General features: G+C 39.2%; 3 protein-coding genes across 3 annotated transcripts; 2 read left to right on the forward strand and 1 right to left on the reverse strand.

Moving 5' to 3' along the window:
* Positions 1–37,874: 37,874 nt before the first annotated feature.
* Tom1l1 (target of myb1 like 1 membrane trafficking protein) lies at positions 37,875–75,944 on the forward strand. The gene is made up of 16 exons (XM_090351061.1): positions 37,875–38,051; positions 40,437–40,521; positions 43,050–43,128; positions 50,799–50,948; positions 51,745–51,867; positions 52,764–52,862; positions 53,924–54,040; positions 62,797–62,930; positions 64,916–64,970; positions 65,534–65,651; positions 67,138–67,234; positions 71,822–71,873; positions 72,564–72,669; positions 73,081–73,162; positions 74,769–74,833; positions 75,455–75,944. The coding sequence occupies exons 1-15, from the start codon at positions 37,994–37,996 to the stop codon at positions 74,830–74,832; spliced, it is 1,419 nt and encodes a 472-aa protein (XP_090207187.1). The 5' UTR covers positions 37,875–37,993; the 3' UTR covers position 74,833; positions 75,455–75,944.
* A 144-nt stretch (positions 75,945–76,088) lies between these two features.
* Cox11 (cytochrome c oxidase copper chaperone COX11) lies at positions 76,089–84,395 on the reverse strand. The gene is made up of 4 exons (XM_090351060.1): positions 83,983–84,395; positions 79,109–79,264; positions 77,657–77,782; positions 76,089–77,034 (listed from the first exon to the last, which is right to left on the reverse strand). Exons 1-4 carry the CDS (start codon positions 84,349–84,351, stop codon positions 76,852–76,854), a joined length of 834 nt encoding a protein of 277 aa, XP_090207186.1. The 5' UTR covers positions 84,352–84,395; the 3' UTR covers positions 76,089–76,851.
* Positions 84,396–92,503: 8,108 nt separating this feature from the next.
* Stxbp4 (syntaxin binding protein 4) lies at positions 92,504–181,412 on the forward strand. The gene is made up of 16 exons (XM_090351058.1): positions 92,504–92,626; positions 94,916–95,048; positions 103,815–103,921; positions 104,108–104,315; positions 105,127–105,205; positions 107,801–107,895; positions 113,012–113,108; positions 116,142–116,233; positions 124,426–124,515; positions 125,766–125,831; positions 143,639–143,815; positions 147,242–147,358; positions 148,311–148,360; positions 150,855–150,988; positions 172,830–172,887; positions 180,854–181,412. Exons 1-16 carry the CDS (start codon positions 92,580–92,582, stop codon positions 180,966–180,968), a joined length of 1,665 nt encoding a protein of 554 aa, XP_090207184.1. The 5' UTR covers positions 92,504–92,579; the 3' UTR covers positions 180,969–181,412.
* Positions 181,413–247,465: the final 66,053 nt, after the last annotated feature.

The following is a 247,465-nucleotide window of genomic DNA, read 5'->3' on the forward strand; positions in this document are numbered from 1 at the left end:
TGTCAAATTCTCACTGAGACAACTGATATTCAGAAAGATAGGAGAAGAGGCTTGCTAAATATTCATTTCCTTCAATCCTCTGAGCTCTGTCATCAAATGCCCAGAAAAGCTACATGTGGAGACTGTTAGAGTAGCTCCCTGTAGAAATGTCTTTATGGGCCAATTTAATATTGTCTTTTTATTGAGAAGACCAAAAATTTGTGAAAAAGATTACTATTGAAAAAATGATATAGTGTATACTACATACTATGTAAAATATATCAACCAAGGATGGTGTCACATACCTGTAATCCAAGCTATTCAGAGGTGGAGATTCTATGTCAAAAAATAAAATAAGTAATGAATAAATTAGTTAATAATTTAAAAACTTTAAGGACTAGAACTATGGCTCAAGAGGTAGAGTGCACGTGTGAGACTCTAAATTTAATACTAAGTAAATGCAAAATAGATTAGATTAGGTTAAATTTTATTAAATTAGATAGATGATAGATAAATAATACATAAGTGATAGATGATAAATAGACAGAATCAGTGCAAGAATGATATCTTAACTCTTACAGAACTGTCCTATTAGAAAAGTAAAGTTTTCTACCACAACATTCAGAAAAACCACAACTAACAATATATTTATTTTATATACATCTAACTCTTGTTTTATCAGAAGCTCTGATATTTGAGTAAATAGAAAGTATACAAATAAATAGACACTGGGAATAATTTGGTAGAACACTAGAAAAAGGATAATTACTACTTCATTATTTATTTTTATGAGTACATTTGACTCATGTTATATCCCTCTATTAATTTCTGATATTTAGGAAAGTGTTTTGTAACAGAAAAATGCCATTCACTTACCAATTTCTCATTTTCCTCTTCCTGGGTATCCAGATAGAAAACAATTTAGCCTAGAGCTAAATTGACACTATACCTGCAGTTCTGGCCAATGAAATTTGCATAGAAGAAAGGTATGTCACTTTATGCGTGACATTTAAGATAACACTCCATACTACCTTTTTCTATCTCATATACATGTTATGAACCCTAGAAGCCACAATGGGAGAGCAACACCTGCAGAATATAATCCCCATCAGCCTGGATTCTTGAGGAACCTTGTGAAATAGAGGGCCTTTACAAATCTATCTTGAACATGTAGCATGACGGTTAAACTTTTACTCTTTTATTATTATTATTATCATTATTATATTCTTTAGGTAGTTATACAAAGGAGTTGCCATTTAACAAGGCAGTTTATGAATATAATGCATCTTGATCTGTGTCACCCCTTTTAATATTGGCACCTACCCCTCCTGACCCATCCATTTCCTTACTTTTTAAATTTCTGTGTTCTACACATTGAATTCTTTTTTTGTTGCTGTGTTTTGGGGGTTTTTTTGGTCAGTCATGGGATTGAACTCTGGGGCTGGGCGCTGTCCCTGAGCTCTTCAGCTCAAGACTATACAGCCATACCCTTGAGCCACAGTCCTATTTCTAGTTTTCTAGTGATTAGCTTGAGATAAAAGTCTCAAGTTCTTTAGTTCTTTTGTGCCTGGGCTGGCTTTGAACAGAAATCTTCAGATCTCAGCCTCCTTAGTAGCTAGAATTACAGGTGGAGTCACTGCACCCAGCTGATTATGAGTTTTTAAAATTTTTATTTATGCCTGAGTTGAATATATATTATTTTAAAGCATACAATGAGCAACAAACTCCTTGACACTTTCCTCTGAATTTCTTTCAGAACTCTTCTTCTGCCCAAATATGAATACACAGAAAGGATTGTTTTATACTCTATCAAGTTTTTGTTAAAAAAAGTTTCACTAAATACAGACACTGCTCTAAATTTCCTTTAAAGAAAAAGAGTGAGATTTCTTAAACAGGCACAGTTTGAGCTTCGTAAATATATTACAATAAATTAATTTTCATGAGAGGCAGGATAAGATCAGCCCAATACATGAGGACCAATAGAAAAGAACAAACAAGTCAAGATCTACCCAAGTTGTGATCTTTTTGACCCTAGAAGAGAAGCTTAATCAAAACAAAGACATCCAAGCACTCCACAACTTGTTTTGTACAGGAGAGAACTATTTGGTGTGCAGTTCCAGCAAGTAGGTAAGCCCTTAAAAATCTAAGTCAGGGGATCTAACCCATGTAGATCAGGGTTGGGATAGCTTACCAGTTTCATGCTTTAAAGAAAATCTTGAGCTATTTCTACTGAAGTCAACATCAACACAGATATGAGTACATGACCTTTATTCTCGCTAGCACCACTGTGACAGAAACCAGTGCTCCATCTTTTTCCTCTTTAGCTTCCACCTTGGTTTCCTCTGCTGCATCCTTCAAACGGGAGGAAAGCAGTGTTCTATCCATCTAAGATGAGACAAGGCCGAGTAGTATCTGAGCATAGGACTGTCTGCTGTCAGTGAATAGTCCATGTGATGACAGGAGGCAAAAACCTCATTAGACAGGAAAAAAAATTAGCATAGCCCCTAGGCATTAGTGAGCCCCATAGTCACTAATAGGGAGACTAACTGGTCAACCACACCACTGTTGATTGGTGAGCTCCAGCCACTGGTGGTGAATGCTGCTTGCTCAAGTAAAAGGTGAAGTATCAGGACACAGCTGGATCTGGTTGCCTATGTTTGAAGTCCCCTAGGAAAGTCATCTTGAGATAGAGAACCAAATGCACTAGGTTTTTTTGGGGGGGGGGCAGGAGGGGAAGAGTTCAAAGGTTATCTCCAGGAAACATTGTGAGCAGGATACAAAGTAGTACAAGAAAGGGAAGGCGAGCTTCAGTATGCTGGGTGACCTTGAGGGCCTCTGACTTATCCTAGCTGAGTGCAAGGGATCGTAAGTATATAAACACATACTGGTCTACTCTGATGAGAGACAATTGATGAGAGTGGAGGTGACACTAATTCTCTGGGGCACTATTGACCTGTACAATATAAGCCATAAAAGATTCTAGTCCAAGAAAAGTCTTCCAGCAGTTAAAAGTTGGGCTGCTGGAATGTCCTGCACTGCAATGATAACCCATCAGTATTCGTTACACTGAGTCTTGCCATTACTATTCCTTGCTGTCTCAATGTAACAGTAGCTCACTATCTCCTCACATTTGGGCAACAATTCACTCATTATTCAGGCATGGCAGTTCATTCTCTACCCAATCTTATATGGAACAAATTTCCCCTCATTTACTTTGATGTCTTCTCAGTACAGGAAATCACTCAACCAACTTCATCTCAGGCAGGGTTGCCGGAAACCCATGAAAATGACTCACCCCTGTTTTCTCTTGTGCTCAAGCAAGATCACTCTGGCTAGTGGACACTCTTAATGTACCAAAAGGCAGCCTTTGCCCAGGCTTACCAATATTTCCTTTCTGGGGTACTTCAATCTCTCTGAAATCCATTCCTTGCCAGGAGCATCTCAAAAAAAACCTTCAGATACATCTGTCATTATTCACTTTCTTCTCTAATCCCAAATTAGCCTAAGGGAAATAGATTAAGTTGTAAACACTCCCTCTAGCCATCTTGTTCAAAGACCTGTATTGCAGAAGCCAGGATCACATTGCTGCTCCTAGATATTGCTCTACTTTACAACCTATACACTCTTACTAAGGGCATCCTGATCTGACTTGTATCCTCTGAGTATCTTGAAGCTATCCTTTTGAAAAACTTTTTTAAGTTTTTGCTCTTGATATTCTCTTTTCATTCCTCTTAGTTTCTGGCTTTCATGCCATATATCTAGAAAAGATTCAAGGGGGAATAGGAAATACAAAGAAAAAATAAAGGAGAAAGACACCTTTGGGTTACTATCCCAAAAAATTATCATGAAGCAGTGACAATCCAGTCACTGATTGCGCTTTACTGGATGAGAATATTATTTGTCCATTGTTGTAGGTCTTTTGCCAGACTCCTTTTATTTGCAGACATTAAAGTTCATTATCCAACTGATTGCAGGTGTTGTTAAAGTATTTATTTACATAATTTCACAGATCCTTTTTTTTTCTTATCCAGGAGGTGACCAAGATATCATGTCTGCCTCTGAAGACGTAGAGTTAACCTTGTTATACTTTCTGAATTTATCAATGGAGGCTTCAATGTCTATCTCTTATATTTCCAGATTTGCAAATGAGACAGAGCTGTGACTTATCTCACAACTCATGCAAATTAGATGTCAAGAAAGCTATTGCAAAAGGCAAGATTGTATCGTCTATCTTGCAAGGCACTACTCAGACTGACAGCCCCACATTTAGCTTCCTCTGTTACTTCATATGGAAAACATACATATATATATATATGCACACACACATATATATCTATATCTATAGATATAGATATATATGTGTGTGTGTGTGTGTGTGTGTCAGATGAGTCTTCCAAAGAAGTCATTTGCTTTATTGAAATGACATCCATTCACAATGGCGGGAGACACTTAGGCTCTGGAACTTGTTGCCTTTGTTTTTATAGGCTGGAAAGATCTATCTTTAAAGGTTGTGCTATACTGAAGACTTTGGATATGGGAAGAGGATGGATAAGGAAGGACAGCTCCTTGATATTCTGATGCCTTCACATTTCCGAGCTTCTTTCAGTGATTTTGTGCATTGGTACCACTAAACTTAGCACCAGTATTCTACCTAATACACTATGACAGCCCTGGTTTAAGATTAATTTGACCTCCAACATAAAAATATGAGTACCTATGTAATAAGCGGCAGCATTTATTTGGTGTGTATATATAAAGAAACTAAGCAATAGGGTCAAATTCTTCAATCAAGGGTCACACATATATCTGACAGAAATACAATATGGAAACATGCCTAAGAAAGTAATGATTCATTCAGCAAATAACTTGGTTTTTTTGTTCAAGTATGTTAGGAGCTTGGGTCTATATTTATGTTCCAAGTAGGCGAGGGACTATACTAGGAGCTTGGATAGAGTTGCAAAGTAAACTGGCAAGGTCCTCAGCCTCAACAGCTCTCATCTTACCAGGGATGCCAGAGAGAAAAGTATCAGGAGAATCAAATAGGATAAACTAGTTCATTTCAGCCTGAGGTAAGTAGCTTGAGGGTAAGGTCCCAGGATGAAGAGAAAGCAGCCAAAATTTTGAGGCAAAGTCTAAGAAAGGACTCCAAAGAAGAGATACCTGAGATGCAACATAAAATCGTAAGAAGGAGACAATGTAAAATAAAATGAGGCTCAAGGCAAAAGTGGATCTGAAAACATTGGGCAGCTGGCAATGGTGGATCCAAATGAGGAAGAGTAGGAACACTGACTTGAAGAGTGGGATCATGGACTTGGAGAAAAACGCAACTACAGTGTCAGCTCTAAACCCTAAAACTAATAAACCCTAATAGGGAAGTAGAGATATGAATCAGTGGCTGGTGAGTGGATACTATACTAAGGTATAGTTAGATGGAAGAAAGAATTTCTGGTCTTCTGTTGTCTAGTGCTGTGACTATAGATGATAATAGTGTGTGTGTGTGTGTGTGTGTGTGTGTGTGTGTGTGTGTGTGCACGAGCGTGTGTGTTTACCATAAAGAAATTATCATTTGAGAAAGTAGATATGCTCACTTCTAACTCAAACATTATATGCCTATCAAAGTATCCCACAGTACTCATTAATATATATATTTTCTATGTGTCATTATCCATGCATATACATATATATGTGTATATCCACACATGTTTATACATGGTATATATAATATATATATACATGCATATCAAAAGAAACAGATTGCAGTACTTTATTATTACTCAGAAAGTTTTGGAGAACATACGCTTTCAAGAGGAAAAAAAAAGGAAGGGAGACTAGAAGGCAGGTAACAATAAAAAGCAGTTGTAAGTCTTAGAAATCAACACCACTTCTTCAGTATTTCACAATTCTGCCCACTTTTTTCAAGAGGAGAGATCAAGGGTTACAAGGCAAGTGCTTACAGGCAAATTCAGTTAGATAAAAAGGATCCAACAGTAAAACTGACTATAAGAGATGAAAAGGGAAACCTCAAAAGACTACCACTAGGGAGAGAGAGAAAAACAGAGTTAAATTTAGTTTCGTTTGGAACCCAGCTGCAACTTGATTAATTGAATAATCACGGCTTCTGTTCAGTTTTAATATCTTCTCAGATCGAATTCTTTCCCAAGTCGCATATGATCTATCTAGACAACATTTCAGTGAATTTCCCACATTTCGTTTTCACTATGTGCAAGACTGAGTGTGCCCTTTTCAATCAAACTAACCAAAAATAAGCATGCATTTCCATTACAGGAGAGAGTCCTAGGTGTTGACAGTGCTGAAGAAAAGAAGCAGACAAAATGCAGATACGGCACACACATGTAAGTCGTGAGGCCACTGTTATTTTGTTAGTGAGTTAAGTAACAAGAGTTAGGATTAGGTTAAATTGGTAGAAACAAGGGTGAAGAAAAGCAAGGAAGAATCAATTCTATCTCTTCCACTTTGGCTTTGTGCAATAATGTAACTCTTGATGAAATTCAAAGGTCCCACAAGCCCTGGACACTTCTTATAGTTCTAAGGAATCTTAGTTCTTATTGCTGTCATGAAGATTCCAAGTTTCTTTTCTTTTTTCTTTAACCAGTCCCGGGGCTTGACAACTCAGGGCCTGAGCACTGTCCTTGGGCTTTCTCAAGGCTAGAGCTCTACCACTTGAGTCACAGGACCACTTCTGGCTTTTTCTATGTATGTGGTACCGAGAAATCAAACCTGGGTCTTGGTGCATGCAAGGCAAGCACTCTACCGCTAGGCCAGACTCCCAGCCAGATTTCAAGTTTCTTAAGCAGAAGCATCATGCATCTGCATATATTCGGAAACTATTGCAGTGAATGTAAGGATGTATAGATTTTTGTCGAGTTGGGTTCAGATAGAAAATTTTATTCATTTTTATGTTGCTCAAGACTAGTGATCAACAACTTGAGTCATGGCTCCACTTCTGGCTTTTTTTTTTTTTTTTTGGTGGGGAGTGGGGGAGGGTGAAGAATTGGAGATCAAGTCTCTTAGACTTTCCTACCTGGGCTAGCTTCAAATTGTGATCTTCAGCTCTGAGCCTCCTGTACAGTTATGATTACAGGGTTGAGCCACAAGCACCAGGCACACAAGATTTCATTAATGAGGAAATGTGGTGAATAGACTACCCAGCATGAATTTTAAAAAATGAATACCTGATAAGATATAATTATCATTACAACCACTAGCAATTGAGTGATTACCTTGTACTGATTTTAGGATTCTTTCTAGTTTCCTATTAATTACTGAAAGCCATGTAGGGTAGATCTTGTTATCCTCACTTTGTAGATAAGGAAAGTCAGACAAAAGGCATCCAACAACTGGCTTGTGTCACATGTGGTTTGTGGCAAAGCCCAAATTTAAACACAACTTGACCATTATCCTTCAACTCATAACCACAGTTTATTATAAACTAATGGTAAAAAATATGTTCCTGAAATTCTTGACATTCAAGATCTAAGGATTATGGCTCAAAGTTAGCACGGACAGGAAAGCCAGTGAAACTCTTATCTCCAGTCAACCACCAAGAAGCCAGAAATGGAGCTGTGGGCCAGAGTGGTAGAGCACCAGCCTTGAGTAAACAAACTTATGGAGAGCTCTAGAATTTCAAACCTCAAGAATGCCTCCTGCCTGCTGCCCACCCACCCCGTTTCCTGCTCCAAAAAAAGAACTGAATCAAAACTTCCTGTGAAAATTCACCTCTCCATGGACAAAAGCAAACTTTCAAGGAAGGGGAGTCCTTACCTCTGAAGTTCAAGACCTAGATAGCTGCTATATGAAGGTATGCCTAAACTGCTATACTGGCTACAAGATGTCAGGATTCCATGAGATGGTATGTCATGACACTTAGAACTCAATTTCTCCAGAGCTTTCTACTTATGGAATCAATTCTCCTTTGAACTAATAACCCTATGTCTGGGACATGTAATCCCAGAGGGCTTATAGAGGTTTTCCTTTCTCAAAAAATTTATCAAAAAAAGAAAATAAAACAATAGACACTATACAGTATATTTCTGTGTGTGTACAAGCACATCTCTACACATATATAAGTATATGTATTTATGTATACAGGTATCCTATTGGTATAACTAAAATCTCTTTATATATAAATGTATACAAATTACAGACATAAATATAGTGTGGCTCATTTGCTGAAGCACAAGGTGGAATGAGAGAGGAAGGGTATGGATTACCCAGTACCTTGATATCTTAAATGCTGTGTTAAAATGTGTTATCCATGCCAGATGCGGTGGCTCACACCTGTAACTTAGCTACTCGGGAGGCTGAGATCTGAAGATCTCAGTTCAAAGGCACCCCGGGCATGAAAGTCTGTAAGACTCTTATCTCCAATTAACCACCAGAAAACTGGAAGTGTGCTGTGGCTCAAGGGGTAGTGACTTAGTCTTGAGCTGAAGAGCTCAGGGACAGCATCCAGACCCAAAATTCAAGTCCCACAGCCAACAACAACAACAACAACAAAATGTGTTATCCATTCTTGGTGTAATGAAGATCCAGAAGATGATCTTGGAGGGTGAGGAAAGCCTTGGAAAGTTGAAGTTGTTAGGAGGAAGAGGGCTATAGAGCCTGGATGGTCCCTACAGCATTCTCACTTGGAGAACATTGCAGGTAATACTAGCTGGTGATGCCTGTGTTTCCTCCTCATCAAATTTCCTGAGACAAATCCTTATAATATTACATTGATGATACCATAGCATCAGTATGATTGTCACTTTTTGTTCTAGGTACACCCTTTTACTGTCCCCAAAGTATGAGAAACTGCTAATTAATATTTTGGGTCTTAAAAAAAAGATTAAGTAAAAGCCTTTGGAAACTTGTGAATGATAATGTTGCTATAAACAGATCTCATTTAGAACCCTCATGATCACTGAAGAAGAAATTAAATCAAGACCATCCTTGGAGATATTTCATGTTTATTGTTTTTTTAAAAATTATTCCTTAATATGAGCATATGTATAGAAGGTACTTTGGTTGAAACATGTTCTGTAATTTGGGAAAAGGATTATGATTCTAGCTTGTAACACCAGCAATTAATGAAATTGGTCTTTTGTGAGAACTCAATGTATAATTTTAAATAGTCTAAAAATTATCCACAATCTCTTAAGAATTCTTGTAGAACAAAGCTCAGAGTTAAGTTGCTCACTTGATATCATAAATACAATGTTGGCCTTGAGAAGGGAATCTCTGGTGGCAATCCTTTCCATCCATCTTCTTTCTGTTGTCCACTAAACTCTACCAATTATTAATCCATTTCACATACTTATACTTCCGTGCAGCATGTATAAGAAGCAACTCAATATACTGGATGCTTTCTTGTCAGACTAACATGATTTCATAGAAAATCCCAATCTCTGTACAACATAGTTAGAAATAATGAGAGCTATCCTATGCTTGATTCAGCAAGACTATAACCAATCTGTCACATTTTATAACAGCATGCTATAAACTGCCAATCAGTGAAAGGAGAGGAGAAGCCCATTCCGAGAACCACAGGAGATGAGGGAGGTGTTTACTCCAGGAAACTCTTGTAAATGAAATTACCAAGCCAAACAGGAAAACAATAAAATTAAACATGACTTGGTTATGCCCAGAGAATGCAAACAAACAAAAAAAAAAAAAAGACAAGCTCTCAGCTATTTCCAAGGGCTCTGGTTTCAGATCATAATGAGGGGCAATCCCCCAGGCAAGCAGAAGAGCCTGCTACACACCTGAAAGAGGTACCTACTGTCACCTTAGGCCCTAGGAGAGATAGAGTTGTGTAGGCCATAGAAACCCAGAGCTCCCCCTCTGTTAGTGAAAGCATTCATATCAACCCAAGGAAGTCAGATTCCTAGGTTTTGTGACCCATGCATTTGTACTAGAGTAGTTTTACAGAGGCTTTGCTCAGATCCCATGTGGTTCAAAGATGAAATATAGGGGCTTTGTTTCCTAACTGATGAGCTTTAGGGAAGTGATTGGATTCTGAGGACTTGGAAGGAGAATTCTGGAGAGATGGTGAGGAAGAAGAAGAAGAAAAAGCAGGCCTGGTTGGAGGAAGTTGGTCTCTGGCGGTGGGTTCATGGGAATCATAGCTTGTTCTGTTTCCTTCCTTATATAACACTATTTCTCTATTTCCTGGCCTCATGTTGAGAATGTGTTCTACCACACCTTCCTTATCATGGTAATATGACACCTATGGAACCATGAACCAAAGTACAGATCCTTTAAGGTGTTTTATCATCACCTATAAGGTGGTGATAAGTAACAATTCCATCTCAAGACACATTTTAGTTTTATACCTTCATCAAACCTTATTCTATATGGTATTCTGTACAATATAGGCATTACATAAGGCTAGATTTTATATATATAAACATATACTATATGTTCCTCAGTATCTTTAAGTTTCACAAAATTGGGCTTAGAAATAGTAAACATATGCTGTCTATGAGTTTAGGGCAAATCATTCAATACCTGTTCAACTTCATGAGTCAAGTATTATTGATAATAATCACTGGAACCTTGAGAGATACTTGGACAACCTAAACAGACAGCCCAGTAGAACTGGAGAAGGTCCCAGAGAACAAATGGCCTCTCCCTACAAGTGGAAAAGTCTCCTTGTAACTCCAGAATGATGCTGGTGGAACTGGAGCCAAGCACACAGGAGGATACACAACTTGTTCAAAGTTGTAGTGGGAAATTTGCCATGGGTGGAAAGGATACATGGGAACAGACAATCATGTTGAATTTCTTTATATCGGGTTATCAGAGCTTTTTCCTAGCTTCAGACAACGGGAGGGTTTTATTCTCTCCTACTAAAAGTTATAATCCTCCCTGGATTCCAGAGTGTGTGTTGTTGAGAATTATATTGCAGTAAGACTAAACTACCTGAATTTATGCTCCATCTCTGACCTCAAGACCAGATACATTCCTATGTGGAACAGGAACTGAAAACTGGGAATAGTCACAAAACCATAGGACACAAAGTCATTCTGAAATGTGTGGACATTTTTCTCTGTGTATAGCTGAAAGGTTGTGGGGAAATAGCCGTAGGTGGATGGAGGACAGAATGGGCATAGATCCATGGATGGGTTTTATAACATTAGGTTTTCTCAGATGAGGCAGTTACACGCTGTACAAATACCATGAGATTATATATATAAAGCCTTCTGTTTTACTGAGAATGGGGAGTTTGTATAGTAAACAGTAAGGAAAGAAAAAAAGGAGTACATAGGGTCATGGAAGTCAGAAAGGAAAAAAGGATTGGAAGAGAAACACCCATTGTGTATAATTCTATTGAAAGATCAAGTAACAGGAAATCCTTGGGTCTGTCGACAGGAAAATACTATTTTGCTTTACAAGTGCAATCACAGTAGAAGGTCACTGCCAGAGCCTTTCTGCAGTGAACTGGAGAGGAAGGTTGTAAGTGCAAAGACTTTATCCCAGAGGGTCTGTCTGTAAAGGGCCAGGCAGTAAATATTTCAGACTTTTCAACCGTGTCACAAGTACTCAGCTCTGCATTTGTAGAGTAAAAAGTAGCCAGGCTATCTGTAAACAAGAGACTTGGCTGCATTCCAATGAAACTTCCTGGACAAGGAATTTTTGAATCTCTTCTCATTCTTACACTATGAAATATTATTTATCTTTTAGTTTTCCCCTGAACCATTTAAAAATGCAAACACCAGTCTTAACTCCTGGGTTACACAAAATTAGCTGCTTGACTGGGTGCAGACTGTGGGCCAAAACATACCAATCTCTGCATTAAACTTTCTCCAAAAAGAATATCCAAATGGAATAGAAGAAAGTATGCAGGGGAGGGCATTTTCCTCTCATCCTTTCTAATTTAGTCTCTGCACATGGCTTAGTGCATAACAAATGTGAATACATATGTGCTAAGTAGATGCATGCATTTGAACAAAGGTCTGGCTGCTCACTTCTTAGTCAACTTTCCACTTTATTCCACTCCCACAGAGGGCCCCACACAGAGGTAAATCAGAGCCTATAAGAGTTCTTACCAGCAAATATAATCATAATCTTTCTGTATTATGCAGGCTGACCTCCTACAGGCCAGGCTCAGATACCTGTCTGCCAAACCCAACTGTTTGTTTACTTACTTGGTCTTAGAATCCTCAATACAGGCAGCTACCTGTGCACCCAGCTTTGAACCCTGCACCATCACCTGAGATGACATGTCCCATTCTTTTAAAAGAGGTCTGTGTTTGCATGAGAGGGAAGAAATTTCCCCATCTCAATCTTCACGTCCATTTTCTCTGAGTGAATACTTCCTCTCCTTAACAAAGATACCTAGTAAAATCACAAGATCCAACGAAGAAAATCATACACATACACATACATATACACATATTCATTCCATTTTATGTTTTGGTTTCTAGAGACTTTTGCTTTGCCCCCATCATTTCCCTCCTTCCCTTTAGAAACTGGCTATCTTGTCTTTCTCACAAACAGCCTTCAAGCTGCTTTGCCTGATAAAAGTCCATGAATGGGTAAAGCCCTTTCAGGCTCCTTCGGTGTCTCTGGCAGTTATGCTGGTGGAGGGAGGAGATTAACCCTGAGTCTCAGGGATGACAGACTATTTCTTGATCAACTTGTGGACTCTTTTTAAGTGCTCTGCTACACAGAGTTCCAGGGGCTGTGTCTTCAAAGATCACTCAGGGAGACACATAGCCAGGGCTGGGTTCTGTCAGCATAAAATTTCCTCTGGGGGGAGACAGAGTGGGGAAATGATGCCAAGAATGAATACATATATTGCTCTTCTCCTCTGAACTCACTTCACTGTGGTGTAAGTGACTTGGAACCAGGTCACATGGCACTGGATCACAAGCTTTGTGTGCATCTTCTTATCAGTCCCTCACAATCCTCTCCATTCTCCACAGCCTGCCTCTGAGTCATATTGAACTTGCTATCCATTTTTTTAAACCTGGTTTTGTCTCATTTCTTTGCTCCTCTTGCAGCTACAACCTACCTTCCCCCACTTCAGCCTAGCCTTCTTCTCTTCCTCTAAAACTCTACCCTGTCTTCAAAGCATTTTACTCTCCTTCTCTTCTTCAATGACATTTTTCCTCACATGCTGAGTAACCACTTAAGTGTCCAGGCCTTGCCACACTCTCAGCTATGTAGAGTGTCAAGTCTACAGTTAGACTTTGTCTAGATTCTCTCTCTCTCTCTCTCTCTCTCTCTCTCTCTCTCTCTCTCTCTCTCTCTCTCTCTCTCTCTCTCTCTCCATCTTATTAACAAAGAGATCTTAGTGAATGTGGTTGGCCTCTCTCAGCTCCTGTTTTCTCATCAATAAAACACCAGAATCATTCCAATCACCTTCACCAGCAAATGAAATCATAAATGACCCACAGCTACCACAACCTCTTCCAATCCACTACCTCCTACAAAAAGCAACTTTTCACAACTTTCTTATTTTCTCCTACCCAAGGATTTTTTTTTCATATGACAGCTCCTCTATTTTCTCAAAGAGAAAGAGACAAAACTAAAGTTTACTCAACCAATTGATCGCTTTCAGCAACAACAAAAATCCAGTACTAGAATAGAAGAAATCCTAAAAAGGCAGCTGGTATAATTACTAATCATCAAATAAACTAATGATTATAGTCTGACAATCATAGGTTGTCTGTATATGGATCTAAACAAATGGAATAATCAACCCAACTCATGGTGCTAAAATTGTAGGTCTGAATATCATTCTGATCATCAAAGATCTTCCTCTCGAGTTCATCTCCCTTCAATGGACAAGATACCAGTAATCAGGCCTACATTGCCTTAGTTTGAAAATATAAATGATAGGGTATGTGGGTAGGAAGTATGGTGTGTGTGTGTGTGTGTGTGTGTGTGTGTGTGTGTGTGTGTGTGTGCGCGCAGATCAAAAGATCAAAACCCAGGGGATTGCATATATATGTGGCAAGTGTCACAGCCTCAGATCCTCAATCTGGATTTCTTAAATTATTTATAAGGAAATTTAGCTTCTTTGGCTGTCCTCACAATTTGTCACATTACCAAATCTGCTGAGGACTTGGAATCTCATGCTTAATTCTCACATGGCTTTAAAGAGTTCCATTTAAAGTGATTATCTTAAAATAAAAACAGCTCTTATCGTGTATGTGTAATATATATTCCATATTATATATATTTATTTATTTATAACAATTCAGTGATAGGCTATTGTTCTCTTTTCAACAGCCAGTTAGACAGAGAAGTTCTTCTCTGGTCATGATGAAAGTTGAGGTTCAGCCTATGGTTATCATCATTTACTGAACACATCCGGCCTCCATCAGCCTCAGTGGAAATGACACTAGAAATGAAGTGCTTAGAATAGGATGCTTTCAATTTGCACTGAAAGAGAAAGAAGGCAGAAGTTGACAGCCCACAAGTATAAAAATGTTCTCAAAAAAGAGAAGATTTACCCAAGATGATCACATTGAAAAATCGAATCTCCTCAGGCAAACAAACCACATGCTAGTAAAGGTCAGCTATTCTTCTCAGATACCAGTTATTGCAACGAACTATTTGTTCTAAAGTGAGTTCTTTATTGTTTGTGTTTACAGATCCTGCCCTCTCTTGCTCACTTGTGCGCTCTCCCTCTCCCTCTCCCTCTCCCTCTCCCTCTCCCTCTCCCTCTCCCTCTCCCTCTCCCTCTCCCTCTCTCTCTCTCTCTCTCTCTCTCTCTCTCTCTCTCATATGTCGGGAAACTATCGCAGAAACAACAAAAAAAACAAGCAGAAACATCTTTTCCTATTCCATGTCTGGATATATTAAGTGGTACTTAGCTATTTAAATACACTATTTGTACTGAATTCAAAATGCATTACCATACATATCACTTGGTGTTGAAACACTTAACCAAATGCTTAATGCCTGGGAAGAAAAAAAATTATCCTGGACCTTAACAGCTGTAATTTGAAAAACAGAAAATGTCAGATATTTTTCCCCTGACTCTTGAGTTAACTCTTGGTCACCCAGCACAATGTGTAACATGCATCAAATAAACCATGAGTTACAGAGGAATCACAGAATCAGGGGATGAGGGGTGGATACAACCCAGGCTTTGGCCTAAAATCCTAATGCATAGGATTAACATTAGGCTAAGGCACACAGCAATTGAGACAATGGAGACAACTGAAGAACATTGGAAAGATGTGTAATCTTCAGCTTAGGGAGCATCAAGACACTGAGCATATAACACCCAGGAAAATGGGATAACCCAGTGGAATGGCTGGCTCCTACAGGACACAAAACCTACGTCAGGTTCTGTCAGGCAATTGAGAAAAAGCATGTGAACACCTGTAGCACAAGGTCTATCACAGGGGTTTACCTACCTCAAAACAGTGAATTCATGGAACACTTCTGCAACACTTTACCTGGGTGAATAAACTTGTGTTCTGAGAGCAACGTGGCTTGTTAAGTGGCAGATGTGGGCAAGGTAAGATCTCTGTAAAGTGTTGTGCTCAAGGACCAACCCTCACACAGCCCCAACCCACAGGAGGCCAGAGAAGAGGAAAATGGGAACGCAAGGAGAAGTCAGGAGTGAGGAAGTCAAGATAGGAATCCACCCATCTATCATAAGACACCTCAAGAGCCCATGCAATGGCAAAGAGATAAAGATAGAATTATCATATGCCTGATTGCTGATACATTTCCATTCATCTTCAGATTCCCTTTGCGTAGATCCACTTTTCCTGTCTTATAGTGTGTTTCTGCCTCCCACAAGTGATCCCCCAACTCTTCTAGATCCAGTCACATGGAATATCCATCTCCACTTGCAAAGGTCTCTTGGTCTGTTTATCAGGAAGTTTATACACGGCCTAGCCACCCTGAGAGCTGTAGCCTACGAACCAGCCTTCACTCTGGTTTCTTTTGTACCTATCTCTTCCCTCCAGCTCCATCTCGTCCCGCCCAGAACAGGATTAAGTTAAGGTTAAGTGTAAGGTCAGGTTGTCCTGAGTACCGGCAAAGCTTTGGGCTAAGCAGAGATGCCACTTGGTGATGGTGAAATGTCAACACTTCTCATCCCATTTTCCTTTGCTTCCAAGAGAGGTGCTGACTTAGCCTGGTCAAACACGCATACAGATTCTATCTGTTAAGTGACAAATAAAAGAGACAAGGGCCCTTTTCAGCTATTTAGGTTTGAATGGAAATGTATACTGCTGGCCTTTAGCCCATCACTGACAAAACATTTTCTATCAGCCAGAAAATATTGGCAATTCCACCTTGGCAGGTTCTGTTTATTGATTCAGTGAATGCACTGAATTCTTCCTTATTCTCAGGGCCAACCTGTCAGTCCCCTAGCTCCTTCTGGTCTTTCTAGAAGCCCACATTTTACCTTGGAAGCACTTTAATTGTTGCTTTAATACAAGTTTAATTCTCACTCCATTATTCCCTGAGCTGTGACAGTGTCATTCTATTTCTGCTTTTTAATATTTAATTCTATGATGACTGTTACTGATTAGGACTAAATTTTACCCCGGGATGCCCAGGGAATAAATGTTTTTATTAAGAGTAGAAGAAAGAGAAAGCCATGGCGAAAAAATAGAAAAAAGATTCCTGTGATTTCCCTCCAGAGACTCATTGAGCAGAGAGCAGGGCTGACTTGTGGTTATTATTTGATCAGCTCAAGCTAATCTGTGTTGATGCCTCTTGCCAAGTCCTGCCATTTGTGTGTGATTTCTCATCTACTAATACATAATGTATAGATCTGGATGTGGGCAAATCAATTATCCTGCTTCAAGGAAGCAAAAACAAGCAAATGGAAACATTAGCCTAAGACTTCAGGAAAACTGGAGAATGAAGCCCCAGTTGTGGCGGGTGGGCGGGGAGGGGGGGCACACGGGGAGATGATGTGAGCTTTCAACAAAAGGAAGAAGCATTGGAGAAATGCAGAAAATAAGAAAAGGAAAGGCAAGGTGTAAAATATTACTACCTGAGAGTATGATACCTGTCCATAATGATCAAGATTCACATATTATGACACCCAGAAGATTCCAGAAACCTTGCTAGTCTTGTGTTACATTATCTGATGCATCTAGATATGTATTTGGTTTTATTGAGGCAATCTAAGGATTGGCATGACAGAAATACTAAGTAACAGACTGCCCTAGATAATATGGTCTCTGCCATGTGTGAATTCTCTAATTCACAAGAAACCTGAAAATTTATGGCACAGACAGAGTCCCTCAGTGGCAGTGGGGGGGGGGTTAGTGGATGTGAAATTAGAAAGGTTGGGGGTATTCTTGGAAAGTAGCTGAAAGGTAGCTACATGCATGTGACAATAGTTTAAACCTATTTCCAAAGACTGATTTTTTAAACTTTTATAATGTGCATTATTGTCCTTTGGGGTTTGTTTTAACATAAAATGTTACTGGATATGTTATTGTATATCCGAAAATACAGATTGATGAGCTAAAACTAATTCATCATTTTATAATTTAAGGTAATTTTGCATACCACTCAGAATTCCTGGGTCTAAACACAGTGGTTATCATGAAGTAAGCACTTAAGAAAAGGTGAATGGGGCCAGAAGTGTGGCCTAGTGGTAGAGTGCCTGCTTAGCATGCAGGAAGCCAGGAGTTCCATTCCTCAGTACCACATACACAAAAAAGCCAGACGTGGTGTTGGGGTTCAAGTGGTAGAGCGCTAGCTTTGAAAAAGTTCAGGACAGTGCCCAGGCCCTGAGTTCAAGCCCTAAGACTAGCAAAAAAAAGAAAGAGAGACAGACAGACAGACAGACAGACAGACAGACAGATAGAGACAGAGAAGGAGGGAGGGAGGGAGGGAGGGAGGGAGGGAAGGAAGGAGGGAGGGAGGGGGGAAGGAAAGAAGAAAGGAAGGAAGGAAGGAAGGAAGGAAGGAAGGAAGGAAGGAAGGAAGGAAAAGAAAAAGGTAAATGAGAGCCTCCAATCCTTATTTTAAAATATAGGAAAAAGGAAAGAAAAAAGTATAGGAAGCAAAGAGCTGAGTGGCAGTAGCTCATTACTGTAATCCTAGCTACTGTGGAAGATGATATCTGAGGATCATAGTATAACAGCCAGATGGGGCAGAAAATTCCATGATACTCTTATTTCCAAATAACCACCAAAAAACCACAAGTGGAGCTGTGGCTGAAGTGGTAGAGCATCAGGCTTGAGGCAAAAAGAAAAGAAAAGCAAGTACATGAGTCCCTCAGTTCAAGCCCTGATACCAGCATACATTACATACGCAAAGATCCATAACACTTTTCCATGATAAAAGATTAGCAAAGCAAGCTGAATGTACATTTCTCCACTACATATTTTGTAGTCAGCTATCCTCAGCTAGCCTGTCATGTTCAGAAAACCTTCACGTGCTAAACTTCTCTTAGGCATTACAAAATACTTACATCTGAACCAAGTGGATTCTGCCAGACACAGTTGCACCTCCTTAGTGTGAAGAAACTATAGTCATTAGCAGAAGTACCTTCCTATCACTCTAATGCACATGACATGTCACCTCTGGTCTGCCGCATACTCTCTAATGAGCAGGATTGAAACAAGGAGCCATGCTTTCAAGGACGACCCTCAGAACTACTGCCGAAGGAACACACACACACACACACACACACACACACACACACACACACACACACGGCTGGTGTCGCCAGGCTGATGCCAAACCACTGTGTGCAATCTGAAGCTTAGCAATTACCTCTGAGTGAGAGAGAATAGAACTTGCACACGATTTGTTTCTGAGCCTTCTGAACCCGGGTGTGTGGCCTGGTACATGATAGATAGACTCCTCTCTCTGCTGATTTTCATTTCATTGTATGGAATATTTCCCGTAGCTGACTCACAGGGGGAAAGGCAGGGGAGTACTTCAGGCACTGGCCGAATGGCTCGATCCTTCAATTGTTTGCAGAGAACTCAAGGTGGGACTCATTTCAAAGCAAGAACTACAGCTGCCCTCAAGAGCCACTGATGTCTAGCCTGGCACTGAAGTGACACAGCCATACATCTTAATAAAGCACCGTGCATTCATCTATTAGCAGCCACTCAAGGAAATACTCTGGTGGCCAAAACAGAGAGAGTGTGTGGAGAAGACTAACAAGATGAACTGGAGAGAAGTATTACAAAGACACCCAGTGATAATGTGTTTTGTGTGATTCTTCCCCTTCCTCCACCCCCACACAAAGATTCCCGTCCTCAAAATACAGATGAACTTCGGGCTGGAAGGCAACTGCTATGGGAAGAGTAAGCTGGGAAGTGTAGCAAAGGAAGAAAAAGAAGTCGCTCAGGTTAGTCTTTAACAATACACAGCCAGTCATTTGGAACTTACAGTGCCAGTTCCTGATATATTGGCAACATACTCATCACACACACACAAACACACACACACACACACACACAAATATTGGAGATTCAAATACAAAAAAAAATGTTATTAACTTGTATATGTCTTTGGGTGGTACTGGAGATTGAATTTAGGGCCTTGTGGAGTTTCTAGATAGGTATTCTACCAGAATGCCTCCAGCCCCCTTTATTGCTCTGGTTGTTCTGAGACAATCTTGCTTTCTGTTTGCATTCGTGTCTGGCTGGGGATCCGCTGTCAACAGCTGTACTTACCAATGTATACTGTCACACCCAGCTTCTTCCACTGCAGTGGAGTCTTGTGGATTTTTCAATCCAGACTGGCCTGGAACTATGATCCTACTTTTCTCGGCCTCAAAATGTAAAACTACTATACAAACTTACACTGAGAGGAAACAAACAGAGCTGCTTGGGGAGCTTCTGCAGGTGTGCATGAAGTGGGATGTGGTCAAGTAGAAGTCTGAAAATGATGGCTCTGCAACTGGAAGACTGCATTTGGAATCAAGATTTTCATTTAAGGCCATACATGGTGGTTCTTGCCTATAATCCTTGCTTACTGAGTAGATGGCTATTGGGAAGTTGCTGGCTTGGGCAGCCTGGGCAAACCAATTAGCAGGATGCCATCACAATCAATATGTCAAGTGCAATGGAGCACATCTGTGATTTTCACTTTCCAGGAAGTGGGAGGATTGTAGTCTGAGTCTGGCTCCTGGATCAAAGGCAAGATACTAACCTGGAAAAAAAGAAAAAGAAAATTAACTAAAGCAAAAAAGGTTGGGGATGTGACTCAAATGATAAAACACAAGCACTAGCATCTCTGTACAACTACACACACACACACACACACACACACACACACACACACACACACAAATTTATTTTCCTCTGCCTTTTGGTAACTCTGTGACCTTAGGTAAGTTACTGAACTTCTCTGATATTAAATGAACTCACAGAAAGACACTAAGAAGAATTGAACTTGATCTGTTTATGTAGTCTAGAGACTTCAGTGGGTGCAGGTCAGTTTGATGTGATACAAGTTTATTTTTCTTTTAACGTTGTACTCAGTAAGGTATTGTCATGGAACTCATCCATCCAATTGTCAGTCTCTTTCCTGATCTGGAACATCCGATTGGGGTGATTCGTGGTGACTCCCCTAAATATTTCATAGACCCTCCCGCACCTGTACGCATCTGCCAGCAAATCACTCTACAAGCGTTCCTCTATCTGTTTGTGTTTGCATGTCCTGTCTACTCAATTAGGGTTATTGATTTATTGAACCAGAAAGCATTTCAAAGAACTAGACTAGACTCTTTATTGTGTGGGAGGAAAATATGGAGGGCCAGGGAGTGCTATGGCTCCTTTTAAGCCCCACACACAATTAGTGACTGAGTTAGCATGCAGACCAAATTCTCCTGGCTTCCTTCTCCTATTATCTTCACAAACTGTTCTCAAAAACAAGCATTGAAAAAGATGCTTATTTTTTTCTTTAGAATAGTTCAGTTTTACTGTTACTGCTATTTATTCCTAAACTTTTCCACTCATATTGAAGCTGTAAAGAAGGGAGAATATTTCGTTATAAATTGTTACTGGCCAAAACACCAGCAGTGTTTTCCATCATATCTCTAATGATGAAGGTTTCCAGGAAATCCCTTTCCTATAGACACAAGTATCATTATTCTTTTTTTCTTTTTGGTCAGTCCTAGGGTTTTAACTCAGGGATTGGGATCGTCCTTGAGCTTTCTCAAAGCTAGTGCTCTACCACTTGAGCCACAGCACCACTTCCAGCTGGGTATGCAGTATCCAGGAATCAAATCCAGGGCTTCATGCATTCTAGGCAAGCACTCTACCACTAGACCACACTCCCGACCCTGTGCTGATTTTATTTATTTATTTATTTATTTATTTATTTATTTATTGGTTCAGGACATGAGTACTGTCCTTGGGCTTTCTCTACCACTTGAGCTACAGCACCACTGCTGGCCTTTTCTATGTATGTGATACCAAAGAATCGAACCCTGGTCTTTGTGCATGCTAGGCAAGCACTCTACCACTAGGCCAAACTCCCAGCCCTTGGTTTTGAACAATTCTATTGAATTATGCTTGGCATGTAAATAGATGCATAGAACTAATAGATCCATCCAGATGTCACTGGACATGAATGTAGGCCTATGAAGCTACCATTGCCATTGAAGACAAAGGTACAGTGATTACTTTCCAAGACTTTTTCTGCTGCTTTATTACTATTGCCTGAAGGTATACGCAAAGTAAGAAAAGTCACACAAAACCTGCTCTTGCAGGAAAATTTTAAGACCATGATATTGTTAGCTATAAACACTATGTTGTATAGTGAATCCCAAGAACTTGATCTTGCTGATGGGGAAGAAATGATCATAGGGTACAAAATCCCAATAATTGCTTAAAATCATAGAGTAACTATTGCAATCAGTCTAGTATCAGAAAATGAAATCGCAAAGTAACCATAAAAAATCATTATTTGTATATTATATTAAAATTCAAACAATAAAACCAATTATTAAGCAATGCAAACAAAAAGCAATAAAATGCTTGCTTTGAAGATAATGAGTAAGGCAAGGAAGAGGAAGAGAAGGAGGAACAAAAGAGGGAGAAGGGGGAGGAGCTGGAGAAAAAAGAGGGAGATGGAACAAAAGGGCAGTCATCTTATAATAAATGTTGCATAGCAGGATTTGATTTAATAGTATGCTTGAAAAATGAGAGAATCCTATTGAAAAATGAGAGAACCCTATTAGAGTTAAAAGGACAGCTACTGGCTGGAAAGCACAGCCAGAAACTAGCAATGCCAAGAGAGAAAACAAATTCTGCCATACACATAGTACAGTATAAGTGCTTGTTGTTAATCTGTTGCAGCCATTTTGTGTGAGAGACATTGAGCTTTGTTTTACAGTAATAGATAAAGACAAATCATTGCTCCAATAATGAAGGGTGCCAGAGATGAAAATGAAAGAAGCTATTTTGCTTGAGAATTCTTGGTCTGCTCTCTGTGAATTATAATAACATAATTTATCTATAGCAGAGTTTCAGGACATCTCACTCATAGGTTATGCAAGGCCCAGGAAGTCATTTGGTACACGACAGGACAGACATTCGTTCTCAATATGCATATCCTCAGCTGCCTTCTGCCTGTACTGATAGTTCTATATGGCCTTGGAATTATGCTATAAATATCCATGCACTGTTGTTAAAATTTCTCAAGAAAAATAATCAATTTTTATGCCATGTAATTAAGTATTTAAATAATACTGTGAAAGAAAAAAGTAAGGGAAAAAATAGCTTCCCTAAGAAGTACAACTAAGCTGGTAAGCTGGGCACTGGTGGCTCACGCCTATAAATCCTAGCTACTCAGGAGGCTAAGATCTGAGGATGGTTTGAAGCCAGCCAAGGGTAGGAAAGTCATGAAACTCTTATCCCAATAAACTACTCAGAAAAGGAGGAAGTAGCACTGTGGCTCAAGTTATAGAGTTTTAGCCTTGAGCACAGAGAGGTTCAGGAACAGCACCCAGGTCCTGAGTTCAAGCCCCAGGACTGGCAGAGAGAAAGAGAGAGAGAGAGAGAGAGAGAGAGAGAGAGAGAGAGAGAGAGAGAGAGAGAGAGAGAGAGAGAGAGAGAGAGAGAGAGAGAGAGAGAGAGAGAGAGAGAAGAGCGGGAGGGCGGGAGGGAGGGAGGGAGGGAGGGAGGGAGGGAGGGAGGGAGAACACAGAGAGAGAGAGAAATGAAATGTACAGGCACAACACATTGCACCCTCTACCTATAAAAAGGTATCATAGTTAATATGCAAATATAAAAGTATAAATAGGAATTAAGTTGAAGGATATCTACTCCCTGTAGGTTTTTAAAGATCGGTAAGGATTATGTTGAAAAAGTAGGGCCTATTTGCAAAAAACACTGTAGTTTCTGTAGTTTACAACCTCACCACTTTAGTAATTAGCAAGTTTTTCTTGAATGCTCTAAAACCTTTTCTGTGTAATTCCAACACATTCCTAAGAGGATATTTTTCTTGACAGAAATCCTACCTTACACATACTGCTTGGATGGGTTGATTTCCCCACAGAGAGAGATATTGGCTGTGACAAACAACTCTGAGCTCTTTCCTTCTCTTCTCTCTTCCTTTTATTCCTCCAAGAAGGAGTTGGTGCCACCGGGGGAAGAGACTTCAGGCCTCAAGGGCCAGTGCACCAATCTAGATGACATATTTAAGACAGCAAACTGGATAGTAGTTTTGAGACATGTTCAAATACCATGGTCTTTCTCCATCTCTTTAGGGTACTGAGTGATGTAGCCCAAGCTACTCCCAAATGGGAAGAGGCCCAGGTCTGCTGACCATACTGGGAAAAGCCATGACATGGACGTCTTTATGATGGGCAAAAGGCCTTTCACACACCCCTCTCATAGAAAGGCTGGATGATACAGTTTCCAAACAAGAAGTGGACTTAGAAGGGGAGGAAAAATACTGTCCATGTTCTCAGTTCCAGTCTTGGGCTCTTGACTAAGATATTAATGAAAGGAACTCCTTGTAACTCAGCTCTTTCTAGAGTTTAAAGACAAAATATACTTAAAATATACTTGCCTTCCATGTATGTCTCTTATCCCAAGGAGCTTTCCTCACATCTTTCCAGGTGACCCAGTCCGGTCCCATCCTTGATCCTTGTCTTAAGAACTCCCAGGTCAACAATCCCCATCCCAATAGAAAACACCAAGTCCTAATAGGAATCTGTGCTTTGACTTTGATGTCTTTTCTCCTAAAGATGCTGTTCCAGGCTGTGTGTTGAAGGCTCACACCTGGAATCCTAGTTTCTCAAGAGGCTGTGATCTGAGATTAAGGTTTAAAGCCAATTTAGGTTAAAAAAAAGTATGTAAGACATATCTCAAATTAACTGGCTTAAAGCCAGAAGTAGAGAGATACATGGCTCCTGTGACAGAGAGCCACCCTTGAGAAAAAGCCCAAGCAAGAGCACAAGACCTTGAATTCAAGCTCCAGTACTGGTACAAAACTGAAACAATGCTATTCAGGGTAGCTAAAGATATTCTAGCTGTGCCACTCATTTCCAAGTAGGAATTTGTCTGTAAATCAATGACAGAAAAGATTTTCAGGACTTTCGACCTAGAATTTGCCTATTCATTTGCAATGACAGTCTACATCTGCCAGCTCTTCCCACGAATTAATAGGTCTGTAATTAAAAACCAACAGAGGGCCCCCAAATTAATTAGGACGGGAAACAGCCACGTAAGCAGCATGGAATACCACTTTCTATAAATTAGAGACAAGCTTCATGCAAAATAAAGGCCTACTGCAGGCCTCTGCCCATCTCCTCATCAGCTGGTCCTGGGATGTGTTCCTGATTTGTAATCTCACTGTGACACCATCCTAATCAAGGACGACAACACACAGTGTGTCACATTGACTATCTGACTTGTTACTTAAGATACAGTCCTCAGGGGGGCTTGCTTTTCCTGCTAACAGAAAAACAAAACCCAAAGCAAAGGAGGCAATTGAGAGAGACGAGGTATGTCACGGGCTGTCCTCTTCAGATGTTCTGTAAGTCCATACAGAGGACCCTTAAGATTCCTGGAGCCTGACCTTGTGAACGGAAGTCTACAGCAGCATGTTAGTACGGCGGTGCTCCTCGCTGGAAACAACTGGGAACCAATGGATGAGTGACTTACCGTGCAAGCTTTGGTAAGTTAGTAATACTCTGTGCTTCCTTATACTTACAAATGACAGTGTATGCTGTGAGACAGTTTGGCCCATAGTAGCATGACGAGAGCACAATGTCTATTTTTGCCTGCTTTCAAAAGAGAATACCTAAAGGATGTGCATCAATAACTGCAATGGATTCTGAGATCTGTAAGAAAGATAGTCCAAAAGCAGAACACCATCTGATGTGTGGCAGTCAGATAAACAGCTATCTATTTCTTAATAAAAGGAGTTGGAGAACTAAAATGTCTCTCGGCCTCACTGTGAAAGGAGATACAGTAATAAATCCAAGAATTCTTTTCTTCAATGATAAAATGTGTTTCCACCCTAAATAGCTACAAAATTGCACCCTCTTTTCCATACTGTGGTAGAAAGGGATATAAAAAAATGTCTCAATCCAAGTTATTTAAAGATTGGCAGCTGGAAAGAGGGACCATAAGACACTGTCAGAGATGACAAGGCTTGAATTAACTTCCAAGGACTGATAAAAGTGACGTGAAAGACTCATGTGTGGCCAGGGATAACTGGATGAAAAAGTATATTGATTAATAATGTGGCCTTCCTTTAAATCTATTCCCAGGTAGCCCCAAATCCTTCACAGCACTCAGGTTAGAAATACTAATAGGTTTTCACCTAGATTCTCAATAGAAGCAACAACTGGAATAAAGTAGAGTTGTCATCAATTTTCACCATGTGGAGTCCTACTGCCTCAGTGAGCAGCTCTGAGGGGCCTAGAGACGAGGCCATGCTTATTCCTTGTCACACACCCCCAGAGAAGAAGTCTGTGTGTTCCCAAAGGGGAAACTACTTAGCCCTACTAGAGCTATTCAGAGACTAGACAAAAGTATACCATGAATGATGAACAAGGAAATTGCTTAACACAGCCAATATTGGGTGATAAATATTTTAAAGTCTGGCTCCCAACCAACAGACAAGGAAGAATATTCTAAGTCCTCAGAACTAGATGTTTATTGACGTTATCTTTAATCATGAGAAATCAGAGAAACATGATAGAAATCCAGCTGAAAGACAGGAATGCCAGAGTGGAATGCCAGACAGGAAGCTGGCTTTAAAATAGTGTGATTCTCCTCCTGACCTCTAATCCCCAAGACCTTCTCTAGTATCAGAACTTCAGTATTATAACTTTGACAATTTCTACAATTATCTAGTCTTAATATTAGTTACCCATAACCCCATCCTGTATTTGGATATCATTTTTATGACTGTTGGGTTTTCTCTGCTAATAGTTTTGATTTGCTGTAGCTTAACAACCATTGTTCTATCCATCTGTCTGGCTATGCAGGGATACCTACTAAAGAGCCAGGTATGGCAACACACAACTGTAATCCTAGCTACCCTGAAAGTGGAGGTAGGAGAATCCTGAGTTTTGGGCCAGCCAGATAAAGGAAGTAAGACCATGTCTCATTTAGTTTAAAATGACTGGAAGCATAGATCAAATGATTCTACCACTTGCATATTTGCTAGTCCTCAGAACCACCAGAAAAAAAAATAATAAGTTACCTCAACTCATACAAAGACCTTATCACAAGTCTCTCCCAAGGCTTGGTGATCATCTTTAGAGCAGCTAATCCATTTACTGTCTTTATTTTGGTTGCCTTCTCCTAGTCCAAGAAGTTCACACAACGGAGTAAAAGGTCTTAGAATAGGGATTTGCAAAGTTGTCCTTGCAGGCCTCCTGTTCTTTGTGTAGTCATTCATTCCTTGTGTTATAGATAACAGCTTTCTCACTACAAGGGCTGGCAGAGTTGAATAGCTGCCAATAAAGCTTGAAACACTATCTGGCCTCTCATAGAATGTTTGTTGATCTCTGACTGACAACACAGCTGATGCTCAGGGAAAAGCCCTGAACTGTAAAAGGACCATGAGCAGGCTTTCTTAGGGTACAGGAGTCTGAGACTAGAGGCCATGGGTAAGCTGCTGAGTTGTCTTGATAGTCACTTAGTCCATATGCACACTAGAATGGATAAGTATGCCCACGTGCCCAAATTCAAGTACAGACAGAGGATTCTTATTGTAGAGAAAATCTAAATTAATTCACTTAAAAGTAATATTGATCCCATACTGTCTCTTTCATAATCTTATTTTTTCTCCATGAATGAATATACTTTTATTTATGTGGGGAACCCCTGATATCGTAATATCAAAGCAGTCTTTGCTCTAACCAGCACTCCTATTCAGCTCTGGAATGCAATCAAAATCATTATGCTCACATTTTTGTAAAGAACAAGCCAGGGGCTGGGAGTCTGGCCTAGTGGTGGAGTGCTTACCTAGCATGCATGAACACCTGGGTTCAATTTCTTGGTACCACATACATAGAAAAAGCCACATGTGGTGCTGTGGCTCAAGTGGTAGAACTCCAGCCTTGAGAAAACCCAAGGGCAGTGCTCAGGCCCTGAGTTCAAGCCCCAGGACTGACAAAAAAAAAAAGAAAGCCCAAAGATACATCGTAATATGGGGCTAAGACCAATATGAAACATCACTTTTTTTTTACTTCTTTAATCCTGGCGACTTTAAAGTTCACTGATCTTTTTATGATTAAAAGGCCAAATGAAGCAGCACCTTGTGACCACTGGATTGTTCACTGATCGCCAGATTCCAGGACTACAAGGCGAGTGAATCTCCAGTTCATCCTACTCAAGAAATGAACTCCCCACTAGGTTACAAGTTATACCTTAGTGGATTGGGAGCACGTGGAATGCACAAACGAATCTACCTTTGCCCTCAATGACACCAATTCCCACATCTGAGCGTTTCAGGTATTTGTAACACAAATGAGTGAATGTCACCATATGTGCTCACAACTCAGTTGACAAAGCTGACAAAGAAGGACCATGGACCCTAAAGAACATGTAAGCATATATCACTGACACAGAACTGGGAAAGCACTGAAAAATCCATGCTGTAAAAGAGTGTGTGGGACCCAGACTTACTGGAGCTCTCTTCCTCTCTTGGTCTGTGCATCATTTGTGCACTAACACACTAACAAATCTGGCATTTGGGAAGCAATTTTGTGCTTCTCAAACCTGATTCTAGAAATCATACCACCTTGTGAAGTTGATTCCTACCCTACTATATCTATTCACACTTAGAATGGATTGCAATTATCTATTAAACACTCTCCCTTGGTAGTTACGGAGTTTGTAGGGTGGCTCTGTAGGATAAAATGCACTATGGTGGAATAAAATGGCCAACTACAGATATACAATATAAGGTACTATCTTTTATCTCCTAGTTACCTACAAGAATTGCTCCTAACACCCTCCCTTATTATATCCACCTCCAACCTCAGCTCTCTCCTGATGGTTTTGCTTATCTGGGTAGGCACAGCTATAGGTATGTATTTGTCATCCACAGATTCAATTCCCAGACATAGCTTTAAAAAAGGATGGCCCCCTTCAGCCCCCACAATTGACAGTACAAGTTACCTTCCCAATCAGGGAGCTGCCCCAGTACTTCCTGCCTAGTAAGTCCCACTAGTTTGCATAATAATGTGAGATGGTCAGGTAGGGAAAGCAGTGAGAAGCTCTCCTGTAGCCTGGAAAACATAGCCAGCAGGCTTTCTGGAGGCCTCCTTCCCCTTCTGGTGAGTCCTTCTATCAGTGTGGCTTGCCCAGTTAGGTTTTTAGAAACATTTTAAAAGTTAAACAAGGCTGCCCTCTCATGGTTAAAAAGCAATCACCTGCACAAAACAAAATGCTGTTTATTCTTGTTATGTGGTCAAGAGGAGGGGATTCCACATCCCTCCAGGTGGGGATTTCACGTCCCACCAGAGTCCACCACACAGAGACAGTCTCATATAAAAAGGGGAATTTACTGGGGAAGTAGATGGTAGACTGACTGGCCGGGGACACAGTCCAGACGCGGGAACTGACACTGTGACCCCGAGTGGCCCTCATGCTGGGCTTTTAAGGGCAAAACCCATGCGGTGGAACCTGGCCACGTTATTGGGGAAGTAGATGGTGAACTGACGGGCCAGGGATACAGTGCCCACTCGGGAGCTGACACTGTGACCCCGAACAGCCCTCACGCTGGGCTTTTAAGGGCAAAACCCATGCGGTCGAACCTGGCCACACATAGGTGGCCAGTGGGATAGTTACATACACAGAGGGACCATTGCCAGCTCCGGCCACACATAGGTAGCCAATAGGGTTACAGCCCAGTGTTTGAATTTACCTATCATCTTAGTTGGAGTTGGGCCGCAAATTGGGCAGGTCTCCACACAAAGCAGTCCCACCCCCTCCCAAGGTTGCCCCTCCCTAGAAGGGCAAAAGTGGCTGGGCTGTACCATTGTCGACCTTCCACAATGGGGCGGGGAACTCTTAGGCATTCTGGATGGCACCAGTCCCTGCTCCCCTTAACACTCTCTGTGCAAGAGAAATGCAGAGCATCCTACTGAAAAATTTGAATGATAGCCATATCTGTTTAAAGACAGATGAGTTAAAAAATACATTGCAGGAGAGGGGGGGGGAGAGAGAGAGAGAGAGAGAGAGAGAGAGAGAGAGAGAGAGAGAGAGAGAGAGAGAGAGAGAGAGAGAGAGAGAGAGAGAGGAGACAAGCTGGGTTCTGGTGGCTCACATCTGTCATCCTAGCCACTCTGGAGTGTGAAATCTGAGGATCATGGTTTGAAACCAGCCCTGGAAGACAAATCTAAAAAGACTCCTACTTCTAGTTATCCAGCATAAAGCTGCAAGAGGAGGTGGAGATCAAGTGTTAAGAGTTCCAGCCATGAGTGAAAAAGCTAAGCAAGGGCACAAGGCCCCAATTTCGAGTCCTAATACCAGCACACACACAAAAATACAATGATGAAGTTCGGGGACATGGGGTAGGGAGTATAGATACTGTGTCCCACCATGCATGTGGCATGGAGAAGCCCCCAGAACAGCCCAAGAATCAATCCCAAAATAGCTCATGAATCAACCCAAGGATAGGATGAAGACCACAAGGCCTTACAGCAGAAACCAAGAGGAACAAAGAAACTTAAGGAGATAAAAGCCAAGGATTCTCTGGCCACAGGTAAAATGAGAAATCTGATAAGAAGCCAGCTATTCCTTGTCCTTTAGATAATCATGATTCTTGAGTCCATTCTTCAACATCTGGTCTCCAGATACTGACAATTTTACCACTCACAGTGTGTTGTGTCAAGAGTCTGTAAAACATTTGAAAATAAGCTTGTTTAAAAAAATAAAAAAAACAACTAAAACACAGGGAATAAGTAAAGCAATAACTGAAAATGACATTCAGAATGTACAAACTTTCTAAGGTCAAATGATAACTTTTATCAACTCTTCTCATTACTAGTTGCAGAATTTTAATACAGAAGAATTCCCTCTTCATACACAGGATTAATTGGATGGGTAATTTATTTTTCATCTTTGTTGGCTTATCCATTAGTAATTGATTCTATTCATATTTATTAAGCAAATATCTACAGAGCACTTACAAGAGAATCTCAAAAACTCTAAGATAGCTGTGCCCTCTTCCCCTCCATGTTTTTAATACTCTGATGTATCTATCTCACACCTAATAGTGTGTTGTAATCTCTCTCAGCCAGGTAGCTGAGGAGGAGTTGTCACTGCTGGAACGTGTGCTATCTGCTTGTCATTCCTAGGAAGCTACAGTGTAACTACAACCTCTTGATGCTTCATTTGGTAATCTATCTAAAGACTATTTGGGGGGAAAATGGTGAGTCTGGGTGGTAGCCTGAAAAATGTTTCAGGGACATTTTATGGTAAGATTAAAAAAAAAAAACCACCAGCATTGGAACTTTCCATGGATGTCAACAACTTCAAACAAAGTACAATACGGGATATAATAGTAAGAGAAATGATGACAAGGGCTTAGAAAATGACATGGACACATGATCAGGATTGAATCCAGAGTGCTGGCTTTTGTGTGGCTTCTTACAAAAGTAAGAAAATAAAGAGAGGAGAGAGGCTCTGAATCAGCATCACACAGAGAATGAGAAGCCAGGAGAGAAGGGGAGAAGTGCATTCAGGGAATGAGCAGACATCAATAGTGGCTATGGTGACTATAGAAGGGACAGGAAGATAAGGCAAGACATCTCTCATTATTGATTTGATGGGCCCTTCTTAAAAGGGCATTACATAACTAGCATAGTGACTCATGCCCATAATCCAGGCACTCAGGAGGCTGAGCCAGGAGGAAGGTCAGTCTGGGCTATATAATGAGAGCATGTCTCAAGCAAAGCTAGGCAAGGGAGCCTGATATAGCTGAAGTGTTTTATAGGGTGAATGAGAGATGAGGATGTGGAGAAATCAATCGGCACCTCTTTATAGGTCTGAAAGAAACAGCTAGAATGTAAAACACAGGGTGCTATTGAAAGGGGGAACCAGCGTGAGTGGGGATGATGAAAAGAGGGTGAGGGGTGGAGTTTAACTGAAAACACTATGTGCATGTATCATATCACATTGCTCTGTACAAGTAACATGTACAAAAGGTCCTTAATTTTTAAAAATACAGAAATAGGAGCTGGGAGTTTGGCTTAGTGGTAGAGTGCTTGTCTAGTATGCATAAAGACATGGGTTCAATTCCTTGGTTCCACATACATAGAAAAAAAAAGCCAAAAATGGTACTGTGGCTCAAGTGGTAGAGCTCTATCCCTGAGAAAGCCCACAAGGACAGGGCTGAGGCCCTGACTTTAAGCCCTGGTACTGGCAAAAAAAAAAAAAGTACAGAACTATCAGGAGGCTTGGACTTAGAAGACAATGCATGTTTTACTGTATATAAGAAGGCAATGTTAAGTCTTACAATGTAAATTAATTCCCCATATAAGATCATTTCAAACTATGACAATAGTATAAAAGGTATAAGGAGATGATATGAAGCAGTAAGTAAAAAATATGAATCTATTTTAGGAACTGGGCTTTAGTAAGTAACGAGCATCAGTTATATGGCAGGCATTTATTTACAATGTTCAAATGTTTATCTCATTTGAAAGCCACTTTTGTGAGATGTATGGAAATGAGTTCCACTGTTATAAAGAGCATAAGATTTTGAAAGAATATTATGCCTACCAAATATCAGCCAGTAAAGTAGCACTGGGATTTAAACCAAGTTTGACATCTAAGTTAAATGTCTGTTGCCATTGTCCATCACATATTTTAAGATTTTTTTCCTACTTAACAAACCTCCAGGCAGGATCCCAGTGGGTCCCTCCACAAGAATCTCAAGTTTTTTATATATTCCCTAACGTGGAGTTCAGGTCACCTGGTAGACTGGAAGGAAAAACAATGATAAGTAATTAATATTTGCTGAGCTCTATTACATTCCCAGAACCATTTTATGTGCTATGCAAACATTGTCTCCAATTCTATGAAGTTGGAGTGTGTATGTGTTATCACTTGGGAACTACAATTTCAACCTAGTTAATCTAACTTGGAAACCTGAGCTAGAATTCCAAAGGACTACACACAATTTAAATAACAAATCCTAAATGAATGAACTAGTAATATCGTAGAATCCACAGAAAGCTCTTTGGCTTAGATTATGAAAATATTGGTCTTTTTTTTCAGATAAAACTTTGGTTTTTAAGTTGAGTAGATATGCAGAGAAATGATATTTTTAACCTAGACCTTTCATTTAATCCCAGATCTCAGTAGACCTTCTTAATTGAAAGGATGGTGGTGGAAGCCAATGAACCATTTTTACAGTTTAAAGTTTAATGGTTAGAGTAGGACCAAGATTTTGAATCAATAAATGATCTTGTAGTTGATTCTGCTACTTGAAAAGTACTATACAGATATGCCCAAAATGAATAGCAGATTCTTAGCTCTGGAATGTGTGTGTGTGTGTGTGTGTGTGTGTGTGTGTGTGTGTGTGTGTGTGATCAATGGTAAATAACCCAAGCTTTGGAATGAAAGAAAACTAAATACACCTCTCCTTTCTGAGTGACCTCAGACATGTAGTACATTTTTGTAAGATATTATGAGTTTTACTGGAGATGACAAAATGTTTAGAGCTGTACTTGATGCAATAAAGGATCTCTGACATAATCTTGGATCTCTGACTCCAGCATAATTCCATAGAAATGGAACAAAACTGCCCCAAAAGTGTTTGTTAGTGTAGAGGGAGAAGAGTGATAGAGAGTTATTCCAAAAGTAGAAAGAGGATAAAGTCTATTTTTGGAATTTAATTTCCATCATCAGGAGTTTAGAAAAAAGTGTATATATATGCACATATTATATACAAATATATAATATATAAATATATAAAACAAACCTATGTTTATATAAATATATAAAATAGCTTTGTATATATGACTTTAAAAATACTAGGTAAGATTTCTTGCACAATAACTAGTCAATTTGAAGAAGAAATCATATATCCTCAGATTCATAAGGAACACATGGTTGTATTCAGGAAAACCCACCTTGTAGTTCAGTTTCATCCCTGATCAATATTAAGATATAGGATATATAAGAACTGCTGTATTGAGGGCTGAGAGTGTGGACTAATGGTAGAGTGCTTGCCTAGTATGCAGGAAGACCCTGGTTCAATTCCTCAGTACCACATACACAGACAAAGCCAGAAGTGGTACTGTGCCTCAAGTGGTAGAGCACTAGCCTTGAGGAATGCCCAAGGACAGGTATCAGGCCCTGAGGCCGAGCCCCAGGACAGGCAAAAAAATGAAAAGAATAGAAAAAGAATTGCTGTATTGAGTAGTACCTGCATGGGAGTGGCAGGGAGCAGAAAGGGGCAAAGCAGAACATAGAGAAATCCAGAACTGATTGAAATGAGAGTCAAGGGTAACTAACAATTGTATTACTTATTCATCTTAAATACTTTGATGCCCCTGATACAGCTAAGACTAAGTCCATCAGATTTTCTGATTAAAATCCCTATATTTCACGGCCATCCATATGATTTTAATGTACCGAAGATATGAATAAGTAGGATAGTTCAAAAGAAGTCTCAGTGACACTGACATAATGAAATAAGAAGATGAGTGTAATGCTCATATTGAGTTGTTCAAGTTTCCAAAAAGGCATTTAGGAGACAATTTAGAATTAGATCTTAGGAGGAAATGGAGCTCAAATTTTTCATTTATTTATTCACTATTCACTCAAGAAATAGCTCATAAGTCTGCTAAGCACCATTTGTACAATCCAACAAATAGGTATTATTTCTTCTAGGGGCTTGTATTTAGGAGTCAAAAAACAGATTTCTAAACCTTTAATATCGTGTTGTGGGCTCTAAGACAGAAATGTGTATCTGAGACTAGAAAGAGGGGCAAGTTCTCATGGGAGGAACCAGAAATGTCTTCATAAAGAAGAGACAGAAGATGGACAGAGGGAATGAAGGAAGAAGAAAAGAAGGCTATGTGAGCTGATGGAAGCCTTTATAGAGCAGAGAAGAAAATAGACCAGGTAGGCGATCATCGGTAATTAACAGAAGAAAAGGATATGGGATAAGCTCAGGCCCTGGCTACTCAGGAGGAGTAATCCTAGCTACTCAGGAGGCTGAAATCCAAGGATCTTTTGTTGTTTGAAGTCAGCCTAGACTGGAAAATCCATGATATTCTCATCTCCAATCAAAGTGGTAGAGAACTAGACTTGAGCACAGAGAAGCTCACGGACAGCACCCAGGCCCTGAGTTCAGGCCCTAGGATGAACATAAAAAATAAAAATCAACAAATTATTTTTTTTTAAAAAAAGGACATAGGATAAAGAATTTGCCAAGGATGAAAGGAAGGGCATTGTACAGTCCAGGCAAGTCAAACAGATTTAGTCTGTCAGTCACATTTGCTGATCATATAACTACAGAAGTTAGTTTCTTTACCAGGAGAGCCAGGGGAGAGACAGTGGATAGCAGTTAGAATTAGACCCGCCAGAAAAAGAAAGGGGAAAAGAAAGCTAGAGAAAATACTTTGGAGAGTGCATGGGAGCATATTTAAAGGTTTAAACAATTTCCCAGAGAAGGAATAGAGAAGTGCCTACTAGCCCTGGAAGAAGATGGCCCCAAGTTTTAGTCCAGAGCCAGGGGCTTCATTTACTTCTATGATGTCCTTTCTGCTCTCTAGAAAATCATGGGAATAGAGATTACATGATATTTGAAGTCACATCCAGTTCTAACAATGTAGACATTTTAGCAGTTAAACAACAAACCAAATGACAGGATGGATATTATTCTTAACAGATTAATTGTAGTGGGAGGTCATCTTCCTTTTAAATATATATGTACTAACTGCATTTTCTTACCTCACTCTCCAAGCACCTCTCTCTAAAACTCCTTTCAAGACAGGAACTATTAAAAGCACCACCTTGTATCTTGGCTCCACTACCCACTAGAGTTTAACCTCCAGGGTTAAAGTTCATATATTTTACAATCAGTCCTTTAGTTAGTATGTGACTGGGAAAAAACCCATAACTTTGGTTTTTCCTTATCTGTGAAATAATAATGAATCTGGTCTCATAAGTTTATGGATTCAATGAGATAATACATGTAAATATATTTAGGACACCTTCAGCTTGTCCTTTCAACAGAGAAAGCATTAATAGTCTTAAATAAATACAACATGGAGTAGGGAGGTAGACCCTTCTGCCCTGTCTATTTGTGAATTCATTTGTCTCCCTGTCATGCCACAGACCCTCTAGAAGTAAGCTATCATAGTCAATGAACAAATTCAACTGATGACAGTCATTCAGGCTTCTAGAATTAGACAACCACGATTCAAATTTCAGCCAAGCCATTTATTAACTTTACCTTTCTAAATCTCAGATAATGTATCTGTAAAAAAAAAATGGTAACATGACCTGCCTTCCAAGATTGTAAATTCTAAATTAAATAGATTTTTATGTTCCAGGCACCAAACCCATCTTAAAATCAGTGATATTTTCTTTGTTTAAACAGAGAAAATGGTTTAAACAAACCATTGTAATTTCCACATAAACAAAGACTTAATAAGAGTTCTTGAAACTGAAAGTGTGGTAGAATTTTGCCTTGACAGAGAGATGTGTTTACCTTTATTCTTGTCTAGGATTCTGTGCCTTCTCTCTGATCACCCTCAAGCACATTGGGAGAGAAGAAAGCATCTGCACAGGCATAGCTGACCTAGAGAAGAGGTAGCACTCATTCATCAAGCTTGGTTCTCTTTCACGCAGATGTCATGTCCTGAATGCACTTCTTGCTTCTATTGCTCTTATTCTCTGTGCCTCAATCATGGGAGGAAATCCAACAAAGGAAAGTGAGAAACTAAACAATCTCCATTACACAGACATAGCAGAAGCATGTATGAGGACACGTGCTCCATTTAGTTTTTACTCTGGTACTGATATCAACAGTAGGAGAGTAGAGAACAGACAAGACTAAGCATCTTGCTAGGGGCTAGAACATGAAATACAGATTAGGCTAATCATATCACAAAGAAGCTTCTCACCGGTGCCAGAAAGAGCTAGAATGATGACCACAGAAGATTATAAATGGCCTTATCTAAAACAGCAAGACACCCCACAAAAGCCACACTGGATACCATAAGTCATGGGAAAAACACACCTAATTATGAGGAATACAATCACAAGAAGATACTTCATTCTGAATCTTTACAGTTCCCTGTGTTAATTCACTTATAGGAAGAAGAAGAAGGAGGAGGAGGAGGAGGAGAAGGAGGAGGAGGAGGAGGAGGAGGAGGAGGAGGAGGAGGAGGAGGAGGAGGAAGAAAACAAAAGTAGACAGGTTCTGGAGGCTCCTAGCTGCTCAGGAAGCGGAGTTCTGAGGATCATGATTTAGAAGCCAGTTGGAGCAGAAAAATCTCTGAGACTCTGGGTCTGGGTTGACAGTCAAAAACTGCAAGATCTACAGATTGAATGAGGAGGAATCTATCATATGGCTAACTGTCTTTGCCAGCTTTGTCTTGTCTGGAGATACACACACACACACACACACACACACACACACTGTCTCCTCACAGGAGACTGAATGCATCAACATCGCTATTCCAGTGTTAACTCAATGCAAAGGAAAAGGAGATAAATTCTGGTTCCGAGGAGGCAGCTAGAAAGGGGTTGGGCTCCTCAAATCCCGACTGGCATTCCAAAGCAGCTCTAAAGCCAACACAGTTCCTGCCAAAGCACCAGGAAAGTCCCTCTTCACTTTCCACAAAGAGGCTGGAAAACCAGGCTCCTAGGAGATGCGGTTAGAAAAGGAGAGCTCCTGTGTGGCGGCGCCCCGTTGTCCCTCCAGGAAATGGCAGATCGACAAAAGGCTGCCGGGGTGGTGGTGAGGGGGGGCCTGCGAGAGGCTCCCACCCCTTACTTTTTCAAGCCAAGCGCTCCCTAGCTCCTCCTCCACCTAGAGTGACAGTTTAAAAGGCAAAGAGAGAGAAAGAGAGCACAGATCTTCACAAGTTGGGTGTCCTGGGGTGAGGGCTGGGAATGGGATAAACACTTCCAGTTTCACCCATTTACACCTTGGGTCCTTCTTCTGTAAGTGGGGGTCCTTCCTTTGAATTCCTCTGGAGATTTGTATCCTAATCACCTCCTCCTACCTGGTCTCCCAAGCACAGCCAAAGGGGACGGCGGAGGGTTATCTCCAATTCCCAAGCTGGGGCTGCTGGGGCCGCCCTATTCCTTTGTAAGGGGACGAGAACCCCACCTGGGCTTAGATGCTGGGGCGCAGCCGGGGCGGGTTCCCACCTGGAGCCAGGGCCACGCCCACGGGCGCGCAGCAGGTGCACCGGCCACGCCCCCAGCCTCGGCCACGCCCCTCCACCTCGGCCACGCCCTCCTGGTCTCCACCCGCCGGCGCCCGCCTGGCGCTCCAGCCAAGCAGAGGAGGAGCCCAGGGGGAGGACGGAGCGAACGGGGGTGGAGTCGGGAATCGGAGGGCGGAGGAGGCGGATTTCCTGGGCCGGCTCTGTCCGGGAGCTACCATGGCGTTTGGGAAGGGTCACCGGGATCCCTACGCGACCTCCGTGGGCCACTTGATAGGTAAAGGAGGGGCGGGACGGACAGGCGGACGGACCCCGGGGAGCGTGGGAGCCCCCCTTTGGCTGTCCGCGCTCGGTGCTCTCGGCCTGCCGTGGACCCGGTGGGGCGGGGGTGGGGGGTGGGATTAAGTGAAACGGGCAGCCGGACCCCTCCCCCCGCCCCGGGCACCTGCATTTCACACCCGGCCCCTCCTTGCATTTCTTTCTGGATCAGCTCCTCCTGAGATTCTCCTCCCCAGCACCCCCTCGACTGCCCCAGCCCAAATGCAGTGCCTCCCGGGGGTAGTGTGGAACCACACAGGTGACCCACAGCGCGCAGGCCCGGACGATCTGCGCGCTCACCACGGGAGACCAGACCCTCCGGGCCCTGAGAAGGGTCTTCTGGAAGTGCTGTTCTCTCTGTCACCAGGGGTGATGCCTCTTTCCCTCACTCGCGGCGGGAGGGAGAAAGGGACTTCGGGAGGGTTAATTGATGTGATCTCACTGGAGAAGCAGGTTTCTCCAAAACCCACTTTTTTTTCCTCAGGCTCCCAGTTAGCTCATGCAACTCCGGGGTTGTCTTTCTGGGAAACAAAGAGAGAACTTGGAAACTTTTTTGGGGGGGGGGTTGGGAATGGAGGAAAAAGGGAGTGGGTGAAACCCACGTGGAGACCACCCGTGCGAGACCTCCAGGGACGCCTCAGGCTCCTCCCTCCCATTGGCTGGGTTCTGAATCACTAAGGTGGAAGCAGAAACAGGTGATTGCGCTCTTAACCAGTCCTCAGCTTCCGTGGATGTCTCTTCTCCCCCCCCCACACACACACCCACACCCACCCACTTGTCCCTCGGGATGGGGTGTGGCATTATCTGTCGGGAATCTAGAGAGGTGATGCAATCCTGTGAATCCTGGTAGTTGTTGGTGAGGAGCTCCAATTTGGAGAGCCAGTTGATTGCTGTGTGATACTCAACACGTGTGAGTTGTAACTGAGTTGTAACCTAGGGGTGGGGGGGGGGTGAAATAGGGAGAGGAGCTAGCTTGGAAGGGAACTTCTGATAGACCGTGTGTATTAGAAATGAGCCCTGGACAAGTATAGATTCAGACTCAATCTTCATAGGCAACAGAAACTTTAAAAGTCTGGTTAATTCCTTAGTTAGGCAAACATTAACTGCCAGTTATTCATGCCTGGGCTAGGACCTGACCTCTGCAAGACCAGGTCTTAGACCTCAAGGAAGTCACTTATTGGGATGATTGGGCATATTTTGTCATAGCTACTGGAAGATACCTTGAAAATACAAGGGAAATGCCTACCACACACAACTTATTAAAAAACAACAACAAAAAAACTCTTGCCATGGCTTTTGAAGGGTGAGTAGAATTCAAATAGTCTCTATTCCATGATGGAAAGAAAGCTAAACTTGGGGGGGAGAGGGGATTCCCTCGATCATGCCACTGTTATTTCTTCTTCTTATGCGGTGTTTTCTAAATTGGTTTGCTTCCATGCTCTCCAAGTGTTTATGTGCTGTGTGGTCGTGCCCCTTATACTTGCTAGGGAAGGGGCTCTACCACCTGAGCCATCAAGTATCTGCCACACCCCATCAGACCTTTTTCCTTTCATTATTGGACAGATAGGGTTTCCTGCTTTAGAGTGAGGAGGGCTTCAAGCTATGATTCTTCTTGTCTCTGCCTCCTGAGTAACTGGGTGTGCAGCACTGTGTCCAGCTCAATATTTTGTGCTCTTGGAGATGTCTAGAGAGGAGAACATGTGTATCTGATTGTTTAATGAGGATGTTTTGTGTGCAGGAACTGCTTATTGTAGCCTTGGTTAGTATAGGTAGCCAGAAGTAATTTTACTTAGTAATTCTGAGTTCTCACCCTTTTCCTCGCTTCTTTCCTATAAACAAACAAACAACAACAAAAAAAAAAACAGTGGTGTCTAACCACCTCCTTTTGAATGCAAGTTCTTCCTCCTACTTTCTGTATATCTGGGCCTTAGTCTCACTGAATTTCTGTTATAGTTTCTCTAATTGTTTGTTAAATGGATGGCATAAAATAAAATACTTCTGCACCATGCTTTTCTTTTCACCTTAGAGGTGACTGACTGCTCAGTAAGCCACAGTACGGTTCTGGAGTTGGACTTGATTTTCTCTGAAAGAGTGGCAGATGGAGAATTTAGCAGTTCTGGTTGGGGCCCAGGTATTGGACTATAGTCTTTATTAATAAGTCACTCATTACTGTTGCCACAGCAACACTCTGAACTTGACTGGGATTGATTCCTGAAATGTTCAGGAAAGAAAGACAAGGAAGAAACAAAGTCACTGTGCCCTTTGGTAATCTAAACTAAATAACACTAGTATTATCACAAGGTTGATTATTTCAGGGAGAACTGACATTTTGTATTCTATGCAGAAAAAGCTACATTTGCTGGAGTACAGACTGAAGACTGGGGCCAGTTCATGCATATCTGCGACATAATTAATGCTACCCAGGAAGGGTAAGTTCAGGTAGAGGTCAAGCCATCTTGGGGAGAAGCATCAGTTCTGTGTTGGTCTCCATTTCTGGAGTTCTTGTCAAAAGAGTATTTTCCTCATTACCAGATACCCAGAACCTTGAGAAGAAATCAGAGACCTTTGTTCAATCCAGCACTTGGAGTATTTAAGAATCTACTATAAGCTGGGCGTGGTGGCTCACACCTGTAATCCTGGCTACTCAGAATGCTGAGATCTGAGGATCGTGGTTCCAAGCCAGCACTGGCACAAAAGGGCCTGAGACTCATATCTCCATTTAACCTCTAGAAAATGGAAAGTGGGTCTTGGCTCAAGGGTAGGGCTGTAGCCTTGAGCTGTAGAGCTCAGGGACAGTACCCAGGCTGAGTTCAAGCCCCTTGACCCACAAAAAAAAAAAATAATAATCTACTATAATTTGTTTCCTCTTTGCCTCTTCCTTCAAAGTTTTTAACTGTGAGGTTTAAATTCCTTGTTTTTGAAAAGTTTTTAAAAGAGAGATAATTGTTTCCCTTTTTAGGAACTTTGTCTGGTCTGATTGCCAGTGTTTTATGTAACTGGAAAATATGATCCAGGGGCTAGTTGAGTTCTGGTGTTAACCAGTCTGCTATTATCCAGTAAACAATCTAGAAGTCGTCTTTCCTCTTTCATTTTTTTTTCCTTTCTTTTAGTGCCAGCTCACTTATGCTTGTTCTATGCTCTTTAATGCTACCAGTGTGTTACTGTTTACATTACTGGGATTAAACTCAAACTCGTTAGCAAGCATTCCATTACTTGAGCCATTCTTTTTTCTTTTAGTTTATTTTTCAGATAAAGTCTTAGAGCAGCTTTGCAAAGTTGTTCCCTGGACTTCTTTCCTCTGCTGCCACCATCTCCTGAGTAGCTGAGAGTATAGTTGTGTACCACCATGTCTGGCCAGTCTTTTGTCTTTTAATACACTTTTAAAATGTAAAATATTTTTTTTCTGCCACTTCTAAGACTGGAACTCAGGGCCTGGGCACTTTGCTCAAGGTCTTTGCTCAAGACCATTTTAAATCACAGCAGCACTTCTGGTAATTTTGGTGATTAGGAAATAAGAGTGTCAGGGACTTCCCTGCCCTGGCTGGCTTCAAACCTTGATCCTCAGATCTCATCTCTCTGAGTAGCTAGGATTATAGGTGTGAGCCACAAGCACCCAGCTGAACCATGATCTGAGGATCTTGGATCAAAGCCAGCCTGGACATTAAAGACTGTGAGACTCTTATCTCCAATTAACCGCTAGAAAATCAGAAGTGGTGGTGTGGCTCAAGGGGTAAGGTGGTAGCCTTGAGCTGAAGAGCTCAGGGGCAGCGCCCAGACCCAGAGTTCAAGTCCTACAACCCACCAAAAAAAGAAAAGAAAAGAAAAGAAAATCACAAACAAGCTGAGAACATGCCTTGTGGTAGAGTGCTTGCCTAGCATATATGAAGCCCTGGGTTCAATTCCTTGGTACCACATACACACAAAAAAAGCTGGAAGTGGTGCTGTGGCTCAAGTGGTAGAGCATTAGCCTTGAGAAAAACTCAAGGACATGGCCGGGAGTTTGGCCTAGTGGTTAAAGTGCTTGCCTAGCATGCATGAAGACCCGGGTTCAATTCCTCGGTACCACATATAGAAAAAAGCCGGAAGTGGTGCTGAGGCTCAAGTGGTAGAGCTCTAGCCTTGAGAAAGTCCAAGGACAGTGCTCAGGCCCTGAGCTCAAGCCCAGGACTGGCAAAAAAAAAACAAAATTAAAAAATTAAAAAAAAAAGAAAAACTCAAAGACAGTGCCTAGGCCCTGAGTTCAAGCCCAGGACTGGCAAAAAAAAAAAAAAAAAGTTACAAATAGGAGCCTTCTAGTTTAAACTTAGGTAACTGTAGGTCATTATAAAAAATACAATTCTCTTAATTTTTCTCCACATTATAAAGTGATAACTAACAGGCATTACAACTTAATTATTGGTTTGTACGTTAGTGGAATGTGTTTATGGCTAATACTTCTAAATCTTTATAAGTTTTTCCTCTAATCTTGAGAGTATTCTTCACATATAATACAAAAAAGGAATCTTGTAAAGTGATTTTTGATCCTCTGCTTGCTATTCTTTGTAGCATAAAGCTGTAGTACATCAGAAATGACCAATTTGTTGTAATTCCTCTTATAGCCCACCTGTCTACTGTGTATTCAGGAAAGGATGAGTAATCTTGGTATAGCATGACCACCTTCATTGTTTTGGGAGTTGTCATTCATGTGAGCATGGTTGCAGTAACATGGGTCTACACATGTGTCCTCGATGAGTGGTGCTTTCTAGCAAATACTCTTATGTAGACATTCTGTTTGATTCTCAAAGGAGACAGGTGGTATTGTGGGCCCATAACCATTAGGAAAGGAAGAAGGGATCTACCTGACTTGACTCAGCAGAGCCAAGGTCTTGCTCACCCCTGTTCTTTGCATAGTACAGATTGCTTTTTAGAGATAACTGCTTGAGAGCCAAAGGTAATGTCGGCGTATTTCTTGCCACAGGCCAAAAGATGCAGTGAAAGCTTTGAAGAAAAGGATCTCCAAAAACTACAATCATAAAGAAATCCAACTCACGTTGTCAGTAAGTACCTTACTATTACACATAGACTATGATTTTTTTTTTCCAATAAGAGTCTTCATGAAGAATTAACAGAATGGAGTTCAGTCAAATATGATAGCCTCTAGATTTTTTTCTGGTCAGGTGAAAGGAACTGATAGTTAAAGCTTGTACGTGCTGAACTGATTAAGCAATTTGTGTATGTGTATTTTAATTGTTAATTGAAGGTGGAGGAGCTTCATTACTCCTTGGCTTTCTGCTGCCCTTGAACACACCGTGGGATCCCGAGGTGTTAACCACCCATTTTTTTCAACCTAGTTCTGTCTTGTGATGTAATTTTGAGAGTGTTCTTTGTTGACTTAAGTCTCATATGCACTGTATCGTCTATGATATGGATATGGAGTCTTACTTGACATATTCCCATTCCCCCCCACTCCCGCTTTGGGCCGTATGACCTCCTCAGTCACATTGGTAAGTTTGCCCTTTTTACTTTGGTATATGTTACAAGTCCTGCCTGCTGTCTGTGTGACTCTCATGTCTTCTGCATGTCTTCATTTACTTACACTCAGCTCCAGTCCTTGCACGGTTATGGCTCTAATAGAAAAGCATCACATGGTACTTAAGAAGTGGGAGAGTGGTTATTCAGAGGCCTGTGGGGCAGAGCTCCCAGGCTTAGGGTCACATAGAAGGAAGTATGTAACATCTAATGTATTTGAAAATGAGCTGGAAGAGAAGAAATGAACTAGTCTTAATGATTACAGTCACTAAAGAAAACCTTCTAGGTAGGATCTGAATATAGTTTTAGGGGCATTTTCCTGCTTCCCCTGGTTTTGAACTCTTGGCTTTAACTCATGGCAGCCACTTTAGATAATAATGAAGGAAATGGTGGAGAAAAGAGATATTTCTGTGGAATTATCAAAACAGGGGGCCTGCCAATAGTTTCTTTTGTTTTGCTTTTGCTGTGCTGGGGATTGAATCCCCACGTACATGATGGGTAGAAATGTCTGGTAAAACTTGAGGAGATGGATGGAGTTGGAACAGATGGAGGGGAGCGTGATGGAAGAGGTGACAATGTGGAGATCCCTTTGTATAACCACCTAAAGATAATAAAATAAAAAATAGAAACACCTGGACCTAACTGATGCTCAGCATATCAGCAGAGATGCCTGTATTTCCATTTCACAGATGATGAAACTGTTGTCTTTGTAACATTAAATGGCTATTATGGCCAGGCAGAGGTGGCTCATTTTAATAGTCATAGCAACACAAAAGACTAAGTATTATGGTTCAAAGCCAGCTAGGAAAGGAAAGTGTCTAAGGTTCTTATTATCAGTTAACCAACAAAAAGCCAGAAGCAGAGCTGTAGCTCAAGGGGTAAAGTACTAACCTTGAGCAAAAAAAGCTCAGGGTCAGCACCCAGGTCCTGAGTTCAAGTTCCAGGACACACACACACACACACACACACACACACACACACACACACACACACAAATACAAATAAGCAGGCTATTATGTAGTCAACTTGGGATTTGAAACCAATCCTTTGGATTCTAAGTTCCATGCTCTGACTGTACTACTTTGCTTCTCAAACTGAATCAGGATGCTTAGCCACTATAATTGTAGCTACTCAGAAAGCTAAGAACGAAGGATCAAGGTTCAAAGACAGCATGTGTAGGAAAGTCCAGGAGACTTATTTCTAATTAAGCTCTTCCTCCCTAAAAAAGCCAGAAGTGGAGCTGTGGTTCAAGTGGTAGAGCACTAGCCTTGAGCACAAAAGCTCAAGGACAGCAACCAGGACCCGAGTTCAAGCCTTGGGACCAGCACGCACACGCGCGCGCGCGCGCACACACACACACACACACACACACACAGCATTAGGATTCTTAAAAATATCAGGCTAATATTTGTGCCATTAATACCATCCTGTATGTGTGCTTCAAGGCTAGGTACCTTAGGGTAGTAGGTGTTGGCTGAATTATTGATTAAACATCTCCATCCACTGATCTCATGCCCTCCTTCCTAGTAGACTGGAGGACTAAAGTAAGATACTAGAAAGGTGGGGTATTAGAAAATGAATCCACTCTAATGAATGACTTTCTCTAGAATGGAGTGGATCTCAAGGATGCAGCAGATTAGATGATGACAGGAGAAGATGAATGTGTATGACCTTCTGTATTTCAGCATGGAGTACCATTTTTCCACCTGACTATCCATTTTAATGGTTTCCCTCTATGTTGCATCCAGTTTACTTGACATTTTGATGGTGCTACTGTGTGTCCATACTTCCTCCATCAGGGTTCCTCACCTCTGAGGGTGGAACAGTGTCTTCTCCGAGCAACTTAGGTGTTGCTGGAATGTTATTCTTGTGACTGTCCATTTCTTTTGGGGTTCCCATTCTTTCCTTCCATTCATCACCTCTTAAGTAACCTGCTTGCTGCTTCTCATCCATTAACCTTACCTCATAACCATAGACCTTCTTTCTGCCTTGAGATTTCCATGCTAGTATGTAAGAACAAGAGAGTCTAAAATGTGTGCATAGGTAAGGAGAGGAGTATCATGGGTTAAGGGTTGGAATGCAACAATGAATCCTGAGAGTTAGAGTTCATTTGTCTTGACTTCTCTTTAAATGGGCCTTGGACTCTTGATAGTTTTATGTGTACTGCATGTTTCTAAACATGCCTATAAAGCTCCATAGCGAGGCTGACTCTAATGTATCATCCAAACCAGTACAGTTTTGAGAGTGAAAGGGTATGTCATTACTAATAAAACTAGAATGACAGGAATATAAGAAAAGTCTCTTGAGTTTTCTTTAAACTATCCTTTGATTCTTGATAGCTTTATATAAGCGTCCTTAAGTTTTGACTGTGTTGCCCTGTGTGATCTTACTTCAGTCCACTGAATTGCCTAGCAGAGGTGTGTTCAAGTCCTCGCCACTCAGTTCAGTACTCACTTAAGCCAAGCTGAGTCATGAGGGGAACTAGTCACAGAAGGAATCAATGTCTTGTCAAATGCAATTAGAAGTTTATTAACAGACTGTTTAAAAAGCCATCCTCTTAGGTGACATTTTCATCTGTTTGCTGTGAAGTGATGAGAGCCTGTCAAAGCCAGTTTTAAACAGTATTTATATTGTTTGTCATTTGGGATCTCCATTGACTTGTTATCCTTGATTAAGGATTTGAGAAGATCTGACTGACTGTATTGTAATGCCCTACTATCAGTTGAAAAAGCAGTTTTATCAAGGAGCCATTCTTTTCTTTCACTGTGCTATGCTTTGAACCCTGGGCCTTCTATCTACAGACAAGTACTCTACCAATGAGCTATTCACTCAGCCCAAGAACTTAGTAGTGCATTGCTACTAGGCTATAAAGCCTACTGTGAGACAGAAACTAAACTTGCCTTGAATGAGGCCATTGTGATTAATCTCAGCAAGAGACCACTATCATTGTCCAAAAGAAAGTTGTTGAACAGGTTCCTGAGAATCAATGGATTTTAATAGACCTTTACAGAACATCCAGTTGATGGAGAGCTCTAGTGGTTCCAGAGGACACGTAAAATGTGACTGGCCCTGAGTTTGTCATGAGAGAAGGTGAAAAGACCCAGCTTTCTTCCAAGATGCTCTAGTAGGGTAAGGTCATTAGCATGGTAACCAGAGTGGCCCAGGTCTTAGACTTCAGCTCTGATGAACCTGAAACAATCACAGTACCTAGTTTAGAAACTTTCAGTGAGAAGTAAAACTGCCAAGTAGCTATTTTCTTTCAGCCCTCTCTTTAGTTATCAGTGCATTTTCTCTCCTGATCTACCTGGTAAGCAGATCAACACATACTGAGGTCCTGCTTTGTGATCTATATTACTTTATATTGAGTTGTTAAAACAGACCTCTTTTTTTAATTGTATTTTATTGTAGAGGTAATGTATTGAGGGGTTAGTCACATTTATCAGATAGTGGGTATTCAACATTTTGTTGAGTCTTTGAGACTAACCTCTCCCTAAAATAGCCTTCTGGAGGTAGACATGTTGTCTATTTTATAGACATGTTGCAGATATCCACACTCAGATAAAGAGGTTTTTATCGAGCCAAGTACACTGGAAAAGTAGTGAAATTTAGAAACACCCATTTTGGTCTTTCTTGGTTCCTTGGCCCTACCCCACTTATTATAATGGATTCCTGGTTGTCCACTTTGCAAAGATAGGTTTTCTGAACACATTTGCACCAAAGCCACAACTCAAAATATGTAAAAGCAGTCCATGGGAATTTTTTTTTAACCAGTCTCCTTTGCAGGTTTTATGACAAACTGGGCTGGGGGTTGAATAGACATAATGGAAGAAGTGATACAGAAATAATTAGGTCTGACGGACTGGATTCCAACTGGAAAATACAAAGGGCCTAGTTGCTGATATCCAGATGTTAATGTGCTCAGAATTTCTTGTTGACCATTTGACTTTTTTTGTGTGTGCAGTACTACTTGGGAGTGAATGTTTACTGCTGTCATAAAAATGCTGTTGATCCAAGGGTTAAAAATTTGTAAAATTTGTAAAATAACATTTTACAAAGAAGTGTGTTATTTACTTCATTATGATAGGAACTGAGATGTGTAGTCTGTGTATTGTGTATAAAACAACCAGGCAAAGATGTGTATAAACTGAGGAGCTAGGGCACTTGCCCTCAGTATTTCATGCCCTGAAAACTCACTCATTTTCAGACATTTTCAAGCTCAGGGCCATTTGCTATTTAACTTTACAACTTGGTCTAACCAGTTTGTATCAGTACAAACTAATCTTACTGTATTTGGGATTTTATTTCTGTTTTGCTTTGTTTTCAAGGTTTTTTTTCCTTGTGTTATACATAGCTTATGTGGGCACAGCTTAGGGTAGTCTTCTGGATCTTGTTTACATTGCTTTAAAATTATAATGTCTCCTGCTGCTTTTTTGTATTATCATTAAAGTCATATTCAAAGTATACAGTATTGGGCAAAGTTAGGTTCCAGAACTTCTTTTCTGCAGAGATTATGATAGCTTCTTCTGGTCAGGTTATGGTTTTTGCGACCTGGCAAACTAAAGATAGTGGCTTAGAGAGCTAATTTTGCTTTTAGATTGCTTTTAGAAGTCTAATTTCTGAAATCAGGTGTTTTGTGGCTCATGCCTGTAATCCTAGCTACTCAGGAGGCTGTGATCTGAGGATCACAAGTTGAAGCCGCTCTAGGCAGGAAAGTTCACGAGAACCTTATCTCCATTTAACTAACAAAATGCCAGGAGTCGAGCTGTGGCTCAAGTGGTAGAGCACCAGCCTCAAGCGAAAAAGCTAAGGGCCAGAATCCTAGCCCTGAGTTCAGCTTACACTGTTGGCCAACAGGGAAGGAAAGCAAGCAAGGAAGGAAGGAGCAACTAAAACAGGAACTAAGGAAGAAAAGAACTTCCTGTATGTAATTCTTTCATATGACCTCATTTCTTCTTAGCCTAAGTTTATTAAAAAATGCTTATATGCTATACAACAGTGGCTCATGCCTGTAATCCTAGCTACTTAGGAGACTAAGATCTGAGGACCACATTTTGAAGCCCTTCTGGCAGAAAAGTCTGTGAGATACTTATCTCCAATTACAGAAAAAGCTGAAAGTGGCACTATGTGGCACTATGGCTCAAAAAGAACCCCAGGACACCAGGCAGGCCCAGAGTTCAAGTCCCAGAGCCAGCAAACAAAAAATGCTTATTTGAAAATGTCTACTGGCCCAATAACCAGAACAGCCTGCTGTTTCTGTCCACTTTCTACTTGTTTTAATGTTCCTTCTTCCTGGAAACTTCTCTTTTGACCTCTCTTGTCAATGCTCTCTTGTCCTTGCTTTCTTTGACTTCCTTCCTTGCGTTTCACTGGCCTGAGAAGTATGTGGTCCTATGCCCTAGCCATTCTCTCCTTTCTGCTTATGGTCAGCATAATGATGAACGCTTCACTTTCCTGAGCTACAGCTGTGTCTGGACAGCTCCCTGCTAAACATCTGCTTGAATGTCCTTTTTTCTTTTCCAACTGAAAGTACCTAAATTTCAACCCATTATAGTTGTTCCTAAAATCCCCCATTACACCACACCATTGATGCCTAAGTTTCCATTCTGGTACCCTCAGCCACTTAACTTTCATTCACTCTTCTTCTGTCACACACTCTAATAACTTTACTCTGTTGTTTTTGTCAAATCCTACCCCGCCCTCTCTTGTACAGACATCCTACTTCAGGCTTTTTTCAGCATCTGGTCTATACCAGTGGGTGACTACTACACATGTCTGTCCTTTTGGTGTTGTTGTTGTTGTTTTTTAATATTGATGCTGTAATGTTGATGTTTGCCTTCCAGTTCTCTTCGTAGAATACTCCCTAAAAAAAAAAAAAAAACCTTTCTAGAAAGCTACTTTGTCTTGGACTTTGGGTAGGGATGTGATGGTAACAAACTAACAGTACCAACCCAGAGATAAAGTCCATCTTCTGCTCAGCCTTGTAAATTTCTGGGTGCTATGACATCCCCACTCCTAATCTCAATGTCCCTAGTTTCCCTTTATTAAAAACTCATAACTCACATCTTCCACATTGTAACAAATACCTAAGATAACTAACATATGATGAGAAGTTTTGAGAACTCAGGCCCAGAGTTCAAGCCTCACGATTGACAAAAAAAAAAAAAAAAAAATCTGAGAAACTTATTTCTAATTCTTCATTTCCATTCATTATCACTTGGCTCCATTGCTTTTAGGCTTGAACAATGACCCCCCCTTGTCATGGAAGTACCCACTCACTTCATGGCTGAGAAGCAGAAGAGAGAGAGTGAGATAGAGAAAGAGACAGAGCAGGAATGTAGGGAGAGAGAACGTCTCTGTGAAGGCAACTTTACTAGGAACTAGCTCCCTCATTCTAAGCTCCTCTCAGTAGCATCACACTGGGGACCAAATCACCATACTTCCTTATAAAGGTCTTTATCTAGGGGCCAGGACTTTGGCCTAGTGGTAGAGTGCCTGGCATGCACGAAGACCGGGGTTCGATTCCTTGATACTACATACATAGAAAAGCTGGAACTGGTGCTGTGGCTCAAGTGGTAGAGCACTAACCTTGAGGAAAGCCCAAGGACAGTGCTCAGGCCCTGAGTTCAGTCCTCAGGACTGGCAAAAAAATAAAAAATAAAAATAAAGGTCTTTATTTAGGCTGACTGCAATTTACCATGCACCAGGACATATTTTCGAGTACTTAGTAAAGCCAAGACAACAGAAAATCTAAACTCTGCCATTGAAAACCTAGGATAAACATTACCTATCTATAGCCCTTATGTTATATTTGCATTTCCCATGTATCTTTTGCACTTACTATTTCCTTGCATCATTAACAGTGCTCTTTGGGGTGTGAACTGAGGGCTTAGATGCTGTCCCTGAGCTTTCTTGCTTAAGGTTGGCCCTCTGCCACATGAGCCATAGCTTCATTTCTTCCCCATTGCTGGTTACTTGACGATAAATGTCTCATAGACTTTTCTATCTGGACTGGACTTGAACTACAGTCCTCTGATCTCAAGCCTTGTGAGGAATATAGGCACAGGCCTGATCTACTGTACATATGGGGAGAAAATAAAACACCTTTGTTTGTTGGAACACTGATAGAAATCTATAGCAATGTTTGCCTTAATTGAGGAAGTGAGGAGTACAGTGTTTGATTTTTTTCTTTCTAATTTAGCTGATTGATATGTGCATGCAGAACTGTGGGCCGAGTTTCCAGTCTTTGATTGTGAAGAAGGAATTTGTCAAAGATAGTCTAGTTAAGCTGCTGAATCCCAGATACAACTTGCCATTAGACATTCAGAATAGAATTTTGAAATTCATTAAGGTAAGTCTATGCTATTCTTCATGGGATGGTAAATTTCTCAGATTATAAGGATGATTTAATAGCAAACCTTCCAATTGTCAAAAAGGATTTAACCTAGGTGCTGGGAATGTGGCTTTGTGGTTGAGTGCTTGCCTAGCATGCATGGAACCCTGGGTTTGATTCTTCAGTACCATATATATAGAAAACACCAGAAGTGGCGATGTGGCTCAAGTGGTAGAATATTAGCCTTGAGCAAAAGTAGCTCAGGAACAGTGCCCAGACCTTGAGTTCCAGCCCTAGGGCTGGCTCCCTCCATAAAAGGATTGAACTAGAAAACATCTTTTTGGCTTATGTGGAATAATAATAGATTGGCACAGGTAGTACCTTTTTTTCCAAAGACTGTTGTTGTCATGCCCCTGCTTCCCTGTCAGTTCTTGTTCTATCCAGAGTAATATGTATGTCTGTTTGGTACATGTGGAAACTATATTCTAAAGTACTTTGTCAAAGGGCTACTATTATAATCTTCTGTTACTTTTGGATTTAGTGTACAAGAGATGGGGAGGAGGGAAGGAGGGAGGGAAGACTAGTACCTGCATCCAGAGATTTAGCAAGATACTGATGCATGGAAGTCTGATGATTTAAAGTATTTTAATATATTGTTTATGGCTTCTGAAAAGGACCATTTTGCCCATGCTATTCAAAGAGCCGCTTTCTCTTTATGAGTAAGGTTCATATAATTGCATTTTTCCATCATTAGCTTAAGAACTTTGGTTTTGCTATGGTTGTGACTCTGGAACTTTCTTTCTCTTGCATTCAGACTTGGTCACAGGGGTTCCCAGGAGGTGTGGAAGTAACTGAGGTGAAAGAAGTGTACCTGGACTTGCTGAAAAAAGGTGTCCAGTTTCCTCCCTCAGACGCAGAGGCTAAAACAAGACATGAGGTAAAAAGCTCTCATTGGATCCATGTAAAGTAATGTTATATACTCCTTGAGTGTTCTCTTGGGGTAAGGGATTGAGCAGCTTAGAAGAAAGCTGAATTTATTGGTGGGATGTCACTCTATTGCATAGAATAACCCAGGTTCATCATCATACTTTGCTGTTAAATTATGATATATTATGGAAGTATGAGTATAAATATAGTCATAGTCTTCCCTTTATTAGGTTTCCAAATATTTTTTGACATATTAATGCTAAGAAACATTGGTCTAAAATCCATGCTAAACCAGGTGCTACTTAGGGGGCTGAGATCTGAGGATTGTAGTTCAAAGCCAGTCCAGGCAGAAAAGTCCATGAAACTTTTATCTCTAGCTAATTACCAGAAAACCAGAAATGGCGCTGTGGCTCAATGTAGTAGAGGGCTATCCTTGAGCAAAAGAATAGCCCAGGCCCTGAGTTCAAGCCTCATAACCTACCAAAAAACAAACAGCCCCATTGGCTGTCCACCCAATATTGTTGAAAAGGTCTTGACACTGGAATCCATTCATAACTAGGACACGTGCCCTGATAGCTATGGTTTGAAAAGACTTTACATGAGTTGATTGAGAGAGCAGCAACAATCTCACTGGGCAGATCCATGTGAAAAACTAAGAGTACTTGCTTAAAATAAATCATATCTAATAGCCACATTTTACTGAGTACTTGCTCTGTTACAGGACATGTCATTTGCTTAGGACTCCTTCAATATGTTAGACATATTAGCACCTGATAGCTAACTGTGGGCTACTGTCCTTTATCCAGGGCTTTGGTTGATGGTGCCTGAGTTAGCTGAAGGAGGAAATTAGACTTGAGGTCACTATGCTAACTCAGAGTGTAACATTTCCATATTTCACCCTGATAGACTGCTCCGATCTCATCCCATGCACCAACATTGGTCCCATCTGCTCCTGTTCTTCCTTCTATAACTGCTACCAAGACTATTTCATTGGTCCCAGAACAGGTAACAACAGTGACAACTATACCTACTGATGACTTTTCCTAAGTTCTAAGCAATATATATGTGTATATGTATGTATATGTATATATACATGTGTGTATGCATATGTATGTATGTATATATATAGGTGTGTGTATATATATGTATGTACTACATTATAGGGTATAGGTATATCATTGTGCTCATTTTAGAGAAGACTGAACCTTAGTGATTTAATCATGGTTCATTTCTCAGGAAAATTTTCAGCGAGTTCTATCTGGTTCTAAAGTTCTGATTTTTAAGAGTTGTGCTTTGCTAGTAGGTTTGAGGACTGTGAGGAGCCTCTGACTGTGGGCTGGATCTTGGGTTGTCTACCAGTTGTTTTCTCATAGCACCAATAGGATTGTCCATATATTATTTCAGGAACCTGTTTAGGTGTTCACCATATTACATGTACTAATTATAGCAAATGAATTGTTTTTGCTTCTTTGTCTCTGTTTATCAGAGATAATTAATGGCTTGAAGCTCACTTATGTCCTATTATAAAACTACCATTAAAGATTAAACATTATTTAATCAGCCTATTAACTATCAGTTTATGTGTTTCTTACATAAAAGTTAATATGGTTAAATTAGAATTCAGTCTAGGAAACAAAAGTATTTCTTTTTTATATTTTTTTCCTGTAAATACCATGAGAACTTTAAAAATGCTCATGCTTTTTTTCCCCTTCTTCTTCATCTTTATCTTCTTTTTCCTAATGAGTTACAAAGAAATTCAGGCTAATATTCTCCATTTTGTTTAGGTTCTGGTACTTTCTACTAGGTACCTACTACACCACCTCTCTTCCCAATTTTGGTTCTTATCTGAATTTTTTATCTTCACTTTCAGCTTTCTTAAAGTATATTTTAGAGTTTATTATAATAAATCTCAAGTCCATTTAGGTGACAGTTTAATTTGTACAAGAATTATACATATATTTCTATAAACTTAAATGTACTTAAGAATAGTTCAGCAAATATCCTGAAGCCGGGGAACAAGTGTCTTCATGTGTCTGATTTACTGACTGGTGGGTTATTGTCTACAGATTGGAAAGTTGCACAGCGAATTAGATATGGTAAAAATGAATGTGCGAGTGATGGCTGCCATATTGCTGGAGAACACACCTGGATCTGAAAACCCGGATGACATAGCGCTTCTGCAGGTGCAGTATGATTTCAGGGACCCAGCCAACTTGGTTTGAACTTTGAGCTTTGGAGGTGAAAGATATGTTGATAATGTCTAGTCCATCCTCTTACATCTTGACTTCATCTGTTTTCTAAACTTAAGACCTAAGTTGAACTCTGACCAGAAGTGCAGCTGTAAATAGAATCCTCCTCTTGTAAAAGAATATTCATTTATAACCTTGGACAGTCTACTCTCTTACTGTTGCCAGCGTGTAAACATTGCCTCTGTGTCCTCTTGCTCAACAAATGTATTAAGTGACTATGATGTGGTAAGGGATATAGAAATCAAGACACTGTCCCAGTTTTCGAGAACTTCTAGCTAGTGAACAAGACTCGTTTATAAACAGCACAGCAAAATAGTACAAGTACTATAATATAAAATGTGTCCGAATGTCGTGGGATCCTATATGAGAATGAGGAGAAAAGTGGTGAAGACTTAGAAAAGGTGTAGGCAAGCAGTATACTGGCTCTAGGGAAGCAGCTGGACACAACATGACCATACAGTATTTGGTAAACCAGTAACAGCTGATGGCCTCTCAAACCTACTTCTGTAGTGCTTATTCATACATGTTGCTTTTCCCTCAACTGGGAGAAAATCCCTTCCTTCTCTTAATTACCAATTTTAAATTTTAGTACTTAATAATTATAGACATGGGGGCACATACCTGTACTTCTTCCCATGACAATTACTTGAAGCTTGGAGTTGGAGACCCCACCTACAAACAAAACAAAGGAATGGAAAATAGGATTCCATTTAATACCTACAAATGACAGAAGCAGTTAGGAAAGGGTATCAATTTCTAGGTCTTTCTACTCAAATGGATTTAAGGGCCTTATATTGTTACGTTTTTTTCCCCATTTCCTACTCTTCACTTTTCATGTTGAAATTAGTTTTCCTTGATTTCTTAGATTGTTAGGTTAGTTTATGACATTTTTCTTTTCTTTTTTTTTTTTTTTTTTTTTTTTGGCCAGTCCTGGGCTTGAGCTCAGGCCTGAGCACTGTCCTTGGACTTTCTCAAGGCTAGAGCTCTACCACTTAAGCCTCAGCACCACTTCTGGCTTTTTTTCTATGTATGTGGTACCGAGGAATCAAACCCGGATCTTCATGCATGCTAGGCAAGCACTTTAACCACTAGGCCAAACTCCCGGCCCTATGACATTTTTCTTAATCACTTTGAAAGAACATTGAGCAAACATTATAAGTCTTCAGGAGTGAAGCATCCTATACATTCCTTCTGTGTTCTGAGGCAGGACTCATTGTGAGCAATCTAGAAAGTGCTGGATTGTTTTTCTCCTAACTCAGGAGTTGGCAAACTGTGGCCTACAGGCCACATCCAAGTCTTTGTTTTTGTCTGTGGTCCCAGAAGGGTCATGTAAAGGAATGGTTTTAATTGTTGTTTTAAAACAAACAAACCCCTAGAGGTTTATACAAGCCTATCCCCAGAAGCTACCAGGGTCTCTGACATACCTTTCAAGCAATGACTTGACCCTTCACACCTCAATATCAGTAAATGTGTGGGATAAGAAAGGAATTCATCTGTAATTGCATCTGTAATCCTAGTTTCTCCAGAGGCTATGGATGGAGGTTCAAAGCCAGCTCAGGCAGGAAAGTCCATGAAATCTCTATCTCCATTTAATCACTAGAAAACCAGAAGTGGAGCTATAGCACAGGTAGTAGAGCACTAGCCTTAACCACAAAAGCTCAGGGACAGTTCCCAGACCAAGGTCATGCCCCAGGACTGGCACACGCATGCACGTGCATGCACACACACATACACACACACCACTGACAAATTTCAAATAGTGCCTTGGGTGTATAAACTTCCTAGAGATTATGAAACATGAGCTGTCTAGGGCATTGGAGACTTCAAGTCATGGCCAAAAGGGAAATAAATCAGCATGACAGAAAGGAGCCACTAAAACCATATAAGCCAGCATGGTGTTTGATAGTACAAGCAGGTATAGCATTGAGGAGGCTGAGGCAGAATATCATGAATTCAAGGCCATTCTGGGCTATTGAATGAAACCACGTGTCAACCAAGCCAAATTTAAACAAATGCGTTTCATTTAAGCTGAGGTGCTGCACACCAAATCAGATTTTTAGGCAGATCCTTCAAGTGGCATTGAGATGACAAATTAGAGTAAGGCAGAACTATATCCTTCATTCTCATTGGGCTTAGGATGTGATATATGAGTGAGAGTTTATGCCTGTGGTTGAATAAATTTGTCAAACCAATTGATTGATATGTTTCTGTCTTGGAGGTTTGTGAAGTTTATGACTGTAGTAAGGCTCTGAAATACCGTTTGGCCCAGTGCTTACAAATGTTTTGTTTTTGAATAAAGAATGCCTCTTTGCTAAATATCTGTTAATATTCTACAGAAGTTCAGAGCAATATACCTTAGGAGGCAAATCAACACTTGTGATCATTGGCTCTCAGTATATTCTGTTACTTTTAGAATATTTCACTTAGGAGCATTATCATGTATCAGTTTGCAGTTAGGTGTTTTGTTTTGAGGTTTTTGCTTTTGGGCAACTCATTTACCATCACTGTCTTATTTGTGTGTGTGTGTGTGTGTGTGTGTGTGTGTGTGTGTGTGTGTGTGTGTGTACATATATATGAGTTTAGATGGTATTTAGTAAACAATAGAAATACTAAGTACATCCTATTACTTTAGGAAATTAAAGGAAACCAAGCATTAAATAGAATTCATATGGTAGTAATTCTTTAAAAACATTCATAGTTGGAGACTTTTGTAGATAGAAGCTATCTTAGTTGGCATGCTAACAAAAATGTTAAAAATTATCAAAGCACCAGGGTACAAAGTAGATCCTTTTTTTTTTTTCAGAAATGACCACAGCATTATATCTTGTTTCACATGTTCTTCACAGTCCATTCTGAGCTTGAAAATGAAATGATTTATGACTTTTTCTCTCTTGTTCTCATCCATCTGTGGCAAACAGTCCTTCTGTAAAAATGTACATTCTATTTAAATATGTGAATCCCATTTTATGTTGTACTCCATCAAGCATGAAATCCTTTTTTGTCTCAGAGTCTTTGGGTGCAGATATTTGGCTGAATTTGGAAGTATGATGCTAATTTGTTGGGTTGTTTTAATGCCAGGGCTCAGGGCTATGTATTGCCTTGAATAGTAAAGAGACTTAGATTATAACTCAGCATTAGAATACTGCTCATGGCCAATTCAAGTTGAATGGTTTCTGGCATCGGATCAACGTGTTTACAGAGGCTATTAAACTGTGTAACTTCATTTTTCTCTCTTTGTGCTTTCTTTTGTTAGTAACACATAAAGATCTGGTGTGGGGAATGCTATTCTTAATTTTTTGACAAATATTTGCATATCTTTAAATAACTGTTGTTCTAAAAAAATGTCTCCCATGGAGAGAAGGATAAGTATTGCATCTACACTGAATGGTGTAAAAAGGAAACCATGAAAGCAGATGGGGAGGGGAAGCAAAACAAGCAATTCTTTAATTCTTTAATATGTATTTTCTCCAAGCCGACTCACCCTCATCTAATCTCCTGGGTTCAGTAACAGTGGGTTTCCTGGATAATGTCAGCTTCCTGCCTGGTTGCCCTTGTATGACAAGAGGGTCTGCCACAAATACATAGATGGTCGTCAGCAGGGATGGTCAGTCATGTGTTAGGACAAGTGCAGAAGAAGGAATGATGTGGAGAGACGTGATGATATTGGTAGAGCGAATAAATTTTCCTTCTTGTGTCCCATGTCCTACTGACATGCCCTGTTAGCTGAACCCCATTAGGAATCAGAGCAAAGGGCATCTTGGTGAGGTGGTTGGTGTTTTACAAGCTGAGTCAGACATAAAGTATAGGTGAGTCTGGAGGGCAAAAAGGAGGGTGATCCATTTTCTTAAGCCAGGGAACACAGTCTTATCGCACTATTTGTTAGCATTTAGAGCAGCTTGTGTACTTGAAACTGCCTTCTGGTTCTACATGCTGCCAGCTTATTTAAAGAACCTGTTCCCTGTGTATGCCCTCCTATATGAAATGTAATAAATTTTATTTAGTATCGCTTCTGTTCTTCTAGTTCATATTGAGCCACAGGATTAATAGAGGCCCTGGTGATTCTTGGACATCTTGTACTATAATATGAAGACTCTTGGAGAGTAAAATCGTCTTGTGCTATGGACATCTTTCCTTTTGGACTTTGAACTTCACTGGGTGGAGAATGAAATTCTGTTACCCAAGTGGAACCTGTGGGTTCTGATGCCTATTGTGGTCATAGAAAATGAAGAATTACCATGTTTGTTTCCAATATTTTGCTTTCTTGGCCTTGTATACTTCACCTTGGGCAACTTCCTTTTATCTTGCGTAACTTTCTCTAGTATCTCCCCACTTTGTTTTTTCCTGTGTTGGATCTCAACCTCAATAGGACACCAAAAGAAGGAATTATTTCAGAATGAAAGGAGCTCAAAATGTATGTTATTAACTTAAGTATTGACAACTACTTAAAGGTAATTTAGCTACTTACAACATGTCAATTTATATCAATACATCCTGATCAATCTCACCCCTTCCATCTTTCTTCTCTTCACCCATCCCCCTTCCACCCATCCCTTCAAATTACTTGATTCCATTTTCGTAGGTGTACGTGGACTGTCTCAGTTCATCCTGCCTCTCAGGCAGCTCACATTTTGAAAGGACAACTAGAGAAACCCTTACTTGAGCTTATTAGAAAAATGCTGAGAGAAAAACTTTGAGAATAAGAGAAAGACAAGGAAAGTTGTCTCCCCTCTCTTGCTCTTCTGTTTCTAACATTCAGGAACTTGTAAGATGTTAATAGTTGGGCCAGGAGTTTGGCCTAGTGGTAGAGTGCTTGCCTAGCATGCACGAAGACACGGGTTTGATTCCTCGGTACCACATACATAGAAAAAAAGCTGGAAGTGGTACTGAGGTTCAAGTGGTAGAGCTCTAGCCTTGAGAAAGTCCAAGGACAGGGCTCAGGCCCTGAGCTCAAGCCCAAGACTGGCAAAAAAAAAAACAAAAAAAACTATGTTAATAGAAGGGATGTTCAATGTCAAGGAGTTTTATCTTTCTTCCTTAACAGACTAAGCCGTATATTCAAGGGGAAGCGAGCTGGAATGAGACTCACTCTCTGAATCTTGAATTCTGTCCATGATATCCACTCGTTTCTTGCTGTGAACCCATAACTTGATATTCTACTGCAGATAGCTAACATACTGGCTTGTGTAGGCATGAATCATCTTGTTAGTTAAAAAAGCAACTTGAAGGCAGAAACTGTTCAGTGTTAGAAATATGGCTTTATGGGTAGAGTGCCTGCCTAGCAAGCACAAAGTCCTCAGTTGAAATCCTATTCTTTCTTTCTCTCCCTCTCCTTCTCCCATCCTTCTCTGTCTCTCTCTCTCTGTCTCTCTCTGTCTCTTTCTGTCTCTCTCTCTTCCTCTCTCTCTCTCTCTCTCTCTCTCTCTCTCTCTCTCTCTCTCTCTCACACACACACACACACACATGCACGCACGCACGCACACAGAGTTAGTGTGGCCTGGAGGAGTTTTTATTCTAATTTTCTGGTCTCTTGCAGGCTGGGTGGGGAGCATTAGGAAGAGAAGAAACATGGCTGCTAGCATGATATTAACCTAAGGATACCTTGTCTAGTGAAGCTCTCATACAGATATATTGTTTGCTACTTTCACTACTGCAAGCCAGGTGTTCAGTCATTTAAAAAAATTATTTTGGAGTAGTTGAACAGAGGGATTTCAAGTCAACACAACAGTGGTTGAGCACAATGGGCCTAGATCGATGTCTCACCCCTTTCACGGTTCTCTCCGATTTTTCTTTTTGCTTTCAGTGCACTGCTTCATGGTGGTGAACCCAGGATGACCTTTGTAGGTGCTGAACGTGCAGAGAAACTTCCTTTCTTCAAGTGTTCTTCCTGAGTGTTTTGTGGAAAGATTGGGGCCACATAGGATGTCAGAAGAGGGTGCTCGTAATGAGCTCCATTTTGTCCTGCTCCAACTTTGAATTGCTTGTTAATTTCACACTTCTGTAGAAGTCAGCCTTTGGCTTTACAATCAAAGGGACTATTCCCGGGGGCTCTATGATGGACACATATACACTAGCCACTGTCACTCTATTTTGATTCACTCCTCCAGGCTCCCCATCACCATCCCCCCACAAAGACCTGCTGTGGGGAACTCTGTGACCCATCTTTTTTTTTTTTTTTGGTCCCTGCTGCTTGATCTGTGCTGTTTCTAGGTGGCACGGCCCTCCCCTGAGACAGACATCAATAGCAAAGATCAGAATGGGCCAGCTTTTGAATAGGTTTTCTACATTCTGTTTGGCAAGCCTGCTGAGAGCTGTGGTATTCCTTTCATGTTCCCATTCCATCTGTTTTCCAAAGGGCAAAGGGAGGGTCTTCATGTGACCCTGCACCTATTGATGTTAGCTGCAAATTCATTTCAAATTAATTTCTACAAGCATCTAACACCCTTTGTATTTCCTTGATCTTAACCTTATTTTAGCAAGGCTGCCCTTGAGCAATAAGAGAGAAAATGTGTGTACACTTTATAGCAAGAACAAAGGGAAGTTCTTATTCATCAAAGGGATTCTATTAGCTGCTTTTTCCCCCATTTGTATGACCTTAGTCCTGGGTTATAGTACAGATATTACAGGATTATAAAAGGTATCTAGAGAAACTCCTAATAACTCCTCCTTAAGCAATCACAATGTGTTGATTAATTATCAAGTGTTCATATACCATCTTAGGGTTTCTGATAAATGATTTCCTATTAACAACTCTGTAAGGCAGATTTTGTTATTGTTGTATTATAAATAACATAGGGTATTGTTATTATAAATAGCATTCTTATTATAAATAACATGGGATTACATTTTATCCTCCATATATTAAGTATATTAGACACATCTTTGGTCTTCTGAGTCTAAGGTATTTTTCCCTTTGCAAGTAGCCCACTATCTCTCTTTATTACAACTTGGCCATAGCCATTTGGTTACTGATTTCCTAGGGTGGTTTTTCCACTATAATGCACAGTCTAGATGACCCATAGCACATAAAATGCATAGTTTATCATGTTGAACATAGATCCCTGTGCTATGTTACTGCTGATGGTGTCATTAGTAAATAGGACAGTTTTCTTGGTATCCTCTCGTAGGTATAAAAACTCATCCATCATCTGTCTGGTTCACTTACCTTTTCTTTTTCACTTTACTTTGTCTTGTAAATATCCTTTTGATTTTGTGGAGGGTAGTAGCTTTTACCCTAGAGTCCAAATGCTAGTTAGGTATTCCTAATGCTAGTTAGATTTATTTATTTAGAGTTCCTCACAGGAGTCTTAGAATAGATAGCTTGAGATTCTAAATGATTTCACAAAAGCATAAATTTTTCAGTGAGCCTTTCTTGAGGGGAGAATCTAATTGTGTGATGTATAAACAAGGTTTACTATGACTGAAAAAGGAGAGAGGGCCTTATGTTAGTGTGATAGATTGTGGCCAAATGGGATGCAGGAGACAGTAATACCTAGTCGTGTATACCCCAGGCTTTCTGGAGGTTTTCCTGAAGAAAATCAATTGTAGGACAGCAGTTTTCAAATGTCACTGTACATAGACACACTTTGGGGAGCTTGGTATTTTTTTTATTATTAGTTTTTGTTGTTGTTTTAGTTTGGTTTTTGCTGGTCCCAGGATCAGCAGCTCAGGGTCTGGGCACTGTCCCTGAGCTTTTCTGCTCAAGGATAGTGCTCTACCACTTGAGCCACAGCTCTATTTCCAGCTCTTTTTGTAGTTTATTGGATATAAGAGTCTCATGGACTGTCCAGCCCTGGCTTTGAACTGTAATCCTCAGATCTTATCCTCCTATGTGGCTAGGATAACAGGCATGAGCCACTGGTACCTGACTGTTGCTTTTTTGTTGTTGTTGTTGTTGTTTTGTTTTGCCGGTCCTAGAGCTTGAACTCAACTCAGGACCTGAGCACTGTCCTTGGGCTTTTTCAAGGCTTGACCTTTACTACTTGAGCCATAACATTCCTTATTATACACGTCACATTTGATTGTTATGTCAGCCTCTGAGCTACCATAGACAAGTCTCATTTATCAATGAGAATACTTAAAATTTAGAAAAAGAAGTGATTTTTTTTGCAAAATTCATATAATGAGTGATTGTTGTCCTTAATGTACTATGTTGTCTCTCATCTCTTTTGCTGTCCCTTGGTTATCTCATATTGTTACAGTATTTTACCTTGTTTATCTGATATATATATATATATGTGTGTGTGTGTGTGTGTATTTGGTTATTTGAAATCGAATAGGGAAGGGGGGAAAACAAGATGAGGGGAAGGGGGAGGGGGAAGGAAATGGGGACCAAGACATGAGAAAGGGTATCAATGTATGTGAAGTAATGCACTGTCTATCTGGTGAATATAATGTAACCCTTCTATTAATTACAATAAAAAATATATGAAAAAAGAAGTGATTTTTTTTCCAGTGTAGCATAGCTGATAAGCAAGGCATGTATTTAACATAAAGCATTTCTAATTCTAGGCCATCATTATTTTCCTGTAGACCCATTATTTTTCTGATTTTGACTTTCAGTGAAACAAAGTCAATTTTCTAGGAAGCACAAGCTGTTCACAATTTTATCCTTTGGTAGTTTGTTATAGGAAGCTTCTTGTCTTTATAGAGCGTTCTTAGTATAGAATAAACCTCTCTCCCTTCTTTGATAGAAACTGTACAAGACAGGCCGGGAGATGCAAGAAAGGATCATGGACCTGCTTGTGGTAATAGAGAATGAAGACTTAATGGTGGAGCTCATTCAAGTGAATGAGGATTTGAATAATGCCATCCTTGGATATGAGAGGTGAGCAGTTGGTTTGCTTTTTGACCCTTGTCAGGCCCTACTTTCACCAAAATTCACTTGACATCCCTATTGAAGTATTTATAAGAAAACACTCTTTTTAGATTCTTTTCCTGTGATGGGTGGCATTTTTGGTGGGACAGTTTTCTCTTGTGTGGCCATGATTCAGACACCATAGCATTCCTCCTGATTGAAAAGACTTGCTGGACATCTATGGAAGCACCTTTCCTACTGGAAATTACTAGGAGTATTTAGTACTATATCTAGATTGTTAGCAGTAGATGATGAGATCAGTCTGACATACAGGAGAGTGGTGGGCCTAGATTCAAATCTATCTGTTGATTTCAGATACATTTTTTAAAGAATGTCTTTGGAGGGGCTGATATTTTTTAAAGGATGGAACTAGCCAGTATGCATAAAAACAGCTAATAAAGTACTAGCATATTGACACTCATTAAATAATTTCTCTCTCTCTCTCTCTCTCTCTCTCTCTCTCTCTCTCTCTCTCTCTCTCTCTCTCTCTCTCTCTCTCTCTCTTTTTGCGGGCACTAATGAAGCTCAAAGCTGGCATTCTGTCACTTAAGACACCATAACTCCACTTCCAGTTGATTTGGGTGATTGATTGGAGAGAAGAGTTTCTTGGACTTTCCTCTCCAGGCTGGCTTTGAGTCAGTCCTTTACATCTTAGCTTCTTGAGTAGCTAGGATTATAGGCATGAGTAACTGGCATCCACCCAGCTAAATATTGATTTCTTAACCTTTCAGTTAGCATCCCAGGGTAAAAATGACTACTTCTCCCCCCCCCCACACACACAGGGAATGAATGAGCCAAGAAAACCAGGAAAATAAAGCCAGAACTATAAAATGATAGTTCCTTTCCTTCACTAACTCACATTCACTGCTTCTCAGGAACAGCAGCTGTTTGTAAGAAAAGATGACAGGACCTGACTGATTTTGTGAGCCCTGGAACTGTGTTTTTTTTTTCTCTTTTCACTGAACAGACTCACAATTCTTGCCATTCATTTTCTGTGATACAAATCTTTGTAAGGAGGAGAAATATCCAAGGCAGTTTAGCACTGCCTTCTGATTTTCATTTAGGATGGTTCTAAAGGCCTCCTTGAGGAAAAAATGTTTATGTGATCATCTAACTTTTGTGTGGTTCAGCTTGGAACCATGTGTGCCAGAGTGAGCAACAGCAAATGTGAGATAGAAACAACTTGAGTCCTGAGATTCAGAGAGAATTTCTCACCTCTAGAAATGATATTAGTTTTGGTATTTTCCTGTGGGTGATATATCAAATTTTGACAATCTTGGTAACTGAACATAATAACTCATTATAACAATAATTCACTATCATAGAATAATTCAGTCTAATAATAATAATTCATTATTGAAGAATATTAGCTTAAATTCTCTAGGTCAGGAATCCCAAATGGGTGTTACTAAACGAAGTGCAAGTGAGATAGGAGAAGGGCTGCACTTAGTTTTGGAAGCACTGGAGAAGACTCTACCCTTACATTTGCAACTTGTAGAGGCTGCCTACTTTCCTTGGCTAAGGGAGACTGAGGCAGAAAGAGTACAAGTTTGAAGCCAACCTGAGCCACAGTACAAAGCTTTCAATAAACAAAATTAATTCCCATGTAAACAAAGATCTGGAAGAAAAATACTGATACTAATTTCTGGTGGCTGGGATGATTCATTTTGTACAAATATGATCAGGACTGGTGGAGTGGCTCAAGTAGTAGAGATCCTGCCTCACAAATGCTGGGCACTGAGTTCAAAACCCTAATACTGCAAAACACAAGTTAAAATAACTTTTAGCAAGTTAAAGCACTTTGTTCTTTCTTCATAGTAGATTATTAGGCTTGCTCTCATCATTCTGAAATCTTTGTCTTTCTTGTGGATGCAAATATTTGTCCTTATAATAATGGCTAAGTTTTGTAGCGCTTCCCTATCCATTTAAGTATTTGCGTTTTGCTATTCAAACAGGTTTACTCGAAATCAAGAGAGGCTTTTGGAGCAAAGGGGAAAGGAAGCCGCCAATGTAAGTGATTAGAAATGTCATAAAGTAATCAATTGAATTTTTTTTTTTTTTTCTCCAGTCCTGAGCTTGGTCTCAGGGCCTGAGCACTGTCCTTGGACTTTCTCAAGGCTAGAGCTCTACCACTTGAGCCTCAGCACCACTTCCGGCTTTTTTTCTATATATGTGGTACTGAGGAATCAACCCCGGGTCTTCATGCATGCTAGGCAAGCACTTTAACCACTAAGCCAAACTCCCAGCCTCAATTGAATATTTTTATACTGTACAGTAAGAAGCAAGGCTTACCTACAACCAATCTTTAAAAAGAGATACATTTTAACAAAGTTCAAGTGATTCAGGTGATAGTATTGATTTGCCTTAAATTAGAAGTCCTAAGAAGCATCCCAAATTAAGCAGGAACCCATACTCTCCTTTGCCAAAGAATGGGAGTACCTTGGAATGCAACTCAAATCGGCTCCTACCTTCTCCAAAGTCAAGTTTATGTGGAGATATAGCCATAATGAGCTTACTGTTTTCTGAGTTCTGTTTTTTTGTTTGTTTGTTTTGTTTTTATGTTTCCTTTTCAGACTGCCAGTGAGCCTTCGGCTCCATCTTGTGATCTCCTGGACCTCAGTCCAAGCTCTCTGGTGCCTACACTGCCTCAAGGAGAACTCAGCAACATGAATGCTCAGTTTTCAAACTTAAGTAAATAAGCATTGGGGACCTTTTCACACCATTAGAAGAGCTTGATTTGAAATGGGGCTCTGGTTCTTAGTGTCATGATTAAATGCCTCCAGAGAAGGAGGAAGTCAATTTGAGTATCAGAGAGTTCTATCAGGAGATGTAATTACTTCCTGGCAAATGGCTGGTCAGACCCTTTACAGGAATGGGGAGGGGAGGTCTTTGAAACTCATCCTGCTGGCTTAAACTCTCCTGAAATTTACCCTAGCATACTCAATAGAGGTTGCCCAGCTCATAGCCAATACTTCAATCCCCCAGGAATCCACATATTATTAACCCATATATTATTGGTGGTAGGTTTCTCTGGTTTACCACAGCATTAATTAAGGGACTCAGTTGTATACAGAGGAATTCAGGAATTATGAATCATCATCCATGTGGTGGTGGAAAGGAAATATAGAGGGAGTCAGAGTCATAAAAGATGAAAAACCAGTTCTGCCACAATTAAGCTCCTAACCTGTGAAACTCTTTTATAATGATTTCCTCAAGGGGTTGCTGTGAAGGTAAAGGAAATTATGTTTAGACAACTGATTATAGGCTTGGGGCTATTGGTCTTATATAACTATTTGTTCTAACAAGTTCCAAAATAAGAACAGTGAGAAATGCTAAGATCTAGTTGTGGTTTTTCTCTTAGATTATTTAGTGTTTTCAGAGCAAAAATATTCAGTGGCACTGAATTTGAGGTTTTCTTAGAGCTTGCTTCACTTCTTTTAAAATATTGCCTGCTTGCTACATAAATTAGGAAGGTTTGTGGAGGGTTGTATTGGAGGGTTTTCTCTGTTTTTGTTTTTGTTTTTTGGATTTGTGTCTGATCTCTGTGTATATGTATGTTCTGGGGCTTGAACTCAGGTCCTGGGTGTTGTTCCGGAGCTTTTTTGCTCAAGGCTAGTACACTCCTACTGGAGCTACTGCACTAGTTTTGGCTTTTTGTAAGTAGTTTATTGGAGATACAAGTCGCCAGGACTTTCCTGCCTTGGCTAGCTTGAACCTTGATTCTCAGATCTCAGCCTTTTGAGTAGTTAGGTTTAGAGCCAGGAGCCACAAACATTTTCAAGAGGGAGAAGCATTATTCCCTTTGAGGTACCTCACTTGATACTATGGGAAGTTAAGACCTTAGAAGTTAGGGTAGAGCTCTGTATAAATTACAAGCTTTTATTGTTTGTACTGACTAAAACAAGAGATAAGATTTTTAAAAACCCAACAAAATAGTATATGGTTCTTTTAGAATACTCTCTTTTCATTGCAGAGAATAATTCTAGTCTTTCCATCCATTTCTCTTTCTCCTTTCCCCCATAAATGATGTGTTTTAATCTCCTTTAAGGAAAATCCTATTAGTTTTATGTCTAAATTAATCTATTTATATTTATTTGTTGGTTTGCTGTGGAAAACATAGCATGACAACTCATGGGTAAAAAATGTTTTAAAGCCCAAACTCCATTTTCTGTTCCAGGTTTCAGCTCTCCAAATCCTGTTGTAACAAACAACTTGAATACTGGTCTTTATCCACAAGTGGATTTGTTAGCTTCAGAAAATACAGAAATATCCCTGTAAGTATATCACTAACACTGTGGAACTAGAAACAAGATATCATATTCGCGCTTAAAAGCACATGATGGACCCAATTACAAATAGTGTAGACTTTAGAAGCAGACAGATCTTGGAATCATTCCTGCTTCCCATAAATTATGAGTCTTATAATTGGATTTTAGCCATTGGGAACCTTCCATTTCCCTTCTAAGAATACTTTCTAGGAATCATACAACAATGTATGAGAAACAATGTATTAAAAAATTCCTAATATAACCATTATCATGTTACACAAGGGATAGTAATAAACTGTCTCCGATATTTCTTAGTGGTAACAGGAGATGGAGGAAAACAAAAGACAGATAGAGACAAAAAAAAAAAAAAGAGATTTTCTTTGCCCTGATATTTGCTTTGTAGTCATATAATCACTCTAGTTATATTTTTATTAGTGTTTGAATAATACATCTTTCCTCATCTTAAATGTTTCAAATATTTGTCATTTCTTGTAGGTAGCATATTGGGTAATTCACTTTTTATGTGTTTTCATAATTTCTGGCTATATAATTCCTGGTTTTAAATTGATGTGTTTAGACTCCTTATATTTAATAAATTGTGCATTGGATTTAGGTCTACCATTGCATAATGTGCTTACTGTTTCTTCCTTTTTCTTCAGATCAGTTATGCCTTTTTCAGATTGTTAGAATGTTTTCAGAATTCCACTTTAGTTCATCTAATATGGCTTTGATTGTATCTTTGTACGGTACATGTATATTTATGTGTATACAGAGAGTGAGGGCCTAGCTGTAGTGAATGCAGTTTAATTTTGTTGTTGTTGTTGGTGGTGGTGGTGGTGGTGGGACTTGAAGTCTGGGCCTGGGCTCTTCAGCCGCAGCGCCACTTCCAGTTTCCTAGTGCTTAATTGGAGATTAGAATCTCACGGATTTTTGTGCCGGCCTGGCTTTGAACTGTGATCCTCAGATCTCAGCCTCCTGAGTAGTTAGGATTACAGGCGTGAGCTACCAGTACCCGGCTACAGTATACATTTTTCAGTCTAGGTAATTAGCATTTAACTACTTGAAATGAAATGTACAAATTATATAGTCTCTTTTTATGTTAATTATCTTATATCTCTTTATTAAAAAACTACCAGTAGACCATATTTTAATTTTCGTTTGCACCTTTCAAGTATAAGAACTCAAAAAGCGAATAAGTCTTATATCTATCCAATATTTTCTTTTCTCTTCTCAATTGAGTTATCCCCTCTCTGTCCCTCTGTCTCCTCTCTCTCTCTCTCTCTCTCTCTCTCTCTCTCTCTCTCTCTTTCTCTCTTCCTCTCCCTCTCTCCCTCTCCCTCTCTCCCTCTCCCTCTCTCTCTTTCTCAAATTCTCTTAGTTCTATCAGCAGGAAAGTCTTCTATTCCTTCTTCAAGTATTTTATCTTTGTTCCTGAAGGGCAGTTTCAGTAGAACATAGAATTCTGGGTTTGCACTTGCTTCTTTTTGCATATCTAAACAATTGTTCCACTCATAGTCTTCTAATATTTCTAATACTTTAATAGCTTATATAGTTTCTAATGGGACATCTACATTGATTTGAAGCATTGCTCTCTTGATAACTATTGTGTTGTATTTTCTGGTTTCTTATTTTCATCTCTATTTTTGAATAGTTGGTGATGTCTGGGCATAATGTCTTTCAGTTTATTGGAATATATTAGCTACCTGCATAGGAACTTACACAAATTTGGTGGTTTACCAACTAGAGGCAAGAAGTCTGAGAATCTATTCTTCATGTTCCAATATCTTCTGACTTATCACTCCTTGGCTTCTCCAGGTGGTCCTTTTCCTATGTGTCTCTAATCTGACTGTATGTGTAGCCCTACAATATAATACAATGTAATATCCTCATTTCAAGATCTTTAATTCTATCTTTGGATTTTTTGTTTTGTTTTGTTTTATTTTTTCTAAATAAGGCCACATAGTTTTCAAATTATGACTTGGATGACCTTGGAGAGGGGGGAGCTAGCATTTAATCTATAAATAGAACTAGAATATAGGGATTTATGGCTTTCACTAAATTATGAGATTTTCTTTATTTCTTTTCTTTTTGAAAATGAATGCTGGGGTTTGAACTTAGGGTCTCACTCTTGGTTGGTTTGCTTGATAGGCTGGTATTCTAACGCTTAAGCCATGCCTCCAGCCCTGTTTTACCATGGTTATTTTGGAAATCGAGTCTAATGGACTTCTCTGTCATCTGCCTTTGAACTGCAGGTTCAAAGGAGATTCTCAGGAGATTCCCCAGATCTCTGTCTCTTAACTAGCTAGAATTACTGATTAGAAACACTGGCACCCAGTAGACCTTTATTTCTTAAATTTTTTTCAGCATTATACACTGTCTGCTTTCTTCTGGGGCTCTAATGACACATTATTAGATCTGTTTTAGATCAGAGGTGAGTTAGATTTTGTTAATTTCTTCACTTTTTTCCCTCTTTATTGTTCACATTGAATAATTTCTGTGAGGTGTATTCAAGTTTGCTGGGTTTTTTTTTTTTCTGTTCATTTTGCTGGGAAGCTTAATCTGTAAGATTGAAACACTTCATTTTTTGTCAACATATATTAATTGCATAAAGGGGTTTCATTGTGATATTACTATGCATGTTTTTCACTTTTAAAATTTCTGCTTTTTAAAATAATATTGACCCATTCTTTGCTGAAATTTCCATTTTTTTTGTAGCGTCAAAAATTGCTCCTTAGAGCATCTGATCAATAGCTGCTTTATAAATTTCTGTGAGATAATTCCAACATCTATGTTCTCTAGACATCCATTTATGTTGATTGTCTTCTTAATGTACTGAAATATTTCTGGTTCTTTATATGCCAGTAATCTTGGATTCTCTCTTGGCATTTCTGTTGCTTACTATGAAATTCTTTTTTTTTCTCATATATTTTTATTGTAATTAATAGAAAGGTTACATTATATTCACCAGATAGAAGGTGCATTACTTCACAAACATTAATACCCTTTCTCATGTTTGGGTCCCCATTTCCCTCCCCTCACCTCTGCCCCTCATCTTGTTTTCCCCCTCCCTATCCTATTTCAAATAACCAAATAAGCTTTTATACAATATATCAGATAACAAGGTAAAATACTGTAACAATATGAGATAATCAAGGGACAGCAAAAGAGATGAGAGATAACATAGTACATTAAGGACAACAGTCACTCATTATATGGCTTTTGTTTCTCTATCCTGGAGATCCTTTCATTTAGTGTTATACTATATGGCCTTATGTATCTAGGTTTTGCTCTATTGTAAATCTCTGCTAGGAGAGCCCAAGGTTTCTTACTATGAGATTCTTAACCTTCATTTAATGTGTCCAAAATGTTGATAGTTTGATTTTAGTAATCAAACGACTTGGTTAATGTGACTTTCACTCTGCCTCTGTGGATTGTGGCTTTGAAATCCGTTAATTTTTTTTAGAGCCTGTGCAGTACTGTTTGAATCTACTTGCATCAACCAGTGGCTAATCTAAGGTCCAGATAGCAGGGTTGTGTTTAGTTCTCAATGACTTTGGCATCCTGATTGATATGAGCTGTGAATACAACAGATCAAGCCCAGGTTTTCATAAACAACTTTATGACTCCTTCCTTCCCTCCCCCAGTTCTTCTATTTTTGTGGTTTCTCTGACACTTGCTGATATCCTTTGCTCTGTAATCAGGAAGCTAGAGTAGTATTCACTAGCCAGTTATACCATATAGCCCTCTATTGTGATGTGCCTGTGGCCAAACAGCAGGGCAGAAATAACAGAAGTTCTCCCCATTCTCTCAGGATCAGGTAGCTCTAATAAGGGAAAGGAAAAGTTCCTGCTGTCTGTCACAGCAGCCACACACAGTTACCTGTGGTTTGAGATGTAAGGACAGGCATAGCTAGAACATTATGATTTTCCTTTCCAGCTCCTTGGGGGAAAATAATAGTGCTTCTCTTGGAGCTCTGCCCTAACTGGTGGTGGGGGCTTAAGAGAAAGAGACACAGAGAGAGAGAGACAGAGAGACAAAGAGAGGGGGGGGAGGAGGGAGGAGGGAGGAGGAGGAAAGAGGCGCGAAAGTACGGAGAAAAAAAAGAAGGGGAGAGGAGAGAGAGAAACAGTGAGAATTCACCTTTCTCAAAATAAGTGGTTGGTATTTTCATTGTTCTTAAATGGTTACTTCATACATTCTGTGGGGGAAAAGAGGATAACGTATTTTATTAATCCATCTTACCCAGCACTGGAGCCACCCCTGCCCCCTTGCTTTGTAACCTCTGCTCTCTTCTACAAAGTGATATGGCTATAGACACTCTAATAAAAAGACTAAGGTTCTTCTCCTATTATTGTGCTGTGCACACTTCAGGGTCTCAGGACCACCACTGGCCCAGGATAGTGCTTTATAACTTCATTCTCTCTGATCTGTGGGCTTCATAACTCAAGTATGGAAACCAGAAGATAATCATTAGAAGTATTTTATGCAGTTTGAAGGTGTGGAATCTTGATTTTAGGCTAGGAAAATCATCTTACTTTTTGCATTTGTGTTCTCACTGTAGGGTAATCATGCTGTGTTATCACACTATCCTAGGTTTGCCCAAAGGACCTGCCAAAATCTCACCTCAAGTCACACCTATGATAATGTAAGTAACACAATCCTTTTCTGGCCTTTAGCCAAATTATCATGGCCCAGAGCAATGGTTCTTTTTACTCATGTTTATGAATAAACTTTTGTTTATACTGTGTTGATGTAGCTCTTGTTAAGGGTTGTATTTCCTTGTACCTTCTTAATCTAAGATGGACGAGTGATACTTCTTTTAGAAAAGATAATTCGGTGGGCTAGAGATATAGCTATATGGTAGAGGTAGAGTAGTATTTACGTAGGATGCACAAAGCATGAAATCAGACAGAAATGTAGAAAATTTTCCAAGCAATTTTTACTTTAAAAATAAAATAATGCTGGATCAGTGGCTCATGCCTGTAATCCTAGCCACTAAGGAGACTGAGATCTGAGGATCACAGTTCAAAGCCAGCCCAGACAGAAAAAGTCCATGAGACTCATTTCCAATTAATGAAAGAAGAACCAGAAGTGGTGCTGTGGCTCAAGTTACAGAGTGCTAGCTTTGAGCAAAAGGAGCTTAGGGACAGCGCCCAGGCCCAGAGTTCAAGTCCCAGGACCGGCAAAACAAAAATTCAAAGTAATATTTAAAATGACTGTTCTTACCCAGTTGAAAGCCTCTGGCTTTTGGCACAGTGACACTTGGAAGCCAAAAGATCTAATAATAAAATTGCCTAATGTGGAATGTGTGCTTGAACAAGTGTGCTTTCTTCAGTTGCCAGAAGACTCAAATTCAGTATTACTGCAGCCAGTCAGCCTACAGACCATCACAGCAACACCATCAAACCAAAGGCCGCCACCCTTGCCCAGCAGTCACCCAGGTATGAGAGACCTCATTATTTGCATCCAGTAAGGAAACTGGTGGGCATATCTCTTCTGCTAGGAATCTATAAGGAAGGGAAAACAAATGGACAGACAAATGCATTTTCAAGCTATACTGAGTAAATTCAGGGCTGTGATATCATTGTATTATAAAAATGTGTTAAACGGAATGCTATATTTGAGACACTAAGGTAACAAAACTTTGACATTTAGAAATCTTTTATACATAGATTTGTTGAACTTCAGAGCACCTGAACACTCATCTGCTTGTTTGAGTTGTATTTCTTAGAATCTTAAGATTCCAAGAAGGCTTTAAATTAAAAATTAGATTTGTTGCACTACGTAAGATACTGCGTATACTCTGTGACAAGCTTACTATATATTAACTGGTCTATTTTTTTCACCTAAAGCGATGATAAACAATGATACCCAGCCACGTAATTACTACGAGGTAATGGAATTTGATCCTTTAGCTCCTGCCGTTACCACAGAGTAAGTGATTTATAAAACAATTGTTTTTTTGTCTGGTTCCCTTTGATAGCAGAAGCTACCCTAGCTTGGTTGTATGTACATTTAATTTTATTTGGGTCTTGACAAAGATTGATGACTTTATTAAACATGATTTATGAAGTGTTATGGTGGCTGTTGTTTTAATGGTCTTACCACTCACAGCCTGTGACTGAACAGTAAAAGTGTTGGGGTTGCACATTAAAAAATAACTGGAAACAGCATGTGCATTTGTGGATTCTCAGCAGATGTCTTCTCAGAAAGCCAATTTGTAGCTTGAGAAGGGCACTGTATACTATACTGATGAACTAAATTAGTATCACAATGACATAGTATTTTGACTGTTCCTTGTTAATTTAAGAAAATGTATGTATAAGAACTTTTTAGTGTTTACCATATATGAAGATGAATAAAAATATAAAATGAATAAAGGATTAAATAATTTTTAATCTTAAATCCTTAAGACACCATTGTTTTATGACTTCCTGTCAATCAAGTGTATACTAGATGAAAAGCACATCAGAGCACTGAGTGATAGAAAGGTACCCCCCCTACTAAATTGTTGAAAATGTTCAAGTATATGGAAACTGCTGTTCAATGACTGGCAACCGGCAAGCTGTATCTTGCCTGAGATTGCAATTTATAAGGTTTAAATACATGCATCATTGCCAACAACGAGCTGGACTATCTGAAAACAAAATCTCTGCAGTTGTTTCGGATACTGTGTAGCACCAGTGAGATGGGGTAAGAAGCTGTCTCCTGGTCCAGACATGCCCCCTCACAGCCCCCATGTCCCACGGGTGCCATGGCTAGACCTTTGAAGCTTTGAACAGAACCTCATTTACATCCTTAAATACTTCTCAATTCTGGAATCAGCTGCAGATTAACGTTAGTGGATTTAAGAATCCAATAAATGTTCTTTTCCAAATGCAAGATTTATGAAGATTTATGTAACCTAGGGAGGTTACATTGCTTGCTAAAGTAGATGTATCACTAAACATATCCATGGTTTAAAGGAACGGGCTTTAAAGTTGGTATACTTGTTAGAACTTACATGCTATGTTCCTGCATGGAAGAAGGTAGAATTTTTTTCTATTCCATTTAGACTAACTAGGTATGGCTGTGGTACTACCACAGGTACTGAGAGTTGAGAACACTAAAGACCTGGGGAACACTATCCCTGTGATTCTTTGTAAGGACTAAAGTGGCTCAGTTTCTTTGGAGGTCTGCTGCATTTCAGAAAGCTTTGAAAGAAAAGCACAAAGTCTTGCAGAAAAGTTCTGGACTTTTTATATCAGGTTGTTCATAAGCCCAGGATAAGAATTCTTGCTCATTTTTCCTTTTAAATCACAAAAATGTCTTAAAAGATACCTTTTAAAAAAAAAAGCATACTTAAGAATTGCCACATTGGAACTTAAGAAAACTAGAAACCTAAGCTTTAGGACAAAGACCTTTGTTTCTAGTCACTAATGTTCCCTGACTTTCCCCAAGTAGTCCCATATTTCTAAACAAGGTTCTAGCAATTTAAAAGCAGTATAGTACTTGGATATGAAATAACTTTTGTCATGTTGGCTTTTTTTTTTTGTTTCAGAGCTATTTATGAGGAAATTGATGTTCACTGCCACAAAGGAGCTAAAAGTCATAGAGACCGCTGAGGTACAAAAATTAAATTTATACAACTTATAGTTCACAAACCTTATCATCCTTACATCATTGTCACTTTTTTAATATCATTTACACATTCTACAGAACACCAGAGCCTAAAAAGTGAGTGAAACATGAGTTCTGCATGACTCAAGCAGTAATTAACTATTGTTCACTCGGGAAATACATAAATTTGTAATCTCAATTACACATGAACTGTCTTGTCTATTATAAATCTTGCCCATTATAAGAGCAGAAGTTGGTTTCTGACATAGAAATCTTAATGCCAATTGGCATTCACTAGCAGGCTTTTGAAACCAGGCAATTGACTTAAAGGTACAGTCAATACCTGTAAACTGGTTACCAGTAGAACCCATTCAATTTATTGTACTGTTCATCCCATTTATTTGTGAATGAATGCCCGGTCTCCAGTGACCTGTTAACTTTATTTTCTTCACATTCTCCACCACAGAAGAAGCATACACCTTCTTTTCCTCTACTTTCCATTGGCTCTCCAGCCTCCCACTAGAAAGAGTGATCAAGGAGATGGTCAAGATAGAGACTGTCCATTTCTTCTCCTCATTTTAGGTTAAAGTAAGATGATCTAAAGAATAGACTCTGTTCTACTTTCAGGCCTGGAAGATAAGAAAGAGCTACCACATTATGAAGATCAACGTGGGCTACTTCTCTTCTTCATCATGACATTTTGACAGAAGAGCAGCAGTTCTGGAGTAACGTTTGTGGCTCCTGTCAATGGCTTAAGATTGATTTCCATACAAGTTAGTTGTAAGAAATACTCAAACTTCCCAAGAAGGAAAATTGCTTAGTACTTAGGCCAACCTACACTCTTTTATGTTGCATAGGACTTCCTACATAGAAAACGCCAAGACATAACTTATGAGAAGAATAGATGAGGAATATTCTACTACAAAATGATTCTGAATACATGTAAGCAAGAAACGTGAGAACCTAAATGTATAATTCAGTAAGGATGAGTGCCTTCTTTCAACTAACACTGAATGTAAAAGTCAATTTGCACTAGTTTTTAAATATTGTTTAGAATTGTTGTAAAGACTTGATGATTGTATTTTAGTTACATTTCAAGTGCCCTGAACCAAGTCACTATTTGCATCAGGTGGCTTTTTCATATGATTCTTTGTAATGCTAAATGGTTTTTTCCTTATACCATAATTAACATCTCTATTTGGAACAAAGACGAATGGAAAACATTCAACTGTGCATCCTCTGCATAAACAACAACAACAAATTACTATTAAAATAATTTAATAATCTTTGTTTTACAGTTTTGTTTTCAAAAGAACTTTGACATCAGCATATCCCCACAATCCCATCATTATGTTTTAGTATTAAGACTTGGAACTATGCAGGTAAATGCTAACACAGCTTAATATATGTAATCCTTGCATTTTATTTCAATAATACCACCATAATTTCCAAATCATTATCTATTCAGTACTCTGAAAGTAAAACAGCCCTGGATCTTAAAGTTAAAAAAAAAAGAACAAAAAACAAAACTTAGTCCTCAATGACTTCTCTCTTCTCTTAAGAGTATTTAGTGGCAGTTCACACTGAAGGAAATGAGCCGCCAAATACTTTGGTGATAGCAAAAAAAAAGCAGCCAACAGTTCTGGCCTCGGGCCAAAACCACCTAGAGCATGCATTCTTCAAAAGTTTTTCAGATTCCCTGCTAAAAGTATGAAGGGTTACTAATCAAACTATAGAATTAAGCTGGACTACCAAATGCATGCATATATATGGTATAAATCGGTTCCTTTTAATACTATCAGTGTGTTAATAAACAGTCAAATATCCTTCATAGGCATGTTGGTTTCTTATGATACAAGCAGAGCCTATTAGTTTTAAGGGGGATAAATTAAGGAAAAAAGAAAAGCAGAACCATTTAAAAATACAAGCTTCAATTTACATGATTGTAGAATATTCTCTTCAGAGAAGGCAGGATACATGATTTTTCAAAAATCACAAATCTGAAGCAGGTCTTGGCTGATGCTTCAATTGTAACCTGGAAGTGGCAAGGGCTGCCCTTCCTTTGCTTCAAAGAAAGTGTAAGAAAGAGTGATGAGGTCAACATTCACCATTCTTGGATCTTCGGCAAATTCCGGATCAATGTAAAAAAACACTGGCATATCTACTTCCTCTTGGGGATTAAGCCTTTGTTCTTCAAAACAGAAGCACTGGAAGTTACAGAAAGATATTTGTTTAATACCACTTCTATGCTAGTACCTAAAACAAAGCAATGAACAAAGGAATAGTTCATCCTGTAAGTTCTGTGATGGGAGGAATAACACCATCTTTTCATTTCAACTGGGTTTAGATTTAAGGACTGAGAATCAAACTAATCTTTTTTTTTTTTTTTTTTGGTTAGTTGTATGCTTGAACTCTGGGCCTGGGCACTATTCCTGAGCTCTTCAGCTCAAGGCTACCGCCCTACCCCTTTGAGCCCCAGTGCTACTTCCAGCTTTCTAGTGGTTAACTGGAGATAAGAATCTCATGGCCTTTAGTGCCTGGGCTGGCTTTGAACCACAATCCTCACATTTCAGCCTCCTAAGAAGCTAGGATTACAGGCGTGAGCCACCATGCCTGGCTGAGAATCAAATTATTCTTAAAAACAAGATATTCACTTGGTTAGGCTTTTACTCCCTACATAGCCAAGTATAAATAATTGTAGAAACAGCTTCAAGCTGAAAAGAAATGACTGTAGATATTACTAGTAACTACTATGGCTGTGTAAGAAATTTCATATTAAACAGTTTCTTGGACCTTTATCACACTGTATAATACATGTTTTCAGTTTACCTGGATTTTATTGAAATATTGCCCAGCTTCAAATGGTACAACATTATATGTAGAAATTCCAATTATTGGTTTGTCAGTAGGATTCTTAGCTTTATAAAATGCTAGTGCAGTCTCTCCTGGGACCACCTGTTTAGAGTATACAGAAGCAACACTTTAAAATACACATGGTTCCTTTTTGTCTCTACTAATCATATTTTCCATTACTCATGTAATACTTATCTAAATTAAGATTCACTAAAATAAGTTGTGACTATTACCCACAAACATCAGAATTTTAAGTCAATGAAGAAAAAATGCTGTTCATGGATTACACTCTTCTATATCTGAGGCATTCAAGCCAATCATCTGCAAATTACGTTATTTAAAGCGCATGCAAGGATATGCTAAACCTATCACAGCCAGTGTCAAACTTTTTTTTTTCTTGCTGGTCCTGGTGCTTGAACTCTAGGCCTGGGCACTGTCCCTAAGCTCCTTTTGCTCAAGACTAGACTCTACCACTTGAACCACAATGCTACTTTTGGCTTTCTCTGCGATTAGCAGATGAGTCATGCAAACATATGGTCTTACTGTAGTACAATGTAACTTATTGTTTAATATGATCTAAATATTTGTTTTTAAAGTCTTAAAATTTTTTTCTTGCTAGGATGCTAGCTCAGTTATAGAGCACTTACCTAATTTGTATAAAACCATAGATTTAATGCCCAATGCAATCATACCCCCATTTTTTTTTTTACAAGAAACAGGAATATTTTTGATAAAAATCAATCAATTACTCTGGGTTTTTACTAAGACCAAAACTCTTCTTTCCCTTGTGTAGCTGGGATTACAAGCATGCACCACAACTAGCTCATTTCCTGGAATGAAACTGCACTATGTTTTTGCCTGTGCTGGTCTAAAACCATGGTCCTCCCCATCTTGTCTTTAGAATAGCTATGTTAAGAGGCAGGAGCCACTCCATCTGACCTCCAGTAAGGGACTTTTTATTATAGCCAAATGATTGTCCAGTATCTACGCCTAAGGAAAAGTCAGAAGCCACTTAGCATGTTAGGTACTGCTAAATCCCACACTGGTAACCAGAGAACTGCCAGGTCCACTCTTAACAGTAATAAAAATAGATGACATTTTTTTCCTCCATGGTTCCAAGATGACTTTTTCTACTGGACACTTACAAGTCAAAATATAATTTGGTGTATGAGTGCACACCTGTAATCTCAGCACACAGGAGGCTGAGGCTGGCCTGGGATACCAGTGATACTTGTCACAAAGCAAAGCAAAATAAAAGGTTAAAGCAGAGCAAGTAATTTTAAAATACTAAGAGTCCATAAATGGCTGAATGGAATCATTTGTGAAACCTTTTAGTATTTTGAAATATAATTTAGATGAAAGTTGTTATGGCAAAAAGAAATTTGCATTGTAGCAAGGTATAATCGAATGGCTGCATTAGTTACTCACATATATTTCTGTCTGCTGAGGTCTAAAGTTCCACTGGAGACTGGCATGCACATCCGCATTGAAGGTCACCTTAATGATCCGGTCCTTAACAGGCACCATGTTTTCAATCTGGTCTGATGCATGCCCCGCGACTGCTGATCCACCGAGGCCTGTAGTCTAAAGAACACTAAGTCAATACTTTTAGAAATTGGTCCACTTATTGAATAAAATGAAAGACTTTAAAGACAACTTAATATTCCAACTGAAGCCAAGTTTATTCGTTATCACTGACCATTTCCTATACCTAGCAATAGTTTGCCCTCTTGGGAGAGGGAAAGGACAGGGAGGGGGGAAAAAACCTGTTATTTCTTACTGGCTTTTCAGCAATCCCAAAGTTATTATCTGGTATTGTCAAAAATGAATCATTTGGGAAAATCAGATTATACAGATAAACTAGTGTCAGGAATGGCACAAAAATCACTAATGCTACAAGATTTTCCTGCTTAAATCTTTTTTATTTGCTTGTTATGCCGTTTCTGGGGCTAGAACTCTGAGCCTAGGCACTGTCCCTGAGATGCTTTTGTTCAAGGGAAGCACTCTATCACCTAAGCCACTTCTCTCTTTTTTTTAAGTAGTTTATTAGTTTTATTAGGTTTTTTTTTTTTTGTAGTTTATCAGATTCTCACTGATTTTCCTGCCTGAGCTGGCTTTAAATCACAAGCTTTAGATCTCAGCCTCCTGAGTTGAGAAGTTAGGATTACAGGTGTTAAGCTGCTAGCACCCCTCCTTTAATCTTTTATTAAACATACTTCCCTTTATTGGGAGTAATTAATTTTAACTACTATTTATGACCTTTCATTACAAGATCTCGTCATATTAATGAAAACAGTAATATCTCACGTTTCTTTGATCCTGTCTGATCCACTTCCATATCATATCTTTTATAGTCCAAACTAATTTGTAAGTTTTTCTTCTATAGTCTGCTTTTCTAAGGTCTATTTTTCCAGGCTAGTTAACGTTATCATTTTCTTACATCTCTATTTAGATCTACAGTTTTTCATTTTTTTTCTAGGTAATAATAGTTAATCAGAACTGGATTTCTTTGATCACTGAATGAACCTCTCATACAGCATAAAAGTAACATGTCTGAAATTTCTTCACTGCCATTATTTTATCATCAGGTGCTCTGTTATTTTCCTGATGCTTAAGACTGTCAGAATTCTAGTTTCCAGATAATTTACCTGTTACTATACTAGGAAAAAGCATACCAAATTTGCGGCTAGGTGAAGACTCCCAGCAAGACACTATGTGTTGCTTGTTATACATTGCCTAGCTGCACTCAACTGCCATGCAACATTATCAAATGACATTTTAATACAAAAAGGTGCATCAGCGAATAAGTCTCTATATTTAAGATATATACATCATCTTCCAGTTTAAAGTGCTTTAATGTTTAAGTTTTAACATAGCTCCATTCCTTAAAGAATTTAAGTAGTTTTTTTTTTAAAAAGTGCTTTTCCTCAAAGGATTCCCTAATTTATTCTATGAGTATAGATTGTTCAAGTTTCTAAGTTAAAATTTTTTATGAAATTAAAATGAGGTTGAAAAGGTGTCACAAACTCTAGTTCTGGGACTACCTAAATAAATCTTTTTTTTGTTGTCTGTTGGGGCTCAAACTCCAGGCCTGGGCACTGTCCCTGACCCTTTATGCTTTATGCTAGTGCTCTCTCACTTTGAGCCACAATGCCCTTCTGGTTTTCTGATGTTTAATTGGAGATTGGAGATAAGAGTGTCATGGACTTTCCTGCCCATGCTGGCTTTGAATCATAACTCTCAGATAGCCTCCTAAGTAGCCAGGATTACAGACAGGAGCCACCAGCACCAGGCCTGAATAAATCTTTCTTTGGTGACATATATATATATATATTTTTTTTTCTTTTTCTTTTTTTTTGGCCAGACCTGAGCCTTGAACTTAGTGCCTGAGCACTCTCCTTGGGCTTTCTCAAGGATACAGCTCTACCACTTGAGCCACGGCACCACTTTTGGCTTTTTTCTATGTATGTGATACCGAGGACTTGAACCTGGTCTTTGTGCATGCTAGGCAAGCACTCTACCACCAGGCCAAACCCCCGGTCCCTCTTTGGTTATATTTTATATGGTCATAAAAGGAGGTCACTGTATTGAAATGATTTATATAATTCCTTATTTTTTGCTCTAAAACATTGTAAATGTTCCCGAAGTAGAGGTGTCCTTTCGAGAATACCACTATACAGTTTTAACCTTCTTGTCCAATTTGCAATGAAGGGAGTTTCAGCACTGTCAGTTGCTTCAGTTGGGGGCAGGGTTTCTCCATCTGGGCACTGATGATATTTTGGGTGTGACAATTTTTTCATAGACAGGTGGGATTATCCTTGACAGTGCAAAATATTTAGCAGCATCCCTGACCTTGACCTGTTAGATGCCAGAAGCATCTTGTCCCATAATTCTCCACACTTTAAGTTGTAACAACTAAAAAATACCTTCAAGCATCGCTAAATGTTCTCAAAGGAGCAAAAATATTCCCCCTTTAGCCCCTTGTGGAGAATCTTCAACTTTTCTAATTTGGATTTGGTTCTTATAACCTAAACAACTGGAAGTTTAGGGGCTCACACTTTGTCCTCTCTAGCCTCTGGTAATCACATTATATACACATTCAAATAGCCAAGCTTTGGCATATTCCCACATAAGTGCTGGTTTTAGTGGTATGGGCATTTCATCTTTTAAAAGGTAGGCTGGTCTCAGTAAAGCTAGGGGAGGTCAGCCCCACATTAACAATGGTGAGGAAAGAGCAGTAAACCTTGCCACGAATACTAATCATAGGATTAAGTTAGTGACTCTCCAAAACTGCTGAGAAGTATGTGAAAATTACAGATGCATGGATATAAGGTTGTTGACAGAAGCATCAGGGTTTTTAAAAGCTTTCCATATGATTCCACTATACAGCAACATTTGAGAAACCCCATCTTAAAACACTCACTGAACTCAATATACCTCTCATTCATAGCATGACTTTGAACTCAAGGTCCTATTCCCTATTCCCAGACCTAACAAGGATCTCAAATGGGCAAGACTTGTTTACCTGTATTGAAGAGCCAAAGCATGCAAAACCATGGAAAAAGTCTAGTGCTGATAATCCTAGCTACTCAGGAGGCTGAGATATGAGGACAGGCGTCCAACGCCAGCTCCAGCAGGAAAAGTCCATGAGACTCTCATCTCCAATTAATCACCAGAAAACTGAAGTGCCTCTGTGACTTCAAGTAGTAGGGCACTAGCCTTGAGCAAAAGACTCAGGGACTCGCTCAGGCCCTACATTCAAGCCCAGGACCTTTAAAAAAGTCATAGAAAAATTCAGAAAACAAGCAAAATTGGATCTGCCAGTTGTTCGTAGACATTAGTTTATCTTTAATTCAGCCACAGTACTTACTAAAATAGAGGTTGCCGCTTTCTTGCCTCTGGGATTACTAATTCAATCTGGGGTTGGGAAGAGGGATTTGAACTCTTCTCAAGATTCCTGAGTTTGGGAACCACATTCAGATGCACAGCAGTATTCCTGATCTAAAGTGCTATACTTGAGGGGAAAAAAAAACAAAAACAAAAAACAACCACAGAGGCCTTTCACCCCTAACTTTCTTCGGATCAGTTAATGCTTAGCGCGTAAACCACATGCGGTTCACAGCATGCGCAGGTTAGATAGAAAGCAAGCAAACAAGCATAGGCAGGCAGCCCGCTGGGCAAGGCAGTGGAAGCTTTTTGGTGAGGTGGAGGCTCAGCAATCTGGACAGGTCATAGAGAGGTTGGAAGAAGATTCATTTGTAGCTTTTTCCTCCACTCACACAGCCTGATGACCTTGGGCTAGTCACTGTGTAAGGAAGCCTAGCTTCCTGTCCTATAGATAACCCTAGGATAGCGTGATTGACAGGGGAGGGGGGAGGAGGATCGGTCTGCACCCCGCCCCCCGCCTCCACCGCAGGACCCAGTGATTGATGGGAGGAGGGGGGAGTCTCTGCAGCGATTGATGGGGGGGAGGAGGTCTGGGGGAGTTTCTGTAGTGATTGATGGCGGGGGGGATGGAGGGGGGTGTTTCTGCAGTGATTGATGGCGGGGGGGGGGGGGAGGTCTGGGGGAGTTTCTGCAGTGATTGATGGCGGGGGGGGGGGGAGGTCTGGGGTAGTTTCTGCAGTGATTGATGGGGGGGGGATGGAGGGGGGAGTTTCTGCAGTGATTGATGGGGGGGTGGGGCGGAGTTTCTGCAGTGATTGATGGGGGGAGGTCTGGGGGAGTTTCTGCAGTGATTGATGGGGGGGGGGGAGGTCTGGGGGAGTTTCTGCAGTGATTGATGGGGGAGGTCTGGGGGAGTTTCTGCAGTGATTGATGGCGGGGGGGGGGATGGAGGGGTGAGTTTCTGCAGTGATTGATGGGGGGAGGTCTGGGGGAGTTTCTGCAGTGATTGATGGCGGTGGGGGGAGGTCTGGGGGAGTTTCTGCAGTGATTGATGGGGGAGTTCTGGGGGAGTTTCTGCAGTGATTGATGGGGGGGGATGTCTGGGGGAGTTTCTGCAGTGATTGATGGGGGGGATGTCTGGGGAAGTTTCTGCAGTGATTGATGGGGGGAGGTCTGGGGAGTTTCTGCAGTGATTGATGGCGGGGGGGGATGGAGGGGGGAGTTTCTGCAGTGATTGATGGGGGGATGTCTGGGGGAGTTTCTGCAGTGATTGATGGCGGGGGGGGGGAGGTCTGGGGGAGTTTCTGCAGTGATTGATGGCGGGGGGGGGAGGTCTGGGGGAGTTTCTGCAGTGATTGATGGGGGGGAGGTCGGGGGGAATGGAGAGCCCCCCCCCAGGCCCGGCGGACCCCTACCTGGCAGTAGAGCCGATAGAGGGGCACGGCGGCGTAGGAAGCCCCCAGCATGCCCACGGCGGCCGCGGCCACGTAGGTGAGCAGCGTCTTGTTCCGCCGCCGCCATTCTTCCTCCTGAGCCCGGGCGAAGCGGTTCGTGCTCTTCGGCCGCCGCGGCACCTCCGCCGTAGAACCCCAGCCCGACCCCGGGCCCGGGCGCCTCCACGTCCCGAGTCGCCTCACAGCCTTCTCCGCATCCCCGGCCTCCGTCCACCTTAGCTTAAGAAAAGGTCCTACCGCCTCCGCCGTCTTCGTCCGGGCTCCAAGGTGGCCCTGGCGCCAGCCGCACCACACCACACGGCCCCATGGCCCCGGCCAGAGCCCTCCCATAACCCCCGAAAGAGCTCCCGCCCCGTCGGAGGGAGGGGTGGGACCGGAGTCAAGTCTCGCGAGGCTTGCTGGTCTCGCGATATCTGGCTTGAGCCCGCGGCTGGCTGCCTAGGCTACGGGACTCCTCAGACAGCGGGCGCTACGGAGGCCGGGCGGCCGGGGCGCGGTAAGTTCGCGTTTTTTTTTTTTCTTTTCCTCTCGTGTTTTTCTGTAACTTATCTGAGGAAAAGTGCGTTTCGGGTCTCGGCGTGCGAGTTGGTCGTCGCTCGGGATGGTGTTTTCTGATCTCCCGACGCTTCGGTCCTGGCAGCCCCGGGTGGGGTGGGGGGTGGGGTCCCCTGGGCCCTCGGCTGCCCCTCTCTCGGGAAGCCTTCCCGGGTTACCCCCGGCCCTCTCCGACACTCGGCGCCGGCAGTACCTCCGGCTCCCGCTGCTCCCGGCGCTTCTCCGCTACTTGCCCGGGAAAATCGCCACATCTGGAGGGAGCAGTGAGGAAAAGTTGGGGTCAGACCTGACCAGGGCAGGCATCTTGGTGAAAGGGGGCGCGGGCTGTAAAAAAAAGAAAAGAAATCCCCCCGAAACGAACGAACAGGAAGGATGGCACAGGGGTCAATGCTACCCCACGCTGAAGCAGGAAGCCGGCGTCCTAGGCGGGGCGTTCCTGAGCCCTCACCTGGCGTCTCACGCTGGCCCCGGCTCTACACGAGTTATGTGACTCTGGTGACTTAATTATCCCCCCCCCACCATGGATTCAACTAGTTAACTTTGCTTAAAAGTAATGTGACGACCGTGGTAGTTACAAAGTTATCTCACTCCATCCTGTGACTTGAAACACTCGTATCTTAGTAGACATGAGAATCCCTTCGAGAGTTTATTCTCCCACTCCGATCTTTCATGCGGTGTGTTCTAATTCCTCTTCTAAAGTATTACCCATGCACAGAATGTGCCCGGCTAAAAGAGACAAACCAGAAGGCCTTTTTGGATGATTTATTAATGCATGTGATTTTGATCCAGCGGTGAGCAGGAACTGCTTACATGACATTATCAGTTCATGCTTATAATAATAGGTATTCTTCACTCTGTGATAAGGCATGTCTTCACATGTAAATATTCCTTTTGCTGTTCACTACAGATAGAACACATTTTCTTACTAGCTGGGTCTATGAGCTCTCACCCTGTGTGCAGTTTTTTTAAAATATGTTTTTACGTCGAAAGGAAGGCTTTTGGTCTTATTGGTGAAGTGGAAATCATAATAGTCAATGAGGATAAGCATATGAGGTGGTATTCCACTATGCCTGATAGAATTTAATTCAAATTGAGATTTACTTGTGATGACTAAAGCAAAGTCTGATGATCCTGCCTTTATGAAAGAGCTGAAGGCCCAAGAAACTTTTAAAGTCATTCAACATGTATATATTGCACTTCATTGGAGAGCTAGTCACTTTTCTATCTGCTGGGACTGTAACCCAAACCAAGTCAGACAAGATCTCTCTGTTTCAATTATACTTTCTCCTGTAGGACTCAGGAGCTGGTCAGTAACAGATGGATAAAATAAGGGAATGTGAGATGCAGTGAAGACAATAGAAGGTCTTAAAGAAACTGAGAGGAGATGAAGAGGAAGAGTGGTAGTAAACATATTTTTATGGATAGGTAAAAGATCTTTTTAGAGGTGGTATTTGAACCTACCCCTGAACTGTAAGGAGCTTCTTATACAATACAATGTCAGTTCCAGGTCATAAAAAGGCTCAGAGAAAAGTGCTAGATAGGACTGAAGTCCAAAAGGAGGCCAGTGTGTTCTAGCATAATGAGCAGAGCAGGCAGTAGAAAAATTGGGTCAGTGCAGGTATACAGAGGCATAGTTTTACAAAGCCTTTTAAGCCCTAGCCAAGGGAAGCCCTTTTGAAGCATGTCAACTTTTGGAAAGATGCTCCATGTATAAGACCTTGAATAAGTTTGTGTGATTGACAGATAAGGTAAAATGAAAACCATTCATTCATTAATAAAAGGCATTTTTCCAGTGCCTCAGTTCAAGTAGCATGTATAAAGATTAAAGTCAGCTTCATGGATATGTAACTTGTGTGGGCATAGAAAATCCTGCTCTTAAAAGGAACCTTAACTTAAGTGGATGCTGCCACTGTTTTGAGTCCTTGATAATTATTTACTGTGAGAACCTGTATTTTTATATTTGAACTTCAATTTATGTCAGCAGTCCCAGTCAAGACACACACACACACACACACTACATATATTCCCAAATGAACTGTATGAGCTGACATGATTTAGGCTGAAGCACAGTTTACCTATTGGAATAAACAGAGTTAAAGGCAAAGGCAGAAGCAGAGACTTCGGCCTTATGTTAAAAGCAAGAAGAAGTCCCAACTCCTTACCTTGACAGTGTAAATAGATAATCTAGATCCTGTCTGCTTCTTTTAGCTAATCTCCTACCACTCTGTCCATTTACCTAGCCACACCACACTTATTTTCATTCTGTAAATACTTGTTTGTTTTTTGGTCTGGAATGCTTTGTTCCCAAGTCCTGGCTCACCCATTATTTCGATGTTAGTGGAATAACAGTACTCAGTCTTTGTCCCATGCTCAGTTAGGTTTGCTAGCATCTTTTAGTACCTAAAAGCCAATTCTCGTAAGGTGTAGTGGCTCATGCCTGTAATTCTAGCTACTCAAGGCTACTGCAGGCTGCCTGTGTCCCTGGCAACAAGTTAGATGTTGACTTTTGATTATCAGTTTTTTTTTAAATGTTATTATAAAGGTGATGTATCAATTGGTTACATTCCATAAGGGGGTAATGAATACATTTGCTTTTGGACACTGTCACCCCTTCTTTTGCTGTAGCCCATCTCTCCCCACCAGTTGCTATCCTGTAGAACTCACTTTCAATATACTGTCTACTGGTTATCACTGTTGCATTTGTTCACACTTTGTGCCTCCATTTCTGTGCCCTTTCCCTACCCCTGAATAGACAGATAAGGAAAAAACTGAGCTAAATAAAAAAAATCATCTCCATTTAAAAGAAAAAAAAAAGAAAATGGGAAGTGGGTCTTGGCTCAAGGGTAGGGTGGTAGCTTTGAGCTAAAGAGCTCAGGGACAGTGCCCAGGCCTTGTTCAAGCCCCATGACCCATTAAAAAAATAAAATAAAGCCAGTTCTCAACATGTTCTTTTTCCCCTCCCACCACTGGGATAAGTAAACCACAAGAGCATGGACTTAAACTTGTTCACCCAGAACAAAAACTTAGTTTTGTACCTGTTGTGGCTATACTGAGGGAAAGTTTGCTAGATAACTGTGTGAATAAAAACAAGTAGTCTTGTCTTCTAGGGAAACTTCAGAGAGCCATGAGCTATTATGCTGAAGACATCTCAAAAAAAAACAACAAAGATTCCTGCTTAGACGCATTTGGTTGGAGTTAGTTGGGCTTTGTGCTATGGGCAGATTCTTACCTGTGCATCCCCAGAGACTAAGAGCTACATTCCTGAGCTGCTTGGATTCCTGAAACAAACAAACAAACAAAACACTAGTAAAGGGAAATTGCCTTTGCCTTTGGGTACAGAGTAAAAGAGACTAAAACCAATCTTTCACTGACCTTTTTTGGATCTTCATTTCCTGAAACTTTAACATCATTTAGAAAGTATCAGTGAAATAAAGTTGAGCCCAGAATAGATAGATAGACATTTTTCACTTTTCTCTTCATCAATATATGAAAGCAACCCTGTTATTATAAACATAGCTAATGTTGGGCCAGTAGTTTGGCCTGGCTGTAGATAGAGTGCTTGCTTACTGTGCACAAAGCCCTGGGCTTTATTCCTTGGTTACCACATGAACAGAAAAAGCTGGAAGTGGTACTAGGGTCAGGACAGGACAAATACATCGTGTATTTGAAGTGTATTGTACAATCATAGTGGATGCCTGGTTCAGCAGTAGAGTTCCTGCCTATTAAGCACAAGGTTCTGAGGTCAAATCCCTACACCTCTGTTTAAACCTGAGTACTGTTCTCCTCCAAACTAATAATACAGCCCATTTGATAGCATTTTGACAATTTCTGTGTTTCAGTATTGCAATTTCATTAATATGTACTATAATTTCTGGCAGAAGATATATTGATCCCCTTCCATTTAATTTTTCTCTATTTTTTAAGAATAGACAAAAAAACTAGTTTTAGAAAATATTTTTCAGTAAGTTCTGCTTGGGGGAGGAGAGTGCCAACAGGAAGGGAAGGATAAGAGTGATGGTAAATGAGGATACAGCCAGAGTAGTTTATTTACATGTATGAAACAATGAAACATTGAAATGAAACATTGAAATTTATAGTGACTGACTAGGATACATTGTATACATGTGCAGAAATATGATGAAATACTGCTTGTCCAACTAATATATTCTAGTAAAAATAATTAAAATTTCCAGCTACTATGTGCATAATAATTTTTTTCTATTTGGTGAAATTTCTGATGTTTGTGGTTTAATGAAATTGTAAGGAAAAAGATCAAAGTATCTGTCAAAGTAAAGCTAAGTTTTCTGGAATGCATTCGTCTTACAAAACATTTTTTTTTCCTTTAGTGTTCTACTTTCTGTTTTTGCTGACCTATCCTTTCCTTCCTTAGGACTAACCAGACAAGATAAACAGTATTTTCCTAGTATGTGCATACTTTTAGTGAAAGAACAAAATGTTTTCTTCTGTGTCGTTGTTAATGATATGAAGTTGTGGGTGAGTGTACAAATTTGTGTGTTTATGTATGTGTGTGTGTGTGTGTGTATAATTGTGTGACATTACTAGAACCCTGTTAATTGAGGGTCTTAGAAGAACATTTACATAATAAAAGGAGTGCAGATAAGATAGCAGAAGAGAGGCAAGGGGTGCAGAGACAAAGGTACTTTCTTCATTAAAAAAAAAAGTTACTAGGTGTCAGTGGCTCATGTGTACAACTCTACTTACTTAGGAGGACAAGATCTGAGGATTGAGCCAGGGAAGAAAAGTCAATGAGACTCTTCGCTCCAATTAATCAGCAAAAAGCCAGAGGCAGAGGTGTAATTCAAGTGTTGAAGCACCAGCCTTAAGCAGGTAAGTTAAGGGAGAGCAAGAAGCCCTGAGTTCAAAACCTGTTGTTGGTATAGATAAGTTTAGACCCATCTTTTTGTAAGAAAGTTTAATCCATAGACTCTCATGAACTTTCCTACCCATTTTGGATTTAACCCTGATCCTCAGTGTATGATGCATAGTACCAATAAGTGGTAGCTAGTATTGAGCTGTCTCAAAAGTTCTCTTGAGGCTTGAGAATATGTCCCATGCATATGATACTAAAGCAATCTATAATGAACTTATATAAATACATGTTTAGAACAGAACCCTCTGCTACAGCTGTGTTAGTCTAGGAGACAACTGCTGAGGACAGCTGCCTCTGAATCACCTTAGTCAGAGCCCTGGGATATTAAGGTCTTCCCCCAGGCCACCACTTCCTTCCTCAGAGGGCAGGACTATGTGACTTTGGTTTCTGACAGTGAGGCTGCTGCTGACACTGTTGCTTGGTGGCTTCATTTCTCTAACAGCTGGTTATCTGCATGTTTGCACTGTTCCTATCAGATATTACTGCAGAGACTGAAATGTGTGCTTCAGGCTGTTAAGTACAGCTCAGGCTCCAGTCCAGAAAGGTAGTTGACCCTTTTCAGGGTCCATTGTGTTCATTTACAGAAGAATTTGTATTGCCTTCTGTGTACAGTAGTTGGTAAAGAGATAGAATGAATCCCATGATTTCAGTTCTCTGCCTCTGTAACTGATTGGCAGCAAACAGCAGACATTTGAAGTGAGACTGAATGGTAAATTCCAGCACAATTTCACTAGTATCTGATGGTTAAAACAACAATGATGCTATCTGTAGATATTTCTTGTATCTAGGAAAACTGAGCTTGGGAGAAGCGCAAAAGCTCACAGTGGAATCAAAGGATATTGGATATTAAGAACCATAATGTCAGAGCAAGCATGGTGGTTGCATACCTCTAATTCTAGCACTTGGGAGACTGAGGCAGGAGGATTTTGAGTTCAGGGGCAGCCTGGATGGTGAAACAAGATGCTTTCTCAAAATAATATTACCAGGAACTGGTAGCTCAAGTCTATAATGCCAGCTGCTCAGTAGCAATCTGAGACCTGAAAGGTAGAGCTTTCAAGTCAAAGGGCACAAACAGTAGATGAGGGCCTATCTGCAGTTAACCATGCAGAATTAGAGATGTGGCTGTAGAGGTATGGTTCGCTGTGAACAAAGAAGTCAGTTGAGGACTGGAGACCCTGAGTTCAGGCCCTAGTACCAGTGCAAAAATAAAAATAAAAGAAGCAAAACACAAAACACACACACACACACACACACACACACACACACACACACACACACACGATCTATGTCAGTTGCTCTACATTTGTTTAGGAAAGCATATAATCTCCCTGACTCTAGTTACTTCAATGACAATGTTGTGCTAAAAGACATATATATATATATATATATATGTATATATATATAGTTTTTTTTAAAGGGTCATGGGGCTTGAACTCAGCCTGGGCACTGTCTCTGAGCTCTTCAGCTCAAAGCTACCACCCTACCCTTGAGCCATTTTCTAGGGGTTAATTGGAGATAAGAGTCTCAGGTCCTTTTGTATCCAGATGGCTTTGAACCTTGATCTTCAGATCTTGGCCTCTTGAGTGGCTAGTTAATTTATTTTATTTTACTTTTTATTGTCGGAGTAATGTATAGAGGGGTTACAGTTACATTCACCAGTTAGTAGATGCACTGCTTCTCGCACATTGATACCCCTTTCTCATGTTTATGTCCCCATTTTCCCTCCCTCAACCCCATCCCAATCATCCTGTTTTCCCCCTTCCCTTTCCTATTTCAAATAAACAAATAAGCATATATACAGTATACCAGGTAACAAAGTCAATTACAGTAACAATATGAAATTAACCAAAGGGCAACAAAGGAGAAGAGAAATAACATAGTACCTTAAGATAAAGCTCTTATTTCCATATCCTAGAGATCCTTTCATATTGTCTCATCCTATATGACCTTATGTACCTAGGTTTTACGCTATTGTAATCCTCTGCTAGGAGAGTCCTAGATGTGTACTAATTGTTACAAATGATGGAAGTCATTGGGCTTCTGTTCCTTTGGGTCTGGCTTACTTCATAAAGTTATTTTTTAAAAGAAACCTGATCTTCAGTTAAAATTAACATTCCACCTAACATCTCAGTTGTCTACTAATAAAAGGGTTAAAGGTTTATATCTCTTATACAGAAGTACTGAGCCTCTGTAGAGAATGTTTTAATTAAACAAACCTACACTATTCTCTGTAATTTCTCAGTGGAGCTATGGAAGACATTAAAATCATATTTTAAAATCTTTTCATAAGAAATTGTTGAAGCTCATAGAGTACAATGAATCAGAGTAATACTGACTCTGCAGGAAGTCCCTCAAGAGAGTTGATGAGCTAAGAATTTTAGTTCTCTTCTAGTATATTGTACAATTATTTTTCTGACCATACTCTTTATAGCCTAATCCTCACAAGAGACATAATCCTCAAACTTTGGTTAGTAAGTAATTTTTAAGCTTTGCATTGCTGCAAGTTGTAATAATTACCTAAAACTTAGTTGTGTATTTCCCTTTCACCAAAGAACCCTGATTTTGTATACTGTAAAATAATGAAGCTATAGGCCTGTTGGTCTGTCTGAAAAGCTGCCATTGTGCTTCAGTAGCTAAAAATGCTACAGCCCCAAATACATAAGCATCTATATGCAGGCACATATGTGTCATGCTTATCTGATTTTTTTGTTTCTTTTTTTTTTTTTTTTGCCAGTCCTGGGGCTTGAACTCAGGGTTAGGACACTGCCTCTGAGCTTTTGCACTCAAGGCTAGAGCTCTACCACCTGAGTGACAGCTTTTTGGGTGCTTACTTATAAATAAGAATCTCACAGCTGCACAGGTTGGCTTTAAACTCTTTATCCTCAAATCTCAGCCTTCTGAGTAGCTAAGATTACAGACATGAGCCTAGATTTTTTTTTAATATGTTTGTGTCATGTGTATATGATGTTTTTATGCAACATTGGCATCACATTAAACTCTTTTAAGACCTAACTACTTGTTTCCTGTTCTAGTCATTGAAAGAGGATTTCTAAACTCTCTATCAAGATCTTCATTTACACAGCTGTTAAGTCCCCAGGACTGGGGTGAAAACATGAACAAAATTTCATCTATTACAGAACCATCCAGCCTCCTTGAAAAGTAAATTCTAAATTAACTGTTTTGTCACAGTTGAAGATATATTTTCTATTCGCAAACGTGTTTACAAATAGTAAACATTACTATCCATTTGCTAAACATATCGGTCTTTGTGTACAAAATACATGCACTATTCATTAGCATTAACTTAGGAATTTTTCATAAAGGGCATTAAGTACTAGATCTTGCTGGGCTTTGATGCCTCACTTCCGTAATCTTAGCTATTCATGAAGTTGAGATCTGAGGATCAAAGTTCAAAGCCAGCTCATGCAGACAAATCTGACTCTGGTCTCTAATTAACCAGCGAAAAGCAGGAAATGGAGGTGTGGCTGGAGTGTCAGTCTGGAACAAAAAAAGCTAAGTGAGAGTATGAGGCCGCAAGTAAAAGCCCTAGTAACAGTACATACACAAAAAAGTACAGGATCCTACTTGATGGCAGCCAGAAGCTAGCCTAGGTAAAAGTTCAAGACTGTAAAATACACTAAAGGCAAAAAGATGCCATAACATAAGTAGTACAGAGTTGCTTAGCAGGCAGGAAGACTTAGTTCAGACATCCTCTAACCCCTGAAACAAAGACTTAAACATGTATAATATGTATGCCACTATTGTGATTTTGGAGATTGCATATATCTATTTTGTGTAAAAAGCAAGTTGTAAAACTGTTGATATAAAGCTAAGCACTGGTAACTATGCCTGTAATCTTAGCTACTCAGGAGGCTAAGATCTGAGAATCCTGGTTTGAAGTCAGCCAAGTCAGAAAGTCTATGAGACTTTATCTCTAGTAACCTTCTCAAAAGAAGCCAGAAGTGGCTCTGTAGATCAAGTGGTAGAGTACTAGCCTTGAGCCAAAGAACCTTAGGGACAGTGCTGAGGCCCCGAGTTCAATCCATGATGATACATAGTTTATTGTCAATGCAGATAAAAAAATACAGACAGATTCATAGCAAAACAGATAAGAATTGAATACATATGAGTTCAATAACCCATACTCTGGTTTAGGAAAGAGTCTTGCATTGAAAAAAATAAATACTAAAGGTATGAATAATTATTGAAAGAAATTCACTTGAAGTAGAATGTAAAGGTCACTGCAGAGATTGGCTGCCAAACTGAGAGATTGATAGCTTAGTTCCTTTTTTCTCTTTAGTCTGTCCTTTGAGGTTTCATTCTGCTTTTATAACCTCATGTCCCTTGAAGAATTGAAGAATTGGTTGGAGTGATGAAATCCACATAAATAGAACATTCTGGACCAGGTCCTTGTTGGCTTTTATCTCGTTAAATGCCTGTTGTCCTAGTAACCACATAGGCTTATAGAGCTGAATCAGTACAGCAAATCTGAGATGTGATTGATTTATAGAAGAAGAAAATATCCAGTAACTAATGTTGTATTTTAATTTTTTTACTCTTTTTTTATCCTTTGAAAACAACAGTTTTCTTAAAATTTTGTGTAGAATTTTTGTAGCAAATGAACAGAATTCTTTTTCTGAAAGATACAATGACGTGGTGTGGCAGGAAGTCACTTTTCTCTATGGTAGTATAAGGGTTTGGTATGTTGGGAGCTAGCTGGAGGTCCTCTGTATTCTCCAGTGACTTACTGTGCCACCAAGGCAGCTTGAGACCACCTTCTGCCTCTGAAAGAAGACAAACGGGGTACACACTATACCCTAGGCCCATAAAAACTCTAATGCTTTGGGATCTTTGAGAAAAGCAAAGTGAGGTTAACCATCTTAAGGGTTCTATAGCTGTTACTTTGAATGGCATTTTATATGTGTATATATATACATATTATTCAGTCGAGTTCCTATGACATGGTGCATAAACAGGCTGACATAAGTCTTATTTCAAACCTGGCATAACAAAATTCAGATTCAGATTTTGTTTGACCAGAAAATTCACTGCTCTGACCAGAGTGTTCGAAAACAAGTTGGTGAGATGCTGTTTGTAGAATTATTTTACACCATTGTAGCAAGGATATCTGGATCAAGTATTATTTTTGAAATTCTTTTTAAATTTAAAAGATCGAAATGGAGGTGACATTTATTTTGTGTGTTTAAAATATTTTTATTTTACTCCATAGACGTAAGCATTATTATTGTAAATTCTTTTTATGTTTTGCTTGTTTTTGTGAAAGAATTAAAAATATCGGTAAGCGATTCTGTTTGGTTGTTTGTTGATGATTATACTTTTTAAAATGTAGTTGCTAATGGTATTAATCATTTTGGTTGTCTGATTCAACAATGTAAAGAAGAGATATAGGTACAGACCTCTAGCCTAATCTTCTTTACTTTTGCCTAGGAATCCTGCCTTTCAGATAATAACAGTTACCAAGGACACAGGCCTGGGTCTGAAAATCCTGGGAGGAATTAACAGGAATGAAGGTCCATTGGTATATATCCAAGAAGTCATTCCTGGAGGAGATTGTCACAAGGTAAAAATAAAAGTAAAAACATTCCCTCCCATTACTGTTGTAAGGTTTGTTTTCCTCCTTTTATCAGTAAGTTTTAGTGGGACCTGGAGGTCCTCAATGAAGGATACAAAGGGACTGAAAAATTGACTTTCACCCTCAAGGATCTCTAGCCTAACAAATAAGTAGATTTTACATATAGAAAAGAATAACATATCACACTCTTAACTAGAAGTCCCACAAGAAATTAAAAAGTGCTGGGAGTGTGGCCTAGTGGTGGAGTGCTTACGGGTGTACACCAAGCCCTGTGTTTGACTCCTCAGCACCACAAACACAGAAAAAGCCAGAAGTGGTGCTGTGGCCCAAGTGGTAGAGGGCTGGCCTTGAGAAAGCCCAAGGACAGTGCCCAGACCCTGAGGTCAAGCCCCAGGACTGGCAAAAAAATAAAAATAAAATAAAACATTAGGGGCTAGAGGGGAGAAGGAGGGAGCACACTTGAAACACTTGATATAGTAACAAATCAAGATGATGATAATTTGCTTTTAAGGTAAACATAGAGGAACCAGAGTGGTGGTTCATGCCTCTAACCTCATGTGTAGGGGAGGTGTAAATAGATGGAAAGCAAAGAGGGCTCGGGGTGGGGTGGGGGGGTCGCGGAGGGTGTGATGACTCAAGTGGTAGATTGCCTGCATAAGAAGCTAGAGGCTCTGAGTTTGAACCACAGTAGCATCCCACTCCACCATCATTTTAAAAAAAAAGCACAAGCATTTGTGCTTTTTATTTCCCTAGAAACCATTTGTAATTGGATAGATATAGTGCTGAATGACAGTTTCTGCTGTCATTGTAAGCAACTAAGAAGTTATACCATACTTATTGCTTTAGCTTAAAATTTTATTACAAAAGAGTATTAAAAAGTGAAACTTTCTAGCAGGGCATGGTAGCTCATGCCAGTAATCCTAGCTACTCAGGAGGCTGAGATCTGAGGATCACAGTTCAAAGCCAGCCCCGGCACTGAAGACCATGAGACCCTTAACTCCACTTAATCACTAGAAAAGGGTAAGTGGGGCTGTGGCTCAAGGGGTAGGATGGTAGCCTTGAGCTGAAGTGCTCAGGGACAGCACCCAGTCCCACAGTTCAAGTCCCATAACCCACCAAAAAATAAAAATAAAAGTGAAACTTCTAATGGACTTATATTGTCTCATTTCCACTAGAGAGCAGCATAGAGTTATTAATGGTCTAGTGAAGGCAAAAAAAGAATACAGTCAAAGCACTGAAAGGTGTAGGAGAGCTCACTTATTTTCTACTGCTTATATTTGATTTTCAGTATTTCCTCAAGGTGGAGCACAATAGGTAGCTTTTTTTTCTTCAAATACAAAAATCGATACAATTATATTTAAATATATTTAGTAGTATCCATATTCAGTTCTAAATACTCTTCTTACATGGTATTAAGTTCCTAATCTGCAGAAATTTCTATATATTGGTGACACTCATAAGACAAGTGACAAGGTCATAAGCTTATCCTTGTTAAGATGGTGAATTCATCAACTTAATAATTTCTAAAGTGCCTGTGAATGCTTTAATGTGCTGTACTTTTATTTTAATATGTTTTTAGAATTAATAATATAGGTAATCTAAGTATATAGCTGGCTTTGTTTCATTATTGTTCCCAAACTAAAAGGGATTTATTGGAACTCTAAAAGAATTTTCTTCAAATAATCATATTTACCCATCTGGCAAATGTAAGAATTCTTGAGCAGTTAAACCATATATTGTATTTCTTTGAAAATCCCCAGAGTTCAAAATTTGGCATGTAATGAGTACCATTTTCCACTTTAGGAAGGAAATAAGATTTCTCTGTCTAGAGGCAGCCCACAGATTGAGAAAAAATATAGCCCAGTATTGAGTTAAGGAATGAGGAAAACTCCAAGGCCATTTTCCCCCATCAGCTAGTCCTCTGTCCATATGATATATTCAGCAATTGGTTTTAGGCCTCTCCTAGCCTAATGCTCCTATGAATTTCATACCCACTTATCCTATCTCCTGATAAAAATTTCCATGTGAATTTAGAGGCATCTGAAAACTCAACATTTCTGAACTACATCCCGTGATAGCCACTTCCATGCCCTCATCTCATTTCTTCCCATTCAGAGGCTTCTTTAAATGATGAGGGCAGCATTGAGGTTACACAGAGTCAGAAAATGTAACAATCTCGTAACTCCATCCTCTCCCAGGATAACCTATCTAGCTCATGTACTGAGGACTTTTTTTTCTCTCTACATAACCCTTGATTCTACTCTCACTAAACTTAATTAAGCTATAATCCATTTGATTTTAGGAGTCCTATCATTCGATTTACTTGCTCTGAGGTACCATGCCTACTTTCCTCCCAACCTGCCTCCATAATGCTTGCCTGCCTGCCTGCCTGCCTGCCTGCCTGCCTGCTGCCTCCCTGCAGGGTTCTACATAGTGCAGCTTCTGCTCTTGACTTTTCTATTTCTCCATTCTGATGCTTTCAAGAGACTGGCCTTCTCTCCATCACTGGGTTGGTGTCTTTCTCATCTTATAAACTGTTACATTAGACTGGGAACTAGACCTGTTTCCCTTTCTATTACCAGATACCAATTCAGAGGCCACTTCCTAAGTGAAGTGTCCCCTATTCTCTTCCATTGTGACTGAAAATAAGTTCAGGTTAATTTGTTCTGATTGATCTTGTTCTTTTCCTTCATATCACCAATCTTGATATCTGATTATTTTAGCAACCCTAATGAATCACTCATTGATATTTATGTTTCTAAAGGGTAAACCAGTTTTATTAATACTATACTTGCTAAATTAATACTAATTATTAGGGAATGAAAGGTCCCTTGACCATTATGTGATTCGTGTGTTACCATTCCATGCTGCCATTTGGGTACCATACCAACATATCTACTTTTCCTCTCTTTCCCTGAGTTGTCACATTTAGATATCACCAAGTTTTTAAGTGTTTTAGTTTATTTCTTTTATTGCTAATAACATTAGGAAAGCAAGCAAAAATCAAATGCTCTTCAAAGCATATTGCTTAGTTTGTTCTAAGATGCATGCTAACACATGCATATAACTATGTATATCCATATGTAGTGCATACATATAAATTGAGTAGTGTATGTTTGTGTGGGTGTGTCTTTTTTCTCCAAAATTGAGATGGGTCTCACAATCCATGTCATACTTTAATTGCTAGCATTTTTTTTTTTTTTTGCCAGTCCCAGGTCCCAGGGCTTGAACTCAGGACCTGAGCTTTCTCAAGGCTACAGCTCTACCACTTGAGTCACAACACCTCTTCTGGCTTTTTATATGTATGTGGTACTGAGGAATCAAACTTGGGTCTTTGTGCGTGCTGGGCAAGTACTCTACCACTAGGCCACACTCCCAGCTGCCAGCATTTTTTCCTCTCAGTACTATTTATAGTCATATTGACTCTTAATAATTAGTGACAGCTTAGATTTGATCCTGTCAGGACAAAGACACAGGTACTTGTGATTAGTCCATGTCCGCAAAGGCTGCAGAAGAGAATATTTAACTTTCAGAAGAATTGTTTTCAGATCTTATTGTAAAACCTTACCCTGGAACCTAGATGAATCTTCTGACCAATTTCCTGGTGGTAGCTAAGGAAGTGACAGTCAAAACTGCTCACTTTTCAGTGTTACTCTTGTTTGCCATTACTATTTTATCATAACCATCTTAATTTTCTCAGACAAACGTCTGGATCTCAGTAATTTATTATTATTGTATTCCTAATACTGCACTAGAGAGATACTCATGAGAAGGGTATGGTCTCACCAACTGGAAAAATGAGAGCTCCTAGCTTGGGAGTTGCTTTTGGAAGCTGCTAAATTCATAGTCTGTAATTCATGACTAGGGGCTAAGAGTCACCAAAGATAACATGCAGCAATACAATTAAGTAAATCAGGGGAATTGTAGGAAACTTGTAGAGAACATAGAGTTGAATCTGGCAATGAAGCTGAGTGAGAGGTAGAGGTGTAGGAGGGTAGATGTGGTGGAATGCCAAATAGAAATTGATACATGGAGAAGTGTTGTAGTTTGAAAGCCGACAGCTGCTTGGATGAACCTTCTCTGAGAGTAGGAACGAGTTTTTATACCAGGGTGGGAGGTGTATATGAGGCTAGAAAAAAAGCTAGTTTATTGTGCCCAGTTTTGGAACTGGAGGAGTTTTTTCTTCCAGTGGGCAGTCATCAAAAGCTGTCAGTTGAAGAGTTACTTAATTTATCAATCATGTGAAAATGATCCACAACTGATAGAAGAGTGTGAGTCACCCTACTTTATTTAAAACTAGTATAATGTACTTTACATGCTAATTAACTCTTAGAATATTATGTTGTTTGAAGCCTAGAAAATAGAGGGAATTTCATAGTGATGAAACAGCTTTCATCAGTTTATATTAGCAACTAGAATTAAAAGAAGGGTATAGGACTAGTAGTAGTACATACCTGGAATCCTGTGTATGTAAGAAGCAGGGATGAGAAAATCACAGTTCAAGGCCAGTCTGGACACAAAACTTAGGGAGATTCCCATTTGAACAACTAAGTCAGGCCTGGTAGAATATGTGTTACCAGAGCTTCTCTAGAATCATGGGTGGCAGGACTGAAGACTGAGTCATGTGTCCAAAGCAAAATGCCTAAGTCCTCTGAAAAACTAATGAAAGCAAAAACTCCTAGGGACAAGTAAGCAAGGCTCTGAGTTCAAATTAAATACTGTCCTGTTCCCTAAAAATGTTTAATCTATAGCTTATGGAAGTATGGGTTGAGGAGATCTAAATATTTACAAAAGGAGCATTCCTTTGGGGACATAATGACTTAGTTAAATTAGAATTGGGCTGTATACATGGATTCTGATGATATATTAACATAAAACTTTGTAATAAAGTCATTACTGGACATGAAGAATGCTGATAGTTTGTAACAGCAGTATGGATATGCTTAGGGACACACAATTATTTCAGTGTCAGCATGCCTGTCCCTGAGAGGAAACTCTGTCTGAAGGTCAGCATGTGGAAGTGCCTGGTAGGTGGCTTGTCAAGTCATGTAATTGCTCAGTCACTGCTGAGTGGGAATACAGACTGGGAAAGAGGGCTCAGCATACCCCTAAAGTCACAGTTTCACATGTACATTAACCCAGCTGGAGCAGAATTCACTCGTTTAGAATGCCAGAGTTTTACAGAAATAGCTTTGTTTTCATTTCAGGTTCTGACTTTCAAACAGGCTTAGAAATTCACATGATTGGCTAGGATTTTATTCTAGGAGTTGAGTGAAAGATTAAAAAGAAACATAAACCTTGTAAATGCTTTTTAGAAAGTAAAAAGTACGCAATAAGTAGCGATGCATGCCTCACAGCACTCGGGAGGGTGAGGTAGGAAGATCATCAGTTCAAGGCCAGTTCAAGGCCAACCTGGCCTAATAGGAAAGGAAACATATAAACATCAGTTTATATGGACTGTTATCTCAGTCCAAAGACATGTTTCCTGTTCTTTCAGTGGTCTCAGTGGAGAATGCACCTTTGCTACATTAGAATACTTCAGTACAAGACAAGTCAAGTGATAGTCATGAAAAGTTTTCCTTCATCCTGCCAACATTATACAGCCAGACAGGAAAGAGTGGGAAATTGTAGATCAATTTAAATGTTGTTTCTCAATTGTGTATTGAAATGCCTTTTCACAGCATTCCTGACAATGATGATTTGTATATGATCCATGGATACTCGTTAACACCAAATAGTGTGCAGTTTAGTTCTGAGTTTATAGCACACAAGGTGACATAAAGAGGATTGTGTATGATCTCTATCTACTCTCTCTTTCACTGTTTATGAAAGTCTCGCTGGTAGTTTACAGAGCTCAAATCCAAATTCAGGTGTATCTGATTGCTAAACACTACACTGTTTGCACTTCAGTTTATTGCTTCCTAAAGGCCTTTACCCAAATGACACATAGTTACCATCTGATTTATAGTCATCAACACAGAATGCTGCCTCTTCAATGGAATTAAGTAAGAAGAAAGAACTGTAAATTCTAAGAACATTCACATTGAAACACAATAATCTAATTTTCTTAATGCCTGCCACCACAACTTTTAAAACCTTTCTTACCTTCCCTGTCTGTGTCTTCTGCACACTTTGACCAAGTGACACAAGGTTTTATTTTCTCCTTGTTTTTCTTTCAGTTGATGATAGGCTTAGGGATATTAGCTAATATTGCTATTGACTTTAAATCTCAATTAACGTTTACTTTATGAAGCCATTTCTAATAAATTATTTACAGATCCCAAATTGTATAAAGCTGGATTCAACAATGACAGTTACTATTAAAAACTTCTCTACTTGACCCTTATTTCTAATACCAGTTCTAGATATGGTTTTTATGTGTGTATATATGTATGTGCATCTGGAACTGAATGTGTGTGTCTTTGTGTCTGTTTGTGTGCATATAAATGGTTGGGATATTTTGTTGACATTTAACCTTAACCTTTAGTAAATGAATATGCTTAACTAAAATTTCGCATATTAAGTTACAAGCTAATAGACACAAGTGTCAGTATAATTTTGAGACAGTTCATTTAAATGCATGCATAGGGCTGGGAATGTGTCTTAGTGGTAGAGTGCTTGTCTAGCATGCATGAAGTCCAGTGTTCCATTTTTCAGTACCACATACACAGAAAAAGCCAGAAGTGGCTCTGTGGCTCAAGTAGTAGAGCACTAGTCTTGAGCACAGAGAGGTTCAGGGACAGAGCCCAGGCCCTGAGTTCTAGCCCCAGGATCAGCAAAAAAAATCAAATTAATTAAATAAATTCATACATAGTGAAACTATTCTAATAGGAACACAGGCAAAATATAACTGTGTTTAGAAAATCAGCCCTTATGTGTTACTGAATATGTAAGAAGGATCCATATGGTGGATACTTTCTCCATATACTTAGTCTTTTCTAGGATCATTTTCCTGTATTTCTATACATTTATCAAATACAAGGAAAATATGACTGAAGCCTACAGCTATTGTGTGCTGTAATGTCTGATCTTGCTATTTAAATTCATCATGTACTTATAGAAAATTCAAATTAGTTTGTAAATTTTTTAAAAATTCTAAAATCAAATTGCCTGTTATAGTTCACTGTTCAATGTTTATATTACAGAAGGGCCATAAGGTTTTGTGTTTATAACTCATGTGTTTTACACAGTATTTGAGATATGGACCTATAAAATCTTTTCATAAATATTTTATATTTTTTTTATTTTTTTAATATTTTTTATTGTAATTAGTAAAAGGGTTACATGATATTTGCCAGATAGAAGGTGCATTAATTCACATACATTGATACCCTTTCACATGTTAGTTTTCTTTGCACTCATTCGTCAGTAGAAGTAAAATAGCCACCAATTACCATTTCTCTTAAATATTTCAATTCATGCTGAAGATTATTCAGCTAAGAATACATTTTAGTAGAAATACGTTTAAGTCAGATGTCTCATTGGATTTGTAGAAGTTATTTAAACACTATCAGGATGAAAAGTGACCTTTTAAATTGTATGTGCTCGATTTCTGTTACTGTAACCAATGCCTGATATGGAAAGGGGGTTCTTATAGCAAGAAACTGTTTATTGGGTTCACAGTCTAAAAGGTTTCAGTTTGTGATTAGTTGGACTGCCAATAGATAGGTGGCAGAGCAAAACGGCTGATTTCATGTCCAGGAAGCAGAAGCAGAAGAGGAAGAGGAAGGAGAAGAGGAAGAAGAAGAAGAAGAAGAGGAAGAGGAGGAGGAGGAGGAGGAGGAGGAGGAGGAGGAGGAGGAGGAGGAAGAAAAAGAAGAAACCAGAGTCCCGTAGTCCCCTTTAAAGGAAACCCCTTCAAGGATCCCAAGACTAGCAGTCTCTACCTCTTAAAAGTTTCTACCCCTCTCCGAAGGGCCAAGTTGGGACCATGGGACTTTGGGAGATGCTCAAAATCCATGTAGCACCATGGAAGTTTTTTCAGTAATTATGTAAACAATACTTTTTACTTTGTACCAACTAAAAAGTAAATGTATCTTAGGAACTGTAAAAGAAAAGAGCTTATATTTCTGAATCTAGGGAGGAAGTAGAAGTGACTGAGTTACTTGCCTAACAACTACATTACATCCTATGATTAAGATTGGAATGCTCTTATTCACTTAGTTATGTACGAGTAGATTCAGGACTTCACAAAAACAATACCAAAGAGCCAGTCATCATTTGCAGGACTTGGCTAAAGCTATATTCATAGTCAACTAAGCTGATATGGATATGGATATGCAGTATGGATAGGGTCAAATATCCTTGACAACATTTTAAAAGCCTAGTTTACATGTATTCTCACATCCATAGTTTGGTGGAAGAAGATACAGGAATCCTCAAAAACTGCACTGAATGAGCATCTTGTATTCTGAAATATCCCTTGAATGTTTTGCTTACTTTATCGTTGTTAGAGCTTTATCAATCTCAGGATGCTATGCTGTTAAGGCAGCATATAGGCTCATTTCCTACTATCACCGGAATTTCTTACTGTGCAAATTTTTTTCATGGAATACATGAACTCTCTCTACAACTACATTACCAAACCAGGCTTTAATCAAAACATTTGCTATTGACAGTATCTAAGAAGCTCTTTCTCTAAGTCCTTCTTTATCATTTTAATTGCTTTAATTAAGACTTATCACCTTTAAAAATGTTCTGTTATTTTCTTTGCAAATGTTTCCTCTTTTAAATTTTATTATTTTATTTTTTTAGGATGGACGTTTGAAACCAGGAGATCAACTGGTCTCAGTAAACAAGGAATCCATGATTGGTGTATCATTTGAAGAAGCAAAAAACATACTTACCAGAGCCAAGTTGAGGTAGTGATTCTGTTCATAAGATAGACTGAAAGTATTTAGCATGTCTTTTTTGGCATAGTAATTTAAGTTGTCTTAAGCACATTAGACCCTTAAAGAGCTATTTTAATGACATTTAGAAAATTAATTTAGAACTCACTTCTGTTATATTTGTTGCATATCCCTAAAGTGACTTTTCTTATATGCTAGGTCAGAGTCTGCTTGGGAAATAGCATTCATAAGACAGAAGTCTGATGGTAGTCACCCAGAAGACCTCTTGTGTTCATCCCTGTCACAAGGACAATGTGGACCTCCGGCCTCTACATTTCATCTTTTTTCTCCTCCTTGTGAAATACTGGTTCCAAAGATCTCACCCACTCCCAAGACTGAAGATGTTTCTTCTTTTAAAAGGAATCAGGTAGTCTTAAACTTCTTTGCATATGTAATAAATCTATAAACCTTCTGTGTCTTTATGTTGGCTGAATAGATATAGACATAACTATACATATTAGTGCTGTTTGTTAACCATTGCTATTTCTTTGAAATATTTTGTTTCACATTTTTGTAATACTTTATCAAAAAAGATATATCTTCAAGTCAAAGTTTCCTTTGTCTGTAGAAAATAGAAGCATGACAAAATGATACTACAAATATATACCTCAAATCTACTCCTAACTCTGAGGAATGTTACATTTGGTTTCAGGCAGTCTCTAGTATGGTTTAGTTCATTATCATCTTCATTTTCTACTTGATAAAACTCAGGCAATCATTATTTTTCCTTAGTTTTGTTGTTGTTGTTTGTTGTTTCCCAACACAGTGAAGCTAATCCCAATCATCCAATCAGTATGTGTGATAGAAGATTGACCACCACTTTTATGCCCCTTTACCATCATACAAAATGGGAAACTCTTACTATCACAATTAATGCCAATATTTCACTGTATTATCTTACTCTATTTGGTAGGCTTTTAGCCAGTGATGAACTTCTTAAGGAGACAGAATGTAAGAGTTTTGTCAGCCACCTATATTTTATCTTTAAAGACTAGGTACATGGTCCTAAGTTTTATTACTATTGGACGTGGTAGAACTAAAAGCATTTGTTATCTTCAAGTCTGAATGGACTTGTTTGTAGATGACTGTTTTGTTTTTTAATGTTAACATGACCATCTAGACGGGTCTTTGACCTACTTTAGAAAATGGCATTACTTGTTTCTGATTTTCTTTCACAGATGAAACCTGGGTACAAGGAAACAGAATATACTCCAATTACTTTATTGGAAAACAGCCCAGGGGATAGGTCTAATTCAGGTAGTACACATTTAATTCCTCTTTCCTGTTAGTTTTTTCAATTACTCCCTCTCTCAATGAAGAGTACATAATAGGACTTAATAGACTTTAAATAAGGTTTCATTATGCCTAAAAGCAGGTTATCCCTATGGTGAAAATGACTTGAGGGTTATTGAAGCATAGGGGGCTTATGTCTTGCTCTAGGACCATCCACAGGCAGAGTCCTTTTAAGCTCCAGTCTTTTAATTGAGAATAACAATACCTGTGTCATTGGAGTTGTTGTGTATTAATAAACATATGTATGTGATGTAATTAATTCATTGACAGACTAGAAACAAAAAGAAAGAGATTGAATCTTTAATCATTTTTCTATTAGACCTAGTGAATTTTTATGTTCTAATGTAAGGGAACTTAGAGGAAAGTACATCTCAGCATATGTGAGATTGTGTCCTGGTCTTTCTCTTTCTCCCTTCCTCTCTGTGTCTCATTTCCTTAGCCACTCATCTATACATTTACTCATGAGTTGAGTAAGCACAGTTTCCTGGGGTTCATCCAGCCATAATTATAGGTCAGGCCCCAAGCTGGAAGATAGGTCTCATAAAAGTAGAAATTAAAATTATTGAAAAAATACAGTTAACTTACCTGCTTCCTGCTCTTCCATACTGGTTCAATCCATAGTGATCTTCTACATTTTTATGCACATTTTAGACACTGAATTTGTATATAGAACTTTTCCTAAGGAGAAAAAAATACATTTTTGATTTTTTTTTTTTTTTTTTTTTTTTTTGCCAGTCCTGGGCTTCAGGCTCAAGACCTAAGTGCTGTCCTTGGGCTTTTTTTCTCAAGGCTAGAGTTCTACTATGTGAGCCACAACACCGCTTCTAGCTTTTTTCTATATATGTGTGGTACTGAGGAATCAAACCCTGATCTTTGTGCATGCTAAGCAAGCACTCTACCACTAGGCCAAACTCCTGGCCCTATTTGATATTTTTAAAATGTCATTCATGGTCAACAATTCTTGATAACAAAGAAGACTTTCCTGTTTTTATCAGAATTGATAAAATTCTGTTTCACTAAAGTCACTCTTTCTCAAGGTTTAATTCCATTTGGTGTGAAAAGTCAGTAACCATTTTTTTTTGTAATCTTGACACCTATAAGCTATATTAAAGATTTTGCATAGAATGTTGAGGATGTGTTAAAGGTTTAGAGGAAGACTATTTATTTTCATGTGCACTTCTTATGTTCTTAAGAAAGAGAATGCAAATCATTTTGTACTTAGAGACAGATGCTCTGAGAAATTAAAAAAAATTAAACACTGCATAAAGATGTGACATTTTAAAAGTTTTTTTTCTCTTCCTCTTGTTCCTATGTAGAACTAGTAAAATACCACTTAAAAGTGTATTTAGAAAAGTGACAATTTAGATAGTATGGATTGACATAAATTATAGAAACTTGTTTTAAAAATTTTGGCATATTAAAACACATGGTCTTTCAAGGTCTTGCTTTTTTTGGCACTGGATTTCTTATTCCTCCAGTCAGGACAAAGGCATATCTATATCATAGAGGCTTCTTAAAAAGCTCTAGAGGCATGGGTGAGTGATGTGTTATGTTCAACACTTGTACTATAACCCTTCTGTGAAATAAGACATAGAGTTTTCAGCTCAAAAAGTTCTGTCTATATCGTATTTCTATACAGCCTTGTAATGATTTGCATTTATGAACTTTTCTAGAGTACTTTCAGAGTTCACATAAGGAAGCCATTTCCATTCAAAGGAATATCATTACCTTTTTGAATCTCAGATATGATTTATTTTTTGCCAGTCCCAGGGCTCGAACTCAGGGTCTAATCACTGTCCTTGGGCTTTCTCAAGGCTAGAGTTCTACCACTTGAGCCACAGCACCATTTCCAGCTTTTTTTTTCTATGTATGTGTGGTACTGAGGAACTGAACCCAAGTCTTCGTGAATGCTAGGCAAGCACTCTACCACTAGGCCAAACTCCCAGCCCCTGATTTTATTTTTTTCTAAAAACAACAAGAAAAAAAAAAAAAAAAACAACTTTATCTTACAGTTAGTAAAGCATTGAACTGGTTGCATGTCTGTTTGTCTTTTAAGTTGCCGTTCCCGTGAAACTTCAATTTGAAAAATAACAGCAAATAACTGGCTATTCCCCTCTCCTTCCCCTCACTATTGTCAGCACCAGGGTGCCTCTTACTCCTTCTGCTTGCTCAGTCTACTTGCTGGGTTGGTGCTCTACCTTTGGGTCAGACCTCCATCCTTGCCTTTTATTAGATATTTAGAAATGAAGTCTTACAGACTCTTCTGCTCTCCAAACTGTGATCCTTCCCATCTCACCCTCTTGAGTACCTAAGATTATAGGCATGATCCACTAGTGCCCAACTAGTCTTTTTATGTCTTTTAGGGCTCAAACAAAGTTAATTGATATGATGCATTTTAGACTTAAATTTTTTTTAAAAAAAATCAGGAAAACAGAAGTGAAACCTGCCAACTGATTAAAGGAATTATTTTTGAACAGCAGGAACCAAGAACACATCCTGTCAAATGAAAAGTTCTGTCCAATTAGGTTTCCAATTAATATGCACCCTGTTATTTCTTAGATATTGTTCCTGCCTGTGTGGAAAATGATGGACCACAAGGAAAGAAGATTTCTCTAAATCCCTCTCTTCGCTTTAAGACAGAGAAACTAGAAATGGTAAATCACTTAAATTTTCGTTTTTTTGAATAGGGCACCAACAGAGAAGAAGCATTTTCATTCTTGAAAAGATTCAACTGCTAGAGCCACGGATTTCTTAAAGTTCATTATTTGCAATTAAATAACCAAATGAATGACAACTTGGCTTTAAATTACTTAATGATTAAATTTGGGAGGTCATGGTAGTTCACTAGTATAAAACAGAAATAACGCCTCTGGTGATTATACTGATATACAAGTTAATCAGTTTCTTTCTCTTTGGCATGGAGAAAAACATGTTTTGCAACTAAGAATCGATGAAGACATGAGTAAGTGATATCAAAGTGTAGTAGGAGTGGCGCTGTGGCTCAAGGGGTAGAATGGTAGCCTTGAGCTGAAGAGCTTAGGGACACCGTCGAAGCCCAGCATTCAAGTCCCACAGCCAAAAAAAAAAAAAAAAAGAATAGTGTAGTAGGATTTATCTATAACAGTTCTATGATCGAGGGATGCCCATGATTTGGTATTTTAAGAAGTAAAGAGCTAATCAAAGAATCAATAAATTATAGTCTACTCATAAAATGAAATGTCATTTACAGTCAACATAAGTGAACTACTTTGCCAATCATATTGAGTAATTTTGAAATAATCATTTTTTATTAATCCTAAAGAGCAAAATCATCTGATACTAACTTTTAAAAGATTATAGTACAGTAGGAAGACACTGAAAATGAGTTCTAGGGAGAATAAAGCTTCAACTATCTCTACCTGTAGAAGAAATTTAAGATGATTAAAAAAGAAATATAAAAGTAGAAAAGCACTTTGAAACTACCTATTTATCAGCTTTTCATTGAGCTAAAAAGGAAAGTCTGTTGTGCCACTTTATATGGTTTTTTTTATATGAATGTAGTGCTGACAGTTGAGAACTTCTTCTACCTTCCTGTGTTTTTTGTGGATGCTATATTTTAGGAAGAATATGAAATTTCATGCCTTGAATGATACCTACTATGCTTTTTTCATGTCATTAGCTTTTCATGGTCTGGTAATAGTAACTCTCTCACTGTCAAGATAAACCTATTCTCCAAATGCTGACTCAAGTCTATCCACCTCATTCAGATTTGGCTTACTAAAATTAGGAAAATATTGCCTCAATAATTGTGTAATACTAATTGTAACTTTAACACTAACAATCACTTTGTACTGCTTCATAATCATTGAGAAAGACCAAGGACAGTGCCCAGGCCCTGAGGTCAAGCTCTGGAGTAACTTAGAAAGACCTTTTGGTTCATATTCTTCTCTATGTCCCTGTATCCTCATACATAAAGTATGTATATAATATAAGTGACTGTAATGTGCTTTAAAAATAAGTTCACTCAAGATAGTGCACTATTGTAAGAATTGTAAGCATAAATCTAAAATGTACAGAATAGAAAGTTATGATTTTGTTTACTCATAATTTTTAAACAGTATATTATATGTAATGAAACTTCATTTGTGCAAAAAATACATAATTTATGTAAATTTATATATAGGCACCATATTCAGAGTAAAACTCTGGAAAGTGACGCATCAAGTTGTCACTTGTGTTTGTCCCTGGAGCTGTGGTTCTCAAGGGCAGAATTGCAGCTTTTCTCCTCAGGGGACATTTGGCAATGTCTAGAGACAGACTTGTCTGTCAATATTGGAAGGCTGCCTCCAAATTAGTAATCAGGAATAAAAGTTGCAGCTGAACATTCTTTGTATGAAAATTTAAAACATTTCTAAATAATTTATAAGCTGAAAGTATAGATAATGAACATGTAAGAGATATTTAAGCTTACTTGTAATTAGGGGAATTTAAATTAACAATATATATCATGTCCAATATATTGAAAAAAAGATAATATGAACACAGCAATTGCTGTTAAGAAAGTAAGAAAAGTGATATTGCTATTTATTGTTACAGCCAGTTTAAGAATAAGAACTAATGTTGCATGCTGTTGTATCAATGCTTGTAATCGTGGCCACTTAGGGAGGTTGAGTTCTGAAGATCAAAGTTATCCTGCAGAAAAATCCCCATTTAGTCAGAAAAAGCAAGAAGTGGAAGCTATCTCAGTGCTAGAACACCAGCCTTAAGTGAGAAGGCCAAGCAAGAGGCTCTGAGTTTGAACCCACTAACACAAAACACACAGTATCTAATAAAATCAATAATGTGCATCCCCTGTAACTCAACACTCTGGTAGAGAGAAAGACTGAGACACTTCACACACATTTAAAAGAAGACAGTTATTCTGCTTTGTAATAAGTCAAAGTTCATTTTCAGCATTTGTCTAGTGAGAATCACTGGTGTGTTTGTTCACCTTTTGTCCTACCATTTCTGTGCCCCCTCTTACCCTCCCCCAAACAGATGAGCTTACATACAAGACAAAAGGTAGAGAAAGCAAAAACAGGGACAAGGGAAAAAAAAAACAAGAAGCAAAATAACATAGAACTTCTTTCGATTTCTTAGAGTTCATTTCAATACACATCATTTTACAAAAATGCTATTGAAACTTTGTGATCTTCTCCAGAATATCCTCCTTCGGTCTCATGAATGTCTAAAGTCCTGTATAATTTATTCTGTGCAAGTGTATTTTTTTTTTGTCTTACCATCTTATGTGTTTACTTGTAGATTTATAGGCACTTTCTAGTTACAACAAATGAGGAAAACTGTGCAACCTATGTTTCTTCAGGCCTGGCTTATTTGCTTAATGTAATTTTTCCAAGTCTTTCCATTTCCTTACAGATGGTACCATTTCATAGAATTCCATTGTGTATGTGTACCACATATTCTTGACCTACATCTGCTGAGGGGCATCTGGGTTGATTTCATATCTTGGCTGTGGTGAACAATGCTGGGCACTGGTGGCTCATGTCTGTAAACATTCTGGAGACTGAAATCTGATGATTGTAGTTCAAAGCCAGCCTGGACAGGAAAGTCTGTGAGACTCTTATCTCTGCTTAACCACCAGAAAAACCAAAGTGGAGCTGTGGCTCAAAGTGGTAGAGCACTAACTTTAAGCAAAAAGAGCTCAGAAGTAGCACCAAGACTCTGACTTCAAGCTTTGCAACTGACAAAGATAAATAATAATAAAATAAAATGTATGAAGAATACATATTGTTTAGGAAATACCTGATTACATAGTAAATAGTATTAAACTATGGACAGGAAAGATAACCAACCTTAGGAAAGCAGTTACTGCTGCAAAATAATGAAGCTTTCAACTAAATCTGACAATATAGATAAATGTTTAGGTATTATATGTGTTTATATATGTAAATATATAAATTTTAAGCAAGTATCAAGGAGAATTTGATAATAGGTCGTAGTTATGTAATGTTATTCCCCATTTATTGTAATATTTGTAACATTTTATAGCTGAAGGGAGAAAAACAACACTCAACACCTAAAAATCTTCATTCCAAGTTAAACTAGCAGTCAGATGCTGCAAGTCTATTATATAAGACACTGTTGAAAGAACGTTTCCTGCTAGTCTTTCTGTCTCTGTTTTAAACTGTGTAAACTGCATGCCTGTTAGTTGTGTTGAGTTACATGTTCTACTCATTGTAATCATGTACATGTTGTCCTCACCCTATAGACTCATCAGCCTTTTGAAGGTCTAAACTCTATCGTTTGTCTTTATCCTGTACCTGATGCCTATAGATAATAAGCACCAAATAAGTATTTGTTGAGTGAAATAATGTATGTTTGAAAATATTTCAAAGGGGGAAGAATTTTATAAGGGATAATTACGAAGAGTAAACTTTGACTACTTTTTAGTTTGAATGTGATTGATAGTCCTGTCAACATCTGCTAAGTCATCTAGTCAGTCCCTGTGCGTTAGTTAAGATTAGTTTTGCTATATGTAACTGGAGAACCTTAAATAACGGTGGAAACTTACTTCTACAAATAAGGAAGCCTGAAAGAAATTAAATAGTCCAGGGCTGGCATTGGAGGCTGTACAGTGTTAGGGACCCACGTTTTAGTCTGGAAGGCAAAGGTGATATCTGTTTCACCATATTTATTGGAATGCCTGCTGGACCAAGGTGACTAATTGCATTCCAGCAATGTTTTCTTTCTTCTTTTGCTGTGCTACCCCTTTATGAAGAGAGAAGAAAAAAGAGACAGAAAGTGTGTACCTCTTAAGTCTGAAAGGAGACTTCCTGGAAAGCCCTCTCAGCCCTTCAGTTATTTTAATACTAGTCCTGGGGCTTGAACTCAGGTCTTGGATGCTGTCTGAAATTATTTGATCAAAGCTCATGCCCTATTACTTGAGCCCAGGTTCCACTTCCTGCTTGTTTGGTTGTTAATTGAAGACAAGAATCTCACAGACTTTTCTGCCTGGGCTGGCATTGAACTGTGATCCTCCTATCTCAGCCTCCTGAGTACCTGGGATTATAGCTATGCACCACATGGCACTCAGCTCCAGCCCTTCTTATATTTCATTGGCTAGGGCACATTCCCATGACCTCATGGAGCTGCAAAAGTCTTAAATATTTTAAGTATTAAGTATTTTAGCTGGCAATGTTTCTACCTAAAAATTTATGGTTGGTTCATTTGCTAAAGAACAAAGATGCAAAGAAGAATGGAGAACAAATATTCATGAATGAGGGACTAAATGGAGAAAGTACCCATGAGAGAAGAGCATGACAGAAGTGAATGTCAAATTCTGCTTATTTTTATTACTGCTTATGTGAGCCCATACCATACACAAGCCAAAAATTACAATATTTTTGTACTTAACCCAGTTCCTGTCAATTTTAGTTTTGTTCTCAAAAATAAGATGGCAGCCAAATAATACTCAAGTTTTTGAGTGTTACTTTTAAACTTGACATAATAGGATTCTTTCACTATTTTTTTCTTCTGCCAAATCATATGGGCTATATTTATAAATGTACAGTTAGCTAAAGTACCAACTTTGAGGGGGAAATGAAGTGGTAGCAGAATGAGGAAAGTTATCTTTTATAGGCTATTAATCTTTACACAGATGACTTTCTCTGGGCATCTAATTATTTCGGTTCATTGTTTCCCTGATGTTGACTATGTTTTTCTACTGTATTGTAAAATCATGTTATTATCTGGAGATTTGGAAATTGCCCTAATAAGTTCTTTTTCTACCAGGCTTTAAAGTATCTTGGAATTCAACCCACAGAGGAACAACAGCAAGCCTTAAGACAGCGAATACCTGGAGACTCAAATGGGACAGTGTCTTTTGGAGGTAATAGTAAGTTACCATGTTGTATTCATACAAAAAGATGGTGGAAAGTTACTGAGACACATTTTCATTAAGTGTGTATCTCCTAAACTGTATATGTGGTTCACACCTATAATCCTACTGGTAGTTCACACTCATAACCTATTTAGGAGGCTGAGATCCTAGGATCACAGTTCAAAACTAGCCCAGTCAAGAAAGTCCATGAGACTCATCTCCAACTAATTACCAGAAAATCCAGAAGTGGAACTGTGGCTGAAATGGTAGAGTATTAGTCTTAAGTTCAAATGCTCAAGATCAGCGGTCAGGCCTTGAGTTCAAGCCTGTAATAAAGATTACATAGAGTGTATATCCTTGCCTGGTACTGGTGACTCATACCTGTAAATTCTAGCTTCCTAGGAGACTTGAGATTTGAGGATCACGGTTCAAAGCCAGACCAGGCAGGGAAGTCTGGGAGATTCTTAAGAGCAGTTAACCACCAGAAAATCAGAAGTGGAGCTGTGGCTGAAGTAGTAGAGCACTAGCCTTGAGAAAAAGAGTTCAGGAACAAAGCCCAGGTCCTGAATTCAAGCCCCATTACCCAGCATGAACAAACAAGAAGATGGAGGGAAAGAGAGAGAGGGGAAAGGAATATAGTACATCAGTACATATCCTAAACTGTGCATTATTGACCCATGCCTGTAATCTAGCCACTCCAAAGGCTGAGAAAGTCCCTGAGACTCTTATTTCCAATTAAAAGCTGGTAGTAGAACTGTGATCCATGTGGTAGAGGTCTGTCATTGAGCACCAAACCCCTGAGTTTAAGTCCCAATACTGGCATGGCGAATGTAACTGTAACCCCTCTATACATTACCCCAATAATAAAAAATAAAATGAAAAAAAAAAAAGATGTCTTAAAACTTACGTGAAACTAGGTGCCGGCTCATGCTTGTAATCCTAGTTACTCAGAAGGTTGAGATCGGAAGATTGCAGTGTGAAATCAATCCTGGCAGAAAAGTCCATGAGACTCTTATCACCAATAAATTACTCAGAAAAAGCTGAAAAAAAAATACGTCCTTTTGTAGAGAGATTGAAACCTAAAACCACATGTACTGCATGTTTCTTCAGTGCTCTGAAACCTCAGCTAGCCTTACTAGCCTGCCTAGGTCAGCAGAAAGGAGAACCTTTGAGCGCTAAAATATCAGTATTAGTAATCTGTGCTTTTATTTATTGTAGATAAACAGTAGTATCCTATTCTCTGTTCAGCTTTTTCTCATATGGTATTAGTTTTAGGGAGATACTATTTAATTATTCTTATTAGAGGTAGCATAATGTACTTATTGACAGACTGTAATATCTAAACCTTTAATGACAAACAATTTTGATTATTTTTCAGTAAGTGAGAGATCCATATGTATCATTTAAAATTTTTATATATACCAATGAGTTTTTTCCTAGATGTTTATGTATCTATTTTTTTTGGCTGCCAAAAGTGCTTGGATGCAACCATTTTTTTCTATTCCTTGTAGCATTAAGCATTTTTAACATAGTAGATGCTTTGTTCTATCATAGTAAAAACATCTGTAGAAAAAAATTCTACTTTCAAAGCTATATGAGGGGAAAAAAAGGTATTTTTGTCCCATCTCCATTTTAAAAAATCCTAAATTAATAAGAACAAGTAACAGAACTATGTGTCTAGCCAAAGCTATAGCATTTAAGGACAGATGGTAGATGGTAATGGGGAAGGTATAGGACATAAAGGAGTAAGCAAAGACAGGTAAAGCCCAAATGTCTGGAGGTGAAAGAAGTCACTTGAAAGCATTAGGAAACTAAACACTGGATTTAGGCAGGACATTTAAAGATTGTTAGAGAAACCTGAGGTGAATCATACATGCTGTTCTCTGTCCCTTTTCTGTCTCACGCCTATCACACTCTTACTCCTCCAGGGGAAAAGAGTAGATTTCCTTGAAAAATTTCCTTGAGAAATTAAACCTACAATTGCCAGTAACAGAGAATTTGGGGGAGTAAATGGCGAGTCATGACTCATAACACACACCAGGTTTTCTCAGTGAAAGTTGTAGCCATGGATTCTTGCTGAAGAAGCGAAACAAAAATGACTGCTGACTACCTAGTAGCCCCAGAGTGAAATCTGCCAGTTGGCAGGACAAGTGACATACATGGAATTACCAAGAAACTTTTTAGTGCCTGATTGTTAAGAATGAAGTCATAGAAAAAAGTTACCACACATTTAGAGAAAAAGGTCCAAAGTATCTGTAGAAAAGGAAGCCATCCCAGTAAGGGGAGATGAGCCATTGAACTATAATTGACATCTTTACAAAGACAAAGGAAGCTAATGCATCCGTGAAATGAAGGTAAAATTGTTGTAAAATACTAACAATTAGCAAACAGAGGGATTCTTGAAAATTGAACATAGCATAGCTAAAATAAAATTAATGTGGTCAGTAGATTACTCTCATATCTGAAGAAGGTTATAGACTGCTACTTAATTACCAAGAGGTCTTGGGCAGTAAAGGCGGTGTGTCCTGATGCTAACTGATACATCTGTAAATCAGAGAAGGTAAGAGGGCTTCCAGAAGGAGGTTACTGAGATGAAATTGCTATGTACCATGCCTGGCCTACAAAAGTTGTTTAATAACCGCTGGCTTCTACTGTTGCTAAATTTCAGGTTTTGCCAGCTGGAAAAGTTATAAGCCATAAAAATCCTATGTTTCAAAAAAAGTTTTATTCATAATACCTTTGTCATACTTCAAGTCTTGTTGATAAATCAAATGTCTGTGATATATTTGCTTTGTTGTCAACTCAGTCACTAAGTGTGGCAAGGTTAAACAAAACAAGATAAAATTTGCTTATCTCCTACTTCTTCTTTTTACTTCAAATTAACCTGCCACTTCAGTCAATATTCTATTAAAATATAGTAATGGACAATGTAAATTAAATTTGAAACAGTAGTCATAATACATTGTTTTGATTTCATGTGGAAAAGGTAACATTTGCTTAGATGTGATCACATGCTATCTTACTGATGTGTATTTGTTTTAGATTTTGTCCAGGTTGCCAGAGATTTGTTTTGCTTGCAGTTGGATGAAGTAAATGTTGGTACACATGAAATTTCTAACCTCGTAGACTCACAGGTAGAGTTTGTGTTGTTTTCTCTAATGTAGTAGTGTCCTGATGGAATATAAGCCATGAGTCTTCAATAGAAGTCTTATGTGGCTTTCTCTTCATTTTTCCCTGGCTGATTTTGGGGAAATTATACTATATGTATATAGTATAATTATATTATATAAAATATAAATCATTATATAAAATACATATGCTTATATAATTATATAAAATATATTTTACTACATATACATATTGCTTGAAAAATAAATTAAATGTAGACTCATTTAAAATAACAGTAGATGTTACCCGCCTCTCTCCTTAGCCTTTCTGGCTTCTCCCATTTTCCAGATCACAGATTTTGATATATAGTATAACCAGATAGCTAAACAGGTAAATATTTTGTGTAAGCCCATTTTAATCTATGCTGATTCACTGTTATAGATGCAAACTGAAGATTCCATATATAACATGTCTACCCCATGACCTATCCCCTTTACTATCCTCATGAAACATAGCATTCGATACATGACAAGGATCATAGGTGCTCTCACACACCTACATTCCTTTGTAAATAATGAGCAACAACCTTCTGCTTCTAGAAATCAAGGTAGCTTCTCTTCAGCCTTCTAAAATCATAGATCAATTTTATCTCTTTTATACTGTGTTGAAATGGAATTGTGAAGCTTTTTAACTCCATAAGTCGTTCTAGTCAGTATGACAGTTGATACAAATGTTACCAAATTCTTATTTCTTCTCATTAGTAAATTTGAAATTGTTAAATTTTAAGGGAAAGCTTCCCCAGATATGTTATATATAATTTATACATTTAATTAATTTAGGATTTGGTTTAGTTTATGCATATATGACCACTTGTTTTCCTACTATCATTCACTTAGCAACCTCTCCTTGTGTACTTTTGTCATTGACGTCAAATGCAAATCTTAATAAATATCTCATTAGATACAAATTTATTCCTAGACCTAACATTCTCTTCCATTGATTCATTTCTCTCTAACAGTAAATTATTACTATAGCTTTATTTTATACTAGGTTTATTATTTGATAAATTAGGCCATTTTTAAACTTTGTTTTATGCTTTTAATTTTTTTCTTTGTGATTTTTATCTTCAACATGGTCTCTAAAATAATATTTCTGTGGTAATAATTCATAGATCTTGTTTGTTAGAATTGCAGGAAATTTAGAGGTTGATTTGGGAGGAACTGAACACTGATTTTTTTTTCTCCATCCATTTAGCTCATCATCCATGTTTTAGAAGAAGAAAATGATAGCTTATTTGCATCATATACATCTTAATTAATTGCTATGTATGTTATAGTTGTGATACTACTAGAAAATTGGATTTATATTTATAGTTTTACTGTGTTTTGTTTTATGCCTCAGTCTTGCTCCGTTTGTTTGTTTGGCAGTTCTACTACTTGAGCCACCCCTCCAGCCTGGCTTTTGCTGGTTTATTAAGGATATATGTCTACTAAATTTATTAGTCTGGACTGGTTTCAAACTATGACTCAGATCTCAGCCTCCTGAGTAGCTAGGTATAGGAATGAGCAATCAGCTCCTAACATATTTGTTATTATTTAGCTTTAGAAATAGTGTATAAGTAAATACGTGATTAATTTTTTGGACAAAATTAATCTATTTCTCTCAGTTATGTGTGTGTATGTGTGTGAGAGAGAGAGAGGGAGAAAGAAAGAGAAAGAGGGAGATGGAATGAGGGAGGGAGAGAGTGAGAAGAAGAGGGAGGGAGGGAGAACGGGAGAGAGAAAATATTGGGACTTGCATCCAGGGCCTGGGTGCTGTCCCTGTCAAGGTTAGCAGTCTTCCACTTCTGGTTTTTTGGTGGCTAATCGGAGATAAGAATCTCACTGAAGTTTCCCCTCTGGTCTGGCTTTTGAATTATGATGCTCTGTAAAGCTGGGATTAGGCATGTGCCTTTAGCACCATCTTGCATGTCACTTTAAAATATTCCTTCCCCTTTTTCATTTAGTAAGCAGTTTCTTTTACTGGTAAACATAATGTCCATAGCAATCACCCAACAAGTTAGTTGTGCAGTACTAACTCTAGATGGCAGAGTGATTTTTTTTTCTTTCTTTTTTTTTTTTTAACTGCCAGTCTTCAAAGCTGCCATGTCCTGTTTTAATAAGGAAAGACAGAGGTGGTTTACAACATGGCAGTGAAGTTAGAAACTGCATGAGTATGCAATTTTTTTAGAGGTTGCAAAAAGATAGAGATACTTATGCTCTGAATTAGTAATTAATTTCGTTCTTACCAACATGATTTTAGGGCAGATAAACAAGTGTTTAATTGGTGATCACTTGATAACAAAAGCTCAGGGCTGATGGTAATTGTGTAAGGTGCTGCATGCCAGTCATTTCCTGCCGTAATCTCAAAAGGATGTATAATACTAATCATTAATTTATCAAATTTCATTTGGCATGTTCTACTTATTACCACACAGAATATAACCTTGCAAGTATTATTATTTATCTGTGAATCCAAAAGAAGAATACATTTTTTCCACCACAGTCACACCAAGACCGAAAGTCTCTCAAAGCATCATTTACCCCTTTTTTTTTTGTTCTCTTTTCCCAGTCCTGAGGCTTTAACTCAGGGTCTGGGACTGTTCTTCGGCTTTCTCTAGGTTCGTGTTCTACCACTTGAGACACAGCACCACTTCCAGCTTTGTCTGTGTATATGATGCCAAGGAATCAAATCCAGGGCTTTGTGAATGCTAGGCAAGCACTCTACCTCTAGACCGCACTCCCAGCCCCACTCACTGAGTTCTTCTTTAATAATATTTAACCATTTTTTTTTGAATTTATGCTTCAAATTCATTAATGGAGACTGTAACACATTTTGAAAATGGTATCGAACTCACTGCTTCCCAAGTATCTCTACAAAACTGATTATTTTGTAGGGTGATTCCCAACTTTCCTCAGTGGAAAAGCAAAATAATGACTTATTCACTGTATCAGCTGATCTGTGGTTCAGGATGCTGAGAGTCTTTGAGGGTGGGGAAATTCCACCAGGGCTGCCTTTTTAACCACCTTAGTTTCACAAAAACGGGGACAAGTTCATAGTCATTTTGCTAACAGTGCCTTTCTTTCTCATATATTATTTTTGTTTTGACTGATACAACGTGTGTGTGTGTGTTCACACATGTGTGCCATGTATGAGTGTGCAAGCGTGTCAGGCTGGATTTGAATCATAATTCCAGATCTCAGCCACATGAATAGTTAAGATTACAATCTTGAGCCACCAGCAACTAGCCTAGTTTGTTCTTTCCTTGATTAATTTTTTAAAATATTGTTAGTGAAATACAGTATACATGCTCCATGATTTTAGGTGTACATGTTGATGGCTTTCTATTGTGTACTTCAGGTAGAATCATCATTCAAAGTCTTTCGAATTAGCTTTCCCACCAGCTGCCCTTTCCGCCTCCCTACTGGAACCACAATTTAGACTTAGAACAGAATAAATTACTTTTACCTGTTCTTGAACTTCATAATAAATAGAATCCTAAGAGGAGAGACTCTGTTGTATTAGCTTCTTTTCTTATCATTTTGTCTGACTCATGAGAGTTTTCAAGATGTTATCTTTTAAGTAAGAATTGCTGAGTCAGTATAAGGCAGTCCTACTTTTATTTGACAAAGAACTTTTGGGTTTGGAAGAATATGGCATTTAGAACCAAAAATATAGTTATCTTGCTGTGATTCTAATCATCATTGCTATATTAAAAAACTCACACAGTGCTACACCTGCTGTTGGCACAAGGTTAAATACAGAGGACATGAGGCTGGAGCCCATATCCGGCACTACTCCAAACTGAGCCACCATGAGCTGTACTCTAGCACAATGCGATAGTTTTATCCAAGTAATCAATGTTCAAGAATGGATGATCTTGAGAATACAACAAGAGGACTAAATTTCCTAAAGTAGACTTCATAATCTCTATTCACCACTAATTTAATAAGTAAATGAAACAGAAAAGAATAAGATATCAAAGTAAACAACGTGTGATAAAAATTATCTTGAGTCATGATATACATGGTATTTCTCACACTCTATACCACAAGAAACAATAGCATGTCCATTGGGAATCACTATAAGACATGAGGTATGTCGTGAACGACATGTTCAAGGTGTAGAGTTAGATGCCATGGTATGTTATATTAAGGAAAGTAAAACTTGCCCAATATAGCATTCTGAAAATTCATGTACGCAAATGATTATCTTTAAAAAAAAAGGTATACTGTATGTTAAAGCAATAATAGTAACAAATTTAGAAAAATCAGGAACAGTTCATAACAGCATTTGGATTCATTTTAAATGGCAGGTCATACAGGGCACAGTGGCTCACTTCTATAATCCTAGCTACTCAGGAGGCTTAGCTCTGAGGATCAAGGTTCAAAGCCAGCCCAGGCACTAAAATCCATGAGACTCTTATCCCAGTTAACCACTAGAAAACCGGAAGTGGTGTCAAAGCTCCAGGGGTAGGACAGTGCCTTGAACTGAAGAGCTCAGGGACAAAGCCCAGGCTCAGAGGTAGGGCAGTACCTTGAACTGAAGAGCTCAGGGACAGTGGCCAGGCCTAGAGTTCAAGCCCTAGGACCAATAAAAAAAATAAAGACAAGTCATATTTTCAAGATACCAGCCAGGACTAATAAGAGAATAGAATGAACAAATAAAGAATAGTTGTGATTAAGTTTTTTCTTAATCTGGGTAACTGTTTAGACTTTCAAGAGTAAATACTACATGTAAAATTTTGTAATTTGCTCATTAGTTGGAATCCATTCAAGAGAATTATGCCATCATCAAAGTACTGTTAAAGAAAGGATCATCATATGTGTTAGTTATCTAGAAAGGAAATAAAACTGGTGTCTGACTGGGGACTATGGAAAAAATGTAAATGTAAGATAATAAGAATTAACTTAAGTAGTGGTGAGAAGAATGGGAAAGAGTGATAGAGCTAATACTCTACAGTCACCTTGAAGGGGATGTCATCAACAGGACTTTCTGACAAAGAAAGAATGGGTTAAAAGATAGCCCCTAAGGTTTAATTAGAATGAGGATGAATCTGATGCTACACTATGAGAAATAAGAATAAAACCTTATCCAAGGTAAAGAATCTGATAGGTAGTATCTTAGAGAAGAACTTGAAGTGCTGATAAAAATAAATAACCAAAGGTCATTGGAAAACAGGGAATGAAATGCCAGAAATGGGATTGGGAATATTTTGGAGAGTGATAATTGAAGCATGACAGTGACTGTGATCACTCAGTTTGTAGGGAAAAGGGGGAAAGGGACAAACTTTGGGGAACCACCCACTCTCTGTCCCATTTAAGCAGCAGAAATAAAAATAAGTCATTGGAAGCAGCCTACATATTCAGAAGGGTAGATGAGATAGAAGGATATCACAACCTAGAAAAGAAAGTGTCAAGTGAAAAAAAGCTTGAGTGATGTTATACATAAAAGAGATGTTAAAGTCGTTGGGGCATTTACTTTGTCAAAAAGCAGTTTTAATTGTGCAATTGCATATACTATCTTAGAAATGTAGGTATAAGAGGAAAGAAGTATGAAATTCCATAAGAAGTAAATGGAATGAACAGCAGAAAGGAAGCAGAAAGGGGGAGGGGTGCACAGAAATTCTTAGGTGAAAATAATCAACACAGTCATACAGAATTTTATAAGGAAAGGCAGTCATTAAATGTTTTGGTAATGAAAGCCTTATCAATAAAATTAGACTCACCACAGCCAGATGTTGTCTTGATCATCATTTAAGACTTTAAAAATTGAGGCTGATGGATGTGTGATGGATGAACTATCCAGAATTGAGACAAATAAAAAAATAACTGAAGCAACAGAGCAACGTGAAAGGGAGAGAATAGTATAACATAAATCCAATGACTTGTAGTATCTTTTGCTGTCTCTAAAGGAAATTGTAGAAAGCAAAGGGAAATGCTTTTCTGTGTTGTAATGGTTCACCCCCCCCCCCCCCAGGATCCCAAAGGATACAGTGACAACCACACTAGAAAGAAAGCTGGAAACTTAGTTGGAAAGGAAGGCCAATAGTTGGAAGTCTCATTTGAAAATAACCATTTGCCTAGAATCAATGGTGTTGAGTAGCAACTGTATTTTTAATTTGCTGTGTGCCTACTTGAAATATAGTTAAATAAAATTTTGTAAAGTCTGTGCATAGAAGAGCTTGCAAGAAATTAACACTCACTATCCACTTCTCTAGTTATAATGTTTTGCTGAGTCGTCAATAATTTATCAGTGGAATTACAGACTTTTTTTTTTAAAGTCATTGCTTGTCCTTTGGCTGTTCAATCTAGTATTTCCATTTTAAATGGATTCCTTACATGTGGTTTACCTCCTCAATACTGAACTCAGAAGTTTATGATCACATCCTTAAGATCTGACGGTAGCTTAATGATAGTTCTGTCATCTAAAATTTGGTTTTACATTTTTTGTGGGTTACTTTTGTTGTTGATTTGTGTAGTTGACTATGGTTTTAACTCAATTCCTTCACTCTATGTTGAGCCATACTCCTAGCACTTTTTTTTTTTTTTTAAGGTCTTCACTTTTGTGCAGGCTATCCTTGAACAGTGATCTTTTTACCTCTACTTTCTGAGTAGTAGGACTACAAAAGTGCACCACTATAACCATCTTGGTTAAACTTTTAAATCTTTTTATGTCCATGAGATAAAAAAGTTAGAATAGTGACTGGAGGTGTGGCTCAAGTGATAGAGCATCAGCAGTGGGTAAGAGTGCCAAACCTGTCTCATTCAAGAGGGGGAAAGGCTTGCGTGAAAGACCTAGTACAAGAAAAAAGAAAGTTAGAATGGGTTTCTATGAATGTTGAGTAGCAATGTTCTTAAATTGTACTGTGTAGATATTAGTACATGAGCTAATACAAGGGGGAAAAAAGAGAGGGGCATGGGAAGAAGGGAGGGAAGGAGAATAGAGGCAGTCCCTGCTGCCAGATTATTCACATAGTCAAAGCACTGAGGAAACAGGGAATGTTAAACTTCAGTTACACAATTATGCTTTCTTTTTGAAGATGTATATACTCATTAGCATATCAAAACTATGAGAGGTTATTTCTTTCTAAATCCTCTACCAGTACCATCCCCTTTTTGCTTTTGCACAAATTGAATCGATACCTTTTGGAACACACTTTGGAAATATTATTCCATTTGAAAAGATGTTCAAACTAATTTAAAAATTATATAAGAATCAAGTCTTATGAGTATATGAATTGAGTACTTCTTTAGTGTGTGTGTGTGTATATATATATATACTGAAACTGAACTCATACTTTCTATATTATTAACTCTATAAATCTCTCATTAGATGGATATAATTAGTGTTGGATTTTATCTCATTTGACTTTCATTGATTTTCTTTTTACCTTGTAATTAGCTGACAAAGCAAATTGTCATATGCTCTAACTTCGTTGCTATTGTTCAGTCATGAATGAATTATTACTAGCTTCAGTCCAGTTTCTGGGTAGGAATGTGACACAGCGGTTTTGTTATTTTCCACTGGAATGCAGATACAAAAGTCATAAGTATACTTTACTGGATTTATGCCATTGCTAATCTGCAGCATTTTATTAGTTCTTATATGTAATGTGTTTAAGACACTCAACATAAAGCGTATATGTTAATAACTCCTAAAGTCTATTTGGCATTCTGAACATAATTGTGGACATTTGGTGGATTCTTAAAGAAAAGTATATTGTTAAAGTACGAATTACAAATGTAGGAATAGAGCATCTGAGTTCTGTTATAACAATGATAGATTAAAGTCAAAAGAATGCTATTGCCCCATATTTCAGTATTTCCTTAATCAGACTATAGTTAGATGAAAACGCAAAAATACTGGTTTATTATTAGAAGTCAGAAGCATCAAAAACCTTTTTATGGGCCAGGAGCATGGCCTAGTGGTAGAGCATTTGCCTAGAATGTACGAAGCCTTTGGTTTTGAGTCCTTGGTACCACATACACAAACGGAAAAGGCTGGAATTGATGCTGTGGCTCAAGTGGTAGAGCACTAGCCTGGAGAATGCCAAGGACAGTGCCCAGGCCTTGAGTTCAAGGCCCAGGACTAGCAAAATAAATAAACAAACAAACTGTAATTTTGTGGTCTTGTAATTAGCATCTAATGCATAACTTCTGTATTTTAATGTTGACAGCTTCTTCCCTGTGATTCTTTAGAAGCAGATGAAATGGAAAGGCTTAAGCAGGAAAGAAACGATGCCTTGGAAGAAGTGAATGTGCTTAAGGTAACTTCAGCATAGCCTTCTTTTATTTCCTTTAGGAAAAACAAAACAAAAACAAAAAGCAAGAGAGGGCGGAAGGAGGAGCTGAGACAAAGAGGGAGGGAAGGAGAGAAGGGAAGACCTTGTCTTGGGTCTTAGTTTTATTTTTACTGAAAAAGTGTTCATATCAAATAGAAAAAATTTTTCTGACTGCCTTTAGAGGGTTAAATTTTTAGTTCATACTCTTATTTCAACTCTTCGTGTCCTAAAAAACAACTTAGTATGAACCTTTGCTCCTGCCTGGTAGTATGCCCACTTGTTCCTCCATTTTTTTTTCCTTTTTGTACTGGTGGCAGTAGCAGGACGAGTCAAGGAGCCAAGGAAGCAAGTTATGCCAATGTTGAATTCTCTGATGTTCACTAAGAAATGTGTTGTTTCCCATATGCGTGGCCATGCTTTATGGGCCACATGTTTTCTTAGTGCAATTTGAAATTAAGGCAAAGAACACACCCCCTCTCATCCCATGTGCACTGTAGCATTTTTCTTCTCTGTATACTGTCATTCTTGTTTTAGCTCAAGGTCAGCACTCTACCAAGAGGTAGAGGTTTTATTTGAAATTATGGTTGTATTTTCACCTTTTTCCCCTGTACCATAAACAGAAGCAAAAGCAAAAGTTGTAGGAGATTCATAGAATTTGGAAGCAATCTGTCATCATGTTATTCTTAGTATTTCTTTTTAGAAATATTTAGCAAAATTGGAGAGTTTGCGATATATACTTAACTGAATTTTAATGTCAAATATATTACTTGTATGCATAGAATTCGTCTGCTTTGATAATTAGCATATTTTGCTTCTGCTAATCATATTCTTTATGGATAATCTTCCAAGAATTAGCTGACATTAAATTAGATAGCTAATAGTCAATAGTCATCCCTATGTCTATATGCTCTCCCATGTATAAGTACTTATTGTTCATAATCCTTTCACAGTGACAGCTCTTCCGTGAAGTACAGTTAATATTTACCATTCAATCCTGACTTTCGTTGGACATAAGATTTTTGCCATTTAACAAAACAAAAGCATGTTTCCATCACAGTTATGCTATGGATAACTACTTGTAAGTGATAAATGTGAAACCAGACATGTGCCTGGGAACTACATTTTCAGACTGTAGCAATTCTATGCTTGAGGAATAAGTAGGTTTTTGAGTATGACTAAAAGTTATGCTTGATACCTTTATAACAAATTAATAATTCAGTGATTTTTAAATATAGGAAAAATTATTTGAATCTGAGAAGCATAGGAAACAACTGGCACAAGAGCTCCAGAATGTGAAACAGGTAAATACACATTGTGTGTGTGTGTGTTTGTGTGTGTGTGCATTCAAGGTATCATTACTTACATGATGCTTTGTGATATCCTGGAGTTTAATGATGTCAACAGTAATATAGTGTAAACCAGTGGCAATCTTAAAAGCAATCACTTCTGGAGACTGCTATTTATTACTCAAAGAACTGTTAAAATTTGTCTTTGTAATTACTTTTCCATGGATCAAAGGAATCCATTTCATTGATCTTCTACATTTTTCTTTTTCTTTCTCTTTGTTGTTTTTTTTCTCTTCTATTGTTATTTATACCTTATTTTATAAAAGAAAAGCAAAAAGAACACACTCAGAAAAAAGTATGAATTCTGAAACAACATTTTACATATTTGTTTTTCAGTAACAAAAATATAAAACTTAAAAGAATTTGAGGTAGAACAGAGCAAAACACATACAATGGTAATATGAAATGACACAGATAAAAAATACATATGTAAATAATAGTAGAGAGTTAAGAGAAAGCTTAGAGATTGGTGGCCTCGCACAAAACTGACAAGGGAAGCAAATAGAATGAAAGAGGACCCATGTGACAGAGATTACCACAACCTTCAAAGTATATAAAAATACAGTGAAAAGTTTCTAACAACTCTGTAGCATGCCTTCTGCTGAATCCTAAGGCACAGAGAACAGACTCTCAAAATGTATAATTAGGAAGAGAAGTTAGATGGACTGTTAATGTAAGCAGTTTTAGGAATGCATGCCAAAATAAGTACTGAACATCAGTTAGGACCTGGTGGTTCTCAATACTGTCTACGTGGCTTTGAATGTGAACGCAACCAGAAATAGAACTTTAGAGAACCACTGCTTCTGGGAAGAATTCTAGTAAACAGAGGAGTGGAATACCTTGAGGACTGGCCAGAGAGCGGAGAAGGAGATAGAAAATGGATCTTATAAAAGTAAAGCAAACTATCGATCAGCTCCACCCTACCCTGTGACAAGATCCATAAAAGAAAATACACAGAATAAGATGTATTTTACTTCAAAATTTTCTGTGGTATAAAAATGGAGTAGAAGGGGCAAGTGGCTCATGCCTATAAGCTTAGCTACACAGGAGGCAGCAATCCAGAAGATCAAGATCAGGGCTAACTGGGGCAAAAATTTAGCAAGACTCCATTACTGGAGTGGGAAAGTAGGTATATTGACTAAACTGAAATCCCGAGGGTAGATTGGATGACATTTTAAACTTTGAGTCGAACTATAGTTACATAAGAGAATATCCTTATTAGAAAGTACCAAAGTCTTTCAGGATAAAGGGCATAGCTTATCCTCAAATGGTTAAATATGTGCGCATACACATGTATGTGGAAGTATGTGCATATATGAATATAGCATGAGTGAGACTGAAAGTAGGCAAAAATCTCAGCAAAACAACCTCTGAATACCATATTTGTCTTTGATAAACTTGGTACTAGGCTGAATCTGGTGAATTAGGAAACTAGGGAAGAATTGGAGGATGTTCTTCATAGTAGTCTTATTTGTAGCTACTCTATGTTTTTGTTTAGTCATTATTTATTTATTCATTTATTCATTTATTTATTTATTTATTGCCAGTCCTGGGACTTGAACTCAGGGCCTAAGCGCTGTCCTTGGGTTTTCTCAGGGCTTGCGCTCTACCATTTGAGTCACAACACCACTTCTGGCTTTTTCTGTGTATGTGGTACTGAGGAGTCAAACCCAGGGATTCATGCATATTAGGCAAGCATTCTACCACTAGGCCTAGTCCTAGTCCTCTGTTTTTAAGCCAAGTTTTCAGGCCTTACTTTCATTAAGTAAACATTGTAATGTTTTTATGCCTTAGTTGATACCCCTTTCAAGTCCTTGCCTTTAATATTTGTATCAGTTTGTATGACCAGTAAATGAACATTTATAAATATCCCTTGTTAATTTGTATCTGTAAATAAAGGGATGGTGTTGTTCTCATATTTATTGAATTAATTTTTTTTCTTTTTATTAAGTTCTAAGAGTACATAAGCTATGGACTTACAACCATGCTTGATAAAATGATTAATTTAGGCAGATGTAAGACACAAACCTAAAGAAAAGTAGCAATCTTTTCCTAGTAATACCTGCTTTTTCCACTTGAGGCCCTCCTGTCTTTATTTCTGTAACGATTAATTTCTAATATTAAAAAGATCAAGTGTGTATCAAAAGTACTTTGTATCCAAATTAAGTAGGATTCAACAGGAAAATGTAGACTCAAAACGAAAAAGAAAGTCAACAGAGAAAATCTTACCTGATGAACAGTGGGTTGGCATAAGAATTAATTAGAGGATAACAGGCTTTAGAGTTAGACCAGGTAGGTATGTACCCTAACGCTTCCTTTTATCACCTTTCTGAGCCTTAGTTTCTTCATCTATAAAATGAGTTTGATGATGGAATCTTTCCCAGGAATGCAAAAAGTGTTACAAGAGACATCACACATGATATATGATGTGTATCTCAAAAGTAAGTAGTTATGTGTTAACTACCAAACTAGAGAGTGCGCATGGCTCACTCCTCTGTCCCAGCTACTTTGAAGACTGAGATCTGAGAACTACAGCAAAGGTACCAAGAAAAAAAGTCTCTGAGACTTATCTCCAATTAGACCTTGAGTCACCAAGAAAACCTGAAAGTGGACCTGTGACTCAAGTGGTAGAGCAATAGAAGAAAAAAAAAAAGTTCAGGAATAGCACCCAGGCTTTGAGTTCAAGCCCCAGGACATAGGACCAGCCCACACTCCTCCCCCCTCACAAAACTGCAAAAAGCAAGGCTAGAGGATTATGGCCACGTGGTAGAGCACCAGTTGAGCAAGCAAGCCAAGCAGGCAGAAGCCTTGAGATAGAGCCTCCAGTACCAGTGAAAAAGGAAAGAAAAAAGGCATTATGTAAGATGCCACAGTTGAATTGAAGTGTCTGTGCTCAGTTATTTGAAGCTGATTCTGTGTGTCATAGACACCCTTACTAACACAGCTCAGGATATGTGTATAAATTCTATGAGTCATCATAAAGCTTCAAAATTGAAACAATAAATTTAATAATCCTGTGTTCTTTGCCAAAGGTAGCTGCTGGCTGTAAAAGGCTTTTTTTTAAAAAAAATAAGATTTACTGTACTTGAAGCTTCAATTTGAGACTTGCTTAATAGTGACATGTGGCCTAATATTCACTAATCAAAAAAAATATCAGTTTGATTTATGTTTTTCTCATCAAGGCATCACATTACACGTGAATAAGCTAAATTTTAAAAACACAAAAGAGGAGGAAATGTACTTGTAAAGCTGACCACAGAAATTTATACCAGCACTGAAACTTTTCATATTATCAGTGATTTTTTTTTTACATATTTGGGCTGTACATTTATATTTAAATTCTAAGTGTTGGACTTAGACCCCTTTTTACATACATTGAACACAGAAACTCAAACAATTCTGAAGTATTTCTGCTGATGCACCATATTAAGAGTCACTTCTATGTATGTAACATCCCATGCAGAGTGAATAGGAAAGGATTTGTAAATATATTCAAATGCAATTCAGAAATATTTTGCTTAAGGAAAAATTACTGTAAAACACTGAAATGGTCTTATCAATGAGAATGTAAATGTTGAGAGATTGAAGATATTTAACTATTAGAAACTTTAAAGTAAGTTTGGAATAATTTAGGTGTGTGTATGTGTGCATGCGCGCGCGTGCGCGCGCGCGTGTGTGTGTGTGTGTGTGTGTGTGTATTGGAGATGGAATCTCCAACTTACTTGCCTAGTGGTGGCTATTTGAACTGCAGTCCCCTGGCTCTGTCTCCTTAGTAGGTAGAATTACATGCATATGATGTACAGGCACCCAGTGCAGTGCAGTTTCTAAAAGTGAAATATAATCCTACTAAAACAATAACGTTTTGTATAACGGTACATATTTTATACCTTTCTGGGGTTTTTTTTTGAAATTTCAATTCTATTACATTAGAAGACTAGCCATCAGATTGATTTGTTTCCCAGTGATTATTAGTTGCTTCCAAAGAAAAAAGACCACAATTCGATAATCTTTGGTCATTCATAAAAAGGTCTAACACTGTTATTTGGAGCACTGCAAGACAGTGTCCTGGTTTTAAAAAACCAGCTTTTTTAAATTGTTGTAATTCTTTTTTAACTTTATTTATTGCAGTGACGTAAAGGACCCCTGAAGAACTAAAAGAAAGAAAAGGGAGAGATGGGCAATAGGAAAAGAGTAGACAGAAATAAGTACCAAAAACAGACAAAAGGGATCATTTCTCACTGATCAGGTTCCTTGTTTTGTCTTGGTTTTTGTTTGTTGTTTTTGTTTTTCAATTAGAAATAGCTACCAACACATACTCACTATTCCATATGAATAGTTGACTTTTGTTCCCTAAAAGCTCAATATTTATATGTGTGTGTGTGTGTGTGTGTGTGTGTGTGTGTGTGTGTGCCTTACAGAACCATCCAGCCATTATCATTTTCAGATCAGGAGCACAATTTCTCATGAGATTATACTACTTGTTATTTTTTTTTTGTTCAAGTCCTAACAACTTTTAACAGGTATGGGCCATTCTTACAGCAATTTACTTTGATCAACATCTCTCTAAAACCGATTCTCACACTTAAGTTGTTTTTAAAGTTTTGGTTTTCTTCAGTGTAGTGTTATGACTTCGGGCAGTAACGAATTGGTGAACAGTCTAAAGCCAAAATACTTTGCTTGTCTGAACCAGTCTTGGCCCTGTTCACCTGGCAACTTCTCTAGCTGCCAAGAAGCCAGTCTGTTGGTGCCTCAACTGTGCATCGTGAAGTCAAATGCTTGAGGAGAGAATGAAGTGTGTAAGATCCTACCAGAACAGGAGTTTCTGAGGACAGTCAGAGTTGAGCAAGAACTTGACTGACAGATGTGCTATGGTATCTAATGGGTGAAGCAACCAAAAAAAAAAAAAGATAAAAAGCTACAACACATTAAATTTATCCTAAAAAGAACAAAATCAATAAGTGATTATTTTAAAATTAGCTATTTTGTGTTTCAGCAGTTATATCCTTATTATGAAGAACAATGAACCTCTGAGCTTTAGAATTAATAAGACCACTCATTCCCTTAGTAATCTTCCTTACTAATTTAAATGCTAAATAAGTTTACAGAACAGTACTGCTAGATGTCTAAGATGCCATGTCACTTAGAGAGAAAAAAAAAAAAAGCCTGTATTTCGATTAGTCACTCCTTTCTGTTCTTAAAGCTTACTATAGTGAAATGCTCCTGACCAGGCTTTTCATTTGCCTCGCAAAATCTTCACAAAGATCCTTCACACCACTGCATGGCCATTGCTGTCTCCTTTCTCCCGTTCTTAATTCCTGACAACTGCTAGTCAGTTAACCAGTTCTGTCACTCAAAAATGGTCATGTCTCTAATCCCAGCTACTTAGGATCTCAGGATTGAGTTTCAAAGCCAGCCCAGGCAGGCAAGTCCATGAAACCATAAATAGAGCCTTTGTTCAAAATGGTAAAGTGCTAACCTTGAGCACAAAAGCTCAGAGCTCAGGGACAGTGCCCAAACCCTGAGTTAAACCAACTATGACTGATTAAAACAAAGCGTACCAATATAATCATACAGTATATCACTTTGGCGGGATTGGCTGTTTTCACTTAGGATCAGTCCCTTGGGATCCATCCAAATAGTTGTATATACCCATAGGTGGATCTTTTTTTACTGGTGAGTGCATATAAACTGGTTAAATCTAGGTAAAGTTGGTGGATCATATTAATGTCAGCTTTCTGTTTATGATAATCTACTATAGTAAGGCAAGATACAAACACTTGGGAAATTGGATGGGGAGAACTTAGGAATTCTGTGGGGTTTTCTTTTTTACAACTGATTGTAAATCTACAGTTATCTGAAAAGACTTTTTAATCTGTCTGAGGCAATTATAAATTATAAAACTAGAAATGATTGTAGTCAAAAAACGTACTACTCAAATTTAGATGTATTTTTCAATATTAATTCTAAATCACAAGACTGAAAAATGACTCTCCTATTCTCTGCCATTAGATTCTGCCCAAGAGACTGCCTTGGGTAAAGAACACTTACTTGGAAAAGGAACATGAAGATGTAACTATGAGACCGCCCAGTTGCCATTCCCTTTTGTACAGAGGCCAGCCATGCCTTATGATTCACTGGACAAGAATGTAGCATTCTAAGCAAATATTGGCAAACAAAGGTGTTGCTATGGTTTGGATATAATTTGAATATTTCCTACAGGTTCCTAGGTTGAAAGCTTGGTCCTCAGTAAAGAGGTGGTAGAACCATTAAGACATGGAAAGAGCCTTAGGTCACTGGAGACAGACCCTTGGAAAACCATGGGACTTGTGTCTCCAGGTGATCACTTTCTTTCATACTTGGAAATACCCTCCCCACTTCACACACTTTTTTTTTTATCCTGTCTGTTGTGGGACTTGAACTCTGGGCCTGGATATTGTTCCTGAGCTCTTCAGCTCAAAACTGTGACCTTACCCATTGAGCCATGGTGCCACTTTTAGTTTTCTGGTGATAATTAGAGATAAGAATCTCACTGAACTTTTTAGTGCCTGGGCTGGCATTGAACCAAGATCCTTAGATCTCAGCCTCCTGAGTAGTTAGGATTACAGGCGTGAACCACCACACCTGGCTTTCACACACTTTTATCCTGATGCCATCTGCTATGGTGGAATGAATCCAGTTGGCCCCTTATCAAAACTTGCATTGCACTGCTCAGACTATCAGCATCCCAAGTAATACAAGTATCCATATCCATTTCATAACACTCATTTCTTAATGAAGAAAAGAGCTTGCCTATGTTAAGGATTCTGAGAGAAATGTTATTACCTTATTTGTATTTAAAAGTCATTTTAATTGTGTATTTACTTGAGTCACAGAATTTTCAGTGTAGAATTACTTGGGAGAGAGGTCATCTTACTTTTCATAAAAGCCATGCTCTTGCTTATAGCATTGACTAGAGCAAGTTGTCCTACCTAAATAGGTCTTGTTTTTTGTTTCATATTCTAAGGACATCATACATACTTCCTGAACAGCTTCTTTTACACATGCCTGTCATAACTTAAAAGAGACTAATATATAAAATATTTATATCAAGTATTTATAGTGGCACCATCCTGACAGACACAGAACCTATAAATAAGGTTTTCAATCTAGTAAGGACAAAGAAAAATAGAGCAAACTGATCAGTTTCTAGAAAACATAAGAGGTTTCATGGTGCTTGTAAGTTAAAAGTATATGCAGATACAGAAGTGACATTACCCCCAGTAATTTCTCATGTTTATTAAAACCCAGCAAACATCCATCTCTAAAGCTCCCTTATCAGTTGCTGAGAAAGCACTTCTCAGGATGCATTTCAAACATCTACATAAATTTCAAGCATTTGCACTTTTTTTATGTTGAAGCAATATATTTAATTTGAGTGACAAACCAGTAAATTTTTACTCAAGCAGGAAGTGGTGATAAGGCAGTTTGGTGTTTGAGAAACACTTTCAATATTCTTAGGATAAGGCTCCTGACAGTGTGGTAAATGATTTATTCTCAAAATAGTATGAGTTTAAAACATAATTTCTCTAGTTATGCCCCATGGGAATAAACCATAAAGTATTTGAAAGTATTTTACTTAGATTTCTTATCATACATGTTAGATATCCAAAGAACATCTAACTGTAAATTGTTATTTTCTTTACTATTTATCAATAATGAAAGCAGCTGGCTTTCTTATATTATTACTACTTATACAACTCTGTCCCTCTTGCCATATTTGTTTTGTCTTTTCTGCCTTTCCTTCCTACTCATGCTTTCTCCTCTTCTCTCCTTTCATATTCTTACTGTTAGTCACTGTTTTTCTTTTTCCTCAGACCAGTACATGAGATCTCTTTATGTCTTAAGGTCATTTACCAAATTCCTTCCATTTCAGAATCAAAGTTTGTAATACAAGTGGTTCTAATTTTTCTGATGTTTTAAAATACCACTCTTTTTTGTGTAGCATAATGTAATTTTTTAGAATTTTTCTTTCCTTCATTAAATCTCTGAAAAAAATTCTTACCATGTTTCAGATGTATATTTACCAAAATCCCCCTCATATTTTTAATTCATGTTTTTGTTGCTATATGAGTCTATACTTTTTATTTTTTCTAAATTGCTGTTTTGTAGCAACTACATATTACACTATTATGTATTCCAACATTATAGATTAAGTTATATAATCTTGGGTCCATTTGGGGTAAGTTGGTCTTTGCAGTTGTTTTCTTTATAAATAGCACATTTGAGGATACTCTTAACCTCAGGTAACAAATATGATAGTTTTATGCCTTATTATTATGGCATGCTCTTCTCCCCTTTATTTCCTCTCCTTGCCTCCTCCTTTCTTTCCTTCCTTTCTTTCCTACCTCTTTCATTCTCTCACTCTCTTCTTCTCAATCCTTTTCTGCCTTTCCATTTCCCTCCTCCTTCGTTTTTCTGTTGTTTTGCTGGCCAGTTCTCTTCTTTGTTGTTGTTTTGCTGGTGTTGGTGCTTGAACTCAAGGCCTAAATTTTGCCCCTGAGCTTTTTTACTAAAGACTAATTCTGTATCATTTGAGGCCACAGCTCCATTTCAGCTTTCTAGTGGTTAATGGAGGTAAGAGTCTTAAGGACTTTCCTGTGGGGGTTGGTTTTAACTGTGATCCTCAGATCTTAGCCTCCTAAGTAGCTAGAATTATATGTATTAGTCTCAGCCAGTTCTATTCTTATAAATCAATTACAAGAGGTTTTATTTGTTTTGTTGTTGTTGTTGTTGTTTTTGTTTTTGCCAGCCCTGGGCTTGGGCTCAGGGCATGGACACTGTCCTTGGATTTTCTCAAGGCTAGAGCTCTACCACTTGAGCCACAGCACCATTTCCGGCTTTTTCTATGTATGTGGTACCAAGGAATCAAACCCAGGTCTTCATGCCTGCTAGGCAAGCATGCTACCATTAGACTAAACTCCCAGCCCAAGAGTCTTTTCATTTGATCTTTTTTACTTATCTAAATCTTTAAAAAGGAATACATTTCTATTTTACAGCTATTTCCTTCTTAAATCCCAGACTTCAGCTGAATTCTTTTTCTTTCTTTCTTTCTTTTTTTTTTTTTTTTTTTTTTGCCAGTCATGGGCTTGAGCTCAGGGACTGAGCACTGTCCTTGGATTTTCTCAAGGTTAGAGCTCTACCACTTGAGCCTCAGCACCATTTCTGGCTTTTTTCTATGTATGTGGTACCGAGGAATGGAACCCGGGTCTTCCTGCATGCTAGGCAAGCACTCTACCACTAGGCCAAACTCCTGGCCCCAGCTGAATTCTTTTTAAAAGTAGTCATTGAGCCCCCTCTGGTGCCTCACACTGATAATCCTAGCTACTTAGAAGGCTGAATCTGAGGGTCACAGTTCAAAGCTAGCCTGGGCAATAAAGTCTATATATTCTTATCTCCAATAAAGCACTCAGAAAAAAAGTCAGAAATGGTGCTGTGGCTCAAGTGGTAGAACACTAGCCTTGAATAAAAAGAAGTTCAGGTACAAAACACCCAGACCTGGCCCTAGGACTGGGGGGTGGGGTGTGAAGGGACAGGAGTAACACTGAGTTGTAGCATGTTCCGTGAAGAAATTATTTATTTATTTATTTATTTATTCATTCATTTTTGGTCAGACCTGGGGCATGAGCTCTAGGTCTTGGGCACTGTCTGTGAGTCTCTTTTTGCTCATGGTTAGCACTCTGCCACTTGAGCCACAGCACCAGTTTGGTATTTTCTGCCTGTACTGGCTTGTAACTGTTATCCTCAGGTCTCAGTCTTCTAAATAGCTAGGGTTACAGGCATGAGCCACCAGTACCCAGAAAAGAAGGTTTTAAACTTTGTGAAGGAAACCTTCCAGCACTATAAATGTTCATTTGGTATGTTGGTAACCAGAATTGGAAAATAGTTTAGCTGGGTGTCAACCTTCACTAAATAAGAAAGTACATGTTCAGTGTTCAATATAATGCCAAAACAGCTTAAATAGTTGATATTTATATTTTGAAACTTATCAGATATTTATATGTGGAACCTTATAACTTACTTAGGTATCATTTCTTAATTAGTGATCTATTCATAAAGGAAATTGAAATGGTTTATTTGATTTTCATTGATATTCAAGTATAAAGCAGATGAAGTAGTTGGCAACTCTGGGGAAGGTTAATACAATCTAATTATAATTTTAATGACCTGATTTTCCTTCAGAAAGCTTATAAAATCTTCTTGTGCAAAAGGAGGCATTTGTTTCTTATTTACAGATTAAAGAAATCTTTGCTTCTTAAGCTAGCAAATTTTAGGCTATCAATATTACCCAGTTTACAAGGAAATATTTCTATATAAATTATGGAATCAAGAATTGGGTGGGGTAAAAGAAATGTTCGTGATTATAATGTAGTTTTTGAAAACATAGACTGCATGTAGTCATATTGGAAAAAAATGTCATTTTTTTAAGAAAATATAATCAGCGTGTATAATTTTTAAATTTTATGTATAGTAAGAAAAAGGTAAAACTCCCAAACAATTAAGTATAACTACCCCTTTTAAACCTTGATGTTTGCTTTATTTTGCTAGGTTTTTATATACTCATTTGCTTGATAGATACAGTAAGAGGGGTTTTTCTTACAATTTATATGCAGTGAGAACATAATAAAATTGTTTTTCATTGTATGTTTTTTTCATAGCATATAGTTATTTAATAATGTTATATCTAGTATTAGCCTAAAATCAAAAATTTTATGAAGAAATATTCCTACTAAAGGCTCTTGCCTAACAAGGGTCTCTATAATGATTATTACATATGAAAAATGAAATTGTTATTTTCCCACGGGACCAGTTATTCGGGGGAACTGAGGGGGACACAGCCTAAAAATAAGAAGGGTGAGAAAGAAGAGCGAGACCAAGCAATATGTTGTCAAGGTCTGTTTATTAAAATTTTTTAGCAGGCTTTTAAGCAGTAGCTAAGAGGAAATAGGAAGGGGGAAGCAGGGCGGTGGCATTCCGCTTGCTGACGTTTACGGTGAGTCTCTACCTATGTAAAATATCTGGTGATCAGGTCATTGTGACAATTCTCAGAATAATATGACTCATGAATGTTGCCAGGTGAACGGCCTCCAGTCTTTAAGGTTAAGCAAGGCCTTGAGGGAAATGGCTTCCTACCCAGGCTAGGGTCTCCAACAATTTTGTATTCAGTTAGCCTCATGATTAGTTATGTCTCACTTTCTGTTAAGTAGAACACCTATTCACAGTACATAGGCTCTATAGTTTCAACTTGTATTCTAATTTGGGCAGCTAAGACCCTTTGATATTAAAAAGTTAGATAAAAATATCTTAGTGCCACTTCAAGATAGAGGATATGAGGGCTGGGAGTTTGGCCTAGTGGTAAAGTGCTTGCCTAGCATGCACGAAGACCCGGGTTCAATTCCTTGGTACCACATACCTAAAAAAAAGAAAAGCCAGAAATGGTGCTGAGGCTCAAGTGGTAGAGCTCTAGCCTTGAGAAAGTCCAAGGACAGTGCTCAGGTCCCGAGCTTAAGCCCAGGAATGGCAAAAAAAAAAAAAAAAAAAAAAAAGTGGGATATGATAAGTACTATGTGATTAATGTAGACAACAGATTTTATAAAACACATTGTTTTATAAAAAATGATGAGCAGGGCACAGGTGACTTATGCCTGGAATCCTAGCTACTTGGGGGCTGAGAGCTGAGGATGGCAGTTCAAAGCAACCCCTGGCATGAAAGTCTGTGAGACCCTTATCTCTAATTAACCACCAGAAAATCAGAATCAAGGGGTAGAGAAGTATCATTGAGCTGAAGAGGTCAGGGACTGCGCCCAGGCCCAGAGTTCAAGTCCCATGACCCACAACAACAACAACAAAATTATTATCCTTTATTTGAATTAGAAAAATTAGGTTGAAAGCTGAGGCAGAGTTTGAAGAACAGGTAGAAAGTGAATGGGGGGAAGCATATACATCTAATAGAATGGTGTTAGTCTAGGATTTTAATATAATAGGATTGGTAATAGAGTTTAATTCACTAGGGTAAAAGGTTGATCTGGAATAAACAGTGATGAACTTTGAAGTATGGAAAGTATAGATATATTTTATCAGGAATGATGTACTTACATTTGAGCAATAGTTTAGGAAAATTGATCCTTCAGAAGTATGTAGACTTTGTTACACTGAGATACCCTAGACAGATACTCACGTAATTTTCATTAGTATCCCAAGCTGAAGTTGGCAAACACTTGAATCAATAATGTGGTGGTACAAATGGAATCCAGAAATGGCTGCCAGTTACATCCCAGATGAAGATCCTAGTGCTTAATGGCTGGTTAAGTAAGGTGATGAGTAAACTGGGCTGGATGTACACAGAGGGAAAACAGGAAGAGAAAGGAGAAAACTCCTATCAGAGGTATTTTAAGTTCTGTGAACTCAGATTCTCTCCCATCTGTACTCATGACTGTATGGTGATTTATAAATTCATCTAGAAATGTATCTGTAAAGTACTTGGAGATTATCCTTTGAGCTCAAAGACAGACACTGACAAAGTCTGCAAATCAGTGGATTTATTGTTTTGTTGACTGAATAGATTTATGGCAGTGCAATAGAAAATGTCAATAAAGTAAAAATAAAGTTAAAAAAGTAAATCATATACACAAGTGAAGTATAGTAGATATAACCTGCTTTTTGTTTGTTTGCTTTTGGGGAAATTGTATAAAAGATTTTCAATTCCAGAAGTCAGTTTATGAGTACGATACATCTTTTTTTAATATATATTTTTATTGTAATAAATAGAAGGGTTACATTATATTTACCAGATAGAAGGTGCATTACTTAGATACTCTTTCTCATGTTTTGGGCCCCATTTCTCTCCCGCAAGTACAATACATCTTGATGTCACCCTTTCCTCTTCCTCTATTCCATCACTACCTTAGTTATGTATATAACTTACTTTTAATTTTATACACTTTTACTGAACAGCCTTCTTCCAGCCGTAACCCTTCAGCTTTTTCATAAACTCTCATAGGGCCATGACCAGAAAAGGTTTTCAAGAGCATGAATGTGGGAAGCTGATAAGACATGTATTCTTTAGGACTCTGTAGCCCAAGTTATGTTGTACTGAAGCATATATCTTTCTGCACTCTCCTGTTTTCTCCTTTCATACTTTGACATTTGGAAGATTTACTGATTAGCTTAAAATTTACAGACCTTCCAGGGTTAGCGACAAGGATTTGCTAGCCTAATTACCAATGTGTAACTGTAGTTAATGGCTCCTTCCTGCTACTTTAGAGAGCCGTTACAACTCATAACTGGAGAGGAAATGGTTTTACATAATTTTTGCCAGCATTAAAAAAAAAGACACGTGAAAATGATGTCTCCAAACAACTTCTCTAAAGTTCAAGAGCTGCTTTTACTAATTGACTGCCTCAGGGAAAGCCTTTATAAATTATCTAGACACCGATAACAGATTATTATACATATTTTTCTAGAATAGGAAAAGGGAAAACCATTACTAAGGACCGGAGTGATAGGTTCATTAACTCCTACTGCAAGAGTTGTTATTATCTTAAAAGATAGGTGCTTTATCCTACTAGGTAAATAAAGAGGCTCTATCAGAGAATTATACAGCCAGAAAATGAAAGAAAGCAAAATCACAAATCTAAGCTACTAACTTAGACAAGTTTCATTCAAGGCCCATGCTTTTTATTCTAGGCAAACGTGGTACCAGATTGGGTGTGGGGCAGCGGGGGAAGGGGGCTGTGGTGGATTGTTTTGTTTTGTGGATGAGTATGTTGTTTTGTGTATTGTCATAACTTATTATCCTTTCTCTGAGCTTAGACTGCCCTTGATGTTAGCATAATCACATAACTAAGATACTTGTCTCAGTAGACTACAAAGATTTTTTTCATCAGCTTGAATTGTGTTTTTAAAGGAGAATTGGTCCCATCTTCTCTTAAGACTCCCTGTGAAATTGTTGGGAGAAAACCCTTATTTTAAAGGAGCAGTGGGAGTTGGAGACAATTCCTAAGAGTTGCCTTTCCTTGAAAAAAACCAAGACATTATATTTCATATTTTTATGCTAAAATTTGCTCATATTACCATAGCATTAAAAGAAACAATGCAATTGTTGATTCTTCTGATTTGTTTTCATACCTTAGCTTTTCTTTTGTGACCTAACCTTCTATTCTGCATTAAGCTTCCATACAAAGTAAATCAGTAAATTGGTGACAGCATTTTTTCCCAACCAAAATTTCAGGCTCATGGTGAGGTACTGGGAAAATTCAGGCTCAGATATTACTGACATAGAAGGCTTTGCAGTTATTTATTAGAAGACAGCCTGGGAAGAAAAGAGAAAAATGAATTGATATGATACTCTATTGCTAAATCCGGCATACTGCTGTTAGCTTTTCTTTCCTGTTTCCTCTAAAAGTCATCATTTCCATGCACTGATCTTTTAAACAGCTTTTTAATGGGAACTAGGCTAGAACTTTGCAAAGGGGTCACATTCACCTGCCTGACAGTTATACATTTGCAGAAGAAATAGCATGAATTTATTCAGCATCAAAACCTCTGCATCTTTTACCACCCAGCTGCATTTCACACTGTACTGCTGTCAGTGTACTAGAATGGCTGAATAAACTCCATCTAGAGTCTTCATTTAATTAACTATCATTCTTTGAACAAAAATAAAAGTGCTGTTTTTATAGAGGAGTAAAAGCCACATGAAGTTAGTGTGAAGAAGACAAATCATCAGATTAGTTATTCTTTACTGCAACTATGGTGACTTTTCTGACCTTCCTCTCTTTTACTTTTGAGACAAGCTAATTTTTTTTTGTTTTGTTTTGTTTCATTTAGCCTGGTTGAATAGTAAACAGGGATCATTATAGTGGCTTTAACACGTGCTTGAGTCTAAGGGCCACGTTCTAGACAAATGTAGGGCTAGAACTGATATTGTGAGCTATGAGTGACTTTATTTGTTTGAGCATTTTCTGGATTTGATGGATTAGTAAGGAACAGTAACCAAGAACATAAAGTTTCAAACTGAGTAGCATGGATTCGAATCATAAAACTCAGCTTTCCCTTTGCTATGTGTGTGATTGTGAGAAAGTTCCTGAACTTTCTGTGCTTTATTGACCTACTTAAAATGAGGGTGTTAACAGACACACCTTACATCCCAGTGAGTATATTAGTGGAGACGACATATAAGAGGTTTAGAACTGAACTGGCTCTATAAACCATTACCTCCTGTGTGAGCACCCACAGTCTGGTATAAATTTGACCCAGGTACATCACTTTTTTTTTTTTATTATGGGTCTTGAACTCTCCCTGGGCACTGTCCCAGAGCTCTTCAGCTCAAGACTACCGCCCTACCCTTAAATCACAGCCCCACTTACCAGTTTTCTAGTGATTAAGTGGAGAGAAGACTCTCTCTGCTTTGTATTGCCCGGCCTGGGTTTGAACCTTGATCCACAGATCTCAACCTCCTGAGTAGCTAGGATTACAGATGTGAGCCACCAGCGCCTGGCTACACTTTCTTGGATTGCCTGATCTGGGCAGCCAAAAGCGATGGTCAAAGGCAGACATCCTTTCCTAAGTGCCCCTCTACTGTAAGATAGTTACTTTCCATACAAATAGATAAAAGTTCTTTGAAATCCAGGGTGTGGAAGGCCACACCCTATTGTATGCTAGCTGTATACCTCTCTTTTCTATACTGTGCTACCAGACTGCTTCTTCTAAACATGGTTTCTCCCGTAGTACTGGGAATTGAACCCAGGGCCTCACTCTTGCTAAATAAGCATTTTACCACTTGAATCATGCCATCCTTTTCCTCTCGGTTTGTTTTTCAGATAGAGTCTTATGTTCACTGCTTAGTCTGCCCTCAAATCACTAACCTATCCCTGCCTCCCAAGTAGCTGCTGTTACAGTCATGAGTCTCAGCACCTGTCCCCTTCTTTGTAAACATTTCTCCATCTCATTTTTCACTTAGAAGACCTCAAGACTTCCCCAGATGCAAGCTCCTCAGTCTGTCTATTTCTGGTAGAACTTGACCTTCCTTTTCTTCTCCTGTATTATTATTATCATCCTTTCAATTGTTATTTCCCCCATAGGAAGCTACTAATCTAATCAAAGGCCATCATATATTTCTCAAATGTGCCCCATTTCTTCTTGCCTCTTCTTTCTAATCACTTTCCTTAACCCTCCTCCAGTAAAGTAAAAGCTCTTAGAACAGCCTATTCACCACATGGTGTCTGCCCCTGTACTCTAACCCACCCCCACACTCACTCTGCCCTCATATCTCACTGTGACTTCTCTTCTTTTCTGCTCACTACCCATGTGGCACTGGCCTCCTTACTGTTTTTTCAGAATGCACAGAGCACAACCCCTCTTCAGAGACTCTACACAAATGGTCTCTCTTGCTCAAAAAACTCCTCTTTGGGAAATAACATACTCTAATCCCATGTCTTCTCCATGAAATCTTCACTCCCTCTTTCTCCAAATTCAACTGCAGATTTTGAAAGACAAGAGGGAAAATTTTCTGTCTTTACTATCCACTTCCTGTTCCAGAACTTGCCATATAAGTGCTAAATATTAATTATTGAATGTACAAGTGCAAGACTGACCCTTAAGAGTATGTTCACATTCCTAACTTTCTCAGCACATCAAATGTTTTTAGGCTCAAGCAAAAGCAAATGCCCCATAACAGCTCAAAGAAAATTAAAATTGCCATAATTTAATATTAGACATGACAATTGGAGCAGAAAGTTCCATTGTAAAGAAAGGCATGTAAAGAAAAATAGGGGGAAAAAAAACCAAACAAACATGGTTTACACTGTAGTGACTGCAGTGCTAAATTTTATTGGGGTCCTTAGGGAATGCTATTGCCCCAGCTCCAAGGGGTGTTATGAGAGAACAAAGGATACTGGCCACCTAACCCCTTCCTAAGGTGGAGGATTTGGGTGGTATTTAGCAGATTTTCTAGTTTACTTTGCCATTTAAAATCAGAGTAAAATGGTGAAGAGAAAGCATTAATATTGGAGTCAAGCCTGGGAATGAGTTCATTAATTGAATAGGTGATATGACGTCTCTGAATCCTGTGTGGTCATTAATATATGAGAAGTTTTTTTAATAATGCTTTTCTCCCAATGCTTTTCTAAAAATTAAATGAGAAAATTACAATGGAGCACTTATTTCATAAGTGCACAAGTTTTTCATAAATATCTTATGGACATTGAATCCTACAGGTACAGCTACATATTATACTATTAAATCCTACCCTGTATCATAAACCAGAAGTGAGGCATAGGGACTGATGTCCAAGAAAGAGCTGTTACCCCTGGGGCTAGTCTAGGCTTCATCTCTCAGCAACATATGATGAAGTTCCAGAAACCTTGTTAGAATATGAGCCTTGTCAGTTTTGTCTCAGCTCTTTTGTCTAAGACTAAGTTCTTTTTTTGTTTTCCATTTCTAATTCTCTTCAACTTTTTTTTCTAGCATTATGCCTAGTATGCATAGTTAGCGAATCCATACTGAAATAATCCCAAGAAACCAACAAAGGAAAAAACAAGACCAGGAAGCTAGTCCATGTAATACACATATTTCATTTTGCATATGCAGAAGTGATGAACATATGCATGTTAAGTCTTGGAATTCTAGACCAGCAGAGGAAGAACATTTTGTGTAGAATGTAGAACTATTCCATGTTTTGTTTTGTTTTGTTTTATATCCAATAACACGAACTTTGAACTCTTCAGGAAGCCAAAGCTGTAGTTGAAGAAACAAGAGCTTTGCGAAGTCGAATTCATCTTGCTGAAGCCGCACAGAGACAAGCATGTGGGATGGAAATGGACTATGAAGAAGTGATCCGTCTGCTGGAGGCTGAGATTACAGAGCTGAAGGCTCAGCTTGCTGATTATTCTGACCAAAATAAAGTAAGCAAAACAATCCTCCCTTCTAGTTACCATGGTTTCCTTGCTGCTGTCATGTATCCTGTTTTCATTTTCTTTTCATCTGCACTTCTAAACTAGGTCAGTGTTTGTCTTCTATTATTCAATGATAGGGTGATATGTTGTGAAGAAAGTGGCATGGAAGTCATGAGCCTGCCTTTATCCACGTAACTATTGAGATGGAAAAGCATGTGCCTCAAATGTATTTGGGTCATTGGCCAAGCGTTGTTCCATTTAGGCATTCAGTTCTGAAACTGTTTAGCGTTTAATTGATTACATTGGCTTTTCTCTTTCTGTTTCTGAACTTCTTGATTTGTCCTATGGAAATAGGAGAAGAGATTTGAAAGATAGGTTTTTGATCTTTGGTTAGAAAACTGAAGGAAGTGCGAAAGCTAAATAATTTTTTTAAAAGGCCCAAGATAATTCATATGAAGAAACCAGATTTGGAGTTAGGTTTTGCGTTTTGTTTTCATTTTAATATAAAATAAACTAAATTAGGCTCCATTACAATGCCTCTCAATTTTAATAGGAAAATTTGAATGCTTTATAAGAGGCAATATGAATTTTTCTTCATTTGAATTTTTTTAATTATATTAATTTTTGTAAGGCCAGGAATGTGGCCTAGTGATAGTATGCTCATCTAATATGCATGAAGCCCTGGGTTCAAGTCCCAAGAACCGCATACACAGAAAAAGCCAGAAGTAGTGCTGTGGCTCAAAAAAAAGTTTTTGTAATGTACATACTATGTTCATTGAATATCATCCAAAAGCTGTAACAGATATATATGATAGGTCTGTGAAGTAAGATAGAAAGTTGAGTAAGTTGAAAAAGACATAGAGTTGTGCAATTATAAAAAATAAATATATCACTAACTTGGGGAATATCAAGTAAGTTCAAATAATTAATGAATATGTAGGCAGATATTGTAAATTCTTTAAATATTCCAAGTGCGAATGAAAATAAAATTTCGTTTTAGGAAATGAAATATTAGGATACCTCAAATTTTCTTTGTTAGTTAAGAATTACTGGTATATTTCATCTGCCTATATAATTCCACAAGAAGGCTGAAGTTCCCTTGTCCCTTTGAAAATACCACAGGGCCAACGGGAAACATAGAACCTGAGAAAAGAACAATATTTTGCAATGATACATATATTTATTATTTTTCTCCTAGAGTTTGTATTTCATGTAACTTTAATCAGATTATGAAACTATCTGAGGGATTACAAGTGTATCAAAGGTACTTTTGGTAATAATTATAGTTACAATTAGAGTGAAAATTAAGATTTTTTTTTGTTTTTTTGTTTTTTTGGTTTTTTTTTTGCCAATCCTGGGCTTGAGCTCAGGGCCAAACTCCTGGCCCAGTACTTAAGATTTTTATTTTTCCAATGCTGGCAATTGAGTCAGGACCTCACACATGCTAGGCCAGCACTCTGTCACAGAGAGCTGCATCCTTAGCCTCTTCTTACTCTTCTTTTCTTACTTCCTTTCTTTTCTCTTTTCTTTCCTTATGTACATTCTTACTCAGTCATTCATTCCTTCATATTTCATTTGCATGATGAACTGTACCATGTATGATACAAACATAAGGAACCTGTTGTGATTGATACAGACATCTTTTTTTCCCTCTCCCTTCTCTTTATCCCTTTACTTTATAATAATCTAACTTTCAATAGATTCACATGAAATTATTTAGATTTTTCTTTTTATTCTTTTGCTAGTCCTAGGGCAAGAACTCAGAGCCTGGGCATTGTCCTTGGGTTTTCTCAAGGCTAGCCATAGCTAACCACTTGAGCCACAGCACCACTTCCAGCTTTTTTTCTGTGTATGTGGTACTAAGGAATCAAACCCAGGGCTTCATGCAAGCTCGGTGAGCACTCTACTACAAAACCACTCTCCTGGCCCAAGTTTCTCTGTCTCTGTCTCTGTCTCTCTCTGTCTCTCTGTCTCTATCTCTTTCTCTCTCTATATATACATACATATATACGTGTATATATATATATACATATATATATGTGTGTGTGTGTGTGTGTGTGAAACTACAGAAAATAGACAAACAGGGTGATTGATTAGTATATCATTTATTTATTTATTTATTTATTTGCCAATCCTAGGGCTTGAACTCAGGGCCTGAGCACTGTCTTTGGGCTTTCTCAAAGCTAGTGCTCTACCACTTAGCCCCAGCAGCCTTCCGTCTTTTTCTATGTATGTGGTACCAAGGAATCAAACCCAGGGCTTCATGCATGCTAGGAAAGCACTCTACCATAAGGCCACTCTCCCAGCTGATTAATGTATTTTTTTATGTATGTGTCCTGGGGCTTAAACTCAGGGCCTGGGTGCTGTCCCTGAGCTATGGTGCTCAAGAATAGTGCTCTACCACTTTGAATTACTGTCCCACTTCCAGTTTTCAGGTAGTTAATTGGAGATAAGAGCCTCGAAGACTTTCCTACCCAGGCTGGCTTCAAACCATAGTCCTCATCTCAACCTCCTGAGAAGCTACAATAACAGACATGAGCCACCAGTGCCCAGCAATTAATATACTCTTAAACGATCATTGGTTTTTATAAAAGAAAGGAAGGCAATCAGAAAATTCATAGAAGCAAATAAAAAAGAAAATACCACTTAATACAACATAACAAAGACAGTAGTAAGAGCATTACATATTCGGGTCAGAGAGATCTCAAACAAATAACCATCTCACACTGAGAAAAAAAAATCAAAGCAAGTGGCCAATCAGTCAGTGAAAGGAAATTTTAAAAATCAATGAAATGAAGAATAAAAGAACAATACACAGAATCAATGAAATAAGCACTTGGTTCTTGGATTGATAAGCCTTTAGCCAAATAGTGAAATTATATCATTTGTAGGTAAGTGGATGGACTTGGAGGACATCATATGAGTAAAATACATAACAAGTTCAGAATGTTGTGTTTTCACTCATATATGGAAACTAGACATAAAAAGCTTGGATATTCATAAACATTAATATATATATGTCCAAATACATAGTTATTTATATGGATAAACAGCATGAATCAACATGAACCAACATAAAGGACTTAGGAGGAGAAAGGAAAGAGAAAAGAATGATAAAAAGTGAATAATTGCAACTATTTATAAAAACAGCATAAAGAACCTCAATGAAAACTGTTGACCTATAGGGAAGTACAGCACAGAGAACAAGATCTAGGTTGGTACTAATCAGGAGAAGGCAAGAGAGATGGAGTAGAACTAAGAAGGTTGAAGGAGGTTGTATGATTGAACTAGACATTCATTAAATTATGTCAGAAGAAGTGTTCTTAGAGCAAAGATAAATGAAGAAGTGCTATAAGGTAATATCATGAAAACAGGGAACAGTTATGTAAAATTAAAGAATTGTGTAAGATGTTTCTTTTGATATCTCTTGTCTAGGAAAGTGTTCAAGATTTAAGAAAGCGAATCACTGTACTTGACTGCCAGTTGCGAAAATCAGAAATGGCTCGTAAAGCTTTTGAGGCATCCACTGAAAAGCTTCTTCATTTTGTAGAGGTAAATATTTACATTACATTTGTCCTGCCTTCTTGTTGGGTTTCACATCTACAGACTCAAAGGGGAAAAAAAATGAAAGAATGTTCCCACAATCAAAAATTTAAATTTTCCATGCCTCAGTATAGCACAGAATCCACATCAATGCAGGCGTCCCTGCTCCAGCTTCCCACCAGGAAAGTCATGTCTTTACACATTGTTCACCTTGTGTCCTGCTCATATAGCATAATTAGGTCCACAGTGATTGCATCTAGAGTGAACTTGTATAAACTTTCTTCTGTCTTTATTGTGGAATAGAGTACAAAGCATCTTCACGATATTGTGTTGGTATTGGTATTAGATAGATGTAGTCTACAAATGATTTAAAGTATCTAGGAGCATGTGTGTTGATCATATACATAAATATGCCAACATTTTTATACAAGGGGCTTGAGCACCTTTGGATTTTGGTGTCCCTGTGGATCCTAAAAGAGTCCTCTACAGGATCAACTGAATATTAAAGCCATTTTTTTAGAAATTTTATAGACATTTGACATACATAGATGTCACAGTGCTGAGTACCTTGTGAAGCATCCTTTAGGCTCAAAACAGTAGTGCAAAAATACTGGAGATTCAACATTGCCTGGATAATAACCAGTAGCTAGATTTATGTAAACTGCTAGGGGAAATAATTGAGAGAATGACATGTTCCCAAATCCATCTTATTTTAAAGACTACTTCTTTGAAAATCTTTATACCATGTACCTAATTTTATAAACATTTCCTCTATAAAGAAATATTTTCATCACTGTTTTTATTGTTGCTGCAATATTGTGTAGATATAATTGAATCCCCTGCCATAACAGAAACACCTGTCCAATCAATACAGGAGGGAGGTTACAAATATTTAAAAACAAGAAAAAATTTTAAGTTTTTCAAGTTTACATATCGCCTTCATCGTCTTGTTTATTGCCAGACCATTCAAGAAGTATTATCTGATAATTCTGCTCCTTTATCAAGTATAAGGTAAGAAAACTTAACTGAGTTCATCAAGTGTGTCCTCTGATTAAATGTTCCATCTACCAACTATGGCGTATATAACAAAAATCCTTTAGTTGATCTTAATTCTTGGCATCATTCCTACAGATGTTTTGGGGGAAAATGCTAGGAAATAATTGTTTGGGATTCTATCTCAATGAAATTAATTGTTACTTCGTACATTTGAGTAAAATTGCATATCTCATCCTTGTCAAGAAATCTGTAAAAATGAGATTAAGTGGAATGCATTGAGCATCCTATGTGTGTATGAAAGTTAGCGGTCACTGATATACTGCTAAGGGACAGCCTTGACCCAGCAGAATCTTTATTATGTCAAACAGAGCTTTGCAAACTACTCATGCAATCGGTGTCTTCCATCTACATCATTCAATGTATATATAAATTTTAAAAATACATTCAGAAAACACTCCTTACTATTCACAATGTGCTTCAGACTTCAACTTTCTTATGAGGAACTAGAAATACACACATGAAATTTATTTATTTTAAAACACAAGGTTATAGTCATCAAATGGTGAAAAGACATGTACAAAAGAAAAATTTTGGATTGTGTTGTATATGCCTGTGTGTGTGTGTGTGTGTGTGTGTGTGTGTGTGTGTGTGTGTATTTGCACGTGCGTGCTTGCGCACCAGTCTTGAGGCTTGACCTCAGGGCTCTGGCCCTGAGCTTTTGTGCTCAAGACTGGCACTTTACCACTTGAGCCACAACCTACCTTGATTGTGCATTTTTAAAGTAATTTCTTTTCTTAGAATTACTTCTTGATATGTCTTTTACTTTTAGCAGTGCCATTTGGAGAAACAGGAAAACTCGTTACTTCTCAGCTTTTAGCTAAAATCAGTGTAGGACTCGGGGAAACACTACCCTTTGTTGTAAAAACAACAGGTATTTTAGGCATCAACATAATGCTTTTTGGTAGATGATCTGCAACTTTTCACTTGCAAGCATATTTTTCTGTGTTTTATTTCTTACAATGAAAGAAACTAACATTTCTGTTTGTATATACATACTCAACTTATCATATAAAATAATTATGTGAATTAAATGAGTATTCTTTTTAGTAAGACCTTACTCCCTTCTAAGACCCCTCTAAAGTATCGTGTTGCACTCAGCTAATTAAAAAATTTCCATTAAAAAATCAAGGGTCAAAATAATAATTTAAAAGCCAGAGCCTACCCTTACCTTGTATTTCTTCTGTCAAAGAGAACATTTTTAAAAGCTTTAGTAAACAATATTTTACCTTCTCTTGAAAAGTTAGATACTTGTGAAATCTTACCCTTGTTCATTCAGAATAAAGATAAGTTTGAACTTGAAAATTGATTCTTTGCTTTTTTGTTATAAATTAATATTACTATATTTTAGAAGATGGATTGTATGTCAGGTGGTTTTAAAATCAGTAGAAGCTGTCTTTTCATGTGAAAGTTTTAGTGCATTGATTTCTTTTGTTGTAGGAAAACTTGCAAATTATATCAGGATGCCCATAATCCTGGCTATTTGGGATGCTAAGATATGAGGGTAATGGTAGGGGAGTCTTTTGAGATTCTATTTCCCATTAAGCACCAAAACCAGCTGACAGTGGAACTGTGGCTTAAGTGGTAGAGTATTTGCCTTGAGTGAAAAAGCTCAGAGTCAGCACCTAGGCCTTGAGTTCAAGCCCCAGGACTGGCACCAAAAAAATAAAAAGATAATTTTATGGAATCAAGCGTTAAACCACTTTGCTAATGCAAAGTGTAGGGTTCAGTTCCCAGTACCACAAGAAATAGATGAACACAAACAAAAGTGATCATTCAGAAGTGAAACTATGTGTATTAGATTTATATTTAGTATTACTATTGATCATTCAGAAGTGAAACTATGTGTATTGGATTTATATTTAGTATTACTATAAAAATTATGCCAGGGCCAGGAATTTGGCCTAGTGGTAGAGTGCTTGCATAGCATGCACCAAGGCCTGGGTTCAATTCCTCGGTTCCACATATATAGAAAAAAAAGGCTGGAACTGGTGCTGAGGCTCAAGTGGTAGAGCTCTAGCCTTGAGAAAGTCCAAGGACAATGCTGAGGCCCTGAGCTCAAGCCCAAAACTGGCAAAAAAAAAAAAAAACACGCCGATTTAATTTGTTATGTACTTAATTTGAATTATGCAAACTAAGTAAAAGGCTCCATCATGTTTGCGAAGCATAAACATTCACAAAATAAGCATAACAAATGATTTATAAGGGAGGTTTTTCTTCATCTGCTTTCTGTTTATATATGAAATAAAGCTAATTTCTTTCAAGATATGTCTCTTGTATAACAAAGACTTGAAAACAGAAATACTGTTTGTGGATTACATAGCATATGACTGTAAGAATATAAATGTTCCAGAATAGAAATATTCTTATACAGATTTATAATAAATACAAATTCAGATTTAGCAATAAACAAAAACAGTTACCGTTTCCTATGATTTCATTACTACCATAGTGATAGAAGAACCATGTTCGCTTCTCAGTCTTCCCTCTCACCTCTGGGAAGAAATGGACGCCATATCCCAGCAACTCTAGCCCTGGAATCTAAGGAGCTTGTGAAATCTGTGCGTGCCGTCCTTGATGTGGATTGTAAGTCTAATTCATTTTTCACTATTTTTGATAAGTCCTTTAACCAAATGGAAGCAAATTTCCATTTTAGTATATTTCATTTCATCTATCACTCTACCTACAGTAAAATTGATAGTGTAAGTCTTAATGTTCCACCTTGGGAGCTGAACATATTTGCCTCAAAGTGCTCTTAATAGATTTTAGTTGATGACAGCTGGTTAATATTTGTCTTTATCAGTATGTTCTTTGAAATAGAAGAATGAATATAAAAATGAGTCTATGTTGGCATTGTAAACCTGGAATTGTAGAATCAATACTGAGGAAATTTTCCATAAAATGTAACTGATCAAAAAATATTGAAGGTACAGCCCAACTTAAAATCCTTCTAATACAAAAGCAAAAACAAAAAAAAAAACAGTGAAAGCAGGGAGTTAAATAGAACCATGGGAAAGAAAAAAGGGACACAGAGAGGGAAGACCTAGAACAGACCCTGCCTGGGGCAGTCAGCAGTTTAATTAAAGGGTTGTGGAATAGCTGAACCAGTTTCCTGTTCATCAAAGCTGCTGGCTCACATATTTACTTCTAAGCCAGGGCTGAGAGACTACCTTGCTATTAGAACTGTATGTCTGTGAACCCAGTTGCCTTAGAGTCAGCATTGGATTAGAAAGTAGCAAAACAATGTTCTGTGTAAAATCCAATCTCCCAATAGACTAGATCTGTGGAAAACTTAAATGACCGGGCATTCCCATAACTTTAACATATCCTTTATTTATCTGTAGTGGAAATTATAGATGACTTTCCTAACTATGTCCTTGTTTATAAAGATCAGTAACATAACCTGAGCACCAGTGGCTCACAACTGTAATCCTAGCTATTCAGGAGGCTGAGATTTAAGGATCTCAGTTCGAAGCCAGCCTGGGCAGAAAAGTCTCATGAGACTCGACTCCACTCAAAAACTGGAAGTGGTACTGTGGCTCAAGTGGAAGGTTAGCTTTGAGCACAAAGAGGCTCAAAAACAGCACCCAGGCCTTCCGTTCAAGCCCTGCAACCAATTAAAAAAAAATCAATAGGATGTCCTAGAGGAAAATCATTTGTAATAGAACAATATACATTTAAGCACATGGACACTTGATTCTCAGTTACTGGCACCCATATTTAAAATCTCTACAAATTTGTTAACCATACATTTATGCAAGTAAATTCAATTATTTATTCAAAGAATAAACATATTATTATCAGTAAATGTACTTGTTTTTTAAACAGCTTGTTTTTAAACGAGATAGTGCTGATGGCTTACACCTGTAATACTATCTACTGGGGAAGCTGAGATAGGGGGGATTGCAGTTCTAGATCAGACAAGGCAGAAAAGTACACAACACAATCTCCATGGAAACATCTGAGCATAGTGGCACATATCTGCTATCCCAGATATATTGGGAAATGTAAAATAGGTGAACCATGCTCAGTGTCCAGGCCTAGGCAAAAGTTGAGACCTAATCTCAAAATAACAAGTACAAGAAAAAGGACTGGAGTTATAGCACAGTGGTAAAGAACTTGCCTAGTAAGCATGAAGTCCTGAGTTTAAATCCCAATGCTATATAGAAGAAAAAAAGTGAATCTTGATAAAGTTCTCAACAAAAGAAAATAAAATATTCTTTTTTTCCATATATTTTTATTGTAATTAATAGAAGGGTTGCATTATATTCACCAGATCAAAGGTGCATTACTTCACAAACATTGTTACCCTTTCTCATGTCTTGGTCCCCATTTCCCTCCCCCCCACCCCCGCCCCTCATTTTGTTTTTCCCCCTTCCCTATCCTATTTCAAATAACCAAATAAGCATGTGTCCAATATATCAGATACCAAGGTGAAATACTGTAATCATATGAGATAACCAAGGGACAGCCAAAGAGATGAGAGATAACATAGTACATTAAGGACAACAATCACTCATTATATGACTTTTGTTTCTATATCCTGGAGGTCCTTCCATTTACCTTCATACTATATGGCCTTATGTATCCAGGCTTTGTTCTATTGTAAATCTGTGTTAGGAGAGTCCAAGGTTTCTACTGATTATGACAAATGAGGGAAACCATTAAGCCTATGTTCCTTTGAGTCTGGCTTACTTCACTTAATATGATTTTTTCTAAGTCTTCCCATTTCCTTACAAATGTGGCAATGTCATTCTTTCTGACAGTAGCATAGAATTCCATTGTATATAAATACCACATCTTGTTGATCCACTCATCAACTAAGGAGCATTTGGGTTGGTTCCATATCTTTGCTATGGTAAATAGTGCTACAATGAACATCATTGTGCTAGTGGATTTAGTATGTCCTTGTTTCTGGACAATTGGGTAAATGCCAAGTAGTGGAATTGCTGGATCAATAGGGGGCTCTATGTTTAGTCTTTTAAGGAACTGACATACTGCTTTCCATAGTGGTTGCACTCCCACCACCAGTGTAGTAGTGATCCCTCCTGGCCACATCCCCTCCAGCATCTGTTTTTATTAGATTTCTTGATCATGGCCATTCTAACTGGAGTGAGGTGGAATCTTAGAGTTGTTTTGATTTGCATTTATTTTATGGCCAGAGATATCCAGCATTTCTTCATGTGTCTGTAGGCCATTCTTATTTCTTCTTCAGAGAAGACTCTCTTTAAGTCTTTGGCCCATCTTTTAAGAAAATAAAATATTCTATTAATGTTTGCCTGGAAAAAAAATAATGTGTATTAAGCCTATATAAAAATGGAGTAGGACTGGCAATTTTTTTTTTTTTTTAACGGAGTGCTTGCCTAGCATGCATGAAGCTCTGGGTTCAATTCCTCAGTACCACATGCACAGAAAAGGCTGGAAGTGGAGCTATGGTTCAAGCCCCACGACAGGCCACCAGAAAAAAAAAAAAAATGAAATAAGATAGGCACTAGTTCCTCACAACTGTAATCCTAACTACTCAGGAGAGTAAAATCTGATGACCATAGTTCTAAGCCCTCTAGAAAAGTCCACAAGACTTTCATCTACAATTATTCAATAAAGAGCTGGGAGTGGAGGTGTAGCCCAAGTGGTATAGTGCCAGCCCTGAAGGGAAAGGCTGAGTCAGTGATGGGCCCTGAGTTCAAGTTCTGAGTAACTCCCCACCAGCCAGTATTTAGGTAGGTTTGGGGCCTGAATTTATATTACCTGGGTATTGGTGACCTGAAAATCCATAAGATGAAAAATTTTAAGTTAATTATAATTTAGCATTAGTAAGACATTGTATCTATGAAAAAAGAAGTAGCTGCATGAAAGAAAAAGAAGAAAGCACTCCTAATGCCTTGGGTTTAAACTCAAAATTTTATATATTAAACATTTTTGTGTAATGGTAGAGGGAAACACCTGGGTAGATAATGCCCAGTGGGGACTCCACATTAATTTTAATTACCTTACTAACATTAACCTTGATATCTGTCAAACATGATTATTCAAAGGAAATATTTAAAATTCAGCAGAACTTCTTTGAAAGAAAAGAGAAAAATGACATCTGCACTGTTTATCCATCACAAGATGATACAAATCTTCAAATGAGCAAATAGTTTCTTTAGTGTCCTTTTATTTAAAAATATAATTGCTGATGTTGGCATATTTTGCTAGTATTTTTACAACTTTCTGGGACATGGCTTTCCAGGTTTAATATTTGAGAGAAACTAAGCTCATTTTGCTTCCTCTCTAAGCATTGAGTTTTCCACATATGTTACTGAGAAACAAAGCTTCATGTGAAACCCAGCCATACTCCATGCATGATCAAAGCCTTCTGACGTGCTATATAGAAAGAACTCACTTAAGCCATGGACACACCCATGAATGAAACTAAAGAGATAAGATGTATTGTTTTAATCTGCTACATGTATAATAGTTGATGGTTCCACAATGGAAAATTAATGGCATTAATTGCCATTTACTTCTCTCTTCCCAATGGGAAGATGACCTTTTTAGTAACAAACATAGAATTTTCTAGAACAGAAAATACCTTTCTGGTACCAGGAACCAGTGACCCATGCCTGTAATCCTAGCTATTCTAGCTGAAATCTAGTTTGAAGTCAGTCAAAATAGAGAAATCTGCCAGACTCCATCCCAATATAATCAGCACAAAGCCAGATTGGAGACATTGATATGGTAGAGCAGCACCAGACAAGCCAAACAGGTCTGTTTTTCTAAGTTCAAACCATAGGACCACCAAAAAAACAATAAGCAAATGCTGTTCTAGTAGGAGATATAAAATACAGTCTTACAGCTTTGACTCAGGTTCAAAACCTTTCATGAATTATAAATATCCCCGTAGCCCCTTTGACTAGAACGAAAAGGAAGTTTGAAAGGCTTAGAAGAATGATTCTTTCAGGTTTTAAGAGGTTTTAACTGCCAAAATCAGACAGCCAACAGTTATATTAGAAATACTCACATGAATCTCTCCCAGATAATCATCCCTACTCTCCATGTGAAGCTTTCTCATTCAGTTCAGCTTTCCCAGTGCCTAACATGGCACCACACACATACTGGTTTCTCAGTGGTAGATGACTACAGGAACTGACTAAGCTATCTCATCTGTAAATCTAATAAGAGGAGTATAGTTGCCTTATCCTATGATGCATATCTTTTTTGGAACTTTAAAACAAAAATTAAGTATATTTATATTTGTACAAGGAAGAAGATGAATGACCCATGAGAAGGCAGAAATGAGTAAATGCCGTCTGGCAAGTGGGAAGGAACCCTTTAAGCAGAATACAAATTATGATTATTTCAGTTTCCTTTATTTCTTCTCAGGCTACAGAATTGTACTTAGCTTTTTCTGAGACACTATTTCAGAGCTGGTAAATACTGGAAGCTTAATTGATTCCAAATGATACTGGCATAATGCATTCATTTGTTCTGTCTCTAGACTGTGTCTTCCCAACACATAGAAGTGCAACCCCTTTATAACCTAACAATAATTGAAATGTCTTCATCTTTTATTCATTTTCATGTTCCGCTTCTTTCTTTATAGACCTGTAGTAGAAAAAAAATTAAAGCGTTATCCATGTCTGTCTTCCTTACTACTAATTTGTGAATTCTTTATAAGTACTTCCTTTAATTCCCAACTGCCTTGTTGGACATTGCTGATGACAAAAAAATGCCCCCTTCAGCTTAATTTGAATAACATATAAGTAGAAATTTGGCAAAATTATGTATTTATTGCTTTTCCTATCCATTTCAAAATCATATTACTTTAACCAACACCAAAAAAACAATATTTCAACTCTTAAAGTCATTATTTATGAATAAGTAAATGATGTTTGTTGATATGAAATATTCCTTTTGAAAAAGTGAGCTGGCAAATGCTCATTGACAGTTCATATTTATTGTCTGAGAAGATTATTGACTTTTTTATTTCATAGCTTTTAAGATAACTCTTTTAAAGATACATTCTTCACTTTCTCTAAGTATAGTTGAGCAGTGAAGTATTTGGGTTTTTGCATATTCTGATTATTAGACCTTAGTGTATATAGGACTTTATACATTATACATTTTCAAACATGCCATACTTGTTTTATTAATGTATTTTGATAACTTGCTATGTACAAAGCACCATTATGAGAGAGACAAAGATGAATCAAGTATGCACCCTGCCCTTAAGGAACTGGGTGATTGCAGAAAAAGGAAAAAAGAAATTATGAGTATGGGCTAGAGACATGACTAAGTGGTAGAGCACTTCTCAGCAAACAAGAGGCTCTGAGTTCAAACCCCAGTACTACAAAACAAACAAAAAATATTTAAGCCCTCAAGTACATTTCATACACACGGCTTAATTAACCGCCAATACTGTACTAAATAAAGCCAACATTCAATTTAGGCTTTGATTGGCACTTTCTGAAAAATATGCAATCAATATGGTATATTTATATGATTGGTCACTTTTTTACTTAATGTGAAGTATTAAGATACCTTTTTGTTAGTTTGTTTGTAGCACCTAACAGCACTCTTGAGATAGTGACTTTTATAAGGACTCGTGCTTTATGACCATTCACTGTCACCCCTATACTTGAGTCTTTGCTCTTTTGTCATCTGAATCGGTTCCACTACTGATGAGAACCTCTAATGGTACTCATAACACATGGGCATAGTTTTTCCTACAGCTTGAACATTTTTTTAAAAAACATGATTTAAAATCCTGGGTGCATTTGCCTTTTCAAATTGCCATCTTTTGAAAGATACTAGTGTGTATTTTGGAATGATTTCTCTCTTTTAGGAAAGTGGCAGTCAGTAGCTTCAGTCCTAATGATATAGGCAGAACAAATAAACCATGTTTGTAAAACTTACATCTTAAATGTATGTGATTTACCCTATGCGTGGTTACCCCCGCAGTCTAATTGAATCCTAACCTAATTTATGTTCAGAGTGATGATTCCTTGCCTTGTATTCAGTTTATCTCCAGGCTGATAGGTGGTGTGGTGGTGGTTCAGCTTAAGTATTATGCTAGCAGGTTGAGACCTCGCTCTGTGTGTCTGTGAAGGAAGTATACCTTACTATTCCATTCTGCTTCTGTTTCATGGGGAACTCATACTAACTACAAGCTAAGGCTACTGAGTTAGTGGTATTTTCACTGCAGAAATTAAATTTCACTTTTAGCCTTTTGCTAAGGGATTTTTCCAGTTAGTTACTCAGCTACTTAAAATTATTTGCCAATATTCATCAATCAGGGAATTGAAGTTTTTGCTACTTTTATGATCTGCTCAAATAGAACATTGAAAAGTCCACATTCAAAAAATACATAGGGTTATGGGACATGAGGCCCTTTGGTGTTTCCTTTAAAATGAATTTTGAAAATTCCTGACTTAAAAACTAGTATATGGACATATTACTTAAGAACTATGTGGTAGCTGGGATTTAAAGGAAGGGAAGTAAGTTGATTTCCCATTGCTGTTACTATAAATTATCACAAACCTAGTTTTCTCCAACTGCATATATTTATTACCTTGTAGTTCTGAAAGTCATAATTTCAAAATGGGTCTCACTAAAATCAAAGTGTCAACAAAGCTGTATACTCTTTAGGAAACACTAAGAAAGACTACTTCTTGCTTATTCTAGATTCTGTAGGCTATCCACATTCCTTGGCTCATAGCCTTTCCATCTTGAAAGCCAGTCAAGTCTTTCTAACTTCACTTCACATGATACATCCTTGGTGAATTCATGGGTAATCTATTTTCAGGTCAGGTGACTAGTAGCCTGAACTCCCTTGCCACGTAATATAATGTAGTTCCAGGTTTTGGAGGCATTATTTGGTGTACAACAGAGAGATGGGAGGAAGGCCATGAGGCAGGGAGAGGGGGAGAGGCAGTGGATGGATGGGATGCACACTTGTGAAGATGGGAGAAGGAATACAGGGAACTACATTCTGAGATGAGCTATATGTAAGACATGAAGAAATTTGGTTTTCCTGGAACTGTTTGCCAATTTTTTTTTCCCTGAAAATTACCAGATAAGTAAACTTTGTAGGATTTATGGCTATAGTGTCTCTTTGCAGCCATTCTACTCTGCCATTATAGCATGAAAGCATTTCAGTGTAGAAATAGGTATTGCTGTGTTTCAATTAAACTGTATTTGTAACAAAAACAGATGACAAATCAGGAGTTGGTGGCCCATACTGTAATCCTAGCTACTCAGTGTAAGGCTTGTCGAAAGGAAACTCCACGCAGTTTAAGAGGCGAAGGTTTATTGTGAGAGAGAGAAAGAGAGAAAACAGACCTACAGTCGCACAAGATTGAGTCAGGTAGAAGAAAAAGAGCCTTATGGCCGGAAGTGAGACATTATATAGGGGGGGGGACAGCGGAAGCGGATGTGACCTCAGAGGATGAGGAAATACTTCAGACTGGGGGACCTCCCACTGGGAGACATGACAGTTGCCAGGGTTACAGTCTGGGCGGGGATTTCCAGGATGCACAGAACGCCAAGGGAAGGAATCATTTCTCCCAGGCAGACCTAACACTCAGGAGGCTAAGATCTGAGGATTTCCATTCAAATCCTGCCCAGGAAGGGAAATCTATTAACCACCACAAAACCAGAAGTAGAGCTGTGGCTCAAAGTGGTAGAGCACTAGCCTTGGGCAAAAGAGCTCAGGGACAGCACCCAGGCCTTTGATTTTACACCCTACAACTGACCCAAAGAAAACAGGTGACAAGCCAGACTCAGCTCATAGGCAATGGTTTGTCAAGCTTTTGTCTACAGTATAAATAACATGAAAAGGAGAAACAGATAAAGGTAGGAGTTGTAAGTGAGCTTTCCTGGTAAAGGGTTCTGGAAAGTTGTAGATGTAGTAGACAGTAAGGAGCCATTGATGGGACTCCAACAAGTATCAGCAAGATCACTGCTGTGGTTCAGGAGTTTTGTCTAGTCGGCACTAAGGTGCAAAGTGAAGAAGAGGAGGCAGCAGTGTGGAGAGGGAGTGGATGCAGGTAATGGGGACTTAGAGCAGTGTGTAGAAGGAAAATGGCTTCACAGTCCTCTCAGTGGTCTTCCTGCTTCTGTACTTCTCCCCTGTACTCTATTAGCCTGTAAGTTAAACCATACTTCTCACACAGTCAAAACACTCCAAGCATTCCTGTTACCCTTCCTGGAAGATGCAGCTCCCTAGAATGGATTCAGAGGTTTTGTTTTGTTTTGTTTTTGTTTTTTAACTCCAACTAGCTGCCTGATGTTTTTGTATCTAGCACTGTTTCTTTTCTTACTCTACATTTGTAGTTTTTCAGACATGCCAAACTTTTTCCCAACCCATGATCATTGCATTAGCTGTTCTGCCTACCTGGGTGATATCTCTTCTTACCTTCACAATCTCCATCCATGTCTCTGTCATCTTCTGAAAGAGACTTTTCCTAATCAATCCCACGACCACTTCTCGACCACTCCTCGTCACTTGTTCTCGTTTGCCTTGCGAAGACTTCCTTGCCACCTGATGGTGTGAGCTGAAGTGTAACCTACAGACAAGCAGGCCCTAATTTGTGTTATTTACACTACTGCACACAATAGGATGCACTGAGTCAGTCATCCAGTAAGGATTTATTGGATAATTAAATCAACAGCATCACAGAAGTGGCTCTTGTAGGACTGAGTAACAGATAACAAGAGAAACAAGGAAGCAGAGAAAAGACAATAACAGATTTTTGAGCCTGGATTGTTGGAGATTGGCAGAGCCTTTAAGAATCAAGGAACTCAAGAAAGCTGTGGGAGAAAGAAAGAGGGATAGAACATGAGAATATTGAGATGCTGTGAGGTGATTAGAGGGAGTAGGAGAGGGGTCAGTATGTAGAGTTGATGTTTGGGGATTCACAAAATATTTATGTTGTTCTGGTAGTTGAAGTCCTAACAGCTAGAACAGGAGTCTTTGTGACAGCTTAAAAGAGAGGGCTGGGCAGGATAAAGTAGCCAGGCTGATAGGAGTAGATAAAGAGTAGTAGGCTGTTGGGAATATGGGGGTCCCAAGAAGAGAATTAAAATAGGATGATCAGCACTGCAGAATGTCGTTAACAAGATGGCATGTGAGAAAGGGGTAGGTTGTGACTGTAAGCATTTGTGACCTGTAAGAAGTTTCAGTAGGCTGGTAAGGGCAAAAATATACTTCATTTCAACACTGTTTTGAATGTCAATGCAATCCTCCATGTATGAGTCATAAGACATTTCTTAGAGCCTCTTTTAACTATAAGAGCCTCTGTATAACACTAGTTTAAACGGCATAGGGGGTAAAAAAGATGTAGAGCATTATGTATTGAAAATGTTCTGGGATAAGAGTGAATTTTAAGTGCTCTTACTGCTTCCACTGTCACACACATACATGATGTAACTATGGTGATAGTTACATTAATTTCACTATATATTTTGTATACCCACACCACATATGTTGCATCTAGAAACACATAATCAAAAATGAATTAAAAGAAAAGTCTGCATATGATATATGTTAAAAGTTGCTAATTTGAACAAATCCATGCCTATGTCCAGATTTTGGTGACTCTCTTATGAGATGTGATCTTCAAGCTGTCAACAAGTTGTCATTTAATCATGTACACAGTTTTCTAAATTGAGAAGTGCTAAGATAAGAGGGAAAGTGTTCGTTAGGCCAACAGTATTTTTATTTCATTTTTTTGCTGACATAAAAATGAAATTAAACTTTATTTTTTGAATTTGGGATTCAATTTTAATGTGGTTATTTCCTAAAGATTTGCAAAGTAATAAGCACGAAAAAGAAATTTGATCATTGTATACATTTTAGCCTGATTACTTTCCATCTATTTTTCTGGCTTTTTTTTTTTATACTTTTGCATGACTTGTCATTGTCGCTGTTTGCATAATAGGAAGATAGTGGCCAACAGAATAGACCACTGTGTTCATTGACCCTTGACATGTGTTCAAATCCTGCTTTTGTCTCCTGTCTCCCTCACCGTTTGGTGAGTCTTTTAATTTGCCTCTCAGTGTTCCTACCTGCAAAATTGAAGCGAATAACTGATACTTCTATGAGTTTATTTGTTCTAATATCCAGTGAACAAAGAAAAGATGACCATATCCTTTTTCTACATACCTTAGTGACCTTATTCTCTTTTCCTTCCTTTTGAATGTTTCTCCTGTGTTCCTTTTGTTGTGATTTTGATCATGTCTTATGTTTTTGTCATTTTTCTTGATTTAAAAAAACCTTTAAGTAGCTAAGGGAGATACCATTTAACAAAGTAGTATATGAATGTAATGCATCTTAATCAGTGTTATCCCTTTCAACAGTCTCATCCCTCTTCAATCCACCCTTTCCCTTATATTTCTTATTTATAATATATACAATGAATTCCTGACTACATTCTCCTGCCTTCTCTTGCCCCACCCTTTCATGTACCCATTTCAAGCTATTTGAGTTTTCTATAGCATCTGTTATAATGTTAATTCATTTGGAACTGCTTGTATACCACCCAATGTATTTACTTATAGATTTATAGGCACATTCTATCTACCACTAATGAGAGAGACCATATAAGCATTATTTCTCTAGGTCTGGTTTACTTCACTTAGTATAATTCTTTCCAAAGTTTCCCATTTCCTTACAAATGGTACAATATCATTCCAATGAATGAGTAAAATTTCATTGTGTGTGTATATACCATATATTCTTAATCCATTCGTCCACTGAGGGGCATCTGGGCTAATTTCATATTTTGGCTATGGTGAAGAGTGCTGCAATGAGTGTGATTGTGCTGTTGTTTTTACTGTGGCCTTATCTGTGGTCTATTGGATAGATGCCCAGGATTAGAATTGCTGAATCACAGAGTCATCCTATATTTAGTTTTTTGAGGAACCTCCATATTGCTTTCCAGGGTAAGTGAACACGCTTACATTGATTATAAATTAAGTTTAAATGTAAAGTATTGTGAGCAAATCTAATTTCCAAATATAGTGGTGGTTAGGAGCCATTGATTAGCTGAATCAGAATTATTGTCCTGAGAAACCATTAACCATGCAATGATAACCAAATGACTGGATAGGTTGTTAACAGTAATATGTTCCTTGGGGCACTGTGCTGTATAACAGAGATCCCAAGGGAGAACTGTTCCTTCATTGTTTACATTAGGAAAGCCTTTACATTTAAGCAAAGAGAAGATTAAGAAAACTGATCTTGCTCATCTTTTGGTTCAAATGTAACTTATAACTGAAAATTTGGGCACCTCTTGTCTCAGCTTCCTGATAGAAAACAAAAATAACCACTGAAGGTCAGATATGGTGTCTTTTGCCAGTAATCCCAGCTACTTGAGAAGATCTCAGTTTGAGGACAGCCCAAGCAAAATATTAGCACAACCTCATTGTGGCCACAAGCCAGGCATGGTAGCTCACGTTTATGTTCCTAGGTATGTGGGAAGTAGAGGTAGGAAGATCGGGATCCTGACTAGTGCAGGCAAAAAGCACAAAATGGTACCTAAAAAATAACTAAAGCAAAAAAAAAAAAAGAGGGGAGTGGGGGAGCTGGGGTAATTCAAGTGGTGGTAGTGCTATGAGTTTAAAATAATGTGAAAGGTTTAAAAATAAGTAAGCCCTGAGTTCTCCCTGTTGAACCCAATGGACCCTTTGAGTATTATAATGCTATTTCCTGTATTTCCCAGAGCCAACCTTGAAGTTTCTTAGGCACTTTCTCTATTCCTGTCTTGATAAATTGGAAACATGTATGATTATACAGCTACTGAGGAGTAGAGATTAGAAGGGTCTCTGTTCAATCACAATACAAAGGAAAAAAGCCCATGAGGTCACATCTCAACCAATGGAAAGCTGGACATGGTAGCTGAACCTGACATCTCAGCTATTTGGGAAGCATAAAGAGGAGAGTCACAATCTGGACCAGCCTTTGCATAAATTTGATGATTGTTCAAAAAGCAGTGAAGGGGCTGGGTCATTGCTCAAGTGTCTGCTTGGCAAGCTCAAGGTCCTAAGTTCAAAACTTAGGACTACCCTCCAAAAAATTGAAATACCCATAAAGATTTGTTAACCTTAGCCTTTGCTAGAAATATCTCTCTCTTCGAACTATAAAGGAAGTGGTTATCTGAAGTTTGACCTGTTTGTATTGATAAGATTCTGGCAAAGATCAGTGGAATGTGCTCATTTATAAACTATATGTTGGAAAGTTATTGAAAAACTGGTATTATCCTTTTACTGCTTGGATAGTAATAAATTGACATTAACTTAAGGAAACAGACTACTATGGGTTCTTCTAAGTATCTTGCAATAAATCAACCTTAGAGTTCCTTAGGAAACACATTGGCCCCCTTAAAAAGAAACATAAATGCAATAAACTGAACATAATTCTTAAACCATCTAGCTCTCTTTTATAGTCTGATAAATTATATCAGTGGCTTGCTATTGATTTGAAGAACCAAGAGCTGATGTGATTTGAATCCTGCCAGTTTTATAATTCTTTCCATGTTCTCTTTGTTCATCATCAACTAGGAGGAAAGTTATATTTGTGCAGCATTCTCACCTCAGTTCATATCCTATAGTTTTCTTTTATGTGTTCCTTCCCAAATAGAAGTGTGTATTTTCTTCATGAATATTCTGAATTTTTAATTATACTTTCATCTTTATCCGTTGGAGCGAAAACCATTGGTTTTCTCTTTTACAAAATATGCTAACAATGATGCAAAATTAAGCTGTTGACTCATATGCTTGAACCTTTAGTCAACTCCTAGTTGAAAATAATAATTGCTTAGCAGATCTTTGCTATCAATGAAACTGGAGTATAGACATGAAGGTTTTAAGGTGCAAAAGAAAGCAAAGCTGAAGTATAGAGACAGCCCTGGGAACAGAGATGTCACCTTTCAGCACTTAAAACAAATTTCTTCTATTTACAAATCAAATTCAACTTTAGAGGAAATTTGACTACTCCAACATGGTTTATGTACTAGATATTTTTCTGAATTATTGATGGAAACTTAGGTGTCCTATCTTAATTTTAGGAATGTAATATAGCTATAAAGACAAACTCAAGGGTTTCTAATCTTCTGACTTTATATTTCAACTAAAGTGCTTAACCTACTTGCTACATCTCAGGACCAAAGAGTTTAATGTGAAAGCATACACACTTATAAGCATACTTTTAAATATCCAAATGAGCCAGGAGCAGTGGTTCATACCTGTAATCCTAGCTACTCAGGAAGCTGAGATCTGAGGATCAAGGTTCAAAGCCAGCCTGGTTAATAAAGTCCATGGGACTCTTACCTCCAATTAGCCTCTAGAAAATGGGAAATGGGGCTTGTTTCAAGGGTAAGACAATGGCCTTCAGCTAAAGAGCTCAGGGACAAGAGCCAGGCCCAGGAGTAGGGCGGTAGACTAGAGCTGAAGAGCTTAGGGACAGCACCCAGGCCAAGTTAATGCATGAATCTGAGAATGCTGCTTAGATACTTGCTTTTATTTTTTACTTTTTTTAAATTGTCTGGGCTACATTTAGATTCGTCAGATAGTGGGCACATTGATACCCCTTCTCATGTTTTTGTCCCCTTTTCCCTCCCCTCACTCCTTCCCAGTCATCTTGTTTTCCCCCCTTTCTTTCCCTATTTCAAATAAACAAATAAAGGTATATACAGTACACCAGATAACAAAGTCAGATACAGTAACCTCATGAGATTAACCATAAAGGGGAAAAAAAGAAAAAAGAAATAACTGCACATAGTACTCTCAATGCTTAGGTACTTTCTTTTGAAAATATTTTGTTGGTATCTGTCTTCCTTCTGATGACTATTAGTGTCTCACAGCACACAGATAAGCATTTACTATAAAAATTCAGAAAACCACAAAAGTTAGCAAGTCTCGGAATGTGCTGAGTTCATATGACAACACTCCAATGCTATAGAAACTTACCTGGTATTTAATAAAGCTTCACGGTTCCCAGTAAAGGATTTCATAGAAGCACAACTTTTATTAAGTAGCTTTTTGTTTACCAGTTTTCCCTTGATATGAGTATACAAAAGGACTATAAACTTCCCTGTGTACAATGGTAACATGTTCAGACTCCGAAGAGCTTATCAACGGTAATTGTGGCTATCACTAATTTTGAGATAACAAACTAATTACAAAGGAAGTAATTGTTAACTGTTGTATAAATGATTTTTTTTATTTGAATGATAGGCAAAAAAAAAAGAGGAAAAAATAACTGGTCCCTTATTCTCTGCTCATAACAGTGCTGCTGCATGACCTAGATTTCAAATCTCTATAGTATTTCCTGTAGAAAACACATCTATTCCCTCTCCACCCACCTACCACTAACAGTAAAAATCTGAGTCAGCTACATGGAGGTATATCTATGTAAGGGTTTTAATCAACACTTTTATTAATGAAAAAGCACACAGTGTTGTGATGCTGCCGATGAATATTTCTAATGGGAATTATCTCAGCAGAAAAAGATTCACTCAAGTTTTTTCCTTACTGATAATATTCTTTTACCTGTACATAGATAATGTGTTACTTTTACCTGAGATGATCTCAGAATTCTTGGTAGGCAAAAACCGTGACTCCTAAGAATTGTATGAAAAAATGCATCCTTAGTCTATGTCTCTTCAAACTCTCTCCTGCTAGTATCATCTGCATAGTCTCATTTTAGTGGGCATTCATGCTCTAGAAAATGAACAACAATTCAGTTGTATCATATGTCAAATGCACAGTCTGGTAGTCATATTTTCCTCATGGCTCTGTCCTTAGTATGAAAAAGGGGACTAGTTATAATTTTTTTTTCCTTCGGCCTTTCCAGATTTTATGAAGACCAAAGATCTAGGACAATCACTGTGCTGTAATGTTAATATTAAAACACTGGATCACATCCAGATTATTTCACCCAACACACAGCATGTGGCTAAGGTTTTCTAGCACTTACTTTAATGAATAGTACAAGTTTCATTTAAGGGTTCTGTGTTATTTCATTGTTGACTTTTGTTTTCCTTTTGGAGAAGGTGAGAGAGGGAATAGGGTGGCGGACACAGAGTCTCACTGTATACCCCAAACTGGCTTCAGATGCTGCTGCCTCAGCCCCCTGAATGCTGACATTACATTTCCATGCCTAGCAAAACTTCAGTATCCTAGAGCAATAGAGATCTAAGTAAAATGATAGTTTCAGCAACATCAAGCATCTGTTCTACAAGCAAAATATTGACTCAACTAGCTGTTTCTAAAGGTTTAGAGGTTTACATTGTATGAGCAAAACAATCAAATAATTGGCTGAATGTTTTTAGTTTGAATTTAATGGTTTTTGTTTGTTTTTTTAACTTTTCTCTTTTAGACTCAGTCTCAGGATTACTGCAAAGACTTTTCCTTTAGGATATATTCATTTGTGCAAACATAGTCTTTCTAGAACATACACGTACTAGGTGGTAATTTTAACCTTTTAAAAAGTTTAGTTACATAGGTGAAAAACTATAGTAAGTCTTAAAAATAAGAATCAAATGCCATTTTGCTCATCAAACATTTTAGGACCTAGTAGATGTCAGACACTTTCCTAGGTTCATAATAAGATGAGTCAAACAGATATAATCCTTACTTTATAGAGCTTGTGGTTAATTGGGGGAGAGATTTACATGTGCTTGCTATGTTAGAATTGGTGGGAGGTAAAGAAGCCAGACCTTTCTGCATGGTAAGACTGAAGTAGAGACTTGAGAGATGAAGGGAGCTACCCGCCTGGTAACCAAAGAGCACTGAAGGCCGAGGCAAAGAGCCGCCTACTCAGTGTTACCCCTGTGATCACCAAATCACTTTTTCCTAAAGGTAAGTTACAACTGTGCAATTATCCCTTTTCATTTTTTCTTACCAAAGGTCCACTCAACTAATTCATGTCCATCAGCCCTTAATATCTTTTTTTTTTTTAGTAGTAGTAATACTGGGGTTTGAACTCAGGGCCTTGAGTTTGTGTGACTTGCTCAGTTGGTACTCTGCCATTCTGCCATACCTCCCTCTCAGCTTTTTATAGGTTATTTTAGAGATAGAGCCTATCCTGCCCAGACTGAATTCACACCATGATCCACGAGATCCCAGTCTCTTAAGTTGCTACAATTAAAAGTAGGAACCCACTTGTCTGCTAGCATTTAGCTACCCATTAGTAGTGCCAGTACTTTAAAAAAAAAAAAAAAAAAAACATTTTATTCACATTTGTATAAAGAATAAAACATTTTACCTTTAAGCATCATCTTCATCTCTGTAACCAAAACAGATTAAGAATAATAACAATTCATGGAAAATAATTCAGATGTTTAACTCTGTCTTTTTACAATACTCCTTTAAATTCTTTTCTCAATTTAACACCCCTTCTACCTCTTTTTTTTCTCTCTGTTCACTGATTAAATGCTAGGTATTTGTGTTACCATAGATACTTGGTATAGTAAACATTGACTCCTGAATTTAACAAATAGCAATTAAGAATCTACTATGTTCATAACAGGCCTGGCACTTGAGCACTGAACAGAAAGTACATCCTCTAGTGTGAGAAAAGGCAAAGAAAGAAGAAAGCAGGTATGGCAGGAGGATGATATATGCCAGAGATTACAGAGGAGGAAGGAAGCGTGCTATTTTATATGGAGTGACCAGCAAGGTTCCACTGACCAGATGACATCTGAGCAGACCCTGGCAAGAAATACACACATGAGCCATGGCAATGGAGACGTTGAGGAACAGCACTCTCCACTGTTAGCCTTCACCGCCTTTGACACTGATGAAATCCTTGAAGGCTGTCACAACAGAATAGAATTTGACAACATAGTTTTGTTATTCGCTATCTCTTTAGGCTGATTAAAGCTTGACACCTTAGAGAGGAAAGCCATAAGCTCTGTGCTGACCTCCAAATGTACACAGAATGAAGAACAAAGTATGTTACTGATTTCAAGCAAAACAAACCCAAATACCCAACTCATTCCCCCAGTAGTCTATCTGTATGCAGGAACACGGATCATGAGAAGAGAGTTAAGGGTGTAAGACAGCATTTAAGGTGGCATCTCAAATGTCCCTTCATCAAAATTCAAGGAGAGCCTACAGTCTTAAATGGTAGTGAGCTACAACTATATAAATCGTGAGTGTTGCATCTTGGAGATGAGCAGTGTAGACATGAATGATCCTCGACCCCATAAACCCCACTTGGGGACTATTGCAGAACATGTTTTTTTGCCAAAAGGTACTGACAAAGTCCATAAACTGACAACCTCAGAGAATGTTTTTACTGTCTAGTTCCTTATACTATAGTGTAGCCTTTAGCTTCAGAGTTCTAACTGGAAATAATTTATATGTTAATAGTTTAACTTTTGAATTTGAACTTGTACATTATATGTGAGGGAGTGTATGTCATTTGTTTTTCCTCCTTTCAGACAGAGATGCTATATTAATAACCAGGTGTTAAAAAAAGCCAAGTCACGGATCCAAAAATCCTGTCTGTTACAACAGCCTTTATGTAAGCCTAGCATTAGGAGTATTTAAGGCACAATGTAGAAACTTTATGTAGTTCTTGTTAGAAGTGATTTCCTTAGGAATTATTTTTATATTTGAAATACTGTATTATATGGTTATTCATAGGTCACAATCATCTCTCAGTATAACAGATTCCTTTTTTTCATGGGAAAATTAACTGGTAATTCCTTTAAAATTGGCACTACAGTCAGACCTACAAATTAACACGTACAATTGTAAACCTCACATAAAATATCTAAAATAGACTACTTTGTGTTTGAGCCTAGAAATTATTTCAGCTTAAAAAAAAAAAGAGAGAGGTGCTGGGAGTTTTGGCCTAATGGTAAGAGTGTTTGTCTAGCATGCACGAAGACCCAGGTTCCATTCCTCAGTACCACATACATAGAAAAAAAGCCAAAAGTGGTGCTGTGGCTCAAGTGGTAAAGCACTAACCTTGAGAAAAAAAACCCAAGGATAGTGCTCAGGTCCTGAGTCTTAAAAAAAAATTTTTTTTTTTAAAAAGAGAGAACACTGCTCTAAATGATATTGCACAAATTGAAGTGCTGGGAATTGTGTTTTCTTTTTATGTTCTACTAAAAATTGGGCAACTTTTATTTGAACATTTTAATATTTATTGTTGGCCATAGAGAGAGGGGTCAAAGAGAGGCTAAAGTGTAAATTCCAGCATCAGATTGGCTGCTATTGAAATTGTGATGGCATCATTGATTGACAGCTTGACCAAGAGTGAAGAAGCACTTACAGCCTTTCGACTGTGTATTCAGTAATGTCTCATCAGGTCATAGCACTAGTGTTTTCCACTCCATAAATAACAAATGCTAAAGATCAGTTTTCCCTGCCTCCCTTTAGTCCCTACTAACATTCGTTGAATGTTCTAGGTGAAATTACACATATATATAATTCCCTACATGGAGGAGAGAATTGTAAAAAGAAAAAGAAAGTACTTCACCTGAATGGAAGTTCTCGTATAAGTAGCTGTATTTTTTTCCTAAGCATCTAAATTATATATACTATTAGTGGAAATGTAAATTAGCTCAATTACTATGAAAATAGTGATTGTTTCCTCCAAAATTAAAAGTGGAATTTCCCTGTGATCTTGCAAATACCATTCCTGCATATATACCTGAAGGAATTAAACTCAGGAATAGAAATATTTTACACACTTGTGTTTATTCAAAATCTCCAAAAAGCTCCAGCTTCTGGAGCTAATAGTGTTGTATGAAATAAGTCAGACTCGGGAAAACAAATATTACATGTTTTTTCATCATACTCGCCGTCTAGATTTTTTTCAAAAAGATGAGATTAGAAGGGGGGCTATTTGAGAAAAGACTAAGCAAAACACATGGAAAATTGATGACATAAAGAAACATACATGACTTAATCTTGAAAATAAGCTTAACTTCACTGTTCGTAAGAGTAGAAATTAAACTATTGTGAAACACCATGTTCATCTCTCAGATTAGTAAAGATTGAAAAGTACTTGAGTAAGACATGATGTAGGGATTATAAAAAGATTATCTGCTCCAGCAGAAGAAAGAAGGAGTGAGAATCGTAGGGGTGTAAGTGTTAGCAGAAAATACAATAAATTTGACATTCGGGCTAGGGAAACCTGATAGCCAAGATCAAAACAACAACAACAAAAAAAAACAGAAGAAGCCACATTCTGCCCTATTGATATTAATGAAATAACTTAGGACATGAACTTGAGTCTTATTGACCTGCACTCTCCCCAGCCCTCAGAAAGTCAAAATCCCATTCTGATAAATTTCCCTCCCTAATATGTGAGTGAATTAATGACAAAAACACAGATTGGAGTTTTTTACATCTTACGGAGTTCAGATTTTTGTGTCATGAAGTATTCTTGCATCATATCCCCATACTTTTATTTATGGGTTTTTTTTAAGCTTTACTTGATCAAGACATTATGCATATCTGTTTGTTCATCATCGTAAGTCAAGCACCAAAGCAAAATGCCAGCCTCGTTGTACACAAGATCAGCTGAATGAATGCACACATGGGCTAGATATAATAAAGGAAATCTGTATATAAATAGAATGGGAAATGAAATCCTTATATATGGGAATGTGATGAGTTAGAGTTGTATTTGTTGAGTTCTAGGTGACAAGCCAATATTCTAAGTTCAGTGTGCTTAAGACTTTTCCTTTGGCAAGGTACTCTTGAAGATTTTAGAATCTCTATGAACTGCTTGATCAGAAACAGATTATTTCTGGTGGAAGAAATGTTATATGAGTGTGTTCATATACAGGCTTCCAACCAGAAACAATTTCAGGTAGGTACAGTTGTCAAAGCATGTTTCTCTTTTTCATTATGAAAGGGGAGAAAATGAGATGAATGAAGAAGAGAAGTGAGAAGGAATGTAGTAAAGAATTCAAATTTTGTGCTACCAAATTAAGAAAAGTAGAGGAAGGGAGGAATGGGTGAGAATGTTGAAAGGGAAGGCATTGATCAAGATGCATTATGTTCATAAACTGCTTTGTTAAATGGCACCTTCTTTTGTACAACTACTTAAAGATATTTTTTAATGAAAGAAGAGATAGAAGCATTATATATTTGCAAGTATGTAAAGATTTTGTGAGTGTAGAAATACTTCTGTATCTGTTACAATACTGATTATTACAAAGCAGTTATATAATATTATAATGACTTCCAAATCACTTGTGAAGAAATGAAAGCCTTTCCTAATGGAAAGCTGAGTCAATCATATAAATGCAGAGACATAAAAATGCTCTCTTTGTATAAAGTAGACAGTTGGGTTTTCAGTCTACAATTGGAAAATGTTTTTTTATTACTGATTTATCACTGAGAGATTAATTGTAATCAGTCTTTAAGTCTGGTCACAGACTATGTCAACTGTTTGAAAAATAAAGTATTCAGTCTTCTTGAGTTTACAGGAATATCTTTATGGGAATAATCATTGAATAACTATTCTAATGCAATATGGAGCTATGGCTCAAGTGATAGAAAGCAACCTCTGAATACAAAAGCTTGGGGACAGCTCCTAGGCCTTGAGTTCAAGACCTATAACTAGCACCAGAAAAAGAAGGGGGGAGGGAGAAGGGGAGAGAGAGGAGGAAAGAGAGAGAACCATGATGTCAGTGCCATGATCCTTATCTAAAAGCTCAGTTAAAATCCTTAGCAGTATACAAAGAGGGAGCGAATGGGTGGGACAGTCCCAGAGTAAAGAGGGCTCATTGATACACTCCGGCCGCCTATGTTACTTTCACACTTCTTTCCATATCCCTTTTCCACTATTTTAAATCCCGTTACAGAAATGGAAGCTAAGCTTAGCAAATCATTGGGCCATTTATGTTTAGTGCACAAAATTCTTAATTAACAAAGTAAAATGCCACAGTTCATTGTAAATCATTTCACTAAACTTTTAAACTTAATAAGGAATTTTATCTTGTCTAAAAGTTACTTTCGTACCCCTGCTGATCTGGCACTCATGTATGATTCCCTGTGGAGCTGAGCGAAAGCATGTAAAGGGAGCCAATTAAAGAAACTTTGAGCCAGAACAGACAAGCAGGGGCCATTGTGTCCATCCTTCTGCCTGCAGGCACAGACTATGCTGCCACACAGTTTTAGGGGAGTTTTTGCTTAGAATCTCGCTGACAAAATTGCTTGCTACATGTAAATGACTAGTCATTATCCAGTTATTGCAACTGAAGCAGATTGTTAACTATTCAAGGTTTGTTTATTGTGTCGGAAAGATAACTGCACCTCAAAGCTCCTCTATCATACTTCTGCCTTTCTAGAAAATCCTTTTGTATAAGAAGTACACTCTAAATAATTGTCAGGATGGAAGAAATTTGTGTCTATAAAATAAAAAGGCTATCTTCATTGCCTTATTAAATGTATTTTTGGTTTCCTTTCACTCTAGATTTACCTTATGGGTGGGAGGAAGCTTACACAGCAGATGGAATCAAGTACTTCATCAAGTAAGTGCAAACATCTCAACCAAGTAAGCAGTTTTCCTCACATCTGGAAAGAACCTGAAAGTTGCAGAATAATCAGCAAAACCAAGAAACCCTCTTGGAGGTTATAAAAATTAGAAACAAGAAATGAAGCCTCAACATTTTTATTGTGTGTGATTTAAATGGTAATATCAGATGTCACGGTGTGGGGGTGGGCAGGGAGCACCTCTGGTACACCATTCAAGAGAATGATTGCTTGATATGCAAAGGAGACATCAGAAACCTTGGAATGGGATCTTTATTTGAACTTAATATTGGCTACCTGAATTCATAAATAGTACTGTTTATGGCAAGTAATATCTAGTGAAAATCCATTTTATGTATCTTAAGTTATTTCCATAATGTTAGGAAGATCCATGTAAGTCATTTTAAGCCACAGAAGTTCTAGTAGTTCATCTATGCAGCAGAAAACAATCAGAGAGGAAGGTGAGAGAGGAATGGGCACGGTATACCTCGAATGCACCTGGCTTCAATCTAGGGTATGCATACATACGTATTACCTATCAACAACCTGGATGTTGCACAGGTTAGGGAACTGAGGTTTAGAGCTTAAGTAACTTTCCCAGAGACACAGAGGTAACCCAGTCAATGTTTAGGCCAACTAGAATTTTAAATGCAGTCTGCATAGTCTTTCTGAAAACAGTGACCCTGGTCTGTATCTCAGCATAAGCTCTTTAACCATGCCACCTTGGATGACCTTTAAACCTCCCAAGTCTCAACTTCTTCAACTGCAGAAGATGTCAAGAGCGATGATATTTATGAGGCTAAACAAATCAGGAAATGAGTATCAAAAACTGTGAAGTACAATGTGCTTTATCTGATAGAAGTCTTACCCAGCTGCCACATACCTGACCATCTATATCTAAGTGCTGAATTCCAATATAATGGAGCCTGCAGCCATCTTGGATCTTAACTGCACTTTGTTACTCTGTCAGCATGACCCAGACACTTTCTGAAAGTTTCCACCTTTCAGCAGGGCATAAAGTGCCTAGAAACATGGATTTCTCTGACTTTTTATCATCTCAAGAGGCTGAAAATCCTAGTGTGATTTAAAAAAAAAAATCACCTCATTAAGAACCAGGGAATGAAGTGTTCAAGAAGTAATGTACCCACTACCTAACAAATATAACCATAACCCCTCCAAACATCACCCTGACAAAATACAATTAAAAAGAAAAAGAATCAGGGAATGTGGGGGGGAATCAGGGAATGTGCAGGATGAGCTCTCTTTGCTATCAGATGTGTCTTGGGTAATATTTTATTCTGTAGTAATTAAAATGAAAATTGTTTAGGTAGCAGTCTTTATCTGTCATAAATATAACACAAAGCCTAGGATCCAAGTAAATTTACATAGAATGGCACCTATCAAAAAAAAAAACTAAATACAACCAAAATTGTTTGCATTATCACACTGCTTCAGCTATCACCAGCCACTAAATGTATGACTATATCTTTGCACATTACTTAGATATGAGAACATTAATGAAGAGGACACACCACTCGTCTCTCACTCTAGTTTTGTTAGAAATAACTCCTTTCACCCCCCCAATAATGTTCAGTTTCTGTGAACATCTTTCTAAGCCAGTTAAGACAAATCCACTATATACATGAGGATTACTTAATCTACTCCTCAGTTGTAAGTAAGCTAGTCTTCCACATCTGAGAATTATAAGTCACTGGTATAACTGCATTAGTCTCTCTGTGTACTCTATTATGTGTCTATACACCACATTCATTGGCTTCACTTTCTGAGAGTAAACACAGAATGTAAGGATGAGGACTCGTCCCTGCCCTGCAGAAGACAACCTGTACAAAATATGACTCCCAGCAAAACACAAAACCTGTGGCTCTGTCTTCATACAAGGACTCTATTCATAGTTTGCTCAGATAACACATTTTCATGGCAAGTCATTTTAAAAAAAGGTATTATAGCTTTAGACATATAATCTGTAATCATTGAGTTAATCCTTTAATTTCGTCTTGCAAAGCTAAAGAGACCCTCTCAAATGGTCACTTAATCCATCCTAGAGCCTCTTCATGTATCACTATGGAAACCAGCCCATATAAAAAGAGTTTAACAGCTGAATTCTGAGAAGGTGAATTTGGATCTGGATCCTGGCTCTGACATGTACCAGTTTTATGACCTGGAGTGAGGTTACTTTACCTTCTCAATATTATTTTCCTCCAGACACGCTGGTACATCCAGGAATTCACAAATCCAATTCAAAGGAGAACTGGAAAGGCTGATGGCAATTTGCAATCCCATATTTTTTTACTATACAGGCTCATGGCATTCACACTCAACTGCTTTAGTGTTTATACTGCACAGCTTTATAAATGATCTTCTAAAGAACCTCAGAGGCAGGGAGGAAGGGGAAAATGGGAGAAAATGAGAGATAGGGTAACACTTTTTTTTTTTTTTTTTTTTTTGCCAGTCCTGGGCGTGAGCTCAGGGCCTGAGCACTGTCCTTGGACTTTCTCAAGGCTAGAGCTCTACCACTTGAGCCTCAGCACCACTTCCAGCTTTTTTCTATATGTGGTACCAAGGATTCAAACCTGGGTCTTCATGCATGCTAGGCAAGCACTTTAACCACTAGGCCAAACTCCCGGCCCGGGTAACAATTTTTTTTTTTTCTAGTCCTGGGCTTGGGCTCAGGACTTGAGCACTGTCCCTGGGTTTTCTCAAGGTTAGGGCTCCACCACTTGAGCCACAGCACCACTTCTGGCTTTTTGCTACGTATGTGATACCAAGGAATCGAACCTGGGTCTTCGTGCATGCTAGGCAAGCACTCTACCACTAGGCCAAACTCCTGGCCCCCCGGGTAACAATTTTTAAAAGCAAATTACCTTCCACCTTTGGAAGCTTACAGGTTATTCTCTAATGTAACATACAACAATGTCTATATTTTTAATGCAGTTAAATGTTAGTAGAAAAATTGTATTAGAATCATTAAATTTATTGAAATTATGTGTCTTTATTTTAGTTTATTTTAAGGTTTTAGATTTGGTAATTAAATTACAGCATTCTTTTCTCTTTGGAAGACTACCAGCTTGGGACTAGGGATTTTTGGGGGGAGGGTTAGCTCTGTTTAACAATCAGTAACAATACATATCTGGGTATATTGTCTGGAAAAATATGTAAATATTAACTATATTTTTATCTGGAATTTTCTTTCTAGGGCTCATATTTGTATTTATTTTTTTGTGCCAGTCCTGGGACTTGAACTGGGTGCTATCCTTGAGCTTTTGTGCTCAAGGTTAGCATACAGCTAATGCTCTATGTCATCTGTGATATTTGCAGAATGAGTTCATTAGTCATAATTTTTTTTATATTTAAGGCTATAATTTCAAAATCTGCAAGAGGCAAATCCTATGTCAACAGGAGCCAAATGACTCTTTAATTTCCTTTGGCAAATTGTGTAGTGGATATTTCAGATTAGCAGCCTATAGTTAATTCTCACAACCCATATCTGGAGCTAAATCACCTGATTCTTTGTCATGGTTTGGTAACTTTTATACTTTGATTGACATGGCTTATCTTGTGCTGTCACCTTCTAAGTTACTGACTTTTAAATGAGGGTTATGTCCAAATTTAAATCTTTTCATTACTACATGGAGTTTATACCTATAAAATTTTATACCTAGGGCCGGGAGTTTGGCTGAGTGGTAGAGTGCTTGCCTAGCATGCATGAAGACCCAGGTTCAATTCCTTGGTACCACATACATAGAAAAAAGCCGGAAATGGTGCTAAGGCTCAAGTGGTAGAGCTCTAGCCTTGAGAAAGTCCAAGGACAGTGCTCAGGCCCTGAGCTCAAGCCCAGTACTGGCAAAAAAAAAAAAAAAAAATTATACCTATAAAATTTTCCAGCAGCTAAAAGGTACTAGTGTCTGAGAAAAATTATATTAATGCATTTAATAGTTTTTTGTTATATTTGAATATTATACACATAAAATTATCCCTCCCCCCAAAAAAACTACACTGGAAATCATTTTTGCTTCATTATCTCAGACATGACAAAGTAATACATTCAAATCTTATTAGACTTTCAACGATATAAAAATAGTGCCATCAACAATGAACAAGCCATGAAAGCATCTCATCATCACAGTTACAAGAATGAATTTCTACAAAAGTAGGTACACTCCTTTTCATTAAGCCACTGTGCTCAACAAACTGCCCTGAAATTTTATTTTAAAGGGAATCATTGTGCTTTCTTTTGTGAAAAGATTTTGCTCCGCTGGCTAGGAGGTAAGAAACATAAGGAAGAATGAATATAATAGGATTTAAATAATTCACTTACATTTCTTTGCAGTAAAACATGTTCTCTCAGTTTTTTATAGCTATGAGATATGTCTTTCAATTGGATTATATTATTTTAGGAAAACACACAATATTCTCCCACCCCCCAAACTGAATATTATTATTTTCCAACAACGTATCTGGCAACCATTTCAAATATATCTGAACTGCTATTCATTATTCTCCAAATCAGGTCAGATGCATTGTTTCTGCAAGAACATTTGCCAGAGGTACTGTCTGTCCAAATGAGAGGTTTTCATGCTTCAGAGGCAACTTCATTTCTTGCCAGCCCTCTACATTTTTTCATTCTAAATAGCTGCATCTCCCTTCATGAACCATGGCTTCTCCATTAATTAAACAGAGTCAACAGGACTGATTTGTTCTCTCTTCTCAGGTGAATTACCAAGCACACAAATCAGAGAGGAAATATTTGTAATACTAGAATGTTCTCCAAGCCAGTAAATCTGGGATTATTTCATCAGACCGATTATGTATGTCAAAGCTCTTTAGTCACAGTGTTCACTAAGACATAAAATTGAATGGAATACCCAATACTGGCCCTATTCCAGCAACTTAGGCACAATTCCAAGTTTTTCTTATACTAATCAGAGAACTCTTATTTTTCAATAAACCTAGCTGTGATCATTTAGTGGGGAGCCTCTTGCCAGACACTTTACATATATCACGTGGGTCTCAGAAGGTCTATCATGTTGGTTCTGGGATGCTGTTAGCAAAGATTCAAGGATAAAATGTGTCCTTGAAGCACAGAAAATATCCCTCTGCTGCCCCTGTTTTATTGTTTGTAGTGAGTAGTTGCTGGAATTGTATAAATTGTATGTTCAATAGTAGCTTTGGTGTATGCATGTGTGTGCATGTGTTTGAGTATGTGCATAATAGTATACTGTGAAGATAAGATTAATCCAATTTTATGGTTATTACCTGTCTATTTGTATAAGGTCAGATGTTGAATTGTTGGTGAAAAGTGCTTAATGAATATTATTGGCAAGAATGACTTCCTGGTAGAACTTTCTAATATTTATTATACAGAGTCTATCCCTACATTTTTCTTACGCATTTTCTTTTTGATTATTTTAAATTACCAATGTAATGGATTATCGGTATTTGAGATTGTTGTTTCAGGCATGAGAATATTATTTGTCTAAAGCCTACTAGCAAACCTGAACCTGAACTTATCCCTCAGTGATAGTTCTTGATTTTGTTTTTCTTCCTAGCCTCCTCAATTAGGGAAGGAGGATTTCAAATAATTTAAGCTATAGTTTTTTGTTCAGATCAACATGTTTTAAATGTACTGTTAAACCCAAAATTTAAAAACTTGGATATCAAGATTTTGAAAATAAGTAAGAGTGTCATCCAAAGTCTCCCTTTTCAACATGTACTCTGCATGGGATGCAGTGTCCTCATTTCACCTTGCATGGCTTCCCTTAGATGTTGCACTTGTGTTTCTTTTTTTGCCAGTCCCAGGGCTTGAACTCAGGGAGTGAAGCCTGTCTTTGGGCTTTCTCAAAGCTAGAGCTCTACCACATAAGCCACAGCACCATTTCCGGCTTTCTGTGTATTTGGTACCAAGGAATCAAAGCAGGGTCTTCGTGCATGCTAGGCAAGCACTCTACCATTAGGCCAAACTCCCAGCCCACACTTTTGTTTCTTTAAAAATAAAAAAACTTTCAGTTTAGGCATCTTTCCAGCTTTGTAATGACCTTGATATGAAATCAACCTGCGCTGAATCAAATGATTTAATAAGGTAAGCATTTATAACAAGAAATGTCTTTACACCATTTTAAAGGGAAAACTGTAGTATGAGTTGTCAAAGTAATGATTCTTTGAACCCTTAACCACATTCAGGTTTTGAAGCTATGAAGCTATCTTCATCTTATCACTTTCATCTTGATTTATGGAGCAGGGGGGTGGCCGGGGGGGGGAATGATGGTATCAGAGCCAGGATGCGTCCCTCAGATTTTTCACTCAAGGCTGGCACTGTTCCTCTTGAACCGTACTCTATTTTTGGCTTTTTGTTGTTGTTGTTGGCTAATTGGAGATAAAGAATATCAAACTTTTCTGGCTGGCTCCAAACTGCATTCCTTAGATCTCAGCCTCCTGTGTAAAGAGGATACAGGTGAGCCACCGGTCCTAGCCAACTTGATTCTTAAACAACTTGAACTTCTTCATTCTATTGTGAAACTACCACTAATCTATAGCGCATGACATATTTATAAAATCTCATTTCAGTAGAGGAGCTAAATATTTTGTTTAAAATGATACGAATACAGGATTAAGAATGCAACCAATCTATAGACATTCAAACTGCCATTTGTAGTGTTTAACATTTTTGGTTGCTGTAATTAATACCCACAAAGTGAGTTTTTGTGATAAGTTCCTGTATTGTGTTCTATGCCACATTATCCCCATGCCTGTAACAGTGACATATTTAACATTATATACTGTTGAAAGTTTATAGAGCACATATATTGAAGTCCCACTTGGAAGAAAACCTATTTATATGTGAATCTGTAATATGTGACCATAGAATTCTGTTCTTCGCATTGTATTTTATTAAACCTATGGAACACATTTTGTTAGAGATACCTTTCAATTCAGTTTTACTTAATCTTCATAAGCTCAGGCCCTTAGATGTTCTAAGACATAATGCTGCTTCTGAGATTCAGTTTAGTAAGACAAAGACTGGGAAAATTGATCTAGGATGGTGGACAGTAGGGTAAGCCAGGGCTAGAAAGTTTCCAAGGAGAAACTGTCCATCAAGTTGGCCATCCAGTTGAAGACTAGCTATAAGATATGAGGTCTGAGAAACACCATTTACCAGGTAGAAGCATTATTGCTGATGTTGTTCAAACACTCCCAATATCATTGCTACATCCTTCCTCCGCTGTACTTGCATTCTTCCCTTGGATACAATGTTCTGAGAACATGTCAGACACCATCAACTCAAAGATAAGAAATATAGTTCCTGTCTCCAGGAGTTTCATATGTAATGAAAATAATCCACGAGTTAACAGGCATTTATAATACAGAATAAGTGATCAGACCATGGGCACCCATTGGAAGATTTGATTCTTCTGTATAGTGTGAGTTAACTCCTTCAGGAGTAGAAGAGGAGCAGAGAAGGTGTTGTTGAGGCGGGTAAGAGATTCGGTGCTTCACACTAGAGTATGTATTTGATCTAGAAGGTATTGGTTGTAACTGAATGTCTACCAAGTGACAGTCGACAGTACATGATTTGTTATTGTATGAATCAAGTAAACTAGAATAAAATCATAGAGCAGCTATCCAGTAAACTAAGTTATTACATGGGGAGGGGGTAAAAGTGAACAGATTTCAGAAATTCTAAAAATCAAGACTTCCTGATTGACAATATCAGGTAAGTTGGGGGGGATAATAGGGTCAAAGATGATGCATTTAACTGTACTTTTTAATACCTATTAAAGAAGAAAGAATTGTCACTGAACCTTAAAACATATCTAAGACATACTAATACTTTTGGATACAGTTCTGACTGCGCTCTCAGACCTCCTAATAAGATAGTATCCATACTTGCATGACTGAATAGAAAACACAGTCTTTCAGATTTAATTTTCATTCTTTGCTCTTCTCCAGTCATGTCACACAGACCACCTCCTGGATCCATCCGGTGATGAGTGTCCTGAATCTGTCTTGCTCAGAGGAGAATGAAGAGGATTTCCCTAGAGAACTTACTGACCAGAAGAGCTGATGGTTTTCTATAGGAAGTGGAGCTGCATGGTCTTCTTTGTCTGCATGCACAACTTGAGTAGAGAGATGGAACGTCCAACTCTGAAACCGGATGTGAGAAACAGGAATAAAGCATGCTCTGCTTGTTAGAGTGTCCAATAGCAACTAACTCTGGATCTACGGAGTTTCATGAAGCTTTGTGATATTACTACATTATCACTACAGTAGTTCTTTCTGAACTGTATTCTTTTATGAAAGCACATATAATTAATTTTTGTACTACATATGCCTTTTTTCAAGTATAATTATGTGCACCTTGATAATTTTTATGTAGTTCATTATTTTATATGTGATGCATTTTATATGTCATTTATCACAATTTGGTACCAGATACAATCATTTTTCTAATTCATACTTATACTGAAAAAGTAAGTGAACATAGTAAAACACATCATTTGATAACTTACTAAGTTTCTTTTTCTATTCCTCCGTTAGAAAAATGATCTCAACTTGCTTTCAGAGGTTTCAGAATCTTAACTGGCTACTTAATCCAACTTAACATCTTTACGGGGCTCTCTATAAGCCTGAATTCAAACCTTATTTAAAGCAAATGAAGTGCTTAGTGGGCCTATTGTAGTGAATATTTTCTTGTTTTCCAGTTAGGAAAATAGTGGTTCGGAAGGATGGAGCATCCTGTCCAGAACTGAGACGCATACCTCAGTATTTGCATTCCATGTCCAAGTTTCTTTTCCTCACACCCTGCTGAGCCCAGGGGGTGGTTACAGCCCACCATGCAGGGCACTGTGGCTCTGTTGATACAGCTGGCTCCACAGCTGTGCGTTCCACAGGGCACCTCTCAGCCAAACATGCTCCCCTGTAACTCCACCATCCTCCCTCTGAGTACTCTCTCTCCTCTCCCTCCCCCAAACAATAACCAGGTGTAGAACCGCTATATCACAGTATTGATACAACAGACTTCTTCCTGCAGCTCATAATTTTCTGAAGTAATCAACAGACTATCTTATTAAGTATTGTTGCTCTGCTTGCACAAAGATGGAGACCCCAGCACCCAAAGTTTAAAAAAAAAAAGTCCCTAGCACTGCCGTGCAAACCTAGAGCTTCAGAGAGCAGTGTAAGAAGCATCCCTTGGAAGTCCTCTATAGATGGAACCACCAACGTGCTGGAAGTTAACATTGAGCAACAGCTGGGCAAGATAAGCTCGCCCTAGATCCTAAATCTCCAAGTCTACTAGAGTTCATGTGGAGTATAAAGAAGATGGTGACCCTCTGACAATGGCGTAAGCAGAGAAAACTGGTGTAAGCTGGTCCGTTTATTTCAAAAAAGTACAAGCTGAAGGAGTCCTATGGATCATCCATACCATTTAGGATTTTTGCTTTCTGTCTTAAAGAATGGTATACACCCAGACCCACAGGCACGTGTGAGCATGAGGAAACGTGGCCGAATGGCTAGCGAATACTTGTGCTTCTTTTCACAGTGGTTTATCTATTAGGACGATCAAGGAGACCAGTTTTGAGAGGAACTCCTGAGGGAGCTGTTTCCTTGTTTCCCTACAAGGTAAGTGGTTTGATGCTCAACACCTACAGCCACATTAATAAGTAAGTGTATTGTTTTCCTCCCCATTTCTATCAAATACTGAATGGAAACGGTCTGTAAAAATGTAATGACATTTAGTGAGCACATACAGGCATACTTTGTGGTGAACATTTTATGTATGTTGTTATTCTTTTTTCTTTCTTTTTGGCTGTGAGGGGACAGGAGGTGAGATAGGGTTCTGCTATGTAACCCAAGATGGCCTTGAAGTGAGGATGGAAGACTGGAGGAATGATGCAAGTGGCAGAGGACTTGCCCAATAAGTGCAAGGCCCTGAGCTTAAACACCAGTACCGCCCAAAAAGAAAAATAAAACTTTTGTGTATAAGGCAAAAAGCATAATTCCCAAATTGAAATGAAGCAGAGATTTAGGAGAGAAGTAGGGATCTTTACCAAACAGTCATACAGAGCCCCCATGTAGCAGCTGGGGACCAAGGCTTACCACAGACTTTTTGCAAAGGATACGCTGACTTGGTCAGTCTGTCAAAGCATCAGATTCCAGTGGAGTCCTTGAGAAATGTTGTCCTTGTTGCAATTCCTCATAAAAGAGCTACCAAGGAGCAAATGGAAGCACTGTCCCAGCAGGCTTCAGTGCATCTGAGCTTCTTATGATGGGAGGGTTCATATCTGAATTAGCTGGACCAGTTAAGAACTCTCCAAGAGTCCCTCTACTTTCCCCTTCTCTAATCCTTCAGAGAGGGATGCTCAAAGAATCTGATAGTGAAGGATCACTAAGGATTCTTTTCCAATGCAAATTAAACCGGTCTTTCTTTGACACAAATCCACCCCATCAATGTGGTCTTACTCTTCATTGGCGGGCTGACTCAGAGGTGGAGCTAGAAGATCTGGATATCATGGTGTCCTTCTGTCTCTTTTCCTTGAGGCAACGATGTTGCCACCTTACTCATATATTTCATCATGGAGCACTAGCACTGTACTCTGTAGGAACCATGGCAACATAATGTACTAGCTCACTTCCTGAGTTTTTGTTTGTTTGTTTTGCCAGTCCTGGGTCTTGAACTCAGTATCAGAGCTGTCCTCAAAGCTAGTGCACTACCACTTGAGCCATAGCACCATTTTCAGAGTGTTTCTATGTTTGTGGTACCAAGGAATCAAACCCAGATCTTCATGCATGCTAGGCAAGCACTCTACCACTAGGCCAAATTTCCGGCCCTGAGTTGTTGTTTTTTTTCTTAAGCTACAAAGTCTTATGAAGCTAGAATTTTAAAATTCCTTTTTAGTTTATAAAATTGTAAAATTGAGTACTGTGGAAATAAGTAAAACAGCCCATCATACTTCCCAGAATTCACCATCACCAAAACTTGCATGAATATTTCTTAGCAGCAAATATATGTTCATATATTTTAGTGTATTCTAACAGACCTCATACATAAGTAGCATTTTATTTGTTGTTTTATTTTTTGCACTGTAGTGAATTTAATTGCCAGACCCATATTCATTAAAGAAAAGAACTAAACTAATAACTAATTGGTGAATGTAGAGAATTATGATGTCTTAAGTAGTCACAATTTTTTTTTTTTTTGGTGATAGGTGTTGTGTGAGGTTTTGTTTGCCAGTCCTGGGGCTTGTACTCAGGGCCTGAGCACTGTCTTTGAGCTTTTTCAAAGCTAGAGCTCTACCACTTGAAGCATAACACTACTTCCAGCTTTTTTCTGTGTATGTGGTACAAGGAATCGAACCCGGGTCTTCGTGCATGCTAGGCAAGCACTCTACCACTAGGCCAAACTCCTAGCCCAAGTAGTCACAATTTTATACTACCCTGCCAAGAATATAATATTGGCAAAATTCAAAGATAGATTTAGAGTCTTGCACACTTAAAGTAATAATAAGAGCTGATAAATATATATCTAAGGAAAAATGCTTATAATCTTCCTAACAAAAGAGCCAGTTCTGTAAAGAAATTAACTCTGGTTGAACACAATAGATAAAATTATATTAGTTATTCATTTAACAAGTTTTCAAGGAGATGTCGTACAACAGACGCCATCCTTGACACTGAAGATGTACAGGGAAGGAAAAATTAGCCTAGAGGATGGAGGCTTGTCAAAAGAAGGTTGAATAACAGAAATGACCAAAAGGCAGACTTAAACTTAGCAACTTGGAGAGCTTCATGAAGCAGAGTTGGATGGTTGAAAGAGCCCAAAGTCGTCTCTGGGGTGTTAGGAGGGCAGAGAGCCGGGGTTCTGTGTGTGTGCCATGCTGTGCCCTGAGAATGTGTCAGATCATGACTGGCAAAGGCCCACAAACCATTACTAAGTTACTTATCTTCCGATTGACCAGAGCAATCTAACACAAAAAGCTTACCAGCAGAAGATGATGGTGATTAACCTTGAATTTGCAAAAACAGAATTCTGAGGAGAAAGCTAGATGGATGCACAATTAAAATAGGGAATGATCAAAACTCAGGTAGAAGTCCAGGAAATGTGATCTGTCTTCAGTAGTTTCATGAAGCTTAGAATGGGTAAAGTTACATATTCTACGGGCCATCTCATGTCAATGGAATTGTTTTATGTCTTCCTGATTCCATGTCTACATTCCAGTTAAGTTTTTTAAAATATAATTTTATTATTATGTTTAAGATGTTGTAGTGAGGGGTTACTATTTCATATGCCAGGAAGATGAGTGTATTTCTGTTTTGGACAGTGGTGTTCTTTCCTTCGCTTTTTCCTTTCCCCTCCCTGCCTACAAGTTCCATAGTTCATATTCCACATAGAATCTACTGATCAAGGTAAGATATGACCATCTCCAGTGCCCTGTCGATCTAAATATCCGTTAAAGGGGTCAGATCATGATCCCTTCATCCATGATGGGCTCACGGGTGGCTGTTGAGGACCCCTGTCACACTGCCAAGTCGGCATGCCTGGGGCTCTCCAAGCTTGGGAGAAGAGCTTCCACCATGGACGGTCCATCAGTGACATCACCTCCACCTGCTGTCAATGTCCTCTAATCCCTCCCCTTTTATACTCATCCAGGCACCCGCAGAGACTGCTCTGATTTGTTCAGAAACAGTTTCTTACAAGGATTTAGTTATTTTCTTCTTTTTTTCATATATTTTTATTGTAATTAATAGAAGGGTTACATTATATTCACCAGATAGAAGGTGCATTGCTTCACATACATTGATACCCTTTCTCATGTCTTGGTCCCCATTTCCCTCCCCCCCACCCCTCATCTTGTTTTCCCCCCTTCCTTATCCAATTTCAAATAACCAAATACGCATTTATCCAATATATCAGATAACAAAGTGAAATACTGTAACAATATGAGATAACCAAGGGACAGCAAAAGAGATGAGAGATAACTACATTAAGGACAACAATCACTCATTATATGGCTTTTGTTTTTATATCCTAGAGGTCCTTTCATTTAGCGTCATACTGTATGGCCTTATGTATCTAGGTTTTGCTCTGTTGTAAATCTCTGCTAGGTTTCTACTGATTATGACAAATGAGGGAGACCATTGAGCCTATGTTCCTTTGAGTCTGGCTTACTTCACTTAATATGATTTTTTCTAAGTCTTTCCATTTCCTTATAAATGGGGAGATGTCGTTCTTTCTAACAGCAACATAGAATTCCATTGTGTATAAATACCACATCTTGTTGATCCACTCATCAACTGAGGGACATCTGGGTTGGTTCCATATCTTTGCTATGGTAAATAGTGCTGCAATGAACATCATTGTGCTAGTGGATTTAGTATGCCCTTGTTTCTGGGCGGTTGGATAAATGCCAAGTAGTGGAATTGCTGGGTCATAGGGGAGCTCTATGTTTAGTGTTTTGAGGAACTGCCATACTTGCATGAATATTTTTATGCACAGAAAAACATACCATAAAGGCTCAGCTTTATAAATCACTGCACAGATAACCCATAATTTGTCCAGCAATTTGATGGTAACACATTATATTGAGTTCGCATCTATAGCTAAAACTGTTAAAGTGAACACACATGCATTTATTTGATTTTCCTGATGTATCCCTACACCCTGTATTCTTGCAAGACTACGTTTGTAGAAGTAAATTCAACCTTAAAGTATAGCCAAACCCAGGTCAAATATATTCATTCTACTTTTAATAGATAACCATATATAACTCCTCCATAAAAGTTTGACTAGTTTACACTAGCACCAATAGCATATAAAATCTTCCTCTATATGATGGAACTTTTTTGGTCCCAAGATTGCTTATGGCTTTTCTGATTTTTTTATCTGTCCTTAAAAAATAACCTGTCCATGAACCTGAATGTGTTTATTGTTAAACATTAGATTCCCTTCATCCTTTAACAACAGATTTGTTGTTTAAAGGACAGCCAAGCAGTAACTAATTCACGGTGTTTCAAGCACATCACAGACATGACACATCACATGTGACAGGCATGCCATGTTATACGTGTGTGTCAATCATGCCACACACATCATGTGACAACTGCAAGACACATGTCACACATACTACACATGGCATTGATGGTACAATTGACTCACATACCCAATGTGTCCAATATGGTACACATGTCAGAACTGACACATGTCAGACATGACGCACATGCCAGAAGCAACACAGGTGCCAAAATTGACAGCCACGTTCACCTGATGAAAATAACTTACAATGTTTCCACTATGGGGTGATTGCTGTGAATAGTTGTGTGTTGGGTTTTGGTAAACATAAGTGTTCATTTCTCGAAGTATGTGGAGGTAGGATTGCTTGATCATATGTGTGTTAGGTCATTTTTCTATTGCTGCTTTAACAAATCAGTACAAAGTTACTTAGTACAGAGGTTTGTTTTTTTTTTTTTTTGCTTATGTAGGTCATGGATCCAACACTAGGATAAATCTAAGGTATAATCAACAGGGCTGCATTCCTTTGTGGGAGGTTTTAGAAAGAATCTCTTCAGGTTATTGGCAAAGTTAATGTACTTGCAGGTGAAATTCTGTAGAATTTGGCTTGTGGACCCTTTCCTCCACTTTCAAATCTAGCAATGGCTAGTCAACTTCCTTTCATGTCTTATCTTTCCCTATCTCCAACCTTTATTTCTACAAATTCTCTGACATCTCTCCCTTTATCACATCACCCTTTTACGTAGACATTACCAACTTGCAATGCGCTTAGATTCCATCTACTCTGATAATCCATGATAATTTCATCATTTCTAAGTCTTTATCCTTGATTACATCTGCAGTCTCTGTTGCCTTTGAAGATAACATTTTCAAAGGGTCTTAGAATTGGGCATGAGGATCTTGAGGGAAATGTACAGTATACTTCTCACCCATCTTAATAAGAAACTTCAAAGCTGATTTTAGAATAGTTATAACATTTCCCATCAACAATAGTTTAGTTGCCCCCCCATCTTCATTAGCACTTGATAATTATCAGTGTCTCTTTGCCATAGCCATTCTCATTGGCACAAAGTGGTAAGTTAAATTTTCATTCTTTTTACTTATAGCTAAAGATACTGAACAACTTTTCACCTACCAATTTTCCACCTGCATTTTCATTTTTGGATTAGTTGTCTATTCAAGTCCTTTGATACTGAGTTTTAATAGTTCTTTAACCTGGGCACAAATCCTTAGATATGTGAATTCCTAATACTTTCCTACCTAAATCTAGTTTTTTTCTACACTTCCCCTAAATGCCAGTTGCATACATGTTTTTTCTCTTACTCAGACTTTGTTTAGGTTGGGCCAGACCACAGAGTAATTCAATTTTTGTTTCTAAGCCAGTGTTTCAAATCCAACAATGGTTCTGTCTTCTAGTTATGATTGATTTCAGATGTTTCATAAATCACAATTCAGTCCATACCTGTATCCCTCTCAGAGAATATAACTTTCACTGTATTAAATATTTTGACGAGTTATAAAATGATGACGTTCTTAAAGGAAAACACCACCTAAACACATGACATCTACAGTTTCTTTGACAGCCATGTCCCCTCTCCTAACAGACATTGTACGCATATGAATGTGGCCTTCAACAGGCAACTATTAGAGTGCTGAGGTGACAAGAAGTCAACTGTATGGAGAACAGTTTAGAGACCATTGCAGTATAGTTTTGAAGCCTGTACAGACATTCTCTCACAACTGAATTATATAGGTACCTAGATATCATCTTCTTGGAACAGTGTTATTTCTGAGATCTAAGGCCACCTGCTGATGCTTCTAGCAGAAATGCTGAAAATTAAGCAGAACATGGACTGTTTTATTGCAAGCCTTCTGGAAGTTCTTGGCGGTGTCTGTATAATAAGGCAGTAACCGAGAGCTATCTTAAGAATTACCTCTAAACATCTAATGCTGACAGAAGCCATTCCAGTGGACTTGAAAATCATCATCTTACCTGTACCAAGTAGAGCAATTATCAGTTGGAAACCTGGCAGAAAATAGAATTTACCACAGATGGTCTAAATGAAGGTACAAACCATGGATATGGGATGACAGTTCCAGAACAAGCCAGTGTTGGTGAGGTATCCAAAAGCTGGCAGGAATTAGAATCCATTTCTGCTCCTAGGTCTTGGGGACAAGATAAAGATGTCACTAGAGGCCACTGATCACTGGAAAGTAGAAGAAAGCATCCTGCCCGAGCTGTTGTGGAAGAGGGAAGGAAGCAGCCACTCTCAGAATATAGTATGGATGCCAGAAGGGACAAGAGGAGGAGGAGACTATTCTAAGCTTACTCCTTCCCTTCTCCTGCCCCCATGTCCTCCTTCTCTTGAGTGCTTCAAACAAAATTGCAGTACAGAGAGCCCTGAGAGTGCTGTTTCAAAGGTACAGAGGAGATTGCTGGGGGGATGGAAGGGCAGACAGAGGATAATGGGCACAAGGCGTAATCTACTGATCTTCCTCATTCTTGGGTCAGAGGAAATCTGTTAGCTGAAAAGAAGAGTATGTAAACATTCCTTGGTGAGTAATCACTACCTGCCATTTTCTTTTTTTCCTCTGGCCCTGAGCAGTCCCTGAACTCCTTTTGCTCAAGGGTAACACTCTGCCACTTGAGCTACAATCCCACTTCTGGGATTAATTGGAGATAAGAGTCTCGGGGACTTGCTTGAACTGGCTTCGACCTATGATCCTCAGATCTCAGCCCCCTGTGTAGCTAGGATCATAGGTGTGAACTACCAGCCACTGCCTACCTTCTAAGGATACAGATGTTGCCCATGAGCTTGCAGCCCTGTTCAAGAGGCAGACTTGTGGGTATGCAAAGTCAAGGGGAGAAAAATATGAAGAATGCATGGCATATACGCATCTGACCAAAAAGTAAGAGGCCAGGCTTCCTTGAAGGAGCTAATACATAATCAGAGATAAGGAAACCTCCTAAAGAAGGAGCAGAGCAATGAAGAAAAAGAGGGCAAGGGGGATAGATCTCAGATGATCTTGTGAGCTATGTTAAGAAATCTGTCAGGCATGCTGATGCACATCTGTAATCCTAATTACTCAATAGATAGAGGTAGGAAGATCATGGTCCAAGGCTAGTGAAAGTGTAGAGCCCCATCTTAAAAATAAGCCAGGTAGGGCTGGAATGTAACTCAGCGGCAAATCACTTGCCTAGCAAGTGCAACGTCCTGGGTTTGATCTCCAGTTCCAAAAAAGAAAAAACAAAATAGTAATAAGCCAGGTACTAGCAGTTCACAGCCACACATTTCTTAGGGGAACTCTTGCTGGTTTACAGGTAATGGAATAATAAGTTGATTTTTTTTAAACAATACTGGAGCTTGAACTCAAGGTCTGATAAGCAAGCACTCTCCCACTTGAACTATACCTCCAGACCGATGGTATGGTTTTTTTTTCATAATTCTATATTGTTGGCCATTTCTTTTTAAAAATGTTACCATAAAGGTGATTTACATAGGGGTTATAGTTACATCAGTCAGGTAATGAGTACATTTCCTTTTGAACAATGTCACCCCCACCCTTATTCTCTCCCAGCTCTTTTCATTCTCCCCACAAAGTGCATGGTTCATTTCCAAGATAGTGTCTAGTGGCTCTCACTGCTGGAATGGTTCGTGCTTTGTCCCACCATTTCTGTACTTTCCTTTCCCCTTCCCAAATCAGATAAATTTATATACAAATCAAATGGCACAGAAATCAAAAACAGCAACAGAAGGGACTATGCCAAAGGGAAAAAAAAAAGCCAAAAAAAAGTGCAGTAAAAAACCTCTTGCTTCCATTTCTTGAGTTCATTTCCATAAGCATCATTTTATATGATCATATGTGCATAGCTATTGAGCCCTTGCAATGTCAGTCATCCTCTCTTAAGGATATCCTCCTTTGTTTTTTAACTAATAATGTACAAGGAAAAGTGGAGAGAGAGTTTTCATAGACAGAACTCTACCCTGGCTTAAGCACCCTGGCCAAGTGTCTCAACTTTCCTGAGCTTTAAGGAGAAGAAGTAACAGCTACCTTTTCTGACTCAGTAGATGGTTGCAGGCAGTAGAAGGATATGAACATGCTCAGAAAAACTATAAAGCACAGTCATAATTCCAAAATAATGTGATGGAAAGACAATGTGGCTGATAGGATTTCTAAGGAAATCTGTATAGTCTTTTGACTCATTTTCCTATGTTGGAGAGAAAGTGAAGAATGAAGGACATGGAAACCAGTGCCTTGAAAAGAGTGTGTCCATCTTCTTGCTTTGGAAATGGAGATCGGATATTCTCTGAATTGTGTGGCCTGGGACTACTATCCAATAAGTACAAATTGACAAGTGGCCCAGTGGCCAAGTGGGTATTTGTTTTGTTTTGTTTCCATCTTGTTTTCAAATTCTCTTATGACCGCAGAGGGGAAAGCTAAATTAATGCCATATGCCTGTAAAAATCCCTCTGACAGATTTTATTGTAATGGAAGATGACAGTGGTTATCAGAGCAGAAGAAACATGCTTGAGCTGAAGTAAACACCAAACACCTTTTGGGAAATGAGGCACCTCCTGTAACCTTTGCAGCTGGTCAGGTCCACCATTGTTGTCTAATAGTTTAATCGGGATTCCCTCTTGCTTTGAAGAGTGTCCCTCTTTTCGTTCCTGCGGTTGTGCTGAATTTTAAATGTCACAGTAAACACATTTTCCCCTAGGATAATCAAAAATATCATTGGAGCTTAATGGAGATGAACAAATAATCAGATTCAGTCATTGGTGCACTGTTATGTTAGAAGAATTAGTTCTACTCCACAAACTGCAAAGCCTCTGAGTTTTGTTAACACAAAGAAGTAAAATAGAAAAATTGACTTCTAAATCCATACCATGCATACAACCCAGTCCCAGATACTTTATACCTAGCATCTCCTCTAATCCTGGTAGTCCTTCAAATGGGCATTATTGTTCCCATTTATTGCAGTCATTCAGATAGCGTCATGGACCTGCACAAAGCCACATGAACTCTGAATGTGTGAGCATCCCCCACTCAAGCTAGATGGCCTTGGTGAAGTTACTTATCAGAAGAATTCAAAAAGAAACACACACATACACACAATACTGTTGTTGCTGTAGCCGTTGTGTTTTTACCGCACAACTTGACATTCTGTGCCTGTCTAGCCTCCTTTACATTGCCTCCAAGTGAAAAACGAAGCATTAGTATAACAGTGACATCAAAGACACAATTATTCTCTCCTCTAGGAAATTTTCCACATCTTTCACCTTTAATTTGTGACAGGAGTCACGAATTATTTCTGAAACATTTTTTTCCTAAAAACTTGGGAAGCAGTAGGTATACATATCTGTAATTCAGAGAAAAGGGAAAACCATATATGGATTCCTAGATAGCTAATATATACATCACATATAGACACATGTATGCAACACATACATACATACATACATACATACATACATACATACATACATCATACATACAGGTTTTACAGCTTACTAGCCTTCTAGTAAGACTAAGCTCAAACAAAGAAAAAGCCTTAGACCATGAGTTAGAATAATTATATGTATATATATACATATATATATACATATGTATATATACATATACACACTCAGGCTGTAGTCTGCATATTGTTAGACTCTTCTATTCCAAATCAAGTAACAAGAAAAATTGAGTTTAAAATGATGCAAAAAGATAAAGTCACCCATGTGCATATGTATATGTCATAAAATATGACATTCCTTTGCTGACATTTCTCATTAACTAGGGGGCCTATGGTCTACTCATCATACCTGATGGTAAAGTCAGAAAATATAGGGTTCAAAACCCAGCCCTGACACATAGTAGCCACTTTATTTGCCCCAAATACAATCTCTAAGCTGAGATGTCTTCCCATAGCACAGAAAACCAATTCAACAGGGCTGCTATGAAGGCTAAGGGAGGCACCCATTTCTGTTTCTACCACTTCACAGCTTCATCCATGTGTTTCCTTCCCAATCTTTATTGCTAACTTGGTAAGAGTAAAAGCTATCTTCTTTAAATAACGAGTATTTTGTGGCACCTGAAATCTGGCAGAATTAAAAGGACTGCAGGAATTATTGAGTACCCTGGCAGTCTAAATGTAGTCTACAGAACCTTCTTAGAAGAAGAAGAGTGGGGAAGTTTGGTAAGATTCCCACCTTTGCCATTCTTCCATATGTTCTCTGTTAAACAGATATCACACTGCCATCATGTGATGATTTATCTACATATCTCTCCACATGATGGCTGACACTTCAGAGATGGATTTATAACCAAAAACATACATATGTAGTTTGTGGGAACTAGCAAATGCTACAAATGAGAATTTCCAGGATTAAAGGATTGTGAGGAAGAAGTGTCACTATATGTGAAACTACCAAACACAGAAAAAAAGAAGTTTTAAGAATAAGGTACTGGGGCCTGGAGTTTGGCCTAGTGGTTAAAGTGCTTGCCTAGCATGCACGAAGACCCGGGTTCGATTCCTTGATACCACATATATAGAAAAAGCCGGAAGTGGTGCTGAGGCTCAAGTGGTAGAGTTCTAGCCTTGAGAAAGTCCAAGGACAGTGCTCAGGCCCTGAGCTCAAGCCCAGGACTGGCAAAAAAAAAAAAAAAAAAAAAAGAATAAGGTACTTCATAATGCACCTTCTATCTGGTGAATATAATGTAACCCTTCTATTAATTACAATAAAAATATATGAAAAAGAATTAAGTACTTCATTATATATTAATACTGCAATGAATCAAATTAGAAAAAATTTGGATGGCTTCACTTAGTAAAACAAAAAATCATTGTGAAATAATGGTTTCTGATGGTAAAGGTCTCCAAAAGTAGAAATATTCTGTGCATGATATTTAGATTAAAGGAAGTCGGAAGGGTTAGAAGGAGGCTGATTTATGATTTAGAAAAAAATACTAGGTTGGGAAGTAAAATAGTATGAATGCATTAAAACTTCCATCTTAATGAAAAGCTTATTAAAACCTTTTTTATGACCAGTTGTCATAAAGGTTAGAAGAGGAGTGGTTAAACTATTGAGTTTATATGTGTTTTTGTTTTTTTTGTCATCCTGGGGCTTGGCCTCAGGAGCCTGGGCACCATCTTTGGACAGTTTTTGCTCAAGGCTAGGGCTCTGCCACTTGAGTCACAATGCCACTTCAGCTTTTTCTATGTATATGATACTGAGGATTTGAACCCAGGGCTTCATGCTTGCTGGACAAGCACTCTACTACTAGGCCAAATTCCCAGCTGTATGTGATTTCTTTAAGCTAAAAAATTTTAAACACAAACTTTTTTGTGATTTCAGATTGGGTATATCTCTATGTTCTAAATACCTGTGTTAAAGTATTACATTGGTTTTGTGTGTTTTTTTTTAAGGCAACAGCAAAATAAAAATTAGAATTATTTTTAAAATTCCAAACATTTTCTGTCTTCTACAGTTAGAAGTAGTTTGAAGTGATCGAGTATTGGGTAATGAGAGAGTGGGGTCTCTCTGTGCAGGATTGATTTCCTGAGGAAGACGTGAGATGATTTAGGTAGAAACCACTTGACTGTGGGCAGTTGATTGGTACTTAGTTTGTGTAGAGGAATGGTGTGATGGTGAAGATCTTTCAAGGTTGAAGAATACCACATATTGCTTTCCACATAAGGTGTGTTTCTTCTGTCCATCTCAGCTGTGGATAAACTTTTGTGGCAGCTTTTCAATTGGTGTTTATTTTAGCTGTTTGGAGAGCTTGACTTGAAGGTCAGGGAGTTTAGCTGATTTAAATGACATGTCTTATTCAGCAGGAAGCTTATCGAATTGCTGAGAGTCCTTACTGGTTAATCATTGTAATAAGGAATAAGAGAGAGAAAAAAAATGTCTTGGCCCAGTAAAAGTAAAGGATAGCATCATTTTAAAATCTGTATTGGCCTTTGGAAACAAACAAGCATGCACAGAAATACACAACGTCCTTGTCGTCTTTTGTCAGTGTCTAAAGGACCAGTTGTCATAAAGTTAGAAAGATAAGTGGATATACGATTGTGTAAGCCATCAACAAACATTACTGCCCTTTCCTTTCCTTTTTGTCCATTCATTCCCCTTCCCTTCACTTCACAGCAACATCCTCATTTTCAATTTGTGTGGGGGGGGGGGGCCAGTCCTAGGGCTTGAACTTAAGGGCCCTGGCCCCGAGCTTTTTTTTAATACCACTTGGGCCAGTGTCACTTCTTGCTTTTCAGTGGTTAACTAAAGGTAAGAGTTCCACAGAAACTCCTGTCCAGGCTGGCTTTCAACCACAATCCTCAGCCTCCTGAGTAGGTAGGATGACAGGTGTGAGCCACAGTGCCCAGCTCATCCACATTTTCAAAGATGATGAGAAAGAATATGTCAAAATAAAGAGACTGATACGAAAAACAAAAAGAAAAACTTCTTTCTTAATTCGGAACAAGACAGAACTACCATAAAGAGAGCTATTGGAGAAGTCTTAGATCTTATGAAGTTGTGCTATGTGGGCAGTGCTTTGAAAACTTGTTCCTCTGATGACGTTCCTTATTGCTGTTATTAATGAAACCTAAATGTTGAGCCTTCTATCCCACTAGTTATACACAGAAGCAGTCAGTATACTTACTCATAGGCAGGATGACAGGCTTAAGGACACCAGAGAAGCAGGGCATCTGTGCCCAGAAAATTTGCCCAGAAGATGACTTGTTACATTAGAGGTGATCAAACTTCAGGAGGAACCAGGAAAACTCTGTTCTGTGGTTAGAACTATACCCAGCCATTCTGAGCTGAGCTGTGTTTCTTCCAGGGTTCTTGTCAAAAGGTTTGATGGGCTGGGATGATTATAATGACTTTTTTTCCCCTTAAGCCCCAGGACTCTGTGGAACCCATTCTTAGAATGCCAGGGATCATGGCAAGTCACAGCTTTTGTGAACCAGCTCAAATCTGGCTTGTCTCAGAGAGAGATGATAAACTATTCTGGCTCTGTCATCTTTTCCTTGCTGAAAGACTTAGGGAAATGCAGGTCATGCCATTGACAAAGATCCTTCCCCAAGTTGGGAGACAATAATGACACCCAACCGAGTGCCCCCCTTTGGAGATGGCTGCCAAGAATCCAGAAGAGGGAGAAGGAATATCTAAAAGAATGTGGATCAAGGGCCATAAACAAACCGTAGGCTTCCGGAGCTACCAGTCAGTGATTTAGAGCGACTTAGAATGAAAGTACTCCAAGAAAATCAACTATTCACCTTTTAGACACACATTTTTGCTATGACGAAACAGTCCAGAAGAATTAAATCATAGCAACCTCGATATTAAGTGTGACAGATGCTGTACTAAGCCCCAAACTCCTAGCCTCATTTAATCTTCCTAATTTCTCATTATCAGTTCTCCTGTCTCCATTTGACAGATAAGGAAACTGAGGCTTTGAGATTATGCAGCTACAAGATCTAAAAATGTAGTGAGTGCTCAGCTGTTTCCCCCAACAATGAAGATAATCTACTGCCTAACAAGATGTTCTGCCCACCATCACATCCAGTAAATAATTATTATTGGAATGAGGACTAAAAGACATTCATCTTTCTCCCTAGAGCTCTTTGGCTGAGGATGACACTACCCTAAACAGGAAAAACCTACAATCACAGCTGCCATTTTATTTTTACTTCCCAGATGCTCCCATTTGTCTTTGTCAAAACATTGGAACCAATCTTGACTTTAAAGGACCCCACAGAAGATTTCTGTCTTTACTGAGCCTGATGGCTTTCTTTCTTCCTTTCTTTTTTTTCCCTGGCAATCGGATTGTAGAGATCTTTTCCACCAAAATGACCACATAATGACAGGAAAAAGCTGTTAGAATGTGCTCAGAGCAAAACCACATTCTTGAAATGTTCTCAGGCATTTTCTTTAAACTTTCCTTTAAAAAGAATTCTTTTGGCCGGGAGTTTGGCCTATCTTTGCTGTTTGGCAAAAACCATTCCTGTTCCTGGTTCCTGAGGCAACAGAGGGGAGAAGGGGTATCATTGTGTGAGAAGTAATGCACCCACTACCTGAAGAATGTAACTGCATCCCCTCTGTACATTACTCTGACAATAGAATAAAATAATTTTTTAAAAATGGGGCAATGAGGGCCGGGAGTTTGGCCTAGTGGTTAAAGTGCTTGCCTAGCATGCGCGAAGACCGGGGTTCGATTCCTTGGTACCACATACACAGAAAAAAGCTGGAAGTGGTGCTGAGGCTCAAGTGGTAGAGCTCTAGCCTTGACAAAGTCCAAGGACAGTGCTCAGGCCCTGAGCACACGCACAGGACAAGTTTCAGGTTTGTGTATTCCAGCCTGACTTGTTCACAGAGCACTGGTCTAAGCACCAATGAAAATATCAAGAAACACTGAAGAAGGTTTCCTGCCTTCTCTACTCTATAGGGACCTGCTTGAAGCCAGTTCCCTACCTAGAACGTATCCATGAGCAGAGTGCTTGAGACTAAAAAGGGTAGAATATTTCCCAACCACTGCAAAGCTCCTGCCTGGCCCCATCTATTTCAAGGCTAGGTTTTTATACTTTTTTCTTTTCAATGCACTTAAAAAAAAAAAATAAGGGCCAGGAGTTTGGCCTAGTGGTAGAGTGCTTGCCTAGCATGCACAAAGACCCAGGTTCGATTCCTTGGTACCACATACACAGAAAAAAGCTGGAAGTGGTGCTGAGGCTCAAGTGGTAGAGCTCTAGCCTTGAGAAAGTCCAAGGACAGTGCTCAGGCCCTGAGCTCAAGCCCAGGACTGGCAAAAAAAAAAAAAAGAATTCTTTCTTCCCTCTTAAAGGTATTCAGTAACAATACTTGGGCAGAATGAACTGGACTGTAGAATCATTGCTTTTGTGTCCATTTTACCCAATCATGACCTTTCCAACCTTTCGTGCTTTTCTCTGTCACTGTCTACTCCCAGAACCATTCATTCTTCTCATTTGTCCAAATTCTGTCAAAGCATTTTTTTCCTTCCAGAATACTTCCTTAGGTTCCTTCAGCAGATGTGAATATTGGTGTAGAGATGGATTATATCTAAAATCAAACTCATGTTTTCTCTCCTCTGCATTTTCAGTGCCTAGCTGAGTGACTGATCCAACACAGCCATCAAACGTGTATTTGGAAAGCAGATATTGACAGGATAGTCCAAAGTAGCCAGGAAAATAATAATGAATAGCCTAAATGAAAATAAAAGTACTATGATGATGATGTGTTTTTTTTAATAAAGGCTATCAGGGAATCTATAGCCAGACAGTAATTATAGAAATGATCATGTATTCCTTTTTAGAGTTCCTTGAGAAGGAAGGTGTTGGATTAGCGACATTCATCACTTTCTTGTGTTTTCATTAATTTAAAAAAATATCATCAGTAATCCATGACATTTTCTCCCAACTAGATGGTATTTCAGGGCCATAAAGAAAGTATTAACAACTATAAAACATTGTAATAATGTTGTTGTATCTTATCAGACACAACAGAGTACAGGCAAACTCTTTGTATGTAATAACCCAAGACAGAATACAGTGGAATACAAATTAGTATTCAATGGCAAGAGATACTTATGTGGAGACTGAATTATGTATTTTTGAATGATCATGGGTCATTAAATCAGGGAGGAAAATTTTACATTCCTAGAATTAACATGAAAATGAGAAATTTGGCAGAACCTTTGAAACATAGCAAGGACAAAGAAGGAAGTTCATATTTTTTAAAAAAGAGATTTCATGGGGGCCGGGAGTTTGTCCTGGTGGTAGAGTGCTTGCCTAGCATGCATGAAGACCCAGGTTCAATTCCTTGGTACTCACATACATAGAAAAAAGCCAGAAGTGGTGCCTGTAGCTCAAGTGGAAGAGCTCTAGCCTTGAGAAAGTCCAAGGACAGTGCTCAGGCCCTGAGCTCAAGCCCAGGACTAGCAAAAAAAAAAAAAAAGAGAGAGAGAGAGAGAGAGAGAGATTTCACATGAATAGGGGTAAAAGGAACATACTTCAACATAATAAACATTACATATGAAAAGCTCATATACTAGCTACAAAAAAGTAAAATAATTTTCTCTAAAATCAGTAATGAGACAAGGGTGCCCCTTTTCATTATTATTCAATGTGGAAAGAAAGAAATAAAAAGGATACAAATAGAAAGTAAAGCCAAATCATAAACACTCACTCTGTCAAGTAAGAGGATACAAAATCAACATGCAGAAAACTTTCCTGTGTTCCAATAATAAACATGCTGAAAAATAAATAAGAAAAGCTATCCCATTCACAATATCCTTAAAACATTAAAACCCTAGGAATAAACTTAACCAAGAAGTTAAAAGACCTCAACACTGAGAACTATAAAACATTAAAAAGGACTTGAAGAATATCTTGAAAGGGGGCCAGGAGTTTGGCCTAGTGGTTAAAGTGCTTGCCTAGCATGCATGAAGACCCGGGTTCGATTCCTTGGTACCACATACATAGAAAAAAGCCGGAAGTGGTGCTGAGGCTCAAGTGGTAGAGCTCTAGCCTTGAGAAAGTCCAAGGACATTGCTCAGCTCAAGCCCAGGACTGGCAAAAAAAAAAAGAATATCTTGAAAGGGACTGAAAGATCTTCCATGTTTATGGATTAGCTACATTAATATTGAGAAAATAGCTACATTACTAAAAGCAATCTATAGATTTTACGCAATCCATGTCAAAATTCCAATGACATTCTTCAAAAAAGCAGAGGAAACAAGCCTAAAATTGTAATGGCAACACAAAAGACTCTGGATAGCCCATACAATCCTGGGCAAAAAAAGCAATGTTGAAAGTAGTTCAACACTAAAATTCAAACTGTACTGCAAAGTCATAGTAGCATGAAATTAACACAAAACCATATGTGTAGACCAATGGAATATAATAGATAACCCAGAAATAAGCCTGTACTGAAAAGACCACCCACATGTAGAAAACTGTATAGGGTCAAGACTATCTTTCTTGACCCTTTACTAAAGTCAATTCAAAATGAACCAGAGCCTTAATAGAAGAATGAAACTACTATAGGAAAATCTTACCTTCTTGAGAGGCAAAGATTAGGAGATCATAATTCAGGACTGGCCGTAGCACAAAGTTCATAAGACTCCTCTCCACAAATGTCTAGGCACCTGTCCTTTCATAGTTCATTTATGTGGGAAGGCACAAATAGGAAGATTGTATTCAGACCACCGTAGGCATAAACTGTATCCTATCTCAAAATGTAATCAACACAAAAAGAGTTGATGGAGTGATTCAATTGGTAGAGTGCCTGTCTAGCAAGAACAAGGCCCTGAGTTCAAACCCAAATACTTACAAAAAATATCATTTACAGGAAAACAGATGGAACTGCAGATTATTGCATTATGCAGAATAAGTTAGACTCACAAAGCCAAATACTGAATGATGCTCATATGTGTATTCCAGATTTTTTTTTAAATTAAAAGACATGGAAGTAAAAGAGGAACTATTTGGGAGAAAGGAGCACCAACAGAAAAGGGAAGAGAACAAGAGAAGGATGAGTATGATCCAGGAACATTGTATGCATATATGAAAACGTCATAATGCAGCTTATCATTTTGTACACTTAATACACGCTAATAACAAATGCTAAATATATGGGCCTTGAGCAAACTCTTTGTATGTAATAACCCAAGACAGTTTATCTGGGAGATAGAAGAAGGATTTCCTGAAAATCCTGATGAGTTTGCATCAGAGCTTACTTTGAGCTTATAAATGGGTAAAAGGCTCAACCATCAATAAGCATCTCAAGAGTCAGGTTGACCATCACTGTCCTAGATCTGAGGAATGATGCAAGTACCAGATCAAGTTACATGCCCCAGAAGGAAAGAGACGGTTTAGTGTGGAATTGTCAGGATTGAATAATGAAGTGGTTCTTGTTAAAATAAGTGCATCTATAGAGGGAGTTAAACTGTTCTTTGGCCAGTCTGGGGTCCTTAAGAATATCTATTCTTTCTTGAAGAATAGATACCAGATAGAATATACAAGGTTCCTCCACATGTCCATATACAACTAAGGAGGGGTTCTACCAGAAAGCATGACTGTAAACTCAAGTTGAGCAGGATCAGAATTTTGCCCTTCCCCAGAAGGAGGTCTTTGACCTTACTCATGAATCATTTTCCTTTCTAGAAGAGAAATACTTACCATGTTTGGTTTTTTTAAGTAGGAATTCAATCACTGTTGCTATATTGCCACTAGGTCTTGGATCTTAAATGTCTCCAAAAGTTCACATGCTAAACCTTGGTTAGTAGTCTGTGGAACTTTTGGGAGGCATCAGACCCCTTGGTATATGTGGCCTTGTGGGAGGAAATGAGGTCACTGGGGGCATACTCTTGGAGGGAACTTTGGGATTCTCCATTTCTCTCCCTATTGTTTTCTAGGTAACATATAATGAATAATCTCCTCCAATGCTGCAATACCAAAAGCAATAAAACCAAATGGCCATGAACTGAATCTGTGGGACTGTGAAGCAAAACAAACATTTCTTCTTTTAAGCTGATTATGTCAAGTACTGTCTTTGTAGTATTGGGATTAAACTCATGGCCTTTTATTAGGTAGGCAGGCAGTTTTCCTGTATGATGATGATTTTTGAGTTAGGGTCTTGCTATATGCTTGAGCCTGCCTGAACTTTGATCTTCCAAAATGTTGCTGAGATAACAGAAACATCATCATGCCCAATTAGTTGATATGGAGTTTGTGAACACTTTTTTTTTCCCCTTGTCTGGCCTCAAACCAAGATCTCCACCAATCTCTGTCTCCCAAGTAGCTATGATTATAGGTTGAGCCATCACTCCAAGCTCGCGGGTACTTTTTAATAAAAATGGACAATATTCCTAAATTAGGATCGAAGTTAGTGATAGTCCTCAAATAGGGGGAAGGCTAGATTTCCAACTGGGAAAGTTTTACTGCAGATACAAAAAAGGAACCACAAATGTAGAATTCCTCAAAAGCTTGAAATTCCCACAGTGCCACTCACTTTCATACTATGAATGGTTATGATGAATGTGGAAATCCCTGTTCTGAGCCCTGAGAATATGGAGAGGAACCGGACAGATAATGCCAAGCCTCGGAGAGCTCTCAGAAAAGGCATTGTTAAAGATGCACATTGATTGTGAAAGAGTGGCCCAAAAGCCTTGTTCTAGACTGTCAAGAATAACCCTCTCTGAGAAACATCTGCTGATACTGAGAATGAGTGAGTGAATCAATGAATAAGGATAAAATGGTAGCGTTTTTGTATTTCCTTCCAACATTCAATTCCACAGCTGTTTCTTGCCTTCCTACTAAGGGCCACCCTCTGAAGGGGCCGAGATAGAAAACTGTGGTATGATGTACCTGCCTTCCAAAGGCCTGGACTCATAGAGAGATGAACCAAATTCATTGTATATATCCTCAAGAAAGGGCTTCGAAAACAGGGAAACGATGAAGCTGCTCCCAAAGAAAGATAGCAAGCATGTCAAGGAGGAGCTCCAGCATTGTGGTTTGGTTGGCTGTTCTAACCCTATCCTCTGATCTTTTTACACTGTGAATCTCAGCAATGCCTGCCTGTGCCAGCTGGTATTGTTAACAGCTCGAGGCATTAATGTGATACAGTGATGCCCTCAGAAAATAAATAGAGCTGATAGGGAAATTAACGTGTTCAAAAATAAATGCATCATCTGCTGACTTGCTCACATCTCCTTCACACACAGTGAGGGTTACTCAGAATTAGAGTGAAATTTAAGCCGTGCATTTAAACTCCTAAGTGTTAGCCAGGGAAAGGCCAATGTTCCTTCCCCAATGTCATAAACTTGATAGTGGAATTATTCCATTTTCAGGGCTCTTTTCCAGATTGTTTTTTTTTTGGGGGGGGGGTTCTTGTGTGTTTGCTTTGTTTTGTACCAGGCTTGAACTCAGGGTCTTGTGCTTTCTAGGTGTTGTACTCTACTACTTGAGCCTCACCTTCAACTCTACCTTGACAGTTTCCAAATTACATTCAAATTGTTTTAGTTTTCCCCTAAAAAATCAAAAAGAGTGCTGATATTTTAGTCCCACTCTAGGAATGAGAAGGCCAGGGACTCAGGGTCAGTAGGTGACATGGCAGAGTGGTGAAGGGAACATTAGAACCTATGTTCTGATTGTCACACTAATGATCTAATATTCTAGGAAATACCTCCCATATATCATCACAAGAATATACACTCTTCTATCATATTTCTCCACAACAATCCACTCTTCATGGAACCTACTGTAAAATATACTCAGATTAATCTTCTTTGGTCCCCATTTCTCATGAAGGTCTTTACATCACATGATACTTATTAATATTGATGAATATTAACAATATAAATTAATAGTGTTTGGGATAGATGTCTATACAGAAAGATCACTCCATGATTTATTGCTGCTTGCTACACAGTCTCCTACCACACACCGCAAACTCTAGGCACCTACCCCCAGTTATATTCAGATTATGGTACATAGAGAATCAATGAGAATTCCATAGCTTTACAAAACATCCTCCTCCCTTTTATTAGAATTTTCTCTCCAACCCTCAGTACTATATGCTGGCTGAACTTCCATTCACCTATTTCAATGCTTCTATTTTATTTTTATGTATTCCCTTAATACCTATAAAGAATTGATTTGGGTTTCCTTTGTTGTGGATGGGTGACTTTCTTTTGTATTCACTGATCCTGATATTATAGTGTGATTATCTGTTTCTCCATCTCTTCTTCCTGATTGAGAGTGTGAGCTCTTTTTAAACTTCTTTAAGTCATTGTACAAAGAGGTTTCAGTTCAACACGAGCGTGCATGAGTACAGTGCACCTTGATTGGTAACATTCTCCTCTGTCTCTCCCAACTCCTCAAGTTACCTGGTTCCATTTTCACTTGAATTTCCATTTTCATTTGAATATTATTTTCCTACCCTTCCAGTCCCCATTTGTCTGTCCCCTTGCCCCTTGACTTCGCCTCCTTCTAAAAAACACGTGTCAACTTTGTGGTATTCATTTGATTAAACTACAAATTCGTTGTCCAAAAGAATTTCACCACTGGATCTTCCCTGCGTATATCATCTTTTACTCATTTTGTTTGTGGATCTATGCATACAACCCTGTATATGCTTTTATATATGTTTACAACATAAATATAGTTTCTACATATGACAGAAAACATGTACCCTTTATCTCCCTGGGCCTGACTTACTTCACTTAACAATTTTTCCAGGTCCGTCTATTTCCCTACAAATGATATAATATTGTTCTTTCAACAAACAATGAGTAAAATTTTATCAGATATATACTGATCTACTGTGGGCTATCTGAGATGTTGCTATAACTTGGCTACAGTGAATAGTGAAGCATTGATCACAGATGTGCAAGTGGTTTCTCTGTATCCTGATGTGCCCAAGTAGGGCTGCTGGATCATAGGTTACTTCTATGTTTAGAGTTTTTTTGAGAAGTTTCAAAACTGCCATCTATGGTGGCAGACTCTTTTTCCCCACATCCCCACCAGCATTGGTTGTTGTCCATGTTTTTGATGATGGCTATTCTTATTTGGATGAGATGGAGTCTCAATGTTGCTTTAGTTTTGCATTTTCTTTATTGCCAGAGACGTTGAGCATTTCTTCATGTGGTTTTTTGTCCATTTTTACTTCTGCTTCTGAGTAATCTCTATTTACCTCCTTTGCTCATTTATTGACTAGGTTTTTGATTCTTTGGAGGGTTAGTTTCTTAAGCTCCTTGCATATTTTAGATATTAGGCTTTTTGTCAGATACATTGGTCTTTAAATGGTTGCATCTGCAAACATTTGTGGTACAAAGGAATAACTCAGTAAATATTTGATGGGTGAATGAATAAAGAGTAGATGGTTTGAGATTATCAGAATAGCTCCACATGGTACTAGAGGAGATTGGTTGACAATTTTCTAAGGTCTGAAATCTAAGCCCACAGATGTTGCACTAACTAGTTGTATCTGCAGAATAATATAAACAGCCAAGTCATAATAATGTGATGATAAAGAACATACATACATTCCAGCACATTTCTAATAAAACCAGCCAACACTTGAATGAAAATCAAATTCTCTTTATTGAATTCTTAATAATTCTGAGCCTTAGACTTGTGGAAAGCAAAAGAAGAGTATGCTTCAGTGTTTCTTAAACACTGATTGCATATGAACATCAACTGGGATACTATTAAATTATGAAAGCACCTCAGGTCCAACCAAGTAAGCAGGAATTTCTTGCTTGGGGGCAGTGGGAATGGAGTGAGGTAGGATTTAATTTTTAGAAACCTCCATGTGATTTCATTATGCAGACAAGTCTGGTAACTGTTCTGTGGACCCATCTTCAAGACCTGCGTAGAGGAAAATATTCCAGAGGTTTAAATAGGCACAGAAAATGAGGTTCTCCTCAGAATGACAGTGACAAATGGAAAGTTTCCTGCTTTGAAAATACTGAGAGGAAGAATGAGACAGCTCACATGAAAGGAACCAAGCTGTGGCTTCTGACCGAGATTGTACAATGCAGGAGTCATCCTGACTGCTTTCAGAAATTCAGGCTGGGACAATGGAGGAGCATTGTGGGAAGCACAGAACAGCTGGATTTGAAGAGATCCCAAACCATTTCATTTCCTCCTGACTCTTCCTTCAGAATGAGAACTAGATGGTGCCAGGGTATACTGTGGCTGCTCACACACCACCTTGAACTATGTGGGAGACTGGAAACTTAACAGAGGTCTTGCTTTAGCAATTCAGCCTCAACCAGAGGTTACACAGCAAAATCAGCAAGGAAGAGCCTGAAATTAGACAGACAGACAGATACAGATAGATATAGCTATAGATATTGATATAGATATAGATATATTATCTGGTGATAGAACCCAAGGTCCTTTCTTGTTTCATAACTTCTGCAAGTGGTTTTCAGGGCTGGATCCTGGCTAATGCTAGCTAATTGAAATGAACCAGTGTATGATATAAAGTTGATCTGCCTGTTCACCAAACAAGAAAAATCAGCACCATCTCCTCTAGAGCATTCATTTGTGCTTAGAAATAGTTCGCCTCCAAAGGCATCTATTCCTGGACACTCAAAAGAGCCGTTACATGGAGACCAGTGTGACATAAGGCTCCATGTTGGCAATGAATGGCAAGCAGGCAATGTTCTATTCACCATGTCAGCATCTGTTCTGTGTTTTCAATTCAGGAACAAACCTTCCTGGTCTATCTCCACCAGTTTACTCTTTGGACTACTGTGAAGGTTGTGACAGATTCTTCCCATACCCAGGGATTGGGTTGGCCCTTTACAATTCTTAGGATTAAATTAAAGAAACATTTTGTAAAAATGAAAAACAAAGACTTTCAAGGAAAATACAAACAGACTTGGAGATGCTTGGGGATGGTTCACAGTGCAGTAGCTAACATCCATCCAGGCCAGGGTCTGCTTGCCAACCAGTTTTAGGTCTACATGTGCTGCTGCTTAGCAAAAATTCCATTCACAGCTGTCCAGATGAATCAAATGTCCAATTACCATTGTTTTTCCTCAGTGACAGGACAGAAAGTATAATGGAAAATAGTTTTTTTTCATATTCTTGCTGAAAACAGTACTCTGTTGATTCTTCAGTGTTTTAAAAAAAAATCATAGGAAGCCATGAAAATCTTCCAATAATGTGGTCCACACCCCTGGATGCAGTTAAGTCCAAAGAATTTCAAATCATCAAATGCTTGCCTTTCTGGTGGAAAGTCTCCATCTGTTCTTTCTTTTTTCCCAAATCTGTAAGGCCAGCAACATCTGAATTTGACTTCCACTATGATAGAAACTGAAATGACCCTCTGAGAATAAAGCCGTCTCCTATTTGTAACAACTTTATAAGGTGGTAGCAAAGTAAACACAACCCAATCTACACATTTCTCTTAGTGGTGGTAACCAGATTTTTATCCTTACATGTTCAAGTGTGTTAAGATACTCCACCAAATAACTAGAATTCTAACTAAAAACAAAAACAAATGGCAGCATAGATAGAAGCATTATCTTGTTTCTCCTCCTCCTCCAACCACAACTTCCTCCTCCTCCTCCTCCTCCTCCTCCTCCTCCTCCTCCTCCTCCTCCTCTTCTTCTTCTTCTTCTTCTTCTCCTTCTTCTCCTCCTCCTCCTCCTCCTCCTCCTTTTCTCCCTCTCCCTCTCCCTCCTCCTCCTCTCCCTCCTCCTTCTCCTCCTCCTCCTCTCCTTCTCCTCCTCTTCCTCCTCTTCCTCCTCATTGGAAGTACTGGTAGTTGAACGAACATAGGGACTTAGTGCTTGCTAGATAGTTGCTCTACCACTTGAGCCACATTCCCAGACCATAGAATAAAATTGCTAAAGCCCACATTACCTAACCCCTAGACACGTCCCCCATCTTCACCTGAACTTCTGTTCTCTCGGCACACCTGGCCAGATGCACTGGCACAAATGTGTTCCAACATAGCTCCCTATTCTGTCTTTGAGAAGCTTTCTTCTCAGGGACACTTACCTATCCTCACCTTCCTTTTGCAGTCTTTCTAATCCTGTTTCCCCTTTCCTTTGTAGCACTCATGGCAAAAGTTTTTCTTCTTGTGTGGGTGTCTGTTTATCTCTGCCTCTCAGTAAGAGGAAGGCTCCAAAAAGTGTGTGTTGCAGCATCTTGCCCTGCCTAGTACAATGCCTTTTACATAGTAGCATCTTGATGAATACCAAAGATCTACGCAAAGGAAGAAAGGCAGGGTCTATTCATTATTTCACAGTAACTACCCCAAACCCTCTGGCAGAGCAGGCAGCAGTCTTTCCTCTCAAGTCTTCCCTAGATGAGATTCCTTCCCTGCCTGGTTTTCCTCATTTGGAATAACTAGAACATTCCCAGCACATTTATTCTTAGCAGAGAATCACAGTGGCTCACTAGCTATGTGTATATAACCATATAAAACAATTCTTATCCAAATGAACTCCAAGAAATGGAAACAAGAGGACTTTATTAGTAGATTGCTTGCAGTTATCTCTTTGTTCTTTCTCCCCCGCCCCCTTGGAGTTATTCCCTGTAGACACTGTTTTTGGTTCCTGTTCCCATTGTCTTATATGTAAGTTTATTTGGGGGGAAGGTAAGGGGAATCACAGAAATGATAAGACAAAGGATGAACTAAAACAACAGTGATACTACATACTATATTGGAAATGAAATTTATAACTTAGGGGAAGGAAGGATGGGGGCAGGGAAAGTGGGAGAAAATGAGGGAGGGGCAACACTGTTCAAAAAGACATGTACTCATTACAGTACAGTAACCCCTCTGCATATCCCCTTTACAAGAAAACTTTAAAAAGATTCCGTCCCTGGGAAAAGGGAGAGAAAAGTTTGACAGCACTTATATCAACAATAACCACCTGCACATAGGACCTCATAACCCTCAAAGCCCTCCCTTGAGCTTTTACTCCACTACCTGAAGCATCTCAGTTGCTCTAGATCACCAGTGAATGAGGGGCAGAGAGGCTCACAGATGCATAGATATTTAATTTGCTGGTCTTTCCTCCTCCTTCTCCTCCTTGTCTCATTATTCTCCCTGTCTTACAGTCAAACTATTCCTGCCAGTCTGGAGATGATTTTTTTTTTCCTCCAGAGGGATCTACCCTGAAGGAGAAACAATCCAGCTTGGTTTCAAATTTGGACGAACCTACCGCCAAATTGGTTTGTTAGTGGAAGTCTGTTTTCAGAGGGCAATTTCAACAATTAACACAGTGCATATGTTAAAATACAAGAAAATAATAATTAAAACACCAAGCGAACAGATGGGGCAGTTGAAAAAAGTGAAGTCATTGGAATCTCTCTCTCTCTCTCTCTCTCTCTCTCTCTCTCTCTCTCTCTCTCTCTCTCTCTCTCTCTCTCTCCTTCCTCCCTCCCTCCCTCCCTCCCTCCCTCCCTCCCTCTGTGTGTGTGTGTGTGTGTGTGTCCACATTAGGAGAGTTCTTGGCTCTTCATGTTATTAAGGGTAAACCTTGTCCAGATTTATTCCGTTCTCTCTAGAGACAGTTTTACATATGATTTTCTTAATGGAAGTTCCCTCGTGGTCAAAATCAAAATTAGGTTCCGTTCACTGCCATTTCCCATACCAAAGCTGATCTTTTTGACAAGCTTCACTGTTAACATTTCAGTCCAGATGTTGCTATGGAAGCAAAATCAAGCTGTGGCTGCAGCCTTCCCAGCACAGCCACCCCAGTGTTGAAAGTAATCATTGCAAGAGCCATTTTTAAAGTCAGCTAAACTTTCTTACTTTTTATCTAAACAACGCATGTCTATTTTTTAATTATTGTTTTATTACTACTTTTACTTCAGTATAAAGATTACCATTGAGAAAGGGAGGAAGAAGTGAGAAGAGGGAGAAGGAGAGGACAGAAGAAAATAAAATGAGAAGAGAGGAGGGAAGTACACGATGCCAGTGGCTTGTGTTATTAATAAAATATGAATTTACATATTCAATTTCTTTTTCAGTATTAAAAATGACTTAGTCATGACAGTATTTCTCCTTCCCGCTTCCAATTCTTTTCTCAGCACGCCAAGAAGATGTGAACATATACTGGGGAGGAGGGGAATCCAATCAAGTTCTAATCACCAAGGTCACTGAGAAAGAACTGCTCACAGCAGAGATGGAGAGGACCGAGAGGAATGTCACCAGGAAATTTGCTCTGTCTGCATTCGTCTCTTCACTAGGCTTTCTCCACAGTTGAATGTTCTAGCAGAGACCAACAAGCTCCGAGACCAACAAGCTCACCATACTTTAATGCAGAGCAAGCTTGTCAACCAATGCAAATGCAGCAGGCATCTCCTGGAGCCCAGTTAATGAAGTTCAGTGTTCTGAGTGCATCAGGGTTATTAGCATAAATAGGAGGCAATTGGCATAAAGGGTGGAATTATATTTCCATCCTGAAAGCCTGCTCAATTGGCCTTCGTTCTTTATAAAATGTGTCTTAGTATCAGCTTACCTTTAACTTGTTCATTATGGGATGCATGTATGTGCATACTCATGTGCACATGTCTATGTGTGTGCATGCACACACACACACACACACACACACACACACACACACACACACATGTCAACTGAAAGCTAAGTGCCCTGGCCTCAGTCCTGTTCTCCATCATAACTCTGCACTGCCTTTCTCACCTTTCTAACCCTGTCTGAGAAGGGCTCTTTCTAGACAGTTAATGTGTCCCCTGGCATTATTACATCCGTATCATTCAGAGTGATTCCATTTAGCATGATCTGATTTAATTTAGAACGGTATCATTTAGCATCATGCAAAATGAATCGTCATTCACAAAGAGACAACTTAGCTCCAAAATTTCTCCCAATCCAAAATTCCTTGACATTCTCAGTTGAGAAAGAAAAACACGTAAGCAGATATGTCTTAGCACAATACATGAAACAGAATGAATGTCTATACATATACCTAGATAAAACTATTTCACAAGCTGATTAGAAGGTCATATTCCTCCATCTTCTGGCTTTCCTTGTTTCTACGAAGTCAGCCATTGGTCCTTGCAGTGCCTTTGAGGTCTCCTTTTTGTCTTCCATTGACTAATTTTAAGACCAGTTTGGTATCTGGTTTTCATTAACTTTACTGGGTTCTATATAGACGTGGTTTTCATTGTTACTATTGCTGGAGTTTAGAGCACCTCTGAAAAATGCAATTCCATTTTTCTAAAAGCCACTTTTTGAAAATCTCAGTCCTTATCCTTTCAAACATGTTCTTTGCACATTTTCTCTTTATTTCAGGGCTCCAGTTACATGTATTCTAGATATTTCTACAATTTCCTTCTAACCCTTGTGTCTCCAATGCTATTCTCATCTTACCTTCTTCTGATCTATCTTCTGGTTCACTAACTTGTTCTTTGCAGATAATTAAGTGTTAAACTATTTTTAGCGCTTCAGTTCCTACCTTGATTAGTTGTATAGATTTTGTTTTATAATTCCTACTTCTTTACTAAAAATCTCCACTTTTGCCACCCAATTAATTTTCTTTTTTCTGGTATTTTGTTTTATTGTAAGGGTGATGTGCAGAGGGTTTACAGTTATGTAAGATAATGAGTACATTTCTTTTTGAACAGTATAACTCCCTCCTTCCTTTTCTCCCATTTGCCCCCTCTGGTTCCCTCCCCCGCAAATGTAAAGTTCATTTTCAGCATAGTGTCTAATGAATATCACTGCTGCAATGATTCACCCTTTTCCCCATCATTTCTGGGTTTCCGCTTCCCTTCCCCAAATCAGATAAACTCACCTACAGGACACAGTATACGGAAGTCAAAAACAGTGACAACGGAAACAAACCAAAAGAGGGAAGGGAGGAAGGAGAGAAAGAGAGAGAGGAAAAAAAGAGATAACTGCAAACAGTACACTAAAGAAAAGCTTTGTTTCCATTTTTTTGGAGTTCATTTGAGTAAGCATCATTTTATACGGTCATATGCACATAGCTATTGAGCTGTTGTTTTCTTAACATTTTTTTATTTATTTATTTTTAGCTTCAATGGATGTACAAGAGCTTTACAATTTAACATATCCAATTATGTGTACAGAGAATCTTGATCAGAGTCATCCCTCCCATCATGCATCCAACTTATCGAATGTATTCATCATAAAGTTTGTGCCTCATAGACTCCAACAAGTTTTTCACTTGGGAGTCAACCCCTACAGTCTGCTTTTGTATGTGCCATTTGGGTAAAATCTTATCCTTTTGCCTGCCTAAACTGAATTTGGAACATTGTGTTCAAAAAATTAGAGCTATAATTGATGGTATCGCCTCAGAAAGGATTTGAATTTGCTTGTGACAGTAGTCTCAATAGAGGAATATTTCCCAAACCCTGATAGCTGGACTTCAGTCTTTGTGAGAGCTCAGATTCATCTACTTATAGGGACCTCTTTCTCTAATGTATAATCCCTTCAAAGATCTCAGGAGAAGTCTGCCTTATTTATTTACAAAGGTAAGTCTTCCTTGTTGAGCCATGAACTCTTTTTTTTTTACAATGTCTGTTCCATGTAAAATAAAAAGATAGTTCTTGTTATTTTCTCAACAAACAGTGCCTTAAGATCTCTATCCCCTTGTCCCTTTCCATCTTCTTCCCCCCCCATTCTTTTCCCTCTCTCCTTTATCCCCATTTCTTCCTGTCATACACACTTTCTTTGTACAAAAACATGCCTAACTACACGCATATTTCTTGCTATCTTGGTAGTTCTCCAGTACTTTCAAACTGATTTTCAATATGTCATCTGGTATGTTAATAACTTTTTTATCACTATGAAAAAATACCCAAGATCAACAAAAGAAGAGGAAGCAACGTTCAGTTTGGTTCATGGTTTCCAAGGTTTTAGTCCATGCTAGGCTGATTCCTTTGGCTCTGGATTTGTGGTAAAGCAGAATGTCATAGTAGAAAGGACACAGCTGTCCATCTCATGGTGGCTAGGAAAGAGACATAAAAGGTAAGAAACAGATGGAAGAAGGGGTGGGAGAGAGCAAGCGTAGGTGTGTCTTGGTCTGGAGACATGGCTTGCTCTTCAGAGTCATGCCCCATTGACCTACTTTCTCCAACTTTCCCCATCTCTGAGTACCCATGAACTCATTATGAAGTGATCAATGGATTAATCCACTAATGAGGCTGGAGCCTCATGATCCTATTACCTCTCAATGTCCCCATCTCTGCACACAGTTGCTCTGGGGACCAAGCTTTCAAAGCCATGAGCCTTTAGGTAGCATTTTGTATTCAAACCTCAATCTCCACCCTTCCTTATATCTACTCTTCCTTAGCAAGAGTGCTTACCTCAAACAAGTTGGTCTGTCACTAATAGTAAAATCCTACCATAACATTCATGTGGGAGAGTTGAGTTTGGCTGTGTAAATTGGAATCTTTTCTGGAAAAATAAATGCAAGAGAAAAGCCAATGAACAGTTTCTGTATAATTAAAATTGTCTTTATATTGTAAAGTTTTAGCAATGGAACTGTATGACACTGAGGCAAGAATAAAATAAATCCATATGATAGAATAAAGGAAACATGAAATGACATATCTATATAAATTTGTTTATATTATCAATTATTTATGCAATAAGTGCTAAGTCTTATAAGTAATCTCCTTATAAATAAGAAATTTATTTTATATCAGATGAAATGAATGTCAGAAGAACTAAAGATCTAAAGATTTAATCAATCGTAATGTTGAAGTAGAGAAAGTCTTCCTTGCTTTGTCCATGCAGTAAAAAACAAATGATAAAGGACGGGGATGTGGTTTCAGGGTAGGAAGCTTGCCTAGCATTCTTGGCAGCCTGTGTCCCAACAATGGAAAAACAAATAAACAATGAACAAATTTGTCTGCATTAAACAAAATTTTGAGGCCTGCAATCTCAAGCCATGGGACTTGGACTCAGAGACTGGGTGCTGACCCTGAGCTTTGTGCTCAAGGCTAGCACTATTTGAGGTACAACTCCACTTCCAGAATCAGTTTTCAGTCATTAACAAAAAAATGTATAGAAAGTTATTGACTAGTGTATGAAGAAATGAGAACTCATACTTCTTGATGAGTAGATAAATTGATACAAATTTTTTAAGACACCATTTAGAAATATCTATTAAAAATCGAAATAATTGTACCATTTCAAGTATGGTCATTTTTCCTACAAAAAGTGGGACTTGGATCAAAAGAAATATATGAAAACAATACTTCCTATAATGTAAAACTGTAAATTACCAAAATGTTTCTATATAAAGGAAAGGTTGCTTGTGAATTCATTATTAGCATACTACATATCAATTAAAATTACAAGATATCATGGCCATAATGATAGCCTTATACTATTTTGAGTCATGCAAAAAAAAGTTATAAAATTTTTATAGTATGCTACTTTTGAAAAGCCCCCATTGTTATAAATAATACACATTCATATATAATGCATGCGTGTTATCCAAGCACATGAGTGTAAGTGGTTTATTGAGTAAGCTAAGTTGGTGACTAAGAAAAAAATGACTGTGTATGTGTTTTCAAGTTTTCCCTTCCAAGTAATACTGAGGGCAGATAGGGAAACTTCTTTTTTGATAACCTGCAAATATTAAGAAATCAAGCTATCTAAATCAAAACACCAATTTCACATTTAATTGAAAACATCTCCCCTTTTTCCCAGAATAATTATAATCAGAGTCTGGAGATAGCAGTGTCTAGGGAAGAAATGTTGGATTTATTATGATTATTATTATTCCTTCCTTTCTTCCACCCTCACAGGATCCATAGAACAAAAAAAGGAAATTTCAAAGGAAATGAGCCTAATGTCCTTATTTGACCAGGACTGCACTAACCTGTTGTACTACGTCTTGGGTCTTAGCAGATATCTAAAGGTTGACTCTTTTGTGAAAGTGTATTTGTAGGTTCCTTCCTTGGAGATCATTATCAGAACGTTATCAACGGCATATGAGGGAGTCACTTTACACATGTCCTCAAGTTTCCCACCGCAATGTGCTTTACTCCCTTATATCTCTGGGGTCCATGCACACTAACAAGGCTACCCTTTGGAACTGAGAGCTCCAGTGTCATCATCTTCCATGTGTGACACTCACACACTGTTCCCCCTTCTGTTCACAAAACTGTGGCGTCCCCAGCAGCCTGTGAAGTCTGTGAGCAGACTTGTGCTCACAGATCTCTCCTGGAGGAATAGAGTCACCAGATTACCACATATACACACATATCCCAAGCTCCTCACAGACACCCAAGGGTTGACTTGGAGCTTTTCAGCCTTGTTCCACATCACTGCTCTGATCTAGAGGAACCAACAGTTTTCCAAACCTGAAGACCTTCCATCAAGGCACTGAACACCATTTCTTCTCACTGACATGAGATGCTCATGTACAAAACCCGCCTCACCGGCTTGAAATGGGGTTTAAAGAGAACAGCCAATAACCTCTCTTCTCCTACGAAGTCCCTTCAAAGAACCCTATCTCAAATTCACGGACCATCTGCTTTTACAGAGATAGTTGGCCAGCCATATTTCGACAATGTGGTTTAGCAAATCCTATGGTATGTGCTTCATGGCCTCTCCCCACCATCTCCCCCTGTCGAATGTGGAAGTCCTGGTCACCCTTCACCCACAGTTTTGGTGGCTTAGCTGCAAATTTTAAAAATAGGAGCAATCCCGTCAATATCTGTCCCCGTCATGTCTGCAGAATACATACACTCTGTTGAATGGAACAAGAAATAGGATATTCATGACAAGCTGGCTTTGAACCAAAGTCCTCAGATCTCAGCCTCCTGAGTAGCTAGGATTACAGACATGAGCCATTGCTCCAAGCAATAACTACCATTTTTAAGTCTCAAAATAACCAGGCTCTATGCCACAGGATTTCTTAGCATGTTTGTAACTCTCCATAGCTATAACATTGTATTTTTGTGATCAATGAGGAAGTTGAAATTCTTTGTCTCATCTGTGCTGAGCTTACATACCAGCACAATCTGGCCCTCAAACATTTATGACAGTCCCTTAGTGTGTTTGAATCCTTTGTAGCACTCAACCCTGGCAAACAGGTAACAGAACTCTGAGCTGTTGGGCTGACCACAGCCTGTGAGCTGCCTTGTTGCTTCGGTCACTACTCAGACTCCTACAAGTATAACATGTAAGCATTATGAGTTTTATGGACAAAGGTAACTTTACGGTCAATCAGCTGTAGAAATGAAAGAAGGAAAGGAACTAAGAGAGGGAGCGGCGAAAGTAGAATCTACTCACATTGTTTCTTAATCCTGCAAATGTTTGCAGAGTGAAGAAAGTTGTTGCTTCACAATTAAGAACAACAAAAAAAAAACAATTTCAAGATAGAATGGATCCTTATCTGTGTAAATGAGTTTCGGTTACTTACCAAAAGAAGGGGTGGAGAGTAGTCCCTAGAGAAAGAACTCTTAAGAAATAATGGTGATGAGGAGACCAGGAACACATGGAGAAAGCAGTGCCCTCAGAACAAAGTTTAACCATTTTTCGGGATAGGAAAGTTGGAAGAAGCCACTACTCAAAGGGGCAGAGAGCTTTCTTTCTTGCCCTGGCCTTTCCTAGGTTTATCCAGTCCATTCTGCTCCCCACCACTACCCTCTCCCCCCCATTACTGAGAGAAAGGCAGAACATGAATGAAGGGAACAAGCTAGGAAGTCACAGACTTGAGCCATCTATTGGGGCAAATAGCTCCTCACTTTTTCCTCTCCTATCCCATCTGGGATACAAGGTATCTCCCTCGAAAGGATAAGGTAAAATTTTAGGGCAACAAAATACAGCAGGTTGACCCTATTGTCCTGATTACAGATGGAGCTCTGATCTTGTGCTAGACCAGTCAGTGCTATTCCACATCAGATGTCGATGCCATAGACAGCCTGTTACTCTCTTGTGGGTCACTCTCATGGGCTGAAATACAGCTTCTGCCTCCATTCACTCCCAGTCTGAGAAACTTGTTCTCTTTGGGCTCAGAGATGGGTTCTTGGGGAGTCTTGGAGGTTGAATGCACAAGGGTAAGGCAAGACTGGTCAGGGTAAGTATGCATGTCATATCTGTGTGCGTGTGTGTGTGTGTGTGTGTATTCACGCATGTGTGAGGAAGTGTGCAGGCATGTCTATGTCTCTCTGCACATGTGTCTTTAGTAGAAGGAAAGAGCTAAGATGGAAAAAATGTGAATCGCTAATGATGAGAATGTTCCCTCTTCTCCCCATTCAGGGAGAAGAGACTGAATCCAGGAAACAGTGTATAAATCTAAACTTCTAAATGACATTTTATGTCATTAAATCTTAATGTGTGAAGCCTGAGCAGCAAAGGAGTTTAGCTCATTAAGCTCATTTTTTGCTCTATTTTTCTTTCTCTAAAGAGATCCCAGAGATTTAAAGCCTACACAACAAAGGGGTGCTCATTCCTCTTTATAGAGTAAGATGTTTGTTTTGTTTGCCTTAAATTGGGCTTAAATTAGGCCTCCAAAGGAGGGAATTCATTAAAATCCTGATCTGTGATGCTGGCAGGCTGCCGTCTAAAAGGGCAATAGCATGTCTCTTGATTGGGCTCAAAAGGGAAATAACAAATGCCGAAAATAAGATGATGGTTCTACTCAATGAGCCAATTTGTAATGTTTTCATCAGATGACAAAAATCATGAAATTAGAATGGTAAAGAAGAGGCTGTTTTGTTTGGTTGTTTTTTTTTTTCCAGTCCTGGGCTTGAGCTCAGGGCCTGAACACTGTCCTTGGACTTTCTCAAGGCTAGAGCTCTACCACTTGAGCCTCAGCACCACTTCCGGCTTTTTTCTATGTATGTGGTACCAAGGAATTGCTAAGCAAGCACTCTACCACTAGGCCAAACTTCTGGCCCAAGGATGGTTTTTGATAGCTGTCTGACCCCCAACTAGAAATTCACACCAACATTTGGTGTATATTGAGTGCTTTCTTCTAATATTTCTATGGAGATACACATTATAAATGCACAGGTATGCTGTAAAATTGATGGTTCACATCTATGTGTGAGTTTCCTGTTCACATGCAATCTTACATTACTACATTAGAAAGGTTTTCAGGTCCTAGCGATGGAACTTTTACATTCAGAAAGGTACTCGTTTTCATAAGCATTAAATAAGCATTTAGGGTTCCTATTGTGAAATGCTTCTCACCTCCAGTGCATTTGTCACTGTAAACAATCATCAGAGTTAAAACTGAAGAAGAGAAGGCGAGCTTGGGACTTGTTTGAGGAGAACGTTCCTCGGGCTGGCTGCGTTCCACTGCATACCTTCATCCCTCCTCCATGTACTGGGGCTCATAGGGAAATGATGCTTCCATCTCTTCTCTGGGGGAAGTGATTTAACTGGAACCATCCAGAGAGCCGGTTGTGTGTGCCATGAAGCAGCTAAGGATGAAAGGATGACCTGGCAATGATTGGGAAGAAACTGCTTTACCATCACCAACAGATCTAAGAAACCTATGACCTCTGGGGAAAGGCGAACATGGAGCCATGTATGTAAGCAAAACAAGACCTGACTAGAGAGATGCAGAAGCGGAAGCTGCCTAACGCTGAGACCCATGCAGGGGAAGAGGTGTAATGACCTTTTTGAGGCTACATCTCTTTCTTGGAATTAGGGACCTCAAAGGTTGCCTTCCTTGTAGCTTGAATTACATATTTTTTATTATTATTTTAAGTAGTTGTGACAAAGAAAGTCACCTCAAAACATCCTCGAGCCAATGCCAACCAAATGGGACACTTCTTGCTCCCTGGTTTCTTCTACCTGCCCCTGTCTCCTGCACATTCGGACTCTCGGAAGATGTGCAAAGGCAGCAGGCAGCAAGGCAGTAGTAACTGATGCTCAATAAGACATGATGGCATAGATCTGCAATCTCAGATAGTTGTGAGTTGCAGGTAGAAGAATCAGTGTCTGAGGCCAGCCTGGGCAGAAGCTCAAAACACTATCTGAGAAATCAAGCTGGAACCCTTTACAAAGCTGGAAGCTTAACTCAAATGGTAGAGAACTTGACTGGAAAATGCAAGGTCTTGAGTGAGTTCAAACTCTAGTACTAACCAAAAAAAAAAAAGGAAAAAGAAAAAGAAAGAAATGAGAGAAGAGAAGAGAGGAGGAGGAAGAGGAGGTGTAAAGGAGAAGGAGGAGGAGGAGGGGAGGGAGGGAAGAATGAAGGAAAGATTAAATAAATAAGGAAAGAAAGAAAGTACAAAGAACATTCATGCCCGAAGCTGACATTTTCAATTCAGCTGAAGCTTAGGTCTTGGCCTGGGAATATTTAGAGGACTAATGTGATCTGAAGAATTTTTAATTATCTCAAGGAGGCCTGAAACATCGTGGAGCCCAGCCTAGAATCCATCCAAAATGTTAAGGAAGAATGAGAATGTGGGAGCAGTGAGAAGCACAGAATAAGTTTTTTCCTGTTATTCCCTCGAGTTCTGATGTTCAACATGACAGTTAACATTAAATTGTAGGATTTGTAAACAAGGAAAGAAACTACCAGGGGATGTAAGCAACATAGAAAAGTGGAATTCCACTAATTAATCATAGGGATTTTATACAGCAGTAAATTATTTTTTAAGTGCCAAACAATAAGCTACAAAACTTAGGGATGAAATCTTAATGCTGTGTGCTCCTGTGTCCTGTGTACAAACCAAGTTACAATTAAACCATCTGTGACAAATGAAGACTTGCATGTTTAAAAAAGAAGTTTAAATTAAACGAAGCCTGTTTTTTTCTAAGCCAGCTGTTTTTGTAAAACCACAGGACAACCCTACACTAAAATACAGGACAACAGTTATCAAGCCATAAAACTTGGGGACACAAACCTAATTTTGCAAAAATTTTAGCACAAGAGTTTTCATTCTGCGTGATATTAAGAACAAAATGTGCAATCTAAGTAAACGCAGTCAATTAATTGATTTTTTTGAAGCACTCCAGTCTGATAGTACTCTATCTACCCACCCCCAGAGTAACATCTAATTTGGGGTGAGTTTCAGTGGTAACTGATGTATATGGTCTGAAGTGTTTCTCTTACATTGAATCCAATCTGCAAAGATGAGCTTCCAGCATGCAAATACCCATCATTAATTACGTTGAGCCCTTCTTTATCTGCCAACACACCGCCAACAGGACCTGCATGGCTGGCCACTGGCAATCAAGGAGCCATTCCCATAGTCCTGTTCCTTGTAGGTTTTTACATTGTGTCCTTCTGAGGAGCACCAAGAATGCTGGGGAGTCACCTCCTGTGTTGACACCCACGACTTGGGATACCAGAGGTGAAGAAATGAGAACAGATGAAAGTGACGCAAATGAGGAGCAAAGGTTCAAGGCTTACCGGCTCTTGGCCCCCCGAGCTCCTGTAGGCAAGCCTATTGTTTTAGTTCCGTACAAGGAAGGTTACAAGGTGCATGCAGAAAACAAGGTATCAGTCTATCTTGTGGTTGCAGTCATTAACATGAGACATCATTTGTGTATGTAGTAATAACAAACTCACTTATTGCTAAAGAGCAGAGGAAAATGATGAGCATTTCTGAAATCCATAATCATAAACATTCTTATTCTCATCATCTCAAGCTTCATAGGGTTTAAACAATTCTATCTTAAACATCATAGGGCCCTGTCAACTGTACCTTAGACATCAGAGGGCCCAGCTAATAGCTACGTGCACATTTATTTTGCCTAGCCTGTTTTGATCTTTCCAGGGTCCCATTCTCTACCTTCTGAATACTGACAAGACAGCCTTCCAACCTCTTAACCCTTTCCTGGCTTTGCAGCTCAGCTTCACAGTTCCCTACATCTTGTCATTTTGTTATGGTGGGAGCCCATGGCTTAGGGATATCATCTCAAGTTCCACCTCCCATACATCCCCAAAGCAGGAGCAAGGACTTCTCTAAGTCTGCCACTTCCTCAGGATTCATCTGCTAAGCAAACTGCAAAGCTATTCTCTTCTTAGACTTCCTGTCTACCTGTTCAGCTATCATCAGTCATCTACCATTCTGGTCTTTACTCCTGGAAGGAAGGGCCAGGCCCCTCTCTAGAACCAGCCAACAATAAACTCCCTTATCCTGCTCAAGAGTTCCTCTCCACTCAGGGCTGTAATACTTTAGGACAGAGTGGATAAAAACCTGCAGAGAAAACTTTGTCTCTGGCCTTTCTGAAACAAACAAGTGAGCAAACAAACCTTTTGTTTTGCCTTTCCTGGAGAAAAAAAAAACTAAAGGCCTTGGATTTTAAATTGAAAGTCTGCTTTGAAGTAAAGAAGACCCCACACACAATTGGAAAAGAAGGTGGAGGGGGAGAAAAGAAAAATGGAAGAGAGAAGAAGGAGAAAGAGGAGAGAACAACGAAAGAGAGGAAAAAGAGGAAGGGAGAAGGCAAAAGAAGGAAGAGGAGGGACAGGAAGGCAGAGGAAGAGGAGGAGGAGGAGGAAGAGGACGAGGAGGAGGACGATGAGGAGGAGGAGAGAGGCAGAATTTGCCTTTATTAGTTCAAAGTTCTTTAGGTACCCTTTCAATGTTCTCTGAGGCAATCAGCGCAGCTAGCCTGAGGGACGATAGAGCATGCTGTGAAAGAAGATACCAAACTCTAATAGTTCTGAACATGAATCTGTAATCCTTGTGTTTCATATCTCCTTATCTCACAAAAGTCACCACATGCACACCCACTTCCTCTTTACTCAGAACCAGCAAGAACCAGGCTGGTTTCAAGAGCCCAGGGTAGGGAACTTGACTATCTATATCAACACACACACACATGCTCATTAATTGCCCAAAAGTGCACACGTCAGAAGTCACTGAAACGATGGGCCAGCCAGGAGACTTCTTCCAGCTCCCTGCTCTCCTGCCTCAGAAGTGTACCTGGGATGGATGCAGAGCTCACAACTGCCATTAACCCTATTCTGTTGGCAGAAATCAGGAGGATTACATTTCTTGGCCAAATCTAAGCAAATAGGGAGGCTGCACCACAACTAGACACTGGATGTGATGTCATGCCAGAATGTGGGAGTGGCTAGTAAGGCCCAGATGTGAGGCCCATCCTGGATAAAAACACAAAACTCTATCCCCTCTCCCCAATCAAATAACTAAAGCAAAAAAGGTCTGGGAGCATGTCACGAGTGGTAGAGCACCTGCTGCTAAGTACAAGGACCTAGGTTCAAACTCTAGCATTGCTGCCTCACCCCCTCCCCTCCCACCCCCCGGTTAACATATTCCCAAGAGACAATGACCAGGAATAAGGGAAATCTTACCCAAAGGAAATCATCAATGGAATCAGAAGTAGCTTTGAATACATGTAGCTTTAATTTCATTAACTTGATGATGAAAATGGATGATGAAGAATTATTTTGTCCCTAGGGGCCCTCCATATTGGATAACGATCCCATTTTTAAACTTGATACAGATGAATATGCTTCCAATCCTAACATGACTTTAGTATTGTCAGAAAAGTGAACTGAAAGAGGCAAAGTGGCCAGCTCCTTTCATCAGTGTGGTGTGCCTTAATTAAATTCTCCCCTGAGCCTCGAGCAGGTGAGGAGTGACAGTGGGGAGTAAGGCAGGTATGTAAGCAGAGGGAAATAATCTCTCAGGGATCATTCAGATAAAAGTAGAATGGGTCATTTTCCCCACGATGAGCCTCTCTTATTTGAAGGACTAATGGACAGAAGGGAAATTAGGTTTGCTTGGGATTCTTCCTCTCGAAGGAAGAATCAGGCTGACATTTTCAGGGAGGAAGTTTATTTGTGTGTACTTGCACATCTCCCGGATCACATTAATGTGGAAAGAGAAGAGAGGGAAGTATGGGAGGAGAAGAAAAGTTCTGTCACTGTGGAAGGACAGGCAACCATCTCAGTGACATGGCATCCCATTCTCAGTGGAATTATTGGTTCCTTTCAGGAAGTTCCCGGGAGAGCACAGACTCCCAACCTGCCTTCTGTTTGTAAGCTTGCTGTTCTGTCTCTCTGCCACCTCAAGTTGCCACATGATGGTCCCCATCAAAATGGCTTCTTCCTGTTTCTTTGCTGCATTCCCAACATGGTAGCTATCAGTGTTCTGGCTTGTTTTCATTTTCTAATTGCCAGTACGAAAGGGGAAGATGTTCTCCATGACAATATTATCAGTTCTTGACAAGCAACTGGAAGGGGTCACCTGGGCTCTTGTCCTTTTCACTCATTCATACAAAAGTATTCAACCACTACCTAGCAGCTGCCATGCGCCAGGTCCTGGACTTGCAGCTGGGGCAAATGGAAAGCAAGACAATGCCGGAGATCCAGCACCCTATCTAGTGGTATATTACTCCCTGCCCCCTTCTCTGCAGTTCAGATAAGCTGTATGGGTACAGAGAAACATATGGGTGGCACAACCTGAGCTGGCATTCAGACTCATTCATTTTTTTTTTTTGCCAGTCCTGGGCTTGAGCTCAGGGCCTGAGCACTGTCCTTGGACTTTCTCAAGGCTAGAGCTCTACCACTTGAGCCTCAGCACCACTTCTGACTTTTTTCTATGTATGTGGTACCGAGGAATCGAACCTGGGTCTTCATGCATGCTAGGCAAGCACTTTAACCACTAGGCCAAACTCCCGACCCCAGACTCACCCAGCCTCTCAGGTCCTTCTCATCTCTCCATCTTGCAATGAACTTCCTGTTTCCTTCTTAGATCCCAGTTTCACTTTCCTCTACCCCACCCGCCATAGCTGCAGAACATATTCTGATGCAGAAACTCAAACATCACCATAAGGGGGCAGAAATCCACATTACAAATGATGACAATGACAGGATGAATTGTCCAGCCAGCCTCTGTGACTTTATTCCTGAGATCCATGGTTTAACACTGCATTACTTTTCATGGCACTTACGATTCTCTGAAAATTTATATTTGCTTTCTTTGTATTGCATCACTTTTCTCCTAAATGTGAAGGCTAACTTGATCTTCTGTGTGGTTGAATCCCAGTAGCTTGAACCATGCTAGTAAATGCTTCGTTTCATTAATTAATTTATTGAATGAACGGGTGTTTGTGATGGGTTGGTTTTCCTCAACTTGTTTGATTCTCTGAGACTCATCAAAGAATTTCTAGGCCAATAAAGCAAAATGATGGACTCTGGAGCAAGTCTGCTGTCAAGGTCAGGTTACTTTGTGCGTACCTGTTTAGTATTCAGAGATCTAGACTCTTCAGGCAATGTGACTACACAGCCATTTAAATGAATGGGATTGACTAGATATGTGCATACCAAATTCTATATTTCCCATGGAAATGAATCTAGCTTATTACCAATCTATTATATTGCAATTCATTATTTCTTTTTCTGGCTTTAGGGGGAGAAAACAACAATAAATTAGAGCCCCTGAGATCAATTAGCCTCAAAGGGAATAAAATGATGAAATAAAATACTGAAATAGAATTTAATCCCAACTAAAACAAGTGTCAAATTCACCTCCTATCAACTTGGGTTAGACTCATTAAACTGAGGAGCTGTACTTTTGGGGTATCCCAGGTGATGGTCACAAAGAAAGGAAAACATGGGAGGATTGGCATCAGATTGGAGAGCTGTTCCTGGAAAATGCAAAAGGGTTCTTTGGTCATGAATTTGAGTAGAATACATTCTGACCAAATCTGGACCCCAGAGCTAGACAGAAGAACTCACACATGGATGACAGAATCCTAGGCCCTAAATGTCTTGGAGAGTTGTAACAACAGATTTAGTAGAGATAAATACTGAGGAGCATGCTTGGTTTCAACAGATGAATTCTACATATGACCTGACCCAGCTTTTAAGTCAATCAAACCATTACCAAGTTATATAACCCAATTGCCTAGAAGTCAGTCCCCAAGAAACACCTTACACTTCTACAGCCTAGGAGTGAGCAGCTAGCTTAGATTTTGCCCAATATAACACTTCAGTTCCTGCTCTTCAACTCTGCCTTTGAACACTTGTCCTTTGGCCTGGACCAGGCACTCTCCCCTGCTGCTGACCCGGCTTTGACCATGCTTGGTCATCTCTCTTTGAACTTAGTTTCTGAAACCCACACATGAACTTTTTGTGACCACAGAAAGGATAGGGGCTTAATGTGTACACCAGCCTTGACACAGAAGAAAATAGAGGCCTTTTGCTAGCTAGAAGCACAATGCAATATTGTAATCATGAAGTAGGCTAAGGAAAACACCAAAACATCAGTGGGCCACATGGGTCCTTCAAGTCAGAGCAAATGTTGTTTCTGTCTGTCTACTCTGTGATAGTCAGATCTCCTCTTAACGTAGGATCTGCTTCTGTGAACTCCCTATGCTTGTGTATCCTGTAAAATAAAGGTGAAGGGACTTGAAGCTGTATTCTAGTGTACATTTGTTTCAAGGGCAGCCAGGTTTCTTGGAAAGTTTTTTGTTGTTGTTGTTGTTTGTTTGTTTTTTTAATAATGATTGAAGTTTCTAAGAACGGAAAGCATTGAAACTTAGCTATGTCATTCAAAGACAGCTCCAGTGCTTCCTTCTCTTTCTTCACCTCTGGCACTTCGCCAGCTTCCCAGCCCTTCCCTTCCCTCCCTTCTTCCCCGCTTCTCTCCGTGAGAGGAAGGAGGTGTATCCTATGGTCATCCTGCTCCGTCCCCTCTTCACTCCTTGAGTTATGTCAGGTGGCAAACTTGGGGAAAGGCCAGCGGAATAATAAACATCGTCTTCTAACTTTTGGAAGGGGATGATGGCTCAGTGTGATCTCGGGCTGCTTTCCAAGCTGTTTCCTAGCGTCAGGAGATGGGGGAGAGGGCCCTGAGGAAATGTCATCCATCAAGCACCTTCTCAGGCTCCTTGAGGCTCTGTTCCACCCTCAGGCCTCAGAAGAAGGGGTGAGGGAGGGTGTTCCATTATTGGGAAATCTCCTACTGTCTCTTTCTGATCCTAGCAGCAAAACCAGGTCCCTCCAAAGCCACACATCGTATCTATGTCCCAGTTGGTGATCTCCAGAGGCTCCTTCTCAGGTTCTGGCAAGCACACTACACAGTCCAAAATGAACTTCCAACATGATGTGCTGAAGCCAAACCCAGGGACTCCCATTTCTCTGTTTCGAGCCGGTCAGGATTTCCCTGTCCCTGCCTCCTGCCAAGCCCTCACCATGCTATGCCCTTGCCTACCTCCTGCCAGCGTACCCACTGTTAGTATCCGCTTACCAGCACTTGTGTGGGACTGCATCATGATCGGCCCTTTATAGGGACTCAAGTTGTCTCTTCACTCCCGTGGCCTTCCCTCTGTCACTTGGTACCACAGGTACCACATAGTCTCCCTTCCTCCTCCCACTGGATGATAGAGGTTCCTATGTGTCACACACACACACACACACACACACACACAGATGCTGCCTTGGCTCCCCAAAGGCACTTGGCAAAGCTATCCTTCTCACAAAGTTTCCCCAAATTCCTAGTGCCAGGGAGAAGTTTCTTATTTCTCCTGCGAGACTTCTTTCAAAACACAGGTCCTGCCACCTTCTACCTTTCTGATTCCCAGGAGCTCCCCACTGAGCTCTACCTCTCCTAATCAGAGAGCAATGTGCTCTTTCACACTCCACCTGAAAGCCCGCCCCAATACCATGTGACCTCCAGGCAGGATCAGCTCCTGCATGCTCCCAGAAAGCTGGAACCTCCACAGCTTCTTCCTGAAGCACAATAGAAAGCGTCCTGGCCTCAAACAAGAAACCCAGGCTCAGAGTCTTGAAATGCCATTTCTCATCCAATTCCTTCCTTAAAAGATAGATTGACAGCAACAACAGGATTTCCCAAACCCTTACCAGCTTTGTAAACCCATCATTACAACATCTTACATCTTACATGAAGTGACATCTTACATGAAGATGAGACCAAGAAAAACTACAATGGACAACAGCTGATAGTGAAATGAAAACCAATGCTCAGTTCTCTTTCCCCTATTTCCTCCCCTGGGAAGAGCCTCCAGTATTTCAGGGAATAGTGATCTGATGAAATTTACCAGGTCCCAAACTGATCCCCTACCTCTGTTCCCAGGATCTGCTCCTCCCATTGTCTTCTCTGTTCTCCATCTCAACCAAGGGGAATGCCTTCCCCCCGCCCCGCCCCGCCTCCCAGAAGTAAATCATCCTTCTCTCCTTTCTTTTCCTTAGAGCCTGGGTCTGCGATCCAGCAGCAAATCCCACTGGCACTACCTCCAAAATAACCTACAAACTGATTATTTCTTGCCATCACTACTAGTGACGACTCTAAACTAGCTTCTCTGCCCCAGCTCCACTGACATTTGGCCTGGATAGTTCTTTGTTGGGGAGAAGCCAGTTCTGAAGTTTTGAGGTAGCATCTTCTTTAGCACACACTGTAGGCATCTCTGTAGCTCCAGGCATTTCCAAATATCTCCTGTGGGAAGGGAAGCAAATCTCCCACAGTTGAGAGTTACAGCTACAGACTCTGCCATTGTCCATTTCCTTATGATCACTACTGCAACAGCCAATTAGCACTCTCCCTGCCTTGCCCCACTGTGTTTTATTCTTAACCTAGCAGCCAGAAGATCTCGTTCTTATAATCTGGAGGTTACATCTTACCTCTCTCCTGCTCATCACGCTCTCTAGTTTTCCTATTCTTCCAAAACACAAGCCCTCCAACATTCTAAGAAGCCTCATCTCCTCTACACATAGCACTTGTCCCACTCTAGTAGTTCCACCACACATGGACTGATAACCTCTCTTTTCAAGAAGAGCAGCCACCCTTGCCGTTTCTTGAAATCTAAGCCTGACTCAAGACCTCTGCGTTCGCTGTTGTGACGTTCTTTTGAGAGAGAATGGATGAGTATCATGTATGTAAAGTAGTTTGCATGATGCTTGATATCTGATAAGCTCTAAAATTACAGCCAGTACTGTTTCACTATTTTTTTTTAACATTTAGTATGTCTTTTTTTTTTTTTGCCAGTCTTGGGCTTGAGCTCAGGGCCTGAGCACTGTCCTTGGACTTTCTCAAGGCTAGAGCTCTACCACTTGAGCCTCAGCACCACTTCCAGCTTCTTTCTATGTATGTGGTACCGAGGAATCGAACCCGGGTCTTCATGCATGCTAGTCAAGCACTTTAACCACTAGGCCAAACTCCCGGCCCCTGTTTCACTATTTTTATGATCAATTTGTGAAACGTTTTCCAAAAATCACCATTAATTTCTCAGGAATATTTTAGTACATGATTCTTGGCAGAGGCTGTTGAAATAACTATTAAAAAGAAAGACCAGGGCTTGGGGATTTAGCTCAGTGGAAGAGTCCTTGCCTGGCAAATACAAGGTCCTCAGCTCTGGAAAAAAAAAAAGACCAAAGAGACTCAATAAGTTACTGATAACAATGGATAATCGGGCAAGGAGTATAGACACAAAGCAAAACTTAAAGATGCTACACATATGTTATCATAGTCTCTCATTCTCACTCCCTTCCCCTCCTTTCTCCTTCTGTTTTCTTCTCCTGTCCTCTCTTCTCCTTCTCCTTCTCCTCTTCTCTCCTGTCTTTTTCTCTCATTTCCCCCTCCATCCCTCTACTCTTCCCCTCTCCCCTACCCTTTGTCACACCTTTTTCCAAGTGTCCCTCTTGTAGATTTCTACAAACATTATGTCATAGTGAGTACTTCCTGTATTGTCTCTTTGAGAGCCATCTGTAAGTCAATGTCAGGGGAGGAATTCTGATCTTTGTTCCTCTTGCAGATCATGTGGCTGCCTGGAATGTTAAAACCCATAACATTTTTTTGCCAGTCCTGGGCTTGAGCTCAGGGCCTGAGCACTGTCTTTGGGCTTTCTCAAGGCTAGAGCTCTACCACTTGAGCCACAGCATCATTTCTGGCTTTTTCTTTGTTTATGTGGTACGGAGGAATCAAACCTGGGTCTTTGTGCATGCTAGGCAAGCACTCTACCACTAGGCAAAACTCCCAGCCCCAACCCATAACATTTTTTTTATTGTAATTGGTAAAAGGGTTACATGATCTTTGCCAGATAGAAGGTGCATTAATTCACATACATTGATACCCTTTCCCCATAACATTTTTATGCTCACATTGATATAGTAACTACTAATGGACAATCAAGTACAAGAAATAGTGTCCTACTTAATTTATTCATGCCCTCAATTTACACTTTCTTGGCTTTTTTTTAACACATTGAATTCATCCTTTACAGAGTGGATATGTATCTGAAATGTATGTGTCCCACTTTGCAAAATAAGTTCATTCATCTGCCAATAATAAAATCCATATGGCTCTAGAGCTAGCTACACTGCTACCTGAGAATGACCTTTTCTCTGATCATTCCATTCTCCAAGGTCATTTGGAAAGTGCTTATTGTCTTATCTCTATACTAACAAGACTATTATTATTACCATCAATAACATCCCTAGTAGTTCAGCTTCCCCACTGGGTTAGCATTTGCTGAGCTACCTTGAAGCAAAGGACTCTACCACAGCCATAGGGATCATGACATGTTCCAAAATATTTCAACTCCTTTTTTCTTTCTGGTCTCAGGCAAAACCAGCATTTCCTCTGTGATGGTGGTTGGGTGGAACCACATAAGCTAGTTCTGACAAGGAGAGTTATTCCCAGGCAGGAGCAATCAGTTGCTGATGGGGGACCCTTTTGGTTCTCTGCCATGGAGACCATATATGGGTTACATATTTGTCTCTGTCCTCATTGAGATGGAACACCTACCCACCTGCAAAGAACAGAAAATCAATCTCTACTCTTCAAGCCACGGACATCTGAGCTTCTTTGTTGCTGTGAGTTACCCAACCCTATCCTGACTGTAACCTTATATCTGAGAACCGGGTAATGCAGTGCTAGGACACTGCCAAAGCAGGATTATGCTCAACTATGCACTCCCAGTGTTACAGCCATTCCTTGCCAAGATTCCCTTGGTGATAAGTTGGCTTAGCCTTCATACTCAACTGAGTAGTGGAGGGCCTGTCACTAACCATACCTTCTTTTTACCACTGTCACATTCTGGTATTCTTTTCTACCTACTGGTGTCAGGGAGCCCTATCTCATCATCAGATATTTTCAAACCATGCTGAACTTCAAAAGGTACTGAGAAAGGCATTCCCAGTTATTTTAAGACTTCTCACCTTGTGCTAATATAATCATTCCCTACCCAGTAATCTTCAAGCTCTAGGGGTTTCCAGATGGGGGCTATGTAATACCCATATTTAAATTGTTTCAGATCTTTTGTCATATCCAAAAATGATGTCAGGATTTAGGCATACACAGGCTCCAACTGCTTGTCTACTGATTCCCACACGTCAGGCAATGTGTACTTTCTTCTGTCCCTTCACTGGATGGAATCCTCCTGTGACCCTATCTCAGGATTGTTGCCATTTTCTATTTTCAGGCCAATGTGTATTGCCTTTGCTGGTATTCTGTTTGTTGGTTTGTCTTGGTTCTTGGTTTGGTTTTGGTGTTGGCTTCTTTTGTGAGGCTGAATCTTCCCTGTATAGCCCAGGTTGGGATCAAACTTGTACCTCAGTCCCCTTTCTTTAGTGCTGGGATTATGGGGGTGCACCACCACACCTAGCTGTTTTGTTTTTCATATTGTTTTTTTTTCACTTAATACCTGCCCTAACTGATTCATGTAATCCTGGATTATACAGCCAAGCCTCTGATGATCTAGCTCAAGTATTACATGTTAAATGAAGATGGGATTCTCCTGTCACATCCTACCACCCACCTGCTGCTGACTGTGAGAGAGAGAGCCATTTAGTCTGAGTGCCTCTGACCTCTGTGACAAGTATGTCCATTACTTTATTGCCCTTAATTTTATCTAATCATGTCACCTTCCTAGAGACTAGACCAGGCTTGGATGTTTGTTTCATAACTAACCCCTGGCCTATCCTTCTAGACACTTAAAACGTGTTTATCCAATTATCAGTTGAGTACATAGGTGAGTATATGTTCAACATCTCCATAAATTCATGTATCTCATTTAAAAATCAAAGGCTAGCATATGATTTGGGCTATAGGATGAAAAGAATGCATAAGAAAGACCTTCAGAAGAATATGGGAAAAACAGAAGAATAGGAGGAAAAATAAGGAGAATAAGTAGCAGAAACACGTGGGCACGAATGTACCATCACCTACTTTTAAGACAGCCTCTATAATTTCAGCTACTCTGGAGTTGAAGATGGGAAGATTGTACTTTAAGGCCACACAGGACAAACAATAACAAGATCTTATATGAAAAACAAACTAAACTAAATGCCAGACTATAATCTTAAACCATTCATGGGAATGAGCTCTGGAGGATGGCAGTTCAAAGCCAGCCAGGGCAAAACAAAATCCTCAAGCTTCCTTCTCCAAGATAACTAGCCAAAAAGCTGGGCTAGAGATATGGCTCAAGTGATAAGGCACCAGCTAAATAAGGGAGCTGAGTTCAAACCCCAATACCACTAAATAAATAAATGAAACCCTAAACATTAAAGCTCAGGTGGTAGAATGTCTGCCTAAGGCACTCAAGGCCTTGAGTTCAACCCCCCATATCAAAAAATAAAAATAAAAATTCTCAACATGCTACGAATCTTAAGGTTTCATGCTATGAATCTTAAGGTCTCAGGTTTTGACATATATGGTCCACAAGACAAAGATAGCTGGTATTCATTCCTGTCTAGACATCCTGTGAACGTCTCCTCAAAACCTCAGGCTTTGCGCTTTTACACTTCTTAACAATCCTGCTCCTGCCCAAAGATTACGCCTTGATCTTGACTCAAGAGTTGCTGGATGTTTAAAGGTTTGAATACCCAGTGTGTCGATGCAGGTCTGTCCCCACTCTGGAGTGAACAGTACCAAGTATAAGATAGTTCTGGAGTACCAGCGCACCCATTCACATCTGGACCCATCAGATGGCAGTGAGGCCTCTTTCTTCTGGTATTCATCAGAAAGGGTTGAGAGGAGGGAAGCACAGAAGAAAAGCACAAGAGAAGGTCTGAGTGCCACGGCAAGTAAGGCCCTCTCCCATTGGCTCTCTTTTGCAACCAGTCTCTGCTTGGGCACAGAACACCTGCCATGCCTCATTATCATCCACTATGGCATTTCATTGTACTCTGTCTCAGATCATTATTTTAATTCTTTCCAAGTGTCTATCTTGTCGGCTTGCTGTGCCTATGCGCCCTGTGAGTTCAGGGAGCTGGTCACGGATGTCTGCTGTTGGTTTAGCCACACTCCCTTGGGCTTCCACATTTGGTAGCATTTAATACATATTTGGAGGAACAAGTTGGACATCAATGGTGGTGTTTGTATAATTCCTTGATATAATTCTGCCAAAATAGCAGTGTAGATTTTACCTCATGACTCAAGTGGTGTTTATAGTATGTACTGAAGACACCTTTGCCTAATGTTGGGATGCTCTTTTTTCTATCACTGGAAAAGTGTACCTGTGCAGTCATGGGGTGGGGAGTGGGGAGAGGGAAGCAAATACACAGATTGCATAATTTGAAGGAGACAAGAACTATCACTCTATGCATCCTGCATTGCAGAGGAGGAAAAGAATGACAGGAATGGAATCAGCAGTGTATAAAGACCATGTGGCTATCCTCCAGGAATTCTCACCTTTGTTTTCTCTAGTTCACTGGAAGCTGGTAGTCTCAAAGACTATCCGCAAAGCAGCACAATCCAGTCGCTGTGATGGTCACTGGTTCAGGAGTGGGTACTTGATCCAACTCAGGCTAATATGTTCGGGGAGATGTTTGTGTGATGCCTCTGGAACGCAGCAGCCAGTAAGAGGCCCCAAAGACTACATCTGCCACCATCCAAGGCTCTGGAAAGGGAAAGAAGAAGGTATTCACTTACCCCAAACTCATCCTATTGTGAAGTTGGATTGAATCACTTTCCTGTTTAGAGCTGCCTTTCTGCTGCAACCAAACACACAACACAACACGTGTGCAGGCAATAGCTGCAGGGATCATCCTGTGTGCATCACCAATTCATAGTGTCTGCTGTGGAGTGCCCTGGGTTTAGGAGTTTTTCCTCAGGGTTAGAGAACTCTTGAAGAGATTTTGGAGATGTTTAACACTTGTGGGGTTGTCCATCTTGGCAGCTACAGTCATTTCTGCAGCGTTTCTCAGAAAGCTTAAGACCTTTGAGAGAGGAGCCCAACAGCAAGGGAAATGCCAGCAGATGCCATCCCTGACAAACTTTCTGGAAGGAAATGATTTACATACAACGTGGCCTCTATAGAAACCTTTAAATCACTTCGTTTTTATACATCTAAAGAAAATGGATCCATCCTAGGAGAAACAAAACTGCACAGTCACACGAAGCCCAGGTAGTTTCCACACTCCTTTTAGATCACAGGACAGGGTGTCAGGGCACCAGCCTTCCCGGGTCCGTGTCTGCAGGATCCTGTCTCTTTCCACCGCACGGTGTCCCATCACAGCTCCACTGGACCCCGCATCCAGCAGGTGTTCCCTGGGAGGCGGTTGGATGGTTTCCCACCCCTGGGGATGGAGGAGGCAGAACTGGGGAGCCCGCTTGTAGGAGAAATCCTGTTTGCACACGTGGCCCCGGCAGATGCACAGGAACTTTGTTTTTTGTTTTGTAAGCCCCGCATGGTGGAACGTGACCCCATCGCTGGTGGGACCCTAAGGATGGAGCCTCCCTCTCCGGGCTGCACGCTCCGCCCTCAGAGCCCCCTCTGCCCGCCACGCCCCCTTTCCCTGCCGGCCCCGCCCCTCTCCCTGAGGGCCACGCCCATTTCCCTGCTGGTCCCGCCCTTTTCCCTGCCAGCCCCGCCCCCTTTCTCTGCCAGTGGACCCCAGCTGGGGGGGTGGGGGGAGAAATTCACGTGCGATTCCACGTGAGCCTTCCAGCCAGCGGGCAGAGGCACAGTGCGCAAGCTCCAGCGGCGAGGGAGAAGGTGGGGGGGTGGGGGGGAGGAGGAAAGTAGGTCAGACTCCTCCTCTCACGTGACCATCTCCCCTTAGCTACCCCGGGCGCCTCCCAGCCTGGGAGCAGCCGGGTAGCGCTCGGCCGCCAACGTGACGGGGCCGGGCGTGGGCGGGCGCGAGCGCCGGCGGAGTGGGCGCCCCTCCCCCCCGACTCCGCGGGGATTTCGCTGGTTCTCCTGCGCGCGGAGCGCTGCTGTGCGACGCGGGCGGGCAGGAAGGGAGCCAGGTGGGGCCGGGGCCGCCCGACCTCCTCACCTGCGCGCTGGGAAGGGGTGCGGGCGGGAAGCCGTCCGGGCCCTGGGGGGAGGGGCTGCCTCGGGACCCCAAATTAACCTATATCCAACACGAAGGGCACCGACATCCAAAGCAGCCACTGAGGGGAGGGGGACGTTTAGATGCCGTCAGTGGCGTCCAGCTCTTCGTATTTGCCTTGTGCTTCGGGTTGGACTTACTGGCAGGCCCATGGACTCATTCTAGTTACTACAAAGAGGGAAGCCAACCATGCAGCCTGTGTCTTTGGGTCTGGCTTCCTTGGCTTAATATAATTTTATTTTTTCAGGTCTTTCCATTTCCCTAACGAAGGGGGCCATGCCATTCTTTCTGAGGGGCGCGTAGGATTCCGTTGTCTCCATGCAGAATCTGCTACACAGATTTCTCCCCTTCTGGAAGGGTTGTGGTTTTTTGTTTCTTTGTTGCCAGCCAGGACACTGTCCTTGAGCCTAGCGCTCTACCACCTGAGCCACTTCTGGCTCTTTCTGTTTCAGGGGTACTAAGGAATTGAACTCAGGACTTCATGCACGTTGAGCACTCCACCCCAAAGCCATAGTCCCAGCCCAACCACAAGAGATTTTGACGGTGATGACCATGCACAGAAAGGGGGAGCAGTGTCAAGTCCTCTGTAACTTAAATTGTAATTTGCATCTTCCTTTTCTATCATTCATTCATTCATCCACCCACTGTGCATTCATTCATTCATGCATGCATAGATGCATGCATCCATTAGAGCTTGAATACAGAGCCAGGGTGCTGTCCTTTTAGCTTTTTTGCTCTCGGCTGGTGCTTTACCCCTTGAGGTGTACCTCCACTTGCGCTGTTTTGGCATTTTCATCTGTTTGTATGATAGCTCTGCCTTAATGAACTGTCATACATGAGGGAGAGTGATGGGCAAAGTCAACAGATTACAAAGCAGAGGTGCAGCCCAGATGTTACATAAGCAGAAGAGTCAGGGCAAGTGCAAGGGTGGGTACTCTGAGCTCTGAAGGCTTGGTGGGAGCTCACAGGCAGCAATGGGAGGCAGAAGAGGTGAGAACATGTTCCACACAAAGGGAGCTACTAATAGTTACATAACATTTCCCTCCAGTTGTGTTTTACTATAATCATCTCCACTATGCATATGGTTGGAATGCATATTGTTTACGTTTGTGTGGTTCTGGGCCTGTCTTGTCTTGAATGAATATCCTTGCCATGCTTCTGTCCCCTCCCCCTTCCATTTTTAAATAACTCCTAGGAGTCAGATACCCAAACGTTCTCTAACATCTGATAAACAGTGTCAAAAGAGTTAGCAACATGCCAATTCATCTTATCATTATTTAAACTTACCACTAAGCAGGAGCTGGTGGGCTGAGAGCTCAACTCCTGTAATCGTAGCTACTCAAGAGACTGAGGTCTGAAGCTCACAAGATTGGGGTTGGAAAAGGCCACTTTTGAGAATAGATCCTGGAAAATATTATGTGATGATACTGTAAAGAAATCTCCTGTTAAGCCTGGGCCCAGAAAGAATACATCACAAAGCCTCAGGAGAACAAGTAGAAAGGGAGCTTTGGTGATCGTAGTCTTTGTTTGCGTCTACATGGATGTAACCTGTCTGTCTCAGGCTGGCCTCTTTCTTCCTCCCTTCCCATTTCTTGGCCAGACTGCTAGTATTGTATTGAAGAGTAGAATTTCACTTCTGGACATGATGGAACCCATGTTTCTGTGCTCATTCAAATTTCAGGAAGGCAGAATTCCAGAAAAAGAAAGAAAGAAAAAAACAGTTTGGTATGCATTCCTAGGTTGGGAGTTATTGAATTTAATGGTTTGTACTGTAGGGGAAAAAAAAGTCATGTGTCATAGAAGATATTTCCACATTCCGGACTCAGATTCTCCTCATGTAAAATCAAGCACTGAGATGGACTCTGATTTCCGATGTTAATTCCTTCTATTTCCCATAGGATGGAGTGGGGGAAAAATACTCTGTTTCCTTGTTAGGCTCCATTAAGAAGGCAAACTTCCCAAATCTTTTCCCATCATGAAAGTGGCTATTGAACTCCGTTTGCATCAGATATTTAGGACACTCTACAAAAGTGTATGCTCGAGAATGGATGATCCAAATCTTCCATTTTTTTTAACAGCTGATAACCTTTGTATCATAGTACAGTTCTTTAATTTGATTTCCTGGCATGAACAAAAGGGGCAGGGAAGAATAATCACTTGTAATGAGAGCCACCAATCAATAAAATATTTTAGGGCTGCTAGTGAACATACCAAGGATATATCCCAGGAAATGCATGATCTAGTCTAGATGATCTTGGCAAGGGATGTCTTACAAAATAACCCCTGAGGGGATTCTACACTCACCTACCTATGTCTTCATTCCTCCATATTATGAAACAATAAATCTGCAGTTAGGGGCTGGATTTGTGGAAAGTTCTACAGATATGATGGCCTATGCCACCCATTTAGAAAGATGGGCTGTGTTTAAACCATTTCCTTGTCACCATTAAATTGTGTCCTCTGGGTTTAAAATCCCCCTCCAGCTTTCTGTTTCATCTTGGTTAAAATCTAATCTCTCAACCATAGCATGACCTTATCCTTTGGACTCTGATCCCTGATTATATCTCTAGCTTCATTTAAGTCCTCATTCCTTAGACCTGGAAAGTGGACAACATTCCAGGTTTAGGGCCTTTGCATGAACAGTTCTATCTGCTTGAAGCTTTTCCTGTCACTCTCCCTGTAACTATTACTTCTCCTCAGTTTTCAGAACTCATCCTAGACATCTCTGTTTTGTTTAGTTTTGTTGGCCAGTCCTGATGCTTGAAGTTAGGGCCTGGGCACTGCCCTTGTGCTTTCTCAAGGCTAATGCTCTACCATTTGAGCCACAGCACCACTTCCGGCTTTTTCTGTCTATGTGGTACTGAGGAATCAAACCAGGGCTTCATGTATATTAGGCAAGCACTCTACCACTGGGCCACACTCCCGGCCCCATCCTAAACAATAAAAAAAAATATGAAAAAAAGAGTACATTTTCTTTTTCCTTCCTTCCTTCTTTCCTTCCTTCCTGGCTTCCTCCCATTCGCGCGCTCTCTCTCTCTCTCTCTCTCTCTCTCTCTCTCTATCTCTATCTCTATCTCTATCTCTATCTCTCTCTTTCCTTTGTTTTTTTTACTGTTTTTTTTTCTTTTGTGGGTCATGGGGCTTGAACTAGGCCTAGGCACTGTCCCTGAGCTCTTCAGCTCAAGGCTACCACCCTACCCTTGAGCCAAGCCCCCCTTCCCATTTTCTAGAGGTTAATTGGAGATAAGCGTCGCAGGTTCTTTTGTGCCCAGGCTGACTTTGAACCTTGATCCTCAGATCTCAGCATCCTGTGTAGCTCTCTTTCCTTTCTTGCCTTTGTTCTTTCTTTCTTTCTTCTAGGACTAGGGCTTGAAATCGGGGCCTGCACACTCTCCTTGAGCTTTCGAAGGCTAGCATTCTACCCCTAAATCACAGCACTATGTCCAGCTTTTTCTGTATATGTGGTACTGAGAAATCAAACCTAGGGCTTCGTGCATGCTAGATAAGCACTACTCTACCACGTAGCCACATTCTCAGCCCCAAAAGTACATTTCTTTTTGGACAATGTCACCCTGTCCCTTGCTCTAGACCAGAGATTTTTAAGGGTATGTGATTGAATGTTGATATTCATTTTAATTCTCTATTCTCAGGTCACAGGAATTATTGGGGTTTTCATGGTTATGTGTGAGTAATTTTCTGGCAAGATCACCACATACCCAGAAATAGATAATACTCAAAATTCACTGCTTACTGATTAGTCTACAAAGTAGTACTATTATTTATGCAATACGGTTTATTTATCTGTTCAGTCTGTCTAGTGGGAATATCATAGGCTGTCTTGCAACAGCATACCTTTTCCCTACTCCGTTAAGTGACAATGTTAGTAGTGTGGGGTGACCTGTGGTAAGTATATTGACACTATGGGCATCAGTCATTATAGATCATAGATTCTTTTGCTTAGAAGGCCAGTTGTGGGATATTTGTTTAAGAATCCCTCACCCATTCCCAAGAGCAGGATGGCTTCTAAACTCATAGAGACCCTGTCTACTGAATAATCATCAGATCTGGTGTCTCTGGTTCCATCTCCACCTTTTATGTGAGGTGCATCCACGTGGTTGCATGCAGTGGATTCACCAATGGTAGAGTAAATAGCTGAGAGACAAGGTTGGAATTAGGAAATGCAGCCAAGAAGTAGTTTGGGCACCAACCACATTTCTGAAGATGGAGTTAGTGCGCAGTGGGTGAGCTCTGGGCTGAAACCTAATGTGACTAGTCCCAATCACAGTGTCAAAGAGGGGTCACAGCTGGGTGTAGGTAACTCACATTTGTAATTGTAGTCTGAGATCTGAGGTTCAGGCTCAGGAAAATCCATGAGACTCTTATCTGTAATTAACCACCAGAAAACTGGAAGTGGTGCTGTGACTCAAAGTGGTAGAATGCTAGCTTTGAGCAAAAAAAAGCTCAGGAACAGCACCTGTGCCCTTAGTTTAAGCCAAGCCCCATGATCAACAAAACAAAGAGGGATCACAGCTTCTGAAAAGGGTTCTAGGACCTAGAATTGCTTTGCAGATGAGAGTGAGGACCTGTAAAGGGTAAATAGTTTTTTCCCCTAAGGTCTAGGGATTTGTAATTGATAGTTAGTGGATTAGGTGGCAGGAAATGAATATATGGCAAAGGAGATGAGGCTTCTGTACACCAGACAGATCACAGACATGAAATTAAGATGACCAGGTTTTTGCAGGAAAAGCTGGCATTTGTGTAAATCTTTGTATTCAAAGCCTCTTTGGTTTGAAACAAGGATGAGGAAGGAGACTAATACACAGGAAGAGAGAGAGGAAGAAACTTATCTCATTGGTAAAATTATATTAATAAAATACAAAGAGGGGGGAGGAAAATGAAGATTATAGGGGGACATAGAGATGATTTTCCCTCAAGTTTCAAAACACAAATCTCAAATGAGTTAAGACAGGAAAATACTGACATTCTTTTGTGTTTGTTCGTTGGTAGATTTAATATTTCTGTTTTAAGCAACTGGCTCTAGGAATTTGATTAAGAGGCAATATCTACATCTAAAACTTGTGGCTAATTTTTTTTAATGTTCTTGCTGACACCTTGACTTCAGACTTCTGTCTTCTAGAACTAGAGGAGAAAAGCTTCGGTAGTTCTAGGCAACTTGACACTTCATTGGAAAGACATGACCTTAGTCTCTATCACAGCTCACTAATAAGACGATTCAGTGCCAGGTCCAGTAATCTGCATTCTAATGAGCTCTCGTAAACTTTGGTACTGTAGAGTTGGAAAGTGGCTGCTGAAGAGTCACAAAACCATGTCACTCCTTCCCTCACTCTCTGCCAGTTTTTCCCTCCTTTCCCCATCCACCAGTTGTGTAGATCATTTTCATCATAGTGTTTAGTGAGAACCACTAATGGAGAGACATTGTTCAAAAAGAAGTGTATCTTTATCTGAATGACACGGCGTGGCTGTGTCTGGCCAGCATCATCTTGGCTACATGGTGGATAGAAAACTGGGTTTAACTGGCGCCATTCTGTCCTCGTGGTAGAGAAGGTGAAATCCCCTTCCCAAGTGATGTGTGGACCTAAATTGCAAGAGGCAGGGGTGGGCACTTGGACGGTAAGTTACTGGACCTGTCAGTCCTATGCCTTGAACTTGGGAAACTGTTAAGTTTCCTGTGATCCTGACCCCTGACCCTGATACTCTTTAGGCCCAGACTACCTCAGGCATACTTATGCCAAGCCTTGTGCTCTGTGTCTTCTGTCTCCTGGCTTTCCTCGGGTCACTATGGCATCCCACTTTAGCTCTCCATTAGAGTTGATCTCCTTTGTTGTTCACTCTTCTTTGCTTTTTTTCTGCTCTTTCTTTGCTTTACTATCATCATGGTTCAGTTTTCCGGCAGTGTCGTGAGCATTCGAGGGTCTGCAGGTGTTTGTGACAGACCTTCACCTACAGCCGCTCGATTTCCAATAAAGATTCCCAATTCAGGCCAAGAGTTTGGCCTAGTGGTAGAGTATTGGTCTAGCATACACAAAGACCCGGATTCGATTCTTCAGTACTGCATACATAGAAAAATGCAGAAGTGGTGCTGTGGCTCAAGTGGTAGAGCTCTAGTCTTGAGAAAGCCCAAGGACAGTCAGTGTTCAGGCCCTGAGTTCAAGCCAAAAAAATAAAAAAAGACTCCCAATTTGACCTTTCAAAATGTGGCTTCTCTTTTTCTTGGGACTGAATTACCTTACAATAGGCTTATGTAACGGGAACCCCAATATATATCACCTTTATAATAACAATAAAAACTCATTCCATTTTTATAGTATAGAAAAAAGGGTAATTGCACGGGGCTTTGATTTTTCATAATTGAAATACCTGCTACCGTAAACCTACGGATTTCCCATAGGCGGCTTGCCATTTTCCTAGCAAAGTACCTGAGGCATTTTGACAGTGGTATGAGATACCCAAATTATCAGTTACTTATGTGTGGAATGGATAGCACCTAGAACCACAAGGCTACAAACATGACAGTGGGTCTTACTGAGATGGGAAGCCATTGTGATTCAGCATATGTGAAAGCTCAGGAGGAAGGAGTGCTGGACAGTCAGGGTTAAGTCACAGAGGTAAACAGAAACCCGAGCTGGAGAGGTAATAGAGAATCTGGGAAGCCATGATAACAAACACAACTAACATTCTGATTTGGATCAGAGCTGCCAAGCAAAGGAGGAAGGACCAAGCTGCTAAACTCTGTAAATAATATTCTTCCCTTCTTCCAAGGGAGTCAGGAAGAACAGTTGAAATGGGAGAGGGGCAGAAAATAATCCGTGGGCAAATGGGACTCAAACAGATGACACTGAACTTTGGCACTGCACCTTGAATCTATATATCAAACAATGGTCAAATGCCTTCAATGTAATGAGAATCATGTAATCTGGTATAAAGAAAGAACTGCAGCCTTGAGGAGTACATGGCAGAGAGAGGGAGGGAAAAGGGAGGAGGAATGGACAGGAAACCAAGAGTCTTCAAAGCCAGCTTTCTCTGGAAAGATTGGGATGGCTTCACTGAGATGGCTCAGTAGTACCTACGTGGGGCTCTGTGGGATAAGCCAGGTTCATCAGATGAGGAAAAGAAGAGCTAGCACAAAGAGAGAGACCACGGCAACCCACGTGCATGTAGCCCCTCTGTGGTGTCAGGCACCATTCTATGGTCCTCAAGTGTATGAGTGCATTTTCTCCTCACCTCAATTTGCTAGTTACTGTGTTCCCTTGACGCTTGGAGAAATGGAAACTCCAAGAGGCTAAGTGACTTGCCCAAGGTCATTCTGAGGACAGCAGGTCGAGCTGAGATTAGAGCCCCCTGGGTCTTGTCTTGGGCTTCTACATACAAACAATAGACATAGATCCAAGGCAGTCAGCTGCCTCTGAGCTGTGTGTCCTCTCCATGTCACTGGTCCCCTCCAAATGACAATATTCATTCCAAATGCAGGGACCATATGAGATATTTCCAGATCCTAGAACTTGTGCTTCCTTCCACCCCTAACTTTGGTCTAATTGGAGGGATCACATTCCTGTCATTCTCCAAGCCACCCTTAATTATTCTAAGACTGGATGGCTACCTACACTGAGCTTACCTAAGCCCTTCTTTGGAATATTTAAAAACTGAAACTAAGGAAGAGAATTGACTCAATGCCAGAGGAGGAAAAGCAGAGATATGAAATTCCTGGAGTTCTGGATGTCTCCTCCCCCTGTACTCAAAGGAGGTGAGTTTGCAGAGAGAGAGAGAGAGAATGAAAACAGTCTCAAAACAGAGTAAGATATAACGACAAAAGGCTTCCAGATGCTTTTATTTGCCAGAGTCAGTTGAATTTTGATCTATGGAAACAGCAGAGTTTTCTCCACTGAAGAAACATCAGTACCCATCTCTCAGGGTTGTTGTAAAGATGGATGGGTGTGATGCAGGCAAAGCTGTCTGCACAGTGTCTCTCCAAGCCCATGCGTGGCCAGCAGTAGATTGTTTCTGTTACAATCATCAGCATCACTCTTCCTCTAGTAAACCGTGCATTCCAGAAAACCGAACAGCTTGTAAATCACACTGTGCTATTCCCGCTGTGTCCCCTGAAATTCGATGCAACTCCCATCCTCTGCCTGCTTGGTCTATTCTGACTATATCTGTAAAATCTCTGCTAAGAATTCTCTGTGGAGACTTCCCCAAGCTTTTCAGAGTTAATCACCCTCCCCTTGCTTTCCCCTTACACATCAAAAGTACTATCTTCCTCAGGCAGGCGTCTCCTTCCCTCAGACTGCAAGGATTCTGTGGCCATATGCATCTCTCTTGGTTCCAATCGTCAGGCACCAGCCTAGTGAGTTTGGCCTAGAAGATTGAGAAGATAACTAGGTTGTCAAGTCAGGAAAGCAGGTCTCTCAAAAAGCTCATCCATCTTAATGTTCCCGGTCTGACCAAAAAAGTGAATTAACAGATGGGGAATGGCGTGTTTGGAGCTTAGCAAAATTGGATCCTTCAGAGTCAGGAATGCTGCTTCTAGCACTGTGTGCAGACCAGCAGATGTGATGCCTGTAAGGAATGAGGAGCAAGAAGAAAGTAACCATAGCAGATGTCTGTCTATGCGTGAGTGAAAAGGTCTAAATCACCTCGGGCCCAGACAAGACCCTTCAGGATTTTTCTTCCTGCATCTCTCTCCTGGCTCCACTTCTCTGTGATTAAAAAAAGAAATCTACATTGTCATACTTGCTTCACTGGCAAAGAAGTCAAGCCAGGCTCTGCGCACCTGGCTGACACTGCTTCATGTCATTAGGGTCATCCTATTTACTTCTCTTGCTCTGATTTCATGCCAAGCAAGAAAGCTCAGCTGGAGAGCAGTCCTACAGGGCAGAGGACACACTGTCTGGCTGACACACGTTTTAAACTATTGCTTGAAGTTTAACATACCTGGCATGCCCCTTAGAAAGAACTATTTTCCAAGCCGGCCACGGTGGCTCATTCCTGCAATCCTAGCTACTCAGGAGGCTGAGATCTGAGGATCAAGGTTCAAAGCCAGCCCAGTCACTAAAAAAAAAGTCTGTGAGACTCTTATCTCCAATTAATCACCAGAAAACTGTAAGTGGCACTGTGGCTCAAGAAGTAGGGTAGTAGCCTTGAGCTGAAAAGCTCAGGGACAACACCCAGGCCCAGAGATCAAGTCCCACGACTGACAAAAAAAAAAAAGAAAAAGAAGAAAGAAAGAAAGAAAAAAAAGAAAGAACTCTTCCAAAGGAAAGCTATAGTAGACTAATCTGATTCATGCCATGTGTTTTGATTAAATCTGATGCCTTAGACTGTCACATTTGACTCAGTTGCCAATGTTCCAACAGAAACATTCATTTATAAGCGTAAGACTGGCCAATCCCCTGAGACATGGCACACATGAAATCCCAAGAACCTTGTAGAGGATGGTGACCATGTTCCAAAACAAAACGTTGGTCTTGATATGAAGAGCCAATAATTGGGAGCAAGTTGACTCTGAATTCCTGAGTGGTAGTTGTTCTGGCTCTTTGCAGGTCTGCAGGAAGCACTGGCTGTGGAAGGATTTGTTCCAAGAAAGCATGTATGCCCTTACATGCAGCTGTGGCCTTCTTCTCTTCCTGTTTATTCTAATACTAAACTCTGAATTACCTGAGGTTTGGGTATAACATTTGAGTGGGTGGTTGAGGTAGGTCAGTTTTGATAAACCTGATCAGTACTTGGCCTTGAGAAATGAAGTACTAGATTCTGAGTTCCTATGACTCTACCTGTCCAGAGCTCGAGTCTTTACTTACTTACTAGGCTTGCTGTAATTCCCAAGTGTGACTTAACAAAGTTCTGATCCTCACTCCTTAGTATGATAGAATATAGCTATACCATCCTTATTCTAACTCAATCTGGAATCTTCTGTTTGATTTTTTTTCTGGCCATGGGGCTTGAACTCAGGTCTTGGGAACTGTCTCTGAGTTATTTTTGTTGTTGTTGTTTTTGCTCAAGGTTAGTACTCTGTCACTTGGAGCCCATCTCTACTTTTCTGGCTTTTTTTTTTCTTAAACTACATTTCAGACTGTAGTTTCACTGGAATGTGACTGCCTAGTGAGAAACCAGGAAATGCAAAAAGAAAATTATCCCCAAACACAAGCCCTCACCTTTGTCTACTCTTTAAAATGGTTACTGAGTTCTTCCACATGCAAGATAGCCCTTAATACTTCATTCTCCTAGCAGCTTTGCCAGCTGGGACACAGGCCTCAGTTTCCATTCCACACAAAGCCAACTGAGATCAGAGAGGACATCCAAGGTCACAGGACAGAGGCAGGCTCTGAACAGGCTGGAAGTGCAGTGGTTTTATTGAGTAGATGTCTGACGTTCATTAGCTGGAGGGGGATGAAGAACACCAGCAGTGGAGTCAAGCAGAGCTATTTTCAGCTCGTAGCTTTTGTGTGTCTATTCGGTATTTATAGGGACAGGGAAGGATATTTGGCTTTCTGGACCTCACTATCATCATCTGTAAATGATGGGTCATGATGTTACACACTCTATATTATTGTTGCCAGTAATAAATAAAAAGAGGCTATTCAAAAGGTTTAACTCTGTTCCAGAACACATTTAAGCACCCAATAAACATGGCATCCTCCATTTTCCCCCCCATGTTGTTGTTGTCATTTGTAGTAATAATAGCTGGGACTCAGGTATGCCCTACCCCAAAGCTGGTGCTCATTCTGCTGCAACACACTGGCCTTGATTGTTTTCCCACTCCCTTTGCTACAGTATATTCTTTTCATTATTTCTCTGTGCAGTTTTCCTTCCTCTTCCTACCTGTCACATATGCATGGATCCTGTTAGGCTCTCATTTTCCATGCACGCCTGTGGCTGGTTGAAAAATCTCTTCTGCCTATGTATCTTAGTCTTTACCACTCAAATTTACCAGAGCAATACTGGGTTTCTTCTGAAAGTGGTCAGAAAACCTAGCCATGATTTTTGCATGAGTCAACCTTGGGCTTGGGCGGTGGGGAAGAACTTAGCATTCTCTACAAACATTTTAATTTTGTGTTGTGTTGCTCTGACTATTCCTGAGCCAGGAGAATTGCTTGAGAGTCTTCAGGCTTTATATTTTCTTCAAAAGGAAACACAAGTTTCCTGTTGGTGTCTTAGCAGAGTTGAAGGCTCTGGGAAAGAGGAAAGAGGAAAGGAAAAAGTCTGGGTCAGGTATATAGATGCCTTTCACTTTTAAATTAATTCCCTGAATAAAAGATGTCTTCTGGCAACAGGACAGACAGGTTCCTCTAGAGCTTTGGCTCATAGGTCTTACAAAGCTCTTCCTAATCCTAACGCTCACCTTCAGTCACCCTAGCTCCCAGCCCGCAGAAGGGCACAGGGGCAGGCATTGTGCATGAGCTAGGTTGCACAACCACTGAGAATCTGAAACAGACAAGGTTCACACTGCAAAGACCTTTCTGCAGAGCTGTGGGGCCTGTATCAACATGGCCACTTTGTCTTTGCTCCCACTGGGCTGCATAAAAACCTTCGTACCTGACTGATTTGCAGAGTTTAGGGCAGAGAAGAGCTTCTTTCTCCTCTGGCACTGGCATGTTTTCAGAAGTTTGATTTTGGAGAAAATCTTTCTGTGGTCCTTCCTGTTTTTAGAATAGTTTCACACCGCTGCAACCTCTGCTATGGCTCACCCCTCTACCAACTGGAGGGCTGAAAGAAGGTCAATCAGCCAGGTTCTTCAAACCAGAGCACATTCTAGAAGGGAACAAAGCAAAATGGGTGAAAACATGGAGAAAGGAAATTGGTAGATATATGTAAAGATTCTCCTCCAAATAAAATTTCCCAGATGCCTTCAGTATTCTTCCTACATTCCCACTACAGTGTCCCTTGCAGCATTGCCTTATGGTTACATATGCCAAATCCTCACCTAAACTAGGAGCTGGCCACTGATCCTCGGGCTCTCTGATTCATCTTTGTGTGCCACTCAGAGCTGCACACATTGCTGGATCTAAGTGTGGTGGGATGAATGGCTGAAAGGATCTACGTTCCACCAGGGATATTGGTGAACTCCAATGGGAAGGTCTGAGTCTCATCGATGTGCAGCTACTTCCCTCATACCATTTATCTTCACAAGACAGAATAATTGAATTAGCCAGGTGACCGTGGCTCATGCCTGTAATTTTGGCTACTCCGGAGGATTACAGTTCAAAGCCAGCCTGGGAAGAAAAGTTCCCATGAGATTCTCTAATCTCCAACGAACCACTCAAAAGCCAGAAGTGGCAGCACTGTGGCTCAAAGTGATCGAGAACTAGACTTGAGCAAAAGAGCTCAGGGACAGTGCCTAGAACCTGAGTTCAAGACCCACTACTGACAAGAACAACAACAAAAAAAGAATAATCGAATGACTGAAGTAGATGGGTTACTTGGCAATTTCCAGTGAAGTGTGCTACTCAACTCCCATGCCTTGTCTGGCTCCTTTCCAGGCAGAGTCAAGTTCTGTGCCATGTGCCTTTCTTGGGCCAGTGATGCTTAAGCAAGCAACGGTTTAAAAGGCATGGCACTTTAGGCCTCACCCTGCATTCTACTCTGGAGTGAACACATAGAAAGAACATACAAGGAAAAGAGAGAGTCTTGGATACTGCACGTGAAGAAAGAGAGGCTGAACCCACCCAGAATGATGAGGAATAATGGAATGGAATGAGGGGGAGTAGTCACCTCTCCAGTGCTGGATGGTATTGACTTGCTATGTCAGAAGGTCAGCCTTAGGTGACATAATACAATGGAAGGTCCCTATAAATACACAAGTACAGGGCATTTGTGATGGGCTCTATCTCTGAGCATAAATGTAGGCTGAGTTTCATGCTGATCTGCAGAACTATATCCATTTGAGAATTACCCCAAGAGAGATAGTCCCTTATGAAAAACAATATAACACTATTATCCAAACAGTACAGCTGTGGGTTTCTGATATTGCCATCCTCTTATCAGTCGGGGGATAGCACCTCGTTAGCAGCTCCAGGGAATTAAACCCCACTAAGACTCTTACTTCCTACTTCAGGGTCAACCTAGAGTCACAGATGCCCTTATGCCTCACAGAAGTAAGGTTTTCCTTTCCTTCATCTGTGTCCATTCATTGTTACAGAGCCCATGCCAGCTCAATGGATAGTAGTCTTAGCAAGGCAATGTGGAGGAAGAGGGAGAGGAGAGGGAAGCACCAGCTCAGCTTGCTGGTCCTATGCTCTCCAGGGGCTGTAGGTGAGGTCAGAGTGTTGCCCAGGAACACTGGAGGGCTCACGAGATCGGGGCTGGTGAAGATGCACCATCCTTCAGGTGCTGAGGAGAGTTGTGTAAGAATTTGTTGTCTGGGCACCTGTGGCTCACACCTGTAATCCTAGCTACTCAGGAGTCTGAGATCAGAGGATCATGGTTCAAAGCCAGCCAGGGCAGGAAAGGCTGGTGGAGATGTTTATTTTCTTATTTCCAAATAACCACTAGAAAATCAGAGTTCAAGCCCCATCACAATCACACACACACACACACACACACACACACACACACACACACACACACACAGGGCTCCACAAATAAAGAAGAAATCCTTTGCATAAGTGTCTCCTCCTATTGCCCTAATGCAAATATTCCTCCAGTCCCATGCTGTGTAGCTCTCTTTCCCATCCGCATTTCTATGAAGTCAACTAAAGGTCTATCTACTCCATCAGACCCGTGCAGCCCAGCTCCCCTCTCCATTCTACTTCTGTGCACCTGCATTCTGACTTGCAGGAAGGAATTATTCAGGAGTGGTTGTGGGACCCCCCAGAGAGCTTGAAAAACCA

This window comes from Megascapheus bottae, chromosome 17 (assembly GCF_031878675.1).
Source record: "Megascapheus bottae isolate mThoBot1 chromosome 17, mThoBot2.hap1, whole genome shotgun sequence".
Lineage (NCBI taxonomy): Eukaryota > Metazoa > Chordata > Mammalia > Rodentia > Geomyidae > Megascapheus > Megascapheus bottae.

What these genes read in the sequence shown, in the direction of transcription:
- Tom1l1 (XM_090351061.1), top strand. Translation starts at nt 37,994, where the DNA reads ATGGCGTTTGGGAAGGGTCACCGGGATCCCTACGCGACCTCCGTGGGC. An exon ending in ATGACATAGCGCTTCTGCAG is followed by an intron (nt 54,041 to 62,796) that starts GTGCAGTATGAT and finishes CTTCTTTGATAG; the next exon opens with AAACTGTACAAGACAGGCCG. An exon ending in CAAGTCACACCTATGATAAT is followed by an intron (nt 71,874 to 72,563) that starts GTAAGTAACACA and finishes TGCTTTCTTCAG; the next exon opens with TTGCCAGAAGACTCAAATTC.
- Cox11 (XM_090351060.1), bottom strand. Translation starts at nt 84,351, where the DNA reads ATGGGAGGGCTCTGGCCGGGGCCATGGGGCCGTGTGGTGTGGTGCGGC. An exon ending in CTCAGCAGACAGAAATATAT is followed by an intron (nt 77,783 to 79,108) that starts GTGAGTAACTAA and finishes TACTCTAAACAG; the next exon opens with GTGGTCCCAGGAGAGACTGC. An exon ending in AATATTTCAATAAAATCCAG is followed by an intron (nt 77,035 to 77,656) that starts GTAAACTGAAAA and finishes TGTAACTTCCAG; the next exon opens with TGCTTCTGTTTTGAAGAACA.
- Stxbp4 (XM_090351058.1), top strand. Translation starts at nt 92,580, where the DNA reads ATGAACAAAATTTCATCTATTACAGAACCATCCAGCCTCCTTGAAAA. An exon ending in AGCTTCTTCATTTTGTAGAG is followed by an intron (nt 147,359 to 148,310) that starts GTAAATATTTAC and finishes GTTTATTGCCAG; the next exon opens with ACCATTCAAGAAGTATTATC. An exon ending in GCTCCTTTATCAAGTATAAG is followed by an intron (nt 148,361 to 150,854) that starts GTAAGAAAACTT and finishes TTACTACCATAG; the next exon opens with TGATAGAAGAACCATGTTCG.